Source organism: Canis lupus, chromosome 25, assembly GCF_003254725.2.
Source record: "Canis lupus dingo isolate Sandy chromosome 25, ASM325472v2, whole genome shotgun sequence".
NCBI lineage: Eukaryota > Metazoa > Chordata > Mammalia > Carnivora > Canidae > Canis > Canis lupus.
Genome location: NC_064267.1, coordinates 30,161,509 through 30,449,866, shown reverse-complemented (window position 1 = coordinate 30,449,866; position 288,358 = coordinate 30,161,509). Strand labels below are relative to the sequence as shown.

The following is a 288,358-nucleotide window of genomic DNA, read 5'->3' as shown; positions in this document are numbered from 1 at the left end:
ATTGAATGCTGCAATTGGTGTGGTGGTGGAGTTGTGACAACCTTCTTTTCTTTTTGTTGCTTTTAAAATCTCCTTGTCTTTATTTAGACAGTTTTAGCATAATGTATCTTGGAGAAGATCTCTTTGAGACAATTTGTTTGAGGACTATGACCTTTATGAACTTGAATGTCCAAATCCCTTCCCAATCTTGGGAAATTTGCAGCCATTATTTCTTTAAATAAGTTTCTGTTCCTTTCTCCCTCTCTCTTCTGGGATTCCAATAATCATCTTTGCTCCTTTTGGAGGAATCCAATAGTTCACATAGGATTTCTTCCTTCTTTTCCATTCTTTATTCCTTGTTCTCTTCTGCTTGGATAATCTCAAAGATCATGTCTACTACTCTCCTACCAGAAGGTCAGTGTCTCATTCTCCATCCCAAATGGCAAAAGGTCTGAGCACTACATGATGTGTCGGTTGCATGTGTGAGCAAAACAATATTCATCACCCATGGGCTGTGGTATGGGGAGGGCAGAGAGATCATCTTGGGCAGATATTTAAGCAGGGCACTCATGTACAAGAGTGATTGCTTTTCCTTCCTCAGAGGAAAATACACCAGGACTAAGGTCTTTGGAGGAAAGTATGAACGTGATTGCTTGTGCTTGTTTTCCTGAGGATTATTCCTGGTTGTGGCTGGGAGATAGTCTTGATAGCCCAAAGACACATAGCTATTAGGGCTAAAATGGGAGTAAAAACTAACTACTACTTTAATACTTTCTCTTAAAATAATGATCTAGAGCTAGATCTGGATGAGTTAGCCTTCAACACAGAGGCATTGTAACACAAAGCTGAGGGACAGAATGCATAATCTGAGAGAACAGCCTGGGAAATTTACCCCCCTAGTTCTCTATTCATCAGTTCAAAACCTCCAGGAATGGCCCATCTGTTACTTGGGAAGCTGAAAAACTCAGGAGGATCTCACAGTCCTCTCTTGCCGGAGATCTGAGTTTGGGCACACAGGTGCCTCCCTGGACTGAGGGTAAGCCCAGTGAACCTCATTACTCACATTTGCAGGAAAACACCAGGAGCTCCAAGAATAGCAGTAATACAAATAAGAAAGGGAAACTATCCAGTAAGCAGGAGATTTAAAATCAAAATAGCACCACCCTTAGGGACCCCTGAGAGCTTCATAATCAGATGTCCCTATTTGTTGTTTCCAGTGAAGAATCCACCCTACTAGTTCCACCAGTCGCCTTGGCTACCACTGCATAGCAGGACAAGGATGACTGCTTTTTTCCACCCTCTGAAGGTACATTATGCTTCTCTTTGGGGGCGATCAAGTGACAGAATAATCTGAAAATACTTCTTTGCAAACTTCACAAATGAAACTTTACAGAAAAGCATGTCGGTAGACGCCTGGGGATGTTGTGCTTTGGAAGTTCTTTAAATTTAGATTTAGTGTGAGTAAGTTTCATGAAAACTTGATAGATCATCAAGCCAAGATAGAGGGTCAGGTCTAAATTCAGAACTTGCCCTCTGATTTTTTTAAGGCACTTGCATAGCAACAAGGGTTTCCTTTCTGTTAAAACAATTAGAGACAGGGATTAAATGTTTCAATCCAATTTTACATATCAAATTCAGCTCTGATTCCAGCTCTTCATCAGAAGGAACCATCTTCAGCCTGCAAATATATTTCATTTCAGATCCTTTGGTCCAGATGCCCACAAGGGAATTAACAAAAAACTCTGGTTATGAAAAGAGCCAAGATCTTGAAAGTTCATGACATACTTTGGTGCCCCCAATTTGGCATCTGCAGATTCAAGCTTACACATTTAGAAAAATTACAAGCAACGAGATACCCTGTCACTTGTTAGAACTTTGAATGTTTTGAAACTCTTGGATCATCTTCCAACTGTGGTGAACCAGATTCACCCAATTTATGCAGCTTAGACCAATTGGTTCTCAAACTTTTTGGTCTCAGAGTCCTTTTTATTCTTAAAATTAATTCATGGTTCCAAAATTTTTTGTTTATGTGAGCTATGTTTATAGAGATTTACCTTTTTAGAGATTGAGACTGAGAAAATTTTAAGATATTTGTTCATTCATTTAAAAAGGATAATAAACTGATCACATGTAATATACATAACATTTTTATAAAATATGATTAGTTTCTACAACAAAGACAATTAGAACAGTAGTACTGTTTCACATGTTTACAAATCTCAAGTCTGGCTGGAAGACAGCTGAATTTCCATATTTGTTTCTGCATTCAGTCGATTGCAATATGTTGTTTTAGTTAAACTATATGAAAAATATTCTCACCTCAAACAGATATTTTGTTGGAAATGAGTATTTTCATAGTCTTTTCAGATAGTTGTGGATATTCTTCTAAATACTACATAAAAATTCAACAAATGGTAGCTTCTCAAAGCAAAGTTAAGATCTGAAATTTTGTCAATGAAAATTGACAATTTTGTTTGTTGATTTGGTCTAAAATCCATTAGTGTCTCTTATATTTCCAATTTTCTCACTCATGTTTTTCTAATATCATGCAGTGGTCATTTGGAAAATATTGGTTCACTAATTTATACACACTTTACAAACACTGAAAATTTCAACATTATATTAATCAAAACAATTACATTTATTGAATCACCACTGCTTTCATTAGAAATGCCTTTAAATTTGGGGGCCTCTGGGGATCCCTGGGTGGCCCAGCGGTTTAGCGCCTGCCTTTGGCCCAGGGCGTGATCCTGGAGTCCCAGGATCGCGTCCTGCGTCGGGCTCCTGGCATGGAACCTGCTTCTCCCTCCTCCTGTGTCTCTGCCTCTCTCTCTCTCTCTCTCTGTCTCTCTCTCTCTCTCTATGTCTATCATGAATAAATAAATAAACCTTAAAAAATAAATAAATTTGGGGGCCTCTCAAGCTAACAGTAATGGACGCAAGTTTTTCACAACTCTAGTTTTCTAGTCTCTAATATTCTCTGAGAGTCTGAATTTTATCACTGGCAACAAATCCAGGCAATTGTTTTCCTTGAGGTGACCAGGGTGACATTAATTTCTGAGAAAATGCCTAGAAATACCCAAGTCTAACCATAGTTTCTCTGTCAGCCATGCTTTCAAGTAAAAATGGTGTCCCATGAAATAAAGCAGTCAGTTCAGTTCATTATTCAAAGAAATGCTTTTTCTCAATATGATCATCTTACCTCAGGATTCAGCAGAAGGCCTTAATGTATATTTTTCACTTCATCACACAGGATATTAAAAAGACTTGTATTCAGGGATCCCTGGGTGGTGCAGCAGTTTAGCGCCTGCCTTTGGCCCAGGGTGCGATCCTGGAGACCTGGGATCGAATCCCACGTCCGGCTCTCAGTGCATGGAGCCTGCTTCTCCCTCTGCCTAGGTCTCTGCCTCTCTCTCTCTCTCTCTCTTTCTCTCTCTGTGTGTGTGACTATCATAAATAAATAAAAAAATAAAAAAAAACTTGTATTCAAGAGTTAAGTTTTAGTCAAATTGACACTTTTTACTGTTTCACCAAAGACATTCTTAAAAAAAAAAAAATTATTTATTTGAGAGAAAGAGAGAGAGAGAATGGAGGGAGGGGCAGGAAAAGAGTGAGAGAGAAAAACCCAAGCAGACTCCGACCTGAGCATGGAGTCTGACACAGGGCTCTAATCGTATAACTTAACCTCACCTCAATCATGACCTAAGTCAAAACCAAGAGTCAGGCATTTAACCAACTGTACCACCCAGGTGCCCCTCACCAAAGATATTCTTGATTAAAACTGGCTTTTCTTCTTCCTAAAAATGAAGATTCAATGACTGTGAATATAATTTGGTGACACTGTCTTGACTGGCATTAAAGCACCAGAATTGACTCACCACTGCTTTTGATACCATTAGAGCAAATATGCCAACACAATGGAGAAGACAAATAATGTTTTGGAATTATAATGAAAATAGTTTTGACTTCATAGATTCCCCAAAAGGATTTCATAGATGGCCAAGCTTCTGTTGACCACACTTTGAAAACCACTGGCCTACATCAAAGGCAGTTCTAAGGGCTACACCATGCCCCTCCTCATCTCTGTCCTACCTTTGTCATTATGTGGCTAAAATATACAAAATGAAATATTTTATCCCATAAAGAAAACTGTCCCAGACTATCCTATTGCCTAGCCATATGAAATGAATTAAAAAAATTAAAGTTAGCAAATCAAATGAGCAAAGAAATTCCAAAAGCCAAGAAAAAAAAAGCCATATGAAAGAAAGAACATTTAACCTCTAGGCTCCTCTAATGAAAGCCCACCCTCAAACATTATGTTCCCAGACCCTTCACTAGTACAACCAAATCCTTCCTGGGAGTGGAGTGAGGGGGAGAAAAATCTTGAGTCTCCTTCCCAGAAACTAGAGCATGCAAATTATACCTTCTGTATTTCTTGTTAAAGAGCAAGGCACAACGGTCAGCCATGGGTGTTCTGTTCAGTGAGTAATCACCAACATTCAGAATAATTCTGCCCCAGTCTTTTCTCTTTGTCCTAAGAATTCAAGAGCTCTCAACTTTGTCCTGAGTACAAGACAACTTTCAAATGTCTCTTCACTGCTTTCCCCAGAAGCTGTTTTAATATATTATTTCCCAAAGTAATCTCTTGGTTTTAAAATTGTATTATGTATTTTTCAAACACACTTAATTAAGAAAAGTGTTATTTTTACATTCCAAGGGTTCAAATCAGAATCCAAATGAGGCCCACTCATTACCTTTGGTTGTTACATCTTAAGCCTCTTTCAATCTAGAGTTTTCCTTCCTTCCTCTTCTCCATGTTGCAGAGACCAAGTCAGCCATTTAGAAAATGTCCTACATTCCACATTTGCCACATGGCATCTTAATTTGTTTCTCTATCCTTATGTTTCCCATAAATGGGAATTAACAGTGTAAATTTGATTACATTTATTTTCAACTTGCAAGAAAATACATTGGTGGTGCTGTAAGCTAATGTTTGGACTTCCCATAGTTAATGATGAGTGATTGATGAATGGATTCAGCAGGTGGTGGATCTTTGCCTGCTCCCCTTTAGTAAGCTCCCTACTAACCTTTCACCTTGTGCTTTATCTAATAGTGATTGGTAACAATTGAAAAATGGTAATTTTATGATTTCTTCCTCATTTTTAGTTGGCATTTTTCTATGATAAGGAATTCTTTCTCATTATCCAAGGCTTTCCAATAACCCTGAAATATAGCTCATCAGGAAAGACAGACTAAGTGTCTCATCCTGCCCTTTATTTTCAGTTTTTGCTATAAGTTGTTTTTGCTCCAGTTATTTCCAATAGTGTTCACTGAATTCTTCTTCTGTTTCTTAGGTGTCCCTTTGAAATTCTGGGGGTTTTATAGTCCACGTTTTCAACCAATTGCATTCATTATCCTTTTAAATATTCAGATGGTTCCATCTTTGGCTGATGAGAATCCCTTCTGGAAGCCCGTGTCTTCTGGACATGCATGGTCTTGAGTGTTTTGTGACTTCCATACTTTCTTGTATAATGAAATGTTCCAGGGTTGTGGAATACAGTTCCTTCCCTGTACCTGGATACAACTATTTCTCCAGGACCACTGCTTCCTTTCAGTAGGGATGGGGCTAAGAGGTCACAATCTCAGTCAATGAGGTGTCCTTTCTCTTAAAACTTTTCAGTGGGCAAATCTATAAAAGACGTAATTTTGAAATAAAAAAAATGTGAGAGTTCATTCTAATATATCCTATTGAGACATTACAGATTCTTTTCATATACTCTTTTTTATACCTGTACTTCCTTTATCTTACACTGAATGCTACCTTCAAACATTCTTAACATAATTATCTATTTTCATTCTCTTTCAATATGCATGAGATTAAAAATAATTCTAATATTACCACAAACTGTGGAATTAAATTCAATATATTTTAGCTTCTTTATGTCTCCTTATTATATATCATCTAAGATCATCCTCTAGTCAAAATGCTAACCTTTAAAATCACTTGAAATCTTTCCTTTCTGTGTTTTTCTTTTAGCTGTGTTTAGATTGCTTTTAGCTTTTTTTCCTCATCCATGGGTGACTACTTAAATCAGTGTTCTCCATGAGCTCCTGGATTGCAGCCGAGAGGAGTGGTAGCCTCTTCATGAGCCATTCAGTGTCCACAGCCAGGATGAAGGTTTGTATGCCTATTGCCTGACACATGGGTGGCCAAGGCTCCTCCTGGGTCCCATGGCAGTCGGTGCGGGTGACAGAACTAAAGCCAAACAGGGCTGTAGCTGAGTCCTCGGGCATATGGTGCTGTTTTCAGGTCTAGAGCTGAGATTTGTGTCAGCAAATCAGCCAACTTGGTGGAAACATGTGTTCTCAAAATGTTTCAAATTCATTCTTGGACTGCACCAGGATTTTGCATCTCTTACCTGGATTCCACAGCTCCCAGAAAAGCACTTTTGTCCATGGATGGATGCCAAATTGTTGTCAGCAAGGAATGTCTTATTCTGCTATCCCAATGTTGTCACTCCGGGATGTGTCATTTTTTAACTGAACCAGTCCTCGGTGCTTCATTCTTTTGGTATTAACTATTGTTTCACTGTGCATCTGTGTGCATTGGTTATTTTATAGCTTTTCCCATGTATCTTTGGAATAGATTCTCAAACGTGGAATTGAAGGGTCAAAAAAGCAATGTTTATGTTACTTTGCTAAGTACTCCTCCACAGGAGTTGTACCATTTTGCATTCCCATCAGCAATGTGATAGACTACCCATTTCCCTGTAGCTTATCAACAGATCATGTTGTAAAACTTTTGAATAATTAGATCTTATTGATGTTATGTTAAAACACCATTTTCATTTATTCTTCTACAAATTTATCTATTTCTATCTTCCGTTCATTTCACAGAGATGCTTTTAAAATATTCTAACTCCTATTTTGCTTACATTAACCCCCAAATTTTACTATACCCTGGACCAAGAAATCCATTACAAATTATTTCCATTCTCAAGGTTTGTCACCACGTTTCCCAAAAAAGAACAAAAGATAAGCTTGTAAAACTTACACCATTGCAGTCAAAACTACAATGTCAGCAGTATAAAATGCCCAGTCTATTAAAAGTTATCTTCACAGCATCTCTACAAAGGGAATATTACAATTACCTCCATAATAAGTTCAGGAAATTAAATTTTAGAAATATTAGGTAACGCATCTAAGATTACACAGTTAATAAAGGATAGAACCAGAACTCAATTTAACTTCCATTTTATGCCAAATCCCATCCTCTTTGTTACTAGGCCCAGCCTTGTGTCATCTGCTTTATTATTGTTTTAAACTTCAGTTGATAGCTCCATTATTTTTAACTTTTAAAAATACTTTATGTCTATATTCCCAACTGTATTAGTGAGGTAGCATTTTTATATGCAATTGTTTACATCCATCTATTAAGTTTAAACTCTGCATAGAGCAAAACATATACTCTTCTGTAGATGGATATTAACATTCTGTTCTTAAGATATATACATATATATAGATATATCCCTCTCTGTATATATAAATAGGAAATGGTGCATGCATAGAATGAGGAGTAAACAAGATAATTCTGGAGAATTAAGAATTGTAGCAAAACTACAGAAGAGCTGGCTGATTAGCATTACTCTGGTATAGGGAATGAATTTCAACACATTGGATTTTTTTTTAATTTTTATTTATTTATGATGGTCACACAGAGAGAGAGAGAGAGGCAGAGACACAGGCAGAGGGAGAAGCAGGCTCCATGCACTGAGAGCCTGACGTGGGATTCGATCCCAGGTCTCCAGGATCGCACCCTGGGCCAAAGGCGGGCACCAAACCTCTGCGCCACCCACACATTGGGTTAATCACACATCCCAAGAGTGGAGTTGACAGTTCAAACTAGATCGCACAATTCAAATGAAATGGAGCCCCTGAAAAACCATACTGATTTTTTTTTTGAGAATGCACAAAAAAAATTAAAAATAAGTAAATTATATCAAAAATAAAATACAACTATAAATTTGTTTAAGAGGCACGTGCAAAACATTATGGTGTGAAAAGTTTAAAAGTTAAGGGTCTGGCAAAGGTCATATTGTACAAGATAAGCTAAAAGAAAACAAAGATTGCATTATTAATATCAGAATTGAATTTGATGCAAACAGCATTGAATGAACCAAGAATGCCACTTGAAATTGGTAGGAGGTAAAATTCACAGTGAACACATGTCATGAATGTGCTAACCACTTCATCCCCTACTACTCTCTCCCTAGCTCCCTCTACTCCAAGCACATTGGCTGACTTCTTTTGAACACACCAGGCATGCTCCTGCCTCAGGGCCTTTCCACTTGCTATTCTTTCTGCCTGGAATGTTTTTTCCTTAGATAGCTGCAAGGCTGGCTCCTTCACCTCCTTTAGATCTTTGCTCTACTATCATTAGATAGTGAGAGCTTCGCTGGCCATTCTTCAAAATTACAACCTCCCCACCCCAGACTACAGCTTGTCTTTCTTCCTTATTTTATTTTTCTTTATAATCCTTATCCACATCTAGCATGCTATTTGTTTTACTTATTTATCTTGCTTATTGTCTGTCTCCTTCTACTAGAATACAAGGCCCATGACAGCAGGGATTCTTATCTATATTGTTACTAGTAGACTTCCTTAGCAAGTAGGTACTCAATAAAGGGATGAAGGGATGAATGAACAACTTAGTAAATTACATTACATTAGAAATGCAGAGAGAAATTTCTAGAAAACAAGAGTAAGGGGAGATTTAACATAACAAAAAGATAGAAACTGAAAAAAATCACAGAGACTACGTAATAAAATTGATAAGGCTGATTCAATTGCTATACAGATATTCCTTGACTTACAATGGGGTTACATCCTGATAAACCCATTTGTAACCTGAAAATACCAAAAGTCAAAATGTATTTGATACACCTAATCTACCAAATATCCTATTTTAGCTTAGCCTACTTTGGACATGCTCACAACACTTACAGCAGCTTACAATTGAGCAAAATCATCAAACACAAAGTCTATTTTATAATAAGATATTGAGTATCTTATATAATTTCTGGAATACCATACTGGAGGCAGAAAAACAAAATGTCTGCATGGGTACAGCATGTGGTAAGTGCACAGTTGTTTACCCTCATGATTGTGTGGCTGACAAAGCTGTGGCTCACTGCCACTGCCCAGTGCCACAAGAAATCATCACACTACATATTGCTGGCCCAGGAAAAGATCAAAATTCAGACTCTGAAGTACAATTTGTACTGAATATGAATCACTTTTGCACCATCATAAAGTCAAAAAATCATAAGTCAAGCCATCATTAAGTCTGGAACAGTCTGTGCTGAGTAGCAAACAAATTATATAATAGAAACTCTCCTTTGGGACTCCTGGGTGGCTCAGTGGTTGAGCATCTGCCTTTGGCTCAGGGCATGATCCTGGGGTGCTGGGATTGAGTCCCACATTGGGCTCCCTGCAGGAAACCTGCTTCTCCTTCTGCCTGTATCTCTGCCTCTCTCTGTGTATCTCTTATTAATTAAAAAAAAAAATCTTAAAAAAAAAGAAACTATCCCTTGTTTTCAAGCAACAATGAAATATTAACTGTCACAAGATGTAGTTGTAAAAGATTTGTAATAAATACAGAAATTAAAAACCAATATATATTATATAATTCCATTTATATGAAAAGTTCAGAGTTAGGAAAATTCATTGAGATTATAGATTAGCACTTGGGGCTGGGAGGAGAGGGAAATAGGAAAACACTGATACTGGGTATAAGATTTCACTTGGGGTAATAAAAATATTCTAGAATTAGTAGTGATGGATTCACAAATTTGTGAATATACCAGTTGTATCAATTGTACACTGTAAAAGGCTACATTTCATGTTATGTGAATTATATCTCAGTAAAGTCTTTATTTAAAAAAAAAAAATTTTAAATAAAAATATCCTCTCACGGGATCCCTGGATGGCTCAGCGGTTTAGTGCCTGCCTTCTGCCCAGGGTGTGATCCTGGGGTCCCAGGATCAAGTCCCACATCAGGCTCTCTGCATGGAGTCTGCTTCTTCCTCTGCCTGTGTCTCTGCCTTTTTCTCTCTCTCTGTCTCTCATGAATAAATAAATAAAATCTTTAAAAAAATCCTCTCACAAATAATTACTGGATCAGGGGTGCCTAGGTAGCTCAGTCGGTTAAGTATCTGCCTTTGGCTCAGGTCATGATCCCAGGGTCTTGGGACTGAGCCCCATATCATGTTCCCTGCTCAGTGGGGTGCCCGCTTCTCCCTCTCCTGTTCCCCCTGCTTGTGTTCTCTTTACAGAGAGAGAACTGTAAATAAATAAAACCTTTTTTTTTTTTTTTTTTTTTAAAGATTTTATTTATTTATTCATGATAGTCACACAGAGAGAGACAGAGAGGCAGAGACACAGGCAGAGGGAGAAGCAGGCTCCATGCACCGGGAGCCCGACGTGGGACTCGATCCCAGGTCTCCAGGATCACGCCCCGGGCCAAAGGCAGGCGCCAAACCGCTGCGCCACCCAGGGATCCCTAAATAAAACCTTTTAAAAACACACAAATAATTACTGGATCAAAGAGTACATCAAAACTATAATTACCAATTATTTATAAAACACAGCAATGAGAACATGACATATCAAAACTAATGAGTTTCCACCAAAGACATACTCCTAGGAAAACTGAATGCCTTAAATATTTTCATTACTAAACAAAAGAAAATGAAAATAAAATAACCGAAAATTCAATTCAGCAAGTTAGAAAATGGAACCACAAAACAAATTTCAATAAGGCAAGATGATTTACATTTCCCTGATGATCAGTGATATTGAGCATCTTTTCGTGTGTCTGTTGGCCATCTGTATGTCTTCTTTGGAAAAATGTCTATTCATATCTTCTGCCCATTTTTAATTGGATTATTAAAACTAATGAGATATCACTTCACACCTGTCAGAATGGCTAAAATCAACAACACAAGCAACAACAGTTATTGGCAAGGATAGAGAGAAAAAGGAACCCTTGTGCACTGTTGTAGGGAATATAAACTGGTACAGCCACTGTGGAAAACAGTATGGAGTTTCCTCAAAAAGTTAAAAATAGAACTGCCCTACAACCCAGCAATTACACTACCAGATATTTACCCAAAGAATACAAATATACTCATTCAAAAGGATACATGCACACCAATGTTTACAGTGGCATTAGCAACAATAGCCAAATTATGGAAACAGGCCAAATGTCCATTGACTGATGAATGAATAAAGAAGATGTGATATACAGCAGAATATTATTCAGTCATTAAAAAATAAAATCTTACCATTTACAATGATATGGATAGAGCTAGAAAGTATTATGCTAAGTGAAATAACTCAGAGAAAGACAAATACCACATGATTTCATTCTTATGTGGAATTTAAGAAACAAAATAAAGGGAAAAAAAGAGAGAGGCAAACCAAGAAAAAAGACTCTTAACTATAGACAACAAACTGATGGTTACGGGGTGGAGGGTCAGGGGGATAGTGGGTGAGGGGATGGGAATGAAGGAGTTCATTTGTGAGGAGCACCGGATGTTTTTTGGAAGTGTTGAATCACTATACTGCACACCTGAAACTAATATAACACTGTATGTTAACTAACTGGAATTTAAATAAAAACATTTTAAAAAAATAAATAAAATCATTTAAAAAATAATGCAAGATGAAGTTGATAAATATAAAAATGAGAATTATTAAGTTAGTGAGTTAGAATAAATGTATATAAATAAATCCAAGAGCTGATTCTTTGAAAAAGAAAACAATATGGACAAATTTTTGGCAAGTCCACTCAAGAGAAAAATTAAAAACAAAAAAAATCCACTAATATAAAACATAGGAAGCAGAAAGTCAATGTATCCATAGAGGAGAATTAAACACTGAAATAAAATACAATACTCAATGTTTTTGTTTGTTAATATTTACTGAGGCTTTCTATTGCCAGATACTTTGTTTTTTTACTTCACCGGGTTCTCTTCAATGGCTTAGTGGCATTGCAGTTGGGATTGGAGAGAGAAGAAATTTGATAGGGGAAAACACCTGTAGAGAAAAATGAGGAATGAGTTATAAAAGGCTAGCAAAGTAGTAGGGTCAGGTGTAGAACAGAGAAGGAAGGAAGAAAAGAAGTCTGGGTAGAGTCTTACACTGCAGTGGGTTCTTATTTTTTTTTCTTTTAATTCAATTAATTAACATAATGTATTATTAGTTTCAGAGGTAGAGGTCAGTGATTCATCGGTGTATATAACACCCAGTGCTTATTACATCATGTGCCCTCCTTAATGCCCATCACCCAGTTACCCCACTCCCCTCCAATCTCCCTCTGCTCCAGCAACCCTCAGTTTGTTTCCTATGATTAAGAATCTCTTAAGATTTGTCTCCCTCTCAATAAAAAAAAAAAAAAAGATTTGTCTCCCTCTCTGATGCAGTGAGTTCTAAGTTTGGGCAATGCTGACAGGGAGTCATCAAGTGAAAGAAGGGCACCTATCAGAGGAGCCCCATTCATCTCAGTCACTGGCTGGAACAGCCCAGAGCATTGCTGTCAGAGTGACATCAGTGGATTCAGAGCACAGTAGCTGGTCCACTGGCCAATTACCTCCCCTCTCCACCCCAGCAGGGGATCTGAGAGGCACAATTTTATGGTTACCATGTATTTTTATAGACATTTATCAAAACTGGACATCTATTTTTGATTGTATTAAACTCTCATTGACCTGGGATGTGGATATTTCCTTAAATATGATAAATTTATTTATTTGTTTCTCAATCATATGACTGATAATTACACTTAATGTTGAAACACTGGAGGCATTTCTGTTAAAGTCAGGATCAGGATGCCCATTATAATTTCTTTTCATTCATATTTTTTTCTGGAGGTTCTAGCTAGTGCAATGTACAAGAAAAGAGAATTATGAGGCTTATTTATGGAAGCAGGGAATAAATTATCATTATTGTAAGTGATGTGATTGCCTAACTGGAAACACCTTCCTCTCTCACCAAATTAACTAAACATGTTTAAGAATTAGTAAAGGTTCCTCCTCAATTACAAAACAAATATACAAAGGTACTTTTCCCAAAATACTAGCAAAAACAAGTGAAAAATAACATGAAAAATATAAACTACCTGAGCATTACATTAACAGAATATCTATAAAACAGTTTGAGTAAAATTACAAAACTTAACCAAAGGATATGAAAAACATTTGAATAATTTGAGAAAAACAGCCATTTTCATCTATTGCTAGATGAAAATATTTAATGAGTCAAGATTTCAGTTCTCCCCAATTTGGACTATACATTTAATCAAATTCAATAAAATCTCCAATATAATTTTTAGGAAACTGCAGACTTGTTTCTAAAGTTTTTTTATGGCAAAAAAAAAATAAAACCATCATGCATTTGCCATAATAAATTTGAACCCTCCCAAAATTATTTCAGAATATTTATTCTATTCAATTTTAAACTATAAAAGTTAACACCTACTAAAATAGTACCAGAACAAGAATAAAAATATAGATTAATGGAAAACGAAATCCCAGAACAGCAATCAAGGATCAAGAATGTATCATGTGTTAAAGACATTTCAGAACACTCAATTCAGAAGCAATGAATAATGCAAAAATAGTATCTATAAACAACTGGTTGGAAATAACTTAAAATTAGAACCCTACCTCAATCCATACATCCAAATGAATTCCAGATGCAGTAGTTAAATGTAGGGCAGGAAATAAAATCCAAAGATTCATAAAAAAAGAACAGATAAATACATAACTTCATGGTCAGGAAAAACTTTCTAAACATTAAACCAAAGGCAGAGAACTTTAAAAAATTAACTAAATAAAAATTTAAAATATTTGTGCATCAGAAAACAATGAAAAAAAATAGAGAAATATGTTTTAAAGATTTGAAAGGTAAAAGAGACTCAAAATATTAGGGACAAGTGTAAATTAATTATAAGAAAATTGTTGTTAACAGACAATTCACAGACTATGAACTATGATGCCAAAAAAAACCCTTATCCTTAATCGTTAAAGTGCTCAATTTCACTAATGATGAAAGAAATACTAATTAAACCGATGAAGCACAATTATTGGAATCTCTATTTGAGAGGATGTTACTCTCCTGGGATGGTAGGTTACAGAGAAGGGCACTCATACAGCACGGGTGTGACTGTCAAGTGGATTACCCTTTATGCAAGGTAGTTTGGTAGTACATTTTAATAGTTCTAAATTTTTACACTATCTTTGAGCTAACTGTTCTCTTTCCAGGAATTTCTCCTAAGGGATTAATCATGAACATATGCAAAAAAAATCTTAAAAAAAAAAAGATTTTATTTATTCATGAAAGACACAGAGAGAGAGGCAGAGGCATAGGCAGAGGGAGAAGCAGGCTGCCTGTGGGGATGCCCATGTGTGACCCAATTTCAGGACCCTGGGATCATGACCTGAGCTGAAGACAGACACTCAACCACTGAGCCACCCGGGTGCCCCCAAAATCTTGTCCTCCTAAGTAAACATACCATTGTTGACTGTAAAAAACAAAAACTAGTTATTTTACCCAAAAAAAATGAATTTGTTCAAGAATAGCAGAGAAATTGCAGTTTGAGACTTATAAGCTATGGCAAACCACAGGCAACTCCAGAGAACAAAAGAGAAACATTACTTTAGGGAAAAAGAGGAGAAAGTTGGGAGAGGCTGCTCTGAATGAAAAACTATTAGAGAAACCAGGAGTTCAGGGCAGTAATGACTTTTCATTGGCTGAACTGTGGCCAATTGTCTTATTGGCTGGGCTGCTACTGGGTGGAAAGAAAATCTTCCTTCCTCCTACCCAAGTAGTAGAGTGAGCTTTTTCTGCCTGGTAACTTGAAGTAATCTGCCAGGGAAAATTGGTGCATGAGAGCTCCCACTTCAGAGCTTCCCAAATCCATCCTAACTGAGGTTTTCCTTTAGTAAGTTTTATACCATCAGTGTTTTTGTATCACATCTAAATTAATAAATCTATACATATTTTTTTTTATTATTTAACAATATTCATTGAAAAACTAGTAGGTGATAGACACTGTGCTAGGTGTTAGGTACAATTTTTTTTAAAAGATTTTATTTTAAAAAATAAATAAAGATTTTATTTATTTATGAGAGACACACAGAGAGAGGCAGAGACACCGGCACAGGTAGAGAGAGAAGCAGGCTCCATGCGGGGACCCCGTGGAGGGACCCAAATTCAAGTCTCCAGGATCACACCCCAGGCTGAAGGCAATGCTAAACCTCTAAGCCACCCAGGCTGCCCCATCGGTACAATTTTAAATGCACATATGTGTTTAAAAAATAAAACAACCAAAATGTTCATTGAAAATGAGTCAAATTAGTTATGATGGTTGCCTAAAACAGAATATTGACACAGTCATGAAAGTTTTTTCTTGTGGAAGAAAATGTAATGACATGGAAACATTTTAAAGATACATTTTCAAATGGGAGAAGCAAATTACGCAGCAGCATATGCTGAGTGATGCACTTTAGAAATACATACGCAAAGATAAGTACATATGCGTAGAGCAAAGATTGCAAAGACATGCAATGAGTGTTAATAGTTCTAATCTGAGTGGCAGATTATTTTTTGTTACCTTAAGTTATTTTTACTTGCCAAATTTCATAAAATAAATATGTTATTTTTCTAAAAAGTCCAGAAAAATTACTTTTAAAACTTGAATTCAGTTGAAAAATATTTTTTCTAAAGATACTATCTGTGACAATAAAAGTCTCACAGCAGGATGAAAAATGACAAAATCTACTGCTGATCCAAATGGATTTCTCTTTGAATATGGAATTTACAACGCTTTTGTCTCCTGAGGAAACAGACATTTTCAACAATGGAATGTCCAGTCTCCAGGTCTCTTTCTGCAACCTTCACCTTCCCAACTCCTCTCATATTTTTAAAAACTTGATTTCCCATTAGATTTACCCTTGGATCCCTGTGTTCCAAGCATACTGAGTATTGTCCACAATTTTGTCTGACATCCATGCTTGTAAATTGTAACTTTCCAAGAAAATTAAATGTCATGCACCCACACCCTATACCCATAGGCCACAGCTCATTTTCGGAGTTCTCCACCCCAAGGCTCTCTCAGTCCCATGAAGCTATTATTTTTTTTAAGATTTCATTTTTACCTATTCATGAGAGACACAGAAAGAGGCAGAAACAGGCAGAGGGAGAAGCAGGCTCACTGCAGGGAGCACAATGTGAGACTTGATCCCAGGGCCCTGGGATCACACCCTGAGCCAAAGGCGGATGCTCAACCTCTGAGCCACCCAGGCATGCCCAACGAAGCTATTATTAATGTTTCTGAGACTCATGAGAAGTGTTTCCTCTGCCGATTGTCCCTCCCTGTAAACCTCCTGCATTCTCTAGAGCTTTAAAAGCCTTCTCTCCTCTTACTGCAATACCCACATCCATGTAGGATGCCTTTTATCCAGCTGCAGCTATGCTTACCTTGATTTCCCCTAGAATATCATGTCAGTCCCTTAAACTGACATGACAATTTGGATAAAGGACCAACACCATCAAATCAAAACTCTTCGTATCAAAATTCTATGTTTAGAGGTTACCCCACCATAGAACTTAGAGGATTAACCAGTACTGAATCCCAAATCCTATGATGATCTATTCAGACACACAATTATGCTTGCACGTTGAGGTTTTGGAGTGAGCCTGTTTTTGGTCTCATTTTCACTTTCTCATTTAATAAATGTTTATTGAGCACTTACTGTGGCTATATACTATGCTAGGCACTGGCCCTACATTGCTAAAGAACAATAAATAACAAAAAGTAGATGACGTCTCTGTTTTGCCGAATACATAATCTATTAAAGGAGATATGATGAATAAATTATCAAAATTGTTTTATCTATAATGCTAGTATAGCTAGTTGAATAATAAAACAAAATAGAAAAGGAATCTATTTAGATAGAGAAATAGAGGATGCTTATCTCTAAAGAGGTAGCGTTTGAGCCAAGACCTGAAATACAGAAAAGAATATTCTGTGACCAGGAGCTGTGCTGATGTTGGCCAGTGCACACATGGTCACCTGACATGCATTCTAATTGTCTGCACTCCATGCCAGATTGGAAGGCCTCTGCCCTTTTAAATGTAAAGATGTCATTTAATATCAATTCTGGACACAAGCATGGATGTCAGACAAAATTGCAGATAATACTCATTAAGCTTCAAGCATGAGCAAAAATCCTATAGCAAAAAACTAGTCAACATATTTGAGAAATTGAAAAGTAGCCATTAGGATGGATAAATCACGAGTGAGTGGGGGAATAAAACTGAGGTAAGAAAATTTGCAGGGACAAGACCATGACAAAGAATAAAATTTTCTTCTGTGTTCAATAGGAAGCTATTAAAGAGTTTAAACTCAAGAAGATGGCACAGTATGATTTAAGGTTTGCAAAAGGTGCCTGTGGCTACCATATGAAGAATAAATTGGAGGTAGACCAGAAAACCATCAATTGATTGCAGTGTGTCTAATAGTTTGGCTGGGAATGCAGGAGAGGAGAGGTTGGCAGTGGAAGCGAAGACAAGTGAACATCTGGGATACAAACTATAGAACTTGCTCGTCTACATGCAGAAGACATGAGAGGAATCCTTTTTTCATCCACATTTCTGGCTTGAGGCACTCATGGAAGATGTTTCTTTTTACACACTAATTTGAAGGAGCCTGAAGACGGCTGCAAAGTTAGGAAGATGGGGCGAGAATGCAGTGTTTGATCTGTAATAAGTTAAATTTGAGGTGACCGTGACATACATTCAAGAGCAGATAAAAAGCCAAGGTGAACTGTGACCCCTGGAGTCTCTACTTAACATTCTGTATATTCAATGGGGTCTGTCCTGTCTGTCTCAAGGGAGCATGAAGGATACCCAGCTCCGCATGAGCTCTAGATGGCACTCTCTACCATCATTCTTTTTGATTGATTGATTGATTGATTGATTGATTGATTTACAATTTAAATTCGATTAGCCAACATATAGTACATCATTAGTTTCAGATGCAGGGTTCAGTTATTCATCAGTTGCATATAAACACCATCCTTCTTTCCCCAAAAGTTGTTCTAATCAGGTGGTTTTTGTTTTTTGGAAAACGTCTTCATACATCTTCATTTTCTGGAGGACAGTTTCACTGCATAGAAATCTAGGTTGTGGTTGCATTTTCAGCAGTGAAGTGTTATTTTATTGTCTTCTAACATCCCCCAGTCCTGTTAGGAAGTTTTCATCAGATTTCCTATGATGTGCCTTCCTATGGTTTTATGTCTCTCCTTACAATTTAATTTTTGAATCAATGCATCAGTCATTTTTTCCACTTGGGAGGATTGTTCAGCCTTGAGCTCTTCCGACATTATTTCCACCTCACCTTTTCTACACCTGTCTTTTAAGATTCAAAATATACATATTAGAACTTTTGCTGCAGCCCTACGTCTCTTATAGCCTCTTACCTATTTTTCATCCTTTTTTCTACCTGCCTAGCTGTTTTTTCCAATTTATCTTCCAGTTTGCTAATTCTTTCTTTACCTGTGTATAATGTGATGTTAAACCATCCATTGAGTTATAGTTATTTATTAACTATTTATTAATCTTATTTATTTATTATTTTTTATTTATTCCTTTTGTACGGTTTTTAGTTCTCAGAAAATTCAAAGCTGTTTTTCATAAAACTCCTTGTATAAAATTAAGATGGTTATTTAACTTTCTGTGCCTGGTAACTAAATTATCTGGAGCCATATGATCTGTTTCTGTTGTCTGTTGTGTCTTTTAATCTTGGCTTATCATATTGTCTTGTGTCCTTGTAAGCCTACCTATTCTTTTATTGTTTACCAGACATTTGAACCCTTGTATGTCAGTATATTCCTTGGGATATTATTTACCATTGCTTCTTGTAAGCAACTAGGGACACCAGCAATTCTGGATTATTTGAAGACAATTTCACAGATGGAATTATTTGAAGCTGAAGTTGGGCTTCAGTGAATGCAAATTTATTTTGATTTATCAACACTTCTAAGATGCTTGAAGTCTCAATCCAAAGGATTTTGGGACCTCTGCATTTAATACATAATAAGTTCTAATTTTTATCCCCCTAGGTACCAGAGGCTATGAATGGCTCTATTCAGTTTCTCAAACACAGCACCACCTCTTCTGAAATTCACAGATTCCACTAAAAGAAGAAAATCCACCGATGTTCATCTCTGTAGACTTTATCCTTTTCCCAGATTTTGGCTTTATTGTTTCTCACTGCTTTCATAATAGTGTTGTTCTGCCTTCTATACCATTTCTGATTTTCTATCCACTTGTTCTATCAGTTTTGAGTGGGGATCTATACACACATTCAACATATCTAAAATGTTTATTAGCATCCCCGAAGAAGGAAGCCTACACATATCTTTATATTAGGCTGCTTGAGGTTGTTGCACAATTTACTAGTAATCTGTTGTATTCCTTTTAAGTTTTTTGTCTTTTGTGTGTTTTATCTGGATAGTGTTATTGCTATGACTTCTAGTTCTCTAATCCCTTTTTTTTTTTGCAGTGTTTAATTCCTCCAGTGAATTTTTCATCATAGAAATTCTATCTTTTGGGGCGCCTGGGTGGCTCAGCAGTTTAGCACCTGCCTTCAGCCCAGGGTGTGATCCTGGAGTCCCAGGATCGAGTCCTGCATCAGGCTCCCTGTATGGAGCCTTGATTCTTCCTCTGCTTGTGTCTCTGCCTCTCTTTCTGCGTCTCTCATGAATAAATAGAAAAATCTTTTAAAAAAAACAAAAACGAAATTCTATCTTTCATCTTAGACATTGTATTTCTTTTCTATATGTTTGATTTCTGTCTTTTTTATATTCTTCATATCTCTACTTAATGTGATCATTTTTCTCTACCTTTTTGAACATATGGAATATGATTTAATAACTTTTGTTATCTTTATCTACTAATTCTATCATCTCTGTCATTCCTCTGTCTTTCTATGGATGGTCTTTTCTCCTTTCACTTTTTTATATACTTAGTAATTTTTTATTAGATGTTAATGATTGTGAATTTTATCTTGTTGCATGCTGGATGTTTTTGTATTCCTGTAAGTATTCTTGACCTTTATTTTGGGGTACAGTGAGGTTACTTGGAAATAGTTTGATTCTTTCAAGACTTGATATTCAGCTTTGTTATGTGAAATCAAAGCAATTCCTTGTCTAGGGCTAATTTTGTCTCACTATTGAAATAATATTTTCCCGGGTATTTGAAGGATACCAAATGAATTGTGAGGGTTTCCACTCTGGCTGGTGAGAACATCAACTATTCTTTAGGCCCCTTGGGCGGTCCAGAGAATATTCTGTGTATTCCTTTTGATTGAATATTTTCCCAGTGTTGGGTAAATACACAGATCAACAGTCAACTTAATATCTAAAAGGAACCTCTAAAGTGCTCCCAATTTCTCCCTATACATATATCCCTCCCCTCTAGTATTCTAGACATAGCTGACTAGGTATATTCATCTCCCTAACTCTTTCATGAATCTAGAGAGACCTCTGGGCTCTGATTGAGTTTCTCTCCTCTGCATTGCAGCCTAGAAACTCTCCTCAGTCCAGAAAAATTGTCAGGCTCATCTCTCTTTCCCTCTACCCCCTTAGGGACCACTGTCTTGTGCTGCCTGGTTTCCAAAATCTGAAAACTATGTTTTCATATATTTTGTCCAATTTCTTAGTTCTTTTAAGGCAGAAGGATAAATCTGATCTGTATTACTCCATCTTGACCAAAAGTGGAAGTCTTCACTATTTAGCTCTCCAATGAGCTCTCCAATGTATTTATGGATATGTTTTTAAGGAACTATTCTTTTTTTTTTAAACAATTTTTTAAATTTGTTTTTTATTTTTATTTTATGATAGTCACACACAGAGAGAGAGAGAGAGGCTGAGACTCAGGCAGAGGGAGAAGCAGGCTCCATGCACCGAGAGCCCGACATGGGATTCGATCCCCGGTCTCCAGGATCGCGCCCTGGGCCAAAGGCAGGCGCTAAACTGCTGAGCCACCCAGGGATCCCTTAAGGAACTATTCTAATTGTTTCCAGTGGGAAGGTTCACCCTGGCTCTAAAGTCCCCAGTTTCACTCACCATGAAACTGATCTTCCCTTGCTCTTCTTAAGTGTAACTCCCTGGTTTCTGCCATGGCTTAAACATGTTAATTCTCCTAAATTTACTTTTATCTATGTATTTCTTTCTGAGTTCTATAGTTAAGAATTTTATCAATCTCTTGGTCTTTCTCTCTCTGATAGCTCTCTTAGCTCATAGTATCTCTGAAAATGGCAACCTCATTTATCCTCTTAAACTCCCAACTTCTGATTTTTCCATAGTCTCACTTTTCCTTATACTATCAAACTAACTTTTAAATGTGTGGGATTTTTTTAGGGGGAGAGGAGAAGATGAAGAGGAGGAGAGAGAATCTTAAGCAGTCTCCATGCCCAGCATGGAGCCCAATACAGGGCTCAATCTCATAACCCTGAGGTCATAACCTGAGCCAAAATCAAGAGTCAAGCACTTAACTAAGCCACGCGGGCACCCCTGAACATATTTTATTAAAAGAATTTGTTACATCAATAATTTAACTTCTTTAGGTGACATACCTGATTTTTATCTACTTTTCCCTTTCATCCACTTCTATACCTCTATTATTATAAGTATTATCAACCCTGTAACCTGAATTACCATCAGAAAATCTAGGAAATCCTCTCATTCCCAATTCCATGACACCTTACCCACAAATGGAGATCATCTGAATGAGAGAATAAAATTAACATTTTCCCGCTAATACCAGATAACAGTTTGAGAGCATCCCTTAATGCATAAATCAAGATTCCTCATTTGAGACTTCATATGATTTACAGTTATTGTCAAAGGTTTAGTTACCTATGTGATTCTTCTTCCCAATTACCAGTCCCATACTGCTTTGATAGCAGTCCCCTCAGTCTGCTAAATTCTTTCCTCAAATAATGGTTCTTGTATAATGCAAAAGAGAACCGTGAATTCAGTTCTGAACTAACATTCTTCATAAATGCACATATCTACTAGCACAGTAAGACATGTATATTTATATCTGTGAGGATACTTGAAAAAAAAAGGTACACTGTAATCCATGTTGGAATTTTGGCTACTTATATTTCTATATCTTACTATATCCACTATATCTATATCCACTTTTTATATTTCTATATATTACTGGGTTAATCAAGACCACATTAGGGAAGTTTTTGTTTTGTTTTGTTTTGTTTTTACCTAATTACTAGACCTAAATAGTGTACCTCAACTCCTTTCCTGTGGGCACCACCTTGGTTGCTATTTTGCTTTATGAGAGATAGAGGGGGCCATCGGGTATTATCTTCTTGAAAGTGGAAGGAGATACCAAGTCATCTTACATTAGCCAAATTAGAGAAGAATTACAAAGAAAAACAATCCAAAGAGGGGAAATGGACTCAAGAAAAACAAGGGAGCAATCCCAAGTAGGAGGAATTTTTAACATCTTGATTTTCCCCCTCTGAAAGCATCAAGTCCTAACTCAAAGGCTCAGATGTGTCCCAAGCTCCTGTTGAGGCTTTCAGCTTTCAGTAAGAGAAGAAGGATAGATAGCCAAGATACAGAAGTAACCATAAGTATAGATGAATGGGTATGTATGGAAAGTATGTTGCACACACACAGAAATAATATGTCGCCATAAAAAGGGATAAGATCTTCCCACATGCAACAACATAGATGAACCTAGAGGGTATTATGCCGAGTGAAATAAGTCTGACTTAGAAAGACAAATACCATATGGTTTCACTCATATGTGGAATCTAAATAATAATAAATGAAAAAACAAACAAAAAGCAGAATCAGACTTAGAAATACAGAGAACTGATGGTTGCCAGAAGGAAGGGAGTGGGAGGGATGAGCAAAATGGGTGAAAGGAAGTGAGAGATACAGGCTTTCAGTTATGGAATGGATTTAATTCACAGGAATAAAATCCACAGAATAGGGAATATAGTTGATGAAATTGTATGGTAGCCACACTGTAGTGAGCGTAGCATAATGTATGGAGAAGTCAAATCACTATGTTGTACACCCAAACCTAATGTCACATTGTATATCAACTATACTCAAATTAAACAAAAAAATTAAGAGAGAGAGGGAAGGTAGGACAGAGGAGAAAGCCTTGAGCTCCCCCTAATGCTACTAAGGGCAATAATTTTACCTGACTCTTCCCAATACTTAGGAAATCTTTCTGAGCCTTATTCCTTTTTCTCTCTTCTCTTCTTCTAAGACATGGAAGAGAGACAAGTAAGGTATAGTTTTCAGAAATATTCAAGAGACTCATTTATAGTCAAAGGGAAGAAAAGGAAAAAAGAAGAAAGAAAAGAATGGAAGGGAAAGAAAATAGAAATGGAAAGGAGAGGAAGAAAATAAATGGAAGAAAGAAGAAAAAAGGATAGAAGGATGGAAGAAAACTAACATCCCAGGAATACCAATAATGTCTCCCAAAGTGCAGTGGGGCTTTGCATACATTATGTGATTAATGCTCACTATAATCCTGTAAAGGAAGATTCTTTATCATTTCCACATCATAAAAGAGGGAATTGTGTCCTAGACAAAGAAAGTAATAATGATTTTGTTGATGCCTACTTTATGTTTTCCAAAGCCAGGCAGTGGCAGGAAGGTGGTGTAGGGTTCAGTGACTCCCAAAAAGGCATCTGGCCATTCAGGAACAGTGGTTGGATGGTAGGCCCTCAGAGGGAAAGCACAGAAGACCAGAAAAAGTTGGAGGCCCTGGGACAACTAAGAGAGAGGAGTGGAGAAATTGCAACTATAGCAAATGCGTGGATACTTTGTGTGCAGGGGCCAAAGATGTGCTCTGAGTCAGTAGGCAGATCCAGGGTATGACTGGGTGAGAGATTAAGTCAGAGGAACAAACTAAGTCTAGAGACACCTTTCCTTTCCCAGGGACCAACAGAACTAGAAGATCTCCAGGCTTAGACTAGAAATGGGAACTTGTAACAAATAGTTACATGAATGTAACAGATGAATGGATTGATTCATTCCATTAATATTTAGTGCAGCTATAGCAACATGGACTGGGCATTCCTATATAAAATGAGCTCTGGGAGTAATCTACCTAATTGGGAAATGAAATGAAGAAGGGCCTAAAATTCACTTTAATAAAACTTTAAGGCAAGTCAGAATTGTATAACATGAATCTGTATAAATCAAATTTCTTTATAATCTTTATCCCCAAATTCTTTCAGACTTGCAGTAAATTTGTTTCTGAATTTGCAGCAAACTAACTGAATTTCATCTCAGACATCTTTCTCCCTGACTCTTGATGGGAATTATTTGTATAAAATTTGAAATAATATCTAAAAGATTATTCCTTATAAAACTAAAAATTAAGGACTTTAGGGAAAAAGCCCATCCATTATACAATTAATTCTCCCTGTAGTCAAAAAAACTGCTAGAGTAGCTGAATGTGGGTCACTGATTCATATTTAAACTGATAATTAAAACCTTTAAGCTGATCCACTATGTATAAAAGAGTGCTGTGTTGATCATCAGTGAAATCTCAGAAAAACGTTCATATGTAATTGAAACATCCCAAGTAGAAGCCAGTCATCAACTTTCAGATTAAAAAAAAAAAAAAAACAACTTGGAGGTTTGTTTGAAACAAATCTGTAAAGTTAGAATGAACCTTTAAAAAAACAAAACAAAACTACTGATAGATAAGTACTATTCAAAAAGCTATCAGACAAAAAGCCAGCAAGGCAAGATGGTGACTCAGTGAATGGATATAAAGGAATTGGAGACCAGAGCTAGCATGGAAGACAAGTGAATGTGGAAATTAATCACCTAGCAAGAATTGGCTAGTGAGCATGAACCACAATATACAATTAAGGATGTTTCTATTTTTTTTATGAAATAAGCCCCGAAAAAGAAAGAAGGAAAGAAAAGAAAGAAAGAAAGAAAGAAAGAAAAAGAAAGAAAGAAAGAAAGAAAGAAAGAAAGAAAGAAGGAAGGAAGGAAGGAAGGAAGGAAGGAAGGAAGGAAGGAAGGAAGGAAGGAAGAAAGAAAGAAAGAAAGAAAGAAAGAAAGAAAGAAAGAAAGAAAGATCCCACCTATGTCCCTAGGGGCATTGCCAGCTGACTCCCCCTCCTATATCTAGATAGTTTTGTGAACTTAAGATAACAACACTTGTAGGTGCTGGAAACAAAGGATGCAAAGCAGGCTGAAGCAGATGGCAGCTTGTCAGCTCTAAAGATTCATCAAATGGAGTTTGAAAGAGTTGAGATTGAAAAGTAAAGTGTTTAGGTCTAGCTCCAGATGTGGGTATCTGTCTTACTGTTTGGGCTGCTACCACAAAATACCAGAGACTGGTGGCTTATACACATCAGAAATCTGTTTTTTATAGTTTTGGAGGTTGGAAGTCGCAGATCAGGGCACCCATGTGTTCTGGTTCTGGCAAAGGCTCTCTTCCAGATTGTGAACTTCTCACTGTGTCCTCACATGGTGGAAGACACAAGCTAGTTCTCCGGGGTATCTTTTATAGAAAGAACTACTTCCTTCATTGGTTTTCTTTTTTGTTTGTTTGCTTTCTCTTTTTTTCTTTTTTTTAGTTTCATCCAAGTTTTTATTTAAATTCCAGTTAGTTAACATATAGTATAATACTAGTTTCAGGTGTAAAATTTAGTGATAGGTCACTTATACACAACACCCACTGCTCATCACAACAAGTGACCTCCTTAATATCCATGGCCTGTTGAACACATCCTCCTACCCACCTCCCCTCCAGCAACCCTCAGTTTTTTCTCTATAGCTAAGAGCCTCTTATGGCTTGTCTCTCTCTCTTTTTATCCTCATGTCCATCTGTTTCGTTTCTTAAATTTCATGTATGAGTGAAATCATATGATATCTTTCATTCTCTAACTGGCTTATTTCAACATATGAGTTCTGGAGAGACACAGATATTTAGACCATAGCGTCCCACCCCTAGACCCCCAAAACTCAAGTCCTTCTTACATATCATCAACTTAAAAGTCTAAATCCACAACCTAAATCAGATAGGGCTGAGATTCTAGCTATGAACCTGGAAAAATTATACAAGTTATGGGCTTCCAAAATACAATGTTGGGACAGGCATAGGATAAACATTCCCCTTCCAAAAGAGAAATAGAAAAGAAAAAATAAGTAACAGGTCCTAAGCAAGTTCAAACCTGAGGCTCACTGGGGTGGGGCTCAGGGCCCAGAGGCTTCCCTGGGCCCATTCCCATGGCTTTGCTGAGTGCAGCCCAGGCCATGGCTCGCACAAAATGGGATTACTTGGCTTTATTGGTCTAGGGTGACAGGGATGCTCTGTCCCCATGGCTCTGCCAGCCATTACCCTAGGGGTGGCTTTCTACAATAACTCCACCCCTGGGATGTCTCTCTGCTTGGATCATGAACTTGTGACTCCCAGAATCTTTATCCTTTGAAATGTAGAAGGAGGGAGCCAAAATGTCGCCCATTCAGCATCAGGCCCACCAGAAGTGTGCAAGGAGCATGGCATACTGAAATTTGGGGAGCAAAGCCTGAGATGTGGGGGCTGGGCAGCATAGCCCTCTCCTTAAAAGCATTCCAGGGGGCACCTGGATGGCTCAGCGGTTGAGCATCTGCCTTTGGCTCAGGTTGTGATCCCAGGTTCCTGGGATCGAGTCCTGCATCAGGCTTCCTGCAAGGAGCCTGCTATTCCCTCTGCCTGTGTCTCTGCCTTTCTCTCTCTGTGTCTCTCATGAATAAATAAATAAATAATCTTAAAAAAAAAAAAAGGCATTCCATTCTCCAGGGCCCTTCATTCTAGGCCTGTGATGGAAGAGGCAACCCCTCCAAACTTCCCATGATCTCCAAAATGCCTACATCAGGGTTACTGTTCCATGGTCTTGGACAGCATGTCCAGGCTGCCATTGAGACGGCAGACTCGTCTCCTCGAACACCAGTTTGGCCACATCCTTGTTTCCTTCCAAACACATTTTCTTATTTTTCATTTTTTACTTTTGGATAGGTGGAGGATTTCCTAAATTTTTCAGTTCTGCTTCTCTTCTGATTAACAATTCCACTTTTAAGTCATTCCTCCTTTCTCATACTTTAAGCATTCAAAAGGAAAACAGGCTGCTTAGTGGACACTTTGCTTGAAATTCCTCAACCAAATATCCATTTCCATTGCTTGCAAGCTCTGACTTGCACAGAACACTAAGACACAAAACCCAATTCAGTCAGCTCTGTGCTTCATAACAAGGACCACCTTTCTTCAGTTTCCAATAACACATTCCCCATTTCTTGTCTGACACCTCATTAGAACACATTTCTATCAACATTCTGTTCACGATCACTTAGGTATTTCCTCAGAGGATTGAGGCTCTTTCTACAGCTCACCTCTTCCCCTGAGCCCTCAAAAGAGACAACTTTAATAGTCAGTTCTTGGAAATGTAGGCTTTTCTAGCATGCACCTCTTACAGGCCTCTTGCAGCCTCACCCCACTACCCAGTTCCAAAGCCTCGCCCATATTGTTAGGTATTTGTTACAACAGCACCCCACTCTTGGCACCAACTTTCTGTCTTAGTCTACTCAGGCTGATCAAACAAAATACCACAGACTGAGAGGCTTGTAAACAACAGGAATTTATTTCTGTTGTGAAGGCTGGAAGTCCAAGGTCAGGCTGGAAGCATGGTGGGGTTCCGGTGAAAGCCTGCTTCTGCATTGCAGACTCCCAGCTTCTCGCTGTGTCCTTACGTGGTACAGGGAATGAGCTAGCCCTCTGGAGCCTCATTTCTAAAAGCACTAATCCCATTTATGAGGTCTCTGCCTCATGCTCTAATCACCTCATAAAAGTCTGACTTTGTCATACCATCACCTCGGGCATTAGATTTTCAACCTATAAAATGTGGGGGACACAAACATTTAGACCATAGCAGTCTCTTCTGATATTACCCCCACCTCTTACCCTTAGATTTTATCAGCTTTTATCGCCATTGATGCTGGAAGAAACAAAACAATGGGTGGCCCTGTCAGTTAAGCATCTGACTCTTGGTTTCAGTTCAGGTCATGATGTCAGGGTCCTAGGCAGGCTCCTGGCCCAGGGCTTAGCAGCTTAGCACAGAGTCAGCTTGAGATTTTCTCTCTCCCTCTCCCTCTGCCCCACCCCCCATGCATGCACTCATGCATTCTCCCTCTCTCTCTCTAGAATAAATAAATAAATGTGAAAGAAAGAAAAAGAAAGAAAGAAAGAAGAAAGAAAGAAAGAAAGAAAGAAAGAAAGAAAGAAAGAAAGAAAAAAGAAAGAAAGAAAGAAAGAAAGAAAGAAAGAAAGAAAGAAGAAAGAAAAGAAAGAAAGAAAGAAAGAAAGAAAGAAAGAAAGAAAGAAAGAAGAAAGAAAGAAAGAAAGAAAGAAAGAAAGAAAGAAAGAAAGAAAGAAAGAAAGAAAGAAAGAAAGAGAAAGAAAGAAAGAGCAAGCAATGGAAAAAAATAAGAAGGTAAAGGGAGAAATAGCATTTACTGAGGGCCTACCTGTATGACAAACACCCTACTTACTGCTTCATTCCATACCTTATAATGTTTGATTGTCAAAGTAACCCATTTGGTGGGTTCTGTTATCCCCGTTTCACACATAAGAAAATGAAGGCTCAGAGGTTACACACACCCCCAACCTTGCACAACTTACAAGGGGTAGAAAAATATTTTGGAGGCTCGATCTGTTCAAATCCAAAATCTAGCAGAGGCTACGTTATTTACAGAAGAAATCCTCTCAATGGAAATAGCGTAAAGTCTCCCAGAGGAAAGGAGTGAGGGGGCCTTCTGTCTGGTGTCCTGATACAGGTTTCAACAAAGAACATCCCTCCTTGTGTACCATGGCTATTGTTCCTTTTATGCTAGTGAGAGTCAGTTTACACATATATGATGTTTCCAGAGAAAGCAAGAGGCACAAGTATATACACACAGTAAAATATCAGTGAGGATGACTCCCTGGAGAGATGAAGCAGGTATGAGCAAATACTCAGTGTTTTCACATTTGTGTGTGTTTTTGGAGCTGTGATTTATGATCAATCACAAATGATTATTCACAAGGGAAATGGTGTCTCTTTGAAAAATCGCTAGCAAGAGATTGATCTTAAAACATTGAGAAAATGCAATGAAATGGAAAATAAATGGTGAATAGAGACAAAACTGCTTTGATCCTTTGCCCTTTCATGAGAACATGGTAATAATTTGATGCTAACTTACAGATGACTTATCACCAACACCGTTTGCTATGTCTTGGTCTTGAATTCATTTTCCCTCTAAAGCTGAGGGCTAAAGATCACTTATAAAGAATAATTGCAAAAAATAAAAAACAAAGAATAATTGCAATCAATATATTCATGGATAGATATCAATTCAAAAACATTTCTTAGGAGTCCATAAGCAACAATAAACATTTATTGGGCCTGTGTCACAGAAAAGAACGCAACACCTCATTGGGGAAATCTACTAAACATGATAAATTATAATTGAACCCATTTTTAACTGAATATTCATTAATATCTGAGCAAGAAATAAGAATAGATTCTCCAAGTATTCATCACTATTCCAGTAAGATGGATTCAATTGTCATTTGACTTTTTGGAAATGAAATGAGACTTTGTAGATTTTAATATGCAGGTATATATTGTGAATCTCCAAGAGCTAAACTTGTTAGAACATGAAGTCTTTTCTCACAAAATATTTTTATGAAAAATACTTTGAGAAATGATGGTGATGGAGAGAAAACAAACGTGGAAAAAAAAATTAAAAGTCCAATGTGGAATAAGATAAACATGTTAAAAGAAGTACAATCTGTCACTCTCAACACCCGGGTTATAACCCTCAAATCACAGAGGAACATAAAAAGAATAGCAACCAGTACAGCTTGCACAATCTTAGGGGATTTTCATGACCTTGCTATGCCAGCCATTATTATCCAAAGAAGCAGTGTGATAGCTTATAAAGCATTGGCTTTTACGAAGCCGTAAACATCCCAAGCCATCCCCCCTCATCACCATAGCAACCCTATCTCTAATTACCTAATTGTGTGAGCTCTGGTATAAGCAATCTCTTTTGTCCAAGTCTAGGTTTTGTCAGAACTATTGCTCAAGCACCCAGAACGAAAACAGCAAGGACCAGGAGCACCACCTGGTGGCCAGCACTATCTCCTGCGCACTCCCGGCCCAGCTCTGGGGTGCAATACAGGCTGTGAGAAGGACAAGATGTGCTCACTGCAAGTATCCTCCTGATATACAGGAAGAAATGCAGCATGATCGCCTAGAACGTATACAGTAATAAGCTTCCATTCTTATTTAAGTGAAAACAAACCCAATGACAAATTCTTTAAACATAATAGGAAGCCAAGTCAGGAAATGGGAACTAGCCGGTGGAAATAGAATCACATTTGGTTTTCTGTGTTAATTTCTAGAAACAGAGGCTCCCCTTTCTGGAAAAGGACTCTTTTCTGAGATCGACTTTATTTTTGTTTTTTCCATTTGAAAGCAGTCATTGATTAACTGACCAGATTACAAAAATAATCATGGTAGATACCTTAGTTCATCCTTTTCATAAGCCTATTGATCTGGTCTTCCCTGTCGCCAGCATCTCCACCTTCTACAAAATGAGTGGTCTTTTTCTTCATTCCACCACGTGGAGAAGATCATTTGAAGGGCCATAAAAAGTTATTCGCTTCTTTGAAACGTTTTCCAATGGTATAGATCTCATGACTCAGATCCTCCATGCAGATGATGCCGTATTTACCAAGAGATCGGGGGATGAATGTGTGACCGGTCAGGGCAATTCGCTTCTTGTTGATCTTGCCATAACCACGCTTGTAGATCAATTCATTCGCTGACTTCAGGTTTGGGACCCCCCCCCCCCCCATGCTATATATGGTTCCACAATCCTTAGCATGTTACCTGGAGCCTGTTGAGCTTAACAAAGGTGCCATTGAAGATCTGGCGAAGGCAAAGAAGCTGCAACACCTTTCAAACCTTTGGGCTCACACCACTGATACCTCTGATCCTGATGACAAATGCCAATTTGGGTTCTGCAGGCACATAGAAGTTGCCACCTTTTCTCGCCATCCTCGCCGTTCGAATCTCAGTCCTGTACATCTGCCTGTATTCCTTGTGGGAAGGCTGAGCTTTTTCATAGATAAGCTTCCTCCTTGCCTTTCGAAGCATCTTTTGTGCAAACTTTTTTCTCAGATGTTTGATCTTCAATTCTGCGAAATTCCTTTGCCTTTTCTTAAGGGTTTCTGGCATAGCAGGAACCTTCTTTTTCTTCTCTTCTGCACCCTCCATGGTTCCAGCCGGAAAAGAGGACCTGAGATTGACTTTAAATGCATTCAATACTGTCAATGAGCAAAGGAGCAGATAAATACCTCGTTTACAATGAATGTTTTAGCTCAACGTAGTAAGAGAAAAAGCCAATGAAATGGAAAAGTTTTGGAGTTAACAATCGTGGAAGAGCTGTCTTGAGACACGCTAGAAGCTGAAAGCACTCTGAGCCGTCTCAGTCTTGTGAGCCCATAAATTTCCTTTGATGCTTAAACTTGTTAGAGATAAATTTCTATTACCTGTACCCCCAAAAAATGCATATTAACACGTACCACATTTTGTTTACTGTTTGTTCACTTTAAAAATTGTATTTTTCTTTTTCCCTGCATTCCAGGAGAACTTTTCAAGTGTGTATTACACTTAACTTAAATAATCTATTAATGGTGAGTTATTTGTTTTTCTGATACTAATACATGACTCAACTGTGGTATGCATTTTTATTTTTCTTCGAGGCTTCTCAGTATCATATGCATCTCCATATATCTTTCTTTCTCCTCTTAATCTTTCTCTCATTAATCTTTTGTCTTTGATTTGGTCCATATCTTCTTGAATTTTATTGAAAGACGAAGCAAACACTAGGTAAAATTCACTTATTTCTCTGTGATAATAAATATTTCTCAAACAACTCCAAGCATGCATGTATAATGAATGCTATGAAAGCTGTATTTTGAACTTTTGTCTCTTTTCACAGCCTCAGATTGATTTTTCCCTATTTACACACCTTGAGCAAGGACAATTCTATCTTCTGGAATCACCTTCTCGATGTGCATCTCGTTTATGGCAATGCCTTATCACAGATCATAAGCTGGAAGACCAGCAGACAATAATCTACATGAACACTCAGTGATACAGCAGTCTAAGGTGACAAGACAAAATCCTTGGGGAGCCCCCAAGAAGCAGAATTACCTGTGTGCAGTTTCTTCTCCTTGTTTTGGTGAAATTACGGAGTGAAAGAGCAGCTTTCTCCATTAAATCTTATCTTTGATTTGACCTCACACCACAGTCCCCAGGTAGCTGTTCCTGGGCTTAACCTGGAGCCTCTATGGGTTTGGAAAGCCCCGAGGCCCCTCTGGCTTTCTGCCAGATAGATCACCACAGGGACCCTGGCCCTCCCAGTGCCTCCCCTGCTCTGCGTGTGTCCCAAGAGGCACATGGCTCCTGAGGCTCCTCAGCCGGCCATCACACGTATCCTTTGATCCTTCCAATTAGGGTGTGTCATAGGCAGAATTCTGGTCCATTCAGATGGACCTCAAGATCTCCATATCCTAGAAATGGGTTTCTTCAGCCAAACACTGATGTAAATGCTGCTGCAAAGGCAATTTATAGATGTTAAAATCCCAAATCAGTTGACCTTAAGACAGGAAGCCTGGGTAGCTCAGTGGTTGAGTGTCTGCCTTTGGCTCAGGTCATGATCCCAGGGTCATGGGATCGAGTCCCGTATCGGGCTCCCTGCAGGAGCCTGCTTCTCCCTCTGCCTATGTCTCTGCCTCTCCTGTGTCTTTCATGAATAAATAAATAAAATATTAAAAAAAAAGAAAAGGTAGGAAGGCTATCCAGATATGCATAGTCTAACAACAGGAATCCTTTATTTTCTTTAATTTTACTTATTTCTTTATTTAATTTTATTTTTTTTCTTTACTTAATTTTAATTCCAGTATAGTTAACATACAGTGTTGTATTAGTTTCAGGTGTACTATCTGGTGATTCAGCAATTCCTTAGATTACTCAGTGCTCAAGATATGTGTACTCTTAATCTCCTTCACCTCTTTCATCCATCCCCCACCACTTCCCCTCTGGTAACCATCTATTTGTTCCCTCTAATTAAGAGTCTGTTTTTTGGTTTGTCTCTTTTTTTCTTTGTTCACTTGTTTTGCTCCTTAAATTCCACATATGAGTGAAATCATATGATATCTGTCTTTCTCTGAGTGACTTATTTCACTTAGCATTATACTCCCTAGCTCCATCCAAGTTGTTGCAAAAGGCAAGATTTCATTCCTTTTTATGGCTGAATAATATTCCACTGTATATATTATATACAGTGGGATATATACACTGTTTATATTATGTACAGTGGCCATACAGTGAATATATATATATATATATACAGTGGAATATATATAATATATAATATATACAGTGGAATATATATATATATATATATATATATATATATATATACACACACACACACCACATCTTCTTTATTCATTCATCTATTGATGGACATTGGGCTGCTTCCATAATTTGGCTATTATAAATAATGTGTATCTTTTCAAATTAGTATTTCTGTATTCTTTGGGTAAATATTCAGTAGTGCAATTACTAGATCATAGGGTAGTTCTATATCCAGTTTTTTGAGGACCCTCCATACAGTTTTACACAGTGGCTGCACCAGTTTGCATTCCCACCAACAGTGCCCAAGGGTTCCTTTTTCTCCACATCCTCATTAACACCTGTTGTTTCTTGTGTTGTTGATTTTAGCCATTCTAACACGAGTGAGGTGAAAGTTCATGTAGTTTTGATTTGCATTCCCCTGATGAATAGGGATGTTGAACATCTCTTCATTTGTCTGTTAGCCCTCTGGATGCCTTCTTTGGAGAAATTTCTGTTCATGTCTTTTGCCCATTTTTTAGCTGGATTATTTGTTTGGGGGTATTGGTTTGTATCAGCTCTTTATACATTTTGGATACTGTCCTTTATCAGATATGTCATTTACAAATATATTCTCCTATTCAGTAGGTTGCCTTTTAGTTTTGTTGGCTGTTTCCTTTGCTGTGCAGAAACTTTTTATTTTGAGGTAATCCCAGTAGTTTATTTTTGCTTTTATTTCTCTTGCCTCAGGAGATATATCTAGAAAAATGTAGTTGCAGCCAATGTTAGAGATATTACTGTCTGTACATGCTCTGTTCTAGGATTTTTATGGTTTCAGGTCTCACATTTATCTCTTTAATCCAATTAGAGTTTATTTGTGTGTATGGTGAAAGAAAGTGGCCCAGTTTCATTTTTTTGCATGTAGCTGTCCACTTTTCCCAACACCATATGTTGCAGAGACTTTTTCCCGTTGTATATGCATTCCTCCTTTTTCGAAGATTAATTGACTATTAATTGTGGGTTTATTTCTGGGTTTTCTATTTTATTCCATTAATCTATGTGCCTATTTTTATACCAGTACCATACTGTTTTAATTAGTACCATTTTGTAATATAGCTTGAAATCTGGAATTGTGATTCTTCCAGCTTTGTTTTTCTTTATCAAGATTGTTTTGGCTATTTGGGATCTTTTGTGGTTCCTGGCAAATTTCAGGATAGTTTGTTCTAGATCTGCAAAAAATGCTGGTGGTGTTTTGACAGGGATTGCATTATATAGTATAGATATTTTAACAGTATTTGTTCTTCTAATCCATGAGTATGGAATGTCTTTCCATTTCTTTGTGTCATCTTGAATTTCTTTCATCAGTGTTTTATAGTTATCAGAGTACAGGTCTTCCATCTCCTTGGTTAAGTTTATTCTTAGGTTTTGTATTATTTTTGGTACAACTATAAATGGGATTATTTTCTTAATTTCACTTTCTGCTACCTAATTATTAGTAAATAGAAATACAACAGATTTCTGTATATTGGTTGTGTATCTTGCTATTTTACTAAATTCATTTATCAATTCTAGTAGTTTTTTGGTAGTATCTTTAGTGTTTTCTATATAGAGTATCATGTAATCTGCAAATAGTGAAAGATTTACTTCTTTATCAATTTGGATGCCTTTTATTCCTTTTTGTTGTCTGATTGCTGTGGCTAGGACTTCCAGTACTATGCTGAACAAAAGTGATGAGAAAAGACATCTTTTGTTGTTCCTGACCCTAGGAGAAAAGTTCTCAGTTTTTCACCATTGATTATGATGCTAGTTGTATGTATTTCATATATGGCCTTTATTATGTTGACATATGTTCCCTTTAAACCTACTTTGTTGGGATGCCTGGGTGGCTCTGCGGTTGAGCATCTGCCTTTGGCTCAGGGTGTGATCCTGGAGTCCAGGGATCAAGTCCCACATCAGGCTCCCTGCATGGAGCCTGCTTCTCCCTCTGCCTGTGTCTCTGCCTCTCTCTCTCTCTCTCTCTCTCTCTCTGTCTCTCATAAATAAATAAATAAATAAATAAATAAATAAATAAATAAATAAATAAAATCTTTAAAATAAATAAATACATAGACCTACTTTATTGAGGGTTTTTTTTATCATGAATGGATGCTGTACTTTGTCAAATGCTTTTTGTCCATCTGTTGAAATGATCATTTGATTTTTATCTTGTCTCTTGCTGATGGGATATATCTTACTGATTGATTTGCAAATATTGAATCAATTGTGAATATGGGCCCATTTATTCTTTGCATCCCAGGAATACATCCCACCTGATCATGATGAATGATATTTTTAAATGTATTATTGGATTCACTTTGCTAATATTTTGTTGAAGATATTTGCATCTGTGTTCATCAGAGATATTGGCCTGAGGTTCTCTTTTTTTGTAGTGGCTTCACCTAGTTTGGTATCAGGGTAATACTGGCTTCATAGAGTGAATTTCCTTCCTCTTCTGTTTTTTAGAAGAGTTTGGAAAAAAAATAAGTATTAACTCTTTAAATGTTTGGTAGAATTCACCTGTGAATCTGTCTGGTCCTGTACTTTGATTTGTTGGGAGTTTTTTGTTTACTGGTTCAATTTATTGCTGGTAATTGGTCTCCAAATTTTCTATTTCTTTCTGACTCAGTTTTGGGAAGTTATGTTTCTAGACATTTATTTACTTCTTCTAAGCTGTCCAATTTGTTGGCATGTAATTTTTCATAATATTCTCTTAAAATCCTTTGTATTTCTCTAGTATGAGTTATTTCTACTCTTCATTTTTTATTTTGTCTATTTGAGTGTCCTCTCTCTCTCTCTCTCTCTCTTTTGATGAGTCTGGCTAAAGGTTTATCAATTTTGTTGATCTTGGCAAAGAAGGAGTTCCTGGTTTCACTGATCTGTTCTATTGTTTTTTGGGTTTTTTTTTTCAGTTTCTATTTTGTTTATTTCTGCTCTAATCTTTATTATTTCCACTGACTTTGGGTTTTGTTTGTTGTTCTTTTCTTACTCCTTTAGGTGAAAGATGAGGTTGTTTATTTGAAATTTTCTTGCTTCTTGAGGTAGGCCTGTATTGCTATAAACTCTCATAGAACAGCTTTTGCTGCATCCCAAAGATTTTGGATCATTGTATTTTCATTTTCTTTTGTTTCTATGTATTTTAAATTTTTTCTTTGATTCCTTGGTGGTCCATTTATCACTTAGCAGCATATTGTTTAACCTCCATATATTTGTGTTCTTTCCAGATACTTCCTTGTGGTTGGTTCCTAGATTCATAGTATTGTGGATTGAAAAAGCGTATGATTTTGATCTTTTTGAATTTGTTGAGACTTGTTTTGTGACATAATATGTGATCTATTCTGGAGAATGTATTTGCACTCGAGAAGAATGCGTGTTCTGCTGTTTTAGGATGGAATGTATCATTCAAAGACTTCAAAGACACTGTTTTCTTGGTTGATTTTCTGTTTGGATGGTCTATCCATTGATGGAAGTAGGGTGTTAAAATCCCTACTATTATTATATTACTATCTATTATTTCCTTTGTGTTTTTATTAACTGCTTTTAGCTCCTATGAGGTGTGCAAATATATTTACAATTGCTTTATCTTCTTATTGGAGTGTTCTTTTTATGATTATAAAGTTTTTCTCTCTCTCTATTGCTATAGTCTGTTTTAAAGTCTGTTTTGTACAGTATAAATATTGATACTCTGGCTTTCTTTTCATTTCTGTTTGCATGATAAAAGCTTTTCTATTCCTTCACTTTAGATCTGCAGGTGTCTCTAGGTCTGAAATGAGTCTCTTGTAGGCAGCATAAAGATGAGTCTTACTTTTTTTAATTCATTCCTCCCAAAAGGGTGCTGTCTTTTGACTGGAGTATTTAGTCCATTTACATTCAAAGTAATTATTGATAAGTATGTACTTATTGCCACTTTGTTATTTGTTTTATGATTGTTTTTGTAGGTTGTCTCTATTCCTTTTCTCTTTTTCTTTTCTCTAATAGTTTGCTGGCTTTCTGTAGTGATAGACTTGGATTCCCTTCATTTTATTCTTTGCATACATATAACTGGTTTTTGATTTGTGGTTACCATTAGGTTTGTATATAACATCTTCTGCATATAGCAGTTTATATTAAGTTGATGGTCACCTAAGTTTGAACGCATCTTTTACTTCTGTCTCCACCACATTTTAGGTATATGGTGTCATACTTTACATTCTTTTATTTTGTGAATCCCTTGACTGATTTTTACAACTATATTTATTTTTACTGCCTTGTGTTTTCTACTTTTACTACTCCTATTTATGATCTTTCTTTTCTACTCAAAGAGTCCCCTTTAACAGTTGTTATAAGGCTGGCTCAGTGGTGATAATACCTTTAGCTTTTGTTTGTCTGGGAAACTATTTATCCTTTATTCTGAATGATAACCTTTCTGGATAGAGTATTCTTAACTAGAGTGATTTTTTTCTTTCAGCTCTTTGAGTGTTTATGGTACTTCTTTCTAGTCTACAAAATTTCTACTGAAACACCAGCTCTTAGCCTTAAGAGGTTTCCTTTGTATGTAACTGTTTTCTTTTTCTCTTGCTGCTTTTAAGATTCTCTCTTTATCACTACTTTTTGCCATTTTAATTACTCTTTGTCTTGGTGTGAATCTCCTTGGGTTGATTTTGCTGGGGATTCTCTGCGGCTCCTACATCTGGATTTCTGCTTCCTTTCCTAGATTCAGGAAGTCTTCAGCTATTATTTTTCCAAATAAGTTTTCTGCCCCCTTTTTTTCTCTCTTCTTCTTCTGGGATCCCTATAATATGAATATTATTATTGGTATTGGTAGTGTCACTGAGTTTCCCTAAGTCTATTTTTATTTTTAATTTTTTTTCTCTCTCTTGTTCAGCTTGATTGCTTCCCATTACTCTGTCCTCCAAGTTACTGATCCATTCTTCTGCTCCCTCTAGTGTACTATTTATTCCATCTAGTGTATTTTTAATTTCAGTCATTGAGTTCTTCATCTTTGATTGGTTCTTTTTTATGTTTTTTATCTCCTTATTCAGGGTCTTACTACAGTCCTCCTCCCTTTTACCAAGTGAAATGAGTAACTTTATAATCACTGCTTTAAATTCCCTTGTATCTATTTCATTTAGGTCTCTTACTATGATTTTGTCCTATTCTTTCATTTGGGACATATTCTTCTGTCTCTTTATTTTGTCTAACTCATGGTGTCTGTTAGGAAAGTCAGCTATGTCTCCCACTATTGAAAGTAGTGGCCTTATGAAGAAGAGGTCCTGGAGTGCCTGCAGTGCACTGTCCCCCGTTCACCAGAATCTGGCACTTTAGGGAGGTCTCCTATTGTGTGTACTCTGCTATTGTGCCTGAGCCACTTTTGCCTTCAGCCCAGTCATCTACAATGGCTGTCTTTGCCTGTTGTGGGCAGGGTTTGGTGCCACTTTGCTGTTAGTGGGTCGGTTTGGAGCCACTTTGGACTTGAGTTTTCCAGGTGTTTGCCAGAGATGCAGTAGCACTAAACTGCAGGATGCTTTCTCTGTGATGTACCCTGAGAAGCTTTCATTGGTGAATGGGGCCTGTAGTCAGACCAGATGCCTGTCCCCAGCCCACTGCTGGGGCCACAGTCAGAATAGTATATGTAGTTATTTTCCCCTCTCCCTGGGGCAGGAGTCACTTTGGAGTGGTGCTTGACCCTCTCAGGGACCTGACACACTGCTAGGTTTCTGGCACTACTTTAAGTGGGCTCCAGCCAAGGGTGAACTGGAGGGGGCAGGTCCACTAGAGAACACAGGGGTAAGGCGTACAATCTTAGCAAGGTTTTCTTGGATCTGTTGTGGGAGGGGACTTGAACTTCAGACATGGCTGTAGAGGGCATGTCTGCAGGAAAACACAGGGGGCAGGCCGAGCTGTTATCAAGTTAAGTGGCAAGTGTAGCTTTGTTCTTGGTGAACAGCTCCTTTGTTCTTGGTGAAGTCTCCCGAAGATCCTTGCCCTTCTAATGAGGGTTCTGTGATTAATAAAATAATTCTGCCTCCTATATTCCTTAGGAGTTTTTCAAATGGCTGCTTCATGCTGTCTCCTCAAGGCTGTTTGTTCCCTTATCTCTCTAAGGGCAAGGACTCAGTGTTCTATCACCCTCCGGACTCTCCCAGAGCCAGGCTCACTGATTCTCAGTGCTCTAAGTGTTAAGCCCAACTGATTGTAGGAACTCAAGAAATTGGGCTCCTCTGGTTTTCAAAGCCAAATGTTCTGGGAATTTGTCTTTCTTTCTTTCTTTCTTTCTTTCTTTCTTTCTTTCTTTCATTTTTTTCTTTCTTTCTTTCTTTCGACTTTATTTATTTATTTGAAAGAAAGAGAAAGGAGGGGCAGAGGGGGAGGAAAAATCTGAAGTAGAATCTGTACTGAGTCCTGAGCCTGAAGTGGGCTTGATCCCATGACTGTGAGATCATGACCTGAGGCAAAACCAAGAGTCAGATGCTTAAACCACTGAGCCACCCAGGAACCTGGATTTGTCTTTCTACTGCAGGCTCCCCATACCTGGGATGCCAGTGTGAGGTCTGTTTTTTTTCCTTTCTCTCTGCTATCAGTGTCCTTCCCTCCCAAAAACAGTCCTGTGAGTTCATTTAGCTCCCAAATGCATATCCACCCCTTGATATGGCCTCTTCTCTACATTTAGCTGTAGAGAGTCTGTTCCGCCAGTCTTTGGGTCACTTTCTAGGTTATTTATACTGATGTGGGTGTTGTCTAGCTGTATCTGTGGGATGAGGTAAGCTTTGGATCCTCCTACTCTACCATCTTCCCCAGAAGTCCTCAACATGAACTCTTTAAAATAGAGGGTTTTCAAGCATAAGAAGGATTTTATGTGTCCTTTCCAGCTTGAAGATGGAGGGCACACATGAAAAGAATGTGAGTAGCCTGAGAAACAGAGAACAGATCCCATATGCAACTAGCAAGGAGATGGAGACCTCAGATTTGCAACTAACAAGGAAATGGGGACTTCAGACCTACAGTCAGGAGGAATTAGATTTTGGCAACTTGAATAAGCTTAAAAGTGAATTCTTTTCCATAATCTTCAGCTAAGAGTCCAGCCTGGCCAACACCTTGATTTTAGCAGTGTGAGACCCTGAGCAGAGAACCCAGCAGAGGCCATTCTGACCCACAGAACTATGAGCTAATAAGTAGAAACTGTTTTAAGCTGCAAACTCCCCAAAGCAATTGAAAATGAACACACAAGTGTGTTAGCAGGTTTCTTCTAGGATCTCCTCTGCCCTCTTCCTGGAGTTCTGCAAATTTCTTATGAAAGGAGCTTCAACCCTCAGCATTGCCTTCAATCTGGTCCTATCAGCACTATAAGTAACAAAATTCCTTGAGATGGTATTTCTACTTTACAGATGAGGAGGAAAGCTCAGAAATACTAATTTGCACAGTATTATACAGCTACTTATTTTTAGAGCTAGGATTTTAATGCAAAGAAAAAGCTTATCTTTTTTCAACATTGCTAAGTTTCAGTGATATGTCTTTGCCTAAACTAGGAAAGTCAAACACATGGTAAGCTTTTCTCTACTTCCTTCTCCTGCACCCATGTCAAATATTTCCCATCTATCATAGTGCTTTTGGTCTCAGTCTAGATGGAGCTTCAGAATCCTTCTTAAAACAGAGGTCCAGAGGGGCATCTGGGTAGCTCAATCAGTTAAGAGTCTGCCTTTAGGTCGAGTCATGATCCTGGAGTTCTGGGATCCAGCCCTGCATCAGGCTCCCTGCTTAGCAAGGAGTCTGCTTCTCCTTCTGCCCCCCATCCTGCTCATGCTCTCTCAAATAAATAATAATAAATAAATAAATATCTTTTTAAAAACCCCAAAAAACAGAGGTCCAGAAACTAGGGTTAGTTCCAGTGATCGAAGTTAGTATAAAAATGAACACATTTTGTTCATGAATTGGAAAAATTTATATTGTTAAAATGTCCATACTATGCAAAGTGATCTATAGAGTCAATGCAACACCTATCAAAATTTTAATGGAATTCCTTACAGAAATGGAGTAAACAGCCCTAAAATTTGCACAGAACCATAAAAGATTCCAAAAAGCCGAAGAAATCTTGAAAAAGAAGAACCAAACTAGAAGCATCAAACTTTCTGATTTCAAAATATAGTACAATGGCCCAAAATGGGCTGGTACTGGCATAAAAACAGGCATATTGACCAATAGAACAGAATAAAGAGCCCAGAAATAAAACCACACACATACAGCTAACTGATCTTTGATAAGAATGCTAAAAGCACAAAATGTGGAAAAGACAATCTCCTCAATATGTGGTCTTGGGAAAACTAGATAGCCCACAGAGAGAAGAATTAAATTGGAACCTTATTTCACATCATATACAAAAATCAACTCAAAATAAATTAAAAACTTAACTAAAACCAGAAACCATAAACTACTGAAACCATAAAGCTACTAAAAGAAAACACAGGGCGAAAGCTTCCTGATACTGGTCTGGGCGATGTTGTTTTGAACATGGCACCAAAAACACAGGCAACAAAAACAAAGATAGACAAATGGGATTGCATCAAAATAAAAACCTCTGCATAATAAGAAAACAAAGGCAACAAAGAAAATAAAGTTAAAAGGCAATCTACAGAATGGGAGAAAATATTTGAAAATTATACCTGATAAGGGGTTAACATTTAGAATATACAAGTACTCTTACAACTCAACAAAAACAACAAAACAAAAATCTTGATTTAAAAATGGGTAAAGGATTTAAGTACATTTCTCCAAAGATGATATCTAAATAGCCAAAAAAGCTTATGAAGAGATGGTTAACATCACTAATCATTAGCAAAATGAAAGTCAAAAACACAATGAGATATCATCTCACACCATTAGGATAATATAAATAATAATAATAATAATAATAATAATAAATGTTGGCAAGGATGTGGCGAAATTAGAATCCTTGTGCACCATTGATGGAATTATAAAATGGTGTGACCACTGTAAAAAAGAGTACAGTTTTTCAAAAAAGTAAAAACAGAATTACCATATGGTCTGGCAATCTCATTTCTGGGTTTTAACCAAAAGAATAGAAAGTAGGAGGATCCCTGGGTGGCTCAGCTGTTTAGTGCCTGCCTTTGGCCCAGGGCGTGATCCTGGAGTCCCGGGATCAAGTCCCACATCAGGCTCCCTGCATGGAGCCTGCTTCTCCCTCTGTGCCTCTCTCTCTCTCTCTCTCTCTCTCTCTCACGAATAAATAAATCAAATCTTAAAAAAAAAAAAAGGAATTGAAAGTAGGGTCTTAAAGAGGTAGTATCATACCCATGTTCATAGCCACATTATTCACAACAGCCAAGAGGGGCTGTCCAAAGGGCCACTGACATATGAGTGGATAAATAAAATGAGGTATACACACACCATGAAACATTATTCAACCTTAAAAAGAACGGAAATTCTGTCACATGCTATAAGCATAGATGAACCTTAAGAAAATTAAGCTAAATCAAATTAGCCACTCACAAAGGACAAACACTGTCCAATTCCACTTATATAAGTTATGTATAGTTGTCAGATTTATGGAAATAGAAAGTAGAATGGGGGTTACCAGGGGCTGGGAAGCGGAGGAAATGGGTACTTCTTGTCAGTGGGTGTGGAAGTTCCATTTTTCCAAATAAAGAAGTTCCAGAGATCTGTCGCTCAACACTATGAGGATACTTAATAGTACTGAACTGTACAATTAAAAATGGCTGTGATGATAAATTCTAGGTTGTGTGTATTTGCACAGTTAAAGGTTAACATTTTTTTTTAATCAGAGGGGAAAAAAGACACATTAAATATATACAGAAAAGCTGTTATTTAGAAACATAAAATCGTCTAAACACCTCAGCTAAAAGGTGGAAATAGTCAGATTGAGTAGAAAAATAGGACTCTGTTATGTTCTGCCTATGAGAATGCCGGTCCAGCTTTGTTTGGATTATCATTAGCATATGTCTGGTGTTTTGGGGGTTTTTTTACTTTAAACATTTTTGTCTTTATATTTATTTATTTTTATATAAATATATAAATATTTTTATTTATTTAGTCATGAGAGACATAGAGAGAGAGAGGCAGAGAGAGAAGCAGGATCCATGAAGGGAGCCTGACGTGGGACTCGATCCTAGGTCTCCAGGATCATGCCCTGGGCTGAAGGCAGCGCTAAACCACTGAGCCACCCAGGCTGCCCTGTCTTTATATTTAAAGTGTCTTGCTTGCAGGCAGCATACAGGATTAAGAAACAATAAATTGAAACTTTTCTAAAAATAACAAAGAAAATCAAACCACAGACCCAAGTAGCTCAGAGAACCTGAAGCACATAAAAAAATCCTGAAGGCAGCCAGGGACGAAAGATACATTCAGAGAAACAAAGATAAGAATAAAAGCAGACTTCTCATCAGAAAATATGCAAGTGGGAAGATGATGCTAGAGATTTTTCAAGACTGAAATATTTCCTGTCTTAGATGCAGACAGAATAGAAAAAAAAGAGGCTGAACATGAACTGTGAACCAGTAATTGCAGAACAAGTAATTCCAGGTGTGAGAAAATACAGGAATAAAGAGGAAGCTTATAAGATCTAACGTTTTATTAAGTGCTTATTATATTTCCTGTACCATAATAAAGCCTCGGACACTATATCAGTAATTTCTCATGACTATGTGAAGTGTTATTACCTCCATCTTACAAATGAGGTATAGGTACCAGGATAATTGTCAGTCCTTCAAAAAACCAGAGAAGCTGTGTGTCCTGGTATTTCTGAGACCACATGCACCGTATTCCTGCCCTGTGGGCAAGGCAACAGTAGAAGCATCAAGAATCCTGGGGATCTGATAGGTGGGGATCAGAAGATAATGTTTGGCAAGATGTGAGCAAACAGGAAATTGCAGGAAGTAGAATAGGGAACACCAGAAATGAGAAGGCTGAGAACAGAGCTGGGGCAGGAAGAGATCCCTAAAGGGGCGGAGGTTTTGAGAGTCATGCTGCATTTCCTTTTACCTGCCATGCAGCTGAAAGGGTGCACTTTCCCAGGGGCTGCTCCAGGCTCTCTCAGCTCTCAATGAGCATTTCCTAAGCACCCACTGAGTGGATGACACTCTCAATTTAATCAGAGGCAAACAAATTAAGGTAAAGGATTAAAAATAACATGAAACAGCAGAATTTTAAGTTCCAAAGGAAGAGCAGACTGTAAAAACCACAAAAGCTTTCTGGTAAGGTTGAGATTTGCACTGTTTCATAAAAGAAGAGCAAGACAGAGGCAAATCAGTGAAAAAAAAAAAGTACATTCCAGGCAGGAGGGAAGGCCCAGAGTTGGAAATTCATATTTCATCATGAACATTATGCTGATAGGCAAAGGGACTTTGCAAAAAAGAAATATCAAAAGTTAAGATTGGAAAGATAAATGCCAGAATTTGTGAACTCTTGACTTTTGGTCTTTAGGGCAATACAAGGTGTTTCATTTTCCAACCATTTCCTATCTCTCCATCAGGGTCCCACAATCTGATGTCAGAGCTTTGACCTCATAATCCCATAATTCTACCGTCACATGCATGACAATGCCATGAAATCACCACGGAGGAAAGGAAGTAAGAAAACTAAAAGCACACTACCATGAGTGTTCAAATACTTTTCTTGAATTTTAGAAGTTGAAAAAAGCCAGATTAATATCCTGTTTGATTTGAGATATTCAAGGTTTATGAAACAAACTGACTAGAAATAGCCCATAACGAGGCATTGCCATGTTCTTAAAGTTTCCCATGTGGTTCAAGAGCCTTATAATCTACACCTTTCAATGAAACATATGGTTTATATGTGAAGAGATTCAATGACTTAAGGTGGTTTAGAATTGCTCAGCTATCCCTTCTGTCTCACTGAGACCAGAGCATTCCAAGTGGCTTTAGAAGATGTTTTTGCAAAAAATTAAAAATAAAAAATAAAAAAGAAGTTGTTTTTGCATAGATTCTAGGGACCCAAATAAAACTGTCAAGAAAAAAATGGTGAGTTCTCTGTTTCCTTCCCATGCGAAACTTAACCTGGAATCCCTAGTGTGCCTCATTTCAAGGTTCACAGAAACATCACCTTTGGGAATTCAGAGCATAACTTAGTTCATCTCATTATGGCTGTACAACAAAGCCCTAGTTCTTTAGCTTGTGAAAGGCAGAGCCGCAATGTTCTTTGGGTTTTAAAAGAATATAGATTCTACAGTGAAGCTGATTAGAATTCAAATCCTGGCTCTGCCACTTGGAAAGAACCTGGCTGTTATTTTCAGTCTCTAAGACCCTTAACTCCTTCTGTAATATGGGTCCAAAATGCCTGCCCTCTTAGTGTTACGTTGATGGATAAACCAAATGAGGTGAGGTAGACTAAGCACTAGCCATAATGTAGGCCCATGGGATGCACGTCATATCCTCTTTCTCCTCCTGTTCCCAATGCAAAATTTAATTTTAAAATTATAAAATTTCCCTTGGGTATTTATTTAAAAAATAAGCCTGAAATTAAATAAATACCACATGTAACATTTCTAGAAACTGAGTCAAAAAGGCATTTAACATCTATTGCCATTAACCTGCAAAGAAGCCACAAAAATAGACCAAGGAAGAAAGTGTGAAGATCTCATTACAAATAAATTTAGAGACAGCTTTCTCCTTCCCTAAGGCAAAAATGTCTCATGATCTTAATTAAACTTTTCAAAATTCATCTTAACTCTTCCTTCCATTCCTTTGAAGTCTTTTCTGATTCAAGTTGTCTGGCTTTCTTCTCTCTTATCTATTATCTGGAGCATCTATTAAACATGCACAGGTACATATTCTGTGTATGTGTTAGTGTATATATGTGTCCCTCCCTCCCTCTTTTCCTTCCTCCAACTTCTGCTTCTTGCCTGAAAAAAATTATTTGAGCCCCTGGAAAAAAATTGTGATTATATTGCACTTCTATAGGAGTCCCTTCATTATTTTGCTGCCCACCGATTGATGTTCTGAAAATAGAACTGTGGGATCATTGCCATGGCAGGCTGTGACTAGACTTCTTATCTTTACAGATTTTTAGATGGCTCTTAATTACCTGTAGAATAGGTACAAATTACTTCTTTTGACATTCAGAGTCCTTCCCACGTTCATCTTTTGCCAGTCCCATTGCATATGGCCTTCTGGACATTCTGGATAACACACTGTTCCTTAAACACACTAGCCTTCCAGAGAACACTCCTGTTAGTCGCACATACCCATTGCCTTTGTCCATGCTGTATGATCCTTGAAATGCCCTCTCCCCACACTGCTTCCAAACCTGGTGATTGTCTCCTTACAAGGATGCTTTGGTTCAAATGTCCTTAATTCTCACTTTCCCTGAGCTAATGACTCCGTCTCCTGTGCCTCCAGCAAACAACAATGAGAATTACCACCTGTGGCTTTAGTTGGTGGTGTGCAATTCTTCCCCAACAGAACATAGTTTTTATAGTTTTTTATTCATATCCATCACCCCAGTGCTTTCAGTGCATCATTACAATCTCAGGACATGGGGAGGACAAAAATTTTATGTAAATTTTACTAATGAAAACAGAAATTGTTTTATTTTTATTTTTTAACATTTTAAAAAGTAGGCCCCACACACAACATGGGACTTGAACTCATGACCCTAAGCTCAAGAGTTGTATGTATCTACTGACTGAGCCAGCCAGGCACCCCTGAAAACAGAAATTAAATTCAACATGATTAGATCCAATAGTTACTGATGGAAAAAAACAAACAAACAAAAACAGGATTTATTTCTCTTTTATATGTCTGGAGCAATTGGTGCCCATGATGTCAGGGATTCAGGCTCCTGCCACTCTGTTATGACCCCATGCATACCTTTTTTTCACCCCCCATTTTCGCCTCAGGATCAAATATAGTTGCACCAGCTCCCACATTCAATCCAGCAGGAGATAGGAAAGGGAAGAAAAAGGGCACACTTCTCCAATTAGAAATACTTCCTGGAGTGCTGTCTGGGTGGCTCAGTTGTTAATTGTCTCTTGGTTTGGGCTCAGATTATGATCTTGGGGTCACGAAATCAAGCCCCACGTCTCCAGGTCCATGCTCAGTGTGGAGTCAGCTTGAGATTCTCTCTCTCCCTCTCTCTCTCTGCCTTTCCCCTACTGCTTGCACATGCTGCTCATTCTCTGTCTCTCTTTCTCTCAAACAAGAGAGAGAGAAATAAATAAATAAAATCTTTAAAAAACAATTCCTGGAAATCATATTACCATTTCAATTTCTTGGTCAGAAATTAGTAAACTGACACCTAGCAATAAGAGAGTTTGGGAAGTGCAGAATCTAATTATCTCAAGTTTCGTTATGCAAACTACACACATACTTATGAAACTGAATCCCTGCAACCGCAATGACTTATGATAATTTGAAGTTATGCTCAAGGCAAGTTAAAATGTGCAACACATTTAGCATTAATTACTCTACATTCATGCATACATTTGCACGTGTATTTATAGCTAAGACTTAAACTTAACCATGTATTGGGATTACTCCAATCACTGCTTCTGAGATTGCCTCTGTCTCCTTGTGGCAAAATTATTCCCCTAGCTTTGGTTGTTAAACAGGGCACCCCGTTACTCCCTGATGGAGTTAATGAAAAACGGCTCTAAGCATGGTATGTGACTTAATTGTAATCAAGAAATCCATTTAGTTATATTACTTAAAGAAATCGCATCTCAAAATCACCATACCCCAAGCCAAATCCTTCCCTTCCTCCCGTGCTCTCATCTTAATGATGGCACCACCATCTGCCCACCTGCTCAATCCAGAAACATGGAAATCTCTCTATATAGTCACCAAGTTCTGTTGATTCCTCCTGTTTCAAACCCTTCCTCCCTCTACTCCCTTACCACCATGTTCTTAGTGCAGGCTCTCACCCTGCCTGGTTTCCTCCTGTACTTGCTCCTGTACTTCTTCTGTACTGTCCCCATCAGACTCCTGCTTCTAGTCATAGCCCCTTCCTCACTGCTATCAGAATGACCTTCCAAATTACAAATGTGTTGTTCTCTTGCCTTAAATCCTCCCTAAGAGTCACAGGAGCAAGCCCATACTGGTTAACTCCTACTCCTCCTGGCCACATGAAGAATCCTATCAATCCTTCTGGCTCCAGCTACTGGTAGTTCCCCTTATTACCATAAATCCTTGCTTTGGGGAGCCACTTGCCACTTCCAGAATGCCATGTGACATTCCCACCTTTGCACATGTTATTCTCTTAGTCCAGAAGGCTCTCTACTCCTTTTCGCATCTTTTTCTTCCCATTCTCTGCTGGCCTGACCTTTTCCTCGTTATCCTCCAAAAGCCAGCTCAGACATCATTCCTCTGTGTAACCTCTGCCCATCATCCTGCCCCCACTCCACTGAAGAGTAAGGCCTGCCCTCTGTTCCATTCTCAGGAAACATATGCTTTCATTATAGGACTTATCACAGTTTTTAAAAACTCTATCTCAGCTAGGTTGCAAGACATTTCAGAAAAAGAATTTTAACTGTGTTTATACCTGTCCTCAGAATCTTGCACAAGACCTAACCCGTAATAGAATCTTAGTAGAATGGAAGACTAAAACATAAATTAGCATGTGTTGTGTTTATGCCTGCATAATTTTGTGTGGTTGAAAATTATTTTTTTCTACTTAAAACTATATAAGAATGTTTTATTTCATAGGGACTGCTGAATCAAGCTCCCTATAATATTGTAAATTTTAATAAGCATCTATTATTTAAGTGTTCCCTACTTTTTAAAGTATTTCCCTATTCCTAGATATTTGTATTATTCTCATTTTTATATTTCACATTTTGATGAACATTAGTGTTCATGAAGCTTTGCATTTCAGAATACTTCTTTAGATTTTTAGAAAGAATACAACTAAGTCAATGCATATGGACTCTTTCTGGAGGGTATGGACATATTTAAGGGTCATGTTACATATTGCCAAATGGCTTGCTAAAATGGTTAAACCCATTTGGATTTACAAAAGCAGTATATGCAAGTGAGCATCACATCTTAAGGGCTATAAGCCAACTATAAAGCCCTTATAGCAGAAGGAAATAAATTTGAGGAATTTGGAAACAGCATGTGCAAGTAATTATTGGAGCTTCGCAGAGCTAGGTAAGAAGTAAGGGTAAACAGAAAATAGTTCTTCAAAGAGGGTACTTCTCTGAAAAGAAGTAAGAGTAGACATATTTCCAAATCATGAGGGACAATATTATGAGGAAGAAGAATCAGACTTTCTGTTTCATTTACAGAAAACACCAATAGAGTAGCACTAGCTACTATTTATTGAGCATTAGTTGTGTGCCAGGCACTGTGCTAAGCATTGTAACTATACTAGTTACTGATTCTTCATTTCGCAGGTAGACAAATAAGACTTCCAAAGGTTTAGTCATTACTAAGAGTCACAGAGGTAACTGATAGCAGATCTGGTATTCATAAATCCAGGTTGTACTGATTCTAAGACCATGTTTCTCACCATGACACCAGGACTTTACAAACTTTTCTGTCAAAGTAAGCCTAATGGTAGAGAAAAGTGAAAGCTGATCCCTGAGATATGTAGAATATAGTAGGTAGAGCTAACTCCCTATCATGTCCATATGTTCATATCATCATTCACATTGGCCAAAAGGAAGAAGTAACCCAGATGTCCACCAATGGATAAATGGATAAACAAAATGTGTTGTATTCATGCAATGGAATTCATACAATTCTTTAGAAGAAAGGAAATCCTGCCACATGTTACAATATGTGTCAAAGACATCATCCTACCTGAGATAAGCCAATCACATTGGATAAATTGGATAAATATTATCCAGTTCCACTTACATGCAGTATCTGAAGTAGTCCAACTCATAGCAACAGAATGTAGATGGTAGCTACCAGGGGCTGAGGGGAGGGGGAAGGGGAGCTATTTAATGGGTACAGAGTTTCAGTTTTGCAAGATGAAGAGTTTCTATAAATCCGTTTCACAGCAATGTGAATATACTTAACACTACTAAACTGTACCCTTAAAATGGTTAAAATGGTCAATTTTATATTATGTGCTTTTTACTGCAGTTTAAAAATCTAGGTACATTTTTATATTATATTTCATTTTTATATTTACCATAACAACATTGTCCCCCTAACTTTCCAATAAAAATGATCCTCTAGGAAGATGTGCAATTTAACTGTAGCTTTGCCTATCCCTGCACGTCACATGCCCAGTTTGAGAAGCACTGCTTGGCACTACACTTGCAAGGAATCCAAACTCCCTTTATTTATGCGCGGGTATGGACTATCATTTCTGTATCTTCATCCAGAGGAACAATTGGCTTTCATCTTTCTGGTTTTAATTCTATTGATTTCTTTGTATCTTTATGCTTTCTTTTTGACTACTTGGAGTTTAATTTGTTCTTCTCTTTCTAAATTCTTTTTTTTTTAAGATTTTATTTATTTATTCATGAGAGACAGAGAAAGAGAGAGAGAGAGAGAGAATGGGACACAGGCAGAGGGAGAAGCAGGCGTCATGCAGGGAGTTCGAAGTGTGGGACTCCATTGGGGTCTCCAGGATCAGGCCCTGGGCTGAAGGCGGAGCTAAACTGCTGAGCCACCCAGGCTGCCCCTCTTTCTAAATTCTTAAGGTGGAATTTAGATCTTCTTTTTCTAACATAGGCATTTGGAGATATAAATTCCTGCCTAAGCATTTTTTATAGCTGCATCCTATAATTTTTAATATATTTTTGTTGTCATTCAGTTCAAAATATTTCAAATTTTCCTTGTGATTTAGGCTTTCATCCATGAGTTATTTTGGGCATGTTATCTAGTTCCTAAATATTTGGGGATTTTCACATATCTCTGTTGTTGTTTTCTACTTTAAATCTATCATCGTCAGAGAACTTATTTTGTATCATTTCCATCCTCTTAAATGTTTTGATACTTGATTTATGGCCTTGAGTATAGTCCTTCTCGATGAATTCCATGTGTACTTGGAAAAGAATGTACTTCTGTTATTGTTGGATATAATGTTTTAGTTGGTCAAGTTGGCCAACTGTTTTTCCTTTCAGTTCTATCAGGTTTTGTGCATTGTGAAGCTCTTGTTATTAAATGAATATATATTTAGAATTATTATTTTCTCTTGATAAACTGACTCCTTTGTTATTATATACTTTCTCCCCTTGTTCCTGGCAATAATCCTTTTTCTGAAATCTACTTTGTCTGATAGGAATGTGGCCACTCCAGCTGTCTTTTGATTGGTGCTTGCATCATATATCTTTATTCATCCTTTCCTTTCTATTTATATTTAAAGTGGGTTACTTGTGTCTGCAAACAGCTGCATCTTGGTTTTTTGTTCAATGTGACAGCCTATGCATTCTAATTGGAGTGTTTAGACCTTTTAAATTTAATGTAATTATCAATATAGTATAATTTGAAAGTTGTTAACGAGAGTAAATTCTGAGTTCTCATCACGAGGTTGATGTATCTATAGGAGATGATGGATGCTACTTAAATTTACTGTAATCATTTCTCAATATATGTAAATCATTATGCTGTACATGTTAACTTTTACAGTGCTGTATATAAATTATATCTCACTAAAAATGAAGACAATAGGTGAAAAAATTATTAGTGCAGTTAGATGTAAATATACCATCTTACTATTTGCTTTAAATTTGCCCCACTTGGTCTTTGTTTCTTTTGTCTTGTTTTGGGTTGGATTTTTTTTTTTTTAATATTCCATTTTATCTTCAGTCTTGGTTTATTAGCTACGCCTCTCTGTTTTTCTGCTTCTCATCTTTCTTCTTGTTGGCATTTCTGTTTTCATTGTTGCTCTAAGACTTGCAATATACATCCTCAACTTACTTCAGTCTCTCATCAAACATCATACCACCTCACCTACAGCATAAAAACCTTACAACAGTATACCTTCACTTCCCACTTCCAATCTTTTGTGCCATCTTGTAATATATTTCACTTTCATAAAGCCCTCAATACATTGTCATTAATTTTGCTTTAAGCATTTTTAAATGAGAAAAAGTGTGTTTATATCTACCTACCTATTTATGATCCTTGATAACTCTTTAGTGCTTTACATAAATCTGATAGCATTCTTCTACCGCCCAAGGAAAGTTTATCATTTCTTTTAGTTCAGATCTACTGGTAATGAATTTTCTCTGATATTGATGATCTGAAAAAAGTCTTTACTTCACCTTCATTCTTAAAGGATACTTTTCATGCAGATATAATTTTAAATTGCCAGATTTTTTTCCTTTCAGAACTTTAAAGATTTTGCTCCATTATTTTATTAATTTGTTAGGGCTGCCATGCAAACTACCACAGACTGGTGGCTTAAACAACAGACATTTACTTGTTCCTACTTCTAGAGGCTAAAAGTCTAAGATCAAGGTGTTGGCCAGATTGGTTTCTTCTAAGGCTTCTCTCCTTGGCTCCCAGATGGCCACCTTCTTGCCATGTCTTCACATGGTCTTTTCTCTGTACATTTTTGTCCTTACCTCCTCTTCTTGTAAAGATACCAATCATATTGGATTAGGACCCAGCATATGATCTTATTTGATTACCTCTTTAAAGACCTATCTCAAAATAGAGTCACATTCTGAGGTGCGGGGGTTTAGGACTTCAACATAGGCACTTGGGGTGTGCACATTCAGCCTGTAACAATTATTTTTCTGACAAGAGTGTGCTAACACTCTTAGCTTTGATTCTCTGTATATCATGTCTTTTTTTTTTTTGCCCTGTTTTTAATATTTTTCTCTTAATCACTTTTTTTAAAGATTTGTTTATTCATTTGAGGGAGAAAGAAAGAGTGCAGAGGGGCACAAGGAGAGAGAGAGAGAGAGAAAATGAGAGAGAGAGAGAGAGAGAGAGAAACTCTAGCAGACTCTACACTGAGCACAAAGCCCAAAGGAGGGCTCTATCCCATGACCTGGAAATCATGACTGGAGCTGAAACCAAGAGTCAGAGACTTAACCAACTGCACCACCCAGGCGTCCCTCTCTTTGTCACTTTTTCTTCAACAATTTGGTTGCGATGTGTCTTGGTATGGTTTTTCTATGTTTATCCTTCTTGAAATTTGTTGGGATTTTTAAACCTGATGCTTATACTTTTTATGAAATCTTAGATATGCCAGCCATTATTTCTTGATCTATTTTTCTGTTCCTTTACCATCCCCAACATTCTCTTCTCGTTCTGAGACTCAAATTTTACATATGGTAAAGAATTTTATTTTAGTTCTTAATTTCTTTAGTCCTTATAATTCTATGCTTAGTTTTAGACAGTCTCTATTGCTTTGTCTTTAATTTCAAGTTTTTCTTCAATGTAGCTAACCAGCCATTAATGCTATCCAGTTTAATTTTTTTCCAATACTGTATTTTTAATTCTAGAAGTTGCATTTAGGTCTTTTTTTATATCTTCCATTTCTTCTTTGCTTTCCACTAGTTTCTTGAACATATGGAACATATTTCCAGAGATCTTAAAATCTTGGTTAATTCCATTATAGTTGTCATTTCGTATCTGCATCCATAGAGTTTTCTCCTGAATAAATGTTATATTATCTTACTTCTTTGTATGTCTAATAAGGTTTTGTTGAATGCCAGACATTTTGAATTCTACATTATTGGTCCTGGGTTTTGTTGGATTCCTTTAAATCAATTGGGACTTTGTTCTGGCATGCCTTTAATTTACTTGAAAGCAATATGATTCTTTCATGGCTTGCTTTTTAAAAAGATTTTATTTATTTGTTTGTTTCTTTATTTAGAGAGAGAAGGTGAGAAGGGGGCATTGGGGAGGGGAAGAGGAGGAAGCTCAAGCAGACTCTGTGCTCTGACACAAGGCTCCACCTCATGACCTTGGGATCATAACCTGAATGGAAATCTAGAGTTCAATGCTCAACTGACTGGGCCAGGCCACTCAGGGACTCCTAAAGACTTACTTTTAAGTGTTCTAAGAGTGGGTTCAAATTAGCTTTTGTCTCTGAGAAGGTGCTGAATGGGAAGAAGAATCAAGTCCCACGGCAGAGTGAATGAACAGGAATAGGACTCAGGAGACAGAAAAGAGCAAGAGGAATGAGCTAAATCAGGGAGCCAAGACCAGAGACCAGCAGACCTGAGAAATTGCATTCCTGCAAAAGTCAGCAAATATTTAAATTGGGTAGGGGTGGGAGGAAAGTTGTGTTTACATGTTAAACTGAGCTAGGTTCTGGGCTTAGATGATTATAACAGGTTTCTCATTTATATTCAGAAGTAGAATGCGATGTGGGACATTCTCTTGGTGCAGGCAAGCATCCTTGGTCTCCACCCATTTAAAGGAAATAACCTGCTCCTTTTGCTTACCAAAATTGCTGCTGAACATTTGCAAAATGCCCTCTAGGAGGCATTACTCCCTCCATTGAAAACCACTGTTTTGGGATTTCAGGATTTGAAATATGCTTCTTATTCAGCTCTTTCTTGGCCCCAATTCCTCATCTTGCCACAACACCAGGAGATTCCCAAGAGCCCTTTCCTTTGTATACTCTTCCTGGATGAAGAATTCATTCAGTTCTGTGGCAGCAGCTGCTTCCCAATGCTCGTGATTCCCAACTCAAATTTCCAGCTTTCCCTTCTTCTGTCTGCCTCTTCCTCTCTGTTTAAAGTCTGTTCATCCTTAAAGGCTCAGCTCAAGTGCTGTGCACTCCATGAAGACTTCTCCCTTCCTCTTGCCTTTGGAAATACTGCCTAAGGCTTAGTTCTTAATTGTACAGAATTCCTCAAACTGTAGTCATGATTGGCACCTAAAAATCTGGGAAATGGCTTTTTTTTTTTTAAGTAAATGAGGATTTGAAGGCAATATCCTCAAAAAAATATTTTACTGAGCTTCGTCAATTATTTTCATTTACAAACACCCAATGTTTGTAATATACATTGTAATGTGCATTTTAACAAGCTTTCAGAGGGATTTTGTTATAAACTGAAAATTTAAGATCCGTGGCCTTGGTCATTTCATTTGCATCCCAACTGGTATGTAAACCCTTTGAATGTAGAAATCCTCTTTAATGGTTGGAAGCTAGCTCCATGCTGAGCACATAATTGGAGTTTTCAGTTTCCAATATCGGGCATTAAGGATTAGTGGGACCCAGGTGTCTTGTTGACAGATTTTAGTCTTCTGCATAATCTGGATCAGCCATACTCTTTGATATATGTAACTGATTATGTTTTCTGGGCCTTATATACAGTGCTTCAGTAAAACGCTCTATCAAAGAAGCTTCGGGACAAATAGACTGGCCTTTCTTTTAACCAGTTTGCTGCCCATAATCTCATCCTATGCAGAAATTCTGAAGCAGCCACTGCCTGGGACACAAAGAATAATAAAACTGGTTCTTGTTTTCAAGGAACTTCAAGTCTAATAGATGAGAGAGATAGGTAAACAAATAATTGCATAATAATCAAAGCATGTAAGAGGTACAGAAATATTGGTGGAGTCAGGAAACTAATATCTGAGTTGAATTTAAAAGAATGAGTAAGAATTAATATTCAACCAGGCAGGAAAGAGCAAGCCAAGCCAAGAGAACTGCCTTCGCAAAGGATAGACAGGTAATTAACAGGGTTTTATCAGAGAATGAATAGTAGGGCAACCCTGGTGGCACAGCGGTTTAGCGCCGCCTGCAGCCCAGGGAGTGATCCTGGAGACCCTGGATCGAGTCCCACATCAGGCCCTCTGCATGGAGCCTGTTTCTCCCTCTGCCTGTGTCTCTGCCTCTCTCTCTCTCTGTGTCTCTATGAATAAATAAATAAATAAAATATTTTAAAAAAGAGAGAGAGAATGAATAGTAGGTGCAAGAGTTTGATGAAAGAGAGTAGTGAGAATGAAGCTTCCTCCTGGCCTTGGGTTTTCTCATAGGAGATTCGAAACACTGGTGGGATATATTTGTGGGAATAGTCCCTTGAAGCCACTTTTTTTCTCCCTTTACTCAGAAGCAGACAGTTCCAGATGGCATGGCCCCAAGCATCTCACTTTTTCCAGCACAGCTTCCTCTAAAGCCCCTGGGGCTATACCTCTGGTCTCCACATTCACTGGAGAGCAATGACTTTCAAAGAGCTTTGATTGCCACCCCCAGGAAGGAAGAAATACATCTTATGCTGTGACCTAGAACACACATATGCAAATATAAAATTGAAGCACGATTTCTACAAAACAATATTTCCACTGTTGCCTGTGATCACTTTGATATTTTGTTTCCTAGTCTATTCTATTAAAAGAAATTAAAGCTGGGTGGCATCCACTAAGTTGATCTCACAACCCAATGAGCCATAACTGGCACTTTGAGAAACACTACCCTGGAACTCACATTTTAGTTTGGAAGTGTTGAGAAACAGCACAGTATGGTGGCTAAAGACTTAAAACTCTGGGAACAATGGCCCTTTTCACCTACTTATCTGTGTGGTCTTGAGCAAGTTACTTAATCTTTCTATACCTCAGTTTCTTTGTCTGCAAAATGAGATAAGAGTAGCTACTGGGTAGCATTGTTGTGAAGATTAAATTATAGATACAAATAAAGATATAGACATAGATATATACCCAGAAAATTGCCAGCCATCTACTAAGTGCTGATTAAGTGTTAGCCACCAATATCTTCCTCCTCTTCCTGCTCAGCATCATCATCAATGATGCTTCTTGTTATCCTATCCTAAAATGAAGAAGCCAAATGCAGCACCACTGGTGGGTGGGGGTGGGGACAATACCAAAAGTTTTATTTATAAAGCTGTACAAAATAATGCAGTGTGTGGGGGCAGGGTGGAGGCCCTACTCTTGCTGCTGTACCCCTGTTTCCAGGGGAGAAGAGGAGAGAGACTCCTTTTTTCCATTCATGGTTTAATATTCCAAATAAAGTGACTGCTGCGTCTGAAATGATCCCTCTGCTTGCGACTAACAAACATTTTATTTCCTCGCTCACTTTTGTGACCACCTAGAATCCCACACTTCCAATGTGCAGAGAACTTCCTTCTTACCACGCATGTTGGGGACCATTAGAATGTCTATCTTTAGAAGGCAAGATGGAATTTCTTTCCTCACCAATTCAGTGAACTCAATCCAGTAATGGACAACCCAAAGGGGGGGTTAAAAAAAAAAAAAGAAAAAGAAAAGCAAAAGCAAACTTTTCAATTATGCCAAAGGCTGGCATGTTTCACCCACATCACTCAACACCTCTCAGATGTTCTGATGGTCAAACTAATGAACAAAAGGGGTATCTGCCACCTGATGGGTGGAAACCAAATTCAAGGAAATTCTGTCCATCACTCAAAGGACAAATTCAGGAAATAAAGAACAGGAGGCCAGGAGTAAATATTTCATTGGTCATGATGATCAAAAGATGATGGTTAATACACACACACTCAGACCTCATCCCACCTGTTGCAGGGCAGAAGCAACACCTCCAGGCCCCCCACCCTTTCCCTGGGCTCTCCTGCCACACCCTGCAGCCACTGCCCCACCCAGGACTCCACCCTTCACTTGGTGTGGCTACTGCCCCACGTGCAGCTTCCCTCAACACGGTGCCTGGACGTTCACTGTGAAGAAAAGCCAAGTACTTGACCTGAGTCTGCGGTGGGCAGGGTTGCAGTGTCCATGAGTCTTTCTCTATCTCCTTTCCTAAATTCTCTCCTTCTCTCCCCTCTCCCACCCCATCATTGTTCCCCAGAAACAAATAGGATGGCTTCACTGGTCAATTCTTTACATATACAAACACCAAAAGCAGAGGAAACACCCCTGGCCACCCCCCTCCCCCCAAACCCCAGTGCTGGGAGAGCAGCCGACGGCCGACTAGGCTGCCTCAGGAACTGCGGAGCTGCTGGAGCTGTCCGGCTGTTCTGGAAACTTCTTTGGCCTCTGGGCTTTACCTAGAGGCCTCTTCTTTCAGCTCCTTGTTTTTCCGCACCTCCTCCGCGTGCTTGTCCTGAGAAGGAAGGGAGTGAAAAGGGGAGGTCACATGGGCTTCCCTGGGAATAAAAGAAAGCCGAGGGGCAAGAGAACCCAAAGTAAAGAATTGTCGTCACAGGAAGTGAAGAGCAAGGTCTGCAAAGATGTCCTGAGAAGGGGCAGAAGGTGGCAGGTGAGACTGGCAGGAGGCAGGTGAGCGAGCCGGCTGGTGTGGCCCCGGGGGAGCTCATGGACTGGGGCCAACCTCCCTTGGGGGGACCCACCTCACAGTGACCGCAGAGCCCACCAGCGTCTCCCTCCTTCACCTGGCCATCCTGGGCTTGCACTGAGTGCATGGCTTGACTTAATGTAAGGAGCAGCTCAGTGTAGCTACACCCAAGGAGCACAATGGAATGGACAGGCCTCATTACAAATGTCCCCTCCCACACACTTGCCACATGACCGCTGCTTTCAAGTGCAACTTTTTCAGTCCCTTGGTGAAAGATGAGGGCTCTTAAAGTATAAATTGAAGAATTTTTGGAAATGTCCCCCAACTCCAAAAAGTGGACTCTCTCACAAGTGGTGTGTGAGAACCCTCTTCATCTAACAATGTCATCAAGCCAAAAGATGGGATCTGACTTCAAAGACCCATCAGCTCTGTGACTTTGACCAATCACTTCACCAATTAGGCCTCAGCTCCCTGGTTTTTAAAGAGAGGGCTATGAACTGGAAGGTCTTTCTACCTCTAAAATTTTGTGATTTTAGTGTTCGCCTCTAGGGCACGTCATGGTCTGCTTTACATCATTGCTCATTGTGATCTGGCTGGGTCTTCTACTGGATGGTAACTTTCCTATAGGCAGGGAGCATGCCTTTTTCTTCTTGGTATTTTCTAATTCCTTCTACAGCACTTTGCACGCAGCAGGTGCTCAATAAATATTGTCTCTGCCAGACCCTGGCAATCATCCAGATAGCATCATTTCCAAATATCAAAAATCAGCCTGGAGTAAGCCCACAGAGGCAGTCCAGGAGCCCAGGATATACTTGAAACTATGAATCCATCCCTGAAAATGCTCTAGAACTTTCCACGGCCCTGGGAAAAGTGTGAGTCGTGGTGTGTCTAGGATAGTGGTTCTAAACCTTGCTATGTATCAGCATGACCTAGGATATTTGTTAAACTGCTAGGTTCTCAGGCACCATCCCTAGAAAGACAGTGTCAGTAGGCCAGTGGGGTCCAAGTGTCTGTAGTTTTAAACTCTATACCAGGTGAATCTAATGTAGATGGTCAGTGACCCAGGCAGGTACTGACACAGAAAGCACTGACTTGGGGCAGGGCAGAAGCCACACACCTGTCTCTTTTTCACCTCCCGCCTTCATCAGTGGCCAAGGGTGGATAGGGGTCACGATCCCAAAGGAGTGATGCTCACTCAGATTTTGACTCTGACATCTTGCTTCTTTGAGTCTTACCCCACCTCCATAGCTATTACTCCAGAGTGGGGACCTTCTCAATCTCTTCCCCTTGGAATCGACCTCCATTCAGCTGAGCTCTCTGGGAAGAACCCTAGATTTCTGGGCTCCCTTTCTTTGGTCTCCAATGGTCTCTCTGACAAAAGGCCAACAGGATGATTGTGGGTTGGTCCCCCTGAAATAAGGGTTGAATGAGTCCCTTGGACTTATATAGCTAGAGAACTATTCCCAGATGCACTAGTTAGCAGCTTTGTGACCCTGGCCAAGTTATTTGACCTTCTCTGACATGGTTTCCCCATCAATCAAATAAGGATAACACTGTTCTGCTTACTTTATCAATTTGCTGTGAGGATAGGAATATGAAGAAGTAAAAGTGTTTTTCCATTTTTGAAATACCATATTGTGGCTCTATCCTCAATTATTCCTTTTGGGTTTGGCCTGAGAGCCCATGTCCTATTTTATGGCAATCACAGATATTTTTTTCCTTCAAGAGTTTGTTCCTAGCCATCCCTCAATAACTGGGGAAGATCGAAATGAGACCCAGATTACTTCCCTCCCATCTGTATACTTGGTGGAGGCCTTACTGCTCTTAGAAGGGTAGAATGTGAGAGCAGAAGGGCTTGCCACATGCCAGCCAGCTGCAGGGCCTATCCACAGATCTTTCTCCACAGATCCCCTGTGAAGAAGCCAATCTTTCTAGTAGCTCTTGTCAAGGGCCTAAGACTCTGGGTGGATGGGCAGGAAGGAGTGGGGACCACGCTGCTCACCATGGGACGAGGCCACCGATCGGGTCCCGGGAGTCACCGCGCAGCAGGCGGCTCCTGGAAATAAAACACAGAGCTGGAGCTCTCCCAGGAGCTGCAGGAGAAACTGGGGCAGCCTTGAGACTCAGGAAATGAGGCCAACGTGTTCTCAGCAGAACGGGCTGTTATTCTGCTGACACGTGGGACCAATCCTAGTCTCTCACGTTTCTCATATGTAGGTGACACCATTTGGTTTATTGACAAAAGGTAGAATATTGGAAAGACCCGTGACTCACTCAGTCCATATCAAGAGGTTTGGAGAGAATCATGTTTCCTGCTCAATGGTCAACTCAGCTTATCATGCCCTTGGCTTAGAGCCAAGAGCCCAAGTCATCATCTTTCATTAAATCAAATCTGTCCATTCAAGGATGAAGCCAGGAATGTACAACTGCTTATTTGTCCTTACTCTCTCGCATTAGGCAGGCTTTCTCTAGAAGATAAGAGGTCTAATCTCCCTAAGACAATGAGAAATTTCAGTTGTGTAGCTGCGTGTAATATCCCCCAAGGAATTCCAAAGCTCAGCTCATGTTTCTTGCCTATGACTTCCTAAAACATCACTTGGGACTTTGTAAGGATCCAGCCTAATGGAAATACCCCCTTTTCTACCTGAGATTGTTTGCTACCTGAAATAATATGTAGGTCCTTTATACTTGCCATGAAAGGAAGAGAGTGTTCCGGGAGTCTCCTCTCTCACCAAGATCACTTACCTTCTCTTGCAGCCGTTCCAACATGGCAGCAAGGTGGGCCTCCCGGTTCTCCTTATTGGATTCCATCTTCTGAGCCAGTTTTTCCTTAGCCATCTTGATAAAGTTGTTGTTCTCCTCAATGGCTTTTTGGATCACTTCCCGCTCGTGTTCTCGTTTCTCTGCCAGGTGCTTCAGAAGCTCAGCTTCCTGGTACTAAGGAAGCACAAAGGGAGAAAGAGGCCCTTGGAAGAAAGCTCTACACCCAGAAGACACATCTCCCTGAACCTGGTCTCTGGCCCATTGGCAGGAGGGAAGGACACTTTCTAGATTCTCCCACTATTTCCTCAGTTGTTTTTTTTTTTTTTCTCATTGCCTTTATTCATTCCCTCTTTCCTTCATTTACAAATATTAAGTGACTATACATGTATCAAGCACTATCCTAGCAATTTGGGAAAGAAAAAAGTCTAGTAGAAGTAACACATATATTCATAACTCTAACCCAGCCTAGCATGTGACAAATGCCTTAAGAAGTAGAGAAGAAATGCTATAGAATTCAAGGGAGAAGAAGATTATTTTCTGCTTCAAAGATGAAAAGCTTACATAAAGATAGCATTGGAGTTGGACCATAAGAATCAATAAGAAACTCAGAGGGTATAGAAAGGGGTGGAAATATATTGTACCATGACCTTCTCCTTCTCCCAGTTAAGGAGCCCTTTCCTTATTTGCCAGGTCTTTCCATGAATCTTTAGTGTTTGTCAGTGTCTTCCTCTTGTTAGTGTGCATATTAGGCTACCTCTTGGACATATGTAATATAATGCCTTATCCCTCTAACCAAACTGTACTCTCCTAGAGACTCACTTCCTTGTTTCCCTCAATGGTGTCTCATTATCTACCCTGTAAATGGGAGGTGCTACCTAAATATTTGTGGGTTGGTGGTGACCTGACCCCAACTCAGGGCCACCTCCTATCTTCTCCAACTCCTTCCTGTAATGCTGAGTTGGAAGAAAGAAAGGGAGAGCACTTACCTTCCTTCGCTCCTCAGCTGCTTCTAGTTTCTTCTGGATCTCTTCCAGAGATGGGTCTCGCCGCCTGGGTAAGGAGGCATTGAACTCAGGAACCCCATCAAAGGAGGGTGGCTTCAGGATGACTTCAAAGGACTGGCCCGAGGTACATTTGTTCAGCTCGATGACTTCCATGTCAGAAATTACACACCAGTTCAGGTCCACTGTGTCTGCTGTGTAGAGAGCAGGAAAGGGGCTGCTCACCCCCTGTAGACTAGATTGGCACCCCAAAAGCATGCACACATGCACATATATATGGGAGATCTGGGGTCCCCAAGGCAAATCAATGACCAGTGTTCTGGGTTGGTCCTGAACCTGGCACCTAAGGTCAATGGGCTCCAATGGGGCTAAAGGGTTGGTAGCCACAGCAAGCACTCAAGCTCCAAGAATAGAGGTCCCAGGATTTGTGGTTTCTAATAATGGCTGTAGCAAATGCTTTTGCTTTTGCTTCTGCCACAAGACTCCTCCCATACTGGAGTTCTTGTTTAAATTGTCCTCATTGGTGGCCAACAGTGGTACATTTGCCCACCACCCACCACCCATCCACTCCTTGTCCCACTACCAATCTGATGGCTCAGCCTGTTGCCACCTCTCCCCTGCTCCCTCCTACCCTGCTCTCTTCTTTCTCTCCAGTCAGCACTGTCTTTCCGCTGGCTTTGATCTTTCCTCCTACACTGTCTCCCACACCAGCCTAGACAGAAAAAACAATCTCAGGTAACCCAAGCACTCCCATCTTTCATTTCCAGAACAAACCTGTCCCTTTCTTTTAATCCCTGGAGAATTAAGAGGTGACCTGTTCCCCATCCCTCCCTGAGCAGAACATGGCCATTCAGTGCTCCCTGCCATTGTCCTGGGACACCATCACAAGTCCCTGTCAGCACGGCCACATTTATTGGGTGGCTGCAGGTGGAAGTCTTCTCTCCACCTCTGGCCTCTCAGAGCATTCACAAAGGAGGCCTGTCAACTTGGAATCTAGTGACTTACACTGCATCTTCTCTTCTATTCTAGGTGTTTCCCAAGGGCAGAATCTGTCTGTTTCACCTCTGCATCCTCCAAAGCATCCATTTGTTAAATGAATGAAGAAAAGCTAAGATCAAGAGTGCTCTGCAGAACATCTGTCGCAGACTTTCAACTGCTATCTAGTCCCCCAGCTACAGTCCCACATCAGCCCTCACAAGCTGCTTAGGCCCTTGGAAAAAGTTGTGGTGATTTTACTGGCTATGGGAAAGAAAATGTGACATGGGGAGAAGAGTTTAATGAAATTGGACAGGAGTGTGATACTCATGGATATGAGCCCAAGAAACCTCCCCAAGTTACTTTCCCAACAGTGGCCCTCACTTACCTTCATATTTATAGGATGATTTATTCAGGGGATCAGCTAGAAAACAGGAGCAGAACAAGGACACCAGTGGAAGCTCCTTCATCTTCTCTTTGTAGGCTGTAGAAACACCAGTAGGACAACACAGTGACCCCTTCTAGACTCAGAAGTCAGCCTTCATCTCAGTTTGGGTGCCTAGGCAGCCAGAGATGACCAGGCTCCACAGAGGCACCCAAACCACCCAGACCCACCCCTTGGCTGAGGATCCAGCCCCTTTGCTCTGAGCAGGTTGGTTTAGGTTTCCTGTGTGTGATTAGACCCACTTCTGTCCACCTTATTTAGAACCTGAGCCTTCCAGAGCACCTGCATGACCCCCTCCTCCTCAGCACATTGTTTCCCTGACTTAGGTACTTTTTAGTACCGAATACAAAATGCCTTCAGGTAAAGACCACAAGAAGTAATGGTTTTGCCCCAGCCTGGCACCCTGGACCTAGTTCTCTATTTCTTCACACTTGCCAGGATATTTCATTTACTTTGCTCCAAGATGCAGGAAATCCACACTCCATTTTATTCAAATTACTCAGCAGTGTTTCTCTGAAAGGTAAAGAAGCTCACCACCATCGCTCCAGTCTTGGCCCTCACTGAGTGGCAAGGTCAGGAGTGAGTCTTCTCTGACATTCCCAGCACAGTGGTCAAAGGGAGAAGTGCTGGTGTCCATGAGGGCTAGAGGAGGACCCCCCCCACACACACCATCTAGCCTCTTTGTGTCAGGGAAGGATTGAAAGCCATGACATCACAGGTTAGAGCTGATATGGTGAAGTCTGGCCCCCACCTTCCCTGGCCCTGGCATGTGCTCCTGCCTGTACCCCCACCACCCTGGGGCCACTGCGCCTTGTTTTAAGCTCCACTATGCTCAGACTCTCTCTGTTCTCAGCTAAACCCAGCGCACTGCTTAGGCAGTCTCCTCCTCATTTCCTTTTACAAATTGAAAACATAATTAAGTGTAAAATAATACATGTGCATTGTAAAACCTTCTTAAAAACACACACAGATGAGTAAAAGGAAGAAACGCTCAATGGTGATCCCGCCCACTATCAAGTGATAACTTCTTTTAACCCTTGGGTGTACTCCCTGTCAGTCTTTTACCCTTCTCGGTGCCTATGTAAGTACACATATAATACCCTACGCTGTGGTGCCTCATCATATAAAGAGTTTATGTACGTACCAGCGAGGGTCATGTTTTCTGGAATGTGAAGGCTGAATCTGGTTGAAAGTCAGAGTAGGTCTATCCCCAGCTCAGGATGCTGTCACAAATCTGAAAAAGAAAATATTTTACCACTGATAGGCTATTCACATAAGGAAGCTCTTTAAAGAACTAGAGAGTGAATCCCAGGAGGTTACCGGTCTGCTCCCACCTCCAGGAACTCTACACACCCACTCTCCCTTTTCTAAACACAGACCCCCTCCTCAACATCACCACAATCAAGTTCAGTTTCCATGAGATAATTTTTTTAAAATATTTTATTTATTTGAGAGAGAGAAAGAGAGAGAGAGAGAGAGAGAATGAGCAGGGGAAGAGCAAAGGGAGGAGCAGAGGGAGAGGGATAAGCAGATTCCTTACTGAGCAAGCAGCCCAGTGCAGGGCTCTAAGATCTTGACCCAAGCCAAAGGCAGATAGATGTCCAACTGACTGAGCCACCCAGGTGCCTCTCCGTGCACTAATGATAGTTTCATAATTGGCTTTCTAGTCTCAAGCCCCCCTGAGCATCAGACATGGATTTCCCAAAACTGTATATGTCAAGAGGTGTTTAGTTTTCTCTCTGTGCAGCAAAGTGGCTGGTGCAAAGCAAAGGTTAGGATCCTAACTCAGAATCACTTGGGAAATTTTCAAAAATAACTGTGTCCTGAATTTCTCCTTATTCCCACCCCATCTCCCTGTCCAGCCTGTTCTATTATGGGATCAGAGGGAACTGGGCAGAGGATGTCAAAATATTACATTCAGATGGCCCCTCACTCACTACCCACCAAGAACCTCTGTCTTAAGCACTCCTTGACCCCATTTAAGATAACCCTGGACTATGAGAGAGACAAACATTATTATAGAATAATATCATCATAATGTGGTCGGTGCAGAGATGGAAATCAGCATGCAGGATTATTGTAGGAGCACAGAGATGGGGCTTCATACTCAACACAAGGCCCTGGGGAGCCATGGAAGGGGCTTCTGGTGTTAGCAGCACCTGAACTGAGTCTTAAATGATGAGTTGGAATTAAGCAGGGAGGTCACTGTGCTAAAGGAGCAGCACAAGCAAGGGTGGGGGTGGTGAAAAAGCTCTGTGTCTATGGTCGATGCTGGACCAGAGAGTATGAAAGAGGAGGGAAAGACGAAACAGTAGATGACAGGGCTCCACTTAAGGCTGCTAGCCAATGGAGTGAGGAGTAGCCTCACTCAAGTTGTCATCGTGGGGACCACGAGCCTTGGCCACTGTGGTGGTTAATTTTTGTGTCAACTTGACTAGGCTAATGCCCACAAAACTGGTGAACATTATTTCTGGATGTGCCTATAATGGTGCCTCGGGTATAGGTTAGCATTTGAGTGGATAAGCTGAGAAAAGATATCCCTCACCAATGTGGGTGGGCCTCACCCAATCTGTTGAAGGCCTTAATAGAACAAAAGATGGAGAAAGGATGAATCCACTCTATCTGTTTGAGATGGACATCCATCTTCTCTTGCCTTAAAACATGAGAGCTCTGGCTCTCTGGCCTTCAAACTTGGGCTGGAATTATGCCACCAGCTTTCCTGAGTCTCCAGCTTGCTGGTGACCGATTGTGGGATTTCTCAGCCTCCGTAACTGCATGAGCCAATCCATCATAATAAATCTCTTTCTATATGCATCCCGTTGGTTCTATTTTTCTAGAGAATGCTGACGAATACAGCCACCCTCAGTGGTCACTGTGCCAGCAGAGGGTGGCGTGAGCCAACAGCTTCACTGCCTGCATCTCACAAAGCAAAAGACTCTGAAACTGATGTAGAGCCCCTTTCCATCCTTAATAAGGTGTTTTCCTTCTGGCGACTGGGGTCTGTACTGGCTGGGGATGGGCAGGGGAACCAATGGGAGCAGGAGGCTCAGCTTTAGGACCGGACCAATGTGGAGTCAAACACAGACTTGATCTCACTAGTAAGCTGTCACTCACATGTCCAATTTGCTTTCTCCATCTTAATTCTGCACCAAGTTACACAAATTAAATGAGAAAAGCATATGTACAGCATCTAGCAAAAAAAGGAGGTATTTAATAAATGTGAGTTTTCTTTCCTGTATCTTTTCCGTCAGAGTAGCCACCAGCCTCCACACACCTGCTTCAGAGTCACTGTCTCTAGTCCTCACCAGCCCTGCAATTAAGTCTATAATCTCCATTTGCAGATAAGAGAACAGAGGCTCAGAGGGTTTATGTGGCTTACTCAGGGGTCATGAGGTTAGAGAGTTAAAAAAGCAGGGATTTGAAGCCAGGTCAACTGGTCTTACACTGCTATGTTCCCTGCAGAGCCTTCATGTTCTTTGGAGCCAGAAGCCCCTGCCAGGCACCACCCTCTTCACTATGCAGCACAATGGGCTTCTTTCCTTAGAGTCAGGCTGATCCTGACAGTACCAGTGGGTCCTTGGACAGGGTCTGGATGTCCCTGGTCACGAGGCTCCATTCCACACTCAGCTCATAACCAGGCTGATTGATAGGGTAACTGGCAGGGTGAGTGAGCCCTTGCCAGGAGAGGGAAGAGCATCAGATTTCACCTAGGTAATAGAGGGTCCAAGTAAGGGAAGTGAGGCAGAAAAGGACACTCTTGAGAAAGAAGAGGAATCTTCTATAGGAGTAGGTACCTAGAATGAGGGACTGTGCCCCTCAGCCCGAGCTGGGAATGATAATTAAGGCCCTCTGCTCATGGAGCACAGATTACAACTCCTGTCACTGACATTATCCCAGTTAATCTTCCCGTGAGGCTGAGTTGACAAGACAGGCATCATCAGCTTCACTTTCAGATGAAGGATCTGGGGCTCAGAGAGGTTAAGACTCTTAGCTAAAGTCATACAGCTGCTTAGTAGTAGAGTTGGCTCTGACTTTTAAGCTCTTCCCTTGTGGCTAGGGGAGGGACTGGATGCTAGCTGCAGGTTCCTCCAAGGTCCTGGGGACTCAGGGCATGTCAGTCTGGCCGGAAGATATGGTTTAACTAAACACATCAATAGGCACTTTCTCACTTCTGTGGAAGATATTGTGCTAGGAGTTGTAGGATGGTGAGGAACCAGGTAGAAAACATAGGTCAGAGAGGCCGAGAAGGAAGACCAGGGCAGGGAGCAGGAGACACTCCAAAGATGAGCAGTGGTATGCATAGCCAAGGGATTTGTAACTGAGAACTCTCTTTTCACAGGGCCAGAGTTCACATAATCAAAAATGTGTATTTATAGATTATCTACTATGTGACAAATGCTTTTATTTTAATTTTCTTAATAGCCTTACAATGTAAGAATTGTTGTCCCCATTTCATAGATGTGGAAATTGAGATTGAATATCAGAGAGGGTAAGTGACATTTCCAGGGCCACTCAGGTTAGTGGGTAGAATGGTGTCCCCCACTAAGATATGTCCTCATCCTAACTCCTATGACTTGGATATGTGACTTTAATTGGAAAGAGTTTCTGCAGATTTAATTAAGTTTAGGCCCTCAGGGTCAGATCATTCTGTATTATCTGGGTGGATTAAATATAATGACAAGACTCCTTAAAAGGAACACACAGTGAGCAGAGGCCATTTGACGAGGGAAGCAGAGATTGGATTCATGTAGACACAAGCCGAGGAGCACCTGGAGCCGCTGGCAGCTGGTAGAGGTATGAATGTTTCCTCCCCCAGTCTTTGGGAGAGTGTGAACCCTACTGATACCTTGATCTTGGATTTGTGAACACCAGAACTGTGAGAGAATTAATTTGTATTGTTTTGAGTCACTAAGTGAGTGGTCATTTGTTACAGCAGCTGCAGGAAACTAATACATGCATAAGTGATTGAGCCAAGGTTTAATCTCATGATTCTTCCACCTTATCTCAGCTACTAATGTTTTATATACAATTGATTTGTTCCTTAAGATAATCTGTATGTTTGTACTTATGGGTACACAGAGCCCTTATAAACCCTCAGCCATAGTCACATCATTTCTATTGCATTCAAGACCCAAAAGATGTTTCTACCCATGGGGCATTCTAAGAAAGAATGGAAGGGGACAGGAGGGATGTCATAGATTCTTCTAGAAGGCCAAGCAGTGAAGAGGGGTCCTAAGCCATTGGGTGGTGGCAGCCACAGCAGGGGCTCTGACTTTGTTCCTCATTAACATGGAGGACCAGAGTTGACTGGAGCCAGTCATTCCTGCCTTCCCAGCATCCAGCCTAGCTACATGAGGACTACAGGTTGTCTGGTGGGTTAGACACAGATTGGATGCACACCGCTTGGAAGATTTAGTTATGCTAATCCATGGCCTAGAGACCCTTCAGAATGGCTCTGAGGCCATCTGTTCTCCCATCTGAGAGCACCAATAGCTCAGGCCATTCTCCTGGGCACGTCCAATCAACCCAAAGGCCCACAAACCAGCCTCAGTCTGTAGGCCTTGTCCCTACAAGCTTCTCACAACACTGTGAAATCCATTAAATGACTTGGTGTCTTGGGTTACCTTGGGTTATGTTGTCAGGCCACAGCAAAATACCTACAATGCAGTGGGGCAACCAGGCCTGTCCTGTGACTACCAGAGAAGAGAGTTAAGGGATGTTTTTGCTCAAAGTCACAGAGGATAAAATGCCAGGAATTAAGGGAGGCAAAATGAAAATTAAGAAATAATAGAGGCCAGAGTAGACATGAGTCAGGCCCACCAGGAGGAATTGTATCTAAAACATCACATATCAGAGCACCATGAGTCAAAACTCTGTGCTGAGGCAACCTCTGGCCCTCCCAGAAACTCTTTGCATGGTTTCTGTTATGGCAGAGGCCAGTCCCAGGTTGCACCTGGGAAGACCAGGACTATATCCAGCCATAACAAAGATCAAAGCAGTCGCCAACTCAAAGTAGATGACTTACACTCATTCAGCCAATAGCCACAGAACCAGAGCCAACAACAGTGGCCTCCTGACTCTTGTCTAGTGCTCACTCCTAAGCACTTTTAATGGGTGGCAGACTGCTGGTCAAGAGGCAGGGCCTCCCTGGGCAGCCCAGGCAGTTATCAATCCAGCATATCAGGTGGTGAGAGGACTCAAGATTCAGATGACAAAGGCCAGAGTGTGCTGGGCTTATTTTGCAATTCACATTCTGGTGTGTAGACTGGATTAATTGGGGGAAGAGAGAGGGCCCACTGGGCTGCATGCAGGACTCACTAGGACCAACTAGTAGGATACCAATAGGAAGATAAGGAATCTCTAGACTAGGGAAAGCATTCGTACTTTATATTCTATTCAGTAGGAAGGCACTGCCATCTTTTGACTAAGAGGGAGAGCGGAAATTGTGATTCTAATGATAATAGCAAAAGGAATAGCTACCACATCTTGAACACCTGCTTGGTACCAGAAAATTCAAGCCTTATCTCAATTTGTTCTTCGAGGTTATTTGTAAAGAGGAACTTGAAGCTCAGTAAAGTGAGGTTAATGACACAAAATCTACAGGTAGCAAGTGCAGAGCTGAGATATTCATTCTAAAGTCAATCTCCATCGTTAGCTGCTGCTCAGGCAAAAGATTCTTCTGGCAGCATCAGCATGGGAAAAAGATTAGGAGAGGAAGTTTGGAAGCCAGGACTAGGCACAAAGCAATGAGGACCCGCCTAAAACAAGTAACACTCTGGACTCTTTGCATCCCACCAAGTACTGTTATCCTGTTTGCAAACTGACCTATACATTTACTCCGGTTCCAGCATCTAACAGTCTATGTATAGAAAAACAAGTGATCACACATTTTTGTTGATGGATTGAACAATTAACATAATTAGTAGAAATAATTAATTAGCTATAGCCCAACCAGGAAGAGACCCAGGCCATAAAGAGATAAGATGCAGAATGATTATGTTTTGACTGGTGGTAGGACTGGGTGATAGAGGTCTAGAAATTAAGGCTTTTGACTAAAGGGGAGATCTCGTGTGGCACAGTGGGAGGAAAGATTCTAAAGTGAAGAGCTCAGAGCCCCCAGTTTTTCCTAGAACATCAGAATGTCGGCAGTGGAGTGACGTGAACTGGTGATCACTAGCCAGAGGTTCTCAACTAGGGCAGCCTCACTCCCAGGAATATACATGGGACTCTTTGATGGTCACTAGACTAAGGGAGTACCAGGCCTTTAGTGGGCAGTGGCTGGGTAAACTAAACACTGTGAACTGCACATAACCATCCTACACAACCAACAACTGCCCCTTCCAAAGTGCCATTATGCTCCTCCCCGGGGACCCAGAGATCCTGAAGTCACACTGAGTTGATGGCTGAGATGGGACCAAGGTCCAAACCTTTGAATTCCAGTACCAGTACCCTTACCCTTACCCTTCATACTGATCCCTTCCCTCCTCCCACACACTAGAACACAGGGGAAAACCCACATGGGGCCACCTGAGCAGCAATGAAAAGATGGGGGTGTAGACGGACTTTTTACATGACAAGAAGTTGTGACCCATGTTCTTAGGCTTTCTGTAATGCAATTGATGACCAGGAACCCATAGAGAAGAGCACCAAGCTCGTTGATGCCACATGATCCTTTACTAGGTGCACACCTGATCTCCTTTACTAGGGCACATCTGACTGCCCACACTACCCAGGTGAGCTCATGTTTTATTTGTCACTGCAAGGAATGCCCAGATAAGGCTTTCAGGATGTGTCAAATCTCATGTGGACTATTTCTGAAGGATAAGAAGCTAATGCAGATCCAAGTGATTTGAATAGAGTGGTCCCTGGCAAGGATGTCCAGAGATGATAGAGAGACTCTGGCGTAGAATCAGGGCATGGACACAGTGAGTTCTGATCCAAGACTTCTAATCACGGGCAGTACAGAGAAGTGGCTCTTTACATTTGTACCAATTGTTAGTCCTGTTGAAGTTATGTATGTGCCTGAAATAAGCTGTACAAGCTACTTAAATGTTGTTGAAATCATATCTCTGTACAGTAACCCTGGTTATTTTGTGCTGATCAGAAGACTTTGACTCAGGATGAACACCTACCATTTACTTTGACGTGGATGGAACTGGAGGGTATTATGCTGAGTGAAATAAGTCAGTCGGAGAAAGACAACCATCATATGGGTTCACTCATATGTGAAATATAAGAAATAGTGAAAGGGACCATAAGGGAAGGGGGGAAACTGAGTGGTGAAAAATTAGAAAGGAAGATCAAGCTATGAGAGACTCCTAATTCTGGGAAACAAACAAAGGTTTGCTGAAGGGGAGGTTGGTGGGGGGATGGGGTAACTGGGTGATGGGTATTAAGGAGGGCACATGACGGGATGAGGACTGGGTGTTATACTATATGCTGGCAAAGAGAATTTATTTTTTATTTATTTATTTATTTTTGCAAATAGAATTTAAATAAAATATTTAAATAAAATTAGATTAAATTAAAATGAAGACATTGACTGAAAGCCATACATCTTATTTGGGTTAAAAAAAAAGAGATAAATTATTTTTTCATGAAGGTGGTTCATCCTTTCCAAAATATTTATTGAATATATAATTCTGTGCCAAGCCCTCAACTGGGTTCTAAAATAACCGCAGGGGTTTTTGGTGATGAAAATGTGAAATAGGTCCCCAGGGTGAGAATTTGGAGGCTCTGAAAGTTTTGCAGATGCCCTATGGGTCTCTGGCAATTCTCCAGCAGTAAGATGGACCATGTTATAAAGGGAGAAGGAGTAGATATTAGAGCACAGGCCAAACCTGGACCAGTGAGACCCACAGAGGGCAAAGGGGCAAAGCACAAGAGTGTGTGATTAGCTGACTTTGTGGAACTGGCATTTGTCTGATCACCACCCCACTTAGGTTGCTTCTAAACGCTTCAAGAAGAGATGGTGGGAACCGTGGTCAGAAGCAACTTCCAGGTATCTAATGGGCTAAGAAATGCAGCTCCTGTTGTGTTTCTAGGAAATAAAGAAGAGTCACCTGTTGGCAAGCACAGAGCTCTGGAGGCCTAGGTCTAAGGAGCACCTCCTAGTTGTAACAGCTACATTGGGAGGCCAGTCAAAAAAGGAAAATTAAGTCAAGTCTAGAAAAATGGCAGTCCCAAATAATCTACAGTGATGGCACTTTCTGGCATGCTTTGGTTTTCCATTCAATATGTACAAAAGAATCGACATATTAGAAGCAAAATTCCAGGGCACAGACTTCCATTCAGGGTCACTGGATGGAGTGCAAGACATTGTGACCCAGTACGTTGAGAGATCCTGGACTCAGAGTACTTGGAAGCATCAGCATGTAGAACAAACTCTTGTAATCTGAGTCCTAGTCACACCAATAGCAATATTTTGGAGTGCTTTATAGTTTACCAGGCGCTTTCAAGTGCATGTATGTGCACATACACACTTTATATGTAATGTTTTCATTACAGACATATTGATATTCTATTTTGGAACACCTATGTGACAGAGAAAAGAAAGGAAATCCCTGTCATCTTGTTACTTTTTGCAGTTGGCATTTCCTTCTATTTTTTTTTCTTCCTAATGTCTATTATTTCTACCTAGTTGTAAATTGGAAATATATATATTTTATCATTACATTCTCTCCAAATCCTATAAAATAGGTACTATTATACCCATTCTCCTGATGATCAATTCAGGTAAGTGACTTGATTTGCTCAAAGTCATACAAGCAGAAAATGATAAAGATGGGACTTGAGCTAACATCTTCAAAGTTCCATCTTACATGTCCAAGGCCAAGTGTAAATATAAGTTGAATGGATGATTGCCTTCATGTGTATGAAGTGGCACAAAGCCTTGCTCACCCCACACCTACCTCCAACCATGAGACAAGCAATAGATTTGTAGACATTGCCGGGGTCAAGCTCTCTGCCCATAGGTGGGAGGAGCTGTGGTGATCTCTGGCATCTCCATTTCCTACCCTTTTCAGATGAAGAGACAAAGGGCCCAAAAGAGTCAGAGCCTTTCCTAAGTTTAAGTAGGAGGAGCAAAGCCAGGTTTCCAACCCACATTTAACTATGATCAAGGGAGATTCTCATCTTTCACAATATTATTCTTGTTTTCTTTATTCTTTCATTCTTCCCCAGTGCTTTGCAAGTTTTACATCTTATTTTTAATCTTCAAGTTAAAATCATTTATATTTATGTCTTATTACATTAAGAAGAAAACAACACCTAATGGTTTTCTTTGTGAAAGATGAGAGCTTTGTGCATAATTTTATTTCCTTGCACTACAAACCTTCTGATTTTGTCATAGTGATCTACGTTTTCAGTTCTGGATTATTATTATTGATTTCGTTCTTCAATTATTCATTCAACAAATATTTATTGAGAATCTACTATACATACTACTCAAGTTGCTAGGAAGTAATACAATGATAAATGTAATAGACATATTCCTTAGCTTTATGATATTTGACATTTGCATTCAGCTTTATAAATATGTTGATCATCATAATTAGACAAAGACTCAGGGTGCCTGGGTGGCTCAATCCGTTAAGCATCTGACTCTTGATTTCAACTCAGGTCATCTCAGGGTTGTGAAATCAAGACTGGTGTTGGGCTCTGCACTGGGCATGGAGGCTACTGAAGATTCTTCCTCTCCCTGTCTCTCTACCCCTGCCCCCCAACAAAAAAATTACTCTAATTTGTCTAATTAGGGATCCCTGGGTGGCTCAGCGATTTAGCTCCTGCCTTCAGCCCAGGGCATGATCCTGGAGTCCCGGGATCGAGTCCAGCATCAGGCTCCCTGCATGGAGCCTGCTTCTCCCTCCGCCTGTGTCTTTGCCTCTCTCTCTCTCTGTGTCTCTCATGAAAAAATAAAATCTTAAAATATAATAATAATAATTTGTCTAATTACCAAAAAATAATTAGACAAAGATACTAAATTCTAGTATTTTCTTTCTTTGTAACCACTATCAATACCATATATCTTTTGTCCCTGAGTTCTTTAGTTTGACAAAAACTTTTGGTCAGCTAGACTTCTTGGGGTAATATATTTTTTAAGAAGGATTCATGGGATCCTTACATATTTGTTTGGTGACAGATGCAGAAGACAGACAAAGCCATCCCAGGATCAATAATAGTCAAGTAAGTTATGTTAGTGCAGGCAGCTAACAGAATCTATCCTCCTATTCCCTCGTTGTCTGTTTCAACCTTGCCTTCTACCTGGCTCTCATTTCTGGGCACTGACATCCAAATGATCCACTGGAACTCTTTCACCCTACAGTCTGCACTCCGCTCCTTTCTCTAGATTCACATTCCCGGGTTTGTTCTCTGAACTCCTGAGTTGCTTACACCCTTCCATAAATGAGGCCCATCACTTCCAATCTGATCTGTCCTCTTACCTCCTACCATCTACCTCTGACAGGACTGTAAGGGAATGGACACACAGCGACAATCAGTTTTAGTAGAAAAGACCAGTGATTGCAGGGGACGGGAAGCATAGATGTGTACGGGGAAGCAGGAGTCGTGTACCTCTATCTGTGTATTTTCCTATCTTCCTAGTGGAACTAAAGATGTAAAGACCTGGAAACGCTTTTTAAAATATCAGGAGAGATTTTTTTTTTTTTTTTTGGTCCATACTGTTCCTCAAAGAAAAACAGAAAAAGCAACCTTTTTCCAGACTATCACATCTCTAAATATAGCAAATTCTAACTTAATTAGCAAATTAAATTATACATGAATAATGTTTATTGGCCAAGCCAAAAAAAAAAAAAAAAAAAAAAAGGAGGGCAGTGTAGAGTTTGGTTCTCTACAGAGCATTTATAAAAATTACATTCTGAATATTTTATAATTTCCCCCCAAATTTCTACCTCACTCCCCAAATAAATGTCTCATTTCTACCTGTCTATGATTTCAAAATCACTGGAATTCTGTGTCTCCAAATGATAGTTTCTGGGTAATTGAGAAATAATATAAAGTTATCAAATGGGGGACACCTGAGTGGTTCAGTGGTTAAGCATCTGCCTTCCACTCAGATCATGAGTCCAGGGTCCTGGGATCGAGCCCCACAACAGGTTCCCTGCTCAGTGGGAGTCAGCTTCTCCCTCTGCCTCTGCCTAATGCTCCCCCTGCTTATGCTCTCTCTCTTTCTCTCTCTCTGTGTACATAAATAAATAAATAAATAAATATTTTTAAAAAAAGATATGTAAGGCATCTGGAGAAAGGCTCTTAAGAGTTCAGTAAAATTAAGCATTTCCCCCTTCTTTCTATATGGTTGGTTTAATTGAAACACTCTGTCCTCTCTTTTCTCCTCTCTTACCTGCCTTCTTTCCTGTCACACCTCACTCTCTGGATCTCAGTTTATCAATCTTTATTGCTCCACTTTAAATCTTATCAGTCAGCATACTCACATCCCAGAGGGCAAATGTGGCTTAAATGGCCTAGTAGGGAGAGGCAAGGCAGCCAACCTTGTTCGGCCCTGGGATTTCTTTTATTGAGCCAAAATGAAATCTAAATATTAAGCAAAAAAATGCAAGACACGCCTACCACCACACCAGCCAATAGAATTTCCATTAAAGCCTCTGCTCAGGAAGGACAATATTAGACCAGGCTTCTCAATTTTTGGTAGGTGCTTTAGAACGCAGTATCTCCCTAAAGAGACACAGTTTTCCTTTTAACACAGCAAGTGGACTATGGACATTTATATATGGAACACGGTCATAGGGACCTGTTCGAACAAGACATATCTCCTTGCAGGAATTTTCGCAATGATATGGGTAAATCTTGAGGATATGATGCTAAGTGAAAGAAGCCAGTCATAAAAAGACAAATGCTACATGATTCTATTTATATAAGGTATGTAGAGCAGTCAAATTCATAGACACAGAAAGTAGAATGGGAGTTGCCAGGGGCTAGGGGGAGAGAGGAATAGAGTTAGTGTTCAACAGGGAGAGTTTCAGTTTGGAGAGATAAAAAAAAGTCATGAAGATGGATGGTGGTGATGGTTGCACATCAGTGTGAATGTAGTTAATACCACCGAACTGTACACTTTAAAATGGCTAAAATGGTAAATTTGGTGTTATGTGTATTTTACCACAATTAAAAATTTTAAATTTTTAAAAAGAAGTTCATAGTCTAGTAAGAGTCATCCATAGGCTTACAGTCGTAGAAAAGGTCATAAGGGTCACTCAGCCAATGTTTTTTTCTTACTGGGACTGACAGTAAAGAACTGCCTTTTATATCATGATCCAGTATGTACATGTCATAATACTGGCACACTCACACGCATCTAGTCACTGATCCACCTACATACACACACATAAATGCACATGTAACCAAAATACAAATACAAATATAAATATATGTGTATTTATTTATAAATACAATAACATTTCTAAAATATGTTTAAAAATATAAACAATTTATATTTATAAATATTTACATAACTGAAAATACATAACTAAAAAAAAGTATAGGAAACACTCTACTAAATAAGATGTGTTTTGACTTTTTCCTACTCTATCCCATTTTATTTGAAAACAAAATACCAATTAACTACCCATGAATTTGATTTCACAATCCACTAGTGGATCTCAATCTGCAGCTTGAAAAACACTAATCTAGACCCAGTCTCCAAAACAATGCAGAAATCTGTATAGCCACCCTGCTTGGTGGTCATCCAACTTCTGCTTGCACGCCTTCAGTGATGGGGAGCTCACTCCCTACAATGTTCTGTGGTGGATCCATCTAGCAATTAAAGATCCTTGTCTACTCCAAACCTGTTCCAGGGGTGGCCTGAGAGGAGCTGGGGGTCCGAAAAGGGCTGGGACCTGCTGACAGGTGCTTTGGTGCTGGTGGTTAAGTGGGTTTCAAGGAAGGTGAATAGCACAGTTCCTATTAGCAAGGTAGCATCTTAGGGTGGCCGAGGAGAGGGTGCTGGCTGGCCCCAGAGGACAGGGTAGGGTCTCTGGAGGCTCTAGCTTTGTTCGGTGGAGCTGCAAAACAGACCTTGCCCCTGTGCCTCCTCACCTCTCACTCCAGCACTATCATTATCTCCTCATCTGATGGATGATCTCATTCCCCCTGGCACCCTGACTCTGCCTGTGGGAGAGGTTTCCTCCCCCTGGAGGGGGGCTCAGCCTCAGTAGAGACAGATTCTCCCACGTTCCCTCTCAACCTACCAACCACCCTGCAGGACTCCAGCGGACCACCGCTGGCCATCCCTTCCCTGGGTGTCTCTCGGTCTTGAGATACAGGGGTACCCCTGCCCAGGCTGTCCGGACCTGGGCTGCCTCAACATTCCTGAGCCCCCCAAAGGGTTCAGGGGACCTGCCTTTTTTTCAGGACAATAGGACTCCTCCACACCTGACTGTGTCTTCCTGGGAGGAATGAGACAAAGACAGCATCGCCACGTGGGGACGGAGCTGGCCACTGGACAGTAAATCCCTGGTCCCCTGGATGAGAAGAGGGCAATGCCTAAACTCCTGGGGAGAGTGGTGGGCTGAGCACGGAGGGGCCACCAGCGGGGACCAGGGCGTGGCAGTGGTGGGTCCCCCGCAGTTCGAAGCCCCGCCAGCCTGCCAGCCCTGCCCAGGTAGGAACAGGTTGACCTCTGGGTGGGGCGGGGCGAGGGGAAGGTGGTGATCTCATTGTATCCTTAGAACCGGGGGCCCAAAGTAACCCAGTGCAGACAGAGGAAAAAGAAAAGGATGATACCCATGGGGAAGCGAGCCAAGAAAAACTGTGGCTGAGAAAGGGAATGTAAAACCCAGAGCAGCTGCTAGCTTGAAATTGGTCTGGGGGGCAGCGGCAGTTGGGGGGGCGCGGGGGGGGGGGAGCCAGACTCTGCACAAAACCATTCTCCCTGAGTAACAGAACATTTTTATGCAGAAAGAACTCAGCATGGACATCCGACCCCGAAAGAAACCCTGGCAATTCCTGCCCGCCCTCTCTCTCCCAGAGATCTGGAATAGGACTGCCCGCAGCGCACCCCCCTGCCCTTTGGGGTAGCCCCATTCTTTTCACATCACCCCCATTTCCCCCCAGAATTTGGCAAAGTTTGATTGATTGAGTGAAACCAAAAAGCGACGCAAATGGTGCCAGGCCCCTTGCTTCTCCTCTCTGTCGCTGCTAATATATATATTTTTTTCCTTTTGCCCGAAAAGCCTCAGATCATTTGCATTCCATCGCCACTTACCTGCAGTCCCGTTTGAGCGTGCTGCTCCCTTCCTCACTCCCTCAATTAGTGGTACCCCGGGCTTCTCTCCCCATCAGCACGGCCGCTCGCTCTCCATGACATCACCTCCGAGGCCCGTGATTGGCCGACAGTGGGTTGCTTGGCAATTGGACAGTCTCCTCCGGCGGAGCAGGGATTGCCTGAGTGAGTAACTCTTCGCAGGCCGGGGAGTGGGAGATGATGTCAGACAATCAGCCTGCTTTCCATGCTGCCTGCCGAGCTGGGGGCCAGAGGGTGAGGGTGGGGATCCAGAAAGAAGGCGGGAGTGGTGCAGGAAGGTGGGGGTGAAGGCGCAGCTTGCCAGCTCAGCTGTCCAGCCAGGGAGAGCACCTTGAGAGGCGCGGGGATGGGGGGTGGGGGTGGGGGGGGGGAAGGATTTCCAGAATCTTGAGCTCTTTCAGATCTGGGGGTGGGAAAATATGGAATCCAGAGGAGAGATCAGAAAGAACAGATGAACCCTAAAAATAGCCTCTGGAGGGCTTGGTGCCTGTTTCCAGCTCTGTCAGAAGGGCTGGTGGGTTTGAGCAGTGACTCAGAAGGCAAGAAGGGGCTGCAGACACCCCAGGCCTTGGAGCTTGTGAGGGCGTGGCGTGCAGGTCCCAGGAGAGCACGGTGTCCCTCCACCTGGCTGTGATGTTGGCCTCGCCTCTTCTGTGGCCACTGGACCAGCAGCGCTGGGTCCTGGGGGGGGGGGGGGGGGCACTACACCACACCCTGGGCCTTCCAGAGGGAAGAAGGCCATGACCGAAGCTGAGGAACACCACTACCCTGGTAACTCCTAAAACACCTGGGACCCTGAGGGGAGGGGATGGGTCATCCCTGTTGGCTTCCCTAGCTCCCTCAGGAAATAGAGGCAGGGAGCCCCTGATGTCACCTTCTTGGCCTGTCGGTCAGCCAGAAGTGGCAGGGCCAGGCAGCCTGTCAATTAAGACCCCCTTCTCTAGAATGCCTCACCCATCAAAGCCTCACTGAGCACTGAGCATGTTCTCCGTCCCCTCATTCCCATGGCAGTGCTCCACCACCCCACCTCACCTCACATTTGGGGGGGTTGGATTTCTTTTATTATGGTAACATACACATAACAGAAAACTTAGCACTTTAACCATCTCTCTGTATGACCTTCGATGGCATTAAGCACATCCACGATGATGCTGTGCAGCCCTCGGGGCCATCCATCTCCACAACCCTTTCATCTTCCCACATTGAAACTCTGTCCCCGTTAAACACTAACTCCCCTCTCTCCCTCCCACATGGCTCCTGGTGACCTCTAATCTATTTTCTATCCCAATGAATTTGCTTATCCTAGCATATTCATTACCTCATGTATTACCTCATGTAACTGGGATCATACAGTATTTGTCCTTTTGTTTCTGGCTTATTTCACTTAGCATCATGTCCTCAAGGCTCATCCATTGTAACAGGTGTCAGGATGTCCTCCCCTCGCCCGTTTTTATGGAGTTGATGTTCCAACAGTCAATTCACTGACCAGCACCCTCCCTGCTGCTGATCGAGAACAGGCAAAAGTTGCCTTCATTCAGCCCATGCTTTTAAATCGTTTTTGAATCCAAGTGCACCAAAGAGCATTTGCACATCCCAGGTTTTTTTTTTTTTAAGATTTTATTTATTTATTCATGAAACACAAAGAGAGGAAGAGACATAGGCAGAGGGAGAAGCAAGCTCCCTGTGGGGAGCCGGATGTGGGGCTCCATCCCGGGACCCAGGAACCACACCCTGAGCCGAAGGCAGACACTCAACAACTGAGCCATCCAGGCATCCCTGCACATCACAATTTGTGCATGTAGAAGCCATGCTGTGTACCCCCTCTGCAGGCGCATTGGGGAGGAAGGAAGTAGGTTCTCAGGCCCTGGTAGGGACCTCACAGCTGGGACCCAGTGGTTGGTATCTCACTGCCCAATGCCCTATGCTGTTCTCCAGGGGCCCCATGTGGACTTACACCTCCAAACCCCCACTTCTCATCCGAATAGGAAAGCACCCATGAGGCTGCCCCACTCTGGCCAACCACACAGGGTGGGAGGCAGGGGTGGATGACCAGAATAACGAATGACCCCTGACAGCCTTTGGAGTTCACAGAGCTCGTTCCCACTGGTCCTGCAGTGTAACCTCAGCAGCGCTGCAAAGGAGTGAGAAGAAAACCCTTCTTCTGTAGGAACAACATGCTTATCATGCATGCCACGTGCCATGAACCCAGACCCTCAGGTCCCACGCTGGCCCATTTCAAAGGGAATCAGGAGTGCCTATGGCTATCTAAATGGTTGCCTGAATGTGCAGAGATAATAGAGGCCACATGCATGCCCAGGCTGGTATCAGGAATCCAAGCAAACCCGAACCATGTGGCTGCCTTTGCAGTCAAGGTTGCCTCTAGAGCTCCCCTCCCCCATCTTTTTCCTCCTCCCTCCCAGAGCTGAGAAGTCTGGAACTCCACAATCTGCTGCTCTGGAAAGGGGGGGTGGGGGGGAGGAGACAGTGAGTTGCCATGGTGATGGCAACCAATGAGAGATTCTCTGCTACGAGGGGAGGGGAGCACTCTGTCTGAGTCCCCTTTACTGACTAATAGGAGAGGGGGCTGGGACCAGCAGCATGAGGACAGGACATCACAACCTGAGGGCAGAGACCAAGGTGGGGGTAAAGGGAAATGCAGGAAACTGTCTTATTTCTAGAGTTATTTATCTACTATTTGAGTACTACGCTGTGGTGGACTAGCTATATGTGTTTGTGTGGGTGGGCGTGGGTGTGTGATCAGTAAACCTCACTAAATCCCTGTGAGAAAGGGATTCGCCACCCCATTTATACAAGAAACAGAGTCAGAGAGTCAAGGTAACTTGCACACAGACTCCCATAAATCAGTGTGGCCTAGATTTGAATTGTTGGGACTTAATATTGGGAAGAGGGGGCTCCACCCTCCCAGCCTTACCATATGGGAGAGTCTCAGAACTTCCCCAAGATGGCATAAGGCAGTCCAATAATGGAACAGAGAAAGAAATACAGTCCCAGTGCCCAGCATGGAGTCCAAAGGATAAAGAGTGAGGAGAGAAGTCCTCTCACAAGGTCAAAGCCAGCAGGTCAAGAGGGTCGGGTCACCATCAGGGAACAGATGGAGGGGAAGGAGGTGGGTGGTGTGTTGCTTACTCCTCAAAGTCCAAAGCTGCCGTGAGCTCCACAGAGGAAGGTGGGTGAGCAGAGGCCAAGCCCGGGCCTGCTGCACCGGCTGTGGGGGAGCCAGCTGCCTATGATCGGTCCATTGAAATGCAGCAGCTGGACATTTGTCCAAGGGATGTGGGGCCTGGAAGGAGCAGATCTATTGAGGAGGTTGCTCTGCTGATTGCCATTTTCCACAGCTCAGAGGACACTGTGGCAATGACACTCGGAGGATCGCATGAGGCCATTCGCTGGACCCACGTGCTGCTGGGCTACACTGCGGAACTCCATTCACTTAGCTCTTCCAAGGGTGGAAGCATGACTAAGGTGTGGGAACGGGGGCTCTGCTTCTTCCTATTGATGTTGAAGTGTAGAAAGGAGTAGCATCGTAGAGGATGGATTATCCAGAAGCCAGGCATGCAAGGGTGGTCCCTGTTCAACGACTTGACTCACCGATAAATCACACGTATGGCCCCTGGGACCCAGAGGACAGTGCCCAGGCCCCAGAGGAGCCCCACCTGTCACAGAGGTAGTTCTATTATAAGGGCCAGCTGCACAGTCACCTTGGGGACCCTCAACAAAGCTCTAGTCATTTCCCAAACTTCAGGAAATACAGTCTTCATCTTGCACAAGAGTTCAGAATATCTGATCACTGCATGTGTAGCCTGCTACACTCATAGCAACGCGATTTTTGAAAACTGTATATTGTAAATGAGCTTTTATTTTCTGTCTTTATTTTAGGGAGAGACTAACGTTAGGGAGCTTTCTTTTATAAAATTTATTGAAGTGAACACTTCCAGCTATTTACTTAAAACAGAAACATGTACTATATAATTTTTAAAACATTTTAAAAATGTGAGCAATGAGGCTCTTATGCTTCGTGCACTCTCGTGATGTCAATGGCTTAGATCTTTTTTTCACCCAACCGAAACACAAAACTTAGGCAATTCAAATTTCGGCAGTGCTGGACTGATGAAGCTGTTTATTTATTAGATTCGTCAACTAAATTGTAACCGTGGTTAACACTTAGAACAACAACATATGATGTTTATAACAACAACATCTATCAATGAGGACTCCAACCTGTAAGTCACTTAGAACAGTGCCTGGTGCAAAGTATGTGCTCAATAAATATTAGCTATTACTGTGGTTGAATTCCAAAGTAGGCAACTCGTGAGTTTGCAAGCAACCGAAGCCTGTTTCAAACTTAACCAAACATGAGTATTTATCAAAACTGAACAGGCAATACACACACACACAAACACACCGCAGAGAATAGGCAGGACAAGCATCCTGCCCCCAGAGGAAGGCGCTGTGGTAGGGACTATTGCAGGAGACCCAAGCCAAATAGTCACCTTCAGGATGTGGGCAAAGATCCATGTGAGACAGCTCCCTCGTAGTGGCATAGTCCATCACCAAGGCTCAATTAAAGGGAGCAAGACAGTTCAAAACCTCCCAAAGAAACAATGTGATGCCTTAACTCCCTGGTTTCACCAGGCCCTTAAGGAGATAACAGAGATGAAAATGTGAAGAGAGAAGCTGCTCTTACTTGCCAAGGTCACGTTCACAGTTGGAGGGGACTTGGGCACCACAGTTATCCACAATGTTAAGTGAAGCTTCCAGCAAGGAGGATGCTGCAGGTGATCCTTTGCCAGTATTTGAACATCACCGTCAAGGAAGTGACAGTGACAAACTGACTGGCTTAGCCAGAGGTGGGGACAATGCCTCTGAATTAAAGAGGAATAATGTCACAGCAGTGGGAGTAGCTTTGCTGCAGACTCCTTTTGTGACTGGAGATGAAGCTGTTAATGGGAGTGTAAATGCCACTGAACATGTCATCATTCCCCGGATTGGATGTGCCCTTGCTTGTATCATCACAGAGTTCAATGTGAGAGAGCGAAACTTCTATAGGTTAAAGAAAATACAGAAGAAGAAAAAGATTCTCCAGGAAAAATCTGAGCAGGACGTGGCACAGCAGAAGGTAGCTGGAGAGGGGATGGAGCCCACTAATCTGCTGGCTGGAGAGAAGCGCAAAAATCTGTTCAGATAGTCTTTCCTGCTTTGTCTCATTCAGAAGCCCTTGCGTGGAGCATCTTAAGTCGGAGTCTAAGTTTGGTATGGGTGGCTCTTTATTGTTTGGTCTAGGAATTTCGCAGGTTGTAAAAATGTCCCCAGTGTCCATTTATGGGATTACCTTTGCACAACCGTAATTCCACAATTTATCACAGAAGAGATTTGTAGAACCAACCGACCTGCCCAAGAACCTGTAGAATTTATTCTGTGCGAGTATTGCCCCAGTCCGTGTACTTCTGTGTTACAAATGATCTGCTTTCCAGGCACATTGAGGAGATTCCCCTTGAGAAACAGCAGTGGCCTCAGGGTGACACATGTTGGCCAACTATGGCTCACACACCCTGGCACCATTGTCTGAGACTATTGTCTGAGACCTTGTGTGACTGTGGCAGTGGCATCTCTCTCTGAAAGCCTGGGGGGGCATAGTCAGTTAAGCCTCGACTCTTGGTTTTGGCTCAGGTCACGATCTCAGGGTTGTGGGATCCAGGCCACCACTCAGTAAGTCCACTTCAAGCATGGACTTGGGTGGCTCCTATGTCATCAGCAGGAAGGGCTCCCAGCTCAGCGGGGAGTCTGTTTGAGATGCTTTCCCTCCCCATCTGCCCCTTCCACCACTTGGGTGTACGTTCTCTCTCTCTTTCTCTCTCTTGCTTTCGCTCTCGCTGTCTCTCTAAAAATGAATAAATAAATATTTTTTAAATGAGTTCTTCCTCTTTTTTTTTTTTTTACTTGTTGCTAAGAATAACAGTCACGTGCTTATGCTCAGATCTGCACATGGGATTGTCATCCAAAAAGATCTTTCTCTGCAGACATGAAGAAGTGGATAGCCTTCCTTCCCACCCACACCCTCACACCCCTCTTCATATATCAGTGTTTTACAGATAAGCTTAATGAGATGATTGTTGGAATTTGGGAGTAGTAATAAATACAGGATTGCCAAGGGAAAAAAAAAAGAAAGAAAATGGGCAAAAGATACAAAGAGACATTTCATCAATGAGAATATACAGACAACAAATATACACCAAAAAAAAAAAAAAAGTTTAACATTATTAGGGATAAGGGAGATGCAACGTAAGGTCGCAATGAGATTAGAACAATTAAAATAAAAAATGGCAATATCGAATCTGGTGATGATGAAGAGAATCTGGAACTCTCATACATAGCTGGAGTGACTGTAAAATGGCATAGCCACTCCATAGTTTCTTGGAGAAAAAGAAAACCAACAACACACACACTCAACATACAACCCGTCAATTGCACTCCCCAGCATTCTTCCCAGAAAAATGGAAACATGTTCACACAAAATGGGTAGTACACAAATGCTCATAGCAGCTTTATTTGTAATAACTCCAAACTGGAAACAACCAAAGTGTCTCTGGAGAGGTGACTAGTTAAATGAATATAGTAGACCCATGCCCGGAATACTAGTCTGCAATAGCAGTGGATGGACGATTAATATATATAACAACTTGGGTGCATCCCAAAGAATTACACTAAGTTAAAAAAAAAAAAAAAAGTCAGCCTCAGGATGACTGGGTATCTCAGTAGTTGAGCGTCTGCCTTGGCTCAGGGCATAATCCCAGGTCGGGGGATCGAGTCCCACATTGGGCTTCCTGTGAGGAACCTGCTTCTCCGTCTTTCTATGTCTCTGCCTCTCTCTCTGTGTCTCTCATGAATAAATAAATCAATAGATCTTTTAAAAAATTCAGCTTCAAAAGGCCACAGATCGTGATTCCACTTGCAGAATATTCTCAAAATGACAAAGTTATAGAGGTGAAAAACAGATTGGTAGCTGCCAGGGATTAGGAACGGTAGGAAGAGGGGTGACTACACAGAGGTGGTAGTAAGAAGATGCTTATAGGATGGACTAGTTCTGTGTCTTGACTGCAGATCTATACATGTGGCAAAATGGCACACGTTATACCAACGTCAATTTCCTGATCTGATATTGTACTATAGTTACGTAAACTATAACCATGGGGGAAACAGTGAGGGGTCCATGGGACTTTTCTGGACTATCCTGGCAACTTTCTCCAGATCTAGAGTTATTTCAGTATTAAAAGATGGTTTGGGGGGTGGGGAGCTTTTTTGGTGTTTGTTTGTTTGTTTGTTTGTTTTAAGGCAGGAGGAGTGTCAGGCATATTTCACCAAACCCAAAGCAAAGAGTGCAACACTTCTCTAAAAAATCAAGAACCAGAGGGATCCCTGGGTGGCTCAGCAGTTTAGCACCTGCCTATGGCCCAGGGAGTAATCCTGGAGTCCCGGGATCAAGTCCCACATCAGGCTCCCTGCATGGAGCCTGCTTCTCCCTCTGCCTGTGTCTCTGCTTCTCTCTCCCTCTCTGTATCTCTCATGAATAAATAAATAAAATCTTAAAAAAAAAAACAACAGAAAAGCAATCACTAATCAGTTTCTGTGTCTCCCTGTTTCTCTGTGTCTCTTTGTCTCTCTCTCTCTCTCTCTGTCTCTCTCCGCTCTCTGCAAAGCCACTTCCTTCTTTTTTTTTTCACTTCCTTCTTTGTAAAGTACTGTCTCCACTGCTTCATGCATGTGGCTGCTTCACAGCCATGAAGGACCCCGTTGCCTTCTGATGGAGCTGCTACCCTTTGCGGGTATCACTGGATACCTGACGAGGCCATGGCCATTGCATGCTGACTCTTGCGACACTGGTTATCTGGTGGAGCCACTCTATGTCCTGCCCCTTGGGGCCATGGCCTTGTCCGGGGCCCTCCAGAACCACTCCTGGGGCGAGACTGGGAGGAACTGGCTGTGGGGGGTGAAAACCTTCTGAATGAAGCCAGCAGCCTCTGAGCTTGGATCTGGGCTTGCCTTGGGGACTGAGAAGCCCTGCACAGTGGATCTGTGTTGCTCTAAAGATCCTGTGAGGTTTCCCTGGCAGCATGGTGCCTGTAAGACCTCAATGCACAGCCCTGATTTAATTTAGGGAGACTTGATTTGCTCGAAGCCTTTTCTAGACAGCTTGTTAAACTGGACAGGCAGAGACAGGCCACATCTGTGCGGGCTTCATGTTCTTAGAAGGAGCCCTGAGGGCTGTGCCTGGGTTCTTCGTTGAGTGTGTTTCTCCCCAGGATGTGGAGGGCAGTGGAGATGGTCTGCTTTCCCTCATCAGCTGATGGAGCACCCCAGGTGTGCCTCCCGGCACCAGGCATCACCCCCGCTGCCCAGCCAGAGGACACAGCAGATCGACTTGGAAAAAGCCTCAAAGGATCAGGCCTCCCAGACACCCTTGGCGTGTCGCACGTGTCCTCCTTCCCAGTCCCAGGATCGCCCTGTTTCAAAATTGCTGCTCTGCATTGAGTTCTCCATGTGGGTCCCTGTGCGGCGTCAAGTGCTACCGCTCAGTAAGTCTACTTCAAGAGCGGACTTGGCTCCTGTGTCATCAGAGAAAGGGCTCCGGGGAGCGCAGAGGCACAAGTGGCCTGTCGCCCCTTCCGCTGTAAGCGGGAAGCCGCACCCTGGCTCATGTCTCCATGCACCTTACCGGGTCCCAGGAGCCAGGGCAGTCGGACATCCCTCCGTGTGGCCTCTCAAGCCTGCTGAAGCCTCAGCCTCGAGGTGAAAATTGTCCAAGGCCCAGAACACTGACACTAACCTCAGCAGGTCTTTCAGCCCCTGCTCCACTATGTTCCACTGGAATACTCCTCCCTGTCCCAGGACGGGGGATCCGGATGCTTTCCAAGCCCAGAGGGCCCACCTAGGTGTTGGGTGAATCTTTGCGTCCCCGGATGCCAGGCTGCATCTTCCCCCTACCGTCACCCCCCAGTCTTAGGGCTGCAGATTAACAGGAAACTCCTCCAAGTCACCTCAAGCATAAACAGGAAGTTCATTCAAGTTTATAGGAATTTCACATGGAAACCAACACAAAGGGCCAGCTGTGCTGGGACTGGAAACTGGAAGCCAGCAGCATCTGAGCAGCCTTCCCCCCTCCCTCCCTCCCTCCCCATCCCTCTCTATCTCTTTCCCTCCTTCCCTCCCTCCCCCTCCCTCCTCTTCTCTCCCTTCCTGTCCTCTCTCCCTCCCTCCCACCCCCTCCCTCTTCTTCTCTCCCTCCCTCCCTCCCCCTTCCTCCTCTTCTCACCTTCCCTGTCCTCTCTCCTCCCTCCCCCTCCCTCCTCTTCTCCCCCTCTCTGTCTCTCTCCCTCCCTCTCTCTCCCCCTCCCTCCTCTTCCCTCCCTCCCCCTCCCTCCTCTTCTCTCCCTCTCTGTCTCTCTCCCTCCCTCTCTCCCCCTCCCTCCTCTTCCCTCCCTCCCCCTCCCTCCTCTTCTCTCCCTCCCTGTCTCTCTCCTTTCCTCCCTCCCTCTTCTCTCCCTTTCTCCCTCCCTCTGTGCCTCCCCTCTCTGTATGTGGGTGTGCCTCTTGCCCCTAGCACCCATGCTTACTCTGGTCCACATCTGTCTACAAGGCTATTTCTTCCATCCCCATGACAGACTCTGCTTTCTAAGCACTGGCCATCCCATGTTTCTTAAGGCGAGAGACTGAGCCCCTCTTTCAATCCCAATTTCAAATATCCAGGCCAAAGAATCCATTTGGCCCAGTTTCAATCAGGTGTGTGTGTCTGATGTCAAGGACGGGCCAGGGGCTGGGTTGCATGGTATGAATCTGCATGGGTTCTGTTCTCAGAGGGTGGCATTGTGGAGAGCTGAGACATCCCACACGGGTACCCACCAGGTTGCCGACCAGTTATAAAATAGCAACATTGTGCTCACTGCAAAACTGTCTCTGAACAAAAAGCTAATTGCCAACTGCAGAACACTTACACTGGATTAGGCAAAAAATTTTTAAAAAGCTGGGGACAGGAGAATATTTGCTTTCTGCATATCTTGACCTAGCACTAAAGCTGTTTCTTCCCCCAGTATAAGACTCCCAGGGGCTGAACCCCTCAGAGAGATGCCTTCTGGGTGTCACAGCAAGGAGCTAATAGGTGTACCTCTAGTACAGGCTGTCAGAAGGGCTAGAGTCCGGCAGAGGTGATAGCAGTCAGGCACCCAGTTCTGCCTGTTGCATGCCTGTCTGTACATGGAAGGTGCTGGAATGAGGAGATGGAATCACTTCTGGGGTCATCCTGGCAGATTCCCTCCTGGCCCCACTCAGGAATACAGAGAGATGGAAGCTGGGAGGGTGTGGAGGCAACTAGTACCTCCCCTATGGAATTTAGGTTTAAAGGACGGAAGGGACTTGGAAGACTATAAAAAAGGCAGAAAAGGAAAAAATACATACAGTCTTGCCACAATGACAAAAAGCCACGGTGAATTTCATTCATGTAGTTTAGAATCTGCTTCATGCTGCTCAATGTCTTCAAAAATATATTAGATCAATGAATAGTCCAAATTCAAGCAAAGTAATCTTGAAGATATATGAGCCCATGAAAAATCAATTTGTATCCAAATCCAAGGAAATTAGAAATGCCCATAAGCAGAATGCCAATAACATTTTTATATTCTAGCAAAATAAATAAGACATCAAAGGAAAATGGAACATAAAATGGAGGAGCAGCGATGGAGGAAGAGGACAGGGATTTTGAGCTAATCAGAAAATACAATCAGGAAGATTATATTTCGATGTGTTTACTTTCCAAAGAGAATACATATTGGCTTGGAAACAACTCATATTTTACACTGACTTTCTTATTTTCTAGAAAGAAATTGGCTTTTTCTTATGTAGACAGATTTTTCTTGATTAAACTTGAATTGTCGTGTACAATTTCATTTCTATGAAGCTCTAGGAAAGATAAATCTCATCTGGAGGATAGAAAGCAGATTGGGGTTGCCTGGGGCAGGGCAGAGGTGGGGATTATCTGGGGGAAGGACAAGGGAACTTTGGGTGACAGAAATATTCCATACCTTGATTGTGGTAGTGACAGGTGTGGGTTTATGTATTTGTCAAAACCCACTGACCTTAAAATGAGTTTATTTTATTGTTGGTAAATCATACCTCAATAAATCTGATTAAACAACAACAACACTGTGTGGGAATGGCAAAAACAATTATTGTAAAGAACAGTATCTTGACCGAAGGTGGGGCACTGGTGGGTGTGTCCTCCTGCAATCCAGACAGGTGAGCCCCTTCTCTCTCCACAAAGGTAAGGAAGGACAGGGAGGGTCAAGAGAGACTGTCTAAAGGAGAAGGTGATGCGCTCTTGTTTGGATGAGGGACCAGGGTGGAGGGCAGGGGTAGGGAGGGCATTTCAGGTCAAGAGAACAGCATGGGTAGGGCACTGGCTTTCCTGAGTGGTGTATTCAGTGAACTATAATAGTAAAATCAAAACGCAGTTGAACAAACACAACTTGTAACAGGCAACTAATGCTCCTGGATGAAAACACCAGCCAATCTTGTGGCTTTGCTGCAGACTCTCTTCTCAGTTCCTAAAGCAGCCTTAATTCAACAATTAGTATGTCCCAGGGCACCCGGGGGGCTCAGTCAGTTAAATATCTGACTCTTGATCCCAGCTCAGGTCTTGATCTCAGGGTTGTGAGTTTAGGCCCTGCGTTGGGCTCCACGCTAGGTGTGGAACCTACTTAAAAAAAAAAAATTAGTATGTCTCACAAAGATTTCCAATTTTGTTAGAAGTTACCACTTCTGTCTCCCTCCATCCTGGGGGTGTTTGGGGCTGGGGTCAGCTCCTCTTCAGCACCCCGCCTTCCTTTCTTCCCCTCCTGCCAGAATGGGAGTGGGGCGTGGGGGGAGAAGGATGTCTCAGTCATGGTGATGAACTGGTCTTCTCTGGGCCTTGCAGGTGTTCAGAGCTGACTTCTTCCTTTGGAGCACTCTGGAGGGCTCTTCAGAGAGCCCCCACCCCATTTCTGGCCTTTCTTGCTTGCAGCTCCCTTATAGTGGGTAGTTGGGTGGGTGCCTCTGTAACTGATTGCTCTAGCAGCTCCTGGGGAGAGGAGGTACACACCAGCTTCTCTGTGTTAGGGCCCTCTCCCCTCAAGGCGGCCCCTTTGGGTGGAATCGGAGACAAACTCCAGGAAGCTCATCACACTGGCCACATCAGGTGCTCAGGAGCTTCTCACATGCACTTTTTTCTGACAAGCCTGTGGGCTCAGGCTATTCCTGATGCAGCAACCTCTCTCCTCTGCCATCAGAGCTATCCACCAAGCGTGGACCCTCACAGTCTGACTTCTCAAGCATTACCAAGATGCCAGCCCACTGTAACCTCTGGCATCCAGTAGGAAGTGCTCCAGGTGTCCCCTAAGAAATTCCTGTCCTTGGTCTTGGGATAAGAGAAAGGCATGTCCTTCATTCTCCATGGTGGAAGCATGGAGCTGGAGGGATTGGGAGAGAGGGCGGAGCCCACAGCATCCCAACAAGGCTCCTCAAAGAAATCCTCCTTCTTTTTTTTTATAATCAATTTTTTTATTGGAGTTCAATTTGCCAACATATAGCATAACACTCAGTGCTCATCCTGCCAAGTGCCCCACTCAGTGCCCATCAGAAATCCTCATTCTAACCTCAGTCCTACCCTTTGGTTTCTCAACTTCTCTTAAAGGTTAGAAGAAGGTGGTCAGCTGGGGGTGGCAAAACAAGGTATCAGTCCCCTTTATATAACTTGCATCTGGGTCTCACCTCCTCACCTTAACATGAAAGAGTGTTTGGCTCTATTTCCTTGGAATCTCAGCCTGAAACAACACCAGCAACATTGCTACATACCGATTCCTATGTGGCTTGGCTTCTCTGCTAGGTTCTTTTTTTTTTTAAGATTTTATTTATTTATTCATGAGAGACACAAAGGGAGAGAGAGGCAGAGACACAGGCAGAGGGAGAAGCAGGCTCCATGCAGGGAGCCCGAGGTGGGACTTGATCCTGGGACTCCAGGATCAGCCCTGGACCGAAGGCAGGCGCTAAACTGCTGAGCCACCCAGGGATTCCTTCTGCTAGGTTCTTGACGTAGATTATCTCATTTAATTTTCGGAATCAACCTATATGGCAGGAATAGCTATTATCATATTACAGATAAAGTAACTGAGTCTCAAGGAGATAACTAGCTTGACCAAGGTCACATCGCTATGTATAGAAGCCAGACGGCAATGAGCCAAGGTTTTCTGGCTCCAAGACTCTGTGCTACACCAAATGTTTTGTTTAGGTTAATATTATGAAAACAAAATCCATAAATCCAAAAGGCTTCAAGTAAGCTACAATCCAGACAGTGTAGGGAGTGACCTCCTTCTTCCTCTGGGCCACCCTCTCCTGCTCATCCTTCCTGTCCCCTCTATAGGACGCCCTCTGCCTCCCCCACCCCCCCACTCCTCTCTGGCCTCAGACAGAATGTTGACACCAAAGTTCACAATGTATTTTACTGCCTGTCTTTCCATTAGACTGTGAGCTTCTTGAGGGCAAGGACTGATGGACTTGTTATTCTCTGTGGATCTCACTGCCTAGGAGTCTCAAAAACTATGGGATTAAGGAAGCCATGAATAAACCATGAACAAATGACAAGAAACGAACTGGCCTCAGAAATCCCGATTCTCATACAAGAACTTGGTCATAGCACTTGATGCAAGGGTTTTGTAGTGTTCTCTGGGAGGGAGAAAGGATGTGGGGATTCAAGCCTCCAGCCTGTAAAATGACAGGGTTGAGCCAGGTCACATCTAAGGCCCTTTGGCTATCATTGTGGCTCTTTTTTTAAAAGATTTTATTTGGTTATTTGAGGGGGGGGCGGAGAGGGACAAGCAGACTCCATGTTGATCACAGAGCCCAACACTGGGCTGGATCCCAGGACCCTGAGATCATGACCTGAGCTGAAATCAAGAGTCGGTCCTTTAGCCAACTGAGCCACCCAGGGGCTCCTCACTGTGGCTCTAAAGGAGCTCACAGAGAAGACAAAGATAGTTCACTGTCTCTGTCTGCTCCCTTCTTTCCTTTGACTGAGTGGTACCTCTCAACAAAACACAGGTACAGGTATTAGGATAATCTGGCAGGATGTAAGCCCAGGATATACCAGAAACGTCCCAGGAAGAAGAAAGCCGAGGATAAATTTGGGGCACAGAGACAGTAGATGGCTTCATTCTAAGGCACCAGAAGCAAATTTGTACTACTTTGTGGGTTATGTGTTCAAGTTCTGAACAACTTACCCTCCTGATGAACTGTTAAAATCTGTCATAATTTAAGATGCCTTCATGGATAATGAGGAAGGCTATAGAAAAGTACACAGGAAAGTCCACCAGGCCAAAGGGAATAGGACCCACCTCAGAGGTCTTCCACAGGTCTTACTTCACCATTTCCCTAACAGAGCTCATCTAGAGATGGAGAGATCGGAAACCACTGTCAACACCATGTTTAATGTTTATAAAACATCACGAGCCACCTCTGGGCATTTACCTCAGCCTGAATTTCAGCTCCCCATTTTGGGCCTTCTTCAGCCTGTGGGCATGCACTCTCCACCTGGAGAGAGGCTTACTAGTAATGGGCACAGTGAATGTTGTCCCTGGGGGGAGGACTCAAGTCACAGAAAGCATGACATCATCCCGGCTGCTGAGACACTGAGGACTCCAATGATGCCCTCAGCTCCCCTGGGATGACTCCAAGGCCCATGAGTGGCTATAATTCTTTAAGTAATGAGCATCATGGCTGTGGAAGTCAAGCCATTATTGTCATTCTGTCCTCATACAGAGAATAAACTCACTGGGCTACGGGCTAGGGGAAAAGAAAAAGGAAAAATCTGTTCCCGATCATACCTTCACCCTCCTTTAAAACCTTCAGTGGCTCCCCAGCACCTACAAGAAAAAGTCCAAACCTCTCTGTGTGTCTCTAAGGCCTTCCATGCACAACACTCTCCCCTCTTGCACCACACACACACACACACACACACACACACACACACACACACACATTGAACTCCTTTCAAGCTGTAACAAAATAGAGTTGGTTCCCCCAAAGATGCCACACCATTTCCAGCTACTCACCTTTGAATACACCAACCTTCCTCATGGGTGGGGTGACTTCCCACCATCTCTCCGTCTGGCTAGCTCCTATTTATCTTTTTAAATCCCAGTACACTTGTCATCCCTTCTGGGAGGCTTCCTCTGACTCAGGAAATAGTGATTCTCACCCTGTGTTTCCCAAAGCACCTGATAGAGACAACTATTTAGAACAGCTAACATGAGAGCTGAATATGAATCAATACTTTTTTAAAGGGGAACCCAGAGGGAGAGTGGAATTCTTAAATTAGAGGAAGCATGTGGCACAATTTCAGATATGGAAGTATGAACATATTTACTTATTTTATCTTCACATTTGAAAGCATTATTTGCTTTTTACATTTGATTCTACAATCTACCTAATATATTTTTATAAATCATATGGGATTTTGACTGGGAATGTGTTGCATCTTTCGAACAATTGGGGGAGAATTGACATCTTAATATTGATTAAATATTACAATCCATGCACATGGTATATTTGCTATTTATTTAGATCTTCAATTTTCTTAAAATGCTTTTTTTAAATCACAAGGATTTATTTATTTTTTCAAGTTTCAAATGTTTTATACTTTTCTGTGTACAGTCTTCAACATATTTTGTTATTTTTATTCCTCAATATTTAATTTTTCAATATGACTGAAATATCTTTTGTTGAAAATGTCTTTTGTGGGATTCCTGGGTGGCTCAGTGGTTGAGCATCTGCCTTTGGCTCAGGGTGTGATTCCACAGTCCTAGGATCAAGCTCCACATCAGGCTCCCTGCATGGAGCCTGCTATTCCCTCTGCCTATGTCTCTGCCTCTCTCTGTGTGTCTTTCATGAATAAACAAATAAAATCTTAAAAAAAAAAAGGAAAATGTCTTTTGCTTAACTTCATATTTTAGTTTCTTATCAGACTCATTTGTTAATAATTTATGTGTAAAATATTTTGATTTACCTACACAAATAATTGTACCACCTATAGATACTGAGTTGTATCTTTTTTCTTTTCAATCCTTATGCCTCTTATTTCTTTATCTTGCCTGTCCCATTGTCTAGAACCTCCAAAAAGATGCTGAATAGAAGTAGTAATTGTGGTCATCTTTGTCCTATTCCTAACTTCAAGAAAAAGGCTTTTAACATTTCATCATTAAGTATGTGTTTCCTCTAGGTTTTTGCATATTCTCAATTATTAGATTAAATTTTTTTGTTTCTGTTCCCAGTTTTCAAAGAATTTTCTAATAAATGGCTGTTGAATTTTATCAGATGATTTTTCTGCCCTTCTGAGATGATCATACATTTTTTTCTCTTGTTAATGGGATGAAATAATTGATTCTGAAACTTTAAAAGCCAGGAATGAAATAAATTCCTGAAATAAACTTATAAATGAAATTGTTCTATAATTATCTTTCTTATAATATCCCTTTTAGGTGTTGATTTGTAATGTCAATTTCATAAAAGGAGTGAGGAGTGTTAGTTATCTTTTCCAGTAAACTAAAGATAGGGGGAAACTGGCTGCCTCAGTCAATGGCATGTGTGACTCTTGATCTTGGGGTTGTGAGTTCAAGCTGCACATTGGGTATAGAGATTACTTAAGTAAATAAAATAAATCTTAAAAAAGAAAACTGAAGACAGCTACTAAAACTACAAGAAGCATAAGTAGTTTGCAAATTTCTAGAGGAAAAAAACGCAAAAAAAATGCACTTTATACAGCAAAATATGGGGAGAAAATAAAACAAAGAAATGTAAAACACATAAAACAGGGTGTCAGTAAAAATAAATTTTAGACTTTTCTATTAAAAACAAATCTGAAAAGTCTCATTTTATTAATTTATTGCAGATATATCTTTTAAAAATGACACAGAAAGTTAAAACTAAAAGGATGAACCAGTATAAAGTGGACAAATGGACACAAAAATAAAATAGAGTAGCAATATTATGTCAGATAAAATATAATTCAACAGGAAGTATGAATAGTGTGCATTAGTTATCTAGTGTGAAAAATATTACTTCAAAACTTAAAATGACAAACATTTATTATCTGACACAGTCTCTGAGAGTCAGTAACCCAGGAGTGGCTTAGCTGGGTGGTTCTGGCTCTAGGTTTCTTGAGGTGTTGCAGGTAAGGTGTCAGCAAGTGACCCAAGAGAGGGAGAGGAACCAGGATGGAAGCTTCAGTGCTTTTATATTTTCCAAGGTTGCACAACATCATTTCTGCTTTATCTTATTTTAGAATTGAATTGCTGAGTCTGGCACACACTTAGGGGAATTAGATCCCTCCCTTCAAAAGAGGAGCATGAAAGAATTTATAAAACCTTTTTAAAATCCCTACCTGAAGCACAGAATATTTTTTAAATGGTTATATATAAAACTACAAAGAAATCATCAACAGTTACAAACTGCAAAAATTATACAGGCCTCATTTTTTTTACTTCAAAGAATAAAAACAGCTTAAGTAATGTTTATAGTCAGATGACCATAAGACCTAAAATAAAAAACTTCCCAATAATGAAAAAGAAACATAAACATTCATACAAACACAGATATATAGTAAAATATAAAAATTACAAAATTTTAAATATCATAAAATATAAAATCATAAAGATTATAAAAATGAAGAAGCAGTAAAAACAGGGTATAAATTTAAGCTTGTTATGCCAATTGTTACAAATGGGCTAACCTTGCTTAATAAAAGGAAGCAACTTAAAGATTTGATAGTTACGTGTAAGGATGGTTACTGTCATATCATTTGTAATAGAAAATATTAGAAATAACCTTAATTTTTTTAAATGATGTAAATAAATTATAAATTCCATACAATGGCTCTTGAAAAAGTGAGGTAACTCTTATGTGTTTGTTATATAAGATAAAATCTTCAAAATATATTTTTAAAAAGATGAAGATATTTATAATCTGTGACGATTTTGTGGTTTAAAAAAAAAAGATGTGTTTTTGTTATTTTAGTATATCTCTGGAAAGACCCATAATAAACCAGATAATAGTGCTTGTCTATGGAAAGAAGACATAGATGTTTGGGACTGAGAGAAGAGGGAAACCTAACTTGTACTGTCTTCCTTTTGAATTTTGCATTTATACCCAAGTGAATACTACTAATTTTTAAATTTTTGATAAAGAAATTTTAATACGATTTTATTTAAAACTTTAATTGAACTAAAATAATAAAAATTTAATGAAGAACAGATCAATTAAACTGAATTGACTAAATATTCTATAAGATATTTTTTAAGTAGTCAAGGAATTGTCTCCAATAATGGCTCTGGGTCTGTAAACTTTCCAGGAACATACTACACAAAACTCTTCCACAGCACAGAAAAAAAATAGGAAAGTTGGCCAGATGCACTACAAAAGTACCTGAACACTGAAACAATAGCCTGTCAAAACAGCATAATAATAATACACCCACTATGTCCCTATGAAAAAAGAGTCAAGAAAATACTGTCAAGATGAAATTAGAGATCTTGCAAATGGATTAGAAAAAGACAAACATCCTGATATAAAAAATAGGGAAGGAAGACAGATAATTCAGAAAAGAAATATAAAAGGCCACTGAATACATGAAAACATGATGAAAAAAATAAAAAAAGAAAAACACGATCAACATCACTAATAATGAAGAATATGAATAAAAAAAGATTCATGAGCTATCATTTTGTACTAGATTATCAAAGGTGTAAGAGATTGGAAACATCCAAGTTTGTTTAGGGTATAAAGAACTGCGCAGTCTCATAGACTATTTACATTTCTGGAGAGCAGTCTGAGAACATGTATTTTAATGTTTGACACGGGAATTTCACTTCTAGGAATTTCTCCTTAAGCAATTCACTGGACAAGTGTCCTATAATACTTGTAGCTGCAGCATTTTCAATAGTGGCCTGGGCACTTTAAAAATAAATTATGATATATCCATACAATGCAATTCCTTGCAGCCAGTAAAAATGATGGCATAGATCCATATACTGGTGTACTTAGAGATTTCCATTTAGTTGAAAAGTTTTTTTTAAAGATTTTATTTATTTATTCCTGAGACACACACACACACACACACAGAGAGAGAGAGAGAGAGAGAGAGAGAGGCAGAGACACAGGCAGAGGGAGAAACAGGTTCCATGCAGGGAGCCTGATGTGGGACTCGATCCCTCCTCTCCAAGATCATGCCCTGAAAGGCAGGCTCTAAACCACTGAGCCACCCAGGGATCCCCTAGTTGAAAAGTTTTGCAGTTATTAAATACTGTGCATTTGAAAACTATTTAATAACAAAAGTCTCACAGCAGGGGGATTTAAAAAGCCGCAAAGAAAACGTAGCGTGAGTTCATTTCTATAATATCCCACACTATTGAGTTTAAAAGTACAGGAAAGGATTACATCGAAATGTCTAAGAGGTGGTGGAATTTGGGGTCATTGAACAATTTTCTGAATAAACCTACGTACTTCTATACTTTAAAATATTGCATCTGCACCTTTAGCTGGAAAACCTGGCACTATCTGTTCTTTTATTTATTTATTTTTTTAAGATTTTATTTATTTATTTATTTATTTATTTATTTATTTATTTATTCATGAGAGACACAAAGAGACAGAGACAGAGGCAGAGGGAGGAGCAGGCTCATGCAGATTGATCCCAGGACGCAGGGATCAGGATCTGAGCCAAAGGCAGGCGCTCGACCCCTGAGCCGCGCAGGTGCCCCCGGCCCCACTGCTCTAACGGTGTAGCTCTAACTCCACTTCCTCACTCCCCAAGGCTGGCAAAGAGCAGCCCAATAAGAGGCACCGCTGTCTTCTGCGCGCTCCTAGGGTTAGGGAAGCGTTAATTAACTCCTTAAAGAACTCCTCAGGCCCGGAGGCTCAGCTGACTTGCGATTGGCTGATGATGACATCATGCCAGTAGCAGGAGCCAATAGCAGCGTCCTTGCTTGGGAAGTTTCCGAAGCCCCGGATGCCTCGACGAGGCCCTGGGTCCGCGGGGTGGTGGTTTGCGCCCGGCGCCGGCCCCGCCCTGCAGACCCGGACCTCCCTGCTCCGCGGTCGCGGGTGGGCGCGGGGCAGCCCTTTGCGGGGGTCTGACTTCACTTTTGCCTTTTTTCTTCTTTTCCTGGACGCCTCCTGCCTCTTCTTTCTCAGCAGGTGGCCCTGCATCCTGCGGAAAGCCATCCTGGATTCACCAGGAGTCGCTGCGGATGCTTCTGTTTGTCCCCACGTTGTCATCCATCCTCTGTCTGGGGATCGGGTCCAGCCTTTGTGCTCCCTTCTCTCTCGTCTGTTCGGGGTGCGCCCTCCTCCTGGCCTCACAGTCCTGCAAATAAAAAACCCTGCGTCGGGGACCCCAGTCACCACCTGATTGTCGCCTCTAATCGACTCTTTATTTTCTGAATGTCCCCCTTTTCTGATTTTAAGTGTAATGCTTTCTCTTTTTAGAAAAGAAAGGAGGAAGAGGAATGAGGGAGGAGGAGGAAGAAAGCAAAAGTCATATGTAAACACACCATCCACAGACACCCATTGTTCACAATATCAGGTATTTGTGTCAAAAATATGATAGACTTACAAATTTGGAATTGCATTGGTTCTAGTTTGCCTTTTTTTTTTTTTTTTTTACCTTGGCTTTTGTTATGTAGCATTTCCTCATGTCCCAATATTGTGAGAGTGGGGGAGGGGGTACATTACTTGGCTGTTTTGTTTTTTAGTGGCTTCGTGGTATTCCAGCATTTGTATAACTTATTTCTATGCCCCTTCTTCTGTATATTGATTTCCAACTATTCCCTATTTTAAATAATGCTGTGATAAACAGGAGCCTTTCAACATAATTTTTTTGTGCCAATATCTGAATATCTCCTCGAGATGCAATCTTAGGGATATGATCACTTTAAAGATTTCTTTTGCTCCCAAATATTTTGATTAACCTATCTTGTTATTCCAAATTAAATTAAAATCGCGTTGTCTAATTTCAGAACCAAATCACAGGTATTTTTATTTATGATTGCTTCTTCAGTAAAGCTTTCCAGTTCTGTTTTAAAATTTAATTCAAAAAAAATAAATAAAATAAAATTTAATTCAAGAGGTTGTTTTTATATTTTAGTTGATTTCGTGAAATGGAAGATTTTTTTCGATCATATTTCCAAGGTGGGTAGTGCTGGCATGAAAAGGTGTTGGTTTTTATAAGGTAACATCATTTGGATTCACTTTACCACATCTCCTGGTCGTTCTGCTTTTGACCCAAGTTGATTTTCTTGGGTCTGTAGGGAATTATTACAAGCAGCAAACTTGCAGTGTACGCCCAACTACTTGTCATAGTTGTCGGTGTTTCTGTCGCTGTGAAATACCCTTTCAAAGCTCACTTTGTCCTTTTCCTCTGAATGTCTGCGTGCAATTATTGGTGCCAGCCTTGTTTTCTTCTTATTTGGATGTGTGGTTAGAAACCAGACTCCTTGCTACTGTGGTTCAATTTCTCAATTTTTATCTGAGAAGCATTTTTAATAAGCAGCTGATTGCAGTTTTAAAAACCTTATTTGCAAATCTTAATAGGAATGTATGTGTTGACTTAGCGACTGTTATATTGAATTTTATGGCTTCTTGTTCCCTTTGTTTTCACTTTTGCTGTGGGCACTATCTTTTTTTTCTTTCCTCTTTGTTCATGCTTTGGAAGGAAAATATGCTGTTTTAAAAGTCTCCTAGTGTTTCAGCAACCTTCCAGTATATACTTAATTCGATATAAAAGTGCAGAATGAAACATTATTTTTTAAACGATTTTATTTATTTGAGAGAGAAAATGAGCGAGAGAGAGAGTGAGAGAGAGAGAGAGAGAATGAGCAGGGTGGAGGGGAGCAGAAGAAGCAGACTCCCCACTGAGTAGGGAGCTGATGCTTGGGCTCTATTCCAGGACCCTGGGATCATGACCCGAGCAGAAGGCAGACACCTAACTGAGTCACCCAGGTGCCCCTGAAACATATTATTTTTTTAAGATTTTATTTATTTATGAGAGAGAGAGAGAGAGGCAGAGACACAGGCAGAGGGAGAAGCAGGCTCCATGCAGGGAGCCCGACGTGGGACTCTATCCTGGGTCTCCAGGATCACGCCCTGGGCTGAAGGCGGCGCTAAACCGCTGCGCCACCCAGGCTGCCCTGAAACATATTATTTTAATTGTGTTCTTTCCAACCCCTTTTCCTCATGCAAGGGTCTTTAAAAAACTTTACTTCTCTTAGCTCCAAATTTTCTGGATTTGGTGAATATAACCTGGAGTTATGTAATCAGATTATTGTTGTTAAATTGCACTTAACATTATATATCATCTCTTCCAGAAATAATTTTTGACATTTGCAACCTAATCCGTCTTCAACACAATTATATAATCAAGCGAGACAGGGTTTAGGGACGGTATATTTTTTGAATCCTTATGTTTTTGAAAATGTCTTTTTTTTTTTTTTTTTACTGTCACGTAACGTGTGTGGGTATAAAATTCTCAGACAATTCAGAATTTGCTCAAGATTCCATATACATTCCCCCATTGTCTTTTGGTAACACGGGCTGATTTTAATTCCTTTGTACATAACCCGCTGTTTGTTGTTGTTTTCCTTTGGTGTCATGGATATTAGGAGAGTTGATTTTATAGCCTGTAAATCAAGTATTTGCCATGAGTTTGTCCAGAATGTGATACACACTTTCAACCTCCAGTTATGCCAGTCATTTTATCATTTGTTCGGATTTTTTCCCTGTAATTCTTAAGTTGGATATCTATTTTGTCCTCCCTGTCTTTTTCTTCTTTCAAAAAAGAAAAAAGCAAAGTCCATCACCTCTATCTTCTGGCAGCGTTTCCGAGTCCGTCTTCTGCATTCTTTGCTCAGTTATACCCATGTTACAACTCTGATCTTCGCTGTCTCTTCTATTGGCTTCGGGTCTGCAGTTGGCTTCTCCGCTTTCCTGCAGTTCTGCACTCCCTCACTCTGTCCCTCTCCATGGTAGCTTGCTCCCGTCTTACTCCCTCTGCCCCCGTTGACACAGACAAGACTCCTTGTTGAGGATGCTAGAGATTCTTCTGGATGTAGCAGCTGGCCTTTTAAAGGAGTATGTGCTCCCGCAGAGTCAGGATGATTCTCTTCCTTTGTTCTGTGGTATTTTCTCATGCTCCCTGTTGCTTTTAATCCATAAATTCATCCTCTGGAAGGTGGTATCTAACTAGACACATGGATTTCCTGGGCCCCACACAAGGTCCACTCAGGCGACAGTGTGTACACCACCGAGGGCCATTCTGATGGCCCGGCTCCCAGCACCTCCCAGCTTCCAGCAGGCACCAAAGTGGGGTGGCTCTGGTGTGTGCAGGTGGGATGTTCTGGGCTGACAGCTCTCCTGAGACTATGAAGAAATGGACTAATATGCACAGAAACACGGCGACGACTAAACTATAGACCTGTGTGCTCCCTCGTAGGGCTCCCTCTGCCCTGTCTTGTAGGGACACCTCCCTGGCCGCCGATGCTGCCACCAGTCCCCTGTGCTTTCCACCTTTTCTGGGCTGTGTGGTCACTAAGTGTGTATGGCAGGATGAAGGACAGAAGGACACAATACTTCTGGCCACTGCAAAGAACAGCTTGGGGACTGTAGAGGGCTAGAATATGTAAGGAAGATCCCTCAGTTAAAATAATGTCCTGATCCTGAACTGCAACAGGGAAAGTCATGATTTCCAGGTGAGGGGAATGGCTGGATCTCACAGCTTCAACTTTTGTTTCCCAAATTCACTTTCCCCTTAGGTACTGATTTGTTCCTTTATGCGTTTATTTACTCAACAAATCTTAGTAAGCTCCCCAGTCACTGCTGCGCTGTCACCCATGGCCCCGCAGCATGGTCTTCCTCCTTCAATTCCCACAGCTGAGACCAGCTTCACAAACAGCAAGAGAATAAAGCAAGGAGGAAAAAAAAAAACATTTGAGAATAAAGCAAGAGGGACTCAGAGGCATGACTTTGTAGCACCAACAGGACCACCTGCTTTGAACTCCAAAGTCTAACACCAGAACCTTCACAGTGTCTGGTCCTCGCAGTACAGATGGGGGAGAGATAGATGGAGAGACAAAGTAGCTTCTGAGGTCTTGTGGGTGGGTGTTTCAAGAGACACTCAGGGTGGGTGCTAAAAACCCCACTCCCCTGGCTTTGGAGTTAGGGGGCCTTCCTCCCAACCTCTGCCAACGGGTTGCTGATGATGTGAGTCTTCATCTTTTCTTCTGTCTTTGCTGATGCTGGGAGAAGCTCTGCCAGCTGCGGTGATTAAACTGTGGAGTTGGAGAATCACTTTACGTCTTCATGTAACAGGAGTTTCAGGGTCTTTCCACACTTGCTGGCTTCCTTCTACCTTCCACATGTTTCTTTGCGTCTGTCACACCATCTTCCCCTGGTCCTGCCTCTGGGTCTCTACCCGAGAAACCCGGGCCCCCCTCGGAAGGTGTGAGTGCTCCCTAGGCTGCTGCCCCTGCCCTCTCCTTTCATTCTAGACCCTCTCCATGTGAGAACTCGGGCTCCAGTAGCTTCCACCAGAGGCCTCTGCCCTGACTCTGGACTCCACTCCCGGTCTCCCATCCAGATCCTGAGCCAGAGCGCCCCGATGGCCGTCCCTGTGCTTCCACCCAGAGTCGTGCCGCACCACCCTGAACCTGGTGCTCCCCTGGCCCACTCCTCACTCCTCTGGGACGACACTTCAGCAAGCCAGAAACTGCTGACCAGCACCCCTGACCCGCCTGACCCCCTGCCTTCCCCCCACCCCAATGCTGCCTGGCCGTCCTGCCTCCTCCAGTATTTCTAATGCCCACTCCTCCTGACCCCATGGCTCCCCTTTCACAAACCGAACTGCCTCAGTTATGCCACATTTATTGCCGCACACCCCAGATATTTGGGAACATGGGGATGGCACCAGACCTGGGGTTGAGGTCTGGTTCTGCTACTCACTGGTCACATGCTCTGCGGACTGCCCAGCGTGCCTCCCTGGTGGTCAGGATTACCGGGAGAGGGCCTGTGTGAAATGTTCTGGAAGTAAACAGGTGAGCTTCACACCTGGGTACAGTGCTTGAAGGGCCCCTTCAGACAAGAGCTGAGACAAAGCAGGGAGGGAGCTGGGAAGCCTAATGGCTCAGTGGTTGAGCCTCTGCCTTTGGTTCAGGTCCTGATCCTGGGGTCTTGGGATCAGTTCCCCATTAGCCTCCCTGCAGGGAGCCTGCTTCTCCCTCTCCCTATTTCTGTATGTCTCATGAATAATTAAAGCCTTTTTCTTAAAAAAAAGGGGGGGGGTGAGCCAAAGAGCAGGGGCGTTTGTTGAACCCACTGCACAGACCTTGCCTGGTGCGCGCACCACCTGCACCACCTCCAACCCCCGGATCCCCAGGGCTCCACGATGCTCCTCTCCCAGCCTGGGGGGTTGGGTCCCAGACAAGGGAGGGCGGAGCGTAGCTTGACTTCCCAGGCCCTCCACCTCAGATCTCCGTGCTGGGTCCGCATTGTTCCCAGACTGATTGTTTTCTGAAATACATTATGCAAATCCCAGCTAGCCCAGTATCCATAGAAACCAGAATCTTCCATCTTCCTCAGTCTGTTCCCTAACAAAACTAACCCACCCAAGTGACACCCACAAACGAGGACAAAGAGCGCCCAGAGCCGGGGAAGCCTCCCTCTGTGCCGGGGCCTCAGGCTTCGGTGATCCCTGAACCCCTCTTGCCCAGTCAGTCCTCCAGTCTTGGCCGGAGGAAGGAGAGGATGGCACAGGCCAATGCGACAGGCTGCATTTTCTGAGCCCCTGAAGGCAGATGTTGCAGTCGCCACCTCAGCTGGTCCTCTTTTGCCGGACCCAAACAGCTCTGCTGTCACTAAGATCACACAGTGGATGTGCATCTGTTGTTGACATCGTCTTTAATCGCGCACATATAAGCACACGAGCCATCTCTGGAACGGGACAATAGTTTTATTGTGCATGACTGATTATTATTTTTAGCAGCGATTTTTTCAAGACCTGCCCCCTCTCTAGAATAACCTTCATTACACTTCAAACATTATGACTCTAGTCTTCTTTCTCCAGACTCAAAACTTAGGCAGAGCTCCTAGTGCCACACCCAGGTCCTTAAATACTTCACTTGCAGCAGCAGATCCTACCACGTGCAGGACACTGGGCTTCTGCTAGTGACACAGATTGTGAATCACAGGACCTTAGAATCGGAAAAGGCCTTGGAAACAATTATGCAAGTGTCCCAGTTTCCCTTTTTATAGAAGACAAGTTGAATGGCTTTCTCTAAAGTCTCACAGTTATTTAGTAGCAGAACCAGGTAAAACAACAGTATATGCCAGACCTACGTGTTTTAGACATTTGCTCCTGTAGTCCCGTAACCACCTTATGAGGTGGCTTATCTCCGTTTGTCCTAAGGTATCTTTTGTTTTAGTTTTTTATTTTTTTAAGTGACTGCTACACCCAATGCAGGGCTCAAACTCACAGCCCTGGCATCAAGAGTTGCATGCTCCCCTGACTGAGCCAGAAGGGCGCCCTTAAGGTATTTATTTTATAATCACAGGATAACGATAAGGCACTGAGAAGTCAAGTAACTGTCCCAAGGTCACACAGTAGATGAGTCAGGCTTTGAACCAGGTTGTCCAAACTCACATCCCAACCTTGTAACACTAGGCTATTTAGGTCTCTAGAGACCTTTGTGAGGCTTGAAATTTTAAAAATCTATGTTGCGGTCTCAGGCTTATCTTCTAATGTCAGGAGCAACTAAATTCAATAATGCTCCCTGTTTTATTTATTTATTAAAGATTTTATTCATTCATTCATGAGAGACACAGGCAGAGGGAGAAGTAGACTCCACGCAGAGAGCCCGATGTGGGACTCGATCCCGGGTCTCCGGGATCATGCCCTGGGCCAAAGACAGTGCTAAACCGCTGAGCCACCCGGGCTGCCTGTGTTCCCTGTTTTAAAACCCAGTGTGAAATATGTGAATGAAAAGAATGAAAAGCTAAATCCACTAGCTAAACTAATTGCACAAAAACATCCATGCCATACCTCCCACTTGAGGATAGGAAATTAATAATATCCTTTGAGAATTCTCCTCTTGGTTGGGTTGCTTAGGGATACTGACCTGGAGTATATGCTTTTTTTTTTTTTAAGATTTTATTTATTTGCTCATGAGAGACACACAGAGAGAGGCAGAGACATAAGTAGAGGGAGAGGCTGGCTCTTTGCTGGGAGTCTGATGCAGGACTCAGTCCCAGAACTCCAGGATTACAACCTGAGCCAAAGGCAGATGCTCAACCACTGAGCCACCCAGGCGTCCCTGGAGCATATGCTCTTAAGTGACAGTGCATTGGGGGAACCAGAATATACTTGTGAACAGGATTTGTGCTCTGCATAAAGTTTTTCTGGAAGTATATCTTATTTTAATGATAATATGGATTGTCCACAGGAGGGGAGCTGAGTATGTGGGCATAAGTGGGAGACTGTTCTAAGTACCTTTTGTACCTTTGAAATTTATAGCCATGTAAATGGATTATCTACTCAAATAATACACACAAATTATAGACAAGATCCTATTGGTCTTTGTGTGTGTGTGTTGCATGTCTGTATGTATAACTCTAAACCCTATTTTTCTTGCTCACTACGAGATAACCATTTTCCCATGGTGTCGAAATTTTTCATATGCTTATATCCTCCTGTACATATAGATCCTTGCTAAAAAAAGAAAAAACCCAACTCATATAGATCCTTGCTAAAAAAAACAATTCAAGAAATTTGAACATGCCCAAGATCAAATTCTATTTTTCAATTTTCTTCGGGATTCATTAATGTGCCATCATTACGTTAACATTCAGAATCTCCCACTTCCTGAAGAATTGGCCAATGTGTATTAGGGCTGTACTATGTTTAGAATATACCATGTGTCATTTGAAACAAACAAACAAAAAAATGACTTCATTTGATCTCGACAGTCTGAGGTAGAAACCCTACTGCTCATTTTAGATGAGAGCACCGAGCACCATGGTTCAAAAGGTTCAGAAAGCTCAGAAATCATATGATTGGTACACCTGGATCCAGGAACCCATCTTGTGGGTGCCAGACCACTTCCTCCTTACCAAAGATACTGCCCATTGTGTAGAGTTTTCCGGAACAGCTTTCCTGAACTCCAGTGTACACACTCAATGATCTTGGTTACGCCAACGTGGGGTGGCAGTCAGAGAAGCTCTGGGCAGGTCTCAGAAGGTAGCACTGAGCTCAGGACAACTAAAGGCAAATAAAGGAAGGCAACAGGCCCTGCAGGCTGAGGGAATGACAGAGAGCAGCCACTAGAGATGCACAAGTCCAATGGGGCTCAGGAAGGCTGAGCAGTCTGGTAGAGGGTGGTGGCAGAGTGGGCAGGAGCAGCCATGGAGGGCTCTCAAGATGTCACTCAAGAGAAGCTGGGAAAAGCCAGGATGGCACAGTTGCTCTGTGCCAGGACCCCTGGCACTGCCACTTTTCAAACCAAAGGGGTTGTGAGAGACTTTCACTATTTCATCAACAAACAGCCAATCAAATTCTGCTGAGAGAAATTTCATCCTCCACTAGCAGAAGGGAGCAAGGAAAGAGAGGGTGGATGTGAACTTCAGTGTGGCCAAAACATAACTGGTGGCCAACAAGGGAGTGACAGGAAGCCAGGGAGATCAATTAGGAGACCTTCAGTTATCTCCTTTTGGTGTTTCTCAAGCATGCTTTCAGTGGCTGCTGTCATGAAGTGCTCGCTGTGGGACAGTGCTCACAGGCATGCTACATCAGACCTTTAAGAGGTGGGAATTATCCTCATTTTTACAGATGAGGACACAAGCTCAGGAAAGTAAAGAGTGCCCGGGGAGACACAGCATGTACATGGCAGGACCAACATAACCAGAATTGACAGTATAATAGGTGTTAAGGACATTCTAATCAAAACAGCCAGCTGAAAAACAAAAACAAAAAACCCAAAAAAACAAACCAAACCAGACCAAACCAAAAAACTAGCCAGCTGGATGAAGCCAGGCAGCAGGATGAAGATGTCCTAAGAAGCCTGGGCTGGCAGGACCCATGTTTTTGTGTAGCGGAGCAGGAACTGGACAACGGAAGGAGAGCTGGGTAATGACGAGCTCCAAACTCTGCCCTGGAGAAATGTAGGACTGCTAGGAGTGGTGTCATCACGGTGAGGTGTGACAATGAAGGACAGTGCTTCTGGCATCTACACATGGGATGGACTGAAGGTGGGAGAAGCTGGAAAAGGGGAGGCTGCCTTCAGCCTAGATGTAGTAATGAGGAGAAAACTGATGTTGGGATGGAAAAGAGTAGAAGGCAAGGGTAGGAGAGGGTTCCAAAAAAGAGGACACTTGTGCACCTGTCAACAGGTGAACTGCCCCATGCCTGAACCCAAATCCAAAAAACTGATTTATATACGTGGGCTTTTATATGCCTGGGCTTAAGGGCAGTGTCGAAAGGAAGATTCCTAGGATGCACAAGTAATGAGAGAAAAAATAAGACTTGACATCATCTAAGTTAAAAACTTTGGTTTCAAAGGCCGTCATCAAGAAAGTGAAAAGACAACCCACAGAATGGGAGAAAAAATTTGTAGATCACGTATCTGGTAAGGGACTCGTATTTAGAACATATAAAGAACTCTTACAACTCAATGATACAAGACAAGTAACCCAGTCAAAAAATGGGCAAAGGAGCTAAAGACAGTTCTCCTAAAAAGACATAAAAATGGTGAAGAAGCACATGAAAAGCTGCTCGACATCCTAGTCATCAGGGAAATGCAAATCAAAACCATAATGAGGTATCACTTCACCCCCATTAGGATGGCTAAGTTAAAAGACAGACAAGTGCTGACAAGGGTATGGAGTGAATGGAACCCTCATGCGCCTCTGAGAAGAATACAGAATGGCATAGCTCCTTTGAAAAATAGTCGGGCAGTTCCTCCAAAGGTTAATGAGAGTTCATGCATGATCCGCCAAATCCACTCACAGATATATACCCAAGAGAATGGAAAAACATATGTCCCCACAAAATATACATCCACACATTATTCATAATGGCAAAAAATAGAAACAATCTAAACATCCACTCGCTGAAGACCGGATAAATAAAGTATAGAATATCCACACAACAGCATATTATCTGATCATAAAAAGGGAATAATGTCATATTCATGCTACAACATAGATGAGCTTATGCTCACAAGAACACTGAAAGGAAAAGGTCAAAAGGAAAAGTGATTTTAGCTCAAATATCATTTTTATTTTTTAAAAAAGAGGCCTAGACTATCCAAATTATCCTATTCAAAAACCCCTTTCCAATAACCTAAGTTGGAAATAAAAAACATTTTAAAAATTTATTGTAACTAACAAAATAATTTCAGGTCAAGATGATCATAGAGATTATATTTGGTGAGCGAGATAAATAGAGAACGCACACTGGTGTCAGATGTGTTGACCACCAAAGTGCCTTGAGCTGCCACGTGCCTGGGTGCCTTCAGACAGGACCTGCAGATGCCCATGTGCCAATATTCCAATCCAGTCCCCTTTACCCAGTGGCATCTCCGACTGCGTCCCTCTCCATGGCCCCTCCCAATTGTACATGTCACGTTTATAACCACTTCATAGTTCTGAACTGTGCTTTTTTTTTAAAAAAAATGTCCATTTCTGTGAACCTGGAGCAGAGGCAGGAGAATGTATATGAGCCCTCGGTCGGGAACATCCCCCTGGATTAGACCACCACCACCCCTACAGGACAGTATTTCCTTTCACCCTGCTGTTTCCTGGGACAGGACAAACTGACCATAAAGAACTCTCTGCAGGCATGTGTGGGGAAGAAAAGATGGAGGTGCAGGTCCATATGTAGGCAGGGCAGGGTGGGGGCAGAAGAAATTCAGATGAAAACACAAAAGGCAATAGAATGAGAATAAGCAGGTGGAGGCCAGCAAAGGCCAAGTGAGGTACACCTCCCGTCCTCCTCCCTCCAGGCACCCCCAGTTCCTACCTCCTGAGTGAAAAGGATCCCTCTCCTTTCTCATTATTTTGTAAGAATGAATCAGAGCTGTTTCTTCCACAGCAACTACAGGACATAATTTTCCAGTCCTCCTATCTCACTAATAGATGAAGAAATTGAGGTCCATAGAAAGAACAGGTCTAAACTGTGATTTTTAAAATTGTGTTTTCTAAGTGAAATAGTCCAAGAAATGTAAATAGATAAATCAGAGCTGACCTGATGGGAAGCTTTGCCTCTGCCAGCAGGCTCCAGAGGGCTCTGTGGAGTAGTTTTAAAATACTGGTATTAAGTAACAGAAAGTTGAGCCTGGGCCCTATCCCAAAGTCACAGCAACAGTTCTGTATGAACCAGAATGTTCTTATTTTCTGTATTTTTGATGCTCTGGCATCTGGGGTCTCAGTGACCAAGAGGAAACTGATCCTCCCAGGACTAGCCAATTTCCGAGAAAGCAAACTCCCCTGGGAGCATGCCATGCCTTCCATATGCAAACCAACTGACCCAGAGCTAAACCCCCAGTGGCTTCCTTTACCTGGCTCTCACATGCTGAGCCACGGTGCTCCTGCAGATCATCCTGTCCTGGCCATCTCTGACAACCAGGGGCAGCCCCTATGCTCCAGAGCTCACCAAAATGATTCAAACTAGCAGACCCCTAACCTGTCTACCCACAGCCCTGCCTCACCTGGCCCTGTCTCTACAGTCTCCTACCTGTGCTTCCCCAACTCCCTCTGCCTCCTAAGGAGCCCTCTGTGCTTCCCCAGGCAGCTGCTCTTCATGATGCTCCCCATGGCATGGCGGTGCCCTCCTCCAGGGAACTGTAAATAACAAACTCTTTCCAACTGCAGCCTCTCCTGATCTCAGAGAAAATAAAACCTACATTTTAAAACAGGCCATTCTAGAAGCAAACTTTATCCCTAGATATCTGGGAATTAGGATTTAGAAAATTCACATCCTGAAGGTGCCATGACTCTGGGAGTGAGGTATCTCCTGGATGATTTTCAAGTGCGAGTGAAGAAGGGATCAGAAATGAAGGAGGCGGCTCTCCTGGAGCCACAGGAAAAGGATAAGAGTGGTCAGCAGGAAGATCCTAGCAAAGAGGCAGATGGTTCAGAGGTTATTGAGGTAACATGACTTGAGGAAGGACAGAAAGAAAGCTGGACCATGACACAAGTCCCAGGCACTGTCCGGCAGGCCCCGGGCTGGCCTCAGCCATCTAGCTCCTCCTTGACTGTGATGCGCAGGGGGCAGATGCGCAAAGGTTCGGGGGGCCCGTCCCCCCGTGTACCCCCCAGGTAGAAGTAGGGCCGCACCTCCCCAAAGCGGGCGTGGAAGGTGTAGAGGTGGCAGTGGCTCTCGGCGTCATAGAAGGACAGCTCGCCCTCTTCACACTCCAGCTCCACGCGCAGGCGGCGAGGGATGGCCGGGACCAGAGGCGATGTGGCTGGGTCCGAGGTCACGCAGTGGTCCCCCTCCACCCCCTGCGTGCGGCACACGTACCAGAAGCCTGAGCGGGTGTCGTGGTAGCAGCTGTGCGAGTGGCCCTCGGCACCGGCGTCCTGGCGCAGCCGCACCACGCCCACCCGCCAGCTGGGCAGCCCCCCCAGGTCCACCTCCCAGGTATGGGAGCCCTGAGAGAAGACTCGGGAGCCCAGCAGGCAGGGCGCTGAGGAGAAGCGCTCTGGATTCTCCACCTGCACTCGGTAGCCGTGGTTGGTGACACTGGTGAGGTCATCAGACACAGAGAGCCAGCCGGCTGCTGTATTGGGATCGAAGCTGAAAGGCACTGCAAGCAGAGGCGAGAAGTGGGGGAATATCAGCAAACCTCACGTGCCGCCCTTCTGTCAAGCCAGCTGATGCCTCCATCCCTCCAAAGCGACTGACCAGGTCCCACCTGGGCTCAGGGGGCAGAGGGAGCTGTCCAGGGCAGAGGGGATGTGTTACTGGCTGAACCGTGTCCCACCAAAAAGATGTTGACATCATAACTGCCAGGACCTCAGAAGGCAGGCTTATTTGGGAACAGGGTCATGGCAGATGTGCTTAAGATGAGATCAGACCTTAAACCAGTATGACTATTGTCTTTTAGCAAAAAAAGGACAAGAGACACAGATGCGGGAGGGGGGAAGGCCAGTTGATGACAGGGGCCGACATCACAGGGCTCCAGCTGCCCGCCAAGGACTGCCGGCAAACATCGGAGCTCGCAAGTGGCAAAGAAAGATCTCCCCAGATGATTCAGAGGGAGCGTGGCCCTGCTGACACCTTCATTTTAGACTTCTAGCCTCTGGAACTGTGAGAAAGTAGATCTGTCATGTGAAGGCATCCAGTCCCAATCTGCAGTCCTTTGTTACAGCAGCCATGGGAAACCATAGACACGGGGGTCCCGGATGCTCACATAACTGACGAGTTAGAGAAACACGTGACATTCCTCTGGGTCACTGCCCTTGTCCTCTTCTTAAAACCATGATGTCTCAGTCAGCTTGGGTTGCTACATAAAAATACCAAAGACCGAGTGGCTTAAACAGATGTGTCTTTCTCATAATTTTAGAGACTGAAGTCTGAGACTGGGGTGCAGTGCCACTGGGCTTTGGTGAAGCCACTTCCTGGCTTACAGATGGCTGCCACAAGAGGGAGAGAGGAAGAGGAAGCCAGATCTCTGGTGCCTCTCCTTATAAAGCCACTCATCCCATCATAAGGCTCCACACTCAGGACCTCATGTAACCCAAATCATCTGCCAAAGGCCCCACCTCCAAATGCTATCACATCAGAGGTCAGGGCTTCCACATACGAATTTAAGGGCACATAAACACTCAAATAGGTCGTTTCGTTACCCACGCAATAGAGAGGGCAGCTAGTTCCTCTTTCTGCAGAGGTGGCTGAGTGTCAGGACCCAAGAGGAAGGAGTTTTGCCAAGAGAGGTTTAAGCGGTGGGGCAAGGGGTGTGGAGGGCACCAAGGGACCTGTCTGACAGAGGCTGGGGAAGGTCTGACAGGGTGGGAAGCTGGAAGAGATGAAGTCAGCTGGCTCTCTGCCTGGCATGAAGTGCCTCCCCTTCCTGGAACCCCTGCCCACACCCCCCCACTCACCAGATTCTACAGACGTGACCATCTTCCTCCAGACGCGGTACTGTAGGGAGTCTAGATACTTGCAGATGTCAATGAGCATGCCAGGCTGGATGGGCTCGGGCTCCATGGTGCAGAAGAGGCTGGGAAAGGAGAAGTGGGCCTGGTGGGCAGGGCCAAAGCTGTGCATCCTGGCCTAACTGGGTCAGCTGAGAACAGCCAACAGGACTTATTTCTAACCACCCTATGCATCCCTGATGATCAGCCAGTGGCCAACTAGGCTGCTCCAAGCTCCTTGGCATCCAGTACACAGACTCCACATGCCCCAGCGGGGATAAATATAAATAGGAGGTTCTCAGACACAGTCCCCATCCTTGTGGGCAGAAATCACACTTATACATCTGCTCATGGGATGTCTGAGTCAGAAGGGTCTTCTAGTCCCAATTCTCAAGGTTTCATTGGCCTTGGCCTGAAACACTTCCAGTGACAGGAAATTCACTATTCCCCTAAGCATTCCCATCCCCCATCCTTGTGCAGCTCTGACTGGGATATAGTTCATCACTGAACCAAAAGACATCAACACAAACCAGTGTGCCCTGAGACTCTCAGAGGGAGATGTTAACCAAGAAACAAGCCTCAATGTTAGGAGGACCCACTGAGAAATACAAGCTGTGTGCAGGATGACATATCCCTTCCCTGCACAGTGCATGATCATTTTCTACACACAGGAAAACAATACTTCACCAGTGCCAATTGAAGTGTCATGCCTTAAAAGAGGGCTCTCTCTACCTGGCCAGCCCCTGCCACTCCCTCTGTATGACACCCAGCTGGCATCATTACCTGCCTGGCCCTGGAGCCAACTACAGCTGGCACCCCTGGTATTTCTGCCTGCTTTTCCCCTCCCCTCCACCAGCCTCGGCAACTTACCGGCGTTTTCGGTTTTTGTGTTTCTAAAAGAGAAAAAAAAAAAAAACAAAAACACAGAGACATAGACACAAGAAAAAACAAACAAAAAAACAAAAAGCATGTAAGCTTCTGATCTCAAAAGGAGGCCTACATCCCATGTTCATGGATCAGAAGACTTAATATTGCTAAGATGGCAATACTCCCCAAAGTGACCTGCAAATTCAACAAAATTCCCATCAAAATTCTAGCTGGCTTCTTTGCAGACATGACAAGTTGATCCGAAAATTCATATGGAAATTCAAGGGACCCAGAATAGTCAAAACAATTCTGGGCAAGAACAAAGTTGGTGGTTCCCATTTCCCAATTCCAAAACGTATTAAAAACAACAGTAGTCAAGATAGTGTGGTACTAGCATAAAGACAGACATAGATCAATGGACACGGAAGGTCAAGAAGTAAACCCTCATATTTACTGTCAATTAGTTTTCTACAGGGTGCCAAAACCATTCATTCGATGGAGAAAGAATAGTCTTCAGTAAATGGTGCTGGGACAACTGGATATCCACATGCAAAAGAGTAAACAAGGATTTCCACCTTGCACTAGATACAAAAATTTTAAAAATTAATTCAAAACTTTAAACAAGGAGCTAAGCCTATAAAATGCATGACCTTGGATTAGGCTATGGTTTCTTAGATATGACACCAAAAGTACAAGCAGGAAATAAAATGCAGATAAACTAGACTCCATCAATGTGAAAAGCTTCCATACTTCAAAGGAAGTTACCCAAAAAGTGAACAAATAACCCACAGAATGGGAGAAACTATCAATAAATCATATATCTGATAAAAGTCTAATATGCTTAATATAGAAAAACTCTTATAATTCAACAACAGAAAGACAAGCAACCCAATTTAAAAAATGGACACAGGACTTGAATGCACAGGTCCCCAAAGATATATAGATGGCCTGAAAAGATGCTCAACATCATTAGCCATCAGAGAAATGCAAATTAAGGTCACAATGAGAGACCATTTCACACCCTTGCAATGACTATTAGAAGAAAAATAAGAAAAGGTCAGTGTTGGCAAAGATGTGGGAAATTAGTCTTCACATACAGCTGATGAGAATACAAAGTCCATGTAGTTGCCTGGAAAGCAGTCTGGCAGCTCTTCAAATAGTTAAGTTACAAGTTACCATATGATTCCGTACATCTATTCCTAGGCACATAACCAAGAGAAATGAATACGTAAGTCTAGGGGATCCCTGGGTGGCTCAGCGGTTTAGTGCCTGCCTTTGGTCCTGGAGTCCCAGGATTGAGTCTCGGGTCGGGCTCCCGGCATGGAGCCTGCCTCTCCCTCTGCCTGTGTCTCTGCCTCTCTCTCGCTCTCTCTGTCTATAATAAATAAATAAATAAATAAATAAATAAATAAATAAATAAATAAATAATCTTAAAAAAAAGGAAAGAAAACGTAAGTCTATACAATAATGTGCACATGAATATTTCCAGTCATGTCATTCATAATAGCTTAAAAGCAGAAGCCACCCCAATGTCTGTCAACTGAAGAATGGACACATAAAATGCAGTATATCCACACAATGCAGTATTATTCGGCCATCTCCTGATGCATCCTGCCACAGGATGTGGAGTGAAAGAAGCCAGTCACAAGAGGCTACATATTATACGACTCCATTTATGGAAATCATTTATGCAAGTGTCCAGACCAGGAAAATCTTTAGTGTTTGCTGAAGGCTGATGGCAGGGGCTGGGGTGGTGATAGCTAGAGGGTGTGAGGTTTTCTGTTTCTGCAGCTGATGGTGGTAATGGCTATACATCTCTGTGAACAGAGTAAAAAGCACCAAATTGTACATTTTAAAGGAGTAAATTATATAGTACGTGAATTCTATCTCAATAAAGCTGTTACATTAAAAAAAAAATTTCTGAAAGCACACTGGGTACTGGACCAAGACGACACTCCCAATATCCTAAACAGAAACAGCAAGGAATCTAGTTTTTAGAACCCACCAAATGATTTTGTCATCAGGGGCATTTTGGGGACAGGAGACATCATCGTTCAAAGCCCTATATCAGGCAGAGAACCCACAACAGTCCCTAGCTAGCATGTGACACCTGGCCTCAATGGAGGACATACCTGTCCCTTCTCAACCCACTCTCCAAAGTCTCCCCTTTCTAGACAGTTCGGCTGTTCTAAGTAGAGGAGATAGCTTGCTACCCTGACTGATTTCCAGCTACAGAAACATCTCCATAAAGACCCAGTGATTCATTGGAGGGGGAGAGGGAGAGGGAGGGCAGGAGGTGGGGGAGGGGGTATGTGAAAAAAAATTTTTTTAAATGGACTAAATATATATTTTTTAATGAGACAATGGAGTCATCCTCTTAAGGAAGCAATAGAGAATACCAAAACATCCTATTTAAATTTAAAAATTAAAATTAATTGTATAATTTTAGAATATTTCATTTTGTTTTCTTAATAAAATCCTATACTCCCCGTCTAATCATGAGAAAAACATCAGACAAATTCCAGAGTGGAAAAACACTACAGGCTATCTGGCCAGCACACCTCAGGACTGCCAAGGTCATGAGAAACAGAGAAAGAATAAGAAACTGTCACAGACCAGAGGAGACTGAGAGACGGGACAACTAAATGCAATGTGGGTCCCTGGATTGGATCCTGGAGCAGAAAGGGGATATTAATGCAAAAACTGGTGAACTCCAAATAAGTCTAGAGTTGAGTTAATTATAATGCACCAAGGTCAAGTTTCTATGGGCAAATGTGCCACAAGGCAATATAAGGTGTTAATTAACAATGGGAGAAACCAGGAGGAGTAGTATACAGGGCACCCAGTACCACCTTTGCAACTTTTCCACCTTGTTTAAAAGGTACTCCATTGTATTAAGGAGAAGAGAGAGAAGAAATGAAAAGAGAGAGAAAGAGAGAGAGCGAGAGTGTAAGGGAGAAAAGAAGAGGGAGAAGGAAAAGAGAGTGAAGCAGAGAGAAGTGAAGAAGCCCTCAGGAACTCCGCTCTGATAAATATCCCAGAGGAAAAAACCCTCTTGGATTTTCATCCATCACCTCTCCTGACAAGCAGAGCACCTCCTCTGGGGGCTCCTCTGGCCCAGCACCCCAACACTAAGGGAAGACTGGGTGGGCCGGGGCCACTGGTTTCCACTGGCTCCTGAACACCTGCTCCCTGTCCCTGAAGCCAGATGGCGAGCCCCTCACCATGAGAAAAGAAACATCATCCTCCTTCATCTCCACTTGCAGCCGCTCAATCTCACGGGCCAGAGCTTCCGTGTCTTCTGCCAGCTGCTTCATCTTCTCCTCCACCAGACGCTGCTTCTGTCTTGCCTCCTCGGCCATGGCGTCCAGGATGGCTTGCTCCTCTACTCTCAGGAACTCACGAAGTTTGTCAAACTCCTGCCGGATTCGCCCTTCCAGCCAGGCGGCTTCCACCTACAACACAGGGCAGGACAGAGCCACGGAGGGTCAGGTTCGGAGGGAATCTCGTAGGCAGCACTTGACCTCAGAACTCTCAGGTTTCTAACAAAAGAGCTCCATTTTTAAAAAGAAACCATGGGTAGAACCTCAACAGATAAAATATGCAGTGTACTAGCACAAATTTGTAAGTTTAAATCACACAGCGTAATGAGGTCGTCTTGATAAATTAAAAAAATCAGATCAAATCTGCTTATAGAGAGCACCTGTCATCTGGATCTTTCTCAATACCATGTTCTGTATCTTGGTTCAGTGCACAAGAGCAAGGGAAATCCTGAATCACAGAAATGAGCTGTTGCAAATAATGACTTTTAAAAATTATTTGCCTTCTGACCTTAGGACTTCAAATCCGTCTGATCCAGAGGCTTACCAAAAGAGGACTAGGAAGTATTTATTTTAAAACTAAAGCATTCACAATATATCATAACTACAAAAGGCTTTAAAAAAGTTAAAACAAAACAAAACAAAACAAAAGTTAAAACAGGGGCACCTGGGGCTCAGTCGGTTAAGGGTCTGCCTTCAGCTCAAGTCATGATCCCAAGGTGCTGGGATCGAGCCCCACATCGGGCTCCCTGCTCAGTGGGGAATCTGCTTCTCCTTCTCCCCACTTGTGCATTGTCACTCATTCTCTCTCTCTCAAATTTTTTTAAAAAGGTTTAAAAAAAAAGTTAAAACAAAACCATAAATACACTCAAAGAAAAAGCAGAGAAATAGTTCTTGTCTTGGAATGAGACCTTTTGTAATAAAAAAAACAAGAAGCCTCAGAGAAAAATGAGACCATTGAACAGACATAAAAGAAGTTTTGAATTGCAGGAGTCTATTAATAAAGTTAAATACATAAATACAATTTCAAGAAGACCACTGGGAAAACAACTCAAAATTCGTGTTATAACAATTATTCTTCTTACATACAAAGCACTCTTATGAATCCACTAGGAGAAAAGGCAAATATTCCAAGAAAAAAAGCATGCGAGCTAGCATTCACAGAAGAAACACAAATGGCTTTATATTTGTAAAAAAGTGTATAAACTAACAGTCAAAGAACTACAAATGAGAAGGGATGGATGGCACTGTTGAAACGTCAGGCCTAAAAGACTGACCGTTCATGGTGGGAAAGACAGTGAAATCTGGGATGATCTTTGTCCCACAGGAAGATAAAAAACAGCAGGCAGGAAAACCCTGCCAGTGCAAAAGTTAAGTCCAATCATCCTTCCTGCTGGCAATAAAGGAGTAAGCTTTGGGGTACCTGGGTGGCTCAGTGGTTGAGCGTCTGCCTCCAGCTCAGGTCATGATCCCTGGGTCCCGGGATCGAGTCCCACATCGGGCTCCCAGCAGGGAGCTTGCTTCTCCCTCTGCCTCTCTGTATCTCTCATGAATAAATAAATAAATACAATCTTTAAAAAATAAATAAATAAAGGGGTAAGCCTCAAAGCTTACTCACTTCCCTCATCTACCTGCACTGATTGGATCTAGGGGAGAAGCATGAACACACGGGAATCCTGGAATCTTTACACCAGGCACATCAGAGGGCTACAGTATTTGGGACAGGCAGACAGGTGCTATCAACTGGACATACGGACATGACCCAGGCACTGCCACTGCAGTCCTGCACAAGGCCAGCCAGGTGAACGGGGCTGGCCACAAAAGGAACTCAAGTGACAGAAGTGAAGCTCCAATTCCATGGTGCCTGCAGGGAAAGAAACAACATGTGCTCTCGCCACGACAGGCCAGTCACTTCATGTCTGGACTAGAAGCTCAACATGTGCTATGGCTCTGACAAGATGACAAAATGATTCATTGGAGAAGTGAAAAAACGCCTCTCAAATCAGTTTTTTGGTCTGTAAGACATGAGAAATGGCGAAGGACATGCATTAACCTCAAGGGAACATTTAAAAACTTCCCAATAAGACAGAATTGTCTTTTTTTTTTTTTTTTTTTTATAGATGAGGGGGTTAGCTTAGAGTGGGTAATGGATGTGCCTGGAAAACAAGGCTTGGGTTTCAAAGTAGCTCTGCTTTGCAATTTCTACCCTGGCCATCCCAACATTTCACACTGGCACAGGTGGGTCTTAGCTGAGCAGTACTTAGTAGCAGTAGTCACCCAGGGAGTCAGAGAGCAAAGCTAGCACAACCGTCAGAAACCCAGCTGCCAATCCACACAAGACTCAGAGGAAGAGACCACACCAAGGTACAAACAATGAGAGTGGGGGAAAAAGGGAAGTCCATTCATTTATTCAATTTACAAACATTTATTGATCACCCATCATGTACCAAGAACTCTCAGATACTAGTGTAGCCTGCTTTCATTATATTCTACTGGGAGTAGATTAAAAAATAAATAACAAAAAGTTAATTGCAGGTAATGAAGTATTCTGAAGACACCAAAATGGGTGATACAAGAGCAAGTAAAGTGGAGGACTACTTGGGTAAGATGATCAGGGAATGCTTCTCCAAAGGGATGTCTGAGCTGAGATCTTAAGGACAAGCTTCTTCTTATGGAAGATCCAGGGAGAAGAGACTTAGTTCATTTGAGGGAAAGGAAGAAGGCCAATGTGGCTGGAACCAAGCATCGGAGGAGACGAAGCCGAGGCGCAGGTAGGGGTTGGATGAGGGCCTTGGAGGCCATGGTGAGGAGTCTGGATTATGAGGGTGATGAAGCCACTGGACAGTTTTAAGCAGAGGACTGATGCAATCAATGCATTTTTCTAAAAGATCAGTCTTCTCTGTGGAGATGGACTGCAGAACAAGAGTGGAAGCCTGGGGCCCAAGTAGGAGACCAGTTGAGAAACAATGGAGACATGGCCAAGATGGTGGGTGGTGATGGAAACAGAGCACTGTTGGGTGGACATGATGCATTTCGTAGTTAGAGAGGCCAGGACTGCTGATGGAGTGGACCCGGGGAATAAGAGGGAAAGCAGCCTGAGCAGCTGGATAGATGGTCAAGTGCAGCACGTCCTCAAGCTATTCTGAAACCATAGTGCAGACGGCTTAAGTAACTTTTCAAGGAGCTGCCAGGGCTGCTGGTATGGCCATGCCCAGCTATATAGAGAGGCCATAGTGTGGCAGTGACCTAGGATGTGACTATACGCTAGCCCCCACGGTTAGGGAAGGCTGAATCTGTGTCAACACCCACAGCCAGGGCCAGCCCACCCCGGCCTCCCCCACCACCATCTCCCCGCCCAGCTGGAGTACTCACCTGATTGTGCTTGGCAATGGCCTCGTAGGAGCGCCTCATGGCCCAGAAGGCCTTGGCTTTCTCCCGCAGTGCGTGCTCCATGTTCCTGCACTTGGCCTGCCGTGAGGAACAAGAAGGAGGAACATCAGAGCTGGAGACCAGGCAGGGGGAGGACATACTCCATTTGCAACTGGAGTCTCACTTCACTGTGGGTACAACTCAACCACATTTACTCAACCGGTCTGTCCATACATTGTAGCACATAGCCCTGGCTTTGAATCTGGTTGTTAGTCTAAAGCCCTCTCAGACACCTAAACGACCCCTTTGTTTTTTATACCTGGTACAGATGGGGAGACAGGGCCGAGGAAGTAAATGATCTGTTCCCTCTCAAGTTGGGCACAGTATGGCATAGGTCATCCCACTCAGGCCTAAAGCTGGTCCAGGCTGTCCATGAACCCCTGAGCTGTGTGTCAACTATATAAACAATGCACGCACAGGCTCCCTTTATGCCTTTCTAAATTGGACCGGCCTGCAGTCAGTAATGAACAGGTCTGATTATAGGGCGATCCAGTTATTTCTATAGGGCCTTATTTAAATGATATGTCTCCCACATCACCACCTTACTGCAATATTCCAATAGTGCATGGGCTATGCAAAATACTTTAATCAAATACTTTTGGCTTCATAGTTTTGTTTTGTTTTGTTTTTCAAACTTTACCATTATTGCTCTGATCTCCTTGGACTCCTTGAAGAACCATTACCAGGTTTAGCTTGGACTCCTACCTTTTGTGTTCAAGGCCTATCCGCTTCTCTCCATCTTTATCCTTTTCTCTCCTCATTCTGAGAAAGCCTACCAAGTGTGTCTTTAGAAAAATAGTAACAATTCTAATGGTGTTAATTATAAATGACTAGCATTTATTGAGCATTTACTATTTGCCAGGGAATGTGCTACTTATTTTACAAATTATGTCACTTCATTGTCACTTTATCCCTATTAGGTAAGTAATATCATTAGCTTCATTTTATACATTAAAAAACAACCACAACAACAAAACCAAAAGCATATAAAAAGGAAGTGACTAGCCCAAGAGCCCACTGCTAGTATGTGGCAGGACAAGGATATGAACTTAGACAATGATGGTAGGCAGACCCTAAGATGGCCCTGGGGATCCCTCCCTCCTATCAGATAGCAAAGTTTATTGCTTTAAGATTCCAAATTTGAGGGCAATTTGTTATGCAGCAATAGATAATGCAGATCTGTCCTGAAAAGCCTCTTCCCTACCTGGACCTGATTCAAATGATGAGATTTAGGAGCTGATGCCTTAGTGGGGTAAGACATTTGGGGATCTTGGGAGGGGGTGAATGTATTCAGCATGCTGGGGGGACAGGAACCACTGGGGAACAGATGGCAAGCCTGAAGGAGGCAGCCTCTAAAATGGCCCCAGTGATCCCCACCTCTGGGGGTTCATGCCCGTGGAATCCGCTCCCCGTGGGCTGGACCTGGTGACTTGCTTCTATCCAGCAGAATGTGGCAAGAGCAAAGGGATATCACCTCTCAGGTGAGGTGCCTAAAAGCCTGTGCACGCCCCTACTGGCCTTCCACTGCTTGCCCACTTCGATGGAAGCCAGGTGCCACACTGGGATCCAGCCTATGGAGGGGCCCATGGGGCTAGGAACAGAGGATGGCCTCCAACCAGCAGCCCATGAGGACTGTCATCCTGCCAGCAGCCACATGAAGGAGGGAACTCGAGTGGCGATCTTGATCCCCTTGAACCTTCAAATAAGACGGCAGCATTGGGGGAGATGTGAGGCAGACACGCCCGGTTAAGTCATGCTCCGAGTCCTGACCTACAGGAACCATGAAATAATAGATATTTCTTCTTTTAAACCACGACTTTCGGAGGTGATCTGTCATGAGGCAATAACTAGGCTGTTTGCCTGCTCCAGACTATTAACTGCTGTACTGCAGAAAATGACGACTGATTTCATTTTTCTGCAGGTTTTCTCTTCTAATCATTTTGGCTATTTTTATGATGTTGAGAACAGATTTTTTTTGTTTTGTTTTCTGTAGAATAGTATCTCTAAGGTGCCTCTCACAATAGCAAAATAAAATCAGTATGACTATCTCACTATCTTACTATTTCTCACAGTAAGACCAGAGAAATCTCATCCTCAATGTTTTGTGGGACAAGATGTTTTGTTACAAAGTCATATGAGAAAGTCCAAAACAATCCTGTGATTTGCCAAATAAGCATGGATGAGAGGAGTGAAGCCGCTGCCCTCACACATTACTCAGGGGTGTGCAGCCCAGCCCAGCCTTCTGCCTTCAACCTTGATGGCTTGGGTGTTACAGGTGGATGAAGATGGGAGGCGGGGTCAATAGGCCCTGTCCTTTCCCAAACTCCTGAAGCACTTGGAGAGTTCTGGTGTCCTACAACAAAGACCAACCCCAAAATGAGGTGTGAGTTGATGAGATCCACCAATGATTCTATTAGTGAGAAGCAGTTATTACTGTGCATGCACTATGCATTACGTACTAAAGTAAGTACTTAACAGATATCACGTTATTCAATTCCTACATTCTTGTAAGGCAGGCATTACATTCCTCTTTTACAGAGAGAAAATAAGGCCCAGAGGAGTTGAGTAACTTGCCAAAATTATACAGTTAGACTTCAGCAGACCTGGGATTTGTATTCAGAACTGTCCAACAATAAAGGCCATGTTTTTTTTTTCTTTTTTTTTAATTTATTTTTTATTGGTGTTCAATTTGTCAACATACAGATTAGCACCCAGTGCTCATCCCATCAAGTGCCCACCTCAGTGCCCACCACCCAGTCACCCCCACCCCCCCGCCCATCTCCCCTTCCACCACCCCTAGTTCGTTTCCCAGAGTTAGGCGTCTTTCATGTTCTGTCTCCCTTTCTGATATTTCCCACTCATTTTTTCTCCTTTCCCCTTTATTCCCTTTCACTATTTTTTATATTCCTCAAATGAATAAGACCATATGATGTTTGTCCTTCTCCGATTGACTTATTTCACTCAGCAGAATACCCTCCAGTTCCATCCACGTTGAAGCTAATGGTGGGTATTTGTCATTTCTAATGGCTGAGTAATATTCCATTGTATACATAAACCACATCTTTATCCATTCATCTTTCAATGGACAGTGAGGCTCCTTCCACAGTTTGGCTATTGTGGACATTGCTGCTAGAAACATCAGGGTGCAGGTGTCCTGGTGTTTCATTGCATCTGTATCTTTGGGGTAAATCCCCAGCAATGCAATTGCTGGGTCGTAGGGCAGATCTATTTTAACTCTGAGGAAGCTCCACACAGTTTTTTTTCTTTTTTAAATTCGGTTCAACTTTTTTTTTTTTTTTTAAAGATTCTATTTATTTATTTATTCATGAAAGACACAGAGAGAAAAAGAGGCAGAGACACAGGCAGAGAGAGAAGCAGGCTCCATGCAAGGAGCCCGATTTGGGACTTGATCCCGGGACTCCAGGATCACACCCTGGGCCAAAGGCAGGCACTAAACCACTGAGCCACCCAGGGATTCCCATCCGCACAGTTTTCCAGAGTGGCTGGACCAGTTCACATTCCCACCAACAGTGCAAGAGGGTTCCCTTTTCTCCGCATCCTCTCCAACATTTGTGGTTACCTGCCTTGTTAATTTTCCCCATTCTCACTGGTGTGAGGTGGTATCTCATTGTGGTTTTGATTTGTGTTTCCCTGATGGCAAGGGATGCGGAGCATTTTCTCATGGGCGTGTTGGCCATGTCTGTCTTCCTCTGTGAGATTTCTGTTCATGTCTTTTGCCCATTTCATGATTGGATTGTTTGTTTCTTTGCTCTTGAGTTTAAGAAGTTCTTTATGGATCTTGGAAACTAGCCCTTTATCTGATACGTCATTTGCAAATATCTTCTCCCATTCTGTAGGTTGTCTTTTAGTTTTGTTGACTGTATCTAAAGGCCATGTTCTTAGCCACACTACACATCCTATCTCAGGGAGCTATTACTATGTTTGTCTGCCTGCCTTTTATGTTTCTGAATGTATCATCTTATTCCTGAATTTGTTGTCAGTTTTCTTTAGTTCTAGAAAATCAGTTTATAATTCTGTCAATACTTTGCCCAATTCCTTCAATAACCTAGCATGTTCATGAATTTTCCTCCCATAAATGGCAAACTAACACATTTTAAAAACTAGTGGATATTTCGGGCATCTGGGTGGTTCCATTGGTTAAGCATCCAACTCCTGATGTTTGGCTCAGGTCATGATCTCACAGTCCTGAGATGGAGATCCTTGTCAGGCTCTCAGCTCAGCAAGGAGTCTACTTGAGTTTTTCTCTCTCTCCTTCTGCCTCTCCTCAGGCTTGTGTGTGCATGCACTCTCTCCCCCTCTCTCAAAATAATTAAAATCTTAAAAAACAAAAACTAATGGATATTCCAAAACTGGAAACAAACCAAATGCCCATCAACAAGAGATGGATGAATAAATTATGGTATATTCGTATAACAGTAAACTACTCTGCAATAAAAAAGGAACTGCTGGCACATGTAACATGAGTACACCTGTGTGTGTATATAAATTTTGATGGAAAGAAGCCGGATACGAAAGAATAGATATGTATGTGTCATTCCATTTATGTGAAGCTCAAGAACAGGCAGCATGAATATTTTCTGACAAAAATCAGAAGGTGGTTGCTTCCTGGTGGACTGACTGGGAAGAGGAGAGCTCTCCAAGGTGAGAGAAGTGTTCTATAGTTCCTTTGGGGTGGCAAGTGTAAGGTGTGCGTGACACTCAGAACTCCTCAAACTCAATAGTTAAGATCTATGCATTTTATTAATATAAATTATACTTCAAAATTTTAGAAGCCTCTAAAATGAAAACTTCAGCAGTTTTAGCCTTTTCTTATCATTTACCAAGAGCGTTCCTTCCTCAGTGAAATCCCTTCAATTTCTCTCGGGTTTAATGAGTTGCTTTTTACCTTTTAATCTCTTTTTGTTGGCAAATTTGCTTTGGCATAAAACATAAATGTGCCTTAAATACACAGAAATGTGTCTTAAGTAGTTATAAACTGAACACCTCTGTAACCACGCCCAGGATGTGTCCCTTCTCAATCTTATTCCCTTTTTCCTTTTGAAGGAAGCAAAGATCCTAATTTGTATAACATTTCCTTGCTTTTCTTTATAGTTCTATCACCCATGTATGCATCCCTCATCTAAATAATATACTTTAGTTTTGCCTGGTTTTGAACTTTATATTGATGGAGCCATTCGGTATGCATTCTTTTGTGTGCTGTTTCCTTTTACCTTAATATTTAGGTTTGTAGGATTCAAATGTTATTGTATGTAAGTTTACTATTCATTGTTCAATTGTAGTCCGCACACCACAATCACTTCCCTATTCTGGTGTTCATGGACAGTTGGGTCATTTACAATCTTCAAGTAATATAAATAGCATGAACCTTCTTATAGACATCTCCTGGCACACGTGTACACTTGTCTCTGTGCAAAATATTTCTGGGGGCAGGAATGGGCCACAGGTGTATTTTCAACTTCAGTATATCATGACAAACTGTTTTCGAAAGCATTTGAACCAGTTTATACCACATAAGCGATGTTAAGAAAAAATGTTTATTTATCACTTGTATCTTTATTTTTAAATACCTGTTCAAATCTTTTGATCATTTTTCAATGGATGTGCCTGCCATTTTCCTACAGGTTTGTAGGAATTCATTATAAATGTGCAATGTATGTCTTTCATGGGTTATATGTATAAGTATGTTCTATTGTATCGCTTATATTTAATTTCAATATGGTCAAATTTATCAGTCTTTTCCTTTAGAATTAGGGCTCCTTGGTTTTGTTTTAAAAATACCTCCTCCCCTCCCAAACTGCTAAAAGAAACTCAAAAAACAAAACAAAACAAAAAACCCTCTATATCCTAGGATCAAAAAGATAATCTCCTATATTATTTATTTTAAGCTCATGGCTTTCCTTTCTCACTTAGGTCCTGCATGGTTAACCTGGAGTTTATCCTGTGAGTGGTGTGAGCTGGGAGCTCCCTGCCTCACAACCATTATTTGGAGTACTAACATTCCCCACTAACATACAGGCCATCTCAACCATATATCAAACAGATCTATTTCCAGTTCTCTAGTTTGTTTCCCTGGCCCAACTGTTTGTTTGTCCTCTGCCAACATCACAGAGCCATTTCTGTGGCTGTAAAATAAACTAAGAGCTAAATGTCTCCAAAGAATGTTTTGGCATTCATTGGCCCTTTGAATTTTCATGCAAATATTAGAATCAGCTTGCCAAATTCCATGAAATATCACATTGGAATTTTGATTTGCATAGTACTGACTCTACAGATCAGTTTGGAGAAAACTGACATCTTTAAATACTGAGTCTTCTCATCTATGAACATAGTATATCTTGCCACTTACTGTTTGATGTCTCTCAATGAAATTATATATTTTTCTCTGCCAGATAGTTGCACTGTTACATTCATTGTTAGATACCCAATTTTTATACTATTGTAAATGTTTTTTTTTATTTTTGCTACTAATATAAAGAAATACAGTCAATTTTGGTTGTGTAAACAGCATTCTTCTAAACTCAGCTACATCCATAATTTATCTGTAATATCTTTTTGTTTTCTCTGCAACATAAATTTCTATGCAGATATATGCAATCATATTATTTGTGTATTACGCCAAGGTAGTTTCCCTCTTTCCTAACCTTATATATTTTACTTATGATTCCTGACTTACTTAATTAGCTAGGATCTTTAGTACAAAACTAAATACATTAGGCCATAATGGGCATTTCTGTTTTTTTTTCTTGAACCCAATGAGAAAACTTTCAATGTTTTTTTTTTTTTAAGGATTTTATTTATATATTTATTCATGAGAGGCACAGAGAGAGGGAGGGAGAGGCAGAGACACAGGCAGAGGGAGAAGCAGGCTCCATGCAGGAAGCCTGATATGGGACTCGATCCCAGGTCTCCAGGATCAGGCCCTGGGCTGAAGGTGGCACTAACCGCTGATCACCAGGGCTGCCCGAAAACTTTCAATGTTTTACCATGAAATACGGTATCGGCTATTGTTTTTCAGTAGGTATCCTTAATCAGATTAGTGTAGTTTCCTTCTTTTCTAGTTTGCTAATTTTTTTTTTTTTTAGTTTGCTAATTTTTTAAATCATATACTGAATTTCAACAAATGTATTTTCATCATCTATTGTCACATATTTAAATATGTGATATTAAATATTTAAACATGGTTAAATATTACCATATTTAAGTAGCACATAACTGGGTTGTTTCCCTATATGGCAACTTTTGTCATTCAACTGAAATATTTAACATAATTACTCAATACATTTGCTTTTAAACCTACCAACTTGTTCTGTGCTATTCGACCCACTTGTTCAGTTCTTCCTTTCCCTTTTTGGGGTTTTATTATGCATGTTTTATTCCACCTTTTCCCTTTCCATGCATTTAGTGATTAATCTAGGAAATACTGCATGTAAAAAGTGTAAATTCAAATGAATCTAAACAATACACTTTTCATGTTTGCTTTAGATATTCTGATTTTAAACATACTTGTAACCACTTGGACGGACCATTCAGGGACTGCATGTAGTCCAGAGTGCCCTGAATGAGCAGAAGCTGCTGGCTGACTAGAGGGAACTCTGGTGTGAAGCCTGTCAGGACAAATATGGATCATCACTGCCCTGGATGGAGCTAAATGGCCCATGACACATGTGGAGCATCGCCCAGACCCCAAGCCCAAAACACCAAATGAGCTCTGATTTTAGTTTCAAATTACCACACTCAGGATTACTTATTTATAAACATGCAAAACAGAGAGTTTTTATTTACACTAAAGGATTCTGAATGTGATTATATAGTCTACATTGTTTATTTTTAAAAATTACAATTTGATTCCTTAAGCAAAATTTTCCAATAGTATATTTAATACCCTAAGGATTTTACAAAATTGTTTTATCCAAAATGTCCATTAACACAAGTGCTACATGGTATAACAGTAAATGAGACAGGTGTAGATAAGAAAAATAATAAATATTATTTCCCAAGATTGTCATAGCACCCCTGCGGTACCTATCAAAGTGCTAGTCATGTCTGTAGTCAGGGCTATCCAGCCCAAGACAGGTTTTCTGTCCTCCAAGGCCCTACTACGTATGCTGTCACTTCTGACCAATTCCCGTCTGCACCACCACCCAACTATCTCAACATGGCCTTGAAAATTCAGCTCAGGCTCTTTTCACTTCCTCCAGAGAGGCATTTTTATCTCCCCAGTAGAGGTCAGGTGCTCTCACAGTTCTTAGGTACACCTCTATCGTCCCACTTAGTACCCTAGGTAATCAACTCACTTTCCAGGAAAGGCTTCAGGCTTCCAAGAAAGGGTAAGTCCTCTGGGCCAGCAGAATGGTGCCCAATGAACCTTTGCAGAAAGAATGGACGCTTGCCCTGCAAGGGTAGAAAGTGTCCTATCCATGCATCTCCCCAGGTCTCAGCAGAGTAGATGCTCAACTACCTAGCCACCCAATCAAGAAGTACATCAAACGCCTGTGTTGTTTCCCCTATACCACACTGCCTCCTGGACTCAAAGTTAGGAGACCTGATTTATACCTTTGTCTTTGTTGTTAACCACTGGTGAGAACTCTGGCAAAAGCTTGCTCTCTCACTGGCTCGCAGTCAGGCTCCATACCTTAAAAATGAAGTTATGAAAGGTTCTACAGACTCTTAAACTTCACCGTAAAGATGAAGATGTAGTTTTCTGTTCATGCTTACCTAAGCCCATCACCAGGGTTTCCAGGATCGGCCTCTAACCATTTTTCCTACCTATTTCAAACATTTGTTTTTAGGCAAATTGACACAGCAGTGAAGAGCTCTGGCATTTGGCCTCCCAAGTTCAAATCCCCACTCCTCTGTTTAGTAGCATGTGATTCTGAGCAAATTCCTTCCTCATGTGAGCAAGAGAGAGGAGACTACCTAGCGTGCAGGATTGCTGTGAGGTTCCCACTGGTCCATCCACATAAAGTGCTTACAAGAGCACATCAGGCATGTTTTGGCTCTCACTACTATTAAATGCCACTTAGTGGTGGGTAATTTCTCTCTCCTACTGGTTATTCTCCAGTTTTCTTAAATGGATAGCATAAATGCATCCAAGACAACTTGATCTTGCCCAGGTCCCTTTCTTATCCAACTCCAACCCAGTCTCCTGTTCTCTCTTTCCTCCTTGGGGTTCAGGCCTCCTCCTGAAGCACGGGTCCAACATGATGCCTAGTGCCGGGGTCCCCTAACTCAGGAGCCTCAGTGAGCAGTGTTCAATAAGCTCCCACCCTGCCCCCTGGGCACATGCCTTATTAAGCAGGCAGTAAATGTCTTCCACACAACTTGGATGTAGTAGTACCCAGAACATAAGCAGGGGGATCCAGATGGGAGTGAGTTTGGGGAAAAGAAATGTCAGGGAGGTAGGGAGGAAAAACTTAAGGAAAACATGGAATATTCCTGAGGTAAGATTCAGCCAGACTGATTTTAAGAAGGGAACCTCAGATGGGAAATGGATTGGGGTTGGTACAGGAGGCTGGAGGGCAGAGATTGGCTCTCAAGTCACTCCACGTGAGGAAGGGGTCTGGACAAGGCAGTTCAAGGCCTGGGATTTGGCAGGTGTTCCAGGCAGCCTTGTCTTCAAGATGCGAGGCAGAGCAAACGCCAGACTGGGAGTCAGGAAATACAAGTTCTGATCCTAGATGTACCCTTCCCATTCCCCATCACCGCCATGAACTGCTGTATTTCTCCAAGTTTCTGCCTTCTCACTAGTGAAATGGAATCATCTCCCCACAGTGCTCCATGGCTTATGTATTCGGGAATCTCCAAGTTTTCCAAGGAAGTTCTCAATTAGCGTTTTCATTCAATAATAACAACAACAACAACAACAAAAAAAAACCCTGAAACTAAGGTAAACCATTTCTGCATCACCTTGTAAACAGTGCTGACACACGCTTTCAGTTCCTCCAACTCTGGTGCCAGCATTTGTATTTGTTAACAACTTCCTTGACACCAATCTATACTACTTTCATTGTCTTGGTCTAATAAGCAAAGAATGGAAATTCACTTAATGTGTGAAGGAGGTGCTAGATCCAAATGAAGGCCAAGTGTATCACAGGAAAAGTTTTGGATGTTTAATGAAGGAAATTTAGGCTGCCAAATCAAATAATCACTTAGAAGACAGTAAAGGAGTCTCACAACTATTGCCAGACAAGCCTCATAGCCACCAAGAGCAATGCTTTCATTTAAGCAAAATAAAGTCTTGTGATGAGTACTTTAGACCTGAATTGATTTTAGTTTTGTTTGTGCTTAATCTCAACTTTTGTTGTTGCCTCTGTGTGCAACAAGAGGCATTTAAACTAGTTTAGTATTTATATGTATGGAATATGTTTTAAGATGCAGTGTTGGAACAGGTTCTTCTTTAAGAAGAATGGGTACATTATTCAAGTTGAGAAACATGTGCTAGAAGATGTCCCTTCAAGCTCCAACATGCATTCCAGCGCTCTGGTTCAACCACTTTGTGCTCTGGTTTGGATATCTCAGCAGGTCCTTCCCATCAGTACTTAGGACAAAATCTCAGATCTTTAACATGGCCTGATGCCCCTTGGGATCTGTCCGGGACACTTTCATTCCTTATCCAGACGTCTCTGGACTACTGCGTACCCTGCCCTTGGCCCTGCGCCCGCTGCTTGCTGCCCCTCCCTTAGCCAACTCCTCCTGAGCCTTCTGGTCTCTGAAAATCACTTCCCACCAGACAAGAGTGGGCTTTCTTGTTACAGCAGTCTATAAGCTCCTATACTGTCCTTCACAAGATGTCGGTCTGAAATTGTAAAACTAGTGGGATTATTATTTAGTGATGCCTATCTGACTCAAAGAAGCCAGGGGCTTCTCTACGGAACCTACAGTGCCACACACACACAGAAGGATAGTGGTTCCTATCCATTCAGGCCTCTTCAAAACCCACACATCGTCAGTTGCCCTCACAGCTACCAGAACAGAGAGCCAGGAGGGAAGGTTTTAACCGGGGACCAGAGAAGTTTCTCTCCAAGTCCATGGCCAGAGTAGGGGCTGAACAAGGCCCCAAGGAACTCTGTTGTACTCGCTCTGTGACTCTGGACAAGTTACTTAACCTGAGACACAGGGTCACTGTCTGTAAAATGGGGGAAGTAGTACCTACCTGTAGCAAGCTGAATAAAGATGTCCACACCCTAAAAGTTAGATTCTGTGACTGTATTATTTATATGACAAAAAGGGACTTTATAGATGTGATTACATTATGGATTTTAAGATGATTATCCTGGATTGTCTAGGTGAGCTCAATGTCATCAGAAGGTCCTTATAAGAGTAAGTCAGTAGAGTCCGTCAGAGAAGGCAATGGACAACAGAAACAGAAGTTGGAATGATGTGCTTTAAAGACAGAGGAAGGAGCTTCTAAAAGCTGGATAAAGCCTAGTCTCCAAAAGGCACATAGCCCTGCCAACACCTTGATTTTAGGACTTCTAACCTCACCTCCAGAACTCTGAGAAAATATGTCTGTGCCATGTCAAATTGACATGTTTGTGGCAATTTATGACAACAGCAACAGGAAACTAATATGCAACCACATCGGGTTTTTGTGAGGATTAAATTTGTTGATGTGTAAACACACAAAAGCACCTGGCACGCAGTAAGTGCTCAAAAAGTGCTGGATAGTACAATTACTCTTGCTGGCTAGTATGATGCCTCTTTTTGTCAAATTCCTCACATGATTGCCAAACTGATCTTTCTAAAGCATGTCTCCTCTCTTCCTAAAAGTCCCTATTTAAAAGCTTTTAAGGCCCCCCACGGCACAGGACGGAAGCCCCTCCGGCCTCGTCTCACCTCTCCAGCCTTCTCATACTGCTCTGTGCCCAGTCACGCAGAACTACAACTTGTCCATATACTGTCTGACGCCCCCTGCTATCCTATAAGCTCCATAGAGTGAGGGCTCCGTCTTACTTCAGCAGCCTCAGCGCCCCTAATAGGTCCCAGAACACAACATAGCACATAGTTGTCTAACATGCTGAATGAGTTGCATCCTGCATCAGGCTGAGCACACTTAGCTTGCATTCTCCTTCAATCTTTTAGGACTAGACTCCCTGCCTCCTTGCATGTCGCCCTGGGTGCCCATCAATCTGACGGCATCATAACCCTGCTTAAAAAACCCTCCTACTGGGGATCCCTGGGTGGCTCAGTGGTTTAGCACCTGCCTTCAGCCCAGGGCATGATCCTGGAGTCCTGGGATCGAGTCCCACATCAGGTTTCCTGCATGGAGCCTGCTTCTCCCTCTGCCTGTGTCTCTGCCTCTCTCTCTCTCTCTCTCTCTCTCTCTCTCTTTCTGTCTCTCATGAATGAATGAATGAATGAATGAATAAGATTTAAAAGAAAAAAAAAATCTCCTACTGCTCCCTACAGTCTTTAGAATAAAGCCTGAGTCCAAGGCCTCATGGCTGCTTCTGCATTTCCAAATTCTTAGTGCCTAGAAAAGCAAGCCTCCCAGCTTCTGGACCTTTCATATGCTGCCGCCTCTGACTGAAATACCCTCCCTCAACCTCTTCACCTGGCTAACACCTCCTCATCCCTCAGACCTCTGCTTGAAGTTCCTTGAAGGTATGAATTGTTGTTTATCTCATGCCTTGCAGTATCCCTGGGACCTAGCAGCACAAGGCATCTGCTGAAGGAACATGAAGTTGTCATTAGACCATATGTGCTTCCTGACACCTGACTCGCTGATCTTAAATCCTGGATTAGCCAGGCCTGGGGGTTCTGCCTTAGTGCTCTTGGCCTTGACCCCTGCCCATCGTCCTGATCTGTACCTGTGCCAGCCCCATGGTGATTAGTCATGACTTGATCCATGGTGCGCCCCCCTACCTCGGTCCCAGCCCCCAGAACGCCCAGCACTTACTTTAGCTGTCCCAAATCAGGACCTGGCACTTCTGCCAGTGGGAATGGGGAAAAGCATTGTTGTGGACCACTGTTAAACAAATAAGGCAACAGGAGTTATAGGGTTATCCCTTTGGCAAGCTACTGTAGTAATCATGTAGTAAGCATATTGGTGGCATTCCCCTTCACCTGAACTCTGTCAAGATGTCCATGAAACTCTAACTTTAGATATTTCTTAAGAAAGGCATTAAAAAAAAATATATATGTCTGGAGACTAGGCATTAAGGGTTCTTGCAGTGCCTCCTTTTCAATACACTCAGCTTCGTACCAGCTGACCAGCGGGTCTGACCCAAGCATTAGTAGGTGAGGAAATAAATTAATGTTTCACATTCCATGCAATTTCTAAAAATAAAACAATACATAAATATAAAATAACAGAAAACGCCAGAGTACAATAGACATTTTCACAGAATTTTTGTTTCCACTGATACTTACATTTGGGTGTTCTGGATCACAATGGAAAAAAAAAAAATATGGTCTAAAGTCAAAATTTTTGAAAACTCCCAAGTTGGCAAATCCTTATTTTCTGATCCCTTTTCCTTCGTATACCAAAGTATTCTCCACGTTACTTCGCCCTGTAAGTTGCTCACTTTATTATAGCCACAGGGGCTATAGACATCGGAGCGCTGGGAGTGACTCAGAGTAAGCCGGCGGGCCAAGGCCAAGAGCCTCTCCACTCCTGCACAATACATAGGGCCGGCCTAGGGAAGTACGTGACCTCTTTTGGGGAGATCTTAGGGCTCCGCATCCCTGGCCAGGTCTGGGATTCCCACACCTCTAAATGTGCGCAGCCCCAGGATTCTCGGGCGTGGCCCACACCTGTCCCCCTCAAGCCGGCCGTGTCGCACCCTGCTGGCATGAAGGGCATTAAGGGTGCGCGGTCTCAGCCCTTCAGAAGCGGGTGGGGCCGTCTTGGGAGCATCGGGTAACCCGCTTCCACACTTCCTGCTTACGTTCTTTCTTCCCCCACCCCAAGCCCCCTGGGCCGACCCCTCTGAGGGGAGCTGAGGGTCCTGGCCGCGGGGGTCGGGGCGCGGAGGTCCAGGGCGGCCCCGGCTGCCACGTGCGCGCTCGGCCGCCTCCCGCGCTGCCGCTCTTACCCGAAAGTCGTGGGCGGTGTCTTTCACCGGCTGCACGCGGTGCCCCTGATGCCGGGGGTCGGCCTGGCACGAGCAGCACAGCAGCTCCTTGTCGTCGAGGCAGAAGAGGCTGAACTGGCCGCGGTGCGGGCGGCAGAGGCGCGGGGAGCGGGGGCCCGCCCAGCGCGCGCCCTCGGCCTCCTCGCGCAGCAGCTTCTCCACCAGGTTGTTGAGGGTGTGGTTGGTGCGCAGGTCGGCGAGGGCCGCGCGGTCCTTGCACACCGGGCAGGTGGGCGCCACCTGCACCTCCCAGCAGCGGGTCACGCACCCGCGGCAGAAGTTGTGGCCGCAGCGCAGAGTCACGGCGTCGCGGAAGGGGTCGTAGCAGACGGCGCAGAGCAGCTCCTCCTTGAAGGAGCGGGAAGGCCCGGGGGACACGGCGGGGCCCAGCTCCATAGCGGCGGCCCCCGGTCCCCAAGCCCGCAACTTTCGCTCCGGCCCCTCCCACCCGCCTGCAAGCCCCGGGACCCCGCGGTTAAGCGGAGCTCCGCCCCTTCCGCTCGGAGCGCTGAGCGACGGCGGCGCCGGCCAATCGCGCGGGGCGCGCTCTGGAGGCTCCGCCCCAGTTCCGCTCGGCGCGGGAAAGCCCGGAAGCGCGGGGTGGATCCCTGCGCTCTGCGGTCCCCGCCGGTCCCCGCCGGTCCCCGCCGGTCCGACCCGGTTTCGGGGGAAGGAAACTCCCCGTTTGTGCGGTAGGGCTTCCGTGTCACCGGAAACCTGTTTCCGACTTGAACTGCGCCGTGAAGTTCTGGAGCCTCCTCTTCAACCAGTCCCGGGAAATTTCATGCCCGCAGGTTGGACAAGGGCGACCCGTGCGCTTCGTGGCTGCGAAGCGGAGGCCGGGCCGTGAGGACCCGTGCCCCACCCTTGCTTTGGAGGCTCCCTGAGCTCGGCCGTCCTGGTCCTGCCCCCTGACCCCTGACCCCTGCCCCCTGGGGCGAGGAGCAAACAGGTGAGAGGAGCGGCTCGCCGAGAGACCGCCCCAAAACCCCTTCCCCGTCCCGCGGCTGCACACGGGGGCAGCGCTCAGTCCTTTCCGAAGCCGTTTCCTAGTGAGTAAAGCGGTGGTCGTGTCTCGTCTACGTGACGGGGGAGGGGGAGGGGCAGGGGGGGGAAGGGGAAGGGGGGTCCCGCCACGGACGCCCCGTTCAAACGGAGCAAGGGCCTGACGCAGGACCTGCGCCCGCCGCGCCCCAGCCCCCGGCCCCGGCGCCCCAGCCCTTCCCGGTGATGCCTCGCTGTGATCTCCCCGCAGGTACCCGGCCTCTGCCCTGATGCGTCCGCGTGCCCGGAGTCTGTTGGAAGACCGTTCTCCGTGTGTCATTCTTCCCTCTTTGAGCCCGGACTGCCTCTTTTTGGAATGCCTCCCTCCAGGCAAAGATCTTTTTTTTTTTTTTAATTCATTCATGAGACACACACACACACACACACACACACAGAGAAGCAGGCTCCATGCAGGGAGCCCGACGTGGGACTGCCCCAGACTCCAGGATCACGCCCTGAGCCAAAGCGTTGGTTTGAGATCATTCGTCCTTTTTTTGGTTTTTTTTTTTTTTTTAAGATTTTATTTATTCATGGGAGACACAGATATTTATACATAGAGAGAGAGAGAGAGGCAGAGGGAGAAGCAGGCTCCGTGCAGGGAGCCCAATGTGGGACTCGATCCCGGGTCTCCAGGATTAGGCCCTGGTCTGAAGGCAGGCACCGAACCGCTGAACCATCCAGGCATTCCCTCATTCGTCCTTTTTAATGCAGACATCACAGCTATCACAGCTATAAATTTCCTTCTGAGCCCTGCTTTTGCTCTTTCCCATAAGTTCTGGTATGTTTTGTTTTTGTTTTCATTCCTCTCAAAAGTATTTCCGTGTCAGGCTTTCTTGAGGACTTTTTCTATCAGTTTAATTATTTTTTAAAGATTTTATTTATTTATTCATGAGAGACACAGAGAGAGAGAGAGAGAGGCAGAGACACAGGCAGAGGGAGAAGCAGGCTCCATGCAGGGAGCCCGATGTGGGACTCGACGTGGGACTCGACGTGGGACTCGACGTGGGACTCGACCCCCGGACTCCAGGATCACACCCGGGGCTGAAGGCGGCGCTAAACCGCTGAGCCACCCAGGGATCCCCTGATCTGGCCGACCTAATCCCTGTGATGAAAGAATGAGTCTCCCTGACCTTCTAATTCCTCTTGTATGAGGCAGCCTGCCATGGCCCTCATCACTTCGGCTTCTGGGAATCGGGGCTCAGAAAAGTGGCCCCAAATAATTCTCGGATCGCCGTTGCCTGTTAGTATCGAGCTGCTTTGTCTCTGGTCCGGGAGTCTCCCCTACCAGCATTCTTGAACCTTTGACAGGCTACGGTGTCAATTTGCAAGCAGGCCAAAATCTCAGTCCTTTGACAGGTCTTGACAGTTGTCTTCCAGACTTTTCCTCAGAGCAGCCGCTCTGCCACAATGCCAGGGGGATGAACACCACCAGTTGCTGCCTCCTTCAGCGTTTCTCACACCAGGTTCACGGCCCTCCTGCATTACCTGGGAGCTTTCTAAAAGCGCAGATTCGTGGGCCCACTTTGATCTACTTTTGACAGGCTCTCCAAGTGATACCCACGTACTATAAAGCTTGCGCCCCCCCCCCTCCCCCCCCAAAAAGAAGCTTGCAGCCCACTGTTCTAGATCAGATCTGGAGTTAATAGAGGGACTCAAAACCTAGCCTTGGAGGCAGTGTCTGAAACGGCCACAAGATGGGGCTATTAACCCTGCACTCCAGGTACCTCCCTGGGAATCCCGTTTTCTAGTTTCCTTTTCTGTCACTGAGTTCTTATCTGTGTATCCCAGTGCCCTGTCCATCTGTTTGCTATCTGTGTGTTTCATTATGTTCTTGCGTGGTTTTACCTGTTTGTTTTGTCATTGTTTTTCTCACACTCTTAAGTGGGGCCGCAAATCAAAACGGGTGAAAAGTAGAAATTAGGGCAGCCCAGGTGGCTCAGCGGCTTAGCGCCGCTTTCAGTCCGGGGCCTGATCCTGAAGTCCCAGGATAGAGTCCCACGTCCGGCTCCCTGCATGGAGCCTGCCTCTCCCTCTGCCTGTGTCTCTGTGTCTCTCATGAATGAATAAATAAAATCTTAAAAAAAAAAAAAAGTAGAAATTAAATAGGTTTTATTTTCTTTAAGCACAATACAAAACTTAGCATTCAATGAGAACCAATGAGGTTCTCCAGGCTTTCTGGAAATCAGAAAGGACTTGGTTCTATTCCAAGCCCCACCATGAGCTGGAGGGATGACCCAGGGCACTTTTCTGACTTCCTCTTCCTCAACCATAAAAGGAAAGGTCCAGATAAATGCTCCAGTGGCTCAGTGCAGACACTCTGAACTTTTTTATCCTTTGCATAATTTTGGTATAAAGGGTGACTAATACCCAGAGACCAGAAAAGAGAAATCTTGGTGACTATAAACAATTTGTCACCAGCTTCTGTATCTTCTTTCAGTAGAAAGGAACTTTCCCAGAGGACCTTGCGGTTCAGGTCCTCTGTTATACCTACTAAATTAATGCAAAAGTCCACTGGCTGTCTCTGTCCTTTACCCCAGGCATTCTTGCTGGGCACTGCCACTTTCCTGACCCCTGCTATAACCATGAAAATGTATGTAAGGAATGACAACTATTCTTCAAAAAAATTCCTAGGAGAAAGATGGGTGAATTGTTTTTTTTTTTTTCTTTTTAAATCCGTAGACTAGAAAGTGACTCTTGCAAATAAAAGACAGATTAGATTAACAAGATTAGATTTTTAAGAGAAAATCGAGACCCAATTGTATGTTGAGACCCAATTGTATGTTGCCTAAAAGGAGCCCGCTTTAAATATAAGCATACATATAAGTTAAAAGGATAGAAAAAGACGTACCATGTTAACAGGAGTCAAAGCTGGAGTGGCTCTGTTAATATCTGAAAAGTAGATTTCATATCAGAATATTACAGGGATAATATTATGTACAATGGTCGCTGAATGCAGCAGTTGCAGAGCTGGCAATTACAAAAGCCACTTCCAGAAATAGGCAACCAGAGATGCAGACATGATTGAACTTATTCAACAGAAATACCATGGAAGTCTTTGAGGATATTACTGTAGTCTGATGCTTGATATGGACACCATTGATGGCCTGGGACTTCTCTGAAGCCTGAACCTGGGGAAAAAAGGAAGAAAGGAGCTCTGATTTAGTTTGAATAATGCAAAGAGGACTTCTATAAGAAATAGTGTTCGTGTAAGCTATTAGGGATACAGCTAGGGTAGTAAATCACCTGCCTCTGGGTCAGATTTTGTTGAAGACTTCTTTTATTTGATCCACATATTTTTCCCCTCTGTATAATTTATCATTTATGACCTAAACTCTAACTTCTATTTTTTTTTGTTTCAAGTTTTTATTTAAATTCCAGTTAATGTATAGTGTAATATTGGTTTCAGGGGTAGAATGTGGTGGTTCATCACAACACCCATTTAGTCTGTCCCCCTGCCCACCTCCCCTCCAGCAACCCTCAGTTTGTTCTCTATAGGTAAGGGTCTGTTCTATGGTTTGCCTCTCTGTTTTGCCACCCCCCCTATGTTCACGTGTTTCGTTTCTTAAATTCTACATATGAATGAAATCATAGGGTATTTGTCTTTCTCTGACTGACTTAATCTGCTTAGCATAATACACACTAGCTCCATCTACATCATTGCAAATGGCAAACTTTCATTCTTTTTACGGCTAATAGTGATATATATATCACTATTGATATATATATAGGGGATCCCTGGGTGGCGCAGCGGTTTGGCGCCTGCCTTTGGCCCAGGGCGCGATCCTGGAGACCCGGGATCGAATCCCACATCGGGCTCCCGGTGCATGGAGCCTGCTTCTCCCTCTGCCTGTGTCTCTGCGCCTCTCTCTCTCTCTGTGACTATCATAAATAAATAAAAATTTAAAAAAAAGATATATATATCAACTTCTTTATCCATTCATAATCAATGGACATTTGGTAAGCCTCAACTTTTAAAATGCAACTCAAAATGATTAAACAATAAGAGGATGGATAATCTTATATAACCGAATCTTATATAACTGAAAGTCTAGCAGTAAGAAGGCTATGTCCAACCCAAAGACAGTGAGACCCAGATTCTTTCCATCTTGAATGTCTGCCTATAGCTTCCTTTCGGTTGGAAAATTACTGCAACAGCTCCAGGCATCCTATCCTGATATCAGCCAATGTCCATAAATGGAATAGGGCCACTTCTCTCTAGTATGTCTCATTTTCAGAGCCAAGAAACCTTTTCTAAAACCCTTCAGAAGACTTCTCACATCTTGTTGGTCAGAACTGGGTCACACGCCCACCTCTGAATGCATCACTGGCAAGAAGAATATGACCACTATGGTTGCCTTGAACCAGTCAGGATTTACCTGAGTCACGGAAGTGGAGGGATGGTCACTGAGATGTATTTGAGACTTGGCTATGTATTATGAAAGAGGGGAAAATTGCCATTAGGTAGGTAACTTTAGGTTCAGGACAGTTGCAAACATTTGCAAATCAGGAGATTTCACATTAGTCAGATTTCTACCTTTGCTTTTTTTTCCCCCCAGTTAAAAAGATTTAATTGTGCTAAAAGAAACATAAAATTTACCATCCTAAACATTTCTAAATGTACAGTCCAGTAATGGTAAGTATATTTTCATTGGTCTATAATCAGTACCCATAACCTTTCATCTTGCGAAACTGAAACACTTTACCTGTTAAACAGATCTTGTCCCATCCTTCCCCCAGCTCTTGGCAACCAACCAGACTACTTTCTGTCTCTATGAATTTGATTATTCTAGGTGCCTCATATAAATGGAATCATACAGCATTCGTCTTTTTGTTCTGGGTTATTTCACTTAGTATCACGTCCTCAAAGTCCATCCATGTTACAGCCTGTGTTAGATTCTCCTTCCTTCTTTAAAGCTGAATAATATTCCATTGTGTGGATAGAACACATTGTTTATCCATTCATCCATCCATGGACACTTGTGTTGCTCCTACCTTTGGCTCTTGTGAATAATGCTGCTATGAACATGAGTGCATAAACATCTCTTTGAAGCTCTGTTTTCAATTCTTTTGGATATAAGCCCAGAGGTGGAAGCTGTGATTCATAAAGGTAATTCTACTTCTACTGTTTTGAAGAACTGCCATACTATTTTGCATAGTAGCCGCACCATTTTACATCCTCACCAGTAGTGCAAATGGGTTCCAGTTGCCTCACATCTTGGCCTCCACTTATTCTTTTCTATTTATTGTAGGCATTCTATTGGATGTGATGCCGATTTTTAAATTAGATAATTTTTTGTTGTTGTATGAGTTTTTTCTACCTTTTGGGTATTAACCCCTTATCAGATATATAACTTGCAAATATTTCCTACCTTTCTGTAGGTTGCCTTTTCACTTTGTTGATTTTGATGCATAGAAATTATTTATTTTGATGTAGTCCGACTGATCTATTTCTACTTTTATTGCCTTTTGATGGCATATCCAAGAAACCATTGCCAAATCCAGTGTTATGAAGCTTTTTCTCTAATGTTTTCCTAAGGCTTTATAGTATTAAGTCTTACGAATAGGTCTTCAATCCATTTTGGATTAATTTTTTTTTAAGATTTATTTATTAGCATGCATGAGCAGGGCAGAGGGGGAGAGAGAGGGGAAACAGACTACCCACTGAGTAGAGAGCCCAGTGCTCCCCAGAACCCTGGGATCATGATGTGAGCCAAAACCAAGAATTGGACACTTAACCAGCTAAGCCACCCAGGAGCCCTTCCATTTTGAATTTCTACATATGGTATAAGGGAGGGGTCCCCTTTCACTCTTTTGCATGTGGATATCCAGTTTTCCTGGCACCATTTGTTGAAGATCATTGACTAGCCTTGGCATCCTTGTTGAAGATCATTCAACTCTATACACAAGAGTTTATTTGAGGAGTCTCTCTTCTCTTCCATTGGTCTTTATGTCTGTTTTCATGTCAGCACCACATGTTTTCATTATTATACTGTAATAAGTTTTGAAATCTAGAAGTGTGAGACCTCCAACTCTGTTCTTCTTTGTAAAGATCATTTGACCATCAGGGTCCCTTAAGATTCCTATAAATTTTAGGATGGATTTTTTTTTCTTGCATTAAATGTTGTTGGGATTTTTATAGAGATTGCACTAAATCTGTAGATCACTTTGGGTAGTATTGACATCTTCACAACAGTATCAGGTATTCCAATCCATAAACACAGACTATCTTTCCATTTATTTATGTCCTGTGATTTCCTTTAGCAATGTTTTGTAGTTTTCAGCATGCAAGTCTTTTGCCTCCTTCATGAGGCTCATTCCTAAGTATTTTCCTCTTTTGAATACTATGGTAAATAGAGTTATTAATCTCTTTCTGGACAGTTGATTGTCTCTTGCTTTTAGAAAAAGAAAGCTCTTGCTTCATTGCTACATTAAGCATCTTCTGCATGGCAGTAGACTTGAGCTGAATAGCAGGTGCTCCCTGTAGGAGGGACATTTGTTCTCCAGTTTGCCACAGACCCTATCCAGCTAACTTCCTTCCCTCATATTCCCTGCCTTGCTTCTGTAGACATTCAGGCCTTTCAACACCTTATATGGATGTCCCCAGTGAAGGCTACACACTGCTGCTACTCTGTGAAAGAGGTAGGGTGGTAAAATACTCTAGTACAGACAGGCAACAACTTGGTTCTTGACAAAATGAAACCTAAATGGATTTTCCATGTTCCTGAAATTTCTCTTTAAATACCCAATTATTTTATTGCAAATATTTTGAATAGACTTTTTATAAATGTGTGATTTTTTTTCCCTCTAAAATATAGGATGCAGGACATAATTTAAACTTCCCTTCATGACTTACCAAAATAGACAAAAATTGCTGTTCTGGGTAAAAAAGGGGCGCCCTCAGGACTTAAACAGGATGTAGGGTGGTTTCTCTCTGTTCTGTAAATGGCCACAGATGCCTATGTTTTAAGGGTCCTTGCATTTGCTAGGCACTTTATTATTATTTTTTTTCTTTTTTAGACCTTACTGCTAACAACCAATCTGCCTGTAGCAGCCTGCTCTCAATTCCACTTGATGCTTCCTAGTGTGGGCAAGGCACAGATAGCCATCCACATTTGTTAGAATTGCAGATGTCAATAATGGCAAGACAAGGGTCACTCACACAGTCATGCAGTTGCTTCAGAGCTTATCCATCAGCTGTGGGGACCTGGTGAGCTCACTCACAGATGGGAGTAAGGGATTGAAAGTCAAGAAGGCCAAAGTCATAGAAGTCATGTTGCTGACTCAAAATGGGCAGAGCAGCAGGGCAGGCTCTACTTCCACACGGGCACTCTGCAGGAGCACCTACAGCCCGCTGCCCTGCAGCCACCTTGGGGAGCTGTGGAAACTGCCTGGCCTCTGTGGCACTGAGGCTCTGCCTGTTGACTTTAAAAGGAAAATAAAATTCTCCTGACTTCTCCGTCTGCTCTCTCTCTCGGTTACCCAAAATTAATTTCTCAATGGATTTAATATGGTTTTATTTTTCCCCAAAGAGATTCACTTTAGATTATTTCCAGGAATACATTTCTTTTTCCTCTATGGAAAGATTTTATTTATTTTAACTTTTTCACTATGAACATTTTCAAACACAATATGAGAGGAAACAGCATACACAATATGAGAGCAAACACAATATGAGAGGGAACCCCCACCTACACCAGTAATCAAATTTGCTATGTTGGTCTCCCTTCTCTCCTCCACATTTAGGGGGATGGGTGTGGTGGAGTATTTTAGGTAAAACCTTCCCCTCCCCCCTTTTTAAAAGTTGGCTCCACACCCAGCATGGGGCCCAACACAGGATTCCATCTCACCACTCTGAGATCATGACCTGAGCTAAGATCATGAGTCAGAGGCTCAACCAACAGCCACCCAGTCGCCCCAGTGGAGGATTTTAAATCAACCGTTATTTTTATTTCAGGAATACATTTTTAAAAGTTACAACAGGATATAATGTCCTCCAGCTATGAGCCATGGCACTAGCAGGGAAATTTACATGTATTATTTCTAGTCCTTCCGACAACCCTGCAGCAAATTATTCCCATTTTATAGATGAGGAGATTGAGGTTCTGCCTTCATTTATAGACAAAAGAAGATAGGCTGAATGATACTGTATTAAGATACATTTGAAACTATGGTAACAGAAAAGCCCCAAATGCAACAACCTTAACAATTGAAGGGTTTCTTTCCTTCTCCTGTAAAAGTTCAAGTTGGCCCAGACCAGGTCTAGGACTAGCATTGTGGCGAATGGCACTAGAGACCCAGACTTCATTTCTCAACACCACAGACCAGGATGGCTGCTCCAGTTTCCATCATTTGGTGCCAGTGAAAAAGGAAATGGTAGAGGTTTGCCCATTCCCTTGATGGGCATGATCCTGAAGCTGCACACATAACTACCACTCACCAGCCATTGCCCAGAACTTAATCACATGGCCATACCTGCAAAGGAGACTGGGACATGCAATCTATGACCAACTAAAAATCAGGGATTCTTTTATAAGGGAATAAAGGACAACCAGCTGTGCCCTCATGGATAGAAATAGAGTCCTTTTGAAGTCAACAGTATGGTTTTGAGGTTTGGGTTTTTTTTGGGGGGAGGGGGGTGGCCTCAACTGTGATCTAGCAAACCCTGTGGTACTTGGTTTAATTAGAGGTAGATGCCCTTTGGTGATGAAGGATTTCTTTTACTTTGTCTTTGTGCCTATGACTGTTCATTCATTTTTTTGTTCAGAACACTTTTCTTTTAAAAGAACACTATTCGTACTATTCTTTTAAAATGAAATGTATTCTGGCTTTGTTTTTGTTTTTTATTAAAGTAGGCTCCATGTTCAGCATGGAGCCCAGCGTGAAGCTGGAACCCATGACCCTGAGATCATGACCTGAACCGAGATCCAAGAGTCAGATGCTTAACCAGCTGAGCCACCCAGGCACCCAAAAATGAAATGTATTCTAATAATAAATTTACATTATGTTATTTCATTTCATTATCAATAATAGAGAGACCCCAGTGACTTACCTTATGTGCCAATGATGAGTTTAGATTTAGCCCTGCTCTTTCCCACATGTGTGGCTGTGGACAAATTGTTTACCTTTTCCAAGCCTCCTTTTCCTTTCTACAAAATAAGAATACTGTAATCTACCTCAATGAATTGTTGTGAAGGCCTATTAGGTGATGGATGAAAGTTATAGTCACACAGTGAACACTTGACAGATTATATCTGTATAGCAGATACGTATGTAATCTCTCCCCACTAAATGTGCCCTATTTAATTCCTATTATTATTATTATTCTAAGTAGGCTCCACACCCAACATGGGGCTTGAACTCACAATCCTGAGATCAAGAGTCACATATTCTACCGACTGAGCCAGCCAGGTGCCCCTAATTCCTATTATTTCTAAAAATAAAATCATAGTGTGTTATAGCATAATAATCACCATAGTATGTATATTTTCATACCTATCTTTTTAATTAAATTTTAATTATTTGTTCATGAGAGACACAGAGAGAGGCAGAGACACAGGCGGAGGGATCCATGCAGGGAACCCAATGTGGGACTCAATCCCAGGGCTCCAAGATCACGCCCCCAGACGAAAGGCAGGTGCTAAACCGCGGAACCACCCAGGGATTCCCTATTTTCATACCTATCAATTGGGGCATCATAATACCTTATGAAATAGGTAGAGCAGGTAGTCCTTATTCCTCTACTCTCCTCGGTTAGGAAGTACAAGCTCAGAGATATGGATTCATTTGCCCAAGGTCACATCTTCCTTTTTGACTGGATCCCTCCTATGTGCATCTAAGCCTTCTCTACTGGCTTAGACAAAGTGTAGAACACACAATGATCCATAAGTAGAATTTTTAAAGAGCATTTACACAGAATTCTAGGCTCCTGGAAGCATTTCTGAGAAGTTTATTAAAAGGCCGGTAACAAGCTGACATGTGTGACCCTATCACCTTAACTTTTCATGATCAATCCTTGACAGGACATAGGGGAGACCTACAGACAGAGTATCCATCCCAGAGAGTTTCCCAAGGCTTTTATTCAAACAAAACAAAACAAAAAACCTGTTATCCTGCGATGCTAGGAGCTAGGTTTCGGAGCTTTAAAGAAACATCTCTGAAGAATTCATTCAACATCCTCTGGCATTTTTGAGTATCTGAGAACTTTTCTCAAATTAGGGCCTGGCGAGGTTGTAGTTTATGGATTTGGCCACATGGAGGCAGCATACACAAACTCACCTTTCCTTAAACCAGCTTGGATTAGTTGTGCTTCTTAGTTGCCACTGCCTCCAGCCCAATACAGACCCTCAGTAGGTAGTGCAAGTATCTAACCTTGAACTGCTCAACATTCACCTCCTCATTCCTGTGCACAAGAATACAGGAGGGCCCCCATTTCTCAAGGCCCTCTGACAATTTCCTTGTGCGTCAGTTGGTCCCTTAGTCCTCCGGGATACTTTGCCTGCTAACTTCATCAGTTTACCCATCACACTTGCCTTATCACGCCAAACCCTAGCCAAGTTTTCCCTGGACACCTTCTGACTGCTTTGCAGGTTGTCAGCATTACTTGGTACTGGGAACAGCATGAATGGGTAAATGGGATGGACAAGGAGGAGCTCCTGCAGTTGTGGCTATGAGCTCCTATCCAATGGGTTGTAAGTTGCCTTGGTTGGGATATGGGCCTCAGGCTCAGAGATTTTGATTGTCAGTTAACCTGCATTGGCATCCAGGTATCTGCATTTTATAAGCTACAAGTAGTTTGCTGGTCACACTTTGAGAAACATCAACTCTCCGGCTTTGTGGCCTTAGACAAGTAATCTAAGTCTTGATTTTCTTTTCAGAAAAATGGGGGAAATTCGATGAAATCATGTAAACCAAATGCTTTCTTAGCAATAGTGGTTGGCGTTTAGACATGTTCACCAAATACTGGATTTTTCTATTGTTTTCCTGGGGTGGCTGATCCACTGAGTTCAGGGTTAGTGAGTGAGGTAGTGTCAGGGAGGGCCGTCGTGTCTGCTGGACTGTCATGTATGGCTGCACAACTCCAGGGGGCAGAGATCCTGTGAGATGAGATGTGAATAGCATGTTCTAGAACTGTGGGAGATCCCAATCCTTCACAGAACCCAGAATGAAGAAGTTTTGGCAGGGGCTCTGGAGAGGAACTTTGAGGATGTGGGGCACATGGAGGACAAACCAGCTTTCTGACCTTATGCTAGGTCCAGTTCACCTCCTCCCACTCAGGGGAAAGTCTGGAATCTTTCTAGCGATAGGGGAAAAAAGGGTTTCTAAATGCCCTTGAATCACTGCCTTGAATTTCACTGTCCAGCTGGCCTGAGTAAAGAGGTGAACCAGCCTCTTTGTTTGGGCAGCGAAGTCAGCTGATACGGAGATGGGGCTGGGTAAAGGCTGCCCCGCTTCTGTGACAATTCTTGGGCAGCCATGCGGTCCTCCCTCTCACAGCACAAGCACCTGGATCAGTTCTTCCAAACCCCTGGTGACAGTCCCCCGATCTCCAGGGGAGAGACCTGGAGGGGCACAGGTGCTGAAATTATGGGAGCCAGGTAACAGTCTCCCGCTCTGAAACCTACCTGGAGGCTGGAGAGGAAACCCCAACCTCTAAGAGTGGCCTCCACAAGCCTGCAAGTGGAGTGGGAGGAGGGGGGAGGGGGGCAGCCATCGGGAGGGGTCAGCCGCTCCCAGGGCTCGCAGGGGCCGGAGACCCCTTCGGGGCTCCGGAGATGGGTCCCCAGGTGGGCACGTGCAGCCCAGGGAATTGGTGGCGGCGTCTATTTCAGGGTTTATGGTAAGAGGCTGGAGCAGGCACACGCTCAGCGCCACAGACAACACACCCCACCCTTTAAGGAAGTGAGGAGGAGAGCAGCAGGGGTGTGGTTAACCAGGAGGAGGAGAGGGGAAAACACAAACCTGTCAGCCCTGTTACTCAGCAGAGGCCTGCGGAGCGGCCGCGCACCCCTTACCTGCCGCCGCCCCGACCCACCTGTACCTGCCGCGGCGCAGCCGGCGCCTCACCTGGCCGACCGGGAGCCGGCGGAGTCGGCGCTTCCCTCCGTGTGAGTCCGCGCCCGCGATCCGGCCGGAGCGCCCAGCCACAAGTTGGGGGCGGCGGGGGGGTGCGGGGGGCGGGGGGGGCCGGCGGGGGTCGGGGGGCGGGGCGGGGGCGCCCCCGAGGCTGCGGGTACCTGCGCGGCGCGGGAGTTCCCGGGAGGGCAGCCCCGGGGGCGGCGGCGGGCGCTTCCCGCGCTGGGCTCCAGGGCCTTCCCCAGGGCGCCGCACGTCGACTTGCGGAGTTAACTGGACGCTCTTTGTCCTGCTACCGTATTCCGGGTGGTGATGAGAAGGCTCGGACCCGCCACCCGCCACCCGCCACCCGCCACCCGCCACCCGCCTCTGGGGCTCAGGGCGCCCAGCAGGGCTTCCCCAGTCCGACTTCAGGTGCTTCCTCAGAGCCGCTGCCTGCGTCCCGCCCTGTCCCCTGTCCTCGTGCCCTTCGGCGCCCCCACCCTGGTCCCATTCCCAGCACACCCCACTGCCCTGGCACGGACTTCCTGCCCTCCTAGAGGGCATCTTCGAAATCAAGCCCGGACTGGAAGCCAGCAGGGCTCTGGGAGGGGCACAGAGGCGCAACTCCAGCGTGTGCGTGTGCGTGTGCGTGTGCGTGTGTGTGTGTGTGTTTGGGGGTTAAAGTTCCCACTGGCTGCTCACTGGCTCTTTGTGAAACTACCTTCCAGATTCCACGAAAGGGTTAAGTTCTGTGCCGCCTTCTCCTGCTGTCAGGCTGTGCGTGGGCAAAGCCTTGGGTGGGTGAACAGGGAACATATGGGTGATGTTCTGAGCCCACCGGGCCCCACCACCTGCCCTAACCCTCAGCCATCTGACACTGGCGTCTCCCCACACCCCAAACTTGGGGCCCAGTCCAATTAGACTCCCTTACAGGGGCCAGAGGTGGGGAGAAGGGGGGCAGAGTTTGCACACAGAGGGGGCACGTGCCCGGAGGATTTGGAAGCTGAAGAGAAGTTTCCGCTGGCCTGTAGCTAGAACTGAGCCCCCAGGGACAGTCGGTAGGGCACCATCAGGTAAGGGGCATGAGGACACCTCTCCTGCCTTGGCTGCTCTCTCCTTACCGGAGTCCTGGCCAGGACGAGTGGTTGTGGACCCAAGCCCCAGCCTTTCACAACTCTGAGGGAGGGAGAGATGAAAAAGTGAGTAAGGATGGGAGGGAGGAAGGAAGTAGTTGCATTCAAGAGCTCCAGCTCTGCCTGGACAGTCTCTAGCCATCCGTTCATTCATTCAATAAGCATCTGCTGACTTCCTACCTGAGGCCACGTGCTGGTGCTGGGTGTGGGGGCCCAAGGGTGCCTGTGACCCACCCCCGCTCCCTGGAGAAGCACGGTGGATGGTGAGTGAATGCAGCAGGCTGCGACGGGAGGGGGCAGGCTTCAGGGTACCGGGGAAGACTTCCTGGCAGAAGTGACGCCAAGCGGAGACTCGCAGGATCAATAGGAATCAGCCAGAGAGTGGGAGAGAGGGACGAAGACAGGCACCGAGCACAGCGGGTGCTAAGAGCTGAGGCCAGAAGCAGCATGACACATCCAGGAAACTGAAAGTAGCTCAGCATGTTTGGAGCATGTAGAGGGCAGGGGCGAGGTGAAGCTGGAGAGGTAAGTAGACACAGCTCCAGAAGGGCCTGCTCAGGCTGCCATGGCAACTCGGGTTGGAGCAACACTTGGGACCAAGAGCCAGGCAGGAGACTTCCCAGCATGCCTCTGACTCTGGGAGGAGGGGGGCGGTGTTTGCCAGATTTAGCGAATAAAAACGCAGGACACTCCGATTTGAATTTCAGATAAGCAATGAATATTTTTCAAGTATAAGTATAGCCCGTGCAATATTTGGGACATACTTATACTAAGACATTATGTATTGTTTATGTGAGATTCAAATTTAACGGGATATCTGGTATTTTATCCGGCAACACTCTTCTGGAAGGCAGGTCAAGATGCTACCATTCTGGGGAAAAAAAAAAAAAAAAAAAGATGCTACCATTCTGGGAAGTGAAGGATGAGCAGCGCCCAGGTGCCACGGGAACAGTCTCAGGGCATATTTATCTTGTAACCAATCCTCCTGCTTCCAGTGTGGGACTCCTTCACTGACTTAAAAGAAAAAAAAAAGCCTTGGTCTGCGTGTTTATCTACACAGCTGAAGGACTGTGATGCCTCAGAAAGAGATTGGGCTCTGGAGCCTGATGGACCTGGATTCAAGTCACAGCTTGGCCACTTGCCCACCGCGAGGCTCCATGTAAACCACTTAGTTCCTCAGAGCCCCCAGAATCTCTTTTCGGAAGGGGTACAGGAATACCTGTTTGTCCAGGTTGTTGAGAGCTCCGTGAGAATGTATGTAGATGTGGTGAGTGCTAAAGGAAAAGTGGCAGAGAGTAATTTTTCTAACACCTTCATGGGGGTGACCAACGCAGCATCCACAAAGTGCTTAAGGCTCATTGATTTCTGTTTCTCTTTATCGAGCACTCAAAGGTCCCGGGGATGTGGTAGGGGTCCTGCTTCTACTGAGAGAGTAGGTTAGCTCCAGAGCAGAGAGGGAGAGCCTGAATTGGCTGTTTGCTCCTTTGTTTCCCAGCTTTACCTCTCTCTTCGCATATGACCTGCTTCCAGGGGAGGAGATACCCTGCTCTCCTCTTGGAGGAGGGTGGGTGGGGGAGAGGTGGTGGCTCAGGGCAGAATTAACTGAAGGGAAATATGAATGAATTACAAGAGGGAATCCACATAAAACACCTAGCACAGCACCTGATGGAAACAAACGTGCTGTAAAATTTGGCTGCCATCATTCCCATTTTTATGAGTACCTTATTAGAAAAATAGACTCATTTCAAGGGTAGATGAAGTAGGGGTGTCTTGTGAACCATGTTTTGACTTTATCTTTTTAAGATTTTATTTATTTATTTATTTATTTATTTATTTATTTATTTATTTATTTATAGAAACAGAGAGAGACACACACAGAAAGAGAGAGAGGCAGAGAGACAGGCAGAGGAAGAAGCAGGCTCCATGCAGGGAGCCTGACACGGGACTCAATCCTGGGTCTCCAGGATCACGCCCTGGACTGAAGGCGGCGCTAAACCGCTGAGCCACCAGGGCTGCCCCATGTTTTGACTTTAATGGGAGCATTTGTGAGAGCAAATTAGGGGACTCCTAAAAGGAAACCAGAGGGAGTTAAGAACTTGTTAAGAAAAAGAGGAAATGGAAATTGGTTTCCCCTTTGGGGAGACCATGAAGTTCAAAATGGTCCCTTTCCAATAGCTGAATCTCCCCATCCCCCTGCCCAGTGGTAAGTGCTTTGTCCCCAGCTCTTTAGAGCAGCATTTGCCAGTGTTTGGAGAGACTCTATGCCATGGGATAGTTATGGGTGTTCCATTGGTGAAATGTTCAGATGAGCAGGCTTTTGGAGCTTTCTCATGTGTATTTGTGTGGTCAACATCCTGCAGAAAAAGACTTCTGTATCCCTGGGTCTTCTAGCATTTTGTAAATTTGACTATAGACCCCTGGCAGGGGTCGGGGAGAAACCAATTATTGTCTCAAAGGAAATAGCATTTCATATCTAGTGACCGTTGATGTGGGTGGAATTTGAGACCAAGCAGGTCTTTCAGGGGACATTATTCATCCCATAACTCTAGCCAAGAGGGATCTAATTTATCCTATACTCAGCAGTGTCCAACTTACAGAGGATCTTCAGGGACTGAGTGCTTGTGTACAGCTGTCCCGGCATCATATATCCACCATGGACACCAACCCCTACCCATGTCAGCCAAAATCTTCCTACTGCACCTTATACTCCTTTCTCATTGTTCAGAAAAGCCTGGAAAGGGTATATCTCTTAGCGAGGGACCTCCATGGTGATGGCAGTAGCTCCATGCGTCCTGAATACTGCTAAGGCAAACACAACTGGTGGTGAAGGAAAGGAAGGGAGGGAGCATACCATGGGGTAGACCCCGAGTGGTAGATCCTAGATATCCCCCTGCGCTGGAGTCATGAGCTCTGGACCGTTTGGCCCTGACCTCCCAGAAGAATGGAGCTCTGAGGTAGTCACACATGCTTGACTGGGGATACCCAACTGTTGGCATGCTTAGGGCTGCAAGTATGGTAATTAAGAGAACTTCTTGCTGGCTCAGTGATTGAGGGTTTCTCTTAGACTCTGAGTTGGTTTAGGATAAAGTGGGGAGGAGTAAGGATGGGACAGTGGCCTGTAACCCTAACAGGGCCAGTAGTCTAGTGATCAAGTGCCAAAGCGTGGAGTTAGTCGCCCTAGGTTCCAACTCCAGTTCCCAGACTTACTGCTTGATGTCAGGCAAGTCACTTGGCCTTGTCTTCCTCATCCATAAGACAGTGGTGCTAGAGGAGGCAGGCACGCAGGCAGGGGGCCAGGGTGGCAGGCATGTACCAACCGGCATGGCCCTGTTTCAATATTTTAACATTCCAGATGGTCTTAAGCACTAGCTTCCTAATAGCCTCAACAGTACACAAAATTTCAGTCCTTCAACAGGCACATGGTAGACATTGCATAAGTGTGTCTCTCCTCATCTTTATATTTTTACACGTAAGGTTAATCCGAGCTGATGCAGAAGCCCCTGAGGAAAAAGGCCATCTTCTGAGGGGCAGCACTCGACTCAGGGCTTCTCGAGCATGCTGTCTCGTTGACAGGCAGCACGTCTCCAGCACTAGGTGCTTCTTGCCCCGCGCTCCACCCCCAATTCACTGCACTGGATGAACAGCCAGGCCTAATGAGCTCTTTAGCTGAAGAGACTTTCTATGACTGCCCAGCAGACACTGGTCACTTAGGCTACGAGCCTTCACCAGCTGGTGGCTTCGTTTTCCAGGGTTCTTAGCACCCTAAACAAAGCTCTGAGCTGTGCGAGGGGGTGTGGGGGGGGGAGGGGACCGCTCTTTGAGTCATTCTGCTGTTTCCCAAGGGATAATTATTACTCATGATGACAGTTTGATTAAGAGAGCAGGCTGGAGGCTGCAAATTCCAATGCCCTTTTTACCTAGACACAGCGGGTGGATGGGTGGGAATGCAGGATTTGTTTTGCAGGTAGGCTCCGGGTGGGCGGCAGGAAGGGATGCTCCTCTGGTTCCCAGCACCTTCTCCCCCTGCTCTTCCCTTTCCCCAGCCCTAAGGGAATTGCTGCTTTCATAAGGCAGCTGGGCAACGCGATTAGAACTGAGATCAACCACTGCCAACATCCACGGAAGGGCGATCCTTCCCCTTTTCTATCTCGACGACAAGTGCACTAACATTTTCTTCCTCTCCAATGCCCTTCTTGCCTTCTCTGTCTTGAAATCCACCAGCAAAGAATCTGGCCACATCACTCCCTATCCAGGGGGGCCCACAGGAACACACCACGCCCTCTGTTGAGAACTCAGCGCTGGGTTTAGTTGTTGACTCCCTTCTGGTTAGGCGGATCCTCCCAACAACTTTGAGGGCCTAGGACTGTTCCCTCCTTCCCTGTGCCCCTTCTTTCCCTGAGGATCTGCCCACTGCCCAGCTCTCTCAGACTCTCCCAGCTGTTGCATCCCTACTGGGATGCCCGAAGGCCCAGGAGACTCCTCCAAGTCCTGCTGGGAATTCTGTCCTGAGTTTGGGCTTTGCTCCTGGAGGATGAGGAGGGGCAGGGATCCATTAACCATCCCCGAGAGAACAGCCCCTCCTCTGGTCCTGGCCCCTGGAGCATCACATCTTTTCCTGGTTTCCAAATTATGCAGTTGGCCCCGCCTCCTACTTCCTCCCCAGCCTCAAGTGCATCTCCTTTTTTTTTTTTTTTTTAAGATTTTATTTATTCATTCATAAGAGACACACACAGAGAGAGAGAGAGAGAGAGGCAGAGACATAGGCAGAGGGAGAAGCAGGCTCCATGCAGGGAGCCCGATGTGGGACTCAATCCCAGGTCTCCATGATCAGGCCCTGGGTGGAAGGCAGACTGTCAACCACTGAGCCACTGATGTGTCCCTCAAGCACATCTCCTATCCAGGGGCATTTGTGGTGGGACCTTAGCTCCTCTCCCTTGCTTAGGTTTCTACTTTCCTCCCTCCCCATTCCTGCTCCAGGCAGGTTCTCGGAGATCTGACACTCAGGTGCCTCAGAAGGTACCCTTGCTAGCAGCCAGTTACCTCCCTCCACTATTTGCAGAAACCTGGGAATCCCTCCATCCCTCCACCGATGTACAGTGACATGCATCTAGGCAGTGAGGTCCATCTAGGCAGTCCTAAGTGGCTGTGTGGGGTTTGAGTTCCCAAGCCCCCATTGCAGATAAGCTGGGGGCCTAGGTTAGTGAAAAGAGGATCAGGAGTCAGAAGACATCGCCCCAGTTTAGATTTTGCCACTCACTAGCTGTGTGACACTACAGGTACGTTGCCTGACTTTTCCAGACCTCATTTTTCTCACTTGAAAGTGAAGAAAAAGTATAGTATCCCTGGTGAGGTCCTTGAGAGAAATTCTTGACATGTATGAAAATGCCCCAGAAAGTACCTCAGACACTATTCCTGGAGAGATGAGTGTTTTGGGATTGTAGAGAGGTGGGTTTGAGCCTTGACTCGGTCACTTTCTACCCAGGTGACATGCCACACAGAGCCTTAGTTTTCTCATTTGTAACCTGTTCTAGAAATTTGTCTACTCTTTCTCCCCTCTTGACCTCCTTGACTCTCAGGGTCAGTCTTTCTTTACCTGTGAGGGACTTGATCTGTTCTCAGTAAGGTTATACCCGGGTCAGGGAAGTAATAAATAAAGATACGTAACTGTAAGATGAGATGGGGACCTGCAGTGCCATAAAAGACACACCCATAAGATGCGATGATGTCAGAGGATAGGGAGCTTATTTCTGTCTGGGGAGTCTAGGGATGCTTCCTGGAGGAAGTGGCATTTGGAAAAGCTCTTGAAAGGGCAGGTAGGGGATGGCCATGGAGACTTGGGATGGTGCTTGTGGTCAGAGAAGACTGTAAATAAAAGCAGGGAGGTAGGAAGGCCTAGTCTGAATGACTCATTTTGGGCGGAGCTGAGGGTGTCAAAGGACAATAAAGATAAGGGTAGAAAGTAAGGTAAGTCATGAACCTGGCAGCTGAAGAGTTTGGACTTTATTCTGAAGACTTCAGAGAGCTGCCTAGAGTGAAGGGGCCCCTGGTCAAATTTGGGCAGTAGCGGGCTTGACATTTCAGGAGGAGCCGGTAAGACATGTTATAGCACTTCATGTCTTGAGTCTGGATAAATTATGTAATTCAGGATGATTTGGGGGGTCCTGGAGATATCTGATAACTAATTAACTGGGGACTTCTCCATTCTCTATGTTGAAATTGGTCCTTAGTTGAATTGAAAAGATGTAGGGTGGGGGCGCCTGGGTAGCACCGTCGGTTAAGCATCTGACTCTTGGTTTCAGTGACTCGGGTCAAGCCCAGTGTGAGGCTCTGCACCGAACACAGAGTCTGCTTGAGATTCTCTCTCTCTCCCTCTGCCTCTCCCGCTCATGCTCTCTCTCTCCCTTTAAAATAAATAAATAAATCTAAAAAAAAAAAAAAGTAGGGTTTATGGGAACATCAAATTATTTAGGTTAGATCCACAATTTGCCATTCTCCTTAATCCTCTCCTTCTTCCAAGTCCTTGATTCACGGATAAGCCCTTTCCCGCAGACTTCATCTTTGCTAGGTATGCGCTAAGTGCTAGCCTGTCTTCAGGCCTAATAACAACCTCTGTACGGCAGCCTCCTCGGGAATCAAGGAGCAACATGCACTTAGATCCGCTGCCCCCCATCCACCCTCATCAGTTCACCTGACTCCTGGGCTCTACCTCCAGCCACACCTTCCTCCCTTCAGCTCCTCCTACTTCCAAGAGTCTATATATAGGGCATTTCTACCCGAGTAATTCACCTTAAGCGCTATATGTCTCAGAAATCAAATACATCAGTTTTTCACACCAAACCATCTCTTCCTCCAGGCAACCCTCCCAATAATGCAGTTGTCATTCTCCTAGAACACCCAGGTCAGATACCTTGAAGTTCTCTTCCCCTTCTCCTCTCTGCTTTTCTCTGCTCATGTCTTATCTGTCACTAATCCTGGATGTACATGATCTGCTTGTTGGGTCCCATCAAATCTTTGTTCAAGTCCCATTTTCCCGCCCAAAGCCCTGTCCACCTTCCCCAACCTGACTTTCCCAGAGGCTCCATTCATGACCTGCCCCCCTGGGAAACCTGTTGCTCCCACCTCAGCCACAGGGCTTCTTTGCATCTTCTGATCTGCAGGAATTTATCAGCTCATCCCTAGGTGAAATTCTGGGGCAGGGAAGTGCTTTTCATTTTGTTCTCCTTCTTAACTGCCTCTGATTCCCAGGATAGGAGATCCTGTTTCCATCCTTCCCTACACACTGGTGCTTGGCTCAACCAACCAGGTGTCATCTTCCTCCTTCCCAGTGCTGGTATCACTACTACCTATTGCAACAGAGCAAGGACCGCATTCTTCCCAGGGGTCAGGATACACTCCTAGCCTCTTCTGAACATAGAGGCTTCCTAGAGCCCAGGGAGAGGACGTCCGGGATTTAGAGCAGGAGCTCAATAATCTCTATAAGCTACTCTTGTGTCTTTCTAATCCATGGATCCTTGCCTTTCCCTTCTCCTTTATCCTCTTGTGTGTTTAGTTCATCTAGGCCAGACTGTACGATGGGAGAAAGACAGGGTGTAGGGAAAAAGGTAGGTAGCCTTGATATAGGGGGAAATTGCTTTGGGAATATGGAAGAGAGATTTGCAAGGCAGAAGTTGCCAGTTTTTAGTAACCCAGACCTCGACCTAACTGTGCACAGGCATAGGGCTTGCCACGGTAACTGCACTCAGAGAGCTTTTGGGATCCTGCGGTCCCAAGATTTGAAAGCACTTAGTACACATTGGCTCCTTTATCTCCACAGAGAGTGGCCCTCCACTGGTATGAGTGTACCTCTGAGCCCTCTCCTTCTTTCTCTACCTGACTCTCTGGGTAGAAAACCCCTTCCAGCTCCTGTTTGCTAAACACTTAGCCTCCAACCTGTGTTCAATCCCAGGGAGAGGCATGAGGGAGAGCCCTGCTCTGGGCTGGAAAGAACTGGGTCTGGTCACTGACTGCTCTATCACTGTCCTGCTGCATGATCTTGGGTGAGTCACCTGGGTAAGCCTGCCCAAGTCCCAGGGTTTTTCATTTGTACATGCACTAAGGAGGTTTGGGGAATTGTTAACTAGTAGAGAGCTTTCTTCAAAATGGATCTCAGGCAAAAGCCCTATATTAAACCAGGTAAAAGTAGACTCTCTCGGGATGGAAACAGGGAGGCAGATGCCTGTGGGGCCCTCAACCCCTTACACAGGGCTCCCTGGGCCCTCCCTGTGTCTCCTGGGGCCTGGGTCTTCTTGAATCCTTTCTGGGCCTCTGGTGCTTGAGGTCCTGATTGTTTATGTGTTTGGGGGCCTAGAGAATGGGTCCAGATTCAAGTAGATTCCATAAAGAATGATCTCAAAATAAGGAATCCAGAGTGGGGTGTGGCATGTGTATGCGTTGGGGTAGCAGGGTACTGTGTACATGAACAGCCTGAGAGATGATGCCTAATTTCCCCCTCTGAGCAAATGTGCATAATTATGAGGAAAAAAGTATAGAATTATTACCCGAGCTCCAAGGAACCAAGGACACCCTGATATATTAGGAATGACCCATGAGGTTTTATAATCAGTTTTACAAACTTTTCATAGAAATTACTCAAAATTGAGCTCCATTTTAATTTAAATGAATGAGGCTGGAAGCTCTGTTGAGGTCAGAACCATGTCAGTACTAAGAGTCGGTGTTATATCCCAAGGACACAGATGGAGCCTTACATACCGCCAGCATTTGATACGTACAATGTGTGCCTGAAACTGACCATATGTGTGCCTCCCAATAAGGAGGATTGTTTAAAAAAAAAAAAAAAAAAGCTGATGTGAATATGTAAATGTTTTAGGGTAATATTTAACATATTATTTTAGTGACATGTTTTAAATAACGTACTATATAAAATAATACATTAAATCAATATACTGGCTTTTCTCCAACTCCCCCTGTTACAAAACATTCAACACCTCATTCCAATCTTTGACATCAGTGTCCTTTTGCCACTGGAACCATACTCACATTCTAGCCTTTATCATTGTCCCTATCATTTATCTAGTCTAAAGAGAGTTGGCTGTTTCTTTTTAATCCAGAAAGTGTTTCTTTATTTTTCAATAGCAGCTTTCTTGAGACCTAATTCACGTACCATAAAATTCATCCTCTTAAAATGTACATTTGGGGGGTACCTGGGTGGCTCTGTGGGGAGCCTGCTTCTCCCTCTGCCTATGTCTCTGCCCCTCTCTCTGTGTGTCTCTCATGAATAAATAAATAAAATCTTTTTAAAAATTTAAAAATAAAATGTATATTTGGTGAATTTTGGTATATTCACAGACTTGTACAATGGATGCCACTGTCTAATTGCAAAACATTTTTTAAAAAGATTTTATTTATTAGAGAATGAAAGAGTGCATGAGCACATGTGAGCAGGGGTGAAGAGGGGTGGAGGGAGAGGAAGAAGCAGATTCCCCACTGAACAGCCCTTCATCATAGGGCTGGATCCCAGAACCCTGGGATCATGACCTGAGCCCAAGGCAGACACTTAACCAACTGAGCCACCCAGGCGCCCCTAATTGCAAAACATTTTTATTGCTCCATAAGAAAGCTCATACCATCAGCAGTCATTCCTTCTCTCTGCCCAGCCCCTGTAACCACTTACTCTGTTTTTATGAATTTATTCGGGACATTTTATATAAATGGAATTATGCAATATTGTGACATTTTTTGACTGGCTTCTTACACTTACCATCATGTTTTCAAGGTTCATCCAAGTTGTAGCATGTATGAGGACTTCATTCCTTTTTCATTGCCAAATAATATTCCAGTGCATGGATGTGCTGCATTTTGTTTATCCATTCATCAGTTGATAGACATCTACCTTGTCTCCATTTTTTGACCATTGTAAATAATGCTGCTGTGGAAAGTACATGTATAAGTTTTTGCGTGGGCATATGTTTTCATTTCTCTTAGTTATCTACCTAGGAGTGGAATTCTGGATCATGTGACTTATGTTTAACATTTTAAGGAACTGCCAAACTACTTTCCACGTTAGCTGTACCTTCTTGCTTTCCTGTCAGCTTTCTCCTGATTCTCATCAACACTTATCATTGTCTCTAATTTTGATTTTAGCTATTCTAGTGGATATAACGTGGTATCTCATTGTGGTTTTCATTTGTATTTCCCTAATGACTAATGGTGTTGAGCATCTTTTCATGTACATATTGGTTATTTGTATGCCTTCTTTGGAGAAAAGTTTAGTCAAATCCTTTGGAAGGCTTTTGTTATAGATGTTCGCAATAAAAACATTTCATGTATTGCTTTAAAGAAGACCTTTTAAATGTTTTTGTTTTGTTTGGTTTTTAGTAACAGAATTCAGCACTGGTAATTGTGAGGATATACCCTCAAGAAGAGTTATTGAATCTATATTACAGTGCCATCTTTCCTTAAAAAAAAAAAATCTATTAGGTGGCCTTTGTAAGCCTTTTGGAGGCATTGATTGAGGTGGTATCAGGCTAAAACTTTTTCCCAAAGAGTATATTTTTGTTCAAAATAGGGTAACTAAGAGGGCAGCCCACACTATGAAAGATTCTGTAAGGACTAGAATATATCCTTCTTTTCTGACAGATAATTTGGGGAAAGGAGGAGCTTTGCCTTATATTCAAGCATATATGATATATAAAAATGTATGTATGTATGGATGGATGGATGGATGGATGAACAAATGGCTTTAGGAATGAATGAATAAACAGAAGAAGGACTGTAAGTTAGTGAGTCAATCACTTAAGCAGCCATACCAATCTGTCCGTCTTTATTCTTTCTTAATTCCTGCTGAGAAAACCAGCACTGGTCATTAATTTACACTACCAAGAACCATATATAAAATTATTGGAAAAAAAAAGTTTGCAGTTACAAGCTGGAAACAAGATACTGTATTTTCTGTTGCCTGGAATATCTTTATCAAGGGTCTTTAAAATGGGAGAACCTGAGTTCTGCCCAGTATCCTGGACGTGGTTTAGAAACCCAAAGATCATGTGGCATGACCACAAGATTTGATTCAAGGTTGTAAGTTGCTGGAGCAATACCTTTAGGGATGTGATTGTATACTCAGATTCCATCAGGCTTAGAGTCTACCACTCCCCTTTGATCAAGCATGAGGACTTCAGGGTTGCTGGTACCTCAGGCAAGGGCCCGTCAATGGAGGCTTTGCCTTTTCCATTCTCAGGGATGGAACACACCACAAACCACACTCCCCAGTGATTCACCAGCCAGTTCCACAGACAGAGACTGCCTCTTCCATTCTTCCCCTTTGGTCCCCTCTCAAGAAGACAGTGTGAGCTGGAAAAGAGTACTCTGGAGTTTAGGGTGAGAATAAGGCAAGGAAAGAGGAAGAATAGCATGTAAGAGAGCAAGAATGGAATGGAAGTTGTGACCAGACCTATGAAAAAGTGATGGAGACATGGGTGAAGGCTGAAGATGTGACTTTTAAAGACTCAGACCCTGGAGAGGGAAAAAGTGACAGATGATATTGCTCTTTAGAAAGACCTTCATGGGGGCACCTGTGTGGCACAGTCGATTGAGCATCGGATTCTTGGTTTTGGCTCAGGTCATGATTTCAGAGTTGTGAGATCAAGACCCATGTCAGGTTCCCTGCTCAGCAAGGGGTCTGCTTGTCCCTCTTCCTTTGCTCCTCCCCCTGCTCATGCTCTCTCTCTCTCTCTCTTTCTCAAATACGTAAATAAAATCAGAAAGAGAGAAAGAAAAAAAGAAAGAAAAGAAAAGAAAAGAAAAGGAAGGAAGGAAGGAAGGAAGGAAGGAAGGAAGGAAGGAAGGAAGGAAGGAAGAAAGAAAGAAAAAGACAGAAAGAAAGACCCTCATGGTAGCCACAGAAGGGTGGGTTCCTACGATGTCTACTCTGGAGTGTGTGTGGTTGGAGTTGGGGGTTAGGAAGCAAGGGGCAGTGAAGGGTAAAGGGAGGTGTTGACAGATTGACATGGCCTGGAGTTCTTGCTGTAGGCTTGGGTGTCACATCTCCCCACACTGCTAGTGTCCAGAGAGGATGGTTGGAGGGCAGGCCCCCAGAATCAGCCCACTTCCTGCTTTCTTCTCCTTACTTCTCCATGCGGTGAGGAGAGGGAAGACAGAGAGGTGCTTGGCCAGATAAGCAGGAACCAGCTTGCCTTGGGGGTGGGAGGAGTCCAGAGGATGAGGTGATGCTCAGTCTACAGGAATGGGGAATCTGTGAAGGGGACGCCTACTTGGAAAGGAAGAGGGCAGACGAGCATCAGGTTTTGCCTGACAGTACAAAAAGGGTATTTCACAGGAACTATGAAGCATGTAGGATATTTAGGACTAGAAAAGTCTGGTGGAGGGAAAGGAACTGGGCATAGGACAGACACTCACATTCCACCTTCCCCAAGCACCCCTCCTCCAGAGTTCTTGGCTGTACCATCCGTGTATGCCAGGCACATGTTATCTTGAGATAAATTTATTTTTCACAAGTACATGCCTTGCTAATGGAATGGTAGAAGGCAGAGACCTTTTCTTGTGGTTCTTTGTCTCTTGATCCTATTCCAGCTAATGTCAGGATGTAAAACCTGTACTCAGTAAACATTTGTTCAGATCTGAGGAGGCTTTAGTGAAGAAAAAGTGCTCATTTAGAGATGGTCTTCAAAACCTGTGGGAATGAGGGGCATCAGAGGGATTCAAATAAACAAAATGCTCAAAATCTCATCAGCTGCTAAAAGACATGAGTGGGCAGAGGACTTCCTGATACCAGAATGAACACACTTTGGAAAACGTTCTAAGAGGAAGCAACCTAGATCCTCCATGGAGGCACAGAGTCGTGCCTCTCCAGCATCAGTGCCATCAGGATCACCCAGAAGGCTGAAAACACAGATTATGAGGCTCCAACTCTACAGTTTCTGATGCAGCACGCCTGGGGTGGGACCCAAGAATTTGCATTTTGGACAGTTTCACAGGCACTCAATGCTGCTGGCCCAGGGACAGCACTTTGACAACCGCTAGTATGAAGCCAATTCTATTACTTAGGGATGTGTATTAGCACCAGCTTCTGTCTGCAGCCAGAGTCAGGCAGCTATTTCCTCCTCTTTAGGTTTTGTTTTGCTTTGTTCTTAACATGACAAAAATGGTTTCATGCTCACCCTGGGGGAAATACGAATCATGTCTCCATGGACTCAATCTTGAAGCCCAACCTTTCATCTGCCCAAGGCTCCCTGAAAACTTGGCGGATTTTCCCAGCCTCTGGCTTTTTTTGGTGGTGTTCTCTCAGGACTGTCTCTCCTGAACTTCCCAAACTTACACCTCTCAGGCTCTAACCTGAGCACCACCCCTGCCAGGCCCTCAATCTGACTCTGATCGGATTTTCCTTCTGCCTCATTTTATTGTTAATTATATGTGTGTCTCTGCCTTCTTCAGTGCAGACTGCCATAACAGAGTACCATAGCTTGGGGGGCTTATACAACAGACATTTATTTTCCCACAGGTCTTGGAGGCTAGAATTCTTAGATCAGGGTGCCAGCATGGTCTATTTCTGCTGAGGACCCTCTTCCTGGCTTGTGGACTGTTGCCAACTTGCTACGTCCTCTCATGGCCTTTCCTCCGTGTGTGTGTGCAAGGAGAGAGAGAGAGAGAGCTCTGGTTGCTCTTCCTTTTTTCGTAAGGACACTAAGTCTATCACGTCAGGGTCCACCATTATGATCTCATTTAACTTTAATTACTTCCCATAAGGACCATATGTCTAGACACCACAGGCTAGGGCTTCAACATGTGGATTATGGGGAGGGAGGGGTCACAAACATTCAGTTCATAACATCATCTTTCCCAATTAGACTATGAAAATCTTGGCAGTCACATGAGTCAGTGCCTGAATCCCCCCTCAGTGGGTATCGTGGAGGAGGTGTTCAATCAGTGTCTGCAGGATCACAGTGAAGGGCTGAAAAACAAACCAAAACGAACCAAGACCTGTTTCTTTGGCCCTTACTGGCCCCTGGTGCTTGAAATGTGTGTACAAAGGCCGAGGAGATGGAGAGGAGAAGGCATTTGCTGAACCCCGTCCATGGGATGCTGTGGCTGGGTGCCAGAGTTGTCGTGGGCTCATCAGCCTTGAAAATAATTTGATTACTAATCTCTATCACTCAGGGAACTACCACCCCCAGAGCTGTATTAAGAATGTTTTCCTCAGGCAAAAAATGTGCTGCCTTTGGAATCCAAGTCAGACACAGGAATTTCATTTTATGATTGATCCCCCTTCCTGCTCCTTCTTCTTCCTGCAAGTCTTCCACATTCCGTTCCTTCCAGATCTCTCAGTTGATGCACAGCCAGGCCCTTACTCTGCCCTCTCCAACACTCAAATAACTTCCAAAAGTAGTTTTTTTCCCCCAAGGTTGCCTTTTAGTTCTTGCTTTTAACCCCATCTCTGTCCAGTGAAGCCACCAGGCTGATGGTATTCTCATAGAAACCCTAAGGGACCCAGATAATCTCTGGGAACTCCTGTCCTCTGCTGTTTATTTATAGCTATTTAATGACAAGGTCCCAGAATGTGCCTCAAACAGGTCACAACTTTATCTTCACAAACGTGCCGTTGATAACCGCTCTCCAACCTCTACCATATTCATTAATTGTGTTGCCTGCCTTCTGGGCTTCTTCTGTGTATGTGTGTGTGTATGTGTGTGTGTGTACCCTAAGGTTGGAGAGAGGACCCCAGGACTCAGTTCTTAACCCCACCTTTCACTTTCCAGGAAAATGGCAAGCACCTCAACTTACTTCTATGTGTGCCATCCCCCAACCCCTTATCCTTCCTTCACCGGCCCCTCTCCTCGCAGCACAAGCTTGGGCCTGATGGTTTTGCTCCTTTGACTATGGAGCAATCCAGTCTCCTGGTGGAGGCAGAGAAACATCCGGCCTGCACACAAACAATTCACCATCTATCAGCAGGCAGTGTTCATAATGGTTGGGAGCCAGCACTCAAACTCAAGGTGTGGCTCCTTACTTCCCAACCACGTGGTCTCCAGCACATTCTTAACCCCTCTGATCCTCAGCATCCCCACGTCCAAATGGCAATAACAGTAGGGCTCTTCTTAAAGTGATACTGCAAAGATTACAAAGAGACCATATATTTATGTATATAAAGCTCTTCGCGTTGGTGTGTCGCACGAAATGAGCACTCGATACATTCACTGGATATTATCAGGGCAGCAGTGTGTGTTAACTGCAGTTTCAGGCGGGGCCCCTGCCCCTTGTCTTGCAGTGAGGCCTGGCGGAGACTCCTCTCCACAGCCTGTGGCAGGTGGCCCATGGTCCTGTGCCAGGCTCTCTGCCAGGCCGGTTTCTAGGGTCACTTCCTTGTGCTTCTCGCCACCTTCATGCTGCAGATCTTGTTCGGTCACATCACACCACGCTGCAGAACTCTGCTCCTTCACCTATTACCCCGAGTAGTCTAACCACACAGAACATTTATAGCAGAATTAGAGGGAGGAAGATGAGTGTTATGAAGAGTATCATTCTACTCTTTCTCTGGTCCCTCCCCCATCCTCCTTTCCGTCCCTCCCCCCTTCCTTTTCCAGAGCAATGAATAAATAAATACCTGCCTGGAGCCTCAACCCCTAATTGCAGTGATTTAGTGGAGTATTATCTGGGTTTATTGGGGCCGCTATAACAAAAGACTATGGACTGGGTGATTTATAAAAAACGGCTGTTTATTCCTCATAATTCCAGAGACTGGAAGTCCAAGATCAAGGCACCAGCAGATTCAGTGTCTGGTGAGGACTCACTACCTGGTTCATGGGCAGTCTTCTCTGGCTGTGTCCTCACATGGTAGAAGGAGTGAGGGAACTTGGTGGTGGGGGGGGTTCTTTCATAAGGGTGTTAACCCCTATTCATAAGCTCCACTGTCCAGACTTAATCACCTCCTAAGGGCCCACCTCCTGAAACCATCCCCTTGGGGGTTAGGATTTCAACATATGAATTTGGGGAGAACACAAACATTCACACCACAGCAGACATATTCCTAAACAAATACAATTTTCTTCCTGGAGGAATTCTTTTACCCTCTCCTAAGGGAAGAGAAACCTCATCATCTTTGACATATGTTTAAGGAAAGAGGCTACCTCCTTGGGACAGGATTGCCTGGGCTGATATCTGGGTAACCCTGAAAGTGAACAGCGTGGTGAAAGTGGAGAGCTGCCCTCCACTGAGTGGACAGTGTGGCTGTTCCACACGAGGGTTTTAATGGCCTGGAAAACAAGATCTGTTGGGAAGAGAAGCCTGTTTCCCTGCGAAGGCAAACTGAGCCTGGGCTGGGTTTTTACTGCTTATGAGGGAAGCTGTTGCTTTCCAAACTGTAGACCTGACCTCCTGCCAGGTGGGGTGTAAGCACTGATTCGACCAGGAGAGGTGGACATATTGCACACAGTTGATTCAGCCACAAAAAAAACAAGCAGAACCTATGACAGGGTTGATACAAATGTGGGAAGATGAGTCAAGTGAAAACACATCCTTTTGTGGAGGAGACCAGGAGCTCCTGAGCCCAGGGGTACGGTGAGGGTTCTGGGCTCTGTGGCCAAGTTTGAGAACCAGGGGAGGCTCATACCAATGGCTGCAACGTGACCAATCTGTCATGCACCAAAGGTATCCAAACTCCCCGGTCCCCCAAATGAGGCTCACTTCTCACACCTTTGCCTGGAGAGCTCTGTGTTCCCACTCAAATGTTCTTCGTTCCCTCTGGCCCCTTCACATTTTTGTTCTTCCTTTGAAACCCTCCTCAGCTTTCAGGGTGCCACCTCCGTGAGGCCTTCCTGATAGGCTCTTGCCTGTGGCCAGGGTAAGTGGGCTGTTCTCCCTGTTCTCCCAGCACAGCGCCTTGGGTGACGGTGGCCACCCTCCTCCTGCCAACTCCCAGTGGGCCCTGTGAGATCACCTTCACTGACCTCAGCTTGGAAGATCTCTGGCCTGCAGGAAATTCTCCATATTATCTTTAAAAATCCATTAAGCATGCCATTAGGGGCAGTTCACTGCAATCCAGAAGCAAAGGTGGACCTGATTCAGCTACAAGTCTGGCTGCTCAAGACCCCAGCAGGTGTTAGGTGTAGTTTGCGTTTCCCATTCGCAGGTGGAGGAAGAGAGAGCCCAAGAAAGAGGTTCCACGGATCCATATTTTTACTCGATTCTCATAGAACGACTTGCTCTCTGCTCACCTTGCTGCTTGAGTAATGGAAGAGAGAATGGGGAGTCTCCCTGGGTCACAGAAAAGTGGAACTTCCCAAAGGACCAGACCTGCCTCCATGAACACAGAATGGCTTGGGAAAGGAGCAAGTGGACGGATAGCTCAAGTGACCTAGTCCAAACCCCATCTTATAGAGAAAGGTCTTCTTTTCTTTGGACACCTGCGAATAGTATCTCATACAGAGAACTCATCAGTGTTGGCAAACTGTTATTGCTAGAAGGTTCTTCCTTTCACTGAGCTGAGTTCTGAGAGAGGCACCACCTACCTATTATTTTCTGATCCAGGCTCAACATGAAGAGCAGTTTTCCCTCTACCTTGCATGGTTTCCAGATGCCCTGCCCTCCTGGCTCTCTACCTCTGCATCAGTGATTTTGTCACCATTTTAAAACGTTTACAGCCAGCAGTAGACACGGCACTCCACAAGAAACAAACCCCCTTCACTGCGATCCCTACTCTCTTCATCACCGTGGGCATCTCTCCCTTCTATCTTTTGTGGAGAAATATTTTGCTAATTACACTTAATATGTAAAACCACTACAAATGCCTTTAAGCTTGAATTCTTCTGCCTGGCTTTCATGGTGCCAGGAGTCCTCTGCGTTTTGTCTCTGGTCTCCTCCCCCAGCCTTGCTTCTCATCATTCTTGTGTTAGTCAGCTCGGGCTACTGTAACAAATAGCACTGACTGGGTGGTTTCAACAACAGACACTGATTTTTCTCACAGTTCTGGAGGCTGGAAGTCGAAGACCAAAGGTGTTGACGAGGTTGGTTTCTTCGAAGGCCTCTCTCCTTGGCTTGGAGATGATCCTCTTCTCCCTGTGTCCTCACATGGTCTGTTCATGTCTGTGCTCATTCCCTCTCTTTATTAGGACACCAGTCATTCTGGAGTGGGGTGCACCCTAATAACCTTACTTTATGTGTCTCCCAGCACAGTCCCATCCTGAGGTACTGGGGGTTAGGACATCAGCATATGAATTTGGGGGGGAATACAATTCAGCCCCATAACAGTCTACTTTACCTTCATGTAGCTAAGCTGATCTTACCTCTTCTTCTCAGAACACACCCTTTATTTTCATCTCTCGTGCCTTTGTTCCCGCTGCTGCTTCTCTCCTGGCTTCCCCTCCTTCTCTTTCGAGGTCATTCTTCCAGGAAGCCTTCATGCCAAGTGGTTGTCCAGTCCAGTTTAGACACCCACAGGGATGGGGAATTTCCTTTCTCCTGAACCAGCCCACTCTGCTTGCTTCAGTAACATTCCACCATAGCAACGTGGACCTAGAAAAGGCCTCAGGTTTCACACACACCAAAGGTGTTTTTCCTTTCATTTCAGATAAAATGATCTCCAGATAAATAAAATTATCTCTAGATAAAATGAGCACGGAGTAGCATCTGGGGAAAAAAAGCTTGAAATATCCCGGAAGTTGAAAACTAGGGAAACTAGCTGCCTGAAACCTGTGTACTCTGAGGTACTCTTCTTGGGGAACAGTGTTAAACAGAACTTGGTTCTCTTCAAATATTGTGAATACTTAGATGTTTCCTCCCTTGTTCCCCACAATTCAGGAGTATTGCAATCTCCTCCTTGTTCCCTCTGCAAGACAGGGCTCTTCTGAACCTCACCTGCCGAGATCTCTCAGTCAAAACAAAATCAACGAGCCTACTTTCCTTTCCACTCCACTCTACAGCTCTTCCCCAGCATGCACACCCTCCACCACACACACCTCCTAGAGCTTCAGCCTTGTACATCAGCTTAATGCTGTTGCTTAGCAACCAGTAAGGGAAGTGTGATCACACCTCCCAGCACTGTCCATGGAGCACTGCAGACAATACAAACAGTTCCCTGGCTTCTCTCTGCAACTGAGGAAGGTAACTGTCAGAGGTGGCCAGCATTATGCTCCAGAGATTGGCTCATCATCCGGGGGCCCAAATTGGTTGCTGCGTAGCTTTTACTTGGCATTGGGTAATGTCTTTGTGGGGGTGGCTGGGTAGGTGGTTCTTGAAGGGCCGGATCTCTCTGCTTGCACTTGTTCTCAGGATGCCTGTGATGCAGGCAGGGCAGCTTGCAGAATCCTCTCTGCTCCCACGCAGCCCTGCCCTGCACCAAGCCTGCATCCCCCCAGCCACCAAGCTCCCTGCATTCTCTTCCATTTAGAAGTTGTTCTTCAGTGTTCTGGCACTGTCCTGCCCACCTCTCCCTACTTAGCCCTCTTGTTCTTTCAGTCCCTGGACCCTCTGCCTCTCAGATGCTCCTCTCTGGGACTAGACAACCCCAGCTCCTCAGATTGACCATGTCTCTGCCCCATCTCTGTCCCTTCCATTCCTTCCATCCCAGCCACAGACCATTGGGTCAGATGCCACACAAGTGGACTGAGGACCATCTTCTGCTCTCAATTGGTGTCCTGATCAGAAACTGGATGATTATGACTTGGAATCCCTGGGTGTCATGGAAAATGAAACGGTAGAGGAGGCAAGAGAGTATGTAGTCTGAAGACATATATTCCAGATCCCCTTCCCTTTTTTGTCATTATGGGATTTAGGTCAAGTTTTTTCAACCTAAGTGTTTGTTTCCTACAGGGATTGGAATATTGGCTTCACCGGGCTAATATGGCAATTACATGAAGTAACGAATAGAAGGAACCCAGTGAGATGTGTAGTATGTAGTTGGAGCACTGTAAGAGCCTTCTAGGTCTATGGTCTTCATTCTTCCTTTGGGACCTGCTTCTTCCTTGGGTGAAAACCAGTATGCCCATTAGATTCTGAAGAGGCAGTGGCATGCAATGACAAGAATGCTAGGCACTCAGTATCTCTGATCTTGGGTCCTACACTCGACAACCCTGAAGCTTCTTATGTTCATCTGTATAATGGAGCTAAGAGCACCTGTTTTGTCTAATGCACAGAATTACAGTAAAGCTCAAAGGAGAAAATATGTGTCAGTATCTTACACATTTCAAGATGTTTTACAAATTATAGAATAAGGATTATCTTGGACAAAACTGGTTCTATTTCTTCTCCTATAAAATGAAGGAGTTAGACTCCAGAATGTCTAAAACCCCCTTGACATCCTAAAATTGTAACAAACTGAGGCCTGACAGTCACTTGCCCTCCAAAGGCTTCATTGGACAGACTGGAATCCTTTTTCAGAGAGAGAGTATGTGTCTTGTGACTATAAGAATACATTGCCATAATACTTCCATTCCCTTATCCCTGGGGCCCCATGACCAAGATGGCTGCTCATCACCTAGTCAAAACCTCAGCCCAGGAATGTTCTAGAGGTTTCTTCTAGTTCTGGCTTGGGAATGTATATAGCTCTGTTCTTTTAATAAGGAAAACAAATGAGTCAAAACCTGCCCAAGGCGTGATAGAGGTACTGGGGAAGCAATCACTGGTGTAGGTGTTTGAAGTTTATGTCATGGATACTTCCATGATGGTTATGTGTTTAGTAGTGGCCTGGAAAAGATCTGAATTTGCAAACAGAGGATAGCTGAAACAAGAGATATTAGAGTGTGTAACATCAGGAATTTACAAGTAAGCCAAATGGAAGTATGACCAACAAATAGAATTTGGATATTGCTGAAATCCTAAAGGTTAGGAATTTCACAAAGGATGAACAGACATTTAAGGCACATTAGCATGGCCTTCAGTGAGACTCTCCAGGCCATTATAGACTCTCCTTATAAAGGGAATGCCAACATGAAAGATGGGTGTTGCTGGCAGCTCTCAAAGCTCTGGCTTTGCTCAGAAGATCTATTTCTGAGCCCTTTGGGGAGGGAATGGGGACCTTCACTCAGGGACTTTGCTGTTACCCATCCTCCAATCACTGGAGTTCAAAGGAAAGATGAATAGAGTCTTCTATTATCTATTAAGGAGTTGGGAATTCCTGCTTCATAATAAAGTTGCGAAGGTCAGATATAAGACAAGTGTCAGTGGTTAAGCTCATCATCAATAACTTCTTAAAAATATAGGTATCTGGTGGAGAAGCACTGGGGAGACAGATATGATCTATGGTATGTCTGGACCCATTGAGTAATTAGTCATAGAATGGGGAGATCGTTATGCCAGAAGGACCTTGGCAGTCACCCAGTCTAACCGCTTTGTTAACAAATGAGAAACATGTTAACATGTTAACAGTGGCTGATTTGGGTTTGTGGAAATGCGGGTGATTGTTATTTTCTTGATTGTTTCTTTCACTTTTCAAATAAAAATGTAGACATAAGAAAATGAAAAGGTGCCTAGCCTGAGGTCCTGTAGCCCTGTAGCGGCAGAACTTGACTTGCTCCCAAATCCATTGACTTTTTGTCCTCTGCCTGTCCTGGGGCATTGCTTCTGAGGCTAGGATTAGGTTTCTGAAAAGATCTTTTGCAATAAGAATGCAAATCATGCTGTTTATCAGTCTTCACCATTTAAAATTTAACTTTAAATTATCAGTATTTTACAATTACCAGGATAATTTCATGAACAATTTTCTCTCAATTAAACCTAGACTTATTCTATGGGGAATGTTAAAAATAAAATGTCAATTGTAAGTAAATCTCTCAAAACACACCTGATTCTACAGAGTTAAAACCGCCCGCTGAAGAATAATGTGAAAATGGAACCTCTGTTTGATTTTCTTAACCCACATCCCACGTAGCCCATCCACTGGAGGAAAGAGAAATGCTGTTAATGGAGTGGTAAAAGCAGTGTGAATGCCATCCCCCGCAGAGGCTCCTGTGTACAGCTTTTGTTCTTGTGGTCTCTTCAATAAATATGACTCAGTATGCTGTTTGGGGCCCACTTCCCCTGGGCAGGGAGCTGACAGCAGTACTCTGCTGTGCCCATCATGGGTGACTCAGGGGGCCTGCTTGGGGCCCCACTGGTCCAGCTGCCTGCCTCCCCCTGGCTGACCACGCTCCCTCTGCTCAGCACTGAGATTCCTGACCCTTCCCAGCTTGCAACATGCTCACCAATTAATATGGGTGGAGGCTTCCTCACTGCCCCATTCTTTTTTAAAAAGTGCCATACACTAATCTTGACAAACTGCCAAAGTGTTTTTTCTCCCACCTACTCATCAATGGAGTCTGTGGTCTCCAGCATATGCATGAAACACAGAAGGCCAAGTAAAGGTCAGAATGTGTTCCTGTGTACAACAAAAACAAAAGACAGGAGAGGCCTCTCCTCCTCTAAATGCTTGTTAGAGCAAGAATATTGTATACTTCGTGTGTATAGGGGATGGATCATCTGGGCCAGCCCACACTTGTGAATTGGTTTTGGCTTAAACAACAAGATAAGAACTTTAACTTATTTGGATACACATTATTTTGATGCACATTATTCAAAGAGATAGTAAAATGCCCCCAGCATTTTCTATAACAAGAATAACAGAAAGTATTGAATAAGAAGAATTGGGTCTCTTTCCCCACAGTCACCTCAAGGAGATAGAGAAGCAGAGAACTGCATGCTCATGGGATTACCAATCTAGACTCAAGATTAAGTGGGATTTAATTCCAAAATATACTTATTTAGCACTAGAGAAGAGGCCTAGAGGTCTATAGCACAAATTTGCTATAGGCTACATGTCAATGGGGTCATTGATGTTGGAGGCTGTGTTCTATAAGATGCAGAAGATAAATGCAATGGGGCAGGTGGAGGGAGAGCCACCACATCAGGCCAGTGAGTTACCCTTAGTCTGGAGGATGGCATGCCCTGTCCAAGAAAGTAGTGTCTTTGCCACAACACCTCAGATGCAGTGCCTGTTGCTTGCCAATCCGCTGTAGGATTTTTCTCCCTCATTCTCTTTTCATCTCATGAGATAGGAAGGACCCAGTTTGGCCTAGTTGTACACGTTGACCTATGCTCACGAGTAACAGAGCTTCTAACTCATTCACTCACAAGTGCTCTCTCTCCCTCATTTTCCCTCCCGTTCCCACTGCTATAGGGATACACACACACACACACACACACACACACACACCCCTACACACACTCATGTGTGCGTGCAATCATACTTTGGTTACCACAATACATCCCTGTATCTACCCTATGATGGCAGATCAGACTAAGACCAATGCTGGAACAAATGAGGCACCTTAGTGATAGGATTGTTCTGGGGGACAGGAGGCTCCTGGGGGGTGGGAGGTGGACATGATTTCCCACTGTTCATCTGCCTAAGGATGAATGGGAGCACCCACTCATTAAAACTTCAGTCACTTAGACCTGACTAAGAGTGGCTTTGGAAGATGTTTCTCCAGAGCAGAGAAATAAAGAGCATCAGCAGAAAAGAGCCTACTATTGAGAATGAAATCAAGAGAGGAAAGTGTCACCCTTTTTGTCAATGACAGAAAGCCAAATAGGGGATACACTGGCTCACATACCCATACTGAGTAAGATTGGGAAGCAGCTCAACTCAGGAACAAATGGAACTGGGATCTTAGACATGGCCAACTGTCCCCGGGTCTTCCCTTCCGTCTTTCTGGTCCTCACTGCATATTGACTTCATTCTTCCAAAACAACTTCTGCAAAACGCAGGGAACATAGGTGTTGATTGCTTCCAGGCTCTCACCTACAGCCTTCTTACCACAGGACAAAGCGTGTTTCCCTAGGCTAATGTTTAAAAAATGCCCCAAAACTCAGATTCATTTGGCTAAGACCATATGTCTATTTCTGGACCCATCACCCCCAACCCAGGCCAAGAAGGTGGGATGCCATGTTTGCCCCAGCTTGAGTAATATGTTCCATGCTGTGGTCCAGAGCAGGGGGAAAAGGTAGAAGAGGTGGTCTACCACAATGGGCAGTCCCCACTAGAATGACTCAGTTGCTGTGGAAGAAGGAGTAGTTCCCTGCAAAGACAGCGAGTGAAATTCTCTGAAGAGGAGGAGTAGGAGTTGCAGGCAGACCAAACCATTAAGGGCCCCTGCTTACCATTTGCAAGCTTTGGTCCTGTAGCAGCTTGTGCTCTGTGGCTAGCAGGTGTGCCTGTTGGGAGGACTGTTAAACTTGAGAAAAAGAGGGAAATGGTGGCATCTGCAGTGCTTGGAAATTGATGAGGCATAATTATGTTATGGCTAGAACTAAATAAAACTTTGCAGAAAGAGCAAGCGGCAAGGTCATGAATTACACATCAATAAATCATTTCCATACTGCTGGACTGTTTGATAACAGTTAATATGTGAAAGAGATAACTGAGCTTGACTTCCTGGTCATGCTGTCCTGCTTATAGGATTTAACAGACCAGTTCATGGGTTGTTGGTTGTTCTTTCTTTCCTGGGCTGAGACGCCATGTCAACATCAGTGGCAATCTTCCCACAGAATCATCCCTGATTTTCAAGAATGGTATTTTTATTGAACTGCATGTGCCTACAATCGAAAGCCTGCCTTGCCGTTTTGTCTTGAGTGAATGGTGTTCTTAGGGTAAATGCCTATATTTTTATTCTCCCTCTTAACTCTTCAGGTGATACGTTTGTTCAAAAAGCATTTCAGTCCTTTAATACTTGGCAGGTGGGTGCCCAATAATGGCCTTTCAGAGATGTATCTGTCTTCTTCCAAAAATCTGTGGCTATTAACTTACAGGGTGAAGGAGACGTTGTAGATGTGATTAAGGTAAGGGTCTTGAGAGAGGGAGATATGCCAGATTATCTGGGAAAGTGGTGTGGCAACAGAAGGAAAAGTGACAAGAGAAGCAGAAGTCAGAGAGACAGAAAGAGAGTTAAATATTCTGCTGACTTTAAAGATGGAAGAAGAGACCAGGAGCTCATGAATGCAAAAAGCTTCTAGAAGCTGGAAAAGACAAGGAAAAGGATTCTCTAGAGAGTCCAGAAAGAACACAGCCCCGCTGGTACCTTAATTTCAGTCCTTCTGATCTCCTGAACTATATGATACATTTGTGTTGTTTTAAGCCACTCAGTTCTGTGGTCATTTGTCACAGCAGCAGTAAGAAACTAGTACAGCCACCTTTCTGGAAAGCAACTTGGCAGCACGTACTGAGAAATATCAAAGATCTTATGCCTTTTAACTCAGTCATTCTACTTCTAGGACTGTCTCTTATGACACAATCAGATATTCAGAAATGTCCTTACATATGAAGATGCCCATTACAGTATTATCTCTAATAGCAAAATCTTGGAAGTACCTGAGGGCCCTCCTGGTGGCATTATCTTTATTATGGTTAAAACAGTGCTTGAGTAAGAAATATGGTCCACCAGGCGATGACCATCCTCCTTTATGACATTGCTTCAGGAATGTGTTGTAATCACAGAGAGGGATGGCCTGCTTTAGAAAATGAGGATGGTTGTGAAGAAAGAAAAGACAGGGCCACCTGGGTGGCCGGGGGCAGGGTGGGGGGGTTAAGCATCTGCTCAGGTCATGACCCTGAGGTCCTGGGATCAAGTCCCATAACGAGCTCCCTGCTCAGTGGGGAATATCCTTCTCTCTCTGCCTCTCACCCCACTCATGCTCCCTCTCTCTCTCTCTCTCTCTCAAATAAATACATAAAATCTTAAGAAAAAAGAAGAAGAAAGAAAGAAAGAAAGAGAAAGAAAGAAAGAAAGAAAGAAAGAAAGAAAGAAAGAAAGAAAGAAAGAAAGAAAGAAAGAAAGAAAGAAAGAAACCATGGGACTGATTCGATGTTGCCTCTTAAGCATACTGATCCTGAGCCAGAGCTGAGGATACAGAGGCAAAGGACACATCAGGGATTATGGAGAGATGTCAGAGCCTGCCCCAGGAGATGGTTATCAACACAAAAACTTCTCAGAAAAGGTGATGTTCCACTTAAAACTTGAAGGACCAGTAGAAGTGAGCCATGGCTGAAAAGCCAATTCCTGGAGTGCAATTGTTTCCCCAGTCTGGGCAGGCACGTCACTGAAAGTGGAGATAGAGCGTGGCTGTTCACCAGGAATTCTGAAGGGTCTAGCCACCCTCTTGTGAAAGAGCTACAACCAACAGCCAGAAACTGGAAACAACCCAGCATCCTCCACTGGGAACTGGTATATCCATACAATGAAATATTACTCAGCATTGAAAAGGAATAGACTGTGGGTGGATGGATCTCAAGGGCATTGTGGGTCAGGAAAAAAGTCAGTCTCAAATCCTTCCATTTATTAAGTAACATTCTTAAAATTATAGAGATGAGGGACACATAAGTAGTTGCAGAGATGGGGCAAGTGTGACCATCAAGGGGGTTCTTTCATTGTGATGAAACTATTCTGTGTCTTGGATGTGGAGGTAGTTATGCAACCATATATATGAGATAAGATGGCATGGGACTACACACACACACACACACACACACACAAATCCATGTTAAAGGTGGTGAAAATGGAATTAGGTCTGTCGTCTCATCACAGTATTATAGCAATGTCAGTTTCCTGCACCACTACGGGAAGATGGGTCAAGAGTACAGGCACTCTGTGTGCCATTTTCGCAACTTCCTATGAGTTTATAATTATTTCAAAATAAAAAGTTAAAATCGCAACAGAAAAAAACTCCTCCATCTGATGACACTTTTTTGTCCCCAAGAATTGTTTCACCACCCAATAGTTTCAGGTCAATTTCAATTGGTGTTTAAATATCTCAGTTGCCCCCTGCATTCTAGACACCTGCTAATGACCATGCAGTATAGGGAAGTGATGGTAGTCCCTGATGTCAGAGGATTCTCCCCCAAATCTCCAGTGCTTTGGGCCACCTGGGCCTGCCTTCTCCCTCAGCGACCATCAGGAACATTTCTTCTCAACCACCAGCCTGTGAGGAAATTGTGCTTGCGAGACAACCTGGATATGTTGTGGGAACCTGGCTTTCTTCTCTCTCCTTTGTCAACTCTAGATAAGGAAGGGGCACTGGCCAGTGAACAGGCTGGAGAAAGGAGGAGCCTTTATTGGAGGGGAGCTTTGGGTGGAGTGAAGAGACTCCAAGATTAAGGGTGATGGTGGAGTAGGTGCTTTGGCGCGATGGGAATGGCACAGGCCGGGAGTATCTGAATTCAGTCACTTAGTCAGCAGATGTCTTTGGGTTGCTGTAACAAAAATGCCAGACACATGGCTTAAACAACAGACATTTATCTCTCACAGTTCTGGAGGCTGGAAATCCAAGAACAAGGTGCCAGCAGATTCTACATCTGGGGAAAGGTTTCTTCCTGGTTCATAGACTGTCATCTTTGGCTGCATCCTCACTTGGTGGAAGGGGTGCTCTCTGGGGTCTTGTCTCTAAGAATGCTAACTTCGTTCATGAGGGTTCCACCTTCATGACCTGATCACCTCCCAAAGGCCTCACCTCATAATACCTCCATGTTGGGGGTTAAGATTTCAACATACAAATTGGAGGAGGGTGGAACTCAAACATTCAGTCTATAGCAGTGGGCATTTATCAAGTGTCTAATCTATGCTAGTCCCTAGTTTCACAGACCGAGAGGACAGGGAGAAAAACAGTCCCTGACTTCACGGAGATTACCTTGGATGGTCTGAGTTCATTCGCTATTGCTCACTAGTCTTGTGACCTCTGGAAAATTCCTAAATGTCTTTGACTTTTAGGTTCTTTTCTGTAAATTACAGTTACTATTCCAACCTCTTTGGATTTCCGTGAGGTTGCATAAGATGGTGCGTAAGTGCCTAGCACAAGGTCTTAAATGTAGTGGGTGTTGAGTTTTTCCATTAGTTCTCCCTGTCCTCCCTCTTTACCCGCCTCTATATAGATGGCTTACAGCCATCTGAGTCCCACCAGGGCCGCACAGGGCTGTAGGCATAGCTCAGTCTCGAAGGTTCTGTTGAATTGAATGCACTCTACAATTCTGTAGTGTGCAGGCCCAAGTGAAGTTGGGAAATAGAAACTTCTTTTTTTTTACTTCCGTTAATATTTTGCTTTATATTTTGAATTCTTTGCATTTTGGTTACTTATTATTATATCTTCTTGGCCAATTTATCCCTTTTAAAGTCAATTCCCTATAATCATGTTTTTTATTTTTTTTCAAATTGAGTTTGTTGCCTTAGATCTCTGCATCAACTCTCTCTTCATTTAGTGATTGTCTGGCTGATACTTTTCTACCCCCTTATTTTCAACTTTTCTATGTCTTAATGTTTTAGGTTTGTCTTTTATGAACTACAGAGAGCTCGATTTTCAAAAAAATTGAGCCTGAGATCCTTTGTCTTTTAACAGTCAATTCAAGCTTTTTAAAATTTATTAAGACCTCTTTATTTATTAAGACATTTCTGCTATATTATTTCATATTTGCCTTTTTTCCTACCTTATTGCTTCTCAGGAGATTGACTGTGTTTCTTTTATTTCCTTCTTTTCGCCCTCCTGACTGAGAAGTTATATATTACAATTCTATTATTTTAATTATTTTGCTCATTTTTGGCACATGACTTGAAAATCTCCCATGGTCAATATTGTTGCTCTTCTGTCTAAGTGGAAAGACCTTATGAGGCTCTGACCGTAATCTTTTTCCTTCTGTTTTCCAAACTACTGTTAGCTCGTGTTTTCATGTTACCAACTTTTCAACATTCTCCTCCCCCATGTACCCATGAGGATCATTAACTTGGACTTCTCATAATATTTTTTTCTCTATTTGAATATTTCAGATATACTTCCTGTAGTCCTGGATTTTTCTTTTTTTCCTTTTTAAAAAATTTTTATTTATTTATTCATGAGAGACACAGAGAGAGGCAGAGACATAGGCAGAGGGCGAAGCAGGCTCCCTGTGGGGATCCTGATGTGGGACTCCATCCTAGGACCCCGCAATCATGACCTGAGCCAAAGGCAGACTGTCAACCACTGAACCACCCAGGTGCCCTAGTCCTGCATTTTTCTATTAACTTCAGTTCTTGATTGTCTAGTCTATAATTTCCATCTGCTGAGCTTCCCTCAGTGATGATTGCCTACCTGAGTGGTTTATCATTTTGAATTGTGTGTGTGTGTACATGAGGGGGGGAAGGGGGTCCCCTGTACTTCTTCTGATTAAGCAAGTGTTGTGCGGAGTTGTGCTTTTTCAGAGGAAAAATCTGAATCACTTGTTACCACTTCTGGATTTGTTTTTATTTTAATTGCTAGGGTTACGCTTCCCATCCCACATATGTAGAATGGCACAGGTTTAGGTTTTTAATTTCTTTCTTTTTTTAAACTGGGCCCTGGTGGACGTCAAGCTTTCTCACCTCCGAAGGCTGGTGAGCAGTGTTTCTGGTGCCCTTCTCATAATCACATCATCAAGGCAGCTGTTCATTCTCTGTGCTGAGTCCCTGCTTCTTGAGGATCTGCAGCTGGATGACACTACCCACGCATGCATCAACCCACAGCCCCAGCTCCCAAGGTGTCCATAACCTTAATTTCCACTCAGTGCTCTAGATGTGAGACCCCTCTCTTTTCTAATACCTGCAAATTTCCTCTTTCCAGCTCTGGTGTAATTGCAATTATTTTTGTTACGACTTACCCAGCATTTCTAGACGTTTGGAGTGGGATGGGCCTCAGCCACATTAGGTCAATTTCTCACGGTTACTATAAACCACACGTTTCCACACAGGTGGAAGATCACTTTTATTTTATCAATCAGCCAATGTCATCGAGTCGGCTAGATTCTAGGGTGAGAATCTCACAGTGCTGAGTAAAGAAACTCCATCTTCCCTGCCCTCCCAGAACTTAGCATCCAAAGAGAGAGACCAACTTGTGTCCAGTGGTCTAATGAATAAACGTAAATTTGCAATTCTGGCAAATGCTGCTAAGGAAAGGCACACTGTTGTAAGGCGGTAGATGCTTCAAGCAGGACCTAACTCAGCCATCAGTAAGGAAAGAAGAAGTCAAGATATCATGAAAACCAGAGGACAGCCTAAAGGAGGAGCTCATTACCAGGGGCAGGGTTGTCCCCAGGACTCTCCCTAACCCCCACCATTGCTGTATGAGCCTGATGACCTGGGAGCCAACTTTCTTCCTGACCGAGTGGCAGGAGCTCAGGGTGATTAAACCTATAGGTACAGGCTACAGAGGCAGGGGTAAATGTGGGGGTGGGTGTCAGGGGCAGGATTTCCCCTGGCTGGATGCCCTAAAGCGCTATGCACTATGAAGAAAAAAAAAGGATGTGAAAAACTTGTGTGAAGACCATTGCACCTGGTATATTTTGACTAGCAGGAAGGAGGGACAAAAAGGTCAGAACTGTATTTCTTTTGCCCTCTGGGTCTAGAGAGGGGAATTTCTTCTTCCAGATGATAATCAGGAAGAAAGGGCCCCTCATTATTCTCTAAATACAACTTTTGGTCATTCAAATAGTCAGTGGAGTGATGAAGGGAAAGGTGATGAGGATTTGGCTTTTTAAAGGAAAAGAACCCTGGGCTGGGAGATGCAGGGCGCTAGCTCTCTCTCTGACTGCCTGGTGGGACCTTGCATAAGGGGCATCTGCTCTGGAAAATTAGAAGGTTGCTCTAAGGGAGCTGGAAGGACCCTTCTATCTCTGGGATCCAAGATGGGCTCCCCAGGGGGCATGGGGTGCTCATGAGGGCCCAGCTGCCCTGTTTTTCCAGGGTTCCCAAAGAGCTACAGCTCTGCAGCGCCTCTATACTCAGCTACCCTGGGCTTCGGAGGAGCCTTCCCGCTCACCTCCCCACCCCTTACTTCCTGCCACTGATAACACCCACGATCCAACACCCTCCCTCGGGAATCTTTCTCCTCCTCACATCCATCTCCACAGCCAGCTCTGCCCAGTTGTGGTAAGAAAATGCAATCTCTGCTCACAAAACAAGAAGTTGAGTGTGCATCTTTTTGTGTTTTTGGTGTTCACTCGCCTGCCAGGATCAGGGTGGAGGGGAGGAGATGCCCAGATCTCCCTTTGGAACTTCCTTTTATGGATACGAATTGCTATCCAATCCGTGGTAGGCCTGTTCTAATCCAGGTCAGGCCCCGAATCTCCTAGAATCTCCTATCCATTCGTTGACCCGGTTCATCATCCCTGAGGCAGGGCCAGTGGGAGTGGAAAAGGTAGAGCCTGTGGCAGTGCTGGGAGCCTGTAATTCCCAGGGGCTCGTCCCTCCTCCCCTCTCCCTCCCTCCTCCGGGCCAACCTGATCTCTCCTCTCCACTTCCTGGGCGTGATTCACCCTCCGGCTCCCTGTCAGTATGGCAGGTATGTGTCATTTCCTTATGCTGGTGAGACCTAGACTTCCAGGGCTCCCCCTCCTGCCCTGCGATTGCTCTAAGTCAGATTGAAAAAGCACCGAAACCCTGAAGCCCACCTCACCATCCTATTAGGGATTTATTGATGGGATGCATTTATCACCCTCGAGGGAGGCTTTCTGTGTATTCACTTAGGAATTTGGGAGGAGCTGGGGCCTTAGACTGTCCATTTCATCCTGTTTACTGCCACCCCTCCCCTGCCCCCCAAAACTGTTCTGCTCTCGCCTCACCTTCCCCCCATCAATGCTTCCATGAGATGCTTTGGCCTTACAGGTCACCCCTTTGCAGCAGCCTGCCCCTTCCTGGGGAGACCGGTGGGTGGAAGCTGAGCCCTGGGATTGGGCAGGAGGGCCCCACATCGTGAGGCCGTCGCTGCCATCCAGGTCAGGGCTTCTCTGTCAGACCAGAACGAGAGCCAGTGGCAGGCAGAGCTATTTGCATGTGAAATCTAGAACCACTAGATGGAAATGAGGTTCAGTAAATGTTGGCATGTCACTGCTGTGCCAGCACTGACCCACTTCTTTGTGACAGAGCACACCCACGATGCCCACATGGCCAGAGTTTGGCTGGGAATCCTTGTTATATCAGCTCTCAAGGCAGCTCATCCAAGGAGATCACTCCTGGTCCCTTCGTGGTGGAAAATGAGAGAAAGTACAGAGTATCCCTCTGGCCCTGAGAGAAGAGTCTCCCTATTGGGGTAGGGACTGGGAGAAGAGACAGCTCATTCCATCAGGCCATGGTACTTCTGTGGTCTTGGATGCCACTCTGAGGGCACCATCTTCAACCAGTGGGACGGACCTTGCTAAAAGTCTCAAGGGGATTGAGGGATCTGAAGATCTTCTCTTGGGAGAACTATTTGAAGAACTGAGTAGTTTAGAGTAAAGAAAACCAGAAGGAGCAGAGAAGCAGTTTCTCACGCTGATGGGCTCTTAGGTGAAAGAGAGATGTGTTTTGTAACATGTGTGTCCAGAAGGCAGTCCCAGGAAGTCACAGAGAAGTGTATTTGGGCTGAATATAAAAGAAGGCCTTCTTATCATTGGAGCTCTGAGCAATGGAACAGGCTGCTAGCATTTTGAGACAGCAAGTGCCTTATTACTAGAAGAATCCAGGGGAAAGGTGGCCGAGAGGGCCTCTCCTGCAGAGCACTGAAGTCTGGACCACCTGGCCTCTGACGGCTCTTCCCACACAAACTAAGCCTGTGGAGTTTCTGATTCCCAGCTAACGCTGCCCTCTCTCCTAACTCCACGATGCTCCCGGAGCACACCTTCATCTTTCTCATCACAGACCCTCCCTGAGCAAGACAGAGGTGAGCTCTGTGCCTGGAGTGGACTGTGTGATGGCTTTTGGCAGAAGCCCCAAAGGGACCCCTGGCTGGCCCAGTCAGAAGAGTGTGCTGACTCTTGATCTTGGGGTTGTGAGTTCAAGCCCCTTGTTGGATGTAGAGATTACTTAAAAAGAAAATCTTTAAAAATAAAAAAAGAAGCAGCCCCAGAAAGGTCTACCACGTGCTGAGCTGGTACAGCCACTAAGGAAAGTGTTTCTGTTACATGTTTCTGTGGATTCTTAATGGTCATCTCACCCACCCCCGGTCCTGTGGGTCAAGATTACTCTCCCTCGTGCTGCAGAGGAGGAAGTAAGGAAATAACCAGACCACTGCAGGGCTAAGATTAGGCCTGGAGCCTGCCTTCCTGTTCCCGGCCATGGAGTGCCTGGGTGCCTTCAAGCTGAATCCTTCAGGCAACTCAAACAGCTGCCCATCGTTGTCCCATTTTACAGAGAAAGAAGCAAAGGCTCAGAATACCTGGAACTGATGCTGGCTGGCCAGGTCCGAGGACCCACAGGGGTTCCCGCAGAACCAGCCAAGAGGATCCCTGGGTGTGCTGTGCACAGGATAGAAATTAAATGCGAGCCAGCAGGAGGTGAAGGCAGAGTTGGCTGAAAGGAGAGAGAGCGCTGGGACAGAGTGTCTGGGAGACTCAGAAAGAAAAGGAGGGAGTCTCGTCTTTGTTCAGGGTCTGGGGTTTTTCTTGAGGATTGCAGGCTGGTGTACATGCTCTCTCAGGCATCCAGAACCAGTTAGAACAAGGACAAGGGCTCAGGTGCCCTTGGAGCCTGGGCATCTTGGTGTTGAGATGTCTAGTACCAGTGGTCTGGAATATGCCTATGATTGCTTCCTCTGATCATTCTCCCCTGATCCTTCCTTAGATGATATCCATCCTAGAGAAATCATTAGCTCCTTACAAGGAGTTATTGCTCTCCCTTACAAGGATGACGTATACCATTTACATCATGAGGCATGTATAAAGTGGGGGTGCGGTCCTAGAATGAAGAGAAGCAGGAAAAGGAGCCCAAAGCAGATTTTTATGGAGTCCTTCATTTCCTTCTCTTGAGTACTGTGTTCTGTGATGCTCTAGTAAGGGACAGAGCTATGTCATACCTCCTCCACCAGGAGCAAGGGACATCCCACAGGCATGCAAGGAGGGGGCCCCATGTCCCCACAGAGCGTGTGTGCTGGGGGACTGGACCGGGACCATTCGATTCCATACTCCTGGGTGAATGACGGCCAACTCCTTATATTCTAGTCCCATGCTAAATACATACTCAGGTGAAAAGTGCATTAAAGGTATTTTCCTGGGAACCTGGGTGGCTCAGTGGTTGAGCGTCTGCCTTTGGCTCAGGGCGTGGTCCCTGGGTCCTGGGATTGAGTCCCACATCAGGCTTCCGCATGGAGCCTGCTTCCCCCTCTGCCTGTGTCTCTGCCTCTCTCTCTCTCTCTGTCTCTCATGAATAAATAAAAAAAATCTTAAAAAAAAAAAAAGGTATTTTCCCAGTTTACAAGGAGCCTACGGTCCAAAAGAGTGAGCATAGCATGCTTACAATAGGCAAGGAAGGAAAGCTTTATGACACAGATGCACCTGGAAGTGGGCTTTGCAAAAAGGAGCCTTAGATAGGCAGACATAGGGGGACATGGAGATGAGAGTCATTACATTCTATGCCTCAGGCACCAAACAGAACTGCACCCATAGATTCTTGAGCTCCTATTAAGCAAGCATGATTAGCCCTCCCACTTTCTCTACCCATCCGGGGATGGGCCCAATCCCAAATAGAACTTTCCAGCCCAACTTTTTAATCCTCCTACTTGATGAAGAGCCTCACCAGGCTCCAGTTGACTGGAGAAGGTTGTAGGTGACATGGGATCCCCCTCCAGCGGCTACCAATTCCTGTGGATTCTATCTCAGACATCTCCCTTTGTCTCCTCTGTATTTTTTTTATTTATTTTTTAAAATTTTATTTATTCATGAGAGACACAGACAGAGAGGCAAAGACATAGGCAGAGGGAGAAGCAGGCTTCCTGTGGAGAACCCGATGCAGGACTCCATCCCAGGAGCCCAGGATCACGACCTGAGCAGAAGGCAGACGTTCAACCACTGAGCCACCCAGACGCCCCTATCTCCCCTTTATTGTAACCTCCTATCCTGGGCAAGACTTCACTTCACTTTTTACCTGTTTGCCCACGTTCCCTCTCAATTTTGCTGAGACACTCCCTGCCCACCTCCCCCTTACAAACCTATCCAAACATCCGTGCTGCCCTCCCCAATCAGATGAGGGTACTCCTTTCTCTCCGACTGCTCCCATGTGTGTAATTTGATTTGTGCCTCTCCTGTGGCACTCACCACACTCTGCCCTGTGGAATTCATCTATGGACGCATCTGCCTGTCCAACTAGGTCCTTACGTTCCTGCCTCAGACTTTGCTCACCTTTGGATTCTTTGTCCTGTCTGCCCAGTTGGCGGTACTCACTGATGTTTGTTGACTGATAATGATCACTGTCCTTGTACCTCAGCCTCAGGCTGAGGGAGGACAGAAGGAGACCCTGGAAAAGTAGCTGACATAACTTAACCCGAGGCGGGCGTGATGAAGCACATGCTTTCTATGGGGGGAAGAAAAAAAAAAACAATTTCGAAAGAAGAGGGACCTGCCAAAGCCCTGGCTGCTTTTCCCCACAATCTGAAAAAGTCCTATATGTTTCCGTGAAAGATGGTGTGGTGTGCTGGTTAAGGAAGTACTGGTTGATGACAGATGTGCCATTTCCTAACTCTGACATTGAGAGAGTTATGTTAACTTCTGTATGCCTTAGTTCCCTCATGTGTAGCATGGCAGGAGAATAATAGGACTGACCTTTCTGTTTTGTTTTGAGAATTAAGTTAGTCTTTGTGGCTAGTACATTAAAAAGTCCTGAGAGATGTCTATTATTGTATTGTATTGTATTGTATTGTATAAGATATTATTTATTTGAGAGACAGAGAGAGTACAGGAAGAGGGAGAGAGAGAAGCAGACTACCTGCTGAGCAGGGAGCCTGATGTGGGGCTCCATCCCAGGACCCCAGGATCATGACCTGAGTCGAAGGCAGACACTTAACCAACTGAGTCACCCAGGTGCCCTAGATGTCTATTATTTTAAAGTTATCATTACTAAAAGCCTACGTCTCCTAGAAGGCAAAAAGCACACATCTGAAAATTAGGGAGGCAGGAAATGCCCCTCATAATGGGGATCGTTGGGCCAAATGGTTGGAAATCTACTTTCTGTCAAAGGCCACAAAATGACCCCCTGGAGGACTAAGATACGGGATACAGAAATGAAAGACTGCAGAGTCCAGAGAGAAGGGCTCCATTCCAAACAACCACCCCAAACATGCCTTATGTTTTTATAGTATTCTCCGTTGATACTGCCCCAGGAATATGAGAACTCTGGCCATCACCCCTGGCAACACCTACCACATCTCTTCTTTATGCTGCCTCATTCCAAACATTCCAACAAAGCTTCTCAGATGCTTTTTCAAATAAGACAGTGACCCACCTGACATTCCACTTCCTACAATCTGCGATCTGCGGGAAATATGAAACCCAAAGAGGCAGGTCAAGACTAGGAACTTGAGTCTTAAGGATTATCCAAATCATATTCTAGAAGATCTCCGGGTACTCTATTCCATCCCTGACCCTAGAATTAGTGCAGCCTCCCTGAGGACAGGCACCCTCTCAGCGCCTCCCACCCCCTTAAATCTCTCCATCTGCCACAATCTGAATGTGTACCCCCCCCCTACAAATTCATATGCTGAAATCCTGCCTCCCAAGGTGATGGTGTTAGGAGGTGGGAGCCTTTGAAAGGTTATTAGGTCACAAAAACAAAGCCCTAATGAATGAGACCAGTGCTCTTATGAAAGAGACCCTAGTGGGCTCCCCTCCCTCACAGAGGACACAAGAAGGAAACTGTACCCTGGAAGAGGGCCCTCATCTGACCTTTCCGGCACCCCAATCTCAGACCCCTAGCCTTTAGACTGTGAGAAAGAAGTGTCTATTATGTATAAGCCACCTAGCCAATGTATTTTGTAATAACAGCCCTACCATCTCAAGTGTTCTCGGGGCAGGTCCACCTGCCCCCTGGGGGAGAGGCTGTTTACGTTTTTCCAGGGCTTTGGACTAATTCCCATCCCTCCTCCTTCCTAGCACCGCAATGTTTTCTGCTAATCTAGTTTGTTTCATAGTAAAAGGTACAGTCTCAGCAGGCAATATCCAGCTTCTAGATTTGGGTGCTCCGGGACTTGAGGTGGCAGGCCAGCCTTTGCCTGGTTAAGTTGAGGAAGTCTTTCTACTGCCTAGACCGGGGCCTGCCAGAAATCCTACAGGGTTCATTCATTGTAGGCCAAGTTCAGGGCAGGCAGAGACTTCTAACCTCCTGCATTTCTCCCTCTGTTACCTAATCTCACTCCTGAGGAGACAGTTCCTGAGCAGGGGGTTCCTCTGCAGGTCATCCTTTGCAATATGCAAATAGCTTTGACTGAGTCTGTATCCCCGAGGGTGGCAGGAAGTCCCATTTGAAACTTCTGAGCATGTACAACAGAGGCTGGGAAGTGGTCCTGCCAGTTTGGGTCCTGCCAGTTTGGGTCCATCAGGGGGTCTTTTTTGTTCATGAGTGTGTGTGTGTGTGTGTGTGTGTGTGTGTGTGTGTGGAGAAGAGAGGAGAGGATGTTGCCGGGCAGGAAGTGAGCTCAGGGACTGTGCCAAGGGGACTGGGTTGCTACTTTTAGTAACACTGGGTGCACAGAAGAGGGAAGGAGAGGCTAGATGGCAGCTTACTGGCATTTGAATCCTCAGTTCAAAGGGGTAGAAGTTCCCTGAAAACAAGATTGGAAGCCCTCTGGATTAAAAAAGAAGGAATATCAAAATAAGGTGACAAATATCATGATGTATTTTAAATATTTTCACCAGCTAATAATTTTAAAAACACATACACAGAGTGTCTTCATGAATGGACTCATTTGGAAATAACATCAGGGGCCCTTTATCCTGTGTGCCTGAGCCCAAAGGCCCTTGTAGGCCTTGGGAGTGACCCAGGCTTCTCTGAGAGACTCTGTCAGAAGCATAGGGAGGCTGATGGGGGACCTATAATTCTGACCTGTTAGAGAGTCCAGAGCATGTGTCCTGGAAGGCAGAGATGGTAAGGGGCTGAAAGAATCAACCATGTGAGTGTCTGGGCTTGTCCAGGTGTCCCTTCTCAACCAGATATCCAGCTAGGCAGAGACACTTGCCCCTGCAACGAGCATACAAGGCATTGGTGGGGAATCTCTCAGCAGGGTCTTGTTGACTTCTCATGTGGAGCTGGGGGACTAAAGCAGGTCCTGCTGAATGGGACATGGTGGATTCAGGCTCAGGTTGGGCCTCCCCAGTGGGTGGGATTGGCCTTTCTGTGGATCCAAACCCATACTGTTCTTGTTACTGGGTGTAGGGAGCTGGAGACCATCATCTCATACTGGTGGTTTTCATGAGGACTGATGCCTATGTTGGCTTGTTTCCAAGGGAGATAAGGAATGGGAACAGCTTTTCCCCCAAAGGACTGATCTCTCTGCTTCCCTCCCACTGAGCCCTCTTCTCAGCTGGGCTTTACCCTTAGCCACTCATCCTTGGCCTGCCATGCTTCATTCCGTGGGAGCCCCCCATCCCTGACACCTAACCAAGTTCCTCTGGATGATTTTCCATCTGCTTATCCCCTTACCTTGCCCATTGGCTATAAACCCCCAGCTGGCCCTGCTACATCCAGAGATGAGGTTAAACTCCCTCCCCTATTGCAATAGTACTGGATAAAGTCTGCCTCCTGGCTTAACTTTATCTGGTGCATTTTTTTTTCTTTGTGACTGCACCTGCATTCACACAAACTGTTAACGCAGCATGCTTCACAAACACTGGTTCTGTTGGGTTGTCTCATTATCGCTCCTGTACACTGAAAGGCTGCTGGGAAAGGCTACTCAGGTCTGAGGAGAAGAAAGCCATTTGTCAGACCCGGCCATGGAACCTGCTTCAGGGAAGAGCTGAACGTTGTCACTGAGGCTGCAAGTGACTGAGGGGCCATGCTCTACTCTGCAGCCAGCCAGCTCCGTATTATGTCCTGGGGACTCTAGAAAGACCCACCAACTGCCTCAGGCTGGGAAGATGGAGGAAGGGAACTGGCAGGGCGAGAGGAGAAAGGCCCCCAGGAGTGTCTCCCTTCTAGGCTCTTCTCTGCTCCTGTCCCTTGGCAAGGGCTGTTCTAACCTTGGTTCCTGCAGAAGCACTCTCTGTCATTAGAGGCGGTTCTCAGCATATCTATTTTGGAGCTGCAGCTGGTTGCTTCTCAGAATAAACAGAGCTGTGATATTGGGATAAAAGAAGAAAGGAATATCTTCTCTTTATGCCCGCCCTCTTCTCAATGTTTTCCAACCTCCACTTCCCTCTTCTAGAAGGCCTTGCCCTGAGGCCCTTCCCCTTCACTCCCTGACCAGTGGCTCCCCTGCTGCCATCTTGTAATCATGAGATCCCCCCGTCACCAAGCACATAGGGGCCCCTGTTCTGGCCGGTCCCTGTGCTAGGCTCAGGGGCTCCAGGGCCTTCAAAGAACTCAATGTCAAGCAACACAGAGTTCATGTATTAAGGATTTGCATCAGAGAATGTAAGAGCTGGTCTAGCCCCAAGTGAGGGTTTGGATGGAGCAACCAAGATCCGCACTGGAGGAAGTGCTCTGCTTGGGGTCTCAGAGCTCCTGGCAGGTAAGGAAGGAGCTGAAACATTTTGACTATGCAGCTTTCCTCGCACCTTTACTATGTCATGACCAGAATGGTCGTATTGTACGACAATCACTGAAATGGGAGCCTGATGCTTCAAGGACAGAAAGAGAAATCAGACTATTGTTTGTTTTAGACAAAACAGATGTGTATTTTTGGACTGAAATGGCTTCCGTGTGGGAGCAAGGCAATCAGGGATGTTTTCCAGATACTTGGGTGTGGGAGGGTCTGCTCATTAAGGAGCAGATGAAGAGACTTGTGTATGTGGCCCCATTCGACGTCAAGCTACTAATGGTCCCTCATTTTGCCTTCCACCCCAAGTGGGTTCCCATGATTGCCCACATGATTGTTTTGGTCTCTTTGGAACCCTTCCTTCACTGCTTTTATCTGTCAACCTGCTGTGTGGTTTGACCCACATGGGGTTACAGAGGCAGGGTGTAAGGAGGTAGTAGTCTGCAATTTGTGCACGTTTCCTCAGAAAGTTCTTTCCATTGGGGCCAAGAGCCGTCAGCTTCACGTCTGTTATACTGACCTCTCAGCCTATGTGCGGGACCAGCCGGTTTCCCCTGTTACCTGAAGCAGCTCTGAGGAAAACGGGGTGAACCAAGATGGCTGTAGTGGGTTTCCTCTCTTGCTTTTGTCTTTATTTTTAAAGATGAAGCTGTGGCTAGACTCTCAAATTAGTCTTTAAAAACCTCAGTGAACGGCTTGGTAGCAGAGCTGCCAGTGTGGGGGTGGGTGACCTGTTACCTAATTCTGTCTTTGGGAGACTATTTAGGACCAGGAAGGAGCTCTGCTCTGGACATCTCTGCTGGGTGAGAGAGCTGGAGGTATGAGTGTCAAGGTCAGGCAATGGAGAGGGTCCTGGCTCTTCCATGTGCAGCAGAAAGGGGCAGAGGACCAAGAAGGGGAGTTTCAAACTGAAGTGAACTTAGGCTTGTGGCCCAACTCCATTTCTTACTCCTGTGACCTTGGGCTGCTGATTTAGTTAGTGCCTTTGAGATTCCATTTCCTCACTGTGTAATAAGGGGATATTAATAGTACCTATTTTAAAAAAAATAATCAATTCCTTAAATCAATGCATAATTTATTGAGCAGCTCCTCCTTGTGAGTACTGGTCCTGGGTCAAGCTACAGTGGTGGGAAGGCCTCTGTCCTCATGACACTCATGTCTTCTGTCTGGTCTCATGTCTGGTAAGGGTACAGGGTCTTATGTTGACTATAAGAGAAAAAAAAGTATGTATATATAAATTCTTATAAATACATATTTATAAATCTATATAAATATATAAACATCATAAATATTTATAAATATATAAAAATATATTACTTTATATGTATTTATTAATATATATGTTTATGTTGTATAGATGTTTACATTCTTATATATTTATAAATTTATATATGTTTTATAGATATAATATATAAAAGCATATATATTTATATATTACTGTATAATATATAAATATTTGTATGTAATATATAAATAAATATATTTTATGTTTATATTTATAAATATATTTTATATATTTGTAAAATTTATGTTAATTTATACATATACATAAATTCTTTTTCTTTTATTTAAAGATTTTATTTGTTTGAGAGAGGGAGAGCAGAGCAAGAGAGAGGGAGAGAACAAGTTGGAGTGAGGGGCACAGGGTGAGGGACAAGCAGAACACCCCATTTAGCAGAGACCCCAATACTGGGCTCAATCCCAGGACCTTGAGATCATGACCTGAGCTGAAGGCAGACATTTAACAGAATGAGCCACCCAAGTACTCCTGTAAACTCTTACAGATATGTAACTTAACACCATGCTTGAAACACCAAAAGTGCTTGATAAATGGTAGTTATTGTATTCAGCACTGGAAATATGATCTAAATGGTCAGGCAGAGAACAAGAAAAAGTGTTTTCATTTGATATAATGTTTAGTTTCTTCCTCAAATTTATAGCTCTCCTTTGGTTAAGGAGAGTGTGTTAGTCTCCCAAAGAAATAGAACCAATAGTATATATGGATCCACAACAGCAAGCTGGAGATCCACGAGAGCCCATGGGAGAGTTTCAGGATGAAGGCCAACAGGCCCAAAACAGGAAGAGCTCAAGTTTTAATCTGAGTTCAAGAGGGAGGGAACTGTCAATGCCACTCTTGAGAGGGTGTCAGGCAAGAACAGTTCTCTCATGTTCAGAAGAAGGTGAGCCTTTTTGTTCTAGTAGACCTTCCCCTGATTGGATGAGGCCCACCTACATTAAAGAGAGCAATCTGCTCCACTCAGTGTACTGATTCAAATATTAATCTAATCCAAAACACCTAGAAACACCCAGAATAATCTTTGACCTAATATGGATACCCCATAACCCAACCTAAGTGATACATAAAATTAACCAGCACAAGGAGCCATAGTCAGAGAATGCCAGAACTGAGAAAGCCCTTGGTGGTTGGGGTGGGTAGTTGAGCAACCACCCTGTCCCTAAGGGAAGAGTAATCCTGGCTGGGGTTGGCACTTGTGACGAGATGCAAACTATTTGTCCCAGGGCTCAAGGCATTCCAAAGACATGTTTTTGTTAGTTTATACTATGTTTTGTAGATTTATGACAACATTTAAAGAGTTCACATTAAAAATTTGAATGTCTAGCTTCTCAGGAAATAAGTGGGCATGTGGGGATCAGGTGTCCACTCTCACATGGAAACTATCAGCAGAGGCACCATGAATAGTAGTAGGAAAACTCCATCACCTCCAACTAGGGAGTAGTCAAGCTGTTGGAGGAATTAGCCTTGGGTGAGTGTCTGGAAGAGGACCAGCAGCTCCATGTACCTATCATGTTTTATAAGTTTGTACCAACATTTAAAAATTAGAGATTTCCCATTCAAAATCTCATGAAAAACTGGAAGTGGTCACATGGAGGTGAGGCATCCTTTTAGATCAGGGTCCTATCTTCTCCTTCAAGTCTGACCCTCAGAGATGGGCCTTAAAATGTGATCAATCTTCCAGAGCCATGGAATCATGAAAAGCCTGATTCTCACTTTCTGGGGCACAAGAAAGGAGCTGAGGTATTTAGACAGGAGAAGAAATGCTCTAAGGGAACCAAGAACTGCTTTGAAATAGCTGAAGGGTTGTCATATTGAACTGGGATTGAGTTCATTCTGAATGTCCCCAGAGGCTAGAGTCCAACCAGAGACCAACAGCTGGAGGAAGTCAGGTTTGTGGTGAGCACAATGCAGACTTCTCTAGCTCCTTAGAAGTAGAAAAGCCTAGTGCATAAGACAGTAAGGCCCCATGGCTGAGGGGGTCATGAGAACTAAGAGAGGCATTCCATTGTCGGACTGCAAGTTGACTGGGTCAGAGGTTCCAAACCTTTTTTTATGGGTGGTACACAGAGACAATGAAAATGTTTGTACATCACACTGGGAGATAGACAGAGGGAGATGTGACCCCAGAAGAGGTTGCTCAGGGGCCAAGAGGTAAAGGACATGGTAGGCCTGATTTGAGGAGATGCAGGATTTGTGTTAAGAAGGATTTATTTGAAGGTGGGCACTTGACGGGATGAGCACTGGGTGTTATTCTATCTGTTGGCAAATTGAACACCGATAAATAAATTTATAAAAAAAAGAAGGATTTGTTTGATAAGACACACAGACACAGAAATGATTCATGAAAGAAGTTTATACTCACAAGCCCCAAGAAACAGGAGGCAGAGTGTGCCAAGCAGGACCACATAGAGAAGCTCCAGTGTAGGTCAGGAAGCCCAGGGAGAGGGACAAAATGTGGCCAAGAGCTTCTAGTGTGGTTTCCTTGGGCAGGGATGTTGAAACAGGGAAGGCAGGTCTAGAATTAGCCAGTTGGGATCATTTGGCAGGCTCTGGGGCACAGAGCTGTCCCTAGTAGTCTGGTACCTGGCCCTGGGGTGGTTAGAGCAGGTGGTGGGTAGCCCAAAGAGTGAGACTCCAAAAAAAAGGAGGTGATCGGGGGTTCTGGGGGCTCAGATTGGTTGGTTTACATATGAAAGTCATGCTCTCCAGTCCCTCCAGGGTCACCAGCAAGGCCCCACAGGTCAAAGTGCTAAGCATAGAAACTAGAAAACATGGTTATGACAGGGCCCTGCCCAGATGTCCTGAGGGGGATCCATTTCTCCAGGTGTGCCAGGAAGATGTCTCCGTGGCCATCCAGCCCCAAGATGCTATGGTCAGCACATCTGGCCAGAAGCAACCTGAGAGTCCAGCCTTTCTCTCTCACTGTACAGGAGGGACTCTAGGCTCAAAGAGGTGAAGTGACATGGTCGCAGTCTCGGGGTTAGTTGAGAGTGACTGTCCTATGAGGGGAAAGGGGCTGGAAGGAACACACAGAGTCTTCATTGTGAGCGTCCAGGACAGTATGACATGGACTAGGAAGTGCCTCTAGCCTGCAGCACTGGGGTTCCCAGGGCAGTGGGAGTGGATGAGCAGTGTAGGCCTTGCCAGGACAGCTCTCCCGGTTCCCCCCATCCTGCCCTGGATGCACAAACAACACTTAGAGCCAGAAGCAGCCTGGGGGAGGAAACCTCACCTATGTCCCAGATGCCCAAGCACCTGACTTGAGCAGCTCATTTCCCTCCCTGGCATCAGCTTCATCAACTGTGATGCATTCGTTCTCAACCTGAAGTATAACATCCTTCCTGTTAAAATAAGGATTCCCATTCCATTGTCCCCACCCCCGACCATTTATTCTGATGAGTAGATCTTGAGTAGGCCTCCTGTATTTGCATACCCCTGAGAAGCATCCGGGGTTTGGAAACCACCAGACCAGGTGATCTCCTAGACCCCCCTCCAACATTAAATCCTATACCATTCTGATCCTCTAGCCTGGTCCCTGCAGAGGGATGATGAGCACTGCACCAGGAAGGCAGTGGAGTAAAAATGACTTCTCAGAGTTTACAGCTACCAGGTAGGGGAGATGTGGGAACTAGAACCCAGATCTCCTGCCTATGTCAGGCTGCTCAAGCTGTGCTCACAAGATACCACAGCCTCGGTGACTTAAACAGCAGACCTTTATTTCTTGCTGTTCTGGAAGCTGGAAGTTCAAGATCAAGGTGTCAACAGGGTGGGTTTCTCGCGAGGCCTCTCTCTTGGCTTGCGGATGGTGGTCTTCTCACTGTGTCCTCACACAGTCCTTTCTCTGTTTGCAGCTGACGTTTCTTTGTGAGTCCAGGTCTCTTCTTTTTATAAGGACACCAGATTGAATTAGGGCCCACCCTAATGGCCTCATTTTACCTTAATCACCTCCTTAAAGGCCCTATCTCCAAATGCAGTCAGTTCTGAGGTCCTGGGGATTAGGACTTGAACATGCAAAGCCTGGAAGCCTGCCTGGTGGAGCTGTGTTCTTTGCTCTGTGTCATGTACACCTCCCCTCATGGGTCTCCTTTCCCCCACTCTAAGTGACACACTTGGCACTGCTCCCCACCTTCAGTGAACCCTACACCTACCAAGTGTACCATGTCCATCTGTGTCTGGTGCAGTCTTCTGCCCATGTGACCTGTTTGTTTCCAGCAAGGCCATGGGCCAGGGCAGCAAGCAGGGCAGCCCATGCTCTGGGTTCTTCATTGCCCTCACCTGGCACACAGCCATGTGCAATTAGACACTTGATGATGGCGATACTGATGGTGATGTTGACAACCAAGAATAGAACCCAAGAGTGGGAGGTTAGTCTGCTCAGCTGGTGCTGTGGGGACCAAGGGGGCTGTGGTTGCCAGCTCGGCGCAGGGATGAGCAGGGACCAGGATTCAGAGTAGACTGAGTGACCAGTCAGGAGCCACATCTATGATTGCAAGACTAGGGGAGAGCATGTTGGGGGATGTACCTTCAAAGCCTATATGCAGCTCTAAAGTCCTAAGAACCTAAGACTAGACCCAGAGAGAGGGGAGCTTCAGGGCCAGGTAGGCCTAGGCAGGCCCAGGGAGGCTTGACTGCCCCCCACCCAGTGCCCCTGTTGGAAGACTGAGTAGCCTCTGGAGATGTCCAGTTGCCATCACTGATGGCAGCCTAGTTCATCCAAACTGACTAATATGGGTTCCTTGAAGTTGGCATTAAAACGTGTGTGAACAGCAGGTGGTCTCCTGGTATGGAATGATCTAGGAACACCCCATCCCACCTCAAATTATCATGTTTCTCTGCAGTCTAGTGTTTAGAACCAGGACTGGCTGTGCAAAGCAGGGGTGAGGGGGTTGCAGCTCATGCCTGGCAGCTCCGGAGGCAGGACTAGCACCTGCCAACAGCAGTTGTAGAAAGACTCCTTTTTACCACATCATAGGAAGAGACTCTCTGATACTAAAAATGGTCCAGAAATGGAACAAATGAGTTGTCTTTGATAAGAACAAGTCCCTGTCGTTGAAATGTTTGTGTAGACGCTCGAAGCAACCAGAGGAGCACAGACAATTTGTGACCATGACCAACACTTGACGCTAGGGTTTCAAAGTTTGCCAGGTGTTGTCATGTACATTATTTTTGTTAATCTTCATAGCAGTTCTAGGGAGGATAGTATTAACACATCCAACTTTTGTGAGTGAGCTCTCTGAGGTTAGGTTGGTTATGGGATTTATCCCAGATGTGTGGATTGGGCAGGATAGCCCTGGAAGATGTGCTTCTTCTACTCCTAGTGTGGCACAAACTTGCCCCTTCTAGAAGTCTCCTTTGGCTGCCAGTTGAGAGGCCTCAGTTCCAATCCTTCTTCTGTATCCTGTTGACTGTGAACCTTCACCTTTTCTGAGCCAGCGTCCCCTGCCCTATGAAGGGGCAGTACCACCTCCAGAGAGAAGAGGGAGGAGACAGGGTAAGTGCTTTGTGAACTGCCACTTGCTACTGCATGTGAGGGAAGATTGTCTACTTGAGGCCCCCATTGAAAGTGGACGCCCTGTCTACATTCTGGGCAGGCAAGCGTTAGGCTCAGGTTGGAAGAAGCCTCTCCCAAGACGGCAGTCCATGGTGGACAGGGTGAGGTAAAGATCAGAGAGGTATTAAGTGTGGGTGTGGAAGGTTCTAGAGAACGGAGGCCTCCTCCTCTGTGTACTTCTGTACCTGACTGGTGTCCTCTGCTTGGTCAGTCTGCAAGGGACCACTTGGACTCTTGGCACCTGCCAGGGGATTTACTCTGGGTAACAGTGCTACCAACAAAGACTTCAGCCCTGTGTTTGTACCCTTCAGGGGGCCCCTGGCCTGTTCCCCACAATCAAGAGTTCAGCTCTGTGTCTTTGGGGAAGTCACTAAACATTTCTGGCCTCATCTATAAAACAAAAGACATAAAAAAAAAATAAAAAAAAAAACACAAAAAACCCCAGATCGTTTATAAGCCCCTTCAGCCTTTGACTTTCACCAGTGATGAGCTTGTCATTTCTGTTGCCTTGTTTTCTCTGATAATATCTCTGATAATATTATCTTTGATAATATCTCTGATAATATCTCCTTTTTTTTTTTTTTTCCTGAGCTTCTAATTTCTCCTCCAACAACCCAGGGGCTTTGTGTGGCCAATGATTTTAGACCCCAGAATTTCAGATCCAAGCAGGTACTTTGGGAAGCAGCTACTCTGGTCCTGCCAGCTTTACCTTGCTATTCAGGGCCTCCTGAAAAGTGTTTTGGGGGTTCTGCAAACATTGAAGCATTTTCTGCCAGACAATGCAGAGTTAAACCACCTCAGGAAGGAGGCTATCACGTTTAGCAGTTTGAAATATTCATGCTCAAGACTGTGTTGGAAACACATTCCTATCCCCTCATCTCTTCACTTTCTCTGATGAGAAACCTGAGGTCCCCACAGGTGAGGGGACTTGGTCAAGTTATTAAAGGATCATTCTGGCATTGAAGTTGAGTGTGATTCAAAAGGGTTAAATATTATCGTCTTTGTGTGTGTGCACATAAGGAATGAGACCCAGCTGTGGACACAGGGCCCTCCCGCCTCAACCCTGTGGGAAGGGAAGGGCCCCAGCGCTCCCTCCCCCTCCCCTCAGCCCCTCACCCCCTCCCTGTCCTCTGACACTGAGCACTTTCTGGGTTCTGCTGCGCTCTCTCCCTCCTGCCTCAAGCCTGTGGTAAAGCTGTGGAGAAATGGGTTGCTGTTCTTTTTTCTGACTTCCTGTATGCTTCGGAAACCTCAATGAAATAAGATTCAAGGCAGAAAGGGCTGAAGACTGTTAGATCAAACACAGACTCATCCCCAACATGGCCGCCAGCCAGATTCATGACTCCTACAGGCCCAGAACCCCAGATCGAGGCTCCCCGCTCCCCACCAGGCTGCCAGGGAACGCCCTTGGCCCGAAGTAGGTGGCGGGCACCTCATTCTTTTCAGGTGTGGCTCAAATAGATCTGTTCAGGTAGCCAAAGTGACTTTTGAGAACTATGCATCATTGAGGCCAAATCAGTTTAAAAGGAAAACTTGATTACCTTTCTAGTACAGCTCATTTATTTTCTCTATGTCTCTCTGCATACAACCCAGTTTCAGCCACGGCAGCGTATCTGTGTAGCAGGTGTGCATGCGTATACTCTTCAGAGTTATTAGACTACTTGTGTTGCCTATGCCTGAGTGGTCTCCTTATCAATTACCTTTCAGGGCAGACAAGAATCAATTTATGAGGACAGCTCTGTGCCTCAGTGACAAGGCAGCAGAGCTATGGGGAAATGCCCTGCATTGCTTTTTTCTTTTTCTATTCCTTTTTTTTTTTTTTTTTTTGATGGCACATTGCTGAGCTCATAAACCCCCATTCTCAGGGCCTCCTACTCAAACAATGCCCCTCAGTGGAGCCTACAGGTCAGCTCTCCCCACCCACCCCCCAGCCTGGCCACCTGGCTGAGTTTCTAAGCTTGACTTCAGGTGCATGAAACCTTTCCCTCCATAGCTCTTTTAAAAGGATCACAGTAAGGATGCCTGCATGACTCAGTGCTTGAGTATCTGCCTTTAACTCAGGGCATGATGAGATCCTGGGATTGAGTCCCTCACTGGGCTTCCCACAGGGAGCCTGCTTCTCCCTCTGCCTGTGTCTCTGCCTCTCTCCCTGTGTCTCTCATGAATAAACAAATAAATCTTAAAAAAGGGTCACGATAATTTTGCCTTCCTTCAGGCTCAGAAAATTTGGGCTTGGGTTTTCCCTTCATGTTTTATTTTGTTTTTTTTTTCTAGCTGGGGAAGAGAAAGATCCTCCTCCAGTTGGAGTACTGGCTGGGAAGGTAGCAGGAGAAGGGGCTCTAGGCTAGGGGTTTCCTGCCACTATGCTCAGCATTCTCAACCATGGCTAGAGCTCTAAAATACCAGAGGTCCCCCCGCAATTTTTTGAGCTCTGAATAACTGAAACCACCTGTTTTTTTTCCCTTTCTGTCCATTTCCCAATAATGGACTTGGGTAACAACAAGAGAATGAAACAGAAACCACTACTGTGCTCTGTCTGAAATGGGAGCCTCAGAAACACCCAGGACAGTCCTGTTTTGAGAACCGATCGTGGGACGCCTGGATGGCTCAGTGGTTGAGCATCTGCTTTCATCTCAAGGCGAGATCCACTGTCCTGGGATCGAGTCTCCCATTGGGCTCCCCATGAGGAGTCTGCTTCTCCCTCTGCCTGTGTCTCTGCCTGTCTCTCTGTGTCTCTCATGAATAAATAAATAAAATCTTTAAAAAAGAGAAAGAGGGAGAACTGATCGTAACTCTGTGTGACCTGTCCTGGTAGTGAGAGGCCCACAGCCAGGAAATCAAGAGACCTTGGCCCCAGCTGAGAGTCCTCCCATGTCAGCCTTTTTGAGACTCCATTCTCTCCAGTGAGACAAGGGCCAAACCAGCTTTCTCCACCTGCCCTCCTCACCCCTGCTGTCCACAGGTGGCTGGACCCAGCCCCAGAGGTCTCCACTTACTTGGGTGGGACCGAGCCTTGTAATATATCCATCTATTTATGTCTCCATGGTTACAGAACAATTATTCAGATACTTGCTAAAGTGGTAAGACAGACTTTAAGAGGACTACAACAATGGGGTTTTGCAGTAGGGGAAAGAAATAGAAAACAAGGAGAAGTAGGGATTTATAGCCAAGGAGCAGGGTAGGGGATCAGTGGATGGAAAATTGCAATGAGTGTAGGTTAATTCTTCTCTAAATGGACCTAATAAAATTGCTGCTGAAGGCAGGCCAGGGTAATCAGGTATTACCAGGGGGATGGGGATGGAAGGGTTAAGAAATTTGATCAGATATTAAAATGATCCACTGTAGAAGGTGGGGAGTTCTGGCGAGGCCCACCTAGCAGGATTCTTGCTAAAGATGGGCTCCATGAGGATAGACATGGAAGCCGAAGCTTAGGCCTAGTCGAGCCGAGGACTCAAAGGAGCCTTCCTGAAATTTGGTCAAGGAGAGAGTCTTTGTCAATATATATACTGATCCATGTGCGCACAGCCAGAGTGAGGAAGCCATGGGACCAGGCGCTGTTTGAGACCATGTCTCAGGTCCAACAGTCCATCCTTTACACAATTAGAATCTAGAGCCTCAGGGGACGCCTGGGTGGCTCAGTGGTTGAGTGTCTACTTTTGGCTCAGGTCATGATCCTGGGGTCCTGGGATCGAGTCCCTCATTGACTCCTCGCAAGGAGCCTGCTTCTCCCTCTGCCTATGTCTCTGCCTCTCTATGTCTCTCATGAATAAATAAATAAAATCTTAAAAAAAAATCTAGAGCCCCTAAGGACAGTACCCTGGGGGTGTCTGTGGGCTAAGCAGGCCTCCTTCATGGGCAGCCTGGGACCCTGCAGCAGGGTGTGGGGGCAAAGAGCCTGCACCCAGTGCCCCTTGGGACTCCATCTGAGCCACAGCTCTGCTCTCTGCTGTGTGGACTTCAGGAAGTCACTCCATTCAGCCTCACCTCCCTCATCCCTGGGATGAATGATAACCATACCTACCTTTCAGGTGTGTGTTAGGATGCTTGTTATGCATGTGAGGTGTTGGCCCAGGGTCAGTCTAGGAAGTGCTGTGAGTTCTCTGAAGGGAGCCTCTTGGTGAGAGTGCAGAGCTGGAGGAAGGAAGAGGACACACGCTCAGGGTCTCAGGGCGCAGCTGGGCAAGGCTTCCAGCAAGACTACTCTCTTAAAGGATTGTCTGCAGCTAGAGAAAACTCTCTGTAAAACTGGGGTTCTCTTGGCAGATTATATTGACATTTCACTCTACACGATTCACCCCAATCCTGACTGTAGAAAGGACCCAGGAGTCTGGATTTCCAGGGCCTGTTTGCTCTCTTGTCTAGCTTTGGGGCCAGAGGATTGGCCACTCTCTGGGCTACATGCAGAGCGCAGAAAGGAGGACTGTGTCACACAGGGAAGTCGGAGTGGACAATGGAGAGAGGACTGGCTTCCAGTTTTTAATATATTTAACCTATTTAACAGAAAAAGAGCTGAAGATCTTTTATCTCTTTGTCCTTCTAAATATAAATGTACTTTGGGGCACCTGGGTGGCCCAGTTGGTTAAGCGTCTGCCTTTGGCTCAGGTCATGATCCCAGGGTCCTGGGATCAAGCCGCACATGGCACCCAGCTCCCTGCTCTTTGGAGTGCCTGCTTCTCCCTCTCCCTCTGCCTGCTGCTACCCCGGCTGTGCTCTCTCTCTCTCTCTCTCTCTCTCTCTGTCAAATAAATAAATAAAATCTTTAAATGTAGATGCATTTTTCTGTCATTATGACCAGTATATAAGTTTCATTCCCTGTCACTGCATATTTTTATACAAATATTTTCATGTATTTCTACTGCTTATATTTTAATCATAGAGTTTATCATTATCGATAGTGCCTAGAATACCCTGTACCCCAAGCAGTGCCCTGAGGATTTTGTTCTGATTTTACTATCTTACTGCTATAAATAGTACAGATATGAACATCTTTGTGCAAATGACCCATGCTTTCCCCCTTTAGATATATGGGTTGCATTTCCCAAAGTTGGGAGACCAGGTCTATACATGTGACTTGCTTTATAATTAACCAGCTTGCCTCCAGAAACCCAGTTTTGAATCAACAGGTAATTGTACCCATTTCATTTCAAGGCCATAAACATAGGATTTTATTATTTTTCTCTTGGTATCTTGGCTTATTTAGTAGATTTGTAGTGGTACCTCAGAGTTCTCATTAGCATTTTTAACTCCTGAGGATTTTTTCCATCTATTTTTAATTTCCTCAAGTCTTTTCACACACAAGTGGCATCCTGTTTGCTTGACAGGGCACCTAAATTGCTGTTTTATCCAATTCACATTAAAACGATAGCTGACTGCTGCAATGTACAGACGGGGGCCATCGTCGTGTTTAACGGTTTTGCTATCTGTTTACATAAAGCAAATATGTGTACTGGATTTGTGAAGAGGAGCAGATTGGGGTTGGCAGGTGGAGAAGCTTTTTCAAAAGGATGCTTTGGCTGTTTTCAAGGTAATAGATGAGGGAGACAATTGTTAGTACTGGGTTTGTCCTTTCTGGCTGAAAAAAAAAAGTGCTCAATTTTTTTTTTTTTACTGTCAATTACTATTATCAATTTTTAACCTGTTTATTAAATGTGTCCTAAGAGATAACTTAAAAATAAAAGTTGACATCGCCAACATTATTACACATATTAATATATCAAAGGTTGCATGGCTAGGAACTGATGAGCTAACATATAAGTTTTTGTTTGAGCAGAATAGTAGGGCCACACAGAAAAGCAGTGTTCATCTAAGCTATCCTGTCCAGCACAGAAATAACCTGGATGTGTGCAAAGCCCAGAGGGGTGGGTTCACTGATGGAATTTGAACTGTAGGCACAAACTTGCATTTGTTGGGTTAAAATGGGAAATCTGAGTTCTGATCCTGCCTCTGCCACTTAAGAAAGGTGAGCCTAGACAAGCTGCTCAGTTGCTTTTTCTCATCCTCCAAATGGGAGTGACTTCTGCTTTGGGAGATACCAGAAAGATAGCAAAAGTGCAATACTCTGGAAAGTATATGATCGACACATGTAAAGAGGATCGACACATCCTCTTCCTTCCCGTCTGTCTGTTGCACTTTTTAAAGATTTTATTTATTCATAAGAGACACACAGAGAGGGCAGAGACATAGACAGAGGGAAAGGCAGGCTCCCTGTGGGGAGTCCAATGTGGGACTCGATTCCCAGGACCCTGGGATCACAACCTGAGCGGAAGTTGAGTGAGTGGTTGTGACTCAACCACTAAGCCACCCAGGAGCCCCTGTTGCACTTTTTAAAATCCTTGACTTGGATGAAAGAGTTGGGTCCATCTTTTGCATGGCAGCCCAGCAACCATTTGGAACCAGCATCCTGTCCTCACTCCACAGGACTCCACTCTCCCTTCTCTTCTGTGTCACATGACAGAGTCCTCAGGCTCCCAGGGCTCTGAATGTCCTCCCCCTAGAATGTGGCCTCTCAAACCTCGGGATCCCTGGGCCAGTAGTGTTGTTGATGTGTGCAGAGCCCCAGAGAAATCCACTGTCCTTTTGGGATTTTCTAGTAACCCCAAAACTGCACTGATCTTTTTTGCAGCCGTTTCATAGTGACTAGCAATGAGTTCACAGATGGCCTAACCCACCATTTTTGTTTAACGCATACTGTTGCTAAACCACATCTTCCTCATCCCAGATTGGGGAAGATTTTTTATTTTTTTAATCTATGTGAGGAACTTCACATTTATCTCATTTAACCAGTTGTGTTTTGTTACCCATGGCATGTCTTACCAACCTGTGCAGATTTCAGGGGTCCTCCGTGGCCTGTGATTAAAGTCACAGTCTCTCCCAATCCTGTGCTTAACCCAGAGCTTCTTGTCTGATTACCATAAGCTCTTTAATGCCAAATTAAAAGGTGTGAACAAGGACCAATTAAAATAGCAATCAGTCCCCAAGTGAATATAGATGCTCCATCAGCAGTCGATGGAGAAACCACCTGACTGCTTGTGAATTCACCTGCTTGTCATCTGCTCTCCTCATTAACCTCTCAAGAAAATGGGGAAGAACTTAATAAAATACCCAACTGAAGCCCTGATTCGTCACGGTACCAAATTTCCCTGCTCAACAGCTAACTCTGTCATGCACACAGATGGGGAAACGAGATTAGCTGGCGTCAAAGGCTGGGAGAAAAGGAAAAAGTTGAGATCATGACTCAAAGTGGAGAAGCTGGAGAAGAATTTAGTTTGGGGTTAGAGATGACAAGAATGTGGTTTTGAAAATTACAACCTTTAGGAGAGGGGAGAGTAACAGAGGCTCCTTGGAGGGAGAAGCACATCTTAAAACCTCATGCTTCTGCGCACATGTACATTGCTGTCTTGAAGTGCCAGGTGGGCTCTCTCTCTCTCTCTCTCTCTCTCTCTCTCGAATAAATAAAAAAATAAAATTTAAGTGCCAGGTGGGGAGATTGCAGGACCGGATGTGGAGGGTCAAGGGTCAGGTTGGAGGCAGGCTGGAGGCAAGTCCTCCGAGATATGACTCTGAAATGAGCCCCACCGCCCCTGCCCAACCACCTGTTCAGGCAGATGCCAGAACCAGCTCTCACAAGCTGACAGCACCTATTTTTCCCCAAATCTACTTTGGGCAAAGTCCCACTGGCAGCTTGAAGTCAGCCATGGAAGCATTTACACCAGTGAAGTTGGCAAAGGCTACAAATCAGGTTCGCCTTTCCCCTGCCTTACCAGCTGTGTACCAGGGACCAGGGCTTCATCACCAGAACTGCCCGCTGCCTCCCAGTGCACACCTGTGCTTCATCCTGTTGCCAGGATTATACCTTTTAAATGACAATCTGCTTCTCCACCATCTTGACTCATTTCCCAACACCTGTCAGCACCCTCCTTGCCAGCCTTATGTCACGTCACGTGATTTCTGATCTTGCTCTGTCACATTTTCCTGAGATCCCAGGGATCATAAGCAAATGCTCCTCCGTGCTCCTCAAGCGCCAAGTGTGGACCCCTATTAGACCTCATATGCTGTGGCTATTTTCTGTTCATCTTTTTTCTCTTTATTGGATTATGAGCCTCTGCGGGACAGGGACCCTCTTCTTGCTTCTGTTTATCTGCATATCTCTGGAGTCTGGCAAGCCTCCTAAAACATAGGAAGGCAGAAAGGTGGGGAGGAAAAGGGAAGAATAGGAGAAGGGAGGGAGGAAGGGGGAAGGGAGGAGGAGAGACAAAAGCAGGCCAGCCAAGATCACTCATGAATTGGCAAATAAGGAGCAAGGTGCAGGTGATTTTATCAAGGTTTGGGGGAGCAGTGGAGCTGAGAGGTCACACAGGAGGTAAGAAGAACCCGCCTAGGAACATCTGGGTATCTCAGTGGTTGAGCGTTTGCCTTCGGCTCAGGGCATGATCCAGGGGTCCTGGGATCAAGTCCCACATTGGGCTCCCTGCAGGGAGCCTGCTTCTCCCTCTGCCTATGTCTCTGCCTCTCTCTGTGTCTCTCATGAATAAATAAATAAAATCTTAGAAAGTAAAGAAAAATCTGCCTAGCTCGAGGAATCCAAGTCCTTGAACTAGCAAGAAGAATAGGAAAACAAAGGGCAGGGTAATGCATCTCTGCTGCTCTCTGTCTGCCCCTCTGACAGCCAGTCCCACATCAGCTGGCCTCCGGGTTGATAGGTGCTGGCTACAGAATGATCCTGAGTGGGTGATGTGTGTGGGGGTGGCAAGCTGAAAATGTGGTCGAGTCTCAATAAATGCTTTTTGAATTGCATTGAATTATAGCTGAGGATAATCACAACCTTTCTGGTTCCTTCCTTCCAGAGTTAATGGGGAGGGATGCTTGGAACGAAGGGAAGGGATTAACCAAGTGATGGATTGTGCAGACCTGGAGCAGGCACCACGCTGGCCTCCTGGGAACTGGGGGCTGAAAGGGCTTGGGCTCAGGGGGTGGGTGGGCGGGAAGGAGGGAGGGTTTGCATTGCGTGTCTCCAGCAGGGGCCAGCTTGCCCAGAAACGCAGGCCTGGCTCCCTGAGACAGCAAGGTCACTGCCAATTAGTTAAGTGGCTGCTCTCAGCAGGCCTTTGCAGAGGAAAGGCATGTGTTCCCCATTTCGTTGATGTAGAAACAGCGAGAGGAAGTGACTCAGAGACAGAGTGGAAATAAAGTGTGTCTCGTGACATTCTGGCTTCTGTTAGATCCCAAGGGCTTGTATTGTGACAGTCTCTCCTGAGGCTTCCCTTCATGCTTCTGAGGTGTTCTCAGGACAGAGGATGGCCCTATATGTGTACAGAGAGTGGGAGGTAGGGGTGAGCTTTCCAGGTGGGCAGGTGGATGGAGGAAGTTGGGTGTTGGTGCAAAGGCAGCATCAGAGCAGTTGAGATGGAAGGAGCTGATCCCGGATTCACTGGGCCAGTCTCATGTTTGGCAAGTAGGGACTGGTATTGAGTTTCTGATTCTTTCTTCGGTCAAGTCACAGGCATTTAAAAAAGAAAATACACATGCCAGGGAGTTTGCAGAAGTAATCTCTGATGCTCCAGAAAATTCTGCAGGATAGGTAATGTTAACCTGAACCCCCAAGAGAGGAAACTGAAGCTTAGCAAGGTGACTTTGTCTGAATCACTCAAACAGGCAGTGGCAGAGGCTTTAAGACCACTGTATTGCCTGACTGAAGTGCAAAATGGCATGGCAGCCCGAGGACATGAGTTTTTTGTTTGTTTGTTTTTAAGATTTTATTTATTTAGTCATGAGAGACACACAGAAAGAGGTAGAGACATAGGCAGAGGGAGAAGCAGGCTCCCTACTGGGAGCCCGATGGGGGACTCGATCCCACAACCCCGGGATCACATCCTGAGCCAAAGGAAGATGCTCAACCACTGAGCCACCCAGGTGCCCCAGGACACAAGTTTTAAACCCAGGTTTGATGAGTCAGGTGAGCAGATGAGCGCACCTTCTCTCTGACAGTAGGCCACCTCTCTGACTAATGGTCCCATCCCATGTTCCCTCAGATCCTGGGCAGAACTTGCAGTCCTTGAGACAGTGCATTTTATGCTCAGGTTTCCAGCATCTGTGTTCACATCTGATTCTCTGAGAGGTCAAGCTTCAGTGTCATTTGCCAAAGACTGTCATTGTCACTTGATAAACAAATGAGCATTGGAAAACCAACAAGGGTAGAAAGACGTAATGTTAGAAAAAAAAAGCCTGCCCTTCAAAAAGAATACATGGAGCTTTATGATAAATTCTCTATATTGTCCTTATTTTTCCCATTTCTCCACGGTCACTGGAAAACATCAGAGGCCCTCATCCACCTACTGACTGCTGTTTGGGAACTCTGACTCATCCGACCTGTTGTCTTGAGACCTCAGAGCCAGTTGCTGGCAAAGCTGGTACCCCCTAAGCATGATGGCAGGACATGACACCAACCCTCTAGTCTTTGGCATTTAATATGGAAACTTGGCCTCTCAGAGAATCAGATGTGAGAATGGATGCTGGGAGTCCTGAAAGTCAAATTCACTATCTTGAGGATTAGAAGTTCTGCCCATGATCTGAGGGAGCATGAAGAGGGGACCATTAGTCAGGAATGTGGGATGATGTCAGGGAGAAGGCACACATATCTGATTCACCTGACCCTGAGATTAAAACTCATGTCCTAAAAAAAAATAAAAAATAAAAATAAAACTCATGTCCTTGGGGTTTCCTCGCCATGCAATCTGGGGTATTACTCACAATGGACTTCAGGGTGAGGCAACATGCTAGCCTTATGTCTCTGCCACTTACCAGCTGTGTGATCTGGACACAGTCTAGACACAGTCACACAATCTCAACTAGTTCTGAGATTCCCTTTTTGGGGGTATAAGGCTAACATAACCTATCCTGCAGAATTTTCTGGAGAATTAGAGATTACTTACACAGTACCTGACACACAATATGTGTTCAATAAAGACACAACATTACCCTACAATGGCTTGAAGTGTTAAGGTTTATTTTTCTGTGATATTGATGCCTCTGACCTTGTCATCTTCTCCTGCTGAGAACACAGTCCTGGGCCCAGTGGTAACCCCAGAGGATCTAAAGGGGCTTAATCCTGCTTCAGGACCCCTTCCTTTCAGCAGGTGAATGTCTTGCCATTCAGGAAGAGTGTCATTTATTTTCTTCCTGAAGACTTTTGGGACTCAGAGATTATACAGCCTTCCTGGCTACCCTTTCCAGATTTTGGCTGAGACATTCTTACAGCCAATCAAAACTTTTCCTGTTTTAATTTAAGCCTATTTCCTTATGTTTGTTGTTCTTTGACTAGGACTTGGACAGATCCGAGTTGAAGGGGAGCTGGAGCCCACGATGGCTCAGAGCCAGGGTTTCCGCTGGTGCAATGGGACTTTCTCTCCTCTGACACTGCTCACGGGGCCTGGGGCAGGCTGGGATGCTGGGAGGGACTGCCAGGTTGTGCATCCACATCTGGACTGGATAAAGGAGCAGCACTTTGGTTCACAAATTAAGAGTCAGAGGATTTAGGGATCATCAAAATAATAGAGACAAGCAAGTGATGAGAAACTCAAGTAATTAGGCAAAATCTGGAGATATAGAAGACAAGTTCTGTTGTCAGAAACAGGAGCTAGAGTCATCAGATTGTTCTCATATCTTCTCAACTCTGTGTTCAGTAACATGTGCTGGTGGCTTGAAATTAGCCATAATGGAAGTATTTACACCACAGAAATCGACAACTGCTGCAAATCTGACCTTTCTTTTTTTCTTTTTTCTTTTATTTATTTTATTTTTAATTTAATTTATTTATTTATTTATTTATTTATTTTTTTTTTTTTTTTTTTTTTTTGTCCCTGGGGAGCCATTGGCAGGGGGAACAAGATATGGGGAATATAGATAGTCAGACAAGATTTTGGAAAATAGGCAAGTGATAACAATGATGATAAAGCCTTCTGTTTGTGCTCAGCCTTATTGCTTATAATGTATTTTCGCTTATGTTTTTGCACTTCGTCCTCACAAACCTTCTATAAGGAAAATAGGGCAGGTAGCATTGCCCCATTTTATAGGTGAGGAAAATGAGGCCAAGAAAGGTTAAGTAGCTGGCCCAAGGTTTTAGCGCTAGCCAGAAAATGAGCTAGCTAGCTCTCACTGTGACAGTGAGAGAAGTCTGTCCGTCAGGTCAAGGGCTAAGTTCTCCAATTCCCCAAAGACAAGTGGCTGCGGCGTTCCTCACACACCTTTTAGTTACTCTGCCCCAGAGAGTTTTGGAGGATCCTTTAGCAGTCCATTGCAGATCAGTGCTGACAGGTGGGAGTTTGAGGTGCCCTTGAGGAAGTTGCCAGTGTCAGTGGAGATGTGGCACCACCTTTCTGGACCCTGGTCCTTTAACCAAACATATTGAGTCCTGTACCCAGGAACTCTCATGACTGAGTCCTAGCTTGGGGAAGGTAATGCTCCTTAAGCCAGAGGACCTCAGGATTCTTCACAGGCTGGGGATAGTCAGTGCCAAGTTGACACATTCCTCCTTGCATGGAGTCTGTGCCAACCTCAGTAGTATCAAGAGATAGTGCCTTCTTCAAAGGCAGATGGGAAAGTGGGAAAAACTTTGCACTTGAATTCAAATCTGCTCTGGGATCCAAGTTTGCTACTCAACAGGCAGGAATCCTTGACCAGATGGCTTCAACTTTGTTACATTTTCTCATCTGTATAATGGACACCCTCTTCCCTGCCCATCTCCAAGGGTGGGTGGTGCTACAAAGCACTTACACTTCTGGAATATATAGCCAGAGGTTACTACTGCAAAGGGTTAAAGACAGACCTGTGGGACTTACCTCAGGCTGAAGGTAGAAGGACATCTGGACACCTAGGTGGCACAGTTGGTTAAGCATCTGACTCTTGGTTTTGGTTCATGTCGTGAGCTTAGAGTCATGAGATCAAGTCCTGTGTTTGGCTCCGCACTCAGCATGGAGTCTGCTTAAGATTCTCTCTCTCTCTCCCTTGACTCCTACCCCTCCAGCCACTCCAACTCCCATGCAAGCTCTGTTTCTGTCTCTCTCTCTCTCTCTAAAGTAAATTAATAAATCTTAAAAAAAAAAAAATAGTAGATCCTGAGCAACCAAATGATTTTGCAAAGTTCCTACATGGGCTGGACACTGCCCAGTCTGGGTAAGAAGGGATCAATGATCCCGTTGTGGCTTCTCATCATTACATTTTTTTTTCTTAACAGACTTTATTTATTGGCCGAGTTTTATGTTCACAGCAAAATTGAGGGGAAGGTACAGAGATTTCCCATACACCCTTGTCCACGATCATGCACGGCCTCCCCCACTGAGGACATCTCCCACCATAGTACACGTAGTAGTAGTAGCAGATGTAGTACATCTATTATAACAGATGAACCTACATTTCATATCACTATCACACAGAGTCCATAGTTTATGTGAGGTTCACTCTTGGTGTTACACACTCCATGAGTTTGGATAAAAGTATAATGCTATCTATCTATCAGTTTAACATCCCACAGAGAGTATTTGCAGTGACCTACATATCCCCTATGCTCCATCTGTTCATCTCTTCTTTCCCCCTAACCCCTGGAAACCACGATATTTCTACTGCTTCTGTAGTTTTGTCTTTTTCAGAATGTCATATAATTGGAATCATCAAGTGTGTAGCCTTTTCAGATTGGCTTCTTTCAGTTAGATACGTTTAGATTTCCTCCCTATCATTTCATGGCTTGATAGAGCATATCTTTTTAGCACTGAATAATATTCCATCGTCTGGATGTACCACAGATTATTTACCCATTCACCTACTGAAGGACATCTTGGTTGCTTCTAAGTTTTGGTATTATGAATAAAGCTGCTATAAACATCCATGTGTAGGTTTTTGTGTGGACATAAGTTTTCAACTCCTTTGGGTAAATACTAAGGAGCACTATTGCTGGATCGTATGGTAAGAATATGTTTAGTTTTGTAAGAAACCATCCAACTGTTTTCCAAAGTTTGCACCAACAATAAATGAGAGTTCCTCTTGCTCCATGTCCTTATCACATGCTCACATCCTCTTGCCTGCTCGAATTGAAAAGCACCACGTTTCATTGCACCACTGGCTAAAGCTGCTAAAAGCACTGTGGGGGTCTGATCCCTTTCCACCTGCCAGACTTTGCCCTGGCCTGTCCCTGGCAAAGATTTCTCACTAACCTGCTCTATCTCTGCTCTTTGTTCTGCCTGTCAGAAAGGGCTTATGGCATCACTCTTAACTTCAGCCAGTGGCACGCGTAATATGTAAAAATGGGGGGCTTATGGGCCGCACCAGGTCTTTTGACTTTTACTGACATGTTATTTCTACTTAACTCTTGTCTTTCAACCTCTTCTCCAGGGCTTCAGGGAGTCCCTGGCGTGTCTGCCATGTGCTCACTGGCATTAGCACCCTTTGGATGAGAACACTGTCTGGGCTGGGGGCATCTCCTGAGTGACATCCCATCCCCTTCATTGTGGATGCCCAGAAGCCATGTTGTGTAACCTGCAGATGTGGACAGAGCCCTTCTTCCCAGCACTGAGTCCACGCCTCCACTGGTCAACATGACAGCATTGATTGTGTCCCTGGTTTCCAAATGGCCTTTGGAACATAGGCCCTTTGGCTTCCATCTGGCACATGAGGGTGGATGCCATGCTCCACTCCATTTCCTTCCTGCCCCAACACCTGGTTTACAAAACTGCATCATGAAGTCCCTGCCTGAAAACTAGTTTATACAAAGAGATCCCAGGGGTCATGGGGCTCCTGGCTCAATAGACAGACACAGCAGTTCCTGAATCGGAGATCAATTACATGTATGTCTGGAACTGTGTGTGTGTGTGTGTGTGTGTGTGTGTGTGTGCACCTTTCTCTACAACCAGAGTGTATGCTTTTTAGGGGCAAGACACCCTTCCCTCATCTTTACATCCTAGAGCAGATCTGTCATTTTCCCATCTAATACCCTTTGGGCCTTGACTAATCCTCCTCCTTACTAATACCTACCAGCATCTGCATCTTTGTGCCTGAGGACTTTCTCTGGCTCCCATGTCTGATTGGCCTTTGTATAAAACTGGCTGGAAATGCTGCAAATGATGACTGTAAGAGGAGGTGTATAGATGCCCCCGAGCCCCCCTGCCCACCCTGTCCTGGGTGGAATGGCTCCTCAGCACTGCCTGGGTCCCAGCAGGTTGGCCCTACAGCTGCCCAAGTAATAACTCTATTGATAACCCTCCTCTGGCTATCTTCTCTTCCCTGTCACTCATTTCCCCCCCTCCCTCAGTGGGATTCCTGGGATTGCTGCTCAAGCTACTTCCTCTGGACTCGAGGGTATAGGGAAACTGAGATACACGCTCAGCACATAGCAGAGTATTGGCACACAGGACATGTTCAGTTGATATTTTATTGAAAAACATGGCACAGATACTTCTAGAACATATATATTGGCCTCCAAAATAAAGTAGACTGGTTATTCTTTTCTCCACCTGTCTTGTCCCAAATTCTGGACTCGGAGTGATGTACTGTCCCCATTGTCTACCTGCCCCTGATGGAAGGGGCATGCCCTGTTCCTTCCCTGGTCCTCACAACATCTCATTCGTGCCCTCATAGTACCACTGGCTGTTTAAAAGGAACAACTCAGGGCACCTGGGTGGCTCAGTTGGTTAAGTGTCTGCCTTTGGCTCGGGTCATGATCCCAGGGTCCTGGGATCAAGCCCCACAATTGGGCTCCCTGCTCAGTGGGGAGCCTGTTTCTCCCTCTCCCTCTGCCGCTCCCCTTACTTATACTCCCTCTCTCTCTCTCTCTCTCTGTCAAATAAATAAATAAAATCTTAAAAGAATAGACATAAATAAAAGGAACAACTTCCTGAAGCAAATGACTGTCTCCATCTTCCCTTCTAGTGTCTAGCACAGTGTGACAAGTGAACATAACTTTGCTTCTGCTTCTGCTTCTGAAATATTTGCCTCTACATTTGTGTTTTCACCTTGCTAGCTCCATCCTTTTGCCCTCAACTCTTGGTCTAATATTGTGCCCCTAGAGTCACAGCCTCTTATTAGAAGGGAGTGGATTCAGCAGAGAACTAAGGTTAGCCTGGAAAGGTGGCTAAATGTTAGAAAAATCTTTGAAAACTTAAAAATACCATTGCCAGGCCTCCCCGCAGGCCAACTCAGTGGCCATCTCTGGGCACAGGACCTGGATTTAGGTTTTCTTAAAAGCTTCCCAGGGGATCCTAATGTGGACCCAAGGTTGATACCACGCATCATCAGATAAACCTTCCTATTGTTTCCTTGGGGCACCCCGCTTTAGACCAGTGCAGAGTAAACCCCATGGGGTTGTGTTGGATTAAGAAGTCGAGTCCCCATTTTGTGGGGACTCCAGGAGAACCGAAGACTCTTGGGATTCTGATAGTCTAGTAGAGTGCCATCCAAACTCATCCAAACTGGGCTGAGTGTTCTAGGGGGGCCCTGCCCAACTCTCTCCCACCTGGCAGAAAGACCTCCTGAATTGGGCTGTGGGAGTGCTGGTCCTCTTGAATTCTCCTGTGTGCTGGATAATGGGTTGTATGATGAGTTCCCGTGGGCCTGAGGCTGCCTCTCCAGAAGGTTCGGGCTGGCAGCTGCCGGTGGGGGCAGACCACACCATCAGCTGATGGACCAGCCCCCCACATGGGCCCTTTCCTGTCTTGCTCATTCCAGCTCCCTCCAAGCCATCCATTCTCTACTTCTGCTTCCTCTCTTGTCCCTGTTTCTTTCCTGCTATTTTCTAGTGTCTAACTCTTTGCTTTCTCTGCTCAGCTGTGCCTTGGAACCATGCTGCGGCCGCCTCCTCTCACAGCTGCCTCTGAAAAGTGTGGGCCTCTTGCCTTGCAGCCTGGTGTGGGAGGAGAAATGTGATGGAGAGCGGGGGGGCTTCTAGAAGAGAGAGCTCACAGCCTGGGAGCTCGAGGGCCTGGGTTCATACCCGGATGTTTATACGAACTGCTCCTTTGTGTTTCAGCTTCCCCAAGTGCATAAAGCTGGATGCCTTTCAGGGGAGTTTTTGAGAATGGGGGGATGTGTGGTTTGCTAGGTCCTGGCACTTGGTGGGTGCTGTCCCTGGGGCATGAGGCATGTGGGCCTCCTCGGACTCATTTCAGGGCTGTCCCTCTGCTGTCTCCACAGGACTGCGATGTGCCGGTCCTAGCTGCGGCCTGAGAGGATGTCTGGGGTGTCCGAGCCCCTGAGCCGAGTGAAGGTGGGCACCTTACGTCATCCCCAAGGCCCCCCAGAGTCCATGGTGGTGGTGCCAGTAGATGTGGAGAAGGAAGACGTGCGGATCCTCAAGGTCTGCTTCTATAGCAACAGCTTCAACCCTGGGAAGAACTTTAAGCTGGTTAAATGCACTGTGCACACCGAGATCCAGGTGAGTGTGGCAGGCAGGACCTGCTCTCTCCATTTGTCTGTCACCCTCTCCTTCCTGGGCAGCTGAGCAGTCCCCCATCAGCCTAGCAGGATCCCCTCTATCTGCTCCCTGGGCTGGCATCACCTGGAGAGACGTTCTCAGCCTACAGCACCATGTCTCCTCTCCAGGGCTTGACAACCAACCTCACGGTAGGGGAAGGGTGGGGGAAGATTTTAGAGCCTTCTTTTGAACCCCAGGTGATTTGCCTTGTCTTCAACTTGTTTCAACTCGTTAGAGATTTATGACATTTGAAGCTCTGCAAGGGATGTAAGAGTTTTCACCCTCAAGGAGTGTACACTCTGATAGAATTGAAATTAAAGATAAACAGAAGTGACTGCATTGAAAATAGAGCAAAAATGTTGTAAGACATGTGCTCAGCACTTAGAGAAGGGAGGTTGGAGGATGATAATGAATGAGAGATGCCCTAGACCAGGTGGATGGTTGCCAGGCTCTTTATGAGGCAGTACTTTCTTTTGGCTCATTCTCATCCAGGGCCATGGAATCTGTTTTGTGGGTTTGGGTGCCCACCATCATCACAACACCTAGAAACCAGGAAGCCAGTTCACCTCAAACAAATGTATAAGAACTTGTCACTAAAAGCAGAATTACAATACACTGATAGATTTTTTTTTAATTATTTCTTTGAGGGAGAGAGAGGAAGTGTGCACATGCACGCACACAGGTTATTGGGGGGACAGAGACAAAGGAGGAAACAGACTCTCCACTGAGCAGGGAGCCCAACATGGAGCTCAATCCCAGGACCCTGAGATCATGACCCAAGCCAAAGGCAGATGCTTAACCAATGTCCTCTGCCCCTATACTGATCGATTTTAACACTTGCATTTATTGAACAATTACTGTATACAGCTTAGATTTACTCCTCAGCACACATTACCTCATTGAATCCTCCCAACAACCCCATGAGATAGAGACAACAAGGATATCCTTTTCCTACAGCCCAGAGTATCCCTTTCTGATGATGTCAAAGAAAGCCAAACTGGTTTTCAAAAAGTCGGTTGATGGATTTGTCATTTGAACAAAGGAAGTAGAGGACTTTTGGGAAAACTATCAATGTTTGGGAAAGCTGGATGAACTGTTTCCAATCTCTTCATCACTGATCCTTCCCCTGTCCCAAAAGCCAGTATCCCTCAAACTCAGTGAGTGTCTCTCCTAGCGATGCGGGCAGCAGCCTTTCCACCTGTCCAACTATCTCCATAGTTGCCTTCCATCCATTACAGCACATGCCATGCTTCAATACACCAGAGCAGAATGTAATTGATTAGTCATTGCCTTGGCCAGTTATCACAATTGATCACAGTTTAGTTACTCCCTCTCTTTCCAATCATTGATTTTATTAGAGTCTCATTTGCTCATGTTATGGTTCCAGACATGTAGGTAGAGTTGTGTCCTGAGGGTAAGCTCTGGGCACCTTCTTCCTCCCTTCCAGGGAAATGTTTTCATATCTTCTTAGCTGTCTACTTCTTGAAGCTTCCTTTGGGTATATCGTCTTCGCAGATAGCCAATGCCATCCACTGTGGGTTTTACTAGTTTAATTTTCAGAAGTTAACCTGCTTTCCAAGTCTAGAGCCATTTCCCTGCCCTTTTATGCTAAAAGCTTGAGAGCATCTGCTTGGCCCAGATTGGGACTTGCTCTACAGAATTACAGTGAAAAGGGACCATAAAAGGTAGGTACTTTCCAAGAGGAGGGAGCAGGAACAAAAGCACGGGGGGGCTGCTAAACAGTGCATAGTTTGGTTGGGGTAATGAGTAATATTTAGAAAAGTGTCAAAGTCAAGATCAGAAAGGATAGTCAATGGTGGATAAAAGCAGACCTAGAATGTTAGGCTGAGAAATTTGGACATGAACAGGCACTTGGGAGAAACAAAGTTTTTAAGCAGGAGAATGGTTTTTCTGGAGCTGATGACTTGCTGAGTGCATAAGCGGAAAAAAAAAAAAAATACGGTGGGCCCTACAGAAAGGGCAATGAGACCCAAGCTTAAGAGGAGTGGCTAGTACCCAAGGCATTATCTGCATGTGAGAACAAAGGTGAAGAAGTACAAAGAAAGAAATGATAGCCTCTAGGAATTTATGTCTGAACCTTTGATTTTCCTACTTCTCATCTGTCATGCAGGCAAACAGCCATGGCTTTCAAGCCACCTAGACCTTGAGCCAGATACTGCTCCACCCTTATTGATTATATGACTGTAGGACCAAAACTTAACCAACATGGCTTTGGTCTCCTCACTTGGGGATTATGCCCATGCTTGGCTGTGTTGTAAGGTTTAGATGAGAAACATCTCGCTTATCGTAGGAGCTAGACCATTGAAAGCTACTGATTGCGTGAATATTGGGTCATCCCCCCACCTCAGGAATCTCTAAGAATTTTTCCTTGCTCATAGAATTAAGTTCAACTTGTCTTCTTTTAGTATTTATCTACTTATCTGTCCTATTTTCAAACAGAGAAGTAAGATGATGAGATTGATGTTTTCAAATAGTATATAGTGTCCTCCAAGATGGTAAGAAGTATCTCCAGGATAATGGGTTTTAGGGTTAAAGGAGTTTGGGAAATCCTTCATTAAACAATTCCAAACAGACGTTTTGTGACAGGACTTCTCAGAACCTTAAATATGCTGATATGCATGGTGGATCACTAAGAAAGAGCCAAAGAGGGGATGTTTTCTGAACTAAGCCATTTCTTATTTGCCTGAGAAACCCATCTTTTAAGGACGCCTGGATGGCTCAGTGGTTGAGTGTCTGCCTTTGGCTCAGGGTGTGATCCTGGGATCTGGGATCTGGGATCGAGTCCTGCATCGGGCTCCCTGCATGGAGCCTGCTTCTCCCTCTGCCTGTGTCTCTGCCTCTCTCTTTGTGTGTCTCTCATGAATAAATAAATAAGTCAAGAAAGAAAGAAAGAAAGAAAGAAAGAAAGAAAGAAAGAAAGAAAGAAAGAAAGAAAGCCATCTTTTAAAGGGTGGACCACCAGTTCTCTGGAAAATCATTTAGGAATCTGTTTTCCCTAAACTCTGACAGCAGAACAGAAAGGGCAGAAGAGAGGAAAGCCTGGAGACAGGAGATGGATTAGGGAGCTGTGGCCATAGTGCAGGCGGGAAATGGTGAGGGCCTGAACTAAGGGAGTGGCATTGGAACAAAGACAAGTCAACACATCTGAGTGCATCTAAGGAGGCAGAGTTAAGAGAATTTGATGATTAACTGGAGGTAGGGAGGGAGAGAAAGGAAGGAGACAAGAATGACTCAAACTTTTGCTTGGGTAACTGAATGGGTTTTGGGGCCATTCATTGAGATACCAACAGAGACAGGAAGGGCGTTCTGATATTTCAGCTTTACATGGGTTGTGTTTGAAGTGTTTATGAAACACCCCTGTGTAGGCACATGAGCCTGGAGCTCAGGAGGGAGGGAGGATTCAGAGAGAAGGATTTGGGAGTCATTATGGAATGGGTACCATGTGAATGGATGGGATGACCCACAGAAGGGTGAGTAGAGCAAGTGAAAAGGAGTTGCAATTTGGAAATCGTGGGAAAGTGACTTCTAAGAGGCTGGTCGAGAAAAAGGGGCAGGTGAAGGAAAAAAAAAAGAGTTATCTAGGGAAAGATTAAAAAAAAAACAAACAAGAGAGCAGGCAGGCAACATATAGGCAGAGGAAACTTTGAGGAAAGAGTGGTTAGCAGTGTCAGATCCTCAAAAAGGTCAAGTGAGATAAGGCTAAAAATAGGTTCATTGGCTTCAGAAACCGGTGACATGATCTTTCGCTGGGCAATTTCAATGGTAAGATGGGGGGCAGAAGCCATTGTAAAGTTGGCTGGAGAGTGGAGATAGCAAATATAACCAATTTTCAGAGAACTTTTGATCATAAAGGGAAGGAAAGAGGAACAGTGGTGGTGGCAGAGGGAACAGCATAGGATGTATTGGCAGAGGACAGGAGACACAAAAATGAGGAAGAGGAAAGTGTCAAGAATGGCACCTCAAAGGTCCTGAAGTGAGAAGGTACGTGGCAGGTTTGAGGCTAACAGATGCCCATGGCTCCTTTTTAAACTATGCTACAGATTTTTGGCTTCATCCTATCTTTTGTGGGAAGCCAGTGACATTGTTTAAAAATATGAATGACATGAGATTGCATTTTTAAAAGATCACTTGATTTACATAGTAGAAAATAGATTGGAAAAAGGCAAGAATGCTTGAAAGGAGATGTTAGGTGGCTGTTGCAGTGATCCAGATAAGAGATGATGGTAACTTAGATTATGAGTGGAGCCATGACAGTAATGATGATGATGATGATCTTAGTGATATGTTGAGGATGGTGGTGGTGGCAGTATGATGGTGGGATAGTAGTGATGGTAGTGTTGATGATGATGGTGGTGATGGTATTGGTGGTGATGGTGGCGGCGATGGTGAGGATTGATGATGATGATGGTGACGAGGATGATTATGGTGGTGGTGGCAGTGGTAATGATAGCAGCTAGCCCCTTTGAAAGCACATCATATGTATTATCTTATTGATTTCTCAAAAGAACTCTATGAAGCACATACTATATGATCTCCATTTTGTACATAAGGAAACAAGGTACTGAGTAGTGCAGCAAATTACTAGTATGTGGTGGAGGCTGTCTTCAAACCCAGTCACCCCACCTCTGGAGGAGTGCCTGCACTCTTAACCACTATGATCCACGGAAAGAAGTGATTATAATCCAGAGAATTTAAGAGATGTAAATGAAGGTTTTGCTGATGGACAGGAGATGCAGGAATGAAGAAGAAGGTGGTGGCGAGAATGGCAGCCCTGGTTCAGGTGAACAGGATCCCTCTCCCTAAGACAAAGAATATTTGAGGAAAAACTGGACGAGGGGCAGTTCACAAGTTCAGTTTTGGACCTGTCAAGTGCAGTTGAGATGCTCTAACATTTTCACATAATAATGTGGAGTAGACTTTTTGATACACGATTCTGAAGGAGAGAACGGGGCTGGAGATGGACATTTGAGTGTTGTCAGCCTCTGGGTGGTGGTTGGAGCCATGGCTATGGGTGAGATTATTAATGAAAGAGTCCTGAATGATGTCGTGATCCATTCTACAAATATTTGTGGAGTACCCCATGTACCTGACACCATGTTGGTATGGCCTGGAGGTATCATCATACTCCAAAACGGATGCGCTTGCTGCTTTCATGGGGCTTCCAGGCCAAAGGTGAGCTTGACATTGACTCACAGTAATGAATGAAACTTTAAGAAGCATGTGCTCTGACAGGAAGAAAGAAGGTCTGTGAGAGTGTAAAATACACTACTTTGAGCTAAATGTCAAGGAACAGCTTTGCTCTTCAGGGCCCATTTATGGACTCTGTGTCTAGCTGCACACAGACTCGGACTCGGCTTCCTTGCCTGGGACTCTTGGGCAGTGGCTCCTCCCACCCTCTGCTCCTGACTTCTTCCTGCACCCTCCTTCCCTAGCAGACCTTTGCGCTTTGATGAGTTTTTCTACTTTCAACTCCTACTTCTTTTGCCATCCTCCCCGTGCTCAGCCAGCCAAGCACTTGTCTTTCTACAAGAACACATCTGAAGTGATGACACCCCCACTTAGCTGTGTCTGATCCAGTAGAAGCAATGGAGAATCGCCTTGGCATAGTCTAAGGGGTAGCATCTCTCCCAAACATAGTTACTCCATGTGTACTTGCTGATTTCATGCTTTTCTTCCTATTCTCAACTGCTTTCCACGAGAATGCAATAAACTCATGAGGTTTTCTCCAGGCTGTGAAAAGTTTTGCAGATAAGGACTGGCCCTTGTGCCTAGGATCCAACAGAAACCGGACAGGTGTTGAAGGGAACTGAGCAAGTGGCGGATGAGAAATGTATTTTGCTCTTGTTGATTTTCCATTTCCCCTTTGTCTGATAGTCATAGGAAACTGTGTTTGTTTGGGAGCTCTGAATCTCTGTTGCAAGTGGAGGCTTCTATCATTATATACTTCTCTAACATGCTAATTTGCTTGTCTGGGAAAGAGGTTAAGATAGCACTTTGTAAACAACTAGCAGAGTGCCACCCAGACGTGCCCACACAGGGCGTCTCTCTTTGACGCTTAGTAGCTTCTCCTTCATTCTCCTTCTCCCCACCCTCCTCTCTTTCTCCTGCTCTCCCCCTCCCTTCCCCTTTCTCCTTCCCCTCCTCTGCTCTCCCACTGTCTTCTGTGTAGTGTCAGACAGGCCTGGTTTACACACACTGCTAAAGATGATTATGAGCGGTGCCCCTGCCAATCTCAAGAGCATCATGATGCGGAGGGTAAATTTACACGGTCACCTACTTCTAAGTGCCACATTCACTCCTCTCTTTGCCTGGCGTGCTGACTTGCTGACTCAGTGTTTTCTTTCTCTGGCTGACATTGGCTGACCCACTCTCTGCATGGGCCTGTCCGTTCATGAGGGGGCCTGTGTGTCTCAAGCAGAAAAGTAAGCACTTCTCTGTGATAGGGTGTGATACGAGAGTGCTGGGGGTGGGCGGCACATCCAAAATCCTCTTCCTTGGCTGGCCTCTATCATGCTGGAAAGCCATGTTCAAGATCCATCCTTGTTTTGTCCTGAAGCATCCCCTCTACTAAGAATCCACATTGACATCCCCAGGAAGGACAGAGCCTGAACCAACCTTTGCCCTTTGCACCTGGTCCAGCTGCATCCCGTCCCTCAAAGCAAGGCCTCTGGGCTGCAGGGTTGGCTTGTGGTGCCTCTTCTCTGATGTGTGAGCAAGGTAGAGTTTGGCCTGCCCTGCACACGCTTGTCCTCACCGACCTCTCCTATAAATCCAGTGGTCATTGTATGTACAATACCTTCAAGAATATTCCCAGAAAGGTACATTTCAGATATTGGGACCTAATGTCCCTATATCTGTTAGTTTCAAGTTTAAGCCTATCACTTAACCCAGACACAGGGTGCTATGGACTGAATGTCTGTGCACCGCCCCCCAACAAATTCATATGTTGAAGCTCTCATCCCTGGCATGATGGTATTAGGAGGTGAGACCTTGGGGAGGTAATTAGGTTTAGATGAAGTCATGAAGGTGAGGCCCCAGGATGAGGTTAATGTCCTTTCAAGACAAGGAGGAGACCAGAGTTTTGCTGGCCCTGTGAGGACTCCATGAGAAAGCAACCATCTGTGAACCAGGAAGAGCTCTCACCAGGAACTAAATCTACTGGCACCTTGATCTTGGTCTCCCAGCCTTTAGGACTGTGAGACATAAACGTGTGTGGTCTGTGGCTTTCTGTTACACCAGCCCGAACTGACTACAACATGGAGCCAACAGCTCTATGCCATCAGAGGAGGTGTCTTCAGCCAGAACTTCACAGTCTCTGGTTCTTTGTTTCTAGAACTATCCCTGCTGTCCTCCCTCACATATCTCTAGGGGCGAGACCAAGGTTGAGAATGCAAGAGGAAGAGAAGGCATGATTACCTGTCCTGGGAACTTGCTGTTTCTCAAAGAAAGGTTGCCCTAAGAAGAAGACACCAAGCCACCCAAGGCTAGCCTGCCATATGTGGGGACGGTCTCTGAAAACCTGAGAGGAAAGAGTTCAGCCAGGAGGCCACAAATCATTACCAAAGAGACACTCACAGTGATTTTTTAAAAAAGATTAAAAAAAAAAAAAAGGCAAGTGTACAAGCACCTCCTCCTTTCTGCACCCCCTCCCCATTTCCTGTGCGCCCTACCCCGCCGGCCCACCCACCCACAGCCGCCTGCAGAGGCGAGCGCCAGGCAAGGGCGCAGAGCTCTGAGCCTCTCTGTATTTATCTGTATGCCTACATTCATTATATCGACAAATTAGCAGGCAGGTGCCTGTGCGTACGTTTCTATTTTTAATCTGGCGGTTGCGTTGCTCAATGTCCCTGCTAGAGAGAGGCTTTTGTCACGTCAAAATGAATGCTCTCGGAGTGATAAGTAATGCTAACTTTTATTATTTTGTTCTGAAATCACTTTTTAAAAATTATCCCCAAGATGTGTTAAGAATTGGGGACTTACAGTGCTTTTGTGTTTGTTTCCTGGGGCTGCGGTAACAAATTACCACACATCCCAGGGGCTTGAAACAACAGAAATGTGTTCTCTCACTGGTCCTGGAGGCCGGAAGCCCCATATCAAAGGGTTGGCAGGACTTAGAATCATCCCGTGTCCCTTGGAGCTGCTGGGGCTCCAAGATTCCTTGGCGAGGGGCTGCCGGACTCCAGGGTTGGAATCTGTCTTCATGACCCCTGATTTCCTCTCCATGTGCCTCTCATCTGTGTGTCTTTTAGAAGGACACTTGTCCTTGAATTTTTGAGCCATCTAAAGAATCTAGAATGATCTCATCTTGAGATCCTTAAGTACATCTGCAGAGACCCTTTTTCCAAATGAGGTTACATTCACAGGTTCTGGGGGGTTGAGCATGGACATTTCTTTTGGGGATCATCATTCAACCCTTTGCAGCCATAGGTTAGGATCACGGTGTCCATCACTGGTACCCCATTCCGGTGTACACAGACCCATATGTACAGCATGCAGATGAGTGTGAGCACTTTGCACACACATGCTTACCCTCACTGAAGTGAGTGAGGCTAGTTGTTGGGAAATGACCCCAGAACATGGGCTCATGCCACTTTTCCCCACTGCTCCCCCGATCTTCAGTCCCTGGGTGGCCTGTGGCCTGCTTGTGCCCTGGTAGGATATCTCCTGTGACATCGTCAGGCTATGTGGCGCCACAGGCTGGTCCCTTGACTAGATCTCATCCAGTCACAAAGCTTGAAATTGGTGACCAAATTTGTAGCGCTAGCTCCATGACCCCGTCTCATGACTCCAGCTCACATGTCTACCTGCCTGCTTGCTGTCTCCACTGGACATATGATGTCTACGTGGAGGATCACACTCATAATCCCCTCCTCAAACTCTGCTTCTCTTCCAGGCTTTCCCAGCTCTTGTAACTGCAGCTCTGTTCTCTCAGTGATCATGTCTCAGGCTGTAGACCTCAGAGTCATTCTTGAATTCTTTCTGTCTCTCACACTCTGTATTTAGCCCATCAGGAAATCCTGTCAACCCTGCCAACAAAACATACCCAGATTCTGACCACTTCCTTCTCACCACCTGTCACCTGGATGCACTTGCCTCCTAACTGCTTGTGCTTGTAGCCTGCTATGGTTCATTTTGCAAGTGGTGACTGTGGTGAATCTTTAAAACATCAGTCAGCTAAAGATATATATTTGAGGTATAGGTTAAAGCATATTTCACTGCTCTCCTTTATTTTTTTTCCCACGGCTCTCTTTTAAGGATTTATTTACTTATTTTTGAGAGAGAGTCTGTGTGGGGAAGGACAGAGGGAATAGGAGAGAGAGAATCTCAAGCAGACTCCCACTGACTGCGAAGCCCCATAAGGGGATGGATCTCACAACCCTGAGATCATAACCTGAGCCAAAATCATGAGTCCAGTGCTTAACCAACTGAGCAAACCTAGGCGCCCCTCACCACTCTCCTTTAAACTCTCCAATGGCTACCTGTCTCATTCAAAATAAAATCCAAAGTTCTTACCTTGGCCTTCAATGGATGTTGGCAAGCAGTGGCCTACAGACCAAATATGACCCACCATCCATTTTTGTAAATAAAGTTATATTGGGACACGACTGCACTCGCTGCTTACATATTGTCTACAGCTGATTTTGAGCAGAGTTCAGTAGTTGCCATAGAGACCACAGAGCCTTCAACCTAAAATATTTATAACCTAGACCTTTACAGAAAAAGTTTGCCAAGCCCTGGCCTAGCTCTCTCTGACCTTTCCTCCCATCACTTTTCCCAGACCTCTCCACCTTAGCCCACCCGCTTCTTTAGGGTTGCTCAAATGCACCAAACACACAGGGGCTGCACACCTTGGGAACTCCATATGATAATGGTTTCTTTGCCTGGAAGGCTCTGGGCCCACAAGGCCACCCAGCTCCCCCTTACTTCCTTTGAGGGTCATTCAAATGCCCCTTTATCAGAGAGGACTTTGCTGGCCATCTCCATGTGAAATAGCAGCCCCCTCTCATTCTGGTACCTATATCTGCTTTGTTTGTCTTCTTAGCGTTTAGTAGAACCTGAGATATTATTATATATATTTTAGGTTTTTTTCATTTTTAAATTTTATAAATACATACATACATACATACATACGCAGAAAGAGAGGCAGAGGCATGCAGGCTCTTTGCTGGGCGCCCAATGTGAGATGTAGTCCCAGACCCAGGATCACACCCTGAGCCAAAAGGCAGGTGCTCAACCACTGAGCCACACATGCATCCCTGGTTTTTGTTTAATACCACCCCCCAGTAGAAAATAAGCTCCAGGAGAGAGGGACTGGTCCCCCTACCCCAAATTGCTGAATTAATTAATGAGTAGTTGTTTAACAATGAATGGATTGATGGATGGATGATAGATTCTGGTTATAAAGCCAACAGAGATTTACTGGCTAGAATTCTGTGTCTCAATTCCGAATTCCATCAGGAAAGAGAAAACGCTTCTGATTGATCTGGTGTCTACAGAGGGCAATGTCTTCAGTCTGTAGCAGTAAATGCCCAAGAGGTGCTGTAAATAGGACTGATGGATTGGTTCATAGAACCACTACCATGGTCTTCTTAGATGAGGCAGACAATCTGAGTCACCAGAGAGCTTTTAAATACCAGTTTTCCAAGTCCCATCCCAAATTCTCTGAATTAGAATTTCGGGGTACTGGGACTGGTTGTTGCCTGAGAGCATTCACCTCTGCCATTTCCCCTATCCAGATTTGGCCAGCTGAATAGTGACTGCCTCCTGTCCATCTCTAAATGGAGGCGGCCTCTTAGAGAGCAGGGGCTGCATCTTATTCACCATTATGTCCCCTGTGCCTACAGAGAGCCTCACACAAGGTAGATGTTTGTGGAATGAATGAATGAACAAACAAATGGAATAATGCCTGAAAAGTACTCAAATGAGATCGGTAATCTTTCAGGTCACTTGATGTAAAGACCACATAGGAAGTTGACCAGAAGGAAGATTGGCATTCATAAATAATAATGTGTAGGAGGGGTGATAGAGTTTCAGCTGGCTTAAAGTAGAATTCTCTGTATCACGTTGGGCAAGTCTCTTGACCTCATGGGTCTCACTTTCCTCCCTTAAAAACAGAGTCAATGGGGAGCCTGGGTGGCTCAGTAGGTTAAGCATCTGCCTTCCGCTCAGGTCACCATCCCGGGGTCCTGGGATTGAGTCTGGCATCGCTCTCTGCTTCTCCTTCTACCCCTCCCCCATCCTGCTCGTGTTCTCTTTCAAATAAATAAATAAAATCTTTTTTAAAAATAATAAAAGAATACAAATAAAAAGAGAGTCAAATTAGGTGACCTGTAAATTTACTTAAGATTCCAAAGTTCCAGCCTAAGATTTATGAGCTTAATAAACATTTGAATGTTGGAGTATCAGTATAATTGGAGATTATATTTTTGTGCCTACCTCAATGAGGTCTGCTTTCTAGGATCTAGAAGGCAAAATATCTGTTTAATTTCAGTTTCATCAGGAGCTGAATGAATTTTGGTCATTCTTCTTCTGTCTGGCTATGTGGAATTTACTGTCTAGCCAGCATTTTAATTTTAGAGTTTTATATTTTACAGGGAGTTTATTCACTCCTTCAAAGCTGATCCTGTACATAAGGTATGAAGTCTCCACTTGATAGCACATGAGCCAAGCATGTGAGCATAAACTATGGCATTTGTCTCAAGCTGGAAGATGATGTCTGCTTCTACCATTTATATGATTTTGTTATGCCTACTCTGCACAACCAAGTTTATTATAACAGCTGAACTAAAACATTTATTTTGGAAGATTTTTTTTTACAACTATAAAATGAATTTATGAGCGATATACATGAAAGGAAAGCTATAGACCAGCATCTCTCATGAACATAGATGCAAACATCTTCAACAAAATGTTAGCAGATGGAATCCAACAATTTATAAGATGAATGCGTGTTCATCCAGTATTAATAATAGCTTTCTATTTAGCACTGCTGTGTACAGGCACTATGCTAAACTCTTCACTTGTATCACCTCATTTAATCCTCATGAGAACTCCAGGAGATCGGAAAATGTTTACATTTTACAAATGAGGAACCTGGAGCAGAGAAATTATTTGTCCAACATCACAAAGTGATCAGAAATCAAACAGTTTCTGATTCCTGAGGCCATCCTCTGATACTGTGTGGTATACAAAAGTTCAAACACAGGAAACCTAGAAGAATAAAAACATATGTATGGATATGCACTACCCCAAGACAGCACTGTTCACGTTTTGATGTATTTCATTCTGGATTTATTTGTTTCAGTTTCTAGCCACTGTCCTTCTTTGTATATGGTTTTGTATCCTATACCTCCCATTTATTACAAGAGAAGCATTTTCCAAAACTTTTCCAAGCTCTTTAAAACTGTGTGGCCCTCCCATTATTTCTGGGGCCGTTTCAAACTTTTAATTGGCTACTTGCTGTGGGGATTTTGCTATTTAAAACATTTCTACAGTGAGTTTCTTAGTATACAGGATATTTCTGTATTTTGAGTCATTCCTTCAATTTATTCTCTGTCCTTGTCTGGGTGGCTTAAACAACTGGAAATTTATTTCACATGGTTCTGGAGGCTGGAAGTTCAAGATTGTGGTTGGGTTCTTTGAGGGCTCTCTTTCAGACTTGCGGAGGGCCACTTTCTTGCTGTGTACTTACATGGCAGACAGATATCTCACCTCTCTCTCTTTTCACTTTTAAGGGCACTAATCTTATTCATGAAGGTTTTGCCTTCAAGACCGAATTACCTCCCAAAGTTTCCACCTCCAGATACCATCCCACTGGGGATTAGGGCTTCAACATATAGATTTGGAGGTGATAAAACCATAGCATCCATAGAATGCTTCGAGACAAAGAACTAAGTCGAAGATATGAACACTTCTCCATTTCTCAGTATACCACATATATTCCTTTGATATCTGTCTTTGTACTGGGGACAAGAACTCCTCCAGGCAGGGACTTTGTCCTGTTCACTGCTATACTCACATATAACCACAGCACCTGGAAAGGGACCCAATATGTGGCACCAGATTAATGAGTAATTGTTGAATGCATGGGTCAGAATCCCTGAGAGGCTTTCTTATATAATGTTTTCTCCTTGCAGAAGAAAATAAATATTGATGAGTCAAGCAGTTCTCCTTGGGGAGCTGTCCTACACCTCCTGGGTGGTGGCCTTTGGAACTATTCAGGAGCCTCCTTTTTGGATTGTCATATTGTCATCATCATTGTCAGGATGACTAGACCAAGGGGCAAGACATTCATTGTTGACAGCCATGGGTGATGAATGGTTCCACACAACCAAGAATCGTCCGGACCCAAGTGCCAGCTGTGCCCATTGAGATTCACGGATGTGAGCTATAGAGCATTATAGTGAAATGAATGCCCAGGACCCATCACCCTGTGTGAGAAATAAAATTTCACCAATCACGTTGAAGTGACCCACAAGATGCCACACAAACAAATCATAAAATCATTCCTTGAAGAGGTATATTATTAGGAGGGGGACCTTTTCAAAGAAGTGTGTGAAGTCCACTTGGTACTTTCCTGTAACGATCTTCACTCCTCCCAAACCTCAGCTGGGCATCAAAAGCCCTCCCTCGTGGTTTATTAGTAAATCCAAACACTTGACAGAACAGTCTCTTTTTTTTTTTTCCACAGAATATTTTTATTTCTCAGAGGCATCTCTTTGTTTTGTTCAAGTCGTTTAAAGAGAATACCTCTTGTTGCCTTTTTGACCTGCTTTTTGTACTTCCTCAGAGCTTTACTTCCTGACTCTACACGTAGCTGACAAGAGAAAAGGAAGGAGCCTGTTGTAGTGAGCCCTTGCCATGGGAACAGAAAACCCTTCATGGTTTTCTTGCTCCAAGCAGAAGGAAATCATTTTATCTGCATTATTTCTTCTCAGCCAACTTCTTCATGGCCATGACCTGACATCCTACAAGGCTCATTTATCACACTTCAGCCTCCTGCTGCTGCTAATACTGGCTTCAGCTTGGAAACAGTATCAGATCCCTTTTCCAGAATTGACTTTCCTCAATCACCTGTGCTCCTTATTCAGAGCTCAATGGCTCTTGGAATCCTGGCAACCATGGCTTGCTTCTCTTCCCTTAGCCACTATCATGGGAGTGGGTCTCTGAAGATGTCAGGTTCCACTCAGGCAGAGAGAGTCTGAGGAGCCTCTGGCCGAGGCCCCCTTGTACTCCACTTCAGGCTCTCAAATTTATATCTCAGTTACAGATTTCTTGAATTAATTAATCCAGAAATGGCTTGTCCCTTCTGATCCCATGCCTCTCCCTTCTCCTTTGCCTGCCCATCACGATAATGATCACCATCTATTGAGACCTACTCTGTGCCAACCACTGTGCTAAGCTCTTTGTGTATCTGTAATCCACATAAGCTGACCAGCTTGCTTTTTCCTTGAGGCCAGTCTCAGTACTGTGTCATATCCCAAATAGTATCAGTCTATCATCTAAAAAGAATTAATTGAAAATCAATTTAAAATGTTATTCTCTTTAGGAGGAAAATATCATTGGGGTTGCACTTTCAAGATAGCAAAATTTCTTAAAATTCTCATAATTATTTCTTAATAACTATTTGGGTTGGCTGCTGTCCAGAAACATCTTCGCTTTCATTTTCAAATTCCTAAATTCGGGCCCATGCAATCTCTTCTCTTTCTCCCCTCTATGGTTCTTTTCTAAATCTATTCTTTTTCTTTCTTCAGTCATTCTTTGTTTCTTTCATTGTAAGTCAAATCCAACTGGATTGAGACCTCTCCACTTTTACCCTCCCCATCACTAAGTTAATGGTCCAGAGGTGCAAGAGTTGGATGGTGCACAGAAACCCCTTAGAAGATAAAAGAGGGGACAGTTAACATCCTTATAATTTAATATCTGCTCTTTTTATTTACAACACATGCTATTTGATCTAATCCTGCCCAAAAATCCACAATGGAAGGGGTATTTTCCCATTTTAAAGATAAAGAAACAAGGTTAGGTGACCTGGCCAAGACCACACAGCCATGGCCAGATCCAGTAGATGCCAAAGCCTGTGATGGTGTTGATCACAGCACTCCTGATCTCTTGAATATTTTTGACCATGGTATACTGTCCTTTTACCCCCAAGTTGTTATCCAGAGAAGCTGGCTCCTACTCATTTACTCATCAATTCTTTCTTCAAATATCTGTGCCGAGCACTGGGCTCCAAGTAGGGGATGATATTGCATGTCAGATTTGGCTTCTGACCTTGACTTGAAAGGCTGGAAAGGCCAACATGGACAAATGTCTTAGTTATAACTAGTAAATGTCTGTGTCAGTGTCTTAGGACTGCCATAACAAAGTACCACAAGTGTGGTAACTTAAAACATCATTGTTTCACAGTTTCAGAGGCTAGAAGTCCAAGATCAAGGTGTCGGCAAAGCCATGTTCCCTCTGAAATTTGTAGGAGAAAGATTCTTCATTGCCTCTTTTTAGTTTCTAGTGGTTTGCTGGCCCTATTTTGGCATTCCTTGGCCCATAGATATATCACCCAAATCCTCCACCTTCGTGTGGCACCTTCTTCCTGTGTGCATGCCTCCCTCTATGTTCAAATTTCCCCTTCTTATAGGGACACCAGTCATATAGGATTAGGATCCATCCTAATGACCTCACTTTAACTTAATTCGTCTGTAGAGACCCTATTTCCAAATAAGGTCACATTCTAAGGGACTAGAGGTTAGGATTTCAACATATCTTTTGGGGGACACACAATTCAACCCAAAACAGTACCTTACTAAATGTGTGTGCACAATTCTTTGGGGACCCAAGACAGGAAACAAACCCTATCAATGCAAGTCAGGGAAGACCTCACAGTGCTGACTGGCCCCAAAAGCTCACCAGGAGGAGAGCACAGAGAGAGGGGTGCCAGTGTCCTCCGGGTAGGAAGAGTATGCTGTGCTTGGAGAGGGAGGCCGGAACTGACAGCATACCACGGGTGAGAGTGGGAGATGAAACTTTCATGCCTCAAGCTAAAGAGTTTGCATCCTATCCTAGCACACAGCAAATGAGAGCCAATATGGTTTTCAACAAAAGTCATCCATTTAAGTTTGCCCTCAATCTCAAAGTGGAGCTTTTATAAATAGAATTTAAGCAGGATGTTTTTTTCAAACTACGGCTTTAATTTATTAAAACTGTAAATTCAGTCATCTAAAAAGAGGAGGGTTGTGCCTTCCTTAGGAGTGCCTTGGGTGGCTCAGTCAATTAAGCATCTCGCTTTGGCACAGCTCATGATTTCAGGGTCCTGGGATCGAGCCCCCTGTTGGGCTCCCTGTTCATTGAGGAGTCTGCTTCTCCCTTTCCCTCTGCCCCTCCCCCCCACTCATATGCTCGCTCTCTCTCTCTCAAATAAATAAATAAAATCTTAAAAAAAAAAAAAAAAAAGAGGAACATTATGCCTTCCTTAGGAACAGAGTAAGAAGAATGAGTGAGATCAAGCCAGAAAAGCCATTTGAAGGCCAGTGCCCCAGGTGGGGTCCCACGAAGCAGATGCTGCACTGTGGGGTTGCACTCAGGAGGCACGTCAGGGGGTACTCTTATAAAACCCCCCTGGGGGTAGTGACCAAAACTGGATTGGGCAGAGAGAGAGGGTGGGCTGTGATATGGCCACACCACGGGGAGCTCCAGGGTTCCGATGAAAAAACAGGGCCTTTAAGTCCCCGGATACAGGCTGCCCCCAGTAAGGGCTGTGACCCTAGACAAGCCGTGGGCAATTCTAATGGGGGCGGAGGGAGAGGGGGTGGCAGGCTGTCAACTCAGTTGTTTCTAAAAACCCAGCCACTAGCATGAAGATATTTAATAAGTTCAAACAACAACAACAACAACAACAACAAAATTAGGTGTTTTGTTTAAAAAAAATAAGTGAACCTGAGAAAATCATGAGACTACTAAAGAAGTGATAAAATCGTGACTGAGATATAAAAATAGACCTTTAGATCAAAGGGACAGAAAAAGACACAAGAAGCAGCCCAACACATATAACGACTAATGTTAGACACCCTTGTGAAAACAAGTTAACTTTAAGCCATATCTCACGCTGTATACAAAAATCTATCTCAGATGGGGGAAAAAAATGTGACTGAGTACCAATAAAGCAGAGAGAAAGTGGCCTGAGCACTTAATTGCTTGGGTGACCTTTCTCTTTGGGGAAATAAATGATCCTGGGCGCAGGACAAGCATTCATTCCTGTCCCTTCTTTGTTTCTGACTTAGGAGAGGAAATGCCAGAGACAGAGAGGCAGAGGTGGTTTGGGGTCTTCATGCTCTTTGATAAAGCAAATAGTCAGTGTTAGGCAAGTCTGAAGAAACGCCACAGAAATCCCACTGCATGCAAGAAGGTGTGAGCCAGGGGCAGTCTGAGAGCTTGTTTTTCAGTAACCCCCAAATGGGCAGAGGTAACGGTTTCCCTATAGCAAAAAATAAAATAAAATAAAAAATACATCCAGGGCTCTTCTAAATAACAAGTGATAAAATTAGGACAGCTTTTTTTTTTTTTCTGTATTACATTTGGCAATTTAGTGACTAGATAAATATCTTAAACTGTTGTTCCTAAAAAGTGATTTAGTAATAGAGAAAGAAGTACTAAAAAAAAAAAAAAAGAGAAAGAAGTACTGAGTCATTAATGACCATTTATGAGCCATGGGCCGAGGGCTGGTTTGGCTGCTCTCACCATTTGCTTGAGAAGTTGTGTGACTAGCAGAGGAGAGGCAGTCAAGTGAGGGGGGCAGGGCTGATATAAGAGCTCTCATCTTCAAGTTCCTCTTCCTTTAAACTGATTTAAAGAATCGCCCCCACTCTGGGCCCCCTCAAGTCAAGCCACTTTCTTCCTCCTACCCTAAATAGAAGTTCCTTGGTGTGGGGGGTTGCTCTCTGTGTAGGTACTGGGGCTCCCCACAGCGCTTTGTGAAATGAGTGCATCATAGGGAGTTGCTGATGGTTTGAGGGAAGGAAGTGTTCTGTGCCTTCATACAACAAGGGTAGTGAACAGCAAGGAGACTGGCTCCAGGAGCTTGTCATCCTACTAAAGTGTGGGTCACAACCTGGTTTGTGTGGGTCACAACCTGGTTTGTGTGACTCCAAAGTGCTCTGTGTCACCCTTGGTGGGCAGCCTTGTTTCTCCCCACCTGAGCCTGAAGGATTTGCACACCTTGCAGTGCAGTTCCTGACATATTGCAATTCTGGAGCTAGCACAGACATTGCAGGTTGAGAGCAAAGTCCCCCACCAGCCCCTCCTCCAAACCCAGTCACAAGCTCCAGGCTTCCCAGACCAACTGGCTACCAATTTGGGGGGTCCTACTACTCACCTCCGAAAGTTCATTAATTTGCTAGAATGACTCGCAGAGCTCAGGAAAGTGCTATACCACTGATTACAATTATATTGTAAAAGATGCAAATCAGGACCAGCTAAATGAAGAGATACTTGGGATGGAGTGCAAGAGGGCCCCAAACATGAAGTTTCTTCATTCTTAGGACACATCACCCTCTGGGCATGTCAATGTGCATCACAAACTAGGAAGCTCACCTGAACCGGTGCTTTTATTGAGGTTTCGTTGTGTAGGCATGATTGATCAGTTGATGGATTGATTGGTTGAACCATTGGTGATGTAATTTGACTTCCCAGCTCTCTGCCTGTACCTGAAAGATAGGCTGCTGATATCATGTGGCTCCAAGTTCCCAGCCTCTGATCACATGGTTGGTCCTTCCAGCAAAGTGGACCCCCATCCTGAGACTTTAGAGTCCCACCATGACTCACCTTGTTAGCATAAACTCAGGTATGATCCATGAGCCTCACCATGAACAACAAAGTCACTAACACTTAGGAAATCCCAAGGATTCAGAGGCTCCCACCCAGAAACAAGGACAAAGACCAGCCAAATTCTTTACTATATAGCATACTTTCATTAGCAACCAGTGAGGTGATAGTGGTGGTAGATGGAGGTGCCTATCTCCAGGAGCTTCAGGTTTGCTTCTCTGGGAAGAATGCTGCTCCCATAGGAACCTGCCAGCACCAGGCAGTCTCCCAAATCACGCACTTTACGTTTAGAAAACACCCAACTTCTTCCTTACTGCAAGATGGAATCTCTCTTCCCTATGAAAATCTGTCGGACAGAGTCTCAAATGAATTTCTATCCCAAGGACCTAAAATTACCCCCACCATCCTTACAACAGAAATTGGGTGCTTTTTAGAAAGAAACCTAGGAAAATGTCCCCTCAAGCTGTACCCTAGAGAGTTTCCTCCACCACAGAGCAAAGAGTGGGATTCAGTCCCACCTCTCTCAGAGACTCAGAGTGGAAGAGAAGAGGCCAGGCCTTGTCTGGCCTGATAGAAATCTTACTCATTCATTTGATATGGTACCTTTACTTCTCATGTGCCTGGGCATCTCCCTCACCAGAACCTCTCTATTTATTTTGAAATTATTTCAAACTTATAAAAATGTTGAAAGAACAGTACAAAGAATTCCCAAAGTGCCTCCACTCCGATTCCCCAGTAGTTGTGTAGCCAGCGCTCAGAGGTGCAAGAGCACCTGGTCCCGCAGACCCCACACAGACCAAGCTTGGCCACTCACCTCCACAAAATTCAAAGACAGAGAAACAAGTGGTGGTGAAACAAGAAGGGGATTTATTTCAGTGAGGCCAACACTGGGAGACAATAGACTAGTGTCTCAAAGACTGCCTCCAAAGTGCTGAAAATACTTCCAGGTTGATGTAAGGAAAATGTGGGGCAAGGTCAGCAGGTAAGGTCAGATAAATCACTGTCTTGGGGTCAGCTCAGGGCAGGTCCTATTGGTTGAGGGGGTAGTTTCCATTCCCATCACAGGATGCTTTGCCCATAGGGTCTTTTGCCTGAGTTAAGAGATAAGCTGGGGGGGGAGGGGAGAGAAGGAGGGGAGAGATCAGCTAGAAAAAAGGACTTAATTAGAGTATTTGAGGCTAAAAAGAAGATAGTGAAGTCCTCTTTCAGTTCAGATCTATCAATGCCATATTTAGTAGCTCTGTCTCTGTACACATGCTCGCACACACGTCCATTGTCGTTATTCTTTTTCTGATTTATTTGAAAGTAAGTTGCAGCAATACCACCCCATCAAGCAAAATACTCCAGTGTTTTTTGGGGGTTTTTTTTGTTTGTTTGTTTGTTTTTTGGGTTTTTTTTTTCTTAAATACTACAGTGTTTATTCCCTCACAAAGACACTCTCCTACAGACCTAGCCTGCAGCCATCAAAGGAGAAAGCCCAAACTGCTATAACACTATCTCGGAACTGGAATATCCATTCCGATTTTACCAACTGTCCTTCCAGTGTCTGTTTTTTCTATCTGGCCCAGGAGCACACATTCCATTGAGTCACCATGTCTCTGTGGTCTCCTCCAGTGTAGAAGAGTTCCTCAGTCTGAAAGGCTGCAGGCCTTTTCAAGGAGATGGTGAAAAGGGAACCCTCTTACACTGTTTGTGGGAAAGCAAACTGGTACAGCCACTCTGGAAAAAACAGTGCAGAGCTTCCCCAAAAAGTTAAAAATAGAGCTACCCTATGATCCAGCAATTCCACTTCTGGGTATTTATCAGAAGAAAATGAAAACACTAATTCAAAGAGATATATTCATCCTTGTGTTCATGGCAGCGTTGTTTACAATAGCCAAGTTATGGAAGCAATCCAAGTGTCCATCCACAGATGAATGGATAAAGAAGATGTGGTATATACACAGTGGAGTATCACTCAGCCATAAAAAATGGAATATTATCATTTGCAATGATGTGGATGGAGCTAGAGAGTATTATAGTAAGTGAAATAAGTCAGACAAAGACAAATACTGTACGGTTTTGCTCTTATGTACAATCTAACAAATGAACAGAAAAATAAAACACAACAAAAAGCCAAGCTTATAGATACGGAGAACAGATAGATGATTGCCAGAGGGGAGATGTGGTAGGGAGTGGGCAAAATGGCCAAAGGGGATCAAAAGGTACAAACTTCCATTTATAAAATAAATAAGCCATAGGATGTAAGGTACAGCATGGTGACTATAGTCATAATACAATGTTGTATATTTGAAAGTCACTACGAGATTAAATCTTAAAAGTTCTCGTCACAAGAAAAAAATGTTTGATGATGTGCAGTGATGTATGGTAACTAGACTTATTGTAGTGATCATTTCTCAGTGTAAACAAACACTGAATCATGTTATATCCTGAAACTAATATAATGCTATGTTAATTATACCTTAATTTTTTAAAAAAGGTAACAGTTACCAAAAAAAATAAAAAGAAGAATACAGACCTTTTATTCTATAGGTCTCTGGAGAGATTCCTCACCCTGGGTTGTATCACTAGACTTGGCCAAGAACTCTTGGCAAGAATATTTCGGAAATAATGCTGTGCTCTGCTTGGTGCATCAAGGTGGGAGGCATGGCTTTGTTTACCTGTTCCATGACTGATGATGTTAATTAACCTTGATGACCTGATCATTTATACACACATATGTATATCATATATACACACACACACAGACATATATATGACTAGAATCTGAGGGAAGATATGCTGAGACTATGTCAATATCCTATTCATCATCAGATCTCCACCCTCCAGCTTTATCATCCATTGATGAATCACGCCTGAACCAACCAACACTGAGTTTGTTGCCAAATTTTGGTTTCCCGTTTCCATTCTTTCTTCTACTACATTTACTAGTTGGCATTCTACCGTAACGAAGAATATTCCTTTCTGTCTCATTTGTTTATTTGTCTATCTCAGATTCTGTTTTATTCAACGGGATGTAATCCATTATATATGTAATGTAATCCATTATGTGTGTGTGTGTTATTTTTAATTTTTTTAATTTTTTTACTACTTTTTAGATTTAAATTCAGTTAATTAACAAATAGAGTGTTACTAGTTTCAGAGGTAGATTTTAGTGATTCATCAGTCTTATATAACATCTAGTGCTCATTATATCAAGTGCCTTCCTTAATGTCCATCACCTAGTTATCCCATCTTCCCACCACCCTCCCCTCCAGCAACCCTCAGTTTGTTCCCTATGTATTTCTATCACTATATATTTTTATACTTAAGTGTCCCAGATCTGTCTTATGCCAGCCCCTTTAGGCTAATACTGTTTCTTTGTTATATATCCCAACATTCTCTGAATACTTCCCTTTTTTCTAGGACAAAAAGATATTCTTGTACTTTCTTTGCCCCAGCCCTGGAATCAGCCATTTGTCTAAGGATCCCTGGATTTATTTATTTATTTATTTATTTATTTATTTATTTATTTATGAGAAAGAGAGAGAGAGAGAGAAAGCACGCAGAGGGATGGAGCATGCTCCCTACTGAGCATGGAACCCAAAAGTGTGGCTTTATCTCACCAACCCTGAGATCATGACCTGAGCCAAGATTAAGAGTCAGATGTTTAACCAACTGAGCCAGCCAGGAGCACACCCCCTCACCTGCCCCTCCCGCCACCCTGTCCCAGTCCTTTTAGTGGAGAAAGGTATTTGGAAACTAAGACCCAGTGTTTGGTATACAATGACCATCTGGATGCCATTGACCTCAGGCTCTTTCAGTACACATAGGGCTCTCAGTGGCACATGCTCACAACTCCTGTGTGCTCCTGGGCTCCCACGCCTTCTCCCTCTTCAGCCCTGTAAAACCTTGAGTACTCACCAATACTTCCAATTCTAATCCCTCACCTAAGGATCCACTCGAGCTTTCTCCTCTCCATATTTTGAGTATGTTCTCCATCATCAAGAAGCTCATTTCCCATTATCTTTAATATATTTACTCTTTTGCTGGATCCCCCTGTAGGTAAACTTTGTCTTCACCTCTCTAGCATCTCTGCTCCTGGCCCCACCTCCTCCTTTGCTCTGTTCCTGGCTTTGCAGCCACTGCCAATCCCTCAGCCTCCCACCTTTGGCCTTGGCCATACCACATACTCCAAGAGGAGGGAAAAGTAAAAGAGACAAAAAGGTAGAAGAGGACAGCAGGGTTTGTTTGTTTGTTTGTTTTTCCAAAGCTTTCTTTGTTTTTACAAAAGCACAAAAATTTCCACTGGAGCTCTAAAGGTAGCTCTCTGCCTCCTAACCCTCTTCTATTTGCAGAAAATATGGGTTTATTCATTTATTTTATTTTTTTTATTCATTTGTTTGATGTTATTCATTTTTTCACCATTTTATACAGAGATTTCAAAAATAGTGGAATCCCTTAGCTGGACTGATCTTCCTCCAGATAACAATGATAAAATCTGGACAAAATAACAAGGAAATGATCTTGAAAGCCTGGGACAGTAATCATAACCAGCAGAAACTAGAGGGAAATCTGCTCTTGAGAGCAGAACTGTAAGGAATGAGATTTGCAAATTTCTGGCGTTTTGCCTGAGGGCGCTTTCCAATCTGAGAGGGGTGGGAAGGGCAGAAAGCTGCAGCCTCACTTGGCTTGAGGCATCAAAGGATAGAATTTAGGGTTGATTGAGCAGCCAAAATATTGAGGAAAATCCTGGAGAAGAGGGACCCCCCCCATGGAGTGAACCCCAAAATAGAAAATTAGTTTTAATTTTTTTTAATTTTCAGAAGCATCAAAATACATAAGCTATTTAGGAGTAAAGTTACAAAAGATTGCAAAACTACATACTGAAAAAATGCAAAACACTGCTGAGAAAAATTAAAGAAGAGTAAAATTAAGTGGAGATATATATTTGCAGATTAGAAGACTCCAAGCTACTAAGATGTCATGCTACCCCCCACTAAGCTATTGATTTCACACAATCTCAGTCATGATTCAGCAGGCATTTTATTTATTTTTTTAAGATTTTATTTACTTATTCATGAGAGACACACAGAGAGAGAGAGAACCAGACAGAGAAGCAAGCTCCGTGCAAGGAGCCCGATGTGGGATTCGATCCCAGGACTCCAGGATCATGCCCTGGGCAGAAGGCAGGCGTTTAACCCCTGAGCCACCCAGGAATCCCCTCAGCAGGCATTTTAAATAGAAAGTGACAAGTGATTCAAAAATGTATATGGAAATGCAGAGACCTAGAATAACACAATAATCTTGGAGAGGAGATGGTAAAAGGTTTATACTATTTGACATCAAGATCTCCTCTAAAGCTACAATAATGCAGACAGTATGGTACTGACAGAGTATAAACAAAGATCAATAGATCTGAAGTGAGAGTCTAGGACTAAATCTAAACTTACTAGCCAGTTGATTTTGACAAAGGCAGCAAAACGATTCAATTGGAAAATGAAATTCAACAACCACTGCTGAACAACCATAGATCTTTATGAGAAAGAAAAAGAATAAATGTTGACCCCTACCTCACACCATACAGAAAAATTAATTCAAGATGGTTCACAGACCTAAAAGAAAAGTTAAAACTATAAAGTTTATAAAAGAAAATAGGAAAATATCTTCATGATATGGAGGCGGGCAAAGGTTTCTTAGACACAATGCAGAAAGCACTGACCATAAAAAAAAATTTTGATAAGTAAGGCTTTACCAAAAGAAACTGACAAGGAACTCACTAATAGGCACAGTGCAGACCTGGAGAAAATATTTTTAAAACACATAGAAAGTACTTTTATCTAGAATGTATAAGGATCACCTACAGCCCAATAATAAAAAGACAGCACAGAAAAATGGACAAAGGAGTGGAACAAATACTTCACAAAGGAAGATACATGAATGGCCAGATGAAAACATGCTCAATATCATTAGTCATCAGAGAGATGCAAATTAAAAGCACAATTAGATACTATACATAACCCTTAAAAAGACATAATACCAAATGTTGGTATGGATGTAGCATAATGGACATCTCATATATCACAGTGGAAATGTACAATGGAATGGTCTTAGCAGTTTCTTATAAAGTTAAACATACATCTACCTTTGACACAATAATTTCCACTCCTAGATATTTGTCCAAAGGAAATGACAACATTTGTACACAAGAAGACCTGTCCATTAATGTTCATAGTACTTTTATTCACAGTAGCAAAAAATAAGAATTAACCCGGGTATCTAGAAACAGGGGAATGAATTATATATACTAAATGTTTCCATTTATATGAAGTTCTAGAACAGGCAAAACTAGGCAAAAATGGGATGAAAACCTAGTTGCCTGGAGTTGGGGTGGGCATGGACATTAGGGTTGACTGAGGAGGAGTATAAGGAAACTTTCTGGCTATCTTGAAAAGTTCTGTATCTTAATTATTGGCATGCAGATTACACACAAACTGTATAGCTAAAATGTCTGCATCTTAATGTCTATAAGTTTTACCTTAAAAGAACTGTAAAAAATGGTAATAATTGAATTGCGGTTGTGGGGGGGGGTGTTGTCAGTGGTAGAATGAATGAAGCAAGAATGGTTGAGTGTTCATAATTGTTGAATATGGGTGATGTGTACATCGGGATTTATTATACTCTTTCCTTTGACTTCAGTGTACTTCATTCATATTTAAAATTTTCAGTAATTACAGGGATTCTAGTCCTGGAGAAATTAGACATAAGCCAGTAAGTTTCATTTGGGGCAGGGAAGTCTCTCCATTTAAAAACATCAGAGGCTGGGACTCCAGGTGGAGCTCAGAAGTGACAAGGGTATTTTGGATAATATAATCATATGAGTGGACAGAGCAGTACAGAGGGTCGGGGCAGGAGAAATGGGTGGAAATAATGACAAAATGGTCAGCTTCACAACCATGAAGCTCTCCCTCTTGTCTGTGTCTGTCTTGCTGTTGGTCCCATTGGTCACAGCCTTCTTCCCCATCCCAAGACCACAGTTCTGATCCCTGCACTGATTTGTTACAACGGTTAATGTGTGCTTTCTGTGCCTCAGTTTCCCCATCTGTCTCACAGACCAAGAGTTGACTGCTCTGATGGACATTTGTTTCCCTAAGGGAGAAGGGACTTTTTAGGGTTAGTGTCTTTTAGTTTTACTGCTGCATGGAGTTGAAGAGGGCTGGCAGGAGGCAGAGCTGGATCAATGCATGTGGGTTGCCCAGCCAGCCCAGTAATTTGGTATTCCTTTAAAACAGTACCATTTAAGTATGAGTTTAACATTTTATTAGTGAAAATAAGAAGAGTTTAAAAAATTTGCCTTTGATGGTACTTTCTGCTCCATTGGGAGTGGGCTCAATTCACCAGTCATGTGTGTAACCATCTAAGAAACCTGAATTAAACTGAAACTGATGTGATTTCAGAACTAGGCGGGACCTTATGGATGGATTTCCAGGCAGCTGCCCAGTGGACCTCTTCTTGACCCAGCTCTGGCTCAAGGCCAGGAAACTATGGCGTCAGGCTCTGGGCAGGCCGACTTCTGATCAACAAGAAAGCAGGAATTGGAGGGTTCTTAATTTCTCGTTAACACTTAATTTCCTGTGGCCATGCTTCTTATGTGGAAACTGCACCACTTAATTCCATTAATGTGAATCTCATCCTTCTGCCTTGCCTAGCTACAGCACCCCGCAAAGCAGCTTGGCCTAGTAGAAATCCTCAGAGTCCACTGGCCCCAGGTTTAAAACCCCAGCTTACTTCCATAAGCTGTGTAACCTACATTAGTCTGGTCATCAGAGCCAAAAGGGGGTGTAACACCTACTTCCCTGTGTTGTATGGATCCATGAAATAATGTATGCAAGATGCCTGGAGTGCCTACTACAGACCCTTGGTAATGCTGGTTAAATTGGAAACCATTCAGAGGGTGTTTTTACATGGCCAATGCTCCATAATTATTAATCAGTTTAGTTGGGGTGGGCTGCAGAAGACTCTGCTCTTTGCCTTGCTGCATTTGCTCCTACTCTCTCCTCTCACAGTTTCTCGGTCTCATTTTACCAAATTATTCATTCATCAAATCCAGCCCACTGTGCACTAAGCCTTGCGCTAAGTGCTAGAGAACCAGAGATAAATGAAAGGTTAAGATGGAACCCTACCCTAGAGAATCATATTCCAGGGGCTGTGTGAGGACCGTGGCAGCCTAGAAGGGGGCACCCCTGAATTGTGTCTCTCTGTTCTCCTCCCCAGGAGGTCATTGCCTCCATCCTGCTGAGCGGACGGATCGGGCCCAACATCCAGCTGGCTGAGTGCTATGGGCTGAGGCTGAAGCACATGAAGTCGGATGAGATCCATTGGTTGCACCCGCAGATGACAGTGGGTGAGGTGCAGGACAAGTACGAGTGTCTGCATGTGGAAGCCGAGTGGAGGTAGGAGAAGAGCCCTGGGCTCTTGAATGGGGGGAGATGAGTATGGAGTGGGGAGGCCCTAGGAAGTCCATCTTTGGAGCACTTCCCAACCCCTGAGAATCTTCTAGAAAATCTGAGTGGCATTTAGGCTTAGTCTTCTTACAGCATCCAATGCATGTATTGGCCAAGGCCTAACATGGGCTCACAGCGCACCCCCTTCCCTGGGCAGATATCAGGAACATCCCTAGACAGGATGTTCTTGGTGTTATGGAGAAGGAGGAAGAGTAGGGCAGGGAGGATAGAGAAGCCAAGTCAAGGGCTCATCTGCAAACCTAAGGAAAGCAATTGCCACGATAAAGGAAGAGTTGGAGAGTCAGGACTAGTGTTGCCTACTACCTGCTGGCCACCCCTCTGTCCTCCACGGTCCTCCACAGTCCTCCACCTGACCACAGACGAGGGAAAGAGGAAGCAGGTCCTGAATGGGTGCCCATGGGCCTCATGGGCAGACCCTTACATGACCAGCTTCCCTGTGTCAACCAGAGAATCTGAACTTCCTATCCCAGGTATGATCTTCAAATCCGCTACTTGCCAGAGGACTTCATGGAAAGCCTAAAAGAAGACAGGACAACGCTACTGTATTTTTACCAACAGGTAGAAGTATTTTATCTTCTTGTCCCCAGGGTTTTATTACTCATCCTCTCCTGAGGAGATAGAAAGACAGAGCCCAGATTTTGGAGGTCCCAGTCTAGGAAACTTCTCTTTGGGGACACACATGCCTTGGTCCCTTGGTCAGGGGTTCCAACCCTGGTTCTCTCATGGCTAATTGAGTGCTGGCTCACCCCGCCCAAATGCACAGGTCCTTTTGGACTTTGCTGGTGGCTCTTTACTGCCCAGGAGACCTGGTGGTGAGCAGATAGAGCAGGTCCAAAGAGGAGTGGTAGTCTTAGCAAACAGACTCTGACACACCTGGCTCCTAGCCCAGCTCTGCCACCTACTAACCCCATATCCTCCTAGGCTTAATTTACCTGCCTGAAGCTGTTTCCTGTTTCAAAAGATGGAGATGATAATAATAACGTTTACTTTATAGGGTTGTTATGAGGACCAAATGGTATCATTAGCTGGGTGCTGGTGAACCTCCTCTCCGAAGAAAAGAATCTCTGATTTATAGCACGTGCCAATTTCCATGGTGTAAATATTTCCCTACTATGGCATTTTTTAAGCTACCAGTATGATATCATATGGCTTGCAAAACTACAGAAAATTTAATAACTGGCTTTCATGAGCTGTTTGGAGCTGCTGTCACCTGCCACCGGCTGTACTGCCGTTAGCATGCCTAGCACAGGACATGGCACCGTGAGTGCTGAGGACACGTGAGTCTGCTGCCACTATCATCTGTCTGGTCTCTGCTCCCTCCTGGTTTGCTGGACACAAAGCCAGACTTTGATTGTAGAATGGATGACATCTGCCACTACTTACGAACAAGACTGAATAAACGATTGGCTCATCCCCAAATTCCAGTTTCTTTATCTCTAAAGTGAAGAGTGGAGAGGATAATCTGAGCTCTAGCCTCATAAAGCCATGAGAGAATGTGTCTGAAAGTGCCTCCAAAAACCTGAAGGCCTTGGCTTGTGGAGGCATGATTCTAGAGGACTCTAGAAGGAGGCAGAGGCAGAGCAGAGGGGAGTCTCCCTCTCTGCTCTTCATCTGCTACATGTTTGTGTATGGTGGGGTATGGGAGACAGAGACAGTTCAGTGCTTCAGGATTGGGTTCAAAGCACCCCCCATCTTCCTGGGCCTCTGTTCAGGGACATAGGGAAGGAGGGCATGACTCTCAACCTTGGCCTTTCTCTCCACCAGCTACGGAATGACTACATGCAACGCTATGCCAGCAAGGTCAGCGAGGGCATGGCCCTGCAGCTAGGCTGTCTGGAGCTCAGGTATGTGGACTTGAGGCCCCTCCAGGGACTAGAGTTCTTGGCCAGCTCAGAATTGCTTCCAGGGTGGGAAACAAGAGTAAGTATGTGGGGGAGGTGGGGGGAACAATGGATGAATGATGACTAGAAGGTAAGGTGCTCACCAACTGGTCCTTAGAATAGAAAGGCCAGTCCTATCTCTGGTCAGTGTCCCCCACTGCTCTTGCCTCTAGGCTGCCTATCCTATCCACCATTCAAGTGATTCAGTAAATGTTTCTATGCCTATCCACCATTCAAGTGATTCAGTAAATGTTTCTTTGAGCCCTAGGCAAGGTCCTGGGAGATATTTGAATGTTGGGTCTTCATCCTTGTTGTTCACTGCTATGTCCTCAGCTGCAATAGGCACCGATAAAAATTCATAGAATTAGAAAGTCTTGCAGAGCTTCCCTCAAACTTCTGGGTCTGGGAGGTGACAGGTGTGTCCACGGTTGCTTATAATACAAGGCAGAATGAAACATGTGCCAAACTCACACACTTCTAGAAGCCCTTAATCCTTCCTGAAGAATCAGGAAGAGGGGATCTGAACGTCTCAGGAAGGAGGATACATCCCTTTGGGAGATGATGGGGGGAGCTGGGAGTGAAAGACAGTTCATTCCGGACTCAGGGATCAGTGGAAAGAAAAGAACAGACTGGACGGTAGTGGGAGTAAGCAAAGGAGGACCAGATTGTGGAAGACTTTGAATGACAGTCTAAGAAATAGGCCTTATTCTTGGTCGTGGAAGCATTCGGGGTGGAGGAGGGTGGCGTGGTCAAAGCTGTGCCTAGCACTTTCTCGACCAGAGTACTTTTCAGTTTCACCATTTGTCATATCCATCATTTCTTTCATCAGTAAAATGGGAATGATGATAATAGTAGTGACCCTATAGGATTATTATAAGGAACAAATGAGCTAATGTATTTAAAGTACTTATAGTGATAGGAACAGAATATTTAGTAATTATTTATTGCTTGTATTGTTTGTATGACTTTTTTTTCTTTACCCTTACATGACTTTTTTTCTTTACCTTTATTCATTATTTATTTATTTTAATAGACCTTTTTTTTAAGGATAGTTTTAAATTCAAAGCAAAATTGAGAGGAAAGTATAGAAGTTTCCCATATGCCACCTGCCCTACACTGTGCGATCTCCCCACTATCTATCAGCACTCCCACCAGCATGGTACATTTGTTACAATCAATGAACCTACATCAATACATGATTATTACCCAAAGTCCATAGTTTACATTGGGGCTTATTCTTGATGTTGTGTATTCTATGGGTTTTGATAAGGCTATGCCGTCATGTAGCCCCCATTGCAGTGTCACATAGAATAGCTTCACCACCCTAAATCCTCTCTTCCCTATCTGCTCATTACCCCTACAACCTCTGGCAACTACTCACATTTTTACTATCACCATATTTTGCCTTTTTCAGAACACCATATACTTGGAATCATACCTAATTAATTTTTTATTGATTTCTTGGAAGTCCTTTGTAAATGCCAAATACTTAATTTATATTTCCCCCTCTAAATTAAAATGTGAAGTTCTTGGGCCACATGCTAGCAGTTTTTTTTTTTAAGATTGATTTATTTATTCATGAAAGACACACACACACACACAGAGAAGCAGAGACATAGGCAGAGGGAAAAGCAGGCTCCTCACGGGGAACCTGAAGCAGGACTCGATCCCAAACCCTAGGATCATGACCTGAGCGAAGGCAGTCACTCAACCACTGAGCCACCCAGGCATTCCTTTTTTTTTTTTTTTTTAAGATTCACATGCTAGAAGTTAATACCTTCCCAGTGTGAGGAACCACGCAGCTTCCCCTTCACCTGAGACACCCAGGACCACTGCCCCCTCCCAGCAGAGCCTCTGAACACTCTGACCTAAAAGCTCAGAGTGAAAGTGTACACTAATAGTGGTTGAATAGTAACTGGTAATAAGTAAAGATTCAAGAAAGAACACTCAGCTTGCTTCAAAAGGCATTTTGTCTCATAGTTAATTTATAAATGTTGATAATGAGCAACTTATTCTATTGCTTTTTAGAAGAAAAACAGAGCCAACTGGATTTTACATAGATGCTTCTTTACTTTCTGCTGGTTTTACCTGGGCATCAGTTATGGGCCTGTGCCTGCCCATGCCTAGCTTTCCACCAAGTGTTAGCTAGTCAGAATGGCAGACCTAGGCTTCACAGAACCAGCCAAACACCAGGGCCTCTCTAGAAGGTGCAGCCTTATTCAATGATGGCACTGGGGCAGGTTGGAGACTATTGGGTGTTCACTGACAGCAGCTGAGATGGGACTCAGCACAGAAGACTGTGATGCCCAGTCTCTGGGGACACTGGTACATACGATAAGCAATGGTGACTGGTCCTCTCAGTCATCCCAAAGATGTTCCACTGCTCCAAATGTTAGAGACACACAGATCATGACACATCAAGTGATTGGGTACCTTTGTCAAAAGCAACATGGTAACTGATCTTCAAGGGCAACCAGTGATAGAGGGAGTGGTTGGATTGCAGGAGATGGAAATGACCTAAGTGTGCTCCCGAGTTTCCTAGGTTTTTTTTTTTTTTTTTTTAGATTTATTTATTTATTCCAGAGGCAGAGAGAGAGAGAGAGAGAGAGAGGAGGGGCAGAGGGAGAGAGAATTTTTTAAGCAAATTCCACACTGAGCATGGAGCCCGACACAGGGCTAGATCCCCCAACCCTGAGATCACAACCTGAGCCAGACACAAACTAACTGCACCACCCAGGTGCCCCGAAGCTTCCCTTTTCTAAGAAAACATTTTTCCATGTACCAACACCTCCATCATTCTAACATTGCTATTATTTTTCATGTACTTTAATTCCTCACTGTTCATTTCAAAATTTATTTCCCCTTCCATTTAGCTAATCCCAATTTTTTTAAACTAAGGCTTATTTAAATATTCTCATCTTCAGAACTCCTTCATCCATCCCCAGTCTCAAAGCTTATTCATTCACTCAATTGCCATAAGCCAGGAGGGATGTTAAGAGACCGCTGTCATTGGGGATTGGGAAGCAGATCCCACTGTGTGGCGTACTCTTCTCGTTCCCTTTTCAACCTGGTAAACTCTTTATTCTGCATCTTTAGAAAGTTTTCTGAGCCAATGTTGCCTGCTAGCCCTCTGTGTTCATAGAAAACCTCAGAGGATGCCTGTGAAGCGTCCATGACAAGCACCATAGTGGCCATAGGTTCTTCCCACTGAGCCAGCCCAAGGGTCTTTCCATCTTGAAGTCTCCCTTTCCTCATGCTCACCCCACCTTCCCTACCCTGCATGGATCTGCTGTACCTATGCTTCACTCTGTCAGGCAGCCATTGGCTGGCATGCACTAGATTGCGAAATCCTATCAAATCCTTGAAGTCGGCATTGGCATCTCATACTCCTGGCACAGAATGAGAGTGCAGTATTTATTTGAATGAATGGATGATGCTGAAAGATCTAAAACCCTCTTTCCTGATGGGCACTTGCCAACATTTATTCTTTTAGAATTAAGTAAGTGCGTACAGCAAGCCAATTTGTTCAGTTCCCTAGGAGGACATTTTGCAGCTCCCGCAAGCCAGCGGGAATTGCTGGAGGCCATGTTGTCTGTAATCAACACACCACAGGCATGCTCTTGAGGTTTTCTGTGAACCTGGGGGGCAAGCAGGTAACACTGGATTAGAAAAAAAAAGCTTTCTAAAGCTGCCATGATTGGCCATGTGAAAATTTGGGATCTTAAGCACTTTCAGGTAGAAGTAGGAGGAGAAGGACCATCCATCCAGGGGAGAATCCTGGGTCGGCTCCTCATGTCCTACAAGTGAATATCATCCCTGCTGACCTGTTGTTTGGTTTCCAGAATGCAGGCCTGCCTTCATCAGCTCCCATGCTCCTCCAGGATCTGCTATCTCACTCTGTCAGATACCCGCTAGAGAGAAGTGGGTCAAGGAAGAGCATTCCTCCCAGATTCCTGAGTTCTCTCCTTGGATCAAAGTCCCAGGGTTTCTCCATCTCAGCAAAGGGACATTTGGGGCTGGATAATTCTTTGGTTGGGGGACCATCCTGTGAATTGTAGGATATTTAACAGCAGCCCTGGGCTCTGCACACTAGATGCTGGTGGGACCATCTTCCTCCTAACCAGATGTAACAACTAAAGATTTCCAGAAACTGCCAAATATTTCCAGGCAGGAGTGGGAGGTATAAAATTGCCTCTGCTCCGAGAACCACTGAACTGGACCATTATGGGGCCGTATACTCAAGCTACTAAATGCTAGGCCTTCCAACAATCAGTATTGGCTGCCTTGGGTCATTCATTTTTAGAGGCCACAAATAGAACTGCCATCTTCTTCCTCTGCCCTAAAACTGAGCAGTCCCAGAACTGGGCCTCCCAAAGCACAGAGTTGGAGTCCTTCCTAGGAATGAAACCTGTGGGTTTTCTTTTTCCTCGTAATTTTGTAAATGTCAAAAATTTTTTAATATTCTCCCTTCCACTGGCTACCACATTTGGAAGGGTTAAGGAGCTTCAGGCCAATGTGTGGCATTGGGTGACCCCAGTCTAACAGTCTTGTTCTCCAAACATCAACCTATTCATGATTTTTCTCTCTGCAGGCGGTTCTTCAAGGACATGCCTCACAATGCACTTGACAAAAAGTCCAACTTTGAGCTCCTGGAGTAAGTTCTGACACTGGCCCTTGCCTTTCCCATCCTTCTTTGTGTTCTGCTTTTCCTACTCAATCCCTACCTCATTTACCTCAAGACCAGAGCCAGGCAGGACCCATCTCCTTGGTCCTCAAGCCATCTTGCCTCTTCCTCATTAGCCTGAAGTCCTAGGTTGGGGATGAGGAGGCAAGGATCAAATGTCACTCCCCCCCACCCATTCTTTCAGGAAGGAAGTGGGACTGGACCTATTTTTCCCAAAGCAGATGCAGGAGAACTTAAAGGTAAGGAAACCACTGGGCAAGGAGCCCAGAGAGACCCCCTTTGTGCTGGCCTCCTGGACTGGAGCTAATGGCATTGGGCTGGGGATCCTTGGGAAAGCCAGGGCATCTGTGCTGTCTTGGACAATCTGGGCATTGCATGATTAAAAACATCTAGCAGGCCCTTTCTGTGGCTAGCAATTAGGAAACCTGGCTCCATTTCCACATCGGAGGCCAATTAGCTTTGTGGCCTGGGGATGCTACTTTCCATACTTCCCTACCAGGGCTATGGTGAGCCTCCCTTGAGATAGTAGGTGGGTGCTTTAGGTAAGAGATGGCTGCTGCTCTCATGGCGAAGGCCTGAGGACCATCCGCTGGCAGCAGAGTGGCTCTGATGAGATGAAAGAAGGAATCTGAGCTTGGAGCAGGGCCCACTCACCAGTGACCATCCCCCTCCAGCCCAAGCAGTTCCGGAAGATGATCCAGCAGACGTTCCAGCAGTATGCATCGCTCAGGGAGGAGGAGTGCGTCATGAAGTTCTTCAACACCCTCGCAGGCTTTGCCAACATCGACCAGGAGACCTATCGCTGTGAACTCATTGTAATGACCATCATCTTTATTCTCTCCCTGACCTGAATTCCAGGCCTCTTGGGGAATGGGCCCAGGAGGCCAATGTGGGGGGCCAAGAAGGGGTGTGGTTGCTCATAGCAGCCCACAAAGCAAAGATCCTTGGGCAGCTGGGCCTCACCAGCATACCCTCCAATGCCAACTAATGTTAATCTACTTGCCTGAGGAAGGGAACTGAAATCCGGGCTAGAGATCTTGGAGGTGGGCAGAGTAGGCAGGGTTTTGGGAGGAGGGTAATCTGTCTGGCAGGGCTTTAAGACTGAAGGAGCTGGAGGGCCCAGGAGACAGTGGCCTGTGTCTAACTTAGTGAGCTTGTTTTGAAATTTCTGAAATATGAGGGAGACTGAACTGAACCAACAGTCCTCTCTCTCCTTTTATTCCAGCAAGGATGGAACATTACTGTGGACCTAGTCATCGGCCCTAAGGGCATCCGCCAGCTGACAAGTCAAGATGCAAAGGTAGAGACACCGGGGGTGGGGAGGGGTGGGCAGAGACTGCACCTGGCCTCGAAGACTAGAAGGCTAAGCAGTCTTCCCCTCTCTGCTGCCTCCTGCCTTGTCCTGCTTATCAGTTGTTCATGCCCCTTACTGAGAACAGAGAGGCCCTTGGTATGAGTAGCCATAGAGAAAGTGTTTGGAGCATGGGGCAGATGGTTCTTTATTTCCCTTTGACTATTAACCCCTGCACAGAGGCTGGGGGGTAGGGATGGTTTGGCAGGAAGAGAAGACAGAAGGACAGTATCATTGCTCTTCTGGCTCAGATAAGAGAGTTACTCGTGCAATGGCAAGATGGGGCGATCATTCCCCTGGAAGTCAAAAGACCTGGGCTCTATCACCAATGTGGCGTATGATCTCGGGCAAGTCTTAGCTCTCTAAACTCCTCTTCTGCAAAGTGAGGAGCTTAGACTAGATGATCCTTTCAGTCTTAATTGTCTTTGGTTCTCTCTTCATCGCACTGAAAGGCTCTCAGGTCTTCCTTGCAACCCCTCCCCCAAGACTGACCAATCTTCACGGCCTCACCCCTGGAGCGGGATAGGCTGAAAGGCCCCCTTCTTTCTCACAGCCCACCTGCCTGGCCGAATTCAAGCAGATCAAGTCCATCAGGTGCCTCCCTCTGGAGGAGGGCCAGGCAATACTGCAGCTGGGTATTGAAGGCGCCCCCCAGGTGAGCATCTCTGGGCACCTGGAAGCTCTGGAACGAGGGCATGCAACTGCAGGGCAGGATTTCTTGCTTAGGCCCTCCTGGCTTCTGGGATCTTGCTAAGAAAACTGCACCTATTTCTCAGACAAGATACCAGGTTGACAATAAAATTATAAGGGAAATGTATCAGGAAGCCAAGCTATCTAAATAAAAATGTTGAGAGATAAGTAGGGGGAGTTTTTAGGGCGCATGAAGTGACCAGAAATCAAAGTACCAATCAGAGGTCTAACTCTGAAAAAGTGAATGATGCCTCAGTAACAGGACCTCTGGGGACCTGGGCTTTTTGTGGGTGGAAAAATCGGAGAGAACTCAGACTGGAGACTGATTGTCTACCTCCCCTTTCATCAGTCCGTCCTGCCCACTCCGAGTTTCTGCTCTTACCTATTGAGCACCTACTAGGTACAAGGCATTGTGCTCTGCACTCAGAGACCAAAATGAGTCTTAGCTCAAAGTGGCCTTCCAGGGTTTAGGGCAACCGGCGGGGAGGGGTGACAAGTGCGCCCCCTGGTGGCTGTGGGGAATGCACGCCCAGCCCCAGGAGAGGTGCCGATGGGTTCCCAGGCAGGGGATGGGTGGCATCGTCTGCTCCTTCTTCCAGTCCTGTGGGACAGACTCTAGCCACGGCTCTCGGGTCTCATCCTTGGCTGGTCTCTTCTCTGCAGTCCTTGTCCATCAAAACCTCCTCTCTGGCAGAGGCCGAGAACATGGCTGACCTGGTGGACGGTTACTGCCGGCTGCAGGGGGAGCACAAAGGCTCTCTCATCATTCATCCCAAGAAAGGTGAGTTTCCACTTAAAGGCAAACTGACCCAATGGGCAGATGTGGCACAAGGCCCCAGAGGCAGAGCAGGGGAAAGCTAACCCATTGAGCCATATGTGAACCAAGAGGCTCTGGAAGGGTGAGGAGGGGCTCCCCAAGCCCTGCCCGATGCTCCCTGTGGCCCCATCCTGGGTCCTAGCTGTGGGCCCTGGCAAAAGGCAGAGTGGGGGTTGGCTTCTGGAGCAGAGGTGTTTGTAGCCCATGGAAGAGCAAAGCTCATGCTAGAACACAACTGGTCCCTCCTGTGTAGATGTGTCTATTTTGGGATGGCATCAGGAGGCAGGGGTCCGAGTTGGAACATGTGGGTGGTGGCAGAAAGAAACTTGAGAATTTCTTCTACTAAGAGGACTCGAATTCAGGCTAGCTTCCACTCCGACTTTCAGAGGCTACAGAATGGCGGGAAGGGGTCCCCCTGTGTTGGCTCCTAGGAGCAGTGAGGTCAGCCATCCACCCAGGACCCTGTGTCCCTGGCTCCAGCTCCCCCTCTTTCTGCCCTCTCCCCAGATGGTGAGAAGCGGAACAGCCTGCCCCAGATCCCCATGCTGTGAGTACAACAGGAAGGCAGGGGACAAGCCTGCGCTCAGCCGTGGATTCCGGTTGCCTACGCCCCAGGGGAGAACACTGGAACCCCGGCATTTCACGAGCGGCAATTTCTCACCAGTAGATTTCACCCCATGAATTCCTGCAAGGGTATTCCCGTGTCCCGATGCTGTCTGCAGCATCTTAGGGAGAATTGCTGCTGTCCCCTCTTCCCTGCCCACTGACAGCCTGGGCCATGCTCCAGGACAGGCTGCTCCTCCAGGCAGGCAGGGGACACTGTGCCGCTGGCCTCCAGGAGGGGCGGGGAGGGGGGGCGGCAGGAGACCCAAGCTGCCCGGGGTGGGGGCACATTGCCAGGCCCTGAGTTCACCAGGCTCCTGCCCTCTCATCTCATCCTACAGAAACCTGGAGGCGCAGCGGCCCCACCTGTCAGAGAGCTGCAGCATAGGTAAGCCTGCCCATCTGCAGTCCTCTGCCTGAGTCCAGAGTCTCTCTTCTCCCTGCTTTTGTGACATTGTCAAGGATTCCCCCAAAGCTACAGAAAAACAAACTTCCCCTATGACTTCCCAGTGACAGCTCCAAATGTCACTAATCATAATAGCCAAGACATATTCAACAGTTAATACGTGGCACCATGTGTGTCTTAGCTGGGGCTGCCTGAGGGGCTTTAACAACAGACATGTGTTTCTCAGAGCTCTAGAGACCGGAAGTCCAAGATCAAGGTGGCAACATGGTTAGGTCCTGGTGAGGACTGTCTTCCCAGCATGCAGACGGCCACCTTCTCTGTGTCCACACGTGGTGGATAGATGGAGAGCTCTGGTTTCTCTTTTTCTTATCAGGGCACTAATCTCACCTTGGAGGCACCATACTCCCAACCTCATCCAAACCTAATTGCCCCTAAAAGGCCCCATCTCCAAATACCTTCACACTGGGGGTTGGGATTTCAACGTAGGAACTTGGGGGAGATACAAACATTCATTCCCTAGCAGTGTTAACTGTATTAGGTGTTATTTTATTTGATCCTTATGAAAGTTCCTGGAAACACTCATTTCACAGAAAGAAAAACTGAGATTAGGGAAGACTAACTAACTTGCCCTAAATGATACAACCAGGCAGTAGTGAGCAGGGATTCAAATCAAGGCACCCTAGGCTCTGTGTCCACACCAAAACCTGGGACAGAAACGCCAGTTCTTGCCTGGTTCCCATCCTTCCCCTCCCCAGGATGTCAACCTTGGTTTTGCTGGCCTGCACGTGGGGGCCACATGCCTGGTTCCTGGAGGTGCCTGCTGAGGGCATCTCACCCATAGGATGTTCTCTTTCTGTCATTCCAGAATCAGACATCTATGCAGAGATTCCCGATGAGACCCTTCGAAGGCCTGGAGGTAGATCTCTAGCTCCACCACAATGGCCACAGCCAGAGCCCAATGAAGTGACATTGTGGGGATGCCCATGACACCATGGGGGGACTTTCTTTCCTTTCTTCATCCTCTCCCATGTGTGCCTCAGACAGGGACAAACCTAAGTGAACCACCTTTGATTTGAAAGCTGAGATCATTCTTTTATCCCCACATTATGGACCTTTTGTGTGTCTGTGATGTATGCTGGGATCCTAAGAGTGTGGATATGGGACCCAACCTTCAGAGGAAACAGGGTAATGGTTTGTCCCCAAGTTGGAGACAATGGAACTTTCTAGAACCCATTTTCCAGGCCAACTCCTGGAATCTAGCTGAGATTTTGTTGAGGAGTCTGGTGATACCTGGACAAATAGGGAGCAGAGCCTGGTGCTGGGGCCTGCAAATACTCAGATTCCTGGGGGCACCAGTGGTTTCCGTGCTCTGAAACTGTCTCTCTCTCCATCTGCCCAGGCCCGCAGTATGGTGTCACACGGGAAGATGTGGTCCTGAATCGGATTCTTGGTGAAGGCTTTTTTGGGGAGGTCTATGAAGGTGTCTACACAAATCACGTGAGTTCCAGACTCTTTGAGGACATTCCTCTCCTGCTTTTCCATAGAACAAAAGGGGAGCTCGTATATTCTGGGGTTGGAGCAGCCACCATGATACATGGCTCTTCATCCACTTGGCATTTGCAGTATTTATGAAATACCAGAGAGTGATAGAAGCAAGAGTCATTTCCCAGAAGGATAGCAAGCCTAGAGAGCAAAATGGAGGCAGGACCTGGGTAAAGGCTGGCTGAATCTTGGAAGGCAAGGACATGGGGAAATATGAGAAAATGTGAGAAAAGGAAGAGCAAGTTCTGGGGGAGGAGGTAATTTTGAGGCCATCAATAGGGCAGGAACCAAAGAAAAGAAGTAGCAAAAATGTAAAAGCCAACAATAAAAAGAGAGAAAGAGACCAGGACACTGCATCTGATGGCTTTGCACATGCCACTATGCCACTAACACACTCCACACATGCCACTAACGATGGGCAGAGCACAGGGCCTTAGCCTCAGTGCCCTGATCTGGACGGCCAGAGGCTTGAGTCTCAAGGGTTCCTTCTGGGCCTGACATACCCTGATCAAGAAGCAATGAAGTCAGGGCACCTGGGTGGCTCAGTCAGTTAAGCATCTGCCTTCAACTCAGGTCATGATTTCAGGGTCCTGGGATCAAGCCCCACATCGGGCTCTCTGCTCAGCGAAGGAGCCTGCTTCTCCCTCTGCCCCAGCCCCCTTGTGTTCTCTATCACCCGGCACTCTTACACTTTCTCTCTCAAATAAATAAATACAATCTTAAAAAAAAAAAAAAAAAAAGAAAAAGAAAGAAGCAGGAGTCGGAGAGGAGTGGGGAAAGACAGTGGAGGGCAGATGGAGGAAGGGGAGGAACGTGCCTTGCAGAGACCAAGACACCCAGATATTGTCTGTTAACTGTCACCCAAGCCTGTGGGATGACCTGGCAATGCTGGGGAGGGGACACTTTCATTTGAGCACTGGGCTGGCCCAAGGGACTCTGAACAGACTTTCGTTACAGAAAGGGGAGAAAATCAATGTAGCTGTAAAGACCTGCAAGAAGGACTGCACTCTGGACAACAAGGAGAAGTTCCTGAGTGAGGCAGGTGGGTGTCCCCTGGGAAGTGACGCAGCCCCCATATGAGTGGGAAAAGACCCCTGAGACTACACGGATCTCCAAGAAGGGAGAGGGACCTGAAACCCGGGATAGAGAGGGTGTGAACAGCTCAGGGACCTCCGTGGGGAGGAGGGGTTTCACTCCCCATTTCTCCCAGTTGGGACAGGCCAGAGTGTTTCTCACAATGGACCTTAGAGCCATTCTGGTCCATCCCTCCTTCCCCCAATTTCAGTGATCATGAAGAATCTCGACCACCCGCATATTGTGAAACTGATCGGCATCATTGAAGAGGAGCCCACCTGGATCATCATGGAATTGTATCCCTACGGTGAGGTGAGCTGGAGGTGGCCGAAGCGGAACCCTGTGATGACAGCTAGGCCACAGCTGATCAGGACTTCGGGTGGGATGCATTTAGAGCATGGGCCCTTAACTCCCAGTTTCCTGCCCTCTGTATTTGGCTGAAACAACCCTGTGATGGTTTGTAGAAGAAATTTCTGAAACATCTTGCCAACTTGGGTTTGCCAGGGAAGGGCTGGGTGGCGAAGACCCCTGCTGAGGCTGTGCCGGGGTCTTGATGGCATCTTTCACCTTCCTACAGCTGGGCCACTACCTGGAGAGGAACAAGAACTCCCTGAAGGTGCTCACCCTCGTCCTGTACTCATTGCAGATTTGCAAGGCCATGGCCTACCTGGAGAACATCAACTGTGTCCACAGGTGGGGATGGGAGGAAGCTTGGTTCCTCCACCTGACCATAGAGAGGTTGTGGTGCTGCAGGCCTCGGAGTGGCACAGACAAGCATTGAGACCCCATCTTTGGTCCCGCCTAATGTGACACCTGGAGCACCGGCTAGGGACCCACTGTCCCATCTGAAAAGTGGAATTGCCATATGTCCCTCAGCATTGTTATTAAGAATAAATCTAAGGTGCCAGGCAACTGATTGTAACTCTGTGCAATCTAGCCTGCTTTCCTATGGGGCCTAGGAAATTGCTTGCTCTCCTCAGGCTCACCCATTTGATGGCACATGGCCCAGGTTGAGGGATTGGACTGAGGCAGTGCAGGGAGGATCCTGGGGTCTGGGCCCTTCCCAGCCTGAGGAGCTGGCCCCCCACTGGTCCTCAGCACCCCTGAGCTGCCAAGTCCTATCCTCCCTCCGGCTACGGAGTGGGCCCCTTCTCCACCTGGCTTTGTTCCCATCCCCTGAAAGAAGGTTCCAGCCCCAAAGGATGTGATCCTCTGGAGGAGACAAAGGGGGGGTGCTCCCAGACAATTGGGGTGAGCAGGTGAATTCTTCAATCCAACACCATGGACATGGGATATGTGGCCTTGTGGGTGATTCTATGCTAAGCAATGTGTGGGAATATAAAAATTCATTCATTCAGTCCATTCACTCATTCAACACATATGGAACTTCTACCCTGTGCTTTCAGGCACTGTCCTCAGCTCTGGGATAAAGTTGTAATCAAAACAGACCAAAAATCCCTTTCCTTGTGGAGCTTCCCTTATCTAGCACGAGGGTAAAATTCAAGATGTAACTGATCCTGAGGTGAAGGTGGCGGGATCACAGATCTGTTTCCTTTGGTTGGGTGAAGTTGTCATGCTTTGAAGTCAGCTTTTCAGTAATAAAGACAAATGATAGAAAGTGGAGCCTGCCTGTGAGAAGTGAGCAGATGAACCTGGGGTTAGAAATGATGCCAGGAACATGAGGTAAACTGAGTCAGTGAGTTAGCTCTGGAGTTGGGCTGCCTGGAATGACCCCTTCCCCACCCCACCCTGGGAACCTACTGAGCAAGTTCCTTCAGCTCTCTGTATCCCCATCTCCTCTTCTGTACGGGGTGGGAGGGGGTGGTCCTGAGGGGTCTCTTTGTCACAACGCAGGGTGTGTATAGCATTTGGGTGGTCCTGACTGTCCCGTGCTCCATGGAGGGTATCTGTGAGCCGTTGTTCTTAGCCATGACAAAAGCCTACAGTCCAACAGAGTTGCAGAAGCAGGGGAAAAGCAGGAAAGTTGGTGGGGCCCTCCCTTGAAAGTCAGCAGGGTACAGCATCCCTGGCAGAGGGGAGGAAACGGCCAACAGGGCAGGTGTGTGGAGCAGGTCCTGGGAGCCTGAATTAGGCTTCATACTGGGGCCACGTGAGAAGGGGTGATGGGAGATAAAGTTCACCAGGGACGTAGAAGGAGGTGGTGATGGGGCCTCGTGCGTGGTGGGACCTGGACGGTCAGCCCAGCCTCCCGCCTGAGCGCAGCTTCAGCAAGATGACTTGATGGGTCGGCAGAGCGCTGAGCAATAAAAGCAGCTCCATTCTGCTCTGGAAGCTGGGACCCTGGCCAGTACTCTCCTCCTTTATCTCTCTGTCCATCTGTCCGTCAGAATGAAACATTCTGAACCTTCACGTCTCTCTCCCAGGGACATCGCCGTCCGAAACATCCTGGTGGCCTCCACTGAGTGTGTGAAGCTGGGCGACTTTGGCCTTTCCCGGTACATTGAGGATGAGGAGTACTACAAAGGTGAGGGATGTTTGGCTCCTGCCTTGTCCCTGGAGGGGTCGCTGTAGGCCCACCCTACCCTACCCCCCAAAAAAAAGAAAGAAGGAAATGCACAAGCCCAGGCCGAGGGTCTCTGGAGAATAAGCTGTATTTCTGAATCATTCTGGATCTTTCTTCACTAAATAACCTCTGTAAATCTCTTTGCCCCTGCAAAGCCTCTGTGACTCGTCTTCCCATCAAGTGGATGTCCCCTGAGTCCATCAACTTCCGCCGCTTTACGACAGCCAGTGATGTCTGGATGTTCGGTGAGTGGAATTTCAGAGGAGTATGGGAAAGAGTTCTGATTCTCCCCTCCATGACCAGGCTAAGAGGGGGCACAGGGGGAAGGGGTCTGGACCCCCACCCTCGGGTTGCCAGGGTTCTGTTTTGCTATAGCCACTGAGAAGTCCCAGAAGTGGGGGAGCTAGTGGTGGGTTGGGAACGACAAACACTAAGAGCCTGCCTGGGCAGTGTTGGTTAATTTTCCTGGAAAAGTCTCCTGAGGTGAGTGTACTCTCCACCAACCAGTCCTGGGGCTGACTTGGGGACCCCCCCAGAGGGGATCAGACTCTAAAGACCAAACTCTGAGGTTTGTTCTGAAAAGGAGGTCTAGGGATAGGTGAGAACAAGACCAGGTGATAGATGGACAACCCCTAGCAGAACACACAGCCACATCCACTTTCCCTCTTCGTTCTCCACAGTCAGCTCAATAAAAGCTCATGATTATTATTCCCATTTTCCAGATAAGGAAACTGAGGCTCAGGCCGGCCAGGGGCTTGTGTTGGCAGCAAGTATGGGTGCTAGGCTGCAAACCCCAGCTTTTCCATAGGGTCTTCACTCCCTCTTAAGAGAAGGCACTGGTGGTCCCAACAATATGCCTTTAACCGCTCTCTCCTCCTTGTTCCATGAAACTTAATAGCTCCATGTAGAAGGGTTCTAGGGAGGGGAGCCTTAGTTCACTTGCAGATGCAGGTGACTGGTCTCTCAGTGAACCACCACTGTGACCCCAGGGATGCTAGAGGGGGATGCTAGAGGGGGATGCTAGGGAACTTGGATGTCCCTGGCAGGGACTGTGTGCTAATTGCCATGGTTTTTCCTGAGGAGGGTGGACTGGCCTCTCCAGGCACGAGTCCTGCCCAGTGCGGGTCCTGAGCCCTCTCTTCCTGCCTTCAGCTGTATGCATGTGGGAGATCCTGAGCTTTGGCAAGCAACCCTTCTTCTGGCTGGAGAACAAGGATGTCATTGGGGTGCTCGAGAAAGGGGACCGGCTGCCCAAGCCCGACCTCTGCCCACCTGTTCTCTACACCCTTATGACTCGCTGCTGGGACTACGACCCCAGTGAGAGGCCACGCTTCACTGAGCTCGTGTGCAACCTCAGGTGACCATGGAGGAGGGGTGGGGGCTGCAGGCACAGGAACTCTAGAAAACAAGTCTCCTCTTCAGCTGCTCTTAGAAGCTCACAACAAATGTACTTCCCTAAACAAGAGGTAGTTGGTGTCCTCATGGCCACCTTACAGATGAGAGGAATCAGGTTCAGAGCTGTAGCAGTGATGGATGGGGCTGGGACTTGTACCAGGACCTCCCCTCTGAGCAGCACAGAGCCATGTGTCCAAGTGGAATTGGCTGGTCCTCCCAGCAGAACCATGGTGCCGTACATGTCACAGAGGCTCAGCAGCTCTGCCAGAGGACAGGGGATCGGAACCGACTTCGCGGTCAGATTGGAACTCACAGAGGTAGCCTGGCTAAGCCTCACCATCTTTTTGTTTTGTTTTGTTTTTTTATTAAAGATTTACTCATTTATTTATGATAGACAGAGAGAGAGAGAGAGAGAGAGAGAGAGGCAGAGACACAGGAGGAGGGAGAAGCAGGCTCCATGCTGGGAGCCTGACACGAGACTCAATCCCGGGACTCCAGGATCGCGCCCTGGGCCAAAGGCAGGCGCTAAACTGCTGAGCCACCCAGGGATCCCCTAAGCCTCACCATCTTGATATCTCTCAGCCTTGAGCACAAGATGTTGCTCCTAGTGTGTGCTCCAAAAATATTTTTTTAGGATTGAGCACAAAGTCTAAACTAGACTTTCACTGACATGCCTGTGCTTTTTGCAGAGATTTGAGGGGTGCCTTACAGGAGGCCCAGCTAGGGCGTAGGACCTGCAGCACCCTTGTCCCTCTCTGCCTTTGATTGTTTCTCCCAGGTAGCAAGGAAGGGAGTGATTGATTTTTGACCATTAAGACAGTGACCCTGGGGGTTGCCTCTCCCCTCTGAATGGAGCATGGACAGCCTGAAGGTCTGGTTTTTCACCCAAGAGCCATTATTCTCCGTGTATTAGGAGGTTCCTGGTGAAGGGTCAGAGTATCTTAGAGGGTCTCCCTATTTGCATCCCAACAGCTCCTCCTTGGGTGGTCTGACTACCCCCCTCACTCCCCCACCCGCATCCTTTAGGGCAGGGATCAGCAAACTTTTTCTGTAAAGACCCAGATAGTTAATATTTTGGGCTTTGCAAGCCATATGGTCTGTGTTAAAACAACTCAACTCTGCCATGATAGCTCAAAAGCAGTCATAGACAATTCATAAATCAATGAGTGTAGCTGGGTTTCAGTAAAACTATTTGGGGGCACAGAAATTTGAATTTTATGTAATGTTCACATGTTGTGAGATTTCTTCTCTTTATTTTTTTCATTCGTTAAAAAATATAAAAAATATTCTTAGTTTGGGGCCATACAAAAATAGATGGAGGGTTGGATTTGGCCTGTAGGCAAAAGTTTGCTGACCTCTGCATTAGGGGATCTAGTGCTTAATTAATGTTAAAACCAGTGACTTTGAACACTGCAGTCAATGGGTTGGCATTTTTTTTAGAGAAAGAAAAGAGCCCCTGGCAACTGCTTTGCAGGGAGACACCCCAAGGGAGAAGCTGGAGCAGTGGAATGACACCTAATTTGCTTGTTGGGGCCAGGGGTTCCAACACAGCCTGCAAGGCCCCCAGCTTAAAAGACCTCTCTGTACTTGTCTATGCCTTGGTTGACACCCCTGATCAATTCTAGTTTCATCTTTTGGTTCTTCATAAGGGAAATTTGAGAAGCCAGAGGGTTCCAGGAAAAGTATTTGAAAGATGTAATTTGAAAGGGCCAAACCTCTGGGGTGATGAGGGTAAGAGGGGGACCTTAATTCATTCTGGGGAACTATGAGGAGTTGTGACAGGTGCTTCTCCGTGGGCTGGGAAGCATGCCCCTTTAGAGGAGCCAGGCCAGCCCCCACCATGGATGGAGTTAGGAGCAGGCTTTCTGGTGTAATTGGAAGGCTATCCAAAGACGCCAAAGACCCCAGGATACCTCCCTTATGCTATATCCTGGCAATCCTCCATTAGAGAAAGGATTTGACGAGTATTTCCCAATCCTGTGGGCATAAGAGGGGCCCTTTTAATGTCAAATTTTGAAAATTCCTCCCTGCAACAATAGTTACATTTTCAGAATTTATTGATTGGCAAAATGCATTAAGCTACACAATGAATTTTTTATATAATGGGCAGTATAATACAGGTACACTTGAAAATACAATGCGAATATTACATACTCAGTAGCACATAATACTTGGTCTACAGATGATGCTTGGTATATATATGGACATGTGAATTCAGGGACCTCATATAATCATTCCAGAGTCCTCTAGGGTCTGTGATTCCAAGGCTAGGAAACACTGGATTGAGTAAGAAAGGCAAGAAGTGTGCACAAAGCTAACCCGGGAGTTGAATTCACAGCCATTTCTCATTAGTACACACCAGGAATGTGTTGGTGGGTGGTTTAACAAAAAAATAGGAGATGTAGAACACAGGTCTTGGTCATGAAGTTGGCTGGGATATCAGAAATCTGTACAGGACGTTGGTGCCAAATAGCAGGCACAGGAAGGCAAGATGTGTGGGAAAGTGGGCAGGAAACACATTAACTGCCTTGTTGGACTGGCTCTCCAAAGACGTTTTATCCACCATATATCCATTCCTGTGATTCTCCTAACTTTACTGTGGGAGAAGCAGCTCAGGGTCCATCTTCCAGCATTCTCAGAGGAGTCTCCCCAAGCCACTCTGCTGAGGAGACAAAATGGGATTCTGCAATCCTTCTTTGGGCCTATCGAGGCTTCAGAGCAAGAAGTGCAGAAAAGAATCCCCAAGAGCATCTTTAACTTTGTTCCTCTTTATCTGACCTGACTCCTTGGCAGTGACATTTATCAGATGGAGAAGGACATTGCTATAGAGCAGGAGAGGAATGCTCGCTACCGACCTCCCAAAATCTTGGAGCCCACAGCCTACCAGGAACCCCCACCTAAGGTAAACCAAGCCTGGACTCTTGGATCCCGTAAATTAAGCAGAGCTGGGTCTCCATCTAGCCCACTCCTGGCCTAACTATATACCTCCTCTCTCTTCCTCCAGCATAGGCAGGATGTGCTCCTATGGTCCTCTTGGCCCTCAACGCCTCTGTCTATAAGCACTAAATTCAGCACCCATTACATGGATGTCCTGGCAGGTGTGATCTGAGTCCCCAATGAGAGCAGACCCCTTGGAGGGCAGCTAGGGCAGAGAATCACCCTGGAAACTCTTCCCTTGAGGGGCTGGAGCACTTTTCTTTCTGGTGTTTTTAGATGTCCCTGAGAGCACAGGAATGGGGAATATTCCCAGGTCCCTTATGTTCAGTTTCCATGTCCACAGCCTCCTTGACATCTCTGGGCTCACAATCCAGTGCCCTGCTACCATGCCATTAAGTGGATGGATTTTTTTTTTAAAGATTTTATTTATTCATGAGAGACACAGAGAGAGAGAGAGACAGAGACAGAGACAGATACACAGGCAGAGGGAGAAGCAGGTTCCGTGCAGGGAACTCGATGCAGGACTTGATCCCAGGACTCCAGGATCATGCCCTGGGCTGAAGGCAGGTGCCAAACCACTGAGATACCCAGGGATCCCCAAGTGGATGGACTTTTAGGGATCATGTCTGTATTAGTCAGCTCAGGCTGCTATAACAAAATACTGCAGACTGAGTATGGAGGCTGGAAAGTCCAAGATCAAGGTGTTGGCAGATTGATTGTCTGGTAAGGACACTCTTCTTGGCTTGTACATGGCCACCTTCTCACTGTGTCTTCACACAGCAAACAAAGCAAGAGCTCTGCTGTCTCTTTTTTTTTTTTTAGATATTTTTTTAAAATTTATTTATTCACAAGAGACACAGAGAGAGAGGCAGAGACATAGGCAGAGGGAGAAGCAGGCTCCCCGCAGGGATCCCAAGACCTCGGGATCACACCCTGAGCCAAAGGTAGAGGTTCAACCACCGAACTACCCAGGCGTCCCTCTGCTGCTCTTCTTATAAGGACACTAATCCCATCATGAGGGCCCCACCCTCATGACCTCATCTAACCCTGATTATCACCCAAAGGTCCCCCCTCTATATACCATCACACTAAGGGTTGGGGCTTCAACATATGAATCTCGGGGGCGGGGGGGAGAACACAAATATTCATTCCATAACAAAGTCCTATGTGGTCCAAAGTCTTTTTTCACTGTCCCCTTTTGCTTGGCATACTGTGATCCTTCCCCAGTAAAGACCCAGCTCAGTTTGCATCTCCTCCCTGAGCCCTCAGTGATATGTTACCTCTGAAAGTCTATGGCTTTTGACAGCTGATTTGATGGGTGTTCCCATATCTAAAGAGGTTACACACCAGAGATCGGTAAACTCTTCAATTAGTGATGGCCCCTGGGAGGGCAGAGAGACTGGCTTCTTTATATCTAACCATCACTCAGCACATAATGGGTACTCAGTACATGAATGCAAATGATTTTAAAAATAACTTTGCCTCTCATCTCTCCTCCATTCTGAATAAACCTTGACCTGTGTCCAACCTGATATTCCCCTTGGCAAGCTCTGCTCATTCAAGGAGAGAGGCACAGACTGACTCATTTCTGTGTTTTCTTTCCAGCCCAGCCGGCCTAAGTACAGACTCCCTCCACAAACCAACCTCTTGGCTCCCAAGCTACAGTTCCAGGTAAACATGTAACCAGAGGGCTGGGAAAGTTTGGGGCCATTCCTCGTCTCGGACCTTCCTAAAATTCCATTCTTGTGCCTTTGGGGACTAATAATTGCCTGTTTGGGTTAAGGAGATGGATTGACTGCATTGACTCTTCTTGGTACCCACAAGAGAATTTGAAGTGAGTGTGTCCAGATAAAAAGAATCAAAATACAATTCTAGTAGGCTGTCCTCAGCTAAGACTTGCCTTAAGCTCAGTCCATCTGTCCATAGTATTTGTTGCTCCATGTCCCTGCCTATAGCTACTTCTCTATGCCCAAGGCCACCCTGGCCCCTTCCTTGAGCAGAGCTTTCTAAGAAGGAATTTCAAGCAGTTGGGGACAGTTGATGTTCCTCAGAAAATGGAATTGCTCCCTGGGGCTCCCCACGGAGGCTCTGGGCAGAATCCAGTGGCCAGAAGCTGAGAGTAAGTTTCCGTCTGTGCTTTCCTCATGCCTCCATCATCACCAATCATGGGATCTTCCCAAGCTGTTGGTCCCTGTCTGAGAATGTCTCTGTCTTGTGTCTCTGTCCAGCATCTCAGTCACAGGGAGCCAATGCCCATCTCTTTTCTTCTCTTACATCTCTCAACTCACAATCACTGTCTAACAATGGAGCATCTCAACCAATAGAAACGATGTCTGTTTATCTAGTACTCCTTACAGAATGGTGGTGTCCCACGGTCATATATTTCTCAAGAAAATGCTCCAGTACCAAAACAATGCTAAAAACTAATAGATAAATCCTTGTGTGAAGAAAAAAAACCTTGATACAGAAGATAGAAGCAATATTCCTAAAAAGAATCATATCTTTCTGTGATGCTTAACATAGTGATTAAATACAAACACACAAACATTTCTGTGGGCTAATCATATCTGTCAGTTTGTGACATGCTTATAAAATAAAACTCCTAAAAAAAAGAAAAAAAAAAGAAAAAAAAAAAAGAAAAAAAAAATAAAATAAAATAAAATAAAACTCCTTCTGAAGAGTCCTGAAGGATGAGGCATGGACTCAGTAGGTCAGTGACATATGTAGACCCCATTGTATGCAGACTGTCATGGTATTTGACTGTCAGATGAATAAGAGGCCACAGTGGCTGCACTAACTCCTAGCCAAGAGCTGTGTGTGCTGCCCTGCATGTCTCCCAAACAGGACCAACGAAATGCCCACACCACATTCTTTGTTAATTCCTGAAGAGCAAGTCCTGTGTCTCCTGTGGTGCCCATTATTGTTTCTTTGTGCTCATGTTTGTAGCAGCTAATTGTTCACCTTCTTGCCTTGTCCCTGTGCTGGTGCTTCTTTGCTTCTCCTGAATAGGTCCCTGAGGGTCTGTGTGCCAGCTCACCTACGCTCACCAGCCCTATGGAGTATCCATCTCCTGTAAACTCGCTGCATACCCCACCTCTCCACCGGCACAATGTCTTCAAGCGCCACAGCATGCGGGTAAGAGGGCTCTGCATGCTGGTTCCTAGCCCGAACTCAAGAGACTGCTAGAGGGAGGTGTCTGGGACACTAGGAAGCCCACATCCTCTGGCTCAGGAGGTACCCTCCATGTCTTAATGCACCAAACAGCCCACCAAGGGGCTCTGTAATTCCCTCCTTTGCAAACACATTGGAAGCTGGGGGTCAAGCCAGGCTCTTCTCCCAAGGACACCAGATGAACCTGGACCTGCCCCATATTCTGATGCTGTGTCTCAGGGCCCTTTCCTCAGCCCTGGGGGGTAGTGCAGTGTCTTGTGGGCAGAGGGCAACCAAGCCTGATGGTGCCAGAGAATAAAAGATCCTGAAGGCTCTGTCCGGTTCTGCCCTTCCTACCTGATTGCTTCAATCGCTGAATCTCTCCTCAGTCAAAAGATAGGTTTCCTTGTGGCTGCACTTCTGCTGCTTTTGTAAAAGTTGTTGTTGTATGGGAAAGAGCTTGGGGGTTAGTGTGGAGCTAAGCCACCCCCTTCCCAGTCACGTCTTTGTGTAACTGTCAGTGAGGCCCTGAGTAATTCGTGGACTAGTTTCTAATTGTCAAGTCTTTTTTTTTTTTTTAAAGGCAGAATTACTTGTAAAAGAGATACTACTTGTCACTTCTCAGCACCCATCTTCTCCTTCAATGGAGCTATGGTCAGCTACATGAATATTTGATTTATTTTACTGAATGGAGTCTTGGTATGTGACAAAACAAACCAAATGCATTTATTTTAGTTCTAACTCCGTATACATGCATGATATTTCAGGCTCAGTATACATGACAAAGTTTTTAGAAAAACTGCATATTTATTATAATACATATATAACATATTATTATACATATAATACATATATAACTGCATATTTATTATAATACATTTGAAAAATATAGAAAAGTTATGTTGATACATTCTGTACCATTATTTTTAATTTAGAAAAAATTTAAAATGCATAAGGTAACTTAGAATTCTAGGCAGCAAGATCTATTGTGGACTAAATATTCCCCTGACCTAGCTAATTTTCCTCTTTTAAATTAACTTAACCAATTTATATCTTAGCATATACTTAACAATAATAAAACTGCATTTTTAAGTATGCACTATAATTTAGGCAATGTTCAGTTCCTCCACCTTCCTGTCGTTGACTCCATTCATAATTGAGTTTTAGTGAGTTTTGCTTTAAAATGTGCCCTTTTAGATAAAAGGTATTTTGTACGTTTCCGGGGTGCCACTGCCTTTGTCTAATCTCTGCTTCACCATAAGGACTTTGTTCAGTTCCATAAAGACATACTGTGCAGCAGGAAGAAAAAAAGACCTTTTGTGTCAGAGATTTAGAAGTACTTGCCGTAAGGGAGGTCTGCCTAAAAGAATATAATGAATGTTTCTTTAAGTAAACAACAACAAAAAAGTAAAAACATAAAATCCATTTTATGATATCCATCAGAAAGACTGAGAGAACTTTTTTCAGGTAGAAAGAATGCTGGAAAGGTATAATAGGCTTCCTGCAAAGCATCTGAAAGCATTTAGCAAAAATCAGAGATGGTTTCCACACAAAAACAATTTTTCTACTGACTGACTCTCTTGTCTGACGCATCTGGGAATCTTGCATTCCACACAAGAGTCAGGATGGCAGCAATCTCCCTCTTGAAGACCTCACAATTGAGGTTTAAAATAATACTAAAATTCAAGGACTACTTTGGGCAGGAATGCTTTTGCCAGGCACTGTCCTAGGTGCTGAAGGGAGAACAGGGCTGGTGGGGGGAGGTTCTGCTCTCAGTGAGCTTCCAGCAGCCAGAAGGAATAGGGCAGGTGCACACCTATCTGTAATGCAAACATAAAGCTGTGAGTGGCACACAGAGGTAATGCATAGGTACAGTGGTAGTTCAGATGAAGAACAGCTCTTTCCAGCTTCTTTTGTTCAGCTGGGCCTCGAAGGATGGGGAAGATTTGGACAGGAAGAAACTGGGGTGTGAGGGATAAAAGAAGCAGAGACATCAGTAGGAACCAAGACTGAGTGATGGGAAGCCACAGGGCAAGTGCAGGAGCTGTTTGGCTAGAACACAGGAGGATGCATTTGGAGGTAGAAATAAGGCTGGCAAGATGGGAAGGGGTAGTCAAATTATGCAAGAAGCCACAGCTTGCAATAATCATTTTAGGACACCACAAGCGCCTGATTCCTTTTAAAAAGTGACCAGTAACATAATTATCCATTGCCTGATAAGAGTATCTGAGGTACCTTGTAGACAAGCCCTAAAGTAATCAATTTTTTAAAAACATTATTTTCTCTTGCGTTGTATTATGAAATTGTAAGACATAGGAAAACATTTTCCAATCCATGTTGAAATATTTGGTGAGATGGTGATCAGACCTAGGGCATCCTAGACAGTTGAATAGTGGGAATTTTGCTTTAACACTTACAAAACTATACAGTGTTTTCTTGAGTCTACTGACTTCCTCCACCAGTATTTAGTCTTTCTTAGTCTAATCTAGTCTCACCTGGAGATTCCTAGCTCAGTATTCAGAATATTTGACACTTAGTTCCCGTGTGTCGTTAGTTGTCAATAGCCTGGGGTAGCCATACTACTGTGTTTGTAAGTATCGAAATTTAACTACAGATATTTATAACCTTCAAATACTCTCATTTTGGAGCATCAGGCTCTGTGAAATAAATCCTACTTATTTTATCAATTCTGTGATTGTAAAATACTCTTACATCCTGAAACTCATTTTCTTAAAATAACTCAGTAGCCTTCAGCTGAGATGATCTTGCCTCCGAGGGGACATTTGGAGATGTCTGGAGGCATTTTATTACAGCTGGAGAGATGCTAAAGGCATCTAATGTGTGCACTTGCTGCTGAGCATACTACGACTTACAGGAAATCTTCTCCAATAAAGAATTATCTGGCCCCACATGTTAATGGTGCTGAGGTTGAGAAACCCAGTCTAACTGTTGCTTACTTCACCCTATGAGAACAGGGACACTGCATATTTTACCATTACTGCCCTCCTAGCACCCAGCCCTATGCCTGCCACATGGTAGCTCTTTAATAAGTGTTGAGTAGAGTAACAAAGAATATTGCAGCAAGAAATCTAACTTGCGGGGGGATGTATTGTTAGAAATTGAGAGCCCTGATTGAAGCTCAGTGAGCACTAGGAGAAACAGACCAATATAACTAATTTGAAACTGTGTTGTTATATTCCAGTGTGTTTTAAACAGTTTGGTGAGGAAATCTTTTTTAGAGGCTTGGCAGAGATTATGACTTGCTAAAGTAGATAGAGAATAATTTTTAGCATTCTATGCACTATGCAAGTGACTTGTATGTAAAATGGCCACTTTAAAACCAAAGATCTAAAGAGGCTGCTGGTTTGGGTGTCATAGAAAGGTCCTGCCCCTGACAAAGGCCATCCTGGGCTTTATGCAACCAAAAGAACAATAATAGCACTCATGAGTCCAGGAGGCCAAGGCGATCGTGTGCAGCAGAAAAGTTTGAAGGGATGGAGCAGATGATGATATAAATGAACTCTGGGGAGGACTAGAGGAAAAGAAGTAGTAAGAAAACATGTAACAATGGAAAATTACTCAGCCATTAGAAATGACAAATACCCACCATTTGCTTCAACGTGGATGAAACTGGAGGGTATTATGCTGCGTGAAGTAAGTCAATCAGAGAAAGACAAACATTATATGTTCTCATTCATTTGGGGAATATAAATAATAGTGAAAGGGAATATATGGGAAGGGAGAAGAAATGTGTGGGAAATATCAGAAAGGGAGACAGAACATAAAGACTCCTAACTCTGGGGGACGAACTAGGGGTGGTGGAAGGGGAGGAGGGCGGGGGTGGGGGTGACTGAGTGACGGGCACTGAGGGGGGAACTTGACGGGATGAGCACTGGGTGCTATTCTGTATGTTGGCCAATTGAACACCAATAAAAAATAAATTTATTATAAAAAAAAGAAAACATGTAACACCTTCTGTTTAAGAACTCGCAGGTAAAACTATAGTTCCAATACCCTATAAATGAGTTAAAGGAGGTTAATAAAGTTAGATTAATAAAGTTAGGGAGTTACTGCACATCCATAGATCCATTATTTAAGTCTCGTTCATTACTTTCTCTTAGCTCATGCATTTCTTTTAGCCTTTGGTTAAATAACCCAAGTTCTTAGCTTAATGAAGAGTATATTGTCATAAAAAGGCACAATCACATGGGTGTGCATACTGTCACTCCTTCCCTCAGCCTGCATTCCTCTGTGGACACCTTTTTGGGACTGCACAATGGTGAGGTTAGAGGTAGCACCACAGCCCTTCAAAGCTCCCAGACCCCTTGCCACGGTGTTCAGATGGCCATAAGGACCCAAGGCTTCCAGGAGGGCTGGCTTTGCATTTTGAAATTTATTAAGTGACAGCAACCATGACAAATGCCAACTGAGAAAATAATATTAGGGCAGTAATTTGAAAATGAAGTTGTATGAGCAGATCATGTAATTGCTTAACTACAGTGCATATTCAAAGCTGTGCTCTCGGGTTTGACAGTACACAGCAACACAGCCAGATGCTCAGGGTTGACAGACCCAACAACTGTCTGCATATACGACTGTGGATTTACGAACAATCTTACAAGAAAAGAAGCAGCTGGTGAGGCCAATGCTCGTGGCTCGCACAGGCTCTTCAGAGGACTGCCCTTTCTGGGTCTGAGCACTGGACTCATTGTGTCCTCTCCTCTCTCCCTGCTGTCCTCTCAGGAGGAGGACTTCATCCGACCCAGCAGCCGAGAAGAAGCTCAGCAGCTATGGGAGGCCGAGAGGCTCAAGATGAGACAGATCCTGGACAAGCAGCAGAAGCAGATGGTGGAAGATTACCAGTGGCTGAGGCAGGAGGAGAAATCCTTGGTGAGCAGCCACTGAGCCTGGGTGGGAGGGGACTCCACTCCCTGCAGTGCTGCTGAACACATTTTGATAAAAAATGCTTGAATGGGAGAGATGTCTGCACAACTACATGCATTTGTGTCTTCTTGCCTCTTCCACTGAAGAGAGCGGATGCTCCCATGCATCTTTAGGGTTTTCAGTTCTAGAATCCTAAGTCATTTGCTTTTATTCCCTCCTATGCAGGACCCCATGTTGTACATGAACGATAAGTCCCCACTGGTAAGTCACCAGGAGATGTCTCTGGCTTAAAGTGAAGGCCTGGGAAGGCATTGGAGACAGCAGGACCCCAGCCCCAGGCCCCCTGCCTGCCCATCCTTGCCTTTGGCCTCTCACTCTGGGAGCTTGACTTCTCCCTTTCCTTTGATCTCCATGAAGCTCTCAAGCTCCATACCTGGCTCCTCAGCTCCCACTTGATCTACATCCACGGGGCATCCTCCCTCTGCCACAGGGCCCTTCAGCCCTGAGATAGGAGCTCCCCGGTGTCCCCCTGACCTCTGACCTCTGAGTCAAGGGTGTGGGGAACAGGTCAAGGAGGGGAGGGGGCTGTCCCCAGAGCTGCATTGGTAACATGTTCTCTTTCCTCCCTTCCAGACCCCAGAGAAGGAGGCTGGCTACAGTAAGTGTTCACGCCCTTCCTTTTGGAGGGAGCTTCTCCCTGACATCCTGTGCGGAGCCACCATCCGTGCTCGATGCCCGTTGCAGGGAGCTGCACAGTCTGTCTGTCATCTTAAGACACTCTGCCTGTTTCAGTTCAGAGCGTGCAGAGAGGGCCCTTTTGGGAATTGAGATTTACCCTCTGCTCCATCTACCACCCCCACCCTCTCCCTACCTCAGCCCGCTCTTGTCTCTCCCTCTTGCCGGGGTCCTCAGCCCTCACTTCAGTGGATCTCCTCTTGCATTTATTTGGAGGTCTTGACAGTTCTTCCTTCCTCTCTCCCCCCTCACTCGGTTGGAGGCACTTTGTGGGGGACAGTAGCTCTGCCTGCCTTTCCCAACTGATGCCTATCTTCCCTAAGCCCCAGGGGATGGAAGAGAGAGGGAGGGGCAGCTGAGGCCACAGGGTCTTTCCAGAAGCTTCTGCTGGAGGAGGAGCAAGAAGAGCCAGCAGTGAGCCAGGCTCATCATAAGCATCATCCTAGGGAGGGTGAGGCTGATGATGGTGATGATGATGATGATGTCAATGATAACAATGACAGCAACCAATGACAATGACAGTAGTCACAGGAAACCTAACACTAGCCAAGCACAGGCCCACGTTGCTTGTAAATGTCAGCTCTACCCTCACAGCAACTCCATCAGATGCGTACAATGAATCATTGTGTCCATTTTACAAAGGACATGAAACCAAGGTTCAGAAAGGTGAAGCAACTTATCCAAAGTCACACAGCTAGTAATAGTAGAGCTCTGATTTGAGCCCAGGCAGTCTGGCTCCAGGATCCCGTCTGAGCTAACCCTCAGATTTAACAGAAGAAAAGTAAGGGCCAGGAGTGTAAATGAGCTGCCTCGGGTCACACAGCTATCTGGTGGCAAAAGGAAGATCAAAACCAGTTTTCTGGCTTCCATTCCAGCTCACTCTCCCAGCACCTACACAGGGTTCAGACGTGTCTTTGCTTTTCAAAGTGTGGGGTGAATAACTTGGTTCCTTTTCTGTTTCACTTCCTCAACCCCCAAATGCTCAAAGTAGACCATTAGGGATTCCTCACAAACCTACCCTATTAGCTGCTTTAATCACCAGGGCAGGGGCTCCATGGCCACCTACCAATTCATAGAGTGAAGTTTCTTCCCCATGAATGTCAAGGCCAGAGTGTGTTCTCAGGGGCCAGTGTGCACCCAGCAGAACCTGGAACAACTGCTATAATCATTCCGTCTCTACTGCAACTTTGGCTCCTTCTTTCTATCAAATGGATCCCAGTGCTTGACTATGGGAGCACCAGGGAGACCAGAGGTTATTTTCCCAGCCACCTTCCTGGAAACACCTTTCACCTTGGTTTCCCTGGGTCTCCCGGTAGCAGAGGAGAGGGGGTTAGCTTGGTTATCAGCAGGTATGAAGGGAAGGGCCAGGGTGCCAAGACCTCCCCCCACACTCACTCTCCCTCCCCCTTGCAGCGGAGTTCACGGGTCCCCCACAGAAGCCACCACGGCTGGGCGCGCAGGTATGTGTTGGCTGTGCCAAAGTTGGTAATGAATTTGAATCAGGGCTCCGCAAGACACAAGGCCACAGGCTGTGAAGACTTCGGAGGCCCTCAGAAATAATCTAGTCCTACATCCTCATTATGTAGCTGAGGCCCAGAGAGAAGATGGACCTTATCTAAGACCACACAGTGAATTCATGGAAAAGCCAGGGAAAGCCTAATCTCCTTGTCTCTTGTGCCCCCTCCCTGACCCCTGAGGCCAGCTCATTGACTCAGCCCTGGGAGCCGGAAGTGTGGACCCCCTTCCTCTCTCAAGTTGTCCCCTTGGCTTTCTGCACCCATACTGTTCTGACTATAGCCTGGGACCAGGTACTGGTTTTCCTCACTCTGGAACAGTGGTTGTGAGCCTTGGTTACCCATTAGAATCTTCCAAGGAACTTTGAAAACCACCTGGCTCCCAAACCCAGGTGATGGCTTAGTTGGTCCGATGTGACACCAGCCACCAGTACTTTTTTAAGACTCCCTGGTAGACTCTAATCTGAGAACCACTGCTCTGAAAGCAGAAGGGAGGGATGCACTCCCAGGACAGGGCACTATTATGTCGGAGAAGAGTCTTTTCAGATTGGACTGATGGCTCTGTTGGCACCAACAGTGCCTGCCCATAAAAGAATAGCAGCATCCCCCAGACTCATGACCTACCTCTCTGGCCACTTGATTTCGCCCCCAGTCCATCCAGCCCACAGCCAACCTGGACCGGACCGATGACCTGGTGTACCTCAATGTCATGGAGCTAGTGCGGGCTGTGTTGGATCTCAAGAATGAGCTCTGCCAGCTGCCTCCTGAAGGCTACGTGGTGGTGGTGAAGGTGAGAGCCATCGACGGGGCTCGTGGAAGTGGCTCATTCTGGCCCTGGGTGGAGGTGGGGTGGCACTGAGCTACCTTGTCTGCCCAGCTGGTGCCTGTCCCAGAAGGACCCCCTTTAGTGTGAAGTGGTCTGAGGGAATTTAGTGCCAGGTAGTCTTGGAGGGCAGGTACCATCCCAGGAGGGCTCTTCTCCAGGGACACATGGCTTTCTCAAAAACCAAGAGATGATAACCACCCTACCCCTTTCTCACACAGAACGTGGGCCTGACCCTGCGGAAGCTCATTGGGAGTGTGGATGATCTCCTGCCCTCCTTGCCGTCATCCTCTCGGACAGAGGTGGGTGTCCTCATCCCAGACAGTGTCATCAGTTGTCACTTCTCCCCTTCCCCTGCCCCAGCTGTACTTCACACAGGAGACTCCGAAGGCCCACATGGGCAGCCTCATTTCTGTCTGCCCAGCCTTCCACAAGTGGGCCTGCACAAAAATCTGAGCAGGACTGAGATGGGGCTGAGTCGGTGCCTGGGGACCTGACCAGCCTCCTAGGGGGAATTTCCCAGTCTAGGTCTTAGAGAGTTGCAGTGATTTCATAATGCATGAGAGTGTGCAAGGAAAAACAGACCTTCCCTTTCCCTTTCCCTTCTCCTGTCCTGTGACCCTTTATCTAATCACCTGCCACGCTAAGGCTAAAGTGAATGGATCATCAAAATAGCAATTAAGGTTTCCTCGGTTGATCATTTAAATAATTTCCCTTTTTAAAGTGAGAAACAATTACTGAAAACTGAAATGAAAGTCTTGGTGCTCTGCACTGAGATGTCACCTGTGGTGGACAGAATAACAGCCCCCTGGCAGACGCCCACGGCCTGATCCCCAGGACCAGTGACTAGGTTACCATGCATGACAAATGGGGCTCTGCAGGTGTGATTAAGGATCTTGAGATGGGGAGATTATGCTGCATTATCCAAGTGGGTACGATGTAGGCACAAGGGTTCTAGTGTAAGAGAATAACAGAAGCAGACATCCTATAAGAGTCAGACAAGGAGATGGGATGACAGAAGCAGAGATTGCAATAATGCCCCTGCTGGAAGGATCCACAAGCCAAGGAAGGCAGTAGCCCTTGGAAGCTGGCAAAGGCAGGGAAAAGATTCTCCCCTAGAGCCTGTAGAAGGACCATAGCCCAGCTGTCCCCTTGACGTTAGCCCCATAGGACCCATTCCAGCCTTCTGGTCTCCAGGAGTGTAAGAGACTAATCTGTGTTGTTTGGAGCCACCCCACTTGTCATGGGAGGCTCTGAACACAGTTGAATGCTGACAATAGCGCCTCTGAACCTGTGTTGGTTGTCTGCCTGGAAACCAGCCGTGGAAGTAGAAGAACCCGATGCCCCCTGCCAGGCTGTGTGAGCCACCATCTCCCATTGGTCAGCAGTATAGCCTAGGTGATGGCTGCTGTCCCCATAATCTGTGACTGTTCAAGACAAGGTCATGCAGGAGGGCTTCAGCATTTCCCAGCCCCTCTCTGGGTGGCAGCAGCAGCCTGTAGAGGAGCCCCAGCTGGAGCTGTCCCTTCTGATGTGAGATGTCATTACCCTCCATATGATAGCTCTGTCATTCACTCGGTAAATATCTCAAGTGCCAAGGATGTGCTCAGCAGTGTGCTAGGCTTGGGGATATGGTGGCAAACAAAACCCTACAGCTCAAGCCCTGGTCCCTGATCTCTTGATTTGAAGGTAGACAGCCAAGAGACGAATGCGTTCACTTGTGCCCTGATCACTCACCCTAACCTTGGGCCAACACGAGGGATGCAACAGTGAAGGGATGGTCTGTGAGGCTGCATCAAACTGAGCTAGCACGGGGTGGGCTGGGATCCGGAGCTCTGCAATGTTTGTCCTTGCTGACCTGGCACCAGCCCACTGAGGCCTTAGACTCAGCCCAAGCCTGGATCAGACCTGTCACCCAGAGAACTTCTGACTGCCGCAGCCAATACCAGAGGGGACACTTGCATGGCTTCCCCATCCTCCAGGCTTAAACTTTGCAGCCCCCCAGACTCCAGCCTCTCCCATGTGCTTTTCTTACAGATTGAGGGGACCCAGAAACTGCTCAACAAGGATCTAGCAGAGCTCATCAATAAGATGCGCCTCGCCCAGCAAAATGCCGTGACCTCCCTGAGCGAGGAGTGCAAGCGGCAGATGCTCACAGCCTCCCACACCCTGGCCGTGGACGCCAAAAACCTGCTCGATGCCGTAGACCAGGCCAAAGTTCTGGCCAATCTGGCCCACCCGCCTGCAGAGTGAGGGAGGGTGGGCGCCACCTGCCTGCGTCTTCTACCCCTGCCTGTAGTGTTACCTCCCCTGCGCCCCGGCCCCTGCCTTGCCTTTGGTCATGTGGGTCTTCTCAGGGGGAAGGCAGAGGGGAGTCCTTCTTCCCTTGCCACTTTGCACGACCCCCTCTCCCCACCCCAACCCCCAGACTGTGCTGCTCAGGCTGCAGCTGGACCGAGGGGACTCAGGGCTCTAGATGCCAGGGGGTGACAAAGAGGGCTCAGAGGGAGCACGGCTGCCGCTGGCCACTCCCTCCTCACACCCGCCTGCCCCCCTGGGGTGGGGGTAGGGGTGTCACACTGGTGCCCCTAGTGGCCACGATGGCTTTCCGCATAGACATGGCACGCCTATTGGAGCCAAGCCATTCCTTCTTCTTCCGCCCACGGAGGTCCCCTGATGCACAGAGGAGCTGGGGAGGGGCTTTCCTTTGGGGGTGGGCGGCTGGCGAGATGAGGGACGGGCCTGGCTTTCTTGTACAGTGTATATTGGAATTTATTTAATGTGAGTGTGGTCTGGGCTGACAGCCGTGTGCCCCCCTGAGGGGGGACCTGGGACACAGTCCAAGAACAAGCTATTGGGAGTCCGGGCACAGGACGCTGTGTTGTCAACACGCCAAGCGTCGGGGAGAAGGGGAGAGACGAGGCCAAAACAGGACTTGGACCACAATCTACTCTCTTCCCCGTGCCCTTTCTCTCTCTCTCCTTGACCTTGCCCCTTCCTTCTCTCCCTCTTTTCTTACTTCTCCTTTTCTCCGCCCTCCTTTCCCACCTGCCTCACTCCTCCCTCCCTTGTGTTTGTGCAAAACACTCTTTTACCTTCTTTCTATTTGACTTGTGGATGAATTAAAATTGTACTATTTGCTTTGTGGTTTGATTGTTTTGTTGGCTTGACCTGTTCTTTGTAGGGGAGGGGACAGTGACCTTGGGCCACCACCCTGGAAGAGATCGATTGTACCCTGTTGGGCACAGATCAAGAGCCGATGCCAGGCTCAAGCACAGAGGGGTGTGTGGTGACACAGGGGCAGTAGGGACAAGTGTGTGCTCCAGCCCCTTCATCCCTGCACCTGACCAAAGGGTGACTTTCCAGTGGGGACCCAGGGCAGACCCTCCAGGTCCACATGAGGAATGCCAATGGCACCCTCTCAGCTGGCGTGCAAACATCTGGGGCTCCAGCAGGGCTTGAATGGTGTGGGGATGCTAAAGAAGGATCCCACAGCTGAATGAGCACCGGCCTCAGCTTTATTTCATCTCTTTACTCACATGCAAGGGGGATGGGAGATGGAATAGCATGAGGGAACATCGCTGCACCAGGAGATAAGGTCTGGGAGAGCTAGGATGGGGAAGGGAAGCTGGGAGGAGCTGTGGGGGAGACAGAAACCACATGAGTCACCATGTGGGGGTCTTGGGAAGAACTGAGGACTGGGGGTCTGGGCCAGGCGTTGCAGGTTTCATCTGTGTCTGTCAGGGAGGGTCGAGTGGGGTACCCCAAAGGCTAAAGGGAAACTGGAAGTTCGCCCTACTCAGCTTCCTATCCAGGGTCCCCATACTATCTGGAGAGCCGATGTCTGCATTTATTAGCTGCTGAGGTTCTGTCCTCAGAGGGCTGGACAGGCAGGGGTGAGGCCTGATCCCCGGGCAGGAGCTTCTCCTGCCTCCAGCATGTGGCTGAGGGCTGTGCATTGCTGGATTCCAAGGTGCAAGGAATCCAGGGCTGTACAGAGCAGCTCAGAAGCCATCACAGGACTTCAGGAAGGACCAGGAGTCCAGGCTGGAAGGGAAGCAGTCCTACAGCTTCTGCATTTACACAGCAGTCAAGGTGCAAAACCATCCAGTTGCTTCTTTTCATTCACTCTGTGCAAACATCACACACATGTTTGTGCTGGCCACCACCTGCCCTATGGACCGGAGGGAGGAGCAAGCTGCAAACTTGAGTTGAGTCAAGGATGGCCCTGGGTATCTTCCTGGTTTGTCAATGTGCATTCAAGGACAGATGGCAGGGACTGCAGCATGGCCAAACCTTTTGGGACCGGCTGGCGCTGAGCCAGTTTGCAGAAGGGAACGTGAGAGAAAGCCAGGACTTCAAACGAGCTTCCAGAAGGGTGGGATGGCCCAACTACCTGCATCCAACCACACATTCCTCCGCCGTGCAGGTCTGACATGTGCCTCTACCCCATGTGGCCCTGCTTACCCCTTTCTTTCTTTCCAGGAGAGTCTTTACCATTGTTAGACCCTCAGGATTAGACTCTGAACTTTATTCTGTGTGGTTTGAAGACACCCTAGCCTGCCTTTCCAAACTCCTCCCACGGCTCCCACACAGGAGCCCTAGCTCCCTAGCCCTAGCCTGTTCTCCTAGACACCTCAGGCTCATTCCTGAATGCAAATGTTGGCCTTCTACCCCCTGGGGCACCCTCTCTTCTCTCCCCCCATACACCCATTTTTGAGGTCCTCTACCCCCTGGATCGTCCTGCTTTCTCCTCCTGTTACTCAGTGTCTTTATTGGCCCCTGCAGGAGAATCCTACAGGGCTTCATATTGTCACCATCATATCGAAACCTTCTGCAGAGCAAGTTCCTTATTTCTTCATTCCTCAGCACCTAAAACAGGGCTCTGTGCCCAGCAGATTCTCTGCATGCAGTACAATAACGTCAGGTGAATTAATTGACCCAAGGAGTCTTCGATGACTAGGCCAGTGTAGGGACTCCACAGAGAAGCACCTGCAGTCAGATGGCGTTGACCCCATAGGCGTACTCTGAAGGAGGCAGTGGTTACAGATGTCAGTAGTGCCACCTTTGGGTCAAAGCAAGGAACAGGAAATCAGATCATTCCAGCCAGGAACGGAGGAAGAAAGAGTCCAACGGTCCCCAGGAAGCAGACGATGATAAACAACCAGAGGAATATCCTATCAATGACCATGGCCACATACTTCCAGTCTTCCTTCACCTGCAAGTAGAAATGGGCTCACAGTGACAGAGGCCCATTGCGAAAGGGGAAGCATCCCACCTGGGCACAGCCTCTGGGGGCAGCAGTGGCCGCACTGAAACCTTGGGAAGCTAAGGTTGTCTCAAGACTCAAACAAGCCTCTCCTAATGAACTCTGCCCTATTTCACCCTTATGACATGACCCAGAGCCTTTCCAAAGACTTTCAAGTTCCAGCTACAGGGGGCTAAGGTTCTAGAAGCACCAAGGGGCATGGACCTTCCCAGGTGGCCTGCAGTGATTTAAACTCAACTCTTGGCAGGGGCACCTGGGTGGCTTAGTCAGTTCAGTGTCTGCCTTTAGGGCTCAGGTCATGATCTCAGGGTCCTGGAATCAAGCCCTGCGACTGGCTCCCTGCTCAGTGGGGAATCAGCTTCTTTCTCCCTCTCCCTCTACCCTACTATTGCTCTCTTTCACATTCTCTCTCTTTGCCAAAGAAACAAAATCTTTTATAAAAATTTAAAAAATAGACAACACCCAGCAGTTACAAAATGGTGAAGACTTTGCCCCCATTAGCCTCCCTTCCCAATCCCACACCCATTCCAGGAGATAGAGAGGAGGAGGTAGGTGAGGGTAGATGTGGCCCAAGGAAGGTTGGGACAGTCAAGGGGAGGTGGTGTGCTTTGTGGAATTTGGACTTACAGCCCAAGCAAGCAGGTCTGGATTCCTACCTGCCCCCAGATTAGATATAATGATTTTTTATCCACTCAACAAGGCCACCCGCTAATAACCATCTGGCCTTCCATCCTTCCCTAGGTGGATAAGAAGACATCTGTGATCCTAAGCAGTGGCCTGCTGACCTAATAATACCAGGCACAGGAGGCACCGGGCGGTGGGGGGGAGAGTTCACCAGGTACAACCAAAGTTCCCCAGGGTTTGTGGATGAATAGTGAATTCCACAAAATGCCCAGAGCCCAGAAACAAATAGGATTGGGGGGAAACCATCAGGACAAAGGAGGAAGGATGCGGAAGCAACAGCATGATTTATCTGATTTATCATTGGACAATAGTCCCTCCGCCTCCCTCTGTCCCCTTCCCCACCACCTATAGGGCAATGGTGATAAGGATGGCACGGGGACTTTCAGCACCCGAAATCCCTCCCTCTCTGGCTTGCTGTTCCCGTTAGCCTTAGCTGGGCATTCTGGGCCGCTAGTCTGTCACCTGCCAGCTAGACTTTATTTATCACAGTTTAGTCCAGACTCCCAAGGGCCACAACTGAGAGAAACAGGTCCTCATGGAGAGGAGACTAGATGGTCTACACTATCACCTTGGGATGAGAGGTGGTCACCAAGAGAAAGAGCCCCTCTCCCGGCCCCAACTCACTGAAGAGTCAGCATCCTCAGATCGCAGGTGATCAGCAATGTAGTGCACACCTTCCAGAGCCTTCTGTATGCGAGGTGACAGCAGAAGCCCACCCTCCTGCAGCTGGGCTTCCGCCCTGGGACCTGAGGCCCTTTGGTGCAGACCGCCATGGCTGCAGAGGGCACCCACGGCCGGGGATGAATGAGCCGCCCACACCCATCTGTCTTCCTCTTCCTCCTCCCCTTCCTCCTCCCTCTCCTCCGCATCCACGTTGGTCTCCAGCCAGTGATAAGAGGAGCTGGGCTTCAGATCCGGGGCGTCGTGGGGCTCCAAGGGGGGCAAGGGCCGGTTCATCAGAAGCCACCGGGGCACACAGCCCAGAAAAGCCACCCGCACCCAGCGGGGCATAGTGTGGGTGCTGGGAGAGCGGTGGTGGACGTTGAGGACAAAGACCGTGATGACGATGGAGAGCGTGACGAAGATCATGGTGAAGAGCAGGTACTCGCCGATGAGCGGGATGACCAGGGAGGTGGAGGGGATGATGTCGGTGATGAGCAGGAGGAAGACGGTGAGCGAGAGCAGCACGGAGATGCAGAGCGTGATCTTCTCGCCGCAGTCCGAGGGCAGGTAGAAGACGAGCACGGTGAGGCAGGAGATGAGCAGGCAGGGGATGATGAGGTTGATGGTGTAGAAGAGGGGCAGGCGCCGGATGACAAAGTAGTAGGTGACGTCGGGGTAGATCTCGGCACAGCAGTCATACTTCTTGGTGTTGTAAGTGCCGGTGGCGTTGACGATGGCCCACTCGCCGCTCTCCCAGTAGTCCTTCAGGTCCACCATCTGCTCCATCTGCTCCAGGTCGATCTTGGCCTTGTCATAGGTCCAGGAGCCGAACTTCATCTTGCAGTTCTGCTGGTCGAAGGGGAAGAAGGTGACGTCGATGCTGCAGGAGCTCTTGTAGATGGCGGGGGGCACCCAGTGCACGGTGCCCGTGGAGAAGAGGTGGGCCTTGGTCATGTGGGTCACGGCAAACTCCCCATCTGCACTGGGGAGAGGAGAGGAGCTGGGGGAGCCGGCACAGCCCACCTGCCCACCCACACCAGGCTGCTCCAGACGGCCAGCTGCAGGGGACCCCCAGTAACGGAGCCGGGCCCGGCCAGGTTGATTTACTCAAAGGTATGAGGCTCTCCCGGCACACACACATCTAGAGCTGCCCGAGTTGTCTTTCAAATGCTATCTTTCAAAGCAGGGATTTTGAAGAATATAGGAAAATACCAAGAATTCAAAAAACCATCACTATTAACATTCTGATGTTATATATATCATACGTATTTGATCAACACACAGATCATGTATATAATTTTTTACATATTTATAAATGCATGTGACATGTAGTCTTATGGCCTGTTTGTATTCATTTAATATTTTAGGGTGATTATATTTTCTCCCCCCAGCAGATAGTGAGCCAGGCCCTCATCTGCAGAGGGTGTCACATCTTTCCCACCTGGGACCCTTAGTTGCTCAGAAGAGACCTAACACCTTTGCTGGTGAAGGGAGATACCTCCTTGGCTCCATCCACTTACTGGGCATTTCTGCACCCAGCCTCAACCCCTAGGGCCTGGGCAGGAGCTGTGGGGGATGGAATGGGAGACACAGGCCTGCCCTCAAAGAACCATGAGGAAATGCGATGTAGTCCCAAATGCCTGTAACACAAGGGAGGCAGGCAGTCTGGCAACAGTAGCACAGCGGCAATCCAAGTACTCCCCAAAACCCATTGAGGGTGGGGCGGGGTGGTGGGGGTGGACCTCCCTTTTGGCTGGAGTGAGCAGGGTCACCTGAGGGTTGCCAGTAGGATTGGTGGTGAGATGGAGTGGAGAGCCTACTAGTGCAGAGCAGCGGAGGGAACAGAGCAGAAAGGACTCACAGTGTGTCCTTGGGCTGGGGCAGGTGCAGGGCATAAGAAGGGGTGGTGGGAGATGACACTGTGGCTTCATAGGACTAGGCATCCAAGAGCCCACCAGGGCTCTGGGAACACTGGAAGGACAGTGACCATTCCATGGGGCTTGCCGAGAGCCTGAGTCCGATTCCCTGGGGAGGTGGTGCTGTGGGCTCCACGCCTTAGTGTTTAAGGGCACAATTCCTTAAAGGCAAGGGAACCCGAAGAATACAGGGGAAGATAGGCTCTTTCCCATGGAGAAATCCCAGGCTAGAGATTGGGAAATGGGAAACTTTAAAAGAGAAGGTTGGAAACAGGAAACTTGGTGGACAGTAAGAAACGGGTCAGTGTAGAAGCTGAATTTTTTTTTTTTTGCCACCACACAGAATTACCACTAGATGGCAACAGGTACCCCATTTCGAGGAAAGAAAGGTGCAATTTCCTCGACCCTCCCTGTTTAGCCTAGAGTGGACAGTCTGGATAGAGGAAACCCTTCTTTAAATGTCTGCAAGAATTGGTTTTGGACTTTCATCCTATCAAAAGAATGTCCTGTTTTAATCAGGGAACACTGGTCGAAGCTTTCTGGACAATCTCAAACTTCAGGTCATATCTGATGCTGGGACTTTGCTCCTGATTTCTCCCAGACACAAAGGGAACAGGAACTAGAAGGATCCTGGGTGCTAGTCCAGGGGTCTGTTAGTCCAGCGACAGGAGCCAACACCAGGCTTAGACCTTCTGGTAATCTGTGCTGAATGTGTGCTTGTGGACATGGCTCAGGGCAAAGGGCTTTGGGTCTCACCAGGATTGGGTGGTGTGAAGGGGTCCTTGTATTCCCCTTTGACCTATCTGAAGATTCCAGAAAACCAAAGTGGATCTGTCTCCCTTTATCTTATTGTTTAAAGATAGCTCTTCCAAATTCGGGTCAAATGAATTGAGAAGGCCCAGACTACATAGGTCTCTTGGCAGGATAGCTTCCAACAACATTGAAAATGCTGTCTTGTGCTAACATTTTCAAAGGACTGGGGCCGGGGTAGGGGACTTCATAACATACAATGTTATTATCCAGAATTATTTGATCACACGACTGCTTTTCACACCTATTCATATCTTGGAGAACTGGTGCTCCTTAGGACCCCAGGTCAGAAAACACTGTTAGACAAGCATAATGCCAAACATCTTTTAAGTTCTGATTTTTAAATGAACAATTACCTGACACCAAACACACAAATGAAAGATAGATCTCTATATCTTCTTTTTAAAAATATTGTGCTGTTGGTGTTCACCGGGACTCTCTTTCCACTCCCCTGCCTTTTATTAGCTTCTCATCATTATGTTCAAAGATGGCTCATTTTTGGTCTTGAATGCAAGGAAGCTATAAATAATATGAGTTTAAAAAACATACCCATACCAAGTGAGTTTGCTCCCTTGAGGCTGTCCTCCCTCCCCCTGGGGTGGCCGTTTACCTGCTCCAACAGGACTGCCATCCTGCAAACTGCCAACGCTTAGGCAGTGTTTCCAGAGCCTGCACCAGCCACATTTTTCAGATATTACTCAGTGTTGGCAAATCCGTGTGCCGGGAGTACAGTACCGTGCACTAATTCAGAGTGGGTACTCAGTAAATTTTGGTGTATGAGTGAAAGCACAAAACAAAAGAAAGAAAGGAATCAAGAGGAGAGGTGGAGGGGGTGAGGATGAGCAATGAAGGAGTTGAGAGGGAGGCAAGGAAGCGAGACACAAGGGGGCACCTCCCCGGTCCGACCCAGCCCAGCTTCCCTCTACCCACCCCTCCCAGGGGCCTCCTGGACCCGGGGCTTCCTACTTGTTATAGAGGACAATGTCAGGGATCCAGATCATCTCCGAAGGGACCCGGAGGGATGTGATGTTGCCAAAATCGGCCGGGTTCCAGTGCAATTTGTAGTCAGTCCACTCCTGTACGTGGGGAGGGGAGTCGTGTCAGAACCGGTCCTTGGGGTACACCTAAGGCCGCCTGGGGACCCCCTGGCAGCGGCTTTGGGAGCACCCCAAGTGCCTCCCCTAATCACATGGAAGAGAAAGGGCTGTGAGGCCGAGACTGGGCTCTGAGCTGGAGATTGGGAGTCCAGCCTGTGAGAACCAACCCCCTGCTTTTCCCCAACTCTAATACTCAGAATCCTGGACACGCCTGGACCACAGGTCATCCTAGCCCCACCTCTGGTCCTTGTTCTGCTGCCCTAGTGGGATGACCCCAGATAACCACCTCATCCACTTGTAGAACAAGGTTTTTTAGTGCCTTACAGTTTACAAAGGATTTCTTACACCCTCTGTCTAGGAAGAGCCTCCATGGGAGAGCTGGGGAGGGATGGTGAACAGGGGAGTATTTCCCCATTTTAACGGGTAAAGAAACTGAGGACAGAGAAGCTAAAGCATCCCCTCCCGGGTTATGCAACTGAGACTGGGGAGTCCACAGTGACTTCCAAACTGTGCTCCAGAGAGCCCCCTGGGAGGCCCAGCAGGGAGGGGATATTCTGGGTCCCAGGCTTGCTGCCAGCTGCTGGTCCAAGTGAATCCTTCTCAAAACCAGGTATGTATTATTATAATGTTCCTCTTTGGCATTAACACAAGTGGTGATCAATGTGGATTTGCCTATGTATTTATTTAATGCCACTGTAAGCTCCATGAAGCCAGGGACAGCAGCTGGTTCAATTCTGGCACCCTAGCACCACGCCCCGGGTAAATGCTCAGTCAGTGTGTAGCTGAGCAATGAAAACAATGCCTCCTTCCTCTAACAGAGTCTGGTTCTATTTCTGGGAGGGCTTCCCACATCCTTTCTGGACCTGAAAGAAACAACCAGAAGATAATGATTGGGGTCAACGCAAAAGGCTGTCCTTTGCTCCCAGGGGCTTTTCACAATTAAAATAGTAGCTACTACGTTTATGAACCCACTCCTTTTGTTACAGGCTCTTATAGATGATTCTTTTTAATCCGCACAACAATCCCACGGGTTAGGGTGAGGAAAGTGATGTATGGAGGGTACGCTGCTAGTAAGTGGCAGCACTGGTATTTGAATCCTGGCCTCCCTGACTCCAAGCCTGACCTCATTCCAGGGGCCATTTTGCTTGTGTACATCTTCACTAAAATAGTGCAATGATACACTCTAGTAAAGGTAAATCCCCTGCATGATGCCTTTTCCCGTCTAAGGATAGTAGTGTAACGTTTACACAAAGTATCAACCTGGTAGGAATCCAGGAAGGAGTGAAGGGAAATAGGAGCATTTTCAGGAAGCAGGTACATGAGAACAAAAGCACTGGTCTAGCTCAGTGGTTCCCAAGCTTCAAGCACACAAGTCCCAGTTTGATACTTTTTGCCAATACGTGTGCTCTACCTGTGTCATCACGTACTTGGTATTTTCCTTTAAGTTGGCTCACTCTTTTTAAAATTACATAAATTTTGAAATTTGACATCACTGACCTAAACTAGAAAATCAGGAGCATTTGAAAATATCTGCTAAAACATGAATAGAAGACTATTACAAAAAGATTAGCAAAGCAAGTAATACCTTCTCACGAAACACTGCCATCGGTGCCCAAACCATACTTGGGAAGACACCGGTCTTGGAGCAGTATTGGCCGCTCACCTGTAGGGGAAGTCTTAGGTGCATAGAGGAGCCAGGGTTGCAAAATAAGGAAGGTTTAAAAAGTTTGTAAAATTGTCAGGACTTCTCAGGACGTGGATGAACAATTATGAGATTGGTCTTCATAAATGCATCCTCTTCCCTCTAGTCCATCATCTGTCAAGCTTTCAGACTCAATCACCATTTGGAGGGTATCTACACCCGTGGGTTACTGTCATTGACAATGGGTTGCCAACGCAGGCAACAGATTATACTGTTCCCATTTAAAAGATGAGGAAATGAGACCGTGATAGGTTAAGTGACTTGCATCACAGGGTAGGCAGAGGCAGTGCTGGTTGGCATGACTCCTTCTCCGGGGCTCCTTCCTCTGCTCCCCACCCCAACCCTGAAGGCCAAGGTGACCTGCTTGTGGGGACAGTTATGGCAAGCCAGGTTCTAGGTCTGGCCCCTGCACTGAAGGACTGTGTGGCTTCCCAAGTCCCTTACTGCTAGGGCCTCAATTTGTACATCTGTAAAGATGGGCCATGAACCCCCTTGCAGCTGCAAGGGGAACAGTGTCAGGGGGTCCCGTCCACATGTCTCACCTAAGCATTCCATTGTAAGCTAAATGGCCAGTAGAGAGCCCTGGGGCCAGGGAAAGTAAGGTGTTCATTCAAAAGACTCAAAATAGAGATGTCAATAAAAATTTTGACCATTGTGGTTTTCTGAGTGCCAACCTCTGAGATAGGAGATGGTCAGGTTATCAGTGGGGCAGGAAGAGGGAGTAGTGGGGGAAAAGTAGGCAGAGGGCTAGTTCCTCTTTCTCATGTTCCCCCACCACCTCTACTTCTGGGCCTGGGGAGGGGCTGGGCAGAGCATGAGGGGGTAAAGTGGGAAGGAATATATTCAGGCTGTAATATAGCCTATGCCCCCAACAATAGTACATCAAAAAGGAATACATTCTTTGCCAGAAGTGATGCTGGGCCTGGAGGCAGCTTCCAGACCTTAAGAAACCAGCAGTTTCATTTCCTGTCTCTTGGGACCCTTGCTCTGGGGTCCCTGACCCTCCAGGGGAGGCATCCAACTGTGTGTTGGAGAGAACTCATGAAGGGACTCAGTATGCCTCAAGAGGGTGAAGGGGCCAAGTGGGCCCAGCTTCCAGACATCCCTGCTAAGGAATGGACATGAGTGAAGCTATCTTAGATCCTCCAGAGCACACCAGCCAAAGGTTAAATAGCACCAAATAACACCACTAATTGCCATGCAATGTGGAGAAGGCATCCAAACTCCTGGCCACAAAACTATGAGAGTTGACAATGTTGCTTTAGGCCATTACGTTTCAGGGTAGTTTTTAGGCAGCATAGACATGGAACACCCAGCATTCTCCTGCAGAAGGAGCCTGGGGTTCCAAGTTGAGCACACCGGGGCTCCCCCTTTTCTAGCTGAACTGTACCCTGCTTCAGGATTTCCTCAGCTGTAAGATGGGCAGAATGAAACCTCCCAGGGGTTTTCAGTGACTACTCAGAATGAGCAGATCTGCAAACACTATAGCCAGCATACAGGAAATGCCTCTCCCCAAAAGGGGATGACTAGGTTGTAGGTGACATTCTCAGGTGCTGGACTCACAGTCTCACGGTACTGCCCCTATGAGAAGCAGTCTGCAATCCGCCGGCTTTGGGAATGTCCCAAGTGGCAACGCTTACTTGAAACATGAATCCAGAATCCCACTGTTTGTGAGACAGTTCCTGGGAGTGTCTGGGGTCAGTGGACTCCCACCCCTCCTCTTGCCTCAACCAGGGAAGATGCTCTCACCTGCTTTAGCCAGACGTTGGTGGTCATCATCTGGTTCTTCTCATCCTGATCAGTAGAGAGATTAAGAACAACATTGTGATGGAGCCAGCCCCCACCCCTAACAATGTAGAGTGGGCTGGGCTGATGCAGGGCCCCTACTCACCAGAAGAACCTCTTACATGACACCCCACGCCCAGCCCAGCCTGCCACCCTCTTCTGACACTGCCACACTTACTCGAATTCTTCAGGATCACAGGGGCCCCTTGGATCCTCAGGGTTCATGTCAAATAGAACACACAGAGCTCCTAGACAGCCCACTGCTGCCAATCAAGGCCCTGCCAGGGGGGGCTGCAGGGCTGGGAGAGTGGGAAGGAGGAGAAATGAAGCTGGGAAGGGAGGGAAGAAGGACTGGGGCTGATCCCAAGGGGGTGAAGCACGGGGGGACAGGCGCACCACATCAATGAGTTGGGCAATAGACAGCCCAAAGCGCACGATCACCACATCCGAGGTGTTGGGCACTGGCCGCGCCCAGCGGTTGTAACCCTTAAAGAGGTGTTTGAAGAGGCGGTCCTCAGCTTGGGTATGGGAGGCTCGCTGTGCTGACCCTGTGAACAGGAAGGAAGAGTGGGGTCTCTGGGAGTCCATGGTGGTGGGTGCTCTGGTCCCTCTCCCACCAAATCAGAACCACTCAATCTCAGTGTCCTCATCTGTAAAATTGGGGACACTATCCAGAACCTATCTCAAAACACTGTTGAGGATTGAATATAAGAGTGTATAATGGAGCTTAATGTAGCAAGCAGTGCACACTTAGAGCTCAAGAAATGGCCATTACTCTGTGACTATTAGATACGAGGGCAAGGAAGTAAGTGCTAGAGAGGAAGGAAGAGGCAGTGGAGTGGAGAGGACGCCAGACCTGGAGAAAAGATGCAGCCTTGAACTGAGGAGCCCCAAGGGACAGCAGTATGGGGGAGATACTTGGTCAGTATGGGGTGAGCATCAGACAGAAGGGCTTCATGCATCTCAGTGAGCCTTTCATTCCCATCCACTTGTCAATGAACCACTGGCTAATGCCAACCACAAAATCCTCTGCCACTTCAGGCATCTCCCCCATTTTTGCTCAAACCACTGGCTTTTGCTCCTTCTTATCAACCGGGCCAAGTGTCCCAAAATTGATGAATCACTCAAGACCATTTTCACCATGTTTTGCAAACGGTTTCACCCTGCGTGCTTCTGCTGCCTGAGCAAGCCAAGGTGACTGCGCTAAAACCCAGAAAAACACATGAACAATAGTTGCCATGTATCGAGTGCCTACTGCATCCCAGGTGCTAGTCACAGACTTTCATTTCATGTGCTCCCCACAACAGCCCGGGCAGGTTCACACTCTGCAGACGAGCAACACTGAAGCTGGCGGACGTTCAAGGTGACGCGCCCAGAGCTGTGAGCATCCAGTCACCTTCTCACTGCAGAATGAGCTACTGGAAGTTCCTTGGCAGTTGCTGTGAGCCCACCTGCAGGAGTCTCCTCCATGCTGCATGGGAGCCCACAGGTGTGACGTGATGTCCTAGTGATGACACCCACTCACCTGCTGGGATCAGAAGGAGCCACCACAGACCAAGCTGTGTCATGGATAGGACTGCAGAGTGGGAGGAGCCCATGGCTTCAGTGGACCGGGGTCTGGCTTCCCCTGGACATCAGAAGGAGGGCAGGCTGGGGCTTTGCTGTGGGTTGAGGCTTGGACCTGCTTCCCTAGTAATGCTTCCAGGTGCTGACACAGCAGAGCTCCCACCGGATTCTGCACAGCTCCTCTCACTGTGGAACCTGAACAAGCCATAGAAAGGGTCTTAGGGTCATGCCATGGAGAGGGACTCAGGTCGTTTGTTTCTCACACGTCACAGAGCTATGAAAGGGGAGCCAACAGGCCTCCCAGGAGTTGAGGGCTTTGGGCTCTCCCTGGCTTAACTGAGCAACTAACATCTTCCTCGTCCTCTGGCATCAACCAGCTACTGTGCCCTCAGATAAGCCCTGACCCACTGGACAGAGGGGGTACAAGCTGAGAATGAAGTCCCCATTGTTCTGGACTCGGAGCTGCATTTCTAAAACAGAGATGACCATACTGCAAAGGATGGTCAGTAGAAGACTTCAGGCGCTATTCACAATAGCCCAAATTGGAAGCACCCAAATGCCAGTCAGCTGATGAGCAAACACACAACTGATGGTATGTTCATACAATGGAAGCCTGGGTCATAAAAAGGAATAAAGTGTTGACACCTGCTATAGCATGGATGAACCTTGAAAACATGCAAAGTGAAAGATGCCAAAAACATAAAAACCACACATTATATGATTCAATGTATATGAAATATTTGAAATAGATCAATCTGCGGAGGCAGAGAGCAGATTAGCAGTTGCAGGGGCTGGGTTGAGGGGAGGGAGAAGAGGGATCACTGATACAGGGTTTCTTTTTGGGGTGATCAAAATGTTCTGCAGTGATAAAGTGGTGTCCATTGTACAACTCTGTGAATATACTAAAATTCTCCAAAATGTCCATTTTCAAAGGATGAATTTTATAGTAACGTGAACTGTACCTCAAAAGAGTTATTATTAAAAAATGAATACCTTCTGGATTAATAAAAAAATTAGCCAACTTTCTTTAGACAGTAGGGACAATGACAAAGGCCAGAATGTGGATATGGTTCTTGTGGTGAGAATAACACTAATGTCAAAGGTTGGAGCGAGTGTTCAATGTTTTGTAACAGGGGGAGTTGGAGAAAAGCCACATTTTTAAGTTATTGTATTAATACATATAGTAGGTGATTTATAACATCTGTTAATAGAAAAAAAACATTAAATATTACCCTAAAAAGTTTACATATTCAAATTAGCACTTTTTTCTTTTTAACAACACTTCTTATTGGCAGAGTGGGGATGTCTCAGGTTCAGGTACACCTTGCATGTATCAAATGCAGACTCTGTGTCCGGCACCAGCCATGTCCTCAGGACCGGGCGCTGAC

At 44.6% G+C, this 288,358-nt stretch overlaps 4 protein-coding genes, 1 long non-coding RNA gene and 2 pseudogenes across 11 annotated transcripts; 3 read left to right on the top strand and 4 right to left on the bottom strand.

Annotated features, from left to right (window-relative positions):
• Positions 1–30,629: 30,629 nt before the first annotated feature.
• Positions 30,630–31,417, bottom strand: LOC112670128 (60S ribosomal protein L7-like; annotated as a pseudogene).
• A 26,474-nt stretch (positions 31,418–57,891) lies between these two features.
• STMN4 (stathmin 4) lies at positions 57,892–79,273 on the bottom strand. Of its 4 annotated transcripts, XM_025463024.3 has the most exons (8): positions 79,116–79,273; positions 65,025–65,114; positions 63,824–63,919; positions 63,092–63,172; positions 62,446–62,654; positions 61,442–61,633; positions 60,699–60,752; positions 57,892–58,504 (listed from the first exon to the last, which is right to left on the bottom strand). In XM_025463024.3, the coding sequence occupies exons 2-7, from the start codon at positions 65,035–65,037 to the stop codon at positions 60,732–60,734; spliced, it is 612 nt and encodes a 203-aa protein (XP_025318809.1). In that variant the 5' UTR covers positions 65,038–65,114; positions 79,116–79,273; the 3' UTR covers positions 57,892–58,504; positions 60,699–60,731. The 4 variants fall into 4 exon arrangements, with proteins under 4 accessions (XP_025318809.1, XP_025318808.1, XP_025318811.1 ...); XM_025463023.3 differs by lacking the exon at positions 60,699–60,752; XM_025463026.3 differs by lacking the exon at positions 63,092–63,172.
• On the top strand, positions 78,012–85,108 carry LOC112669701 (V-type proton ATPase subunit D-like; annotated as a pseudogene).
• Positions 85,109–105,228: 20,120 nt separating this feature from the next.
• Positions 105,229–135,622, bottom strand: TRIM35 (tripartite motif containing 35). Its single transcript, XM_025463021.3, has 6 exons — positions 135,100–135,622; positions 120,986–121,081; positions 117,518–117,748; positions 114,297–114,319; positions 113,394–113,512; positions 105,229–112,096 (listed from the first exon to the last, which is right to left on the bottom strand). Exons 1-6 carry the CDS (start codon positions 135,532–135,534, stop codon positions 111,519–111,521), a joined length of 1,482 nt encoding a protein of 493 aa, XP_025318806.1. The 5' UTR covers positions 135,535–135,622; the 3' UTR covers positions 105,229–111,518.
• A 28-nt stretch (positions 135,623–135,650) lies between these two features.
• Positions 135,651–143,638, top strand: LOC118355672 (uncharacterized). 2 transcript variants are annotated; one of them, XR_004818600.2, is made up of 3 exons: positions 135,700–136,190; positions 136,394–136,960; positions 143,200–143,638. It is a non-coding gene; the product is annotated as an uncharacterized LOC118355672 (long non-coding RNA). The 2 variants fall into 2 exon arrangements; XR_007405810.1 differs by lacking the exon at positions 143,200–143,638 and having other exon boundaries at positions 135,651–136,190; positions 136,394–138,317.
• A 4,428-nt stretch (positions 143,639–148,066) lies between these two features.
• On the top strand, positions 148,067–274,619 carry PTK2B (protein tyrosine kinase 2 beta). Of its 3 annotated transcripts, none has more exons than XM_025463018.3 (31): positions 148,069–148,286; positions 212,852–213,092; positions 240,219–240,397; positions 240,940–241,027; positions 242,234–242,313; positions 246,941–247,003; positions 247,218–247,272; positions 247,708–247,848; positions 248,259–248,333; positions 248,938–249,039; positions 249,738–249,855; positions 250,399–250,438; positions 250,836–250,882; positions 251,766–251,816; positions 252,300–252,397; positions 253,400–253,484; positions 253,728–253,828; positions 254,094–254,209; positions 255,901–256,001; positions 256,196–256,285; positions 257,193–257,397; positions 260,229–260,337; positions 261,978–262,043; positions 263,382–263,507; positions 268,266–268,412; positions 268,632–268,667; positions 269,040–269,064; positions 270,555–270,601; positions 271,308–271,445; positions 271,700–271,780; positions 273,516–274,619. In XM_025463018.3, the coding sequence occupies exons 2-31, from the start codon at positions 212,889–212,891 to the stop codon at positions 273,729–273,731; spliced, it is 3,030 nt and encodes a 1,009-aa protein (XP_025318803.1). In that variant the 5' UTR covers positions 148,069–148,286; positions 212,852–212,888; the 3' UTR covers positions 273,732–274,619. The 3 variants fall into 3 exon arrangements, with proteins under 3 accessions (XP_025318805.1, XP_025318803.1, XP_025318804.1); XM_025463019.3 differs by lacking the exon at positions 148,069–148,286 and adding an exon at positions 149,744–149,894; XM_025463020.3 differs by lacking the exon at positions 263,382–263,507 and having other exon boundaries at positions 148,067–148,286.
• A 1,529-nt stretch (positions 274,620–276,148) lies between these two features.
• CHRNA2 (cholinergic receptor nicotinic alpha 2 subunit) lies at positions 276,149–286,874 on the bottom strand. The gene is made up of 6 exons (XM_035719630.2): positions 286,856–286,874; positions 285,801–285,952; positions 285,369–285,413; positions 281,787–281,896; positions 278,056–279,076; positions 276,149–276,696 (listed from the first exon to the last, which is right to left on the bottom strand). The coding sequence occupies exons 1-6, from the start codon at positions 286,872–286,874 to the stop codon at positions 276,571–276,573; spliced, it is 1,473 nt and encodes a 490-aa protein (XP_035575523.1). The 3' UTR covers positions 276,149–276,570.
• Positions 286,875–288,358: the final 1,484 nt, after the last annotated feature.

Bases quoted from the DNA above. Each gene is read 5' to 3' on its own strand.
- STMN4 (XM_025463023.3), bottom strand. The intron at 61,634-62,445 runs GTAAGTGCTCTC...GTGCTTCCTTAG, and splicing joins CAGCTGAGGAGCGAAGGAAG to TACCAGGAAGCTGAGCTTCT. The intron at 58,505-61,441 runs GTAAGTGATCTT...CTTCCTTCTCAG, and splicing joins TGGAACGGCTGCAAGAGAAG to GACAAGCACGCGGAGGAGGT.
- TRIM35 (XM_025463021.3), bottom strand. From the start codon at position 135,534: ATGGAGCTGGGCCCCGCCGTGTCCCCCGGGCCTTCCCGCTCCTTCAAG. The intron at 121,082-135,099 runs GTAAGAGCGGCA...TCCTCACGGCAG, and splicing joins ACACCGCCCACGACTTTCGG to GCCAAGTGCAGGAACATGGA. The intron at 112,097-113,393 runs GTGAGTGGGGGG...CTCTGCTTGCAG, and splicing joins GGTCACGTCTGTAGAATCTG to TGCCTTTCAGCTTCGATCCC.
- PTK2B (XM_025463018.3), top strand. From the start codon at position 212,889: ATGTCTGGGGTGTCCGAGCCCCTGAGCCGAGTGAAGGTGGGCACCTTA. The intron at 247,849-248,258 runs GTAATGACCATC...CTTTTATTCCAG, and splicing joins CCTATCGCTGTGAACTCATT to CAAGGATGGAACATTACTGT. The intron at 270,602-271,307 runs GTATGTGTTGGC...TTTCGCCCCCAG, and splicing joins CACCACGGCTGGGCGCGCAG to TCCATCCAGCCCACAGCCAA.
- CHRNA2 (XM_035719630.2), bottom strand. The intron at 285,414-285,800 runs GTGCGCCTGTCC...TCTACTGATCAG, and splicing joins TTGCCCAACTCATTGATGTG to GATGAGAAGAACCAGATGAT. The intron at 276,697-278,055 runs GTGAGTTGGGGC...TTCTACTTGCAG, and splicing joins CTGAGGATGCTGACTCTTCA to GTGAAGGAAGACTGGAAGTA.